The 288,358-nt window shown below is 44.6% G+C and overlaps 1 protein-coding gene across 2 annotated transcripts; it reads right to left on the bottom strand.

Moving 5' to 3' along the window:
- Window positions 1-78,109: 78,109 nt before the first annotated feature.
- Window positions 78,110-286,475, bottom strand: TMPRSS13 (transmembrane serine protease 13). Of its 2 annotated transcripts, none has more exons than XM_085647430.1 (13): window positions 286,414-286,475; window positions 176,300-176,501; window positions 149,378-149,482; window positions 143,625-143,747; window positions 142,615-142,771; window positions 140,308-140,409; window positions 131,938-131,981; window positions 130,673-130,844; window positions 129,736-129,908; window positions 129,531-129,629; window positions 114,947-115,089; window positions 99,995-100,147; window positions 78,110-80,195 (listed from the first exon to the last, which is right to left on the bottom strand). In XM_085647430.1, exons 3-13 carry the CDS (start codon window positions 149,436-149,438, stop codon window positions 80,184-80,186), a joined length of 1,239 nt encoding a protein of 412 aa, XP_085503556.1. In that variant the 5' UTR covers window positions 149,439-149,482; window positions 176,300-176,501; window positions 286,414-286,475; the 3' UTR covers window positions 78,110-80,183. The 2 variants fall into 2 exon arrangements, with proteins under 2 accessions (XP_085503556.1, XP_085503555.1); XM_085647429.1 differs by lacking the exon at window positions 286,414-286,475 and adding an exon at window positions 257,086-257,259.
- Between the last annotated feature and the right edge of the window lie 1,883 nt (window positions 286,476-288,358).

Here is a 288,358-nt window from a genome sequence, read left to right as displayed (position 1 = left end):
AACAGTGAATATGACTGAAATGGAGACCAACCGACATTTCTGTATCGATACAAGGTAACGTTAAGAAACAATCCAGGCGGGACACGCCCAGGTCGCTTACCGGCTGCAGGGTACTTTGGAAAGACTCGCTCCCCTCCGGAACCGCCGTCTCCCGTTTCGTGCCTGCGCCGGCAGGTTTCCTCTCGTGTTTCCTCGCCACGCTTGACTGTCCGTTGTTTGGTGTCGGTGTTCACCCGAGCCTACTTTTGAATTCATTCAGTCTGGCCCAAGTTCGAAGGCTTCCGGGTTCTCTAAGGCGGTGCACGCGAGGCGCAGCAGGACCCGCTGCGAAATAAGGGATTCGGTTTTTCCCGTAGGGAAGTTTTGTTCCTCGTGCACTCCCGTGTACTGAGTTAAAAAAAACCAACACCGGGTTTTCATTCAAATTTCCATGCGTTTATTGCAGCAACCAGCAAAGCCTTACGCGTTTCGGTCTCTACGGAGACCTTGCTCACAGGTAACGTGTTAGATTGAAATTATGCTTTTAAATCAAAAAACAAGCGGAAAAACCAAATAGGGTTACATCACTTCCTGTAAGTTATACAGGCATTGTGGGACATGTAGTTTGTTCAACCAATTGCAAAAACTGTACGCAAACATTGATTATGTCTTATCAACACACAAAAAAAAAAAAGGGGAGATCACGAGTTGCTCTCAAATTGCGAGGTGAATACATTTAACTTAGACATTGGTTATCGACCTCGTTGACATTGAAAAATTAATATTCCCAATACCATCACATAATATCGAAGCCATCCAGTGGGCGTATCCAGTTTGCCTTACTAATTTTTATCGTTTATGAATTCAAAAGTAGGCTCGGGTGAACACCGACACCGACACCAAACAACGGACAGTCAAGCGTGGCGAGGAAACACGAGAGGAAACCTGCCGGCGCAGGCACGAAACGGGAGACGGCGGTTCCGGAGGGGAGCGAGTCTTTCCAAAGTACCCTGCAGCCGGTAAGCGACCTGGGCGTGTCCCGCCTGGATTGTTTCTCAACGTTACCTTGTATCGATACAGAAATGTCGGTTGGTCTCCATTTCAGTCATATTCACTGTTTTTAATTGACACGAGTGAGATATTTGGGGAACTTGATCCTGAAAATTATTACAGTGTTATTGAAACTTGCCTTAGTTTCATTGCGACTGAAGGAGCCGTGTATAAACTTACGAACTTTCAAATTATTATTGAAATCAGCTTGAACTCGATCACACCAGCAAATCATGGAAAAAAGAGAGGCATCACGAACCAATCTGATACAAACTTGCTTTGAGGATGACCTAGCTACAACTAGCAATGAAGCCGGCGCACGCAAATCAGATGCCAGAAATCTATTACGTGCATGGGAAAAATTATCCAAGAAAGAAATCAATAAGTGGTGGGAGGTTGCAGCCCTAAAAAAATATTTGGAAGTGAAACGGATTCCGCGTGGATTGCGCATCAATCTTATGCCTAGCCACCAGGACACAAGTAATGAACTATTAACAGAATGGGGTGAATTCATTTTAAAATCCTCACTGGGATTAATGGAGATTCTTGTGAAACATGTAGAAATAGCTTTGAACAAAATCACTCAACAGCTAAAAGAAATAGAAAAAGAACTGGCTACAATTTATTTAAATCCTGAAATGAAAAAATTCAAAGAGGACCTGGAAAAATTCATTGATAAACATGAGGAAAGTGTCAGAATCCGGAAACAAACCAAGTTCCAGAGAGATAAGGAAGATTATGAGGATGGTCGTATCTTCACATATGCCAGAAAATATGAAAGATTCAGAAATAATGAATTTGGAAGTATGTCCTCAGTATCCTCCATGGCTTCAACTGAACCAAGCCTCAGTGGGGGGGAAGAAGAGCAAAGAGAAGCCAGAGCAAGGAATTCTTTTTTAGGCGATCTGAAACTGGCTTTCAACCAAAAGACTTGGGAAAAAACAATGGGTCCCCCCAGATACACGAATCCAAGAGGAAGAGGGAGGGGAAGAGGACGGGGAAATATACCCCAAAACAAACAAGGAGAGGCAAGCGAAAATACGGCACAAGCTTCTGGCGCAGACCGCGTAGGAACCATGACACGCAACATGAGAAAAAAATGGAACGCTTAAACTCGGATCTAGCAAAAAACATGACAAACATTGAAATAAACCAATTGGACACATCCACTGATCAAGAATTACAAGTCATCAATTTATCTATGAAACAACTCAGTGAATTGGAATTACAGGTACTTAAACGAGGCATGAATTTCTGCCCCACCAGTGGCATTAATTTAGCGGAAACCAGAATTGACCTTTACAAGTTTATAAGGAAGATCAAACTTGCAAAACTTTTCATTGATAAACCGGATATGGCTGCATATAGAAGAAGTATCGTTCTACCAACCCTCCAAACTCCCATAGAGGACGCAGAACACTTTGTAAACCTTATGGAATTAAGTCAAACGCCACAAGAAGGAGGTGGACAAGTACAAACATATTGTGTACAGCTAGGGGCTGGAATTTCTAATATCAAACCAAAATCTAGATTTTATCCACAACTCCCCCCTGGGAACAAAATTGATTTCTTCCAGGAATGCGTTGTAAAAGATCTTTACCAATTAAACATACCATTCACCAAGGACAATCTATCTAGACAAGAACGCCAGGCTCTTAACTCATTGCAAAAAGATGACACCATTGAAATCAAAATTGCAGATAAGGGTGGCAATGTCGTTGTTCTAGATAAGGAGGCATACATGCGGGAAGCTCATTCTCAACTAGACAACAAGGAATATTATGAAAAATTGAAAACCAACCCTCTACCAAAATTAAAACAAGATTTGGATACAAAGTTGGATTTTTGGTTTTCACAAAAACTTCTAGACATTGATGAACTTAAATATCTTCGAACTAAATTCCCCAAAATGGCTACAATCTACTTCTTGCCCAAGATCCACAAACATGCCACTAGACCGCCAGGAAGACCAATAATTTCTGCCAAAGGGGCATTGCTAGAACCTATTGCCAATTATATTGATGTATTTCTGCTACCATATGTAAAGGGCTTAACATCTTACATAAAAGACACAGGTGATATGTTAAGAAGATTACATGATACTCCATGGCAACCAACGTATAAACTGATTACAATGGATGTAATATCCCTATACTCCAACATTGAAAACAAAATTGGCATCGAAGCAGTTAAATCTTTTCTTAAAGACAGAAGCATACAGCTAACTGACCATAACACCATGCTGTTGGAGATGATCTCGATGTGCCTGGAGCAAAATATCTTCCTATTTGGCAATGAAATCTACCGGCAAGCAAAAGGTACCGCAATGGGCTTTTCCTTTAGCCCGTCGTACGCCTGCCTAACAATGGGACAATGGGAAAAAACATGGGCATGGAGATCTGAAAATGATCAAGCAGTCCAAAAAACCATAGCATGGCTAAGGTATATAGACGACTTATAGCTAATTTGGGAAGGAACAAATGAAGAATTTGAAAGGTACTTTGAAATTTTGAACAATTCAAATTTTGGTTTACACTTCACGTACACAATCAGTGATTCAAGGGTTGTATTTTTGGACACTGAGATCTTTGTTAAAGATAATGTATTGCACACCACTCTACACCGCAAAAGTACCGCGACAAATGCGGTTTTACATGCTCAGAGCTTCCATCAACTCAGCCTCCTACAAAACATCCCGTATGGAGAATTTCTCCGGATTAAAAGAATCTGTTCAAATGAGAACGATTGGCAAGAACAAAAGAAACTGTCCATAAACAGATTCTTAAAAAGAAAATACAACCCAGCATGGATACAAATTGCCTCCAATCGCTCCACAATGATCAACAGAACGGATTTACTGATGGATAAACAACAATCATTAAAAGAGGAATCAGACAAAATACGTTTCATCACCACCCACTCAACGGCCAACCATGCAATCACAAGGATTCTCAAAAAGAATTGGCATATTCTCCATATGGACCCCACAATATCTCAAATTGTGGGAGACCACCCCAATGTGACGTATCGAAGGGCAAAAAACCTGAAGGACAAATTGATCCACAGTCATTTTCAGGAACCAAAAAAACCGGAGGCATGGTGTAGACCGAAAGGATTCTACAAATGTTCAGGATGCAAAGTTTGTTGCATCGCGAAAACAACGAAGGAGCTACGAATGGCAAATAATAAAACATGGAAAATTGAACAACTGATTAACTGCAAAACTCAGTTCGTTGTGTATGCCCTTGAATGCCCTTGCCTTAAGAAATATATTGGAAGCACAAAAAAAGAACTTAAATTACGAATTTTGGAGCATGTTCGTGCTACAATTAATTCTGATCGCAGCAACGCGATGGCAAGACACATGGAGAAGGAACACAAAGGGGATTGGAAATCCCTAAAGTTTTATGGTATTGAAAGTGTTGGACCAAACAAAAGAGGTGGAGATCGCGAACTGGTAATGAGACAAAAAGAGTCCAAACATATCATGAACTTTCGGACCTTGAGCCCATATTGCCATAATCAAGATGAAGAATTACACTGCCACTTGTAAAGATATCTATCAGATAGTGAATGGTGCCGACTCTCTCTTTTTTATTTTTTTATTTTTATAAACTCTATTTAAAAAAAAAACCCTTTCAATTGGGACATGTTTGAATTCATTGTTTATTTGGGACATCGAACATGTTACAATATGGATCATGATGTGGAACGGTTTTGCCCACTAGAGGGCTTGATCCTGATTTTCAATTGATTATCTCAATGACACACAATTCTTTCTTTTTGTATGATAATATTTTGATAAATATGGGTAAACGTTTACCTCAACATTCTAATTAACGATAAAAATTAGTAAGGCAAACTGGATACGCCCACTGGATGGCTTCGATATTATGTGATGGTATTGGGAATAATAATTTTTCAATGTCAACGAGGTCGATAACCAATGTCTAAGTTAAATGTATTCACCTCGCAATTTGAGAGCAACTCGTGATCTCCCCTTTTTTTTTTTTGTGTGTTGATAAGACATAATCAATGTTTGCGTACAGTTTTTGCAATTGGTTGAACAAACTACATGTCCCACAATGCCTGTATAACTTACAGGAAGTGATGTAACCCTATTTGGTTTTTCCGCTTGTTTTTTGATTTAAAAGCATAATTTCAATCTAACACGTTACCTGTGAGCAAGGTCTCCGTAGAGACCGAAACGCGTAAGGCTTTGCTGGTTGCTGCAATAAACGCATGGAAATTTGAATGAAAACCCGGTGTTGGTTTTTTTGAACTCAGTACACGGGAGTGCACGAGGAACAAAACTTCCCTACGGGAAAAACCGAATCCCATATATATATATATATATATATATATATATATATATATATATATATATATATATATATATTGCAAGTATTCCTCCGCTGACTTTCACCAAACGGCTCTCCCGAAGGATGGACACAGACCCAGAAATTTGTGCAAAGATATTCTTTTATTCCTTTGTCGCCATTACGCGTTTCGGCTCGCCTGAGCCTTGATCACATGACAGTGGCATAATGGAGGTAACTCCCTTTTAATGTGAAAGTGCAAATGTGTTAATGACCACGTGACTGACATGACGTGTTGATTTCCAATGAACATAGAGAAAAGCTTGACCTTATTTACATTGTGCAAACTCCATGTAGTGTCTAAATAATATTTAAACATTTAAACAATTGATACAATTTTGCTTGTCAAAGGTGCATGTTGATACCTTTTTACTCGCTTTTGTTTTCAATTGGTCATCTCTATACAGTTCTGAACATCTCGGTAAAATACCGTCATAAAGTGATTAATACTTCTAGTTGCCAATATTTGTCCAAGTATGAAAACCAAAGATTTTACTAAAGTGCTAAGTTGCATCCATCGTGGTACATTGGTTAAAAGCAAAAACGATAAAAACATATAATTATTGTTTCTGTAAAAGTGCAAAGTGTAATGTGCAATGTGTGTGCAAATATAGCCTAATAAATAAATCGGGTTTCAGTTGTTCAAAGGGCCATTTGAATAGATTACATGAGTTCTTATAGATAATATGTAGTATCTTCTGACTTATTCATATTGTTTCAAGAGCTAATGTATCCGCTGTAACTATGGCGGGAATCAGGCAATGCCTAAAGTGATCTCTTTATCGTTCAAATGCTCATAAGCGTATGATTGTAAAATACCTGGACCTCTATTAATGTTGTAATAACATTAACCAATTTACAATAGTATAATTTCAAGTCGCGATCCTATCTTTTATGCAGATCCTCTGTCTTGTATTGCTGATGGGTAGATTTCTAGATCTAATGCCAAGTTCATCTATACCCATTCAAAATAGACCGACCGCACCTGTAAAGTGCATATGTGTCAGTGCATTTTAGTATGTGCAAACAAATGCCAATAAATAAATTAAAAGGTGATTTGACCTTAAAATTATATCTATCAACCTATCTATATAGTATCTCATCAAGATAGGTACTACTAAAACCATATGTGTACTAACCATATTAAATACAATAAGATTATAAATTATGAGATGATGATAAAAACACCTGATAAAATAACTGAATAATAAAATATCATATTTTAAAAGACATAAGAGGATCTGTTGATAAAAGGTAATATGATCACGTGATTAAAAAATTAAAAAGAATTGTAATAGGTATTAGAGGACTGAGATTGCGTATGATTGGCACCCACTATCTTTTGGCACATGCAAGCTTGTTGTGTCAGATTAAACATGTGTACAAGTCCTCCGTGGCATTAAGACCTGCAGGGTGCTTAGTGTCTAGTTGTAGGATGTACCGTGTTTCAAGTTTCCTTAATTTGTTTTCACGGTCACCTCCTCTTCTGCTTGGTGGGATTGCATCTATGACATAATATTTAAGGAAATGGTTGTCAGATTTGTGTTGTTCCCTAAAGTGCCGCGCAACGGGGTACGTGTTGTCCTGATTCGTGATAGCTCTTAAATGCTGAAGGATACGTTTGAAGACAGGTAATTTAGTGCTGCCTATGTACCGTAAATTACAAGGGCATGAAAGCACATAAACAGCGTATTCTGTCTTGCATGTTAAGAATTTAGAGATAGTATGGTTGTGATCACTGAAAGGAGTTTTGTATGTGTTGGTATTAACTCCCTGAGTGCATGCCTTGCACGTTTTACATCTAAAAAGTCCTGTAACCGATTGTATCCAGCTGCTATTGTTGATCACCTCGGGACTTGTGTGAACTAGGGTATCTCTCATCGAGGGCGCCTTACTGTAAGTGATGGACACCCTCTGCGGTAGCAGGGGTCCTATCACCGGGTCACGGAGTGCCAATGGCCAATTTCGCTGAATGATTCTATTTAGACTTTTGTGTTGTTGGCTATATTGAATGATCAGTCGGAATTCATCTCTCAGATTAGTACTGACAGTATTGTCCCGAGTCATATTATCAGGGTTGGCTTTCCTAACTTTTTCATGAGATTTCTTGTCCACTTTCTTATCCTTGATAGCTTCCTCCCTGCTCCAGGACATGGACTTGCTGATAGCTTTATTAATGACACTATTCTTGTACCCACGTTGCACAAAGCGACACTTGCTTTCTTCCTGTGCCACCTTCAGGTCCTGCTCATTACTACATATATATATATATGTACATTTTTCTCCACATCTATAGAAGGCCCACACTCTTTGGGATATTTCCATTAATTTGCAGACAACACGTGTAAACTGGAACACGTTTTGGCTGATCACACAGCCTTTGTCAACGATGAAGTGCACCGATTATTTCCCCACATTTAAATGCTGTTCACAGGTGTTGCCACTTTTATGGACATGAAAGAGTTACTCACTTTCTCATAATTCTTCCGAGTGTAAATGTCACAATGTTATGTCTCAATTACTTACCGGTAATTGCATTACTCTGAGTCCTACTCCCTCGCTTCCATTACTTACGCATTGAGGCATCCCTGCCCCACCAGACACCCATACCACGTGATTTATCACGCGGGGACTATAAGTAGCCCCCTCCCCCCTCAAACCTCCTGTAATACCACAGAGACCGAAACCATACCAAAAGGTTGGCTTGGACTACCAGGGAGGGAGGGAGGGAGGGATGTAAGTAGTGGAAGCGAGGGAGTAGGACTCAGAGTAATGCAATTACCGGTAAGTAATTGAGACATTACCTCCTCGTCCCTCCCTCGCTTCCATTCCTTACGCATTGAGATGTACAAAGCCAAACAGGACAACCAAAGAAGGTATGCAAAAACAGGCTAATCAAAAAACGCAGATAATAAGGAAAACCACTACACAGGTACCATTGCGGAAAGAACCTTGTACCCAAAACCATCAGCACGGTCAAGCTCTTGGCCAAACCAGTAACGAGAAGCAATGGTCAACGGCGAAGCCCAGGCGGCAGCCCGGCAAAACACAGAAATTAAAGCCCCTTTGACCTCTGCACATGACTCCGCCACGGACCGAGTGGAACAACCGGAACCCCCAAAGGAGAAAGGTGCCCTGCCACCATGCATGCCAAAGAAATTAGAGACTGACCCAACGACTCAAAGAAGGAGCAGCAGGACGCAAACCCCGACACACAGGCCCAAAATCAACAAAAAGCGAATCAGAGAGACTGAAAGGAGTCACCCGCTCCAAACAGACCAGGAGAGCCCTCCGAACATCCAAAGAGTGCAGCCGCACCCCAGACTCCGACGACGGGGAATCAAAACAAAAATGGAGGAAGGACCAACTCCCGACCCATGCAGAACCGAGAAACCACCTCAGGACGAAAGGAAAGCACCGGACTCAAAACTATCCCGTCCACAAAAACCCGATAAAAAGGGGGTTAGGAAGAGAAAGCACCCAGCACACCCAGGTGGCGAGCATAGGAAATGGCCACCAAAAAGAAGGCCATGAAGGACAAAAGGCGCAGGGCCACAGAAAGCAAGGGCTCAAAGGGAGGGGACATCAAAAGCGGCGAAGGCTAGAGACAGAACCCAGGAGGGAAAAAGCCACCGAGGGGCAGGAAGAACACAACCCAAACCCTCACAAAGGTGACCAACCAACCCATTAGGATCCGAGAGAGTGCCCCAAGAGCTCCAAAACACCTGAACTACAGCCCACTTCGAACGAAGGGAAGAAACCAGAAAGCCCAAGGCACCACCCTCCTGAAAAAACAGCATCACCTCAAATAAAGAATAGAAAGCGGGGCCAAACCCATGTCATGACACCACCGACCGAAAGAACGCCAGAGCCACAGGTAAGACTGGTCGGGTGACGGGCGCCCAGCCGCCAGTAGAGTAGAGGCCAAGTCAGCCGGAACCAGTGTATGTAGCAGACCCAAGCAACCAACCACCAGGCCGCCAAGCGCATCCTGGACAGAACATCCCGCAGCAACACCGGGAACACCAAAGGGAACGGAGACAGAGGCAGCAACCACTCCACCCCCGACCCCATCCCCACCAGGAGAGGAAACCAGGAGGCACGAGGCCAAGCCGGAGCTACCAGAACCACTGGAGCCTCCAAGGATCGGACCCCCATAAGGAAGCAGAGAAGAAGGGGAAGGGAGGAAAGGCATACAGAAGCTCGCAAGGCCAAGGGCAGGAAAAGCATCCACCGTCCAGGCGGAACCCTCCTGACCGCGGGAGAAAAACCGGGTCACCACGGCATCGCCCACACATTCAAAGAGATCCACCACTGGAAAACGCCATCGCACCGTCAGTTCCACAAACAACTCCTGATGGAGGCAGAAATCCACAGAGGACGGGATGAGCCTGCTGAGAGCATCCGCCAGGGAACAGAACAGCAGAGAGCGCCACCAGAAGAGACTCCGCCCAACTGAACAACAACAACGCCGCCAGAGAAGAGGACCTGGTCCCCCTCCTGCCAGTGCATGTAAGCCACGGCAGCAACGCCGTCCATCCCAACTAGAACGGAGCCCAGTAGAAACCGAGAGACGGTTAACAGAGTCAACGGACCGCCTCCAACTCCATCCGAATCGATGACTACCTGTCCTGTGAGGGGGACCAGAAGCCCCTGGTCTGAAGAACCCCCAGCCAGACCCCCACCACCCCGAGAGGCTGGCAACTGCGGCGACCACCACAGGAGCCAGAGGAGAGAGGGAAACCCCTCACAGCAGATGATCCCGAACCATCCACCAACACAGAGCCTTCCAGAACTGAGGGGACACCGGAAACAGAGAAGAGAGGGGGAGGCAACGGGGAGACCAATGCCCCAGAACATGAGCCATCAGCGTGAGCAAACGAAACCGGGTCCATGGAACCAGAAAGACTGTGGCCGACAAGCCCCCCCTGCACCCGGAGCCAACGAGCCACCACCAGAACCAGACCAGACAGAAGAGACAAGATGCGAGAATGAAACATGTCCACCCGAGCCTCGGGCAGAGTGACCAACCCCAAACCTGTCCAAAACCGAGCCCCAATGAAGAGACAATATAGGGACGGAACAAGGAATGACATCCCCACATAGAAAAGAAAGCCGTGCCCCCTCAAAATGGCCAGAACCACCCCGTGTGACCGAGAGCCAAATGGAAAGAGGGAGCACGAACCAACCAACTGTCCAGGCAAGGATGGAGGAAGAACCCCCGGGCGTGGACCTAGGCCACCAACGGAGCCAGAAGCATGGAGAAGATCCACGGAGCAGTCTCCAGTCCGAATGGCAAAACCGGAAGAGGGAGTCGCCAAACGCAACAACTCCTGATGCACCTGAGTCACTGGAACAGGAAGATAGGCATTCTGCAGATCGACAGACGCCACGAAGTCCAGGACCCCCACCAATGTAAGGACGGACTGCAAAGTCACCATCTCGAAGTGAACGGTCCGAACCCTCTCGAGGACCAGAACCGGCCGGAACCCCCCCGACAACGGCTGGACCAGAAACAAAATGGAATAAGAACCCAGACGCCGCTCCACAAGGGGCAACGGTTTTAGCACCCCCTGCACCAGAAGATCCCGAACCCCCTCCAGAAGAGCCTATCACGGTGCTGAGGACCTAGGGACAGGCGCATGGATGGAGTCCCAACCGGGTGGAACAGAGACAGAGTCGAATGGACAACCTCGCCTGATAATATCCAACACCCAGCGATCCCACACATCCAGCCACCAAGCGTCTAGGAAAGACAACAGGCTCACGCCCACAGGCAAAGAGGCCGCCTTGCAGTAGTCATCAGGACATCCGTGAGAAGGCAACCGACAGACCCTTGGGACCCGCCATGGCAGACGCCGTAATGGTCAGGAACGTACGCCAACGGCCTGAAAAGGATCAGAGTACCACCGGGAAGACTAGAAGAAGAAGCTGAGAAAAGAGTCAGAATCCAGAACCGCACATCAAAAAGCATCAAGCCAACAAAGGGGACCTCAAGGAGAGAGGACTCCTCCGAAAAATCCACCCTCCAGTCATGCATCCACAGGGACCCAGGCACAACCGAAGAGACGTCAGCCAGGAAAATGGCCTGCTGTACCATGTGGACAAGCAAGCCTGAGCAGTCCGTCACCCCATGAATAGCCATGGTAAGCCACCCAAAGACAGACACCAACGACTGCACCGCAGAAGATGAATAAAGCCAGCCATGACAGAGTGAGGAAGAGAGACCGCCCCCTCCACTAGGGAGTACAGTCACTGCCGGAACCCCCCTGACCATGCATCCATGAAAGGGTGCAGTGAGCACGGGGGGCCAACACACAGCAGAAAGAGGACTTCGACCTCACAGGAGCAGAGAAAACGAAAACCCCAAGCATTCCCTAAAGGGTTGGAGGATTGCAGGAACCTCTTCCCAAAGACCAAATGCCCGGAAGAGGTAGAAGGCCTGGCACCTCCCGAGGAAGAAGAAAAGCCCTCGGAGGACGAGTCCACCGGACGCACCGCAGAATGAAAAGACCAGTGCCCAGCAGGGACACTGGCTCCCAGAGCGCGAGCCACAGCAGCCTCAAACATGTCCACTTAGCACCTCAGAAGACTGCGTCCGGAAGTACGCTCCGCCAGAACAAAACAAACACCAGAAGCACAGCAGAGAGAACTCCAATAATACAGCTGTCAGACAGCGGCAGCGCTTCCTGACCACATGACATCCACCGCCCATGGAAATGTGAGCAGGTACCGGGTGATGTCACTTCGGAAGGAGCCCTCCCTCCTCGTGTCTTGATTCCTTGAGTTGGGAGGCAAGGGGGGGGGGGTCGAACCCATGGGCAACTGAGGGGACAGACTGAGCAGAGTTCAGTTGCCAATCCCAGGTGCTGAGCGTACCAATTGAAACAGGGAGCATAACAACCTGGAGGTACAGAAACGAGGCAAAGCTGAGTCAAAAACATAACCCAAGCAGCAAACCCACAATAAAGGACAAAAAACGGCCTCACAAGAGGCCCTCACTGTAATCAGGGCTAGAAGCAGCCAGCCGAGGATCCCTGCCGTCCCCACCGCTGCCACTTCCCCTTCCGGCCTCCAACCCGGAAAGACAACCCCAGCCACACAGGACCGGTGACTCCGTCAGCCGGATCCCGCCGGCTCCGCCGCCAAGAGCGCACCGCAACTCCAGACACGGCGAGGGAAGGCATCGTGCTGCCCAGGCCAGCACCGCCAGGCCCCGCAGGCAGAGAACAATGAGGGAGAGGACCTCCCACGAAGAATCCAAACAAAGAATCTACAGAAGAAGACCGCAGCACCGCAAACGGCCAGCGCTTGGTACGCGCGTCTCAACAGGTGAGACAAGAGAAAAACAGAAGGTTTGAGGGGGGTGGGGGCTACTTATAGTCCCCGTGTGATAAATCACGTGGTATGGGTGTCTGGTGAGGCAGGGATGCCTCAATGCGTAAGGAATGGAAGCGAGGGAGGGACGAGGAGGTAATGGTTTGGCAATCACTTGTAGGAAAGTAAAATTAAAACGATCTGCTTTTATTCAATAGTTCTAGCAGTATTCGAACTTCTGAAACATAAAAGTCATTAACACCAATTCCATTATTGGCCTTGTGTGCACTGCGCTTTACTCATGAAATCATTAATAGCATCAGAGTTCTTTTTTTCATGGCTGCCTCTGAGTGCTGGCAGACTTTCATGATGTGAAATGTGCAGGTAAGTACTCATTCACTGTCCTTCCATCTGACTGCTGCCAGCCTCACATATCATTTTAATGAAGCACTGATAAAAGCATTCTTTGACTCCATAATTTGCAATGTCACACTGCAGCGCTCAACTTGTTTTCCTCTGTTCGAAGCTGCTAGAATTTTAATTTCCATAAAACAGGCGCTGGCTTTGTATCGTAAGTACATTGAGAATCAAAATATGTGAATTATCGCGGTTGTAACACCGCACACAGCAGAGCTGATTGCGAATATTACTGTAATGTATTTGACTGCAATTGTACTGATGTAATGAGAAATGCCAATAAAAACTTTTAAAAAAATAAAACAAAAAACAGGCGCTGGCAGTCAATACCATGGTCCCTTGGATTCACTGCTGGCTTATGCCTTAAGCAGCGCCTGACTCCGATCACCTCAATAAATAAAATGAAAGGACTTCCTGCAGAGCTCAGGTCCCTGCCAAGGGTCGCCCTCTTGCTCCCAGCACTGAACTCACACTATTACTTTCATCCCGTCCAATCACAGTCATGTTGGTGTACCTCTGGGGGGCTATCTAGCAGTAACAACTTCGCCCTGGTTTTTTTTGTGGATTTGCTGGGTTGCATGCGGATCACAAGTGGTGCAGCAAAGAGGCGCTACCACAAACGCCTCATTAACTGCAAACATTTTTCTCCACATCTATAGAAGACCTACACTCAAATCGTTGGGACATTTCCATTTATTTACAGACAGCACTTGTAAACTGGAACACGTTTCGGCTGATCCCACAGCTTTTGTTAACCATAAAGTGCACCGATCATTTCCCCACATTTAAATGCTCTCCACAGGTGTTGCCACTTGCCTGCACATAAAAGAGTTACTCTCGTTCTCATAATGCTTCCGAGTGTAAATGTCACAATGTTATCGTTTGGCAATCACTTGTAGGAAAGTAAAAATCAAATCATCTGCTTTTGCTCAATAGTTCTAGCAGTATACAAACTTCAGTAACATAAAAGCTATTATTGGCTTCATGTGCGCTGGATTTTCCTCATGAAATCATTAATAGCATCATAAGAACTGAGCCTGAAAGTGTATTGTTTTGAAACGTGTTTTCTCCATGTTAATTTCCATAGGAAACTTTAGACAAGGCTACAGGTCGAACGGGTGAACGGAATTACCCCAAATTTGGCAGGGAGGAGGGTCTTGGTCTAGAAAGCACGCTTTTGTTTATTTGGTGTAAATCCGTTGAGTCGTTTTTGAGAAATATCGAAATTTACAGATGTCGATATTTGGGAATTCTGTCATCTGATTGGCTGAGGCGTTACGAGCACGAGCTTGCTGCTTATTGGCTATGAGCGATGAAAGCAGTTGCAACTAGGAAGTGTTGGCCGCCATTTTGTGATTCCGTTGAAGCGAGTAAGGGGAAAAAAGGGCGAAAAGAGTAGGAAAGAGGAGGGTAGGAGCGCTGTGAGGTCTGTGGGGTGGTTAGGGTGTGATATACAGCGAGTGTGAAGCGATGTATTCACCCCTACCGGTGTGAAAGTGCTGTTTTGCCCAGAGTGAGATTGTGCTGAGGTGAGGTGCCGATACACTCGGGGATGAAACCGTGAGGTGATTGCTGTAAACTGATGGGCTCTGTGCGCTGTAGGATACTGGGCGCTGTAGCATAGCTGTGCAAGTGGTGTTAGAATGGGTTTAGAGTATAGTGGTGTGAGCTCTGTGGGGTGGTTAGGGTGTGCTATACAGGGAGTGTGAAGTGAACTATTTACCCCTAGTGGTGTGAAAGTGCTGTTTTGACCAGAGTGAGATGGTGCTGAGGTGAGGTGCCAGTACTCTCGGGGATGAAACCGTGAGCTGATTGCTGTAAACTGATGTGCTCCTGGTGCTGTAGGATACTGGCCACTGTAGCATAGCTGTGCAAGTGGTATTAGTATGGGTTTAGACTATAGCGGGAGTGGGAAGCAAACTACTCAACCCTACCGGTCTGAAGACTCGAATGGAGTGTTTTAGCAAGTAGGAATAAAGAAATAACCGTGAAGGATATAATGCAGAAGGTTGCAATGCCACAGAAGACAAATGGTGAAATCCGGTGTGTTTAAGAAAGTGGCTGTGTGGGATAAAGCGATGGAGTCTGCAAGTTATATAAAAAGTGTCTTTATTTAAGTGCCATAAATGGAACCACTGGTGCAAGAGCTAAGGCATCCAGCTGAGGCAAACTCCAACCGCTTCTGCTGTATTCAAACCTAAGCACCTGCATCAGTCAATTCCACATTACATGTTACAGTTCCATGTGACAAAAGCAATGCCTATTAGACATGAATGACTGTAAATTGTAGAATAAAAATAAAGGTAGGATAGGATTACCACACTGTGCCAACCAGTTCCTAAACAATGCCGTGTTTTTTGATCTTGATCGCCAGTTCGTGAGCAGAGGCTGAGGATGAGCTCATTTGTATGAAAGGGCTTCATGGATAAGAGGCAGGCAGAGAGAGGTGTGTATAAAGAATAGATATGGTTTCAAAATGGATGTCGGGTTTAGGCTAATTTAGCAAGTAAATAGCGTATTTGCATAGGCCATACATCATCCATCCCTGGTTAGTGTGGAGAGGTAAGGACCAATAATGAAAACATGCCTAAGCATAATTAGAAAGTTATTATATGAAAATAGTTCAATTGAAGTGTATTAAAAAATGTATTAGGAAAAAGTACAAAAGTTGGAAAAATTCAATCCAAGAATAAAGTGAATTTCTTACAAGTCTTGGAGATTGCAGTCCGGAAGTTCATCAGCGGCTTGAGATGCGTAATGTTCCAAGAGGCGATTGTTGCCATTGTGTGAGAAAAGCGAAGCAATCCAATTCATATCCTCGAAAGGACAGTAATGTTCCTCAAATGTTGGAGCGGCAATTTGAATTGGCAGGCAATCTGCGATGTTGTCAAAGGTTGCACGTTGCAGGAGATCTTTCGCGGCTGCGCAGGAATCTCATTCCGCCAGGAAACCTTTTTGCGTTGCATCCGCCATTGCTCCACTGCCCAAACAATCAAGTTCATGGTTTTCAAGATAATCCATTACCTGCTGGATATCGGGAACGTTTGCTGGGATGTTGGCAAGGCCTACATCCATTCGCCAGTCGATTGGGCAAGTTTTGCAATAAAAAGATGGTTGCACGCAGATTGTATATGTGTAAGTAAATTTCAGGTTGTAGCTGGCTCCGATAATAGATAGAGGCAGGCAGCCGAAAAGTTGTTCCATTTTTTCACGGTATTGCTGTAGCTTCGCGAAGAGGCGTATTCTGTCGGACATGCTTGTTACCACAGGGAGCATAGCCATTTTTAACAAGCTAAAATAGTAGTAGGATGGCCACAAACAGAGCGAGAATTATGGGCACTGTTGCTGTTATTCCAGAGATGATCGAATGAATGAAGTCTGGTATTAGACTAAAAACTGTTTGAAAGCCTGTGAGAAGGCCGGAGGAGACAATGTTAAAAAAGTGTGCCAGACCTTAAATGTCAGATGTGTTGAAAATTGTGTAACAATTCACAAAGTGTAATGGGAGGTTCGTATTTAAAAGGGAGTGTATTTTACTTGAAGTTCGTGCTATCTGCAGTCGACAAATTACTTTTGGAGAAGTGAGGGACACTTCTGTTTGAAACAATAGCGCTTTCAGTTTGCCCCGTTTAATAAAATCTGTTTTCAAAGTAGGTATTGAAGCCCAAGTTGAAGTTTGGAAGTTACTTTGTGTGGGTGGGAATAGAGATTGCCAGAGGAAGTTATCCGCTTTGAAACAGTAAAGACATACGGTATGCCAGCTCACATTGCGTAGTAGTCCATGTTATTAAGAAGCAGATAACTGCCGTTAGAAAGCTGTGTGAATGTTGGTCTGATTGTGGGAGTTGGCGTGCTTTTCAGAAAGCACGCAAGATTGGGGGCTGTAAGCTTAGAAGCATCGTGCAGTTGGATATACTTACATAGTAACGAATGACTGCCATTGTGGTTGCACTTTTCACCTGTGAGAAAAACTTCTATATCCTCTTTAAGACAGCGATATGTAAATGGGAGAAACTACTGCTCGTAAATAAACACGCTACCTTATATAATCACATACAACATGACAAATAACATGTACACCAAGCAGACACAACAACACTACGTACTGTGGGAACCGTGGCTAGCCATGTACACAAACCAAACATGGCATGGCACCTCTGCCACATAATGCAGAATGCGCGGAGAGATGGGATCAAAGTATGTGCGAAGGTGGAAAGTGATTCTTGATTATAAAAGTATACAATGCAAAGTGTTGAGGGGATGTGCCGGAGAGTCTTGAGTATGCAGAGCACAGACATTTACATGTCAACATACACTGATGGCCTATTGAGTGAAGTCGACAGTAGACAACCATGATAGTACAGTCAGTAGGGAAGATTACGAAAACATAGCGCGACGTGCCCACTCCCCCCCCCCCAAAATCTTTAGTGTAGTGGGCTGGCTCGGCGTACGCAAGGCTAGCGTAGGGCTATGAATAAAAGGCATGTTTCTCTGGGTGTGGTTCTCTTCCAGAATGGCGAACATGACTGTCAGGTCTGCACAGCTTAAACCGCCACAAGACTAACGTCGTGAGCGAGGGTGGCTGCGGGAATAATGCTCTCAGCCTGCTGCTACCCAGAAACCGTCTTGGCCGCTGCGATGCACATATGCCCCACAGTTCATCTTTCAACACCGTCGTATGTGAAAGATGGCCCACCATGTGCCGGCGTAAGCTTTTGGGCCGTGGTCTGCGAGCTGGGATGATAGAGTTAGTTGGACATTTGACTATAAAACCAGAGAAATTCGCCATTTATAGTTAGTTGAGCTAACTATAACTTGCGCGCCCGCAATGCACTGGTGATGACGCCACATATTACATCACTCATGACATGGTCAGTGACATCACTGATGACATCTCAAATGACATCACTGATGACATCATCCACCTGATAATCTGATGCACATACTGATGGCCTAATATAAACTTTGACACACGCACTCTAAAATACTGACTACTATTTTTGAAACCATACACACAACAATGCCAGATACTACATACCACTCACTATTTCCTAGGTCTACACTCACATCCACTCACTTATACATACAGTTACTCATCAATACAGCACTATAATATGCACTCATACACCTATACATACAGTCAGAGTCCGCCACTCATCCAGAGTTACTCACACACCTAGTCAGTCATGCAAAGAATCAATCACATACCCATTTACTCATGTATAAAGTTATACACACCAACTGCATTATTTACACACACATCACATCACTTATTTATGCAGATACTAACACATACTTACTGTCTTATACAATCACTGATACAAGCAGACACTTTTATACACCCACGCCTTCAAATAACTTACTCTCACGTATAGTCATTTATATACTCCAACACTCACATATACTACCTTAAAACATATGTCGTTACTCTCACATATACCAGTGAGACATTCATTCACTCACCAACACACCCATACACACACTAACTCACCCATAGAGCCCTTCCCAGATGTACTTTTGAATCCATACAACCAGTGAATCACCCACTCAAACATGTATGCACAGAGTCACACACACCCCCACCCACCCACACCGATACCCAGGCACTCATACAGATACTGAGACAACAAATCAATAACCCATATAGACACTCATGTAGCTACTCACCAACCCATGCAGCCGCTTATACACCAACTGAGACACTAATACAGACTTTCATACAGTTTAGTCACTAACCCATACATTCAGTAACACATGTTCAATCACTCAGTTATACAGTCAGTCAGGCACCTACTATGTAATCCATTCAGGGACTTGCAAATTCACTCTTTCTTCAATACACCTTGGCATAGATATATATGAAAAATATTTAAACTTTACAAAAACACACATTCACTGGATGATGTCATCAGTGATGTCATTTGAGATGTCATCAGTGATGTCACTGACCATGTCATGAGTGATATAATATGTGACGTCATCACCAGTGCATTGGGGGTGCGCGAATTATAGTTAGCTCAACTAACTATAACGGGTGAATTTCTCTGGTTTTATATGATTCAAATGTCCAACTAACTATAACGTCCCTGAAACCTATGTTTTTTTTCAGTAAATTTCTGTTTTTTAAAAATGCTAATTCCTAACGATAACGTCTGTAAAACCTATTGTTTTTTCAGTAAATAGATATATATACATATATTACCTACTGGAGGTCACCAGTAGATAATTAAAGTTAGGACCTAGAGTTGGGACCTAGTTTCCATAGGTAAAGCATGTTTTGACTAGCCTATAAATTTGGCGTCATTTGACCAATCTTCTTGAAATATTAAAAAAGTGTCAAAGTAGGTTCTGTGTGTCATGGAAATTTAAGGGGTGATCCATGCAGTGGGGACCGAGAAATAGGGGTGCAAAAGAAGGGTGTGTTTGTAATGGTAATTCCAGTAGGAGAATGTTTTCAAACCTACAGCCCGAACTGCTGGACGGAATTACACCAAATTTAGCAGAAAGGTAGATGTTCTTACGCCGATCTTGCTTTTTTGTTATTTGGTGTAAATTCGCTCAGTAGTTTTTCAGAAATGTAAGAAAAAAAAGATAGATATAGCTCTGGTCGAAAACCCTTCGACAAAAAAGTCAAGCTCATGCAGGGGAATGTACTGCTCTGATTGGTTCCCAAGACTTCAACCAGGAAATGTTGGCAGCCATCTTCGGACTTGGCTTCACTGATGAAAAAAATAATAATGAAAAGGGGGCAGGGTAGGAATACCCTGGCCCCCAAGCCATGGTCTTGGGGTCCCTCTAGGACCACCCGCATAAGAATTTTTTTTTAAAGCAAGTGCAGGCATCCATGCTTGCTTTTAAATAATGCCCCTGGTGGGTCTGGTCCGGGGAGCATATAATAAATATAGGAGGGGGACACACGGGGTCCCTCTTCATGGGCTATTCAAAGCCCCGGGGACCTCCACCTCCCCTCGCTATGAATGCTGGCGGATTCGGGGACTGCCACCTCCCCCAGGCTATTTCCAATGATGTGGGGGGTGCTCGCAGACCTCTCCCTGCCCCGAGGACCACCACCTCCCTGGGGCTAATTTAAAAAATATCGGAGGCCTCATGGACTCCTCACCCTGGGGACCGCCACCTCCCTGGGGCTAATTTACATAATGGGGGGGCTCATGGAGCCCCACCTTCCTGGGCCTAATTTACATATTATAGGGGCCTCGTGGACCCCCCTGTCCCAGGGACCGCCACCTCCCCGGGGCTAAATAAATAACAAAGCTAGGGGAGGCTCTGGCCTTACGCAGCATATTTTTGTCCTCTATATATTTTATGATTGTCTGTCCCACGGTGCATGTTTTTCTGATATTTTGTCCAAATACCCTTTATAACACTATCCTCCACTGTACCGCCTTAATATGCAGTCGCCTACTCCTCCCCAGCCAACACCATCCAAAGGCAAGTGTTTGCTGAGGAGGAGTAGGCTACCGTGTATTAAGGTGGAGGATATCCCACTGGGGATCGAGGGCACTTATCCCTCTGATCACATTTTCTTTGATTGTTGATGCATTGAGGGAACTCGATGCTGTTTTGAAGGTAGACTGCTGGCGGAGAATTACAATTTGGCCAAGCTTGCTAATTAACTGATGCTAAAGACTATTGTGTCTGTTTGTGTGATCTAAAGAGCCCTGAAGAAGTTTGTTTGGCTTGTCGCCGAACTGAACGAAACGTGTTAGCTGACCCTTTTTTGTGAAACTTTATTTGGATTTGAAAATAAAGTATCGAAAGAAATAGAAAAAGACTGAATAAGGTATTTTGTTCAAGTGCACGGTTTCTTTATGAAGTATAGTTTGGAATCTGTGATCAGTGCCCTCTGTAAACTGTCTGCATGCCCCTGCCCTTCCTGCCTGCCCTCTGTGGTCAGCTAGCTGCCCATGCTCATGCTGGTCTGCCCTCTCTGGTCAGTTAGCTGCCCCTGCCGGCCTGCCCCCTGTTGTCAATTGGGTGTCATTGCCCATTCTGGTGTGGATGTGGATTCACAACTGAATATTCTGCACACTACTTAATGCTAAAGAGTTTCAACTACACTGCTTACAATGTGTTGAATATAATGAAGTTCTGTTAGTTTGGCCTGAGTGAGGCTTTAGGCCTGCTGGTGTTCACAGGTGGCCCATATTAATGTGTGCAGCTCCAGTGCTTGGCAAACTCACCCTTCCCCCTCCCAGGCTCTGTACCGCAGAGCTCAGATATGACCTTCAGATTTCATAATAACTGTATGAATTCAGCCAGCTCGAGGGACTGCTTGCATTGCAACACTGATAAAATGTAATATTTTTTTTCTTGATGTACTTGGACAGGATGGATTTTACAACTCTATACAGTTTAAGGTCACTTCCTTGCCGAACGGAGGAGCTGTTTGCATTCTAACGTGGCATTGTTTTCTGTGTGAGGTGTAGTACAGTGTATTGATTAGATGTAGGGCAAATGTCAATATTAAATATGTTGTGTTTGATGTTTACTCATTTGTTGTAATATGTAACTTTCCCTGCCAGACTACAGTGACTGCACAGTTTCCTTATTTGAGAGTGTATACTTAATAGCCTTATTCACTTTATTATTTAGAATGTTTTGCCTGTAGTCGCTCTCTTGTCTCCTGAGCAGTCTTCATGACAAATGGGCCTTGATTCTCATGTGCCTTTTGCTAGACCGTTTTCAGTTCTTGTTATTAATTAGATTAGGGCTTAGTTTTCCGCTGCCAATGATTTTATATTTATTTGCAATCAGAACATTTTGAGATGACGGATTAATCAATGCTTTTTCCTTCTGTGTTTGATTCTTAATTTCAATACTCTTTCATGCTTAGGACTTTGTTGCATTTTCCACTTCTCAGCTTCATTTCTTCTTTCCATTCCTCCTCTTCTTTGCTTCAGTCCTTGTTTACATTCCTTATCTACTTCTCTGCTTTCATCCTTCTTTCTTTCACTAATTTTTTCCATTCCTTATTTCCTTCGCTTCTTTGTTCCTTCTTTCCTTTACTTCTCTTCCACAATCCTTTTTTATGTTCCTTTTCTCCTTGCTTCCTGTGTTCCTTCCATCTTTCAGCCGCCTTTCCTTTCTTTCTCTGCTTCTTTCTTTCCTTTTTCTCCTTCCTTTTTTGTGTTTCATTCTTCTCATTCTGCCCTTTCTTTCTCCCCTTCAGTCCTGTTATTCTGCTGTTCCTATATCCCCCTCTCTTTCTTCCTTTTTTCATTCCTTCCTTCTTTCTTTCTTTCCTTGAATCGTTTCTCTCCATTCACAGTCTTTTAATTTTTTCCAACTTTTGTATCCCCTGCCTTTCTTTAAAAGTACTCAACTTCCTGTACCAGACTCTGTTCATTAATTTGAGTTTCATCATTGCCTCACAGGTATACCCATTGGGAAGAGGATGGTTGCAGATATATGTTGCCTTGTTGAGGGGTACCTAGTCCGCACGTACCTTTTGCTAATGGTCTTAGTTAAGTTTGGAAGGTATCTGCTAAAAAGCAAATTTCTGATGTATTTGCATGTGAAAATGTGCACATTGATCAGTACTTGGGTATTTTCACCTAGGGCACTGAACATTCCCAGGACCGGCCTTGCTAATATTCCTTGTACTGTGCCTACCACCAAGCCAGACCAGTTTCTTAATGTCAGCCAATTTGACTTTGGGGTAATTTCCAGATCATGGAACTTTTCTCTAATGGAATAAAGAGAGCAATGCCATCCTATGTATTCAATGAACAGTAAACCATAAACCCCAGGAAGACACTCACCTGTCAGAGGTAATTCGCAAATACGGGTAAAGAGAAAAAAAATGGTCTTTGGGGACCCCCGCAGATAAACCTGTCATGATTCTGCTCATGTGGCATAAATGGAATGGCATTAACTGCGGCAGACAAGGTGCTCAGTGTTTGCCGCTTCACCTTTATGTACCTTTATTTAATCCATACAATGAGCAGTAGCTCGGGGTGGTTGGAGTGTGTATTTCTTTTCCAGGTGTTGGAGGCGATAGTCCTGGACCCCAATTTGATTATGTGGATAGCCGTTAGCTATAAACAACCCACAGAGAAAGTGCTGGTCAATGGATGCCCCATTTCACCCTTTTCATGGTAGTCAAGCCATTTGCAGGCATGATTGGAGAACGCCCAGATTCAGAGGGCATGCTTTTTAAGGGTGAGCAGTATAAGATACACCTGTTTGCAGACAATGTCCTACTCACGCTGGCGGAACCGGAACCCTCAGTACTCAGGGTCATTGAGATTCTGGAAACTTACTAAAAGCTGTCTGGCTTTTAAGTGAATCTTAAAAAGTCAGAGAAGCTGGGTGTGAACATATCCCAGCAGTTTCAAGATAGACTCTCAGCAGTGACTAACTTGTGTAAGGTCAATGCTAAAGTTTAATTTCTGGGGATATACATAATGCCTAGACATTGATTACTATATACATCAAACCACCCTGAGCTGCTCAATGCCATAACTAAAGGCCTACATAATGGTCCAATGTATTCATCTCTTGGCTGGGCAGAGTAGCAGTGGTTAAGCAGAACACACTGCCTAGGTCGCTTTACCTTTTTTGGGAGCTTCTGGTGAAAAGAGATGTAGTAGCCCTGCAGAAAGCTTTTGACACTTGCATATGGGCAGTTAGGAAAGCGGAGGTGTCAAGGAAAATCCTGAAAGCGAACATATGCTCAGTGGACTGGAACTGCCGGACATGAAGGACTATTATCAAGAATCACACCTATGAATTCTATTTGAGTGGTCACTATATAAAAACTAAGCACCACTTGACTCAGAAATCTTGACCCCATTCTAAAAGTGTGGCATTTGATTATGAGAAATCCCAAGCTGACGACGTTCCCTTCCCCGTACACACCACTTACAGACAATTTGGATGTTATCCAGGGAATAACGAAGGAGGATTTTGCGCGGTGGACAGAAGGGGGTGCAGGATGTTGAGGGACTTGTTTTAAGTCCCTCAACATCCTGCATTAAGTCTTTTATCTGTGTAAACAGAAGTATAAGCCGCAAGAAACTAACCCATGAAATATTTCCAGCACTATGCCCCCTACCCTGAGAATACAGAGGTGGCAACAAGACCTTTAACGCCCTCGGAAAAACTCTTCATAACTTATGAAGGTCCCAAAGGCCTTATATCTAATATTTACAATATTTAACAGTGTTTTTTTTTATATGAGGAAGTGGCAGGTTGCTTTGGGTACAAACATTTCTGTTAACCAGTGGCAAAGGCTTTTACGTTAAATACACTTTGTCCGTAAAAGCGTGAAGAATGGAGAACAGTTGTATAAAATAATGATGGGTTGGTATGTCCCAACCAAGAAGTTGAAACATATGTATGGTAAGACAGATGGGCTCTGCTGGCAGGGGTGTGGGCATATGGGAAAAATGGTGCATTTATTGTGGGCTTCCCTGGACCAACAATAACAATTTTCTGGAAAGAAATCTTCCGCCGTATGAAGGGGGGTGAGATATCCACTAGGACCAGTGACCATTACACTCAACATCAGATCACTTGAGATCAGATTCTTGCAAAATTTGAATTGGAGATTGATAACTAATATTATTTTGGCAGCAAAACAACTTATAGCACTCAAATGATAATTGACAATTATTCCAACTATGCAAGAATGAGTGGGCAAGCCCTGGATGTTACAAGGCATGGAAAAGCTAACCTCTAGGCTTAATGAAATAACACATAGTTATGAAGAAATGAGGCATCCTCAGGTTAGCTACTTGAAAGAAAATGACTTTGTGTACAGCTGTCCCAAATCTCTAAAGTCCCTCCGATCCACTACCTAGAAAAGAGGACTAGACTGTGAAAACCAGTCAGTTTAATAAGGGAAAGATCATGTGTTCTGTTTCACAGTGTAAAGTATATGTGGTAAATGGGCTCTGTTTGGGAATCTACCTGGATAGGGAGGGAGGGATAGTGGCCAAGGAAAAATGCGGCTCACAGATGTTGTTGTAAGCTGATTTCTTAACTACTGGCTGGCTGGCCTCTGTTGGGTTAAGGTTATCTCAAAATCAATATCATTTTGGAGAGAAATGAATTGGGAGACAATGTCAAGTGTACTATTAGTGAAGATAGTGTGCTATCGTACAATGAAGGCGAGTTGAGATGCTTTAGTAAAAAAGCAGCAAGTAGTGCGTGTGATGAATATGTGGGGACGGGGTACCCCCAAAATCTTACACCCCAAAGGACACTTCAGCAACATGTCCACAGATGGGTGGATTGGGGATGGGGTTCAATCTCAGTTTCATGGGAAAATGTGTCTCAAAATAAGGTGCAAAACAGCATATCAAAAATACTGTCAATTAAGGAAGGACAGACTCAGTAATTTAGTTCTCCAACAGAATTAGAAAATTCAGAAATATTTATTATACAAATTCTAAAGGTGTAATACAGAAATCAGAAAAGGCAGAATAATAAAGTCATTGCCTGCCTTGAAGGCACTTAGCAATAGGGCAATACAAAATAATAGGCAAAATAAAAAATACTCTGGGGCAGATTTACAAGCCCCTTGCGTGACTTCTGCGCTGCAGTTGCGTCCCTTTTTTGACGCAACAGCGGCGCAAACAATGCGGCCTATTTACAACGTGACGCATATAGGGAGATGCGTCACGTTGTAAAGCCCTACGTCACATTATGCCTGCGTCAGGTATAATGTATGCAGGGTGGGCGTTCCCACGCAGGAAGGCCTCACAAAAGTGACTCCGTGAAATCTACAAGATTTCACTGCGCTACTTTTAGGAGGCCACTGCGTCAAAATCTTACGTCTGCTTCAAGCAGGCGTAAGTAGTGACGCAGTGTAGTGGGAATAGGCCTCAACACGCATGGCTGGAGTTGCGTCGTGCTTGTGACACGACTCCAGCAATGCGTTACTTTTCCGCCAACAGATGCGTCAGAATTTCTGACGCATCTATCAATCCTTGCGCCATAGTGCGCCGTATTGTCAATACGGCGCATCTATTGTGGTGAAAGGGTTTCTAAGGGTGGCGCAGGGAAAGTGACGCATCTGTACAGATGCGTCACTTTCTTGTAAATCTGCCCCTCTAAGTTCCAAATGAGCAGCAAAATCAGAAAGAAATCGGACAGCACACCCAGGTGAATCGGAAAGGTCTCTGGCTCATCCCCAAATTCAAGAATCTAAATAGGAAATCCTCTCATTGAATATAATCGAAACTGCAGATTCATCGTTGTTAGAACTGGGATTTCTGGTTGGCTAAGGCTTGCGCCAAAGCCAGGCAGAAACCACCACTCTAGTCAGGGCAAGGAAGTTACACGCCAAAGACAACCCCTGCTCACCCCCTTGGTAGCTTGGCACGAGCAGTCAGGCTTATCTCTGAGGCAATGTGTAAAGCGTTTGCGCGCGCACCCAGCAACAACACCCAAGGCCCACCACAAAAGAAACTCCACACAAGGTATTCTATAAAAATAGCCTTTGTATTATAGTAAAACACATTAGATAAAAACACACACTTTAGCATGTGCCAACAGGCACGGGCAGAATTTACACGGCATTATATGTACAGGGGACAGGGCCACATGGACCACTGTCAGGAATTAGCATTTTTAGATATTTAGCACTTAGCACCAAATATAAAATTACTGTAGTACAAAAATAACATATATAACACACAACCAGTAACTACTGGTAGCCAGAAAGTACCACTTACGCAACCCTAACCACCTTAGGAGAATGTCACGCAGGGAACTAGAACCTCACTAGCACCACCTGTACTAGGGGAACACAAACAACAACCACCTAAGTATCACAATACCTGTAGGGGTAAACGCACATTACACATGATGCCTAAAACATTCCGAGGTGTAGGGAAGGAAAACACATGATGCATAAAATACATTCAGCGGTGTAAAGCAATGGCACATGACGCATACAAAACACATTCAGAGGTGCAGGTTAGGAAAACACATGATGCATAAAGACATTCAGAGGTGTAAGGAAGGAAAACACATGATGCATAGAAATACATTCAGCGGTGTAAAGCAAGGCACATGACGCATAAAATACATTCAGAGGTGCAGGTTAGGAACCTTAGCGCAAAACTCACATGAGCCACCACCTGTGGCAGTCCCTAGGCCAACTGGTCCTGTCAGGGCTAAGACGCCCTGTGTCCAGTCAAGCTGCGCCAGCTGCGCAGACCAAAAACGAAAAATGTCCCCCACCTAAACGTGGCAGCTGCCCACTAAGTGCTGGGCAGCTGTGGAACGAGCTCAGGCACCGGCGTGCCTCTGGGGCCCCCTCTAGGGCTCTGTCCATACAAAATGCCCCCTAGAGCCTTCGTGGCTCTGCACAAACAATGCCCCGCAACGTTGGAGCCTCACTGGGCTCGAGAACACGTTGGGGCGACCCACTGCCTTCCGGGGCCGCCCTAGTATGCAACCACGGGTGCCCCCCTTCGTTGGAGCCTCAGCCGGCTCGGAAACTTAGGTGCCTCGTTGGGGCCTCACAGGGCTCGTGGACACCGCTCCCCGCACCCCCAGCACATGCGCGGAGTCCCCCAGCCCTTTGTACTCACTCGGGCTGCTCTCCGGGGACTCCCGCGTCGTCTCCTCGTCCGCCGAGGCTTCTTTGCAACGCGGAGGGGCAGGCACCGACAATGTGCCTCGCGCCCCCTCCGCACCAGCTCCGGCCGCACTTCTCCTCTCTCTGCTCCGGGAAGCGCGGGGTAGGCTCCCGTCCGCTTCCCTCTACCAACGTACGGCCTCTTTGTCCCGCCCTCCACCAGGCGTGACTTCCTTCCGCTTCCGGGTCGCTGCAGGCAGCGCGGCGGCCCGGCTTCTCGACGGCAGTACGGGGTAGGCTCCCGCAACGTAATCAGGCAATAAGCGGGGTGGGCACCCGCCAGCACACAGATCAGCGGGGTAGGCACCCGTTCGGGTGATAACAATGCCGGGTGGGCACCGGCCTCCAGAAGCAAAGCGCACACAGTGCTAGGAAGCCAAACAGCGCGCCCAGTGCTACAAAGTCCAAGGAGCGCTCCCAGGCGCTGTAAATCAAAAAGGTCCAGTAATAAAGTCCTTCCAAGAGCAGGGGGGCAAAGACTGGGCCCAGAGCCAGCTCACAGGGCCCTCCAGCAGGGAGGCAGTCCCCTGTGGCGGTCTCTCCTGGCGCCCAGCAGCAGCAGGCCCCCCCTCAAGTTGATCCTGCAAGAGAACAAATTGTAAGGGGACACAGCCCCTTTTTATACAGTAAAAAGTCTTTGTCTGGAGGTGCAGGGAAGGGGCGAACCAGTTACAACAGGTTCCTGAGCACTTTGTTTTGCTCAGCCCCTCTCCCTATTCACTGGCAGGCCAGGGTCATCAGACGCACCACAGGGGCCGGAGCCAGCAGTGTGTGGGGAAAGCCCTGTCCTATTTAGGACCCAGGTGTACTCCTCCCCAGCCATCAGTATGCTAAACTCCCATTCACCACTGGGTGACTCCTCCTGACTCTGGGGATTTCCCTAGTCCGTCACATGACCTCCACCAGCCAATCGCCAGACAAGCCACACATTTCATACTGCACACTGAAGTGCCCACTTCTAGAAGTGGCACTTCCACACTAGGTACATGCACGCCGCACACATCATCGCGCAGCATTCAATCACACGAGTCCGCACATACCAAACACGGGCCTGCACACCCCAAGCATCAGGAACTACCAGGACACATACATTCCCCCATGCATTCCTATGGGAGGCAGGCCAACCTCACAACACGCACGCACTTTACCCTGGGACACAGCTGTAAAGTGCGCAGAAACCCAAAAATCATTACAACAAGTCACCCATAAAAAGCAAAGAGTTTCGGGGGTGAACCTGCCAAAAGGGCCGGGTCTAACAATCGTGATGTGAGCAAAAGAATTACAATTTCAGCAAATCAGAGCATAGAAGTAATAGGCGTCATACTTACCACCTAAGCGCTAACCCACTACATGAATCTTGATTTAGTCCCATCTATGCTAATGTCATCAGGAAAAAAGCAGAGCAAACTAGTTACAAAACACAATTATGAATAAATGTAATACAGTAAACAGGTGCACCATCCAGGGAAAGCTCAAAGTGTCACTACAGTGCCATGGTACCCCTTCCTTGAGGGCTGAAGCAAAAACAAGCACACCAGCTGCCATCTCGATGGAACAAAGTGTCACTGCCATGAGTCAAGATAGTGCCATGTTCAAACTAAACGACATTATTACACATCAGTCTTGGAACCAGCACACTTGACCTCTTACTATTGACAGTGAATACCAGAAGTTTAAAAATGCCAAAGATGAACTATCTGTGATGCAAGAATATGTTATCCTGGGAGTTTTGAGAATTGTTATTCCAGAGAGTCTGCGACTGCAGATAATTGAAGTGGCCTATGAAGGACATCGTGGAATCATTGCCACAAAATGAGCTCTCTGAATCTGGTACCCTCATCTCAATGAGAGAGTTGAAAGAGAATTCAAGGCCTGTTATCTAAGCAACTGCCTTTCATTGAAAACCACTCAACACACTTTAAACATGTCAGAGTTACCAAAGTATGTATGGGAAAGAATTGCCATTGATGACTTCAGCCCTCTTGACAATGAACATCACCTGATGGTGATTGTTGTTGAATACTCATGTTTTACATGAATAGAACATCTCTCCTCTATCACTCAAGAAAGAGTCATCGAGAGATTAGATGGCATCTTCTTGATGTGGGGTGCTCCTGCGATCTTCAAATCTGACAATAGCCCACCTTTGAACAGTCGCGAATCCAGAGACTTTCTCAGTCGTCTTAATGTGAAGCATCAGAAGAGCACCCCTCTTTGTCAAATTTTTCATGAGTACTCTCAAGAAAGCTGTTAAGTGCGCTGTATTGGAAAAGCTTGAACTTAAAACTGTATTGAGTTTTACTTTTTGAGCTTACGATTCAGCCCCTCACTCGACCACAGGTGAAAGCCCTGCAACCTTGATGTTAGGGAGAGCCATGACGACCATGATACCTCAATGGACCAACAGGAGATCAAGTACTGAGGAAGAAACCGGGATAAAAGACTTGGATCATTAAAGAAAAATGCAGGCCTATCTCGACAAGCGCCGACATGCAAAAGATGTTACATTAGAGGAGATGGAGTGCTTGTACATCAGCTTGGAAAATGGAAATCTGATGCTGACTTCGATGCTGAGCCGTTTCATGTTGTCACCAGCAAAGGACACAAGGTGACTGACCAACGTTTTGGGAAATCCATTACGCAAGATTCCTAGCATTTCCAGCATGTGGCTCACCGCTTGTCAGGCAGAAACTGGGTCTGAAAGGACAACTGAAGACCTTGTGACTGCTGTTGTTCCTACATCATTAACACAGATCATGGGCACTTCGACTCCCTGTCCCCAGTTGCCGAAGACACATTCGGGACATGTGTTCAGAGCGCCACGAGGACTGATCGAAGAGTTATGATTGTATATACTTAGCAATGATAGTGCCCTTTTGGCTCCTGATGGTCTCCGTAGAACTGTGACACAAGTGTTAGAGCGTAGTGAAGTGAATGCAGGCTTAGAATGTTGAGTTTGCAATTGCATGCAGACGAATAAAGACATATTAAACTAAGCTCCGTGTATTGCATAGTCATTAGCGGGTACCCAGGAAGGGGAGGATGCTACAAACACGAACACGTGCTTGTAGCACAACTATTACTAGTAAAAGCTTTGGACAGAGTGTTAAGCCACCAGTGCTGTAATGCACTGCCCAGTAGTAAACATTGTAAGTGAACATCCACTGCAAAATAATCAGATGGCGAACATTACAGAGGAGAGAGTTTTAGGTGCCACCAAGGGCAACAACCTTGGTGTTGTAAACGTGATCAATTACAGAGGAACCACAGTAATTAGTGACACCGCTACCAAATGGGAGGCCTAACTCTGTCCCCCAATGGGCGTATGATATATGGGGCTCATGCATTCATTTACTTGCAGCAATGGCACCTCTGTTTCCAGCAGCCATGAGGTGGTCAGTTTCTATGCAGAGGCACGCCACAGCCCGGTCATAGCTCTAGCCAGCAACACAACATGGCGCCTTGGGTGTGGGTGGGGTCCTGGGCACGGTTTCCCGTAAACCCTGCCGCAGTCAGGCCTCCGGGGGTAGCGCACTACTCAGATCCACCTGGTCCCTACACGGTCAATAATGCATCACGATGGCTCTTCCTGGCATGTGCTTGCTGAGTTTGTGTGTGTGTTATTTTGTATGGATGATTTGATGAATGGGACAACGAGTAAACGAGTAGATAAATGAATGCATAAATACAAGAATGAGGTGGCAAAGTATGTACTTTATGTACTCCATATGATGTGCGATTCAGCTCTTAAACTCGCCAGTATCTGAGAAGGCTCTTTCACTAAGAAGACCTATTGTCTTTGACAAAGCTTGTTTCTTTTATTGTGTAGTAAATGTCTTAACAACAAATATGTTAGTGCAGGACCTATCTACTTATCATATGTTTGGAGACGTAAAAATTCAAGATATGGAGGACATTAAAAAGTCCTGTACTCTTCTGCATTACCAGCACATAAAAGGAGATTTAATGACATAGAGTGTGTGATTTGGGGCAGAGAGGCAGCAGTGCTTAGGGAAAAGGGCAGATCCGCAGAAAAGGCTAAAACGTTAGTCACAACAATAACAAACCAGGGGGCAGATTTATGAGCCCCTTGCGCCACTTTTGCGTCACTTTTAACATGGGAAAAGTGACGCAAAAGTGGCGCAAGGGGCTCAGAAATCTGCCCCCAGGTTGTTTATTTACAAGCCCCTTGCGCCACCGCTGCGTTACTTTTGACACGAAAAGGTGAGGTGCCAGGGCGCAATGGGCTTGTAAATAAGCCCACAGGTCTCGCTTTCCTCCCCTTAAAGAATATTTACTGCACCGTAAGCTAATTAATGACGAAATAGGAACGCGATAACATCCTGCCTTGTGCTTCAGGCAGCAAAGCGCCTGGGTGGCATTCTACAGCAGCGGTCAGCTGGTGCAGGTCACGTGACAAGGCATTGAACTACCCAGCTGTTTCTGGTCACTTGTGCATCTAGGCTTAGAACACTCTGGGAAGCTGCAGTAGAACACAAAGGCATCAACTGACAGGCTGCTCCTGTTGAAATATAACATTAAGATATTTGAGATCTTGAGATTTTTCCTGCAAATCGTTTGTTGGGCAACTCGTCTCCACTCACCTGCGAGGTTCTGTGGACCCTGGACTCTGCTGGCTGTTTCTGCTGCCCTGCGCCCTGAAGTGCTCCTGGTCTCCCGCCGCCGCATTCACAACGTCCGCGGCCGCAGTGGGGAGACAGGACTACATGTCCCAGGAGGTTTAGCGGGCACACACCACCTGATGTACAGCTGCGCGCCAGGAGGCGCTTAAATTACCGCCGCCGCTCCGGCAGAGCGGGTTTCTTTTCCTGCAAATCGTTTGTTGGGCAACTCGTCTCCACTCACCTGCGAGGTTCTGTGGACCCTGGACTCTGCTGGCTGTTTCTGCTGCCCTGCGCCCTGAAGTGCTCCTGGTCTCCCGCCGCCGCATTCACAACGTCCGCGGCCGCAGTGGGGAGACAGGACTACATGTCCCAGGAGGTTTAGCGGGCACACACCACCTGATGTACAGCTGCGCGCCAGGAGGCGCTTAAATTACCGCCGCCGCTCCGGCAGAGCGGGTTTCTTTTCCTGCAAATCGTTTGTTGGGCAACTCGTCTCCACTCACCTGCGAGGTTCTGTGGACCCTGGACTCTGCTGGCTGTTTCTGCTGCCCTGCGCCCTGAAGTGCTCCTGGTCTCCCGCCGCCGCATTCACAACGTCCGCGGCCGCAGTGGGGAGACAGGACTACATGTCCCAGGAGGTTTAGCGGGCACACACCACCTGATGTACAGCTGCGCGCCAGGAGGCGCTTAAATTACCGCCGCCGCCCCCGCGACGCGGGATCGCGCGCGGGTAGCGCCGGGAGAAGCCCGGGACAAGGGCGGGACCGTCTGTGGCCGTCCGGGGCCGGAAGAGGCCGGGCCGGGCAACACCTCTTGGCTCTGGACTTCGGGTTAGTTTGGACTGTAAATCTCACTATTAACGAGTAGTGTTTTAATCATTACACAGTATTCAGTCATAAGCTACATAGCGTGTTGTATGTTATTTTATTCTTGTATTTTTTAGCATTTAGCTATCATACCTAGAGGGATTTTTTTACCCGCATTATACTAGTCTGCTAGTCCCCAACTGAGTTATGGGGAAACATACTAAACCCTCTTCGAGTCGGCCCATGACCAGACAATTAGCTAATCTGAATCCTCCGCTGCCAAGTTTGACAGCGATAGATAAAATGTTGCAGAAAACAATTGGGGTGGTTGCTACAGCCATTGAAAATACGGAAAGACGGCTGTCCATTACTCCTGCATTTACCATGGAACCCCCACATGAGGGCTCGGCTGATGTGTCCACATACCAGGTGGATATGGAAGCTATGACATCTATGCTGCCATCTTTTACCCACTTACCTTGTGCACAGGTGATTGCAGTTGAGCCTGAGCGCTCGGAAATTGGTCCATTATCTTCTTCTTTTGTTTCTATAGTGGCCCCCAAGAAACGGGTAAAATCAAAGAAAAATAAACAGAAAACAAAACAGAAAACAAAACAAAGGACCTTCAACTCTGCCCCCCCTGATCCTGGCCTTGCCTCTTTAGACCAGATCCACCAACCTGCTACTATTAATCCACCGGTTTGGGCTTCTAATTTATTATTAGATCTTCAATCGCACATTGATCACTCCCTAAACCTTTTCCTAAAAACCCTGTCATCTAAAATAGACAGGCTGGTATCCCTTGTTAATACCAAAGGTATAGGGCCACAACAGTCACATCCTGATCCATTGCCCATTTCTCGCTCCATGGTAGGCAGTATTACCCAAGCTAAGACTACAAATCCTGCTTTCCAGGGCCAGCCTAGTGCCTGCTTGCCCCCTACTTCCTCGATTTTATCCCAGCCCCCTTTGGCTCTACCAACTGCCCCTTCTCCATCTGTAGGTTCTCCTACTCCCCGGAACGCTCCCCGAATCTCTATTGCTCCATCAGCATGTGACCAGCCTCTGAGCAATAAGGAACATAGCCCACGGGGTCCTGGGGGGGGTAGGACCCTTCCTAGTACGGGAGGGAATCTAGCCCCTCGGAATCTGGTTAATTTTCTGCCATTTGTACAGCTCCCCCCCGAGTCTGCCCCGTATGTGATTGTGCTCACAGGAGTTCCTCCGTTACCTAGTTCTAAGGGGGAAACCTACTACGAATTAAAAAACAAAGTCACACATTGGTTGTCCAAAAATAGACCACTGAATGGAGCCGGTAATGGGGAGATCCTGTTTGTTCGTAGGGTTAGTTGGCTAGGGACCCGCCCAAAGGACATTAGTGGGGATTGCGTTTTGATCAACTTTAGGGACCCTGGAGTAGTGGGACATATACTGGATTTGGGCGGGAAGCTTAAACTAGGTTCTATTGATACTTCCCATTTGGGGTATTTTTATCCTCATCCTAATATCCTCTCACACTCCCACCATCCTACCCATAATTTTTTATTCAATATCCCGGTTGCTAATCGTTTTGATGTGCTTAGTTCCGTGGATTGACCATCATCCGGAAGGAACACCAAGGGTAGGCACATGCGTATAGAGGGGAATTTTGGTAGAGAGGTTTATGGAGTGGTGAGGGATTCTTCCCTGACCACATTTGGTATCGGGAGTCGACCTACTTCCCTCCCCCTTCCCCATTTGAACAATAGCCTTATGGAAGGATACCCCGAGCTGGGTCTCCTTGAACATACTGCCTCGCATGGGTCCTCTGTTTCTCCCCAGTTGGTGGCCGGTCCTTGTTCCACACCCTCTCGTAGACCACTAGTAGGGTCCTGGAATGTGGCCGGACTAGAGACCAAACTCTCTGACCCTGAGTGGGGAGAGCTAATGGACCAATTCGATATCTGTTTACTTCAAGAAACTTGGCTCCGGTATAGCCCAGCGAGGGTGGGTTACGCAACTTATTCTATTCCCGTGGTCCAAGGTGCAAGGGGTAGACCATCGGGGGGGTTAGTTATTTGGGTTGCAACCCATTTAGGTTGCTCTGTAAAATCAATCGATACTAAATCCCCTGATATCTTGTGCCTGTTACTTACCTTCCCTGCCGGATATTCGCTGGTAGTCCTAAACGTTTACCTACGCCCCTATCCGGCTCAGCTGGGGTTGCCAATTTTGGGAGCTTTGGATGAGGTACTACACTCCCTTCCACCTACATCGCACAAATTACTAGGTGCGGATTTTAACTGCCACTACGAACCTCTCCTCGGGATTCCTTCCCTTACCTGTGATGAGGACGAACACTATAAAATCCCTGTCCCTACCATCTACTCGGCCAAGCGTCTCCCCCCTTTAGCCCTCGAGATTAATAAGTTAGCTATTGCACATTCCTTGAGGGCTTGTAATGGTAGATTGTGCCCTGACACACCGGGAGCCTTCACCTTCAATAGACCCGGGAGTTGTTCAACTATCGACTATATCTTGGTGAACGTGGAATTTTGGGGCTATTTAGCAGCATTTTCTGTTATTCCGCGGGTCGATAGTGATCATAACCTACTGTCACTAGAGTTGATAAGCAATATTGGTGGCAGTGCAAGCCTACACGGTCAGCCGCCACATAATAGCGAGAACTTGGTTTTAGCTGCAGGTGGTAGACGGATTAGGTGGGCAAGGGTTGTGACCGATGAAATAAAGCTTGCAGCCTTATATAGTAGTGTTACTCGTTCCTTGGAGGCGGTTTCCCTCATATTGAGCCCTAACGGGGGTATTGAACAGAACCATCTCCTCGATCTCCAAAACATCCATAATGAACTCCTCGGTGGCCTGGCCGGTTTTTTCTATAGTGCCTCTGTTTCAAGGCCACGGGCCCCTAGGCCTGAGCATTGGTTCAACAGTTCCTGCAGGCTGGCCAAGACTGCCCTGATTAAGGAGGTAAAAAACGGCACACTGTCGAGTATCCGGGTTGCAAGGGCTTTTTATTAAAATTTGATTAAGGAGGCTAAATCGGAGTGGGAGGACCTTAGGTGGCAAAACATGAAACAAGCACTAGCAGTTCATGACTCGAGGGCCTTCCGGAACATTGTTCGAACTGGTTCAGCAGCTTGTAGTCCCGCTATCATTCCTAACCTTAGTGAGGAGGTCTGGCTCGCCCATTTCAAACCCCTATATTCTTTAAGTGCCCCCTCGGGAGGATCTGTCCTGGTAACCCCGCCTAATTTTACTCCATCGAATCAGAAGGACCAAGAAGACTCTGTGAGTCGTTCTTTCTCCCTCTCAGAAATAGAGCTGGCTCTTAGCACCCTAGCTGCAGGGAAGGCTCCGGGACTTGACAGGATCCCCGGTGATCTGTTTAGAAGTGAACCAAATGTTTGGGCCCCTTACATTTTGGTATATTTCAATGCCATTTTGCAGGGCCTTGAGATCCCGGATACCTGGTTGGGAGCGGAAATAATACCCATTCATAAAAAATCCTCCCCCCTGGACCCAGTCAACTACCGCCCCATTAGTTTGATTGACGTCCTGCAGAAGCTGTTTGCCCGAGTCCTCTTAGCAAGGTTGCAGTCCTGGATGGAGGATCATCAAATTTTATCCTCGCTCCAGGCAGGGTTCCGAGCAAAGGTTTCTACCATCGACCAACTGTTCAGGCTGCAGTTGATCTACTGGAAGACAGTCAGTATGGGAGCTGGTAATCTTTATTTGATCTTTGTGGACCTTCGCTCCGCGTTTGATTTGGTCCAAAGGGAAAAACTGTGGCTTTTGTTATTAGAGATGGGTGTTCCCCCCTACCTTTGTCATTTATTCAAACGCCTACACCAAGGCACTTACGCAAGGGTGAGATATGGGAGATGTGGGGAAATTTCAGGGCCTTTTCCGGTTGAAAAGGGTGTCCGGCAGGGTTGTGTCCTGGCCCCCACCCTTTTCTCCCTTTTTATCAACGGGATGATTGAGCATCTCCTGCGCTCCGCTAATTTGGATTCTCCTATCCTCGCGGGGCGTAGGATACCGGCCCTTATGTTCGCGGATGACACGCTCTTGTTATCTAAATCTTTCATGGGCGTCCAGCGCACATTGGAGGCCTTTTGCTCTTTCTGTGAAAAAAGGGATTTGGAACTGAACCTATCCAAAACAAAATTTATGGTTTTTAGCCCCAAGTCAATCAACTGTCCCCACCCTAAGATGGGAGATGTAGAACTAGACAGGGTTGCTACTTTTGACTATCTAGGAGTGACCCTCAATGATAAAATGAAATGGGGGTCTCACATGGCAAAGGCAAACCTGAAGCTAGCTCAATCAGTGGGGGGTCTACTGAAGGTTTTTAATAACACCTCTTCCAAACCTCTGGGCCCCCCCATGGAAATCTATAAATCCCAAGCAAGAGGGGGCGCGCTATATGGCGCTGAGCTTTGGGGGTATTCTACTCCTGCTTCTTTAGCGGTAACTGAGAACTCCTTTATCAGGCGTCTTCTGAAACTACCTGTAAGTACCCCCCTAATCCCCTTGAGATGGGATTTAGGCTTAGTTCCTATAGAAGAAATTGCCCTGAATCGCCCTCTCCTGTTTTGGAGACGACTTTGGTCAACACCCGAGCTTGCAAGCTATAGGCTTGACCTGGCCGACATATTGACAAGGGGGAAACTGAATAAGATTCCCTGGTTAACATATGTTAAGACCTTGTGTTATGCCATAGGGAAGGGGGACCTTTGGACTGCCCCGTAAGTGACAAGCGGCACATTATCCAAGAAATCCTTGAATGAGGCCTTGTGTCTCTATCGGAAGGAATTGTTATTACATTCTTCTCTGGGTAGGCTCACTGACATCTTTTTGGACATTAAGTCCAGCCCCCAGTACGAAACCTTCCTGGATGTTATCCAACCCCCCCTGGCAAAGAAACTCTACATCCAGTTTCGTCATAGTTCGTTACCTTTGAGGGCCCTCACCTATAGATGGTCTAACGCATCTGATCATTCAAGCATGTGTCCTGCTTGTATTGACACTTGCGAAACTGAGATGCATGTTGTTCTTTTTTGTCCCCTTTATATCAAGGCTAGGAAGAAATGGATTATTCAGCTATGTAAGTCTAAGGGCCTTAGGGACTTCCAGTTAGTCTTTAGGATTTTAAAATATGATACCACTCCATTGATAGTCTTTGCGATGGCTAAATTTCTTTTTTCCATGTGGCTCACCAGGTCCAAAAAGATGATCACTGTCCCATAACCCTTTTGATTCCGGCATGGTTATTATTGCAATTCTAGAATCTGCCGGTGTTCTGAGATTACTTGGGGTTTTGGTCACAGTTTCAATAAGTGGCTCCTTGTGGAAATAATCTATCTTGTTTTCTGTGCAAATTTTTTAGCATAAAGTTTTAATGTTTTTATGGCTTGCACTCTATGTATATCTGATTTAATCGAGTTTTATTGTACAGAATTATTTATGTCTTTTTATGGCCTCATGCCGAAATAAAAGCTTTTTGACTGACTGACTGACTGGCATCTAGGATTGAGTGACAGGCCTGACCTTATGTAGGTGCCTTTCAGATTTCACTAGCCATGGGACTTTACCCAAGTTTGATGCACTCATCTTTTGGGGCTACAACCGATTTGGTGAAGCCCTTATATTAGTTGTCCTCAATCAATGTAATTACTTGCTTGTCAAAGATATGCTGTGAAACATTAACATAAAAAAGAAACAACAATAACATTTGTTTAGACTCTTTCAATTTAAAAACCATGGTTTGAGAACACAATGTGCTACACTATGAAGCGAGTCATATACAATAACTGCAAAAATAACCAAGGTTATCTTTGGTTGTCATTGTGGTTGGTGAAATTGGTGTAGTCGGTGTATTATTTAGTGGTTGTTTGGATTGGATGATGAGTGGAAGGGAAATCTTTTAACGATGCGACCCTGCCAGGGATCATGCATCTGTAGTGCTTAATTTGAGCCTCCGGTTTCAGGGGGGGGGGGGGCTACTGGCACTATTCTGTTGGGACCGGCACTTGTTTTTAATCATTAGACTTTTACCTGGAAGAAGAGAGCAAAAAAAGCAGCAAAGAGGAAAGGAAGCGGAGGAAAAACACTGAAAAGGAGTGAAAAGTGGAGACAGCAGAGATAAAAGATAGCCTGCAAGAGTGAGATAAAGGGACAGGGAGTGTATGCTCATGGATGAAACAGGCTTGAGACGAAACAGCCTTGGTATTCGGAAACTGCAAGAAAATCAAGCATTGGCAAAGCCAATAGGTGTTGCCTATGGGGGAGCCATTAGCATTCACAATGTATTTTAGCCATTATGTACACCAGTGTGGCTGGTGTGCAACATAGCAAAAAGTTACTGGCGTGGGGTAGATTGGGGTTGAGTGCAATGGGGACGGTTGGGGTAGAGAGGAGTGGGGTAGATTGGCATAGAGTGGATTGGGGCAGAGTAGGGTAGAATGAAGTGGGGTGAAATGGGGTAGATTTGAGTGGGGGAGCTAGGTAGAGTGGCATGGTATGTGGGAGTGGGGTAGATTGAGTTGGGGTAGATTAGGGTAAAGTGGGGTAGATTGGGGTGGAGTAGATTGGGCTAGATTAGAGTGGGGTAGATTAGAGTGGGACAACTTGGGGTGGGTAGATTGGGGTAGAGTGGAGTGGGACATATTGGGGTGGAGTGGGGCGGGGTATATTTGAGTGGAGTGGGTAGGAGTAGATTGGAGTGAAGAAGATTAGGGTGGAGTGGGGAAGATTGGAGTGAGTTAGATTGGGTGGATTATGGTAGGGAAAATTGGAGAGAAGTGGGGTAGATTGGAGTGAGATAGATAGATGTGGGGTAGTTTGGAGTGGGGTAGATTGGGGTAGATTGGAGTGGAGTGGATTGAAGTGGAGTTGGATAGAGTGGTGTGGTGTGGGGTAGATTGGAGAGGGGTAGATTGGGTTAGGGCGGGGTGGAATGAGTAGAGTACATTGGGGTAGATTGTAGTGGGGTAGATTGCAGTAGCTTGCGATGGAGTGGGTTAGGGTAAATTGGAAAGAGTTGGAGTGGGTGGATTGGGGTGGAATGGGTTAGAGTGTACTGGAGTGGGGCAGATTTGGGTAGCATGTGGCAAGTGAAGTAAAGTGAAGTGGGGTAGATTGGGTAGAGTGGGGTGGAGTGGAATGGAGTGTGGTAGATTGGGGTAGAGTGGAGTGGGATACATTGGGGGAGTTAGGTAGATTGGAGTAGAGTGGAGTGGAGTTCAATAGATTGGAGTGGTGTTAAGACTGGAGTGGAGTGAGATAGACTGGGGTAGAGTGTAGTTGGGGTTAGAGAAGGGTGGAGTGGAGTGGGGTAGATTGGTTGGATCAGAGTAGGGTAGATTAGAATTGCGTGGCATAGACTGGAGTGGGGTAGATTGAAGAGAGATGATTGGAGTGGGGTAGTTTGGAGCAGGTAGTTTGAAGTGGGTTGGTTAGATTGGAGTGGAGTGGGGTAGATTGGAGTGAAGTGGGGTAGATTGGAGTGGAGTGGATTGGATTGGAGTGGGGATGTGTGGGGTGGGGTAGAGTGGAGTAGAGTAAATTGAGGTGGGGTGGCATGGGGTAGACTGCAGTAGAGTAGCAAGGGGTAGATTGTGGTGGGGTAGATTGGGACTGAATAGATTGGAGTAGGGTAGACATGGGGCGGAGTGAGTTAGATTGGAGTGGAGTTGGTTGGAGTGGAGTGGAGTGGGGTAGATTGGGGTGAGGTAGATTGGAGTGAAGTAGAGAAGGGTAGATTTGGGTATAGTGGAATGGGGTAGATTGTGGTAGACTGGAATGGGGTGGATTGTGGTGGGGTGGCGTATATTGGAGTGGTGTGGGTAGATTAGTGTGGGGAGGAGTTGTATTAGAGTGGGGTAGATTGAATCGCACTGGAGTGGATTGGGTAGATCGGATTGGGGTAGATTGGGTTAGAGTGGGGTAGATTGAATTGTGTAGATTGAAGTGGGGTAGATTGGAGTGGGTAAATTGGGATGGGTAGATTGGAATGGGGTAGAATGGAGTGGAGTGTAGTACATTGGGGTACACTGGAGTGGAGTGGGATAGATTGGAATGGAGTGGAGTGGGGGAGATAGGAGTGGAGTAGAGTGGAGTGAGGTATAGAGTGAAGTGATGTGTTATGTTGTTGAGTGAGTGGTATAGATTGGAGGGGCATTGAGTTGAGCGTCGTGGTGTGTTGTAGAGTGTGTTTGAGTGGAGGGGCGAAGAGTGGAATGGCAAGTCATAGAGTGAAGTGGCAAAAAATGGAGTGGCGTGGCTCAGAGTGGAAGGGCATAGGGTGGAGCCTAGTGGCGTAGTATGGAGTATGCATGGTGTGGTAGCTCACTGAAATTACAAACAACACATTTTCAATTTAAATGATCATTACATTTGCCCTGAAATACGGTTTTACTGCAAACAAATGCTAATGTATGCAAATGTCATTACCTAGTGTACTGATGTGTTTTGATCATATTCAAAAACTTGTTTCCACCACACTTCAGAATTACAAACAAAGTGTGGCTCAAAAACATCTTACACCTTCTCCTCTTAACATGGACACTTAGTGTAAATCAGATATGAAAACATACTATATGTTTTTACTCCTTCCCTAGGCATCTTGAATCCTGTATGCATTCAACTGGAAACTTACTGTATGCTTTTTTTATCTGTAGAAATGAAATATATATTCATGTTATATGTTCTATTATCCTTTTCTTATGTACTTTGAACTCTATGCTCTTTTTATTTCTATCACTTTGGTCAAAGAGAACCAAGTTTTCTATTGGATTTATCATGAATTTCGGATTTTGTATTATTTCAATTGCACTGTTTTGGTATTTTACTTCTGTGTGGACTTTTTTAGCTACATTGAAACTATTTTGTTTTTTTTAAATGGACACTCAGCAGTATTGTCACATATTTTCTCTCACTTTGAAGTCATAGAAAGAAATGTAAACACCAAGCTCCCTCAGAAGAGAGAGCTTGACATAGACCTCTGTCTGAATGCACAGCAAATGTGACAAGATAAGAACAAGATTTAAAGGCCTGTTTGCAGAAAGCGAGTTCATGGGAGAATATAGTAAACAAGTTTTGGACGACGGGAGTGACAAACACAAGCTGGGCAGCCTAAAGCAAATAAAGCCAGCAAATAGAAAGCCAGACAATGAGAGTTACAAGCCACAAAGCCAATGCTATGCAACGGCCAAAATGCATTCCTAGGTCAGCTTTCGGAATGTATCAACGATGTCTTTAGAAAACCAGACAGCTGCGCTTCAATCTAAAAATGGACCCCAGCACTTATCCTTTTACAAACTGAGCACTGTGCATATGCATGTGTGCTCCAAATGTCTATACAGTTTACTTGGTTGTTCCCGGCTTCACAGTGTCTGTTGCTGGACCTCAAGAGGCTATTATGAGAGCACGATGGTGCACATGAGAGTATTATATGTTTTGGCTTCCCTGTTCTGAAAGGTTAATATGTAGGTCTATGAATCTTATGAGCATGCGCTTGATGTGTATTAGCTTAGTCTCCTATTTGGCACCATGTTGTGTGTATAATGGTGGCGTAACAAAACTTGAGGGCCCCCCTGCAAGTTACATGGAGCGGCCCCCCTCCGGACTTAATCAAGAGCTCTCAGGTCAGGGTAAATTGCTGAGGGGGCCCCTGGAGCTTGGGGCCCCCCCTGCACCGTGGGGCTGCAGGGGCCTATGTTAGGTCACTGATGGTGCCAGAGGGGTTGAGAATAATGCTCTCTCAGGTTTTGATCTGTAGCATTGTGACAAGATGTAAGTGTACTATTCTGGTGGCAATGTTCAGCCAACTGTATGGTTGGATGGTGAGACTGTTGGAAGTTCAGATATGGGTGATTATTTTGTATATTGGAACCATTGCATGTAAGTCGGTTGTCCTGTCCTATGTGTTCCTTTGGAGGGACTATGGTAATAAAGATGAGGCGTATAGCTGGAGTTGAAGTTTCAGGACAGCTAAGCTTTATTCCAAAGGTGAAGGACCTTCACGTTACCACAGCCAGGCTGGACTGAGGACGCTGCTCCTACTGTTGGAGAGAAGCCTCAAAAGCATCCCACCCTATCAGGGTACAACTCCATTTAACACAACATTCCAAGGACCATGTGTGGCATGGCCTGATAAACATGATGGTCGAATCTCCATTTTGGGTGTGGTTGGGAGCTAAGGGCATATTTCTGCAATTTTGTGGAGCATTTGAGATACCTACCAAGCATGTTCTCTTAGAAGTTAGGTTCTCTGGAAAAGTCCAAGCCTGTCTATGCTGTCTGTTGGTTTAGGATTGAAGTTGGCTTTCCCATCCGGAGCAAGTTTGAGACTCTTTGTAGTCCAATGTAGTTTTCCACCACTTTTCTGACTTCCACCTACTGTTGTAGTAAGCCGGGTTACTGGATACTTGCAAGGACTAATGTTACTCTGAGTAAAGGTGTAGTATAAAGATGTGAAGCTTTCCTCGCATACTCGCTCACACTCACATCTGGCTATCTGGAGATTAATGTTGGCTTTCTTCACCTACTATATGACAGCCCCATTGTATAGGAACACAGCTAGTTGTTGCAAAGCTGGGAAGAGTATGATACTGGATAATAGGAGAAGTAATCGGAGTGGTCAAGCAAGCAGTCCTAATTAACCATAGTTGTTAATCAGCAGAATAAATATTACTCCTCTAGGATTCTAGACCACCTCTAGTGCTCTCAAGGACAGTTTTCCACTTCCCTTGCATGGTCCTCCTGAATGGCAAACTCAACTCTATTTACTTTATCTTTATAGGAGCTGTGCGTTGGTGTTCAATACAAGTGTTGCCTGTTCCTTCTGTCTGTTGATTTCCCTGCATACTGTTACATTTGTTTGAGGTCATTGTATTATTTTGTTTGTTAACCAATTGGAAGTAATTAGCCCTAGCACGTATTTGCATTTTTAAATAACATAAGTGGAAATACACATGCTGACCTTTTCTAGGCTAGATTAATAGAAGGGATTCTTTTGTTGCTCTTTTAGCCTTACCAATGTATGTTTTTCAAGTTCAAAGTGAGTTTACAGTCAGGGCTGTGATCAAACCAAGAAGATGCCAAAGTGTCTCACTGCGAACCGTGGCCTTGTTCTACAGGCAACGACGCACTAGAAACCGAAGGGTAAAAATATGTCGTTGACAATCATCGCTTCAGAGTTGGCTCCTTCTATATGGAGTATTCCTATATGAAAGTGGCAATCTTTTAGATGTTGTCTACATATGATACCCAGAATTCCTTGGGGGGAAAAATGATATATTCCAGTCCCAGTACGCAATATGTTTGCTCCTCTATCGGACTTAGACGCCTGCGATTGACCATCACCACGCACAATGGCCGCTTGGGATCCCACTGAGGACCTTGATACAGGCCCTAGGCTACAGCTTGTCCTCTCAGATGCTCCTTTATTCGAACATGGCTCCCCATTAGCAAGAGCTCTTTTTTTTCCTTCTGCAGCGGCACCACAGGCCCCCACTGAGACTATTGTCAGTGGGAGTCTCTCCATGATGTCATGGAATGTCGCTGGTCTCTCCTCCAAACTTCCTTCGATAGAATGGTCGAATTTTGGTAGACAGTCACGACTTCATTGTGTTTCAAGAGACCTGGTCATTATCTATTATCCATCGACCGGGTTACCTGGCGTATGGGAAAGTGGCTACCACTAAAGGGAAAGGCCGACCCAGTGGCGGACTTCTAATTTGGGTCAGGCAACATTCTTCGTGTCACATTAAGGAAATGTCTTCAGAAAACGATGACATTCTGGCTCTAAAAGTTAAGTGGGACGGTGAACTAGCATTCACCTTAATTAATATCTATTCGAGAGGTCTTGCGGGGGGGAGATCTTCTCCAACTATTCAGTCTCTGTACACCCTCATTGACGGGTTTGAAAGCCCCAAATCGCTGGCAATCGCAGGTGATTTTAATTGCACCTTCGAGCCATTAGGGACGGAAGATGGCAAACTTAGCCCTGGCGAGGACAGTAATTGGGGTGTTCCATCGCTGTCCCATGCTCCTATTAAAAAGTGGATTGAGGCGGCCCTTCAATTAAAAAACCTTTCCTTGGGGTGAGGCTTGAGAGCCGCAAATGGGAGAACACCATCAGACACCAACAGTAGTAATACTTTTTCTAATGGGAAGAGTGGCAGCAGGATCGATTATATCTTTGTCAGCTTGGACTTATGGCCCATTGTGCTGGACATGGCAGTGACCCATAGACCAGAAAGTGATCACGATCCCCTATCCATGCAACTAATAACTAAGGGGCCTATGCATCAACAATGCCATTTGCGATTCCTTATTAGCGAAAAATAAGGAATCGCTAATAAGGAATAGCAAAAGGCTATGCATGTAGGAATCGCTATTCAAATAGCGATTCTTTAATATTCCTTATTACCGAATCGGTAATACCGAATCGGTAATAAGGAATACCTACCCATTCATTCCTATGGGCTTGGAGGCCCATAGGAATGAATGTAAAGCCAGTCTGTATTAGCGATTCGGTATTACCGAATCGCTAATAGAGGGAGCACTTTCAAGGGTGCCAGGGTGTCAAAAGGACACCCTGTTGCACCCCTGAAAATGATATGTGCACATATGTTGCACACACACATGCTCTAAGGGCATGTGTGTGCGCAACATGAAACTTTGAAAAATGCACAAAAGTGCATTTTTCAAAGTTTTTGCAAATTACCATGCAGTTCATCTTCATGGTAATTTGCTCCCCCTATTAGCGAAATCGCTAATTTTTTAACTTTGATGCATTGCATTTAAGGAATCTCACTTTGGGATTCCTTCAATGCAATCGCTATTTAAGGAATCGGTATTTAAGGAATCCCTATTTAAAGAATCGCTATTTAAGGATTCCTTAAATAGCGATTTCTGCTTTTGGGTTGATGCATTGGGATTGGGTATTTTTTACTTAATACCGGGAGCTATTACCGAATCGGTATTTTACCGACTGGATTTTGGGTTGATGCATGAGGCTGTAAGCTTCCAGTGTGTACTGGCCCCCCTAGGGCAATGATGGGGGGTGACATCAAGGTATCAAATGACCTCCGACGATTGACCATGCAACTAATAACTAAGCTTCCAGTGTGTACTGGCCCCCCTAGGGCAATGATGGGGGGTGACATCAAGGTATCAAATGACCTCCGACGATTGAAGTGGGACAACGTCTCAAAATCTGCTCCGAAAATCTTTAGAGGACACTCTCTGACACTTTCAGTTTTTAATCATTTAGAAGATCCACCTCTATGTCTAAAAGGTGAGCACGAGGCTCTCTTTGATAGTCTGAAATCTTTGCTCACCATTAAAGGGAAAGAAAGAAAATCTATCCGACCCAAATCAGCTAAATGGTATGACAAAGATTGCTCTGCAGCTTTTAAGTTGCTTTCCTCCGCAATTAAAACTAATGATACTCAGGCTACTAAAGCAGCCAGGGCATCATATAAAAGGGTGCTTCTGAAGGCCAAAGAGAGCTTTGATAAGGAAAGATGGGAGGATCTAACTAAAGCTTCGGAAGAGAAGAACTGGCAGAGATTTTGGTATTTAATTAAATGGGGAAGTGGGGTGTCAGAACCTATTCCCCATAACAATGTCCCTCCAGACAAATGGGTTTCCCACTTTCAAGCTCAGTTCACTTGCCCCTTATCCTCTGTGTCTGACTTTTATGACATCGATACCATGGAGGTATTAACCTTCGGTCTGGTGGAGATTGAGACAGCCCGGCCCGGACTGTATTGCCACGGACCTTTTCAAATTTGATTAAAAAAACTGGGCCACTTATATTTTTTTCTTGGTAAACGCTCCCCTGCCTGTCTCCTGGCTCGGTGCAGAAATTATACCAATTTTTAAAAAGGGAGACCGTTCTAGCCCCTCCAACTATAGACCCATCAGCTTAATTGATTCTCTCCAAAAAATCGTGGCTCGGATTATTTTACTTAGGATCAATGAATGGATTGATGAGTCCCAGGCCTTATCTATATACCAAGCTGGGTTTCGGGCCCATGTTAGCACAATTGACCAGGTTTTCAGATTTTCAATGATTTATTGGAAAACGGTCATTTTGACGGGGGCACCTTGTTTGCAGCTTTTGTTGATTTGAAATCTGCTTTTGACTTAGTCCCCCGTAGAAAGTTGTGGGACTCTCTTAAGGAGGCTGGTATGCCTCTGGCACTTTTGTCGTTTATTGTCAGACTTCACACTTCAAACTTTGCACAGGTCAGATGGGGACAACAGGGTGAGCTTACTGATAAATTTCCCATCAATAGGGGTGTTAGGCAAGGGTGTGTCCTAGCACCAACCCTGTTTTCTCTGTTTATTAACAGGGTTATCTCTTACTTTGCAAACCATCCAACCGACGCTCCCTCACTGGATGGCTCTAGGGTCCCACTACTTATGTTTGCAGACGACACGCTCATTCTGTCCAAAACACAATCTGGTCTGCAGAGGGCCCTAGACAGATTTCTGGTCTTTTGTAACGACCATGATCTGGCCATCAGCGTTGACAAGACTAAATGTATGGTGATGCACAAAAGTAAAAATATCAAGAGCAATCTGTCAATGAATAATATCCCCTTGGAACAAACAGACACGTTTACTTACCTGGGGATCACCATGAGCTGTAGGCTGACTTGGAAGTCCCAAATAGATCTTCTTGTTCTTAAACACAACCAACTAGCTGGTGCCCTACTGAAAGAACATAAAGCCTCACATACTAAACCGGTGGGGCCCGCTATTGACCTGTATAAAGGGAAAATAAGAGCGTCAGTTATCTATGGGGCTGAGATATGGGGCTATGACAATCTTTCCCATCTAGTCAAAGCCCAAAACAAGTTTCTGCGCTCATTGACTAGTCTTCCTCAGTAAACACCTATCCATCCCCTACTGTTAGATCTGGGGTGTAGGGCGTTGGATGAAGATGCTGGGTTTAGACCCCTCTCCTATTGGAGAAGATTGTGGTCAACTCCCGAACTACTTACATATGCTAATGCAATCTGGTATATCAAAGATCAAGACAAGCTTAGGAGTATAGCCTGGCTCCAATATGTTAAAAGTGGTTTGCATGATATGGGTCTGGGCCACCTTTGGTCTGATCCGAGGAGTAACCAATTCCCTAATAAAATGGACTTCAAACCCCTATACTGGGAATCCAGGTTTAGGAAAATAAGGTTAGGGGTAAACAGTAGCTCCCTGTCTGGTCTCTTTATGGATCATAAGTATATAAGCAGCTTTGAAGCATACTGGAATTTTATTTTCAGATCTGATGACCGCAAATTATATCATCAATTCAGAGTGGGGTCTTTACCTCTTAATTCCTTAACAAGCAAATGGAAGGTTGGACATGATAGGTTTTGCCCTACATGCTTAACACAGGATGAGTCAATAGCACATGTTCTGTTTGCGTGCCCTGCTTTTGCCCGCCCCAGGTATAAATGGCTTAAGCCAATCTGTTCAAATCTAGGAACTGGATCTCATAAGACAGCACTGCGTATTCTTAGAACTAATACGCGAGAGGACATAGCCATTGCGATGGCTAAATTTCTGAGCTGGTCATGGGCTATACGTAGATCTATTGTGAAGCTGGCTGTTCCTTCAGTACCCCCTATTTTAGATACCTACCTTTTTTTTTTTCATTAAGCTTTTATCTTTTTTCCTCTTATCTGTTTTATGAAGCATGAAAAGAACGCTATGTTGATTTAATCATATTTTAACAGCTGTATTAGTATTTGAATCTCTCAAAATTCTTTTTATCTTTGATATAGTGTATCTTTCATGATGTAACAATCGAATAAAGTTTTTATGATGATGATACATTCCTTTGTACAATTGAGCTAGGTAACAATAAACATATGTTATTCAGTTCCAAGCTACCCTTGGGTGAAAGTGCGCTATAGACATACACGTTATGTTATGTTATGTATATACCATTCACATATGTCTTGCACTGTGGAAGGTGCCCGTCACATTTCACAACAACCATGTGTCCTCTAGCAGCAGCCTAGACCAGAGGCAGATCTCCAGGCATATTATAGAACATTGAATTTGATGGACGTTAATGAGAACCAAGCTGCTGTCGTCTGGTTTTGTCACAGACGGTAATAGTATGTCTTCCTCACGCCAACCTCTTTCAGCCACATTTAAAACATACTCATAATTCCCTTTCTGTGCAAGAAAATAAAACACCAAGCCTCCCACGTTTCCGCTGTAGTCTTTCTTTCATGGCACTGAGAACCAGCCACACAACAATGACCTACTCTATTCTGAAGGACTAAGTCGGATTCTTTTGTTTTTATAAATCTTTTTTTATTTTTAAACCAGCTCGTCATACAGTACATAGTTTGAAAGTACATAGCGGGTATAGAGATACAGCACAGCCTGAGTAGCACTCCACGGGGTGCCTCAACCACATCCCTTAACTGTATGAGTGACAACACGTTGGCTCCTATTCCAATAACAGTTTGTACACCATCCCCACGCCTACTCCCGGGCAGTGGCCCCCTAAGTTGGATTTGTAATGCATCTATTTTGCCAAGCGAAAGCCGCATGCCTGCCCGCAGGATGGCTTTGCATGCTGCAGTATTACTGGGTATTGTTCGTTTACATCACCCCGCGCTGCCTTAAGGCCTACAAAGCTTGTGACTTTTACGCTGCTCTAAAAACCCTCACTGTTGGTGTCAGTTTTTGTGTCCTGGGATCCAGAAGCCCGTTGTCGCATCTCACGCTGATTCCAGGGACAAAACCTTAGGGGAGCCCCTGCAAGGCACCTTCGGGGGCTCCTCAAGAGCAGGCACTCACCACATGCCCTGCAGATGCACCTGTCCTCGATTGGCTGGAACGGAAATCATGAAAATTAGTCGGATTCACCTGCTCTGCAGGTGTCGTCAGAAAGGCACATTAAAGATTGAGTCCAGCAGGGAAGCACCAGGCCAGTTAGCATCGGCAAGAGCGGAGACCTCTCTCCCCCCCTCCCCCCACCCCCACACGCAACCTCTCCGGGATACCGCTCCAGTCAACCTCCATCACCACTGGCAACCCAACCGGGCTTCAAAGCACTGATTATGGGATCGGACCATATTTTTTTACAATAGTACAATAGTAAGTTCACCTGGAGTGGCATCAACTGAGTTGCCTATAATGTAAACCGCCCCCTACTTCCAGCTGTAACACAAAATGCACAGAGCTGCCTCAGTGACCACGCCGGATCCTTTTTAGTGAAAGTCGCAGAAATTCTGAACTAAATCGTACAAATAGTGCATTTTAAATCACAATTGTTAATGAAATTAACTAAGAAGTTGCAAGGGCAGGTTACTGAAGTTGACCTTCCACACAGGTAGAAGCTATCCCTGTCCATGAAAATTCTGATATAAATGAGGTTAAATCGTGCATTTTAAAGCACAATTTTCAAATCGCAGGCAAAAAGTCACACGCTTTGATTACAAATGCTTCGTAATTGTGCCCCCCCGCTCAAATGTCTGTTTCTGCATAAAGAGGTGGTTATGACGCATACATAGATTGCGTCACATGGCATTTGTGTGTGTGATAAAACCACAGTTTCCCCCCGGATGATATCACACGGTCAAACCTGCAGACATTATTCCAAAGGCAATACTGGGAAAACACCAGGACATGAGGACGGAAGGCATCAAAATATGCAATGATTACTGATTTGGTGGAACATAACTCAGAACTGAAGTAGTTTTTTGCCCCCGATAAATACCAGTCCCCAGGGTATCAACGTTTCATGTTCGCTGCTGCAGACTGGGTCCACACTGCCCATCTTGCCCCTGAATAACAAGGGTTGCTGCAAACTTACCTCTCCAGTCAGTCAGTCTCTCTCTCTCTCTCTCTCTCTCTCTTCCACTCCATCCCCTGGACCTTGGCCTTAAGATGCCCCTCTCACCCTTTTAGCAGCTGCTCCAAGAAAGGGATACATTGATGCAGATTTGGACTGTTCTTTTCCTCCCCATGGGCGAAATAAATGACATTGGACCCAGTATTCCTGATTCCACATCCTATTTTAATTCCAAGGAAAATAACTTTTAACCCCCTGTACTTGGGTGCAGGGATATCACCCAGCTTTGTGATTCTTGTCCCCGGAATCCTGCACCCCCAAATCACAGGGAACTCGTAATAGGGCCAAAACAAATACAGTATGGACGAACAGCTGCTGTACATGCTTTCATCACCAAAATATTGACTTCTAAGGGCCATAGCTGTTCAGGCCTTCATCAACTCTGGACAGTTGCAGAAATGACAGGGATCCCCACAACCCTCTGCTAGGGAGAAGCAGCGGAGCTCCGTGCCCAGTCACATCCGTGGGTGGAGAACTTCAGATGCGTCCAGTTCTAAAGGGAGAACCCAAAGTGATAATGAAAAAAGGAACTAACTTCAGATCTTATGGTCCTGCAAGCATTGGGACCCTTTACTGTGCGGAGGAGGTAAACTCCCTGTGGGTTTCCTTCCTCCATTTCTCACACTTTTCCTACTGTTATCCTAATTGTCTCCAAATTGGACTTGCCTTTGATTTCCCAAGATCTTTGCACTTCCCTTTTTGTTCTCCACACTTATTATCTCTTATGCAGTTATTTCTTTTCGTCCTGATGTTCTTTCCATTTATTTGTTTTTCTCTTCTCATGCCAGACTGGCCAATGAAAGATGGATATCATACAGTGCTGGAGAAGAGAGGGACATCCAGTTGGATCTAACGGCTACTACATAGTTGGGTAAGGGATCCGCACTGTCCCCAGTGAAATGTTCTGATGGTGTCCCAGTGCAAACTGGACACTGGGACAAGTTCATTGGTGCCCACAATATGCATGCTTGGTGTTTAGAACATTAATCTGCAGGGGCCAATGGAGACCTCTCATTTTCAATTGCAGCCAGGCCCAACACAAAAGCTTCACGTAAAGGGCCACCAGCCTTCCTTTTGTTCTAGTCTCTTAATGACCACCAAGAAAACAAACATACTGAGCTTGTTGCATCACAAGTGTTTAAGAGAAAATATGCTTTGGGGCAGGTGTTTAACTTTCTCAAGCCCTGTATTTAAGAGTTATGGACGCACTACAAGAATGTCCAAAACATCTGTCCATGAGAGAAATTATACTATTAATCATTTATATATCACTTTCTAATATGTGTGTATCACTACACAATGGAACCCTTTTTAGTAACCTATGAATAATGAGAAAAAACAGTAATGTCTCAAATGTATGAGATGTAGTTTCCTAATCCTTGTTCATAATTTACTCTGCTAGATTACAAGGATTTTTACTCTTGTGACTTGCACAAAACAGAAGGATATTTGCAGCACAAACATCTACATAAAATCTACATCTATGTAAAACAAAAACAAATCTTTTAGCTGCATGCTAACTATAGTGCCTGCAGCAGCCACATTAACCATGTAAGCTTTATTGTGAGTCAAATCTATGATTAGACTGCACATAGCTCTATCCAGCAAGAACATTAACCACCAGAATGATCCTCCTGATATTATTCTCTGGAATCTGCTGGGTTCACAAATACCTATGCAGATGGTACCCTAACCCCATAAGATATTTTGATATACAGCCTGTTTGTGACACATTAAGTAAGCTAGAACAATTTTATTATCACATTTGTCCCTGTTGTCAATTTGTTAGGGCAGAGGTGTGCAAAATAAATGAATAAGTTGACCGTCAGACACATCTCCTCGACTCCACCATAGCAACCACTTGACCCTCAGTTCATGGGAACCTAAGGTATTTTTTTGCCTTTTCCAGTAATACTATTATATTCATTTCTTCATAATAATTTATGATGGTTAAATTAATACCCACACTTACAAACTTTTGAAAACCCCCTTACTGATAGTACATATGCATTAGATAGTAAACAGAATCAATATTTTATTTTAGCTATGTGTTCAAAGCTGCAGCACACAGGCTATATTAATGCCATGTACCAGCTATGTGATAGATAGATAGATAGATAGATAGATAGATAGATAGATAGATAGATAGATAGATAGATAGATAGATAGATAGATAGATAGATAGATAGATAGATAGATAGATAGATAGATAGATAGATAGATAGATAGATAGATACGTCGACAGATAGATAGATAGAGAGACAGGCAATCTAACTATCTAAGCCTCAACAGTTCCATCTCCCTACGCCAATCATCCAGACACATCTAGTTTGCATGACTCTTACACACACCTCACTAAAAGGATATAACCACAAACAGGTATTCAAGTTACTTCAATCATGACCAGTGACACCACTCTCCAGGCAGCAACACCCGTCCTGGAACCACAAACCCCCATTCCATTAATTCCCAAGGTTCCACCTTTAACATTCCAACCCTAGCCCCAATCCACACAAGTACTGCACCCAACACATCTTCCTTCCAACAAAATAACCAAGAACGTTACTATAGAATTACAATAAAATGGAGAAAACGTTCACAATGGAAAAATTTAAATTATGATATGTAATTATGATAGAACAATAGCATGCAGGGAAAGAATTATGAAGAACAGTTAAACATGCAGAGGTTATGCAGTAAGAAATCATCCTATGAAATATTGACATGTAACAACAAAGTTGCACCTATTTAATCCAGGATGCATCCATTAACTTAAAAATACTGTCATGGTAAGACTAATTAATTGCACATTCATCACATAATCTCTAAACTTGGATGGTAAGGATTTAGCCCATACAGGCTTGGAACACCCCACTGAGCCTGGTACCCCTTTCCTCCATTGACAGAACTGGTAATCAAACTTTTCCACACATAATCAATCATGGCATCTGGAATGATAACAATTAAACTCTTGCTCCATATCTTACTGTTCTCTAACACTACAACATGATCTTTGACTTTCTTGACTCGGACCAGTGCAGAGAACTTGGGATGGCCATTAGTTACCTGATGATGTTTCTTGACTCTCGCCCAGTTCTCCTCTTTAACCAGAAATGCTCTCCATCAACCCTCATTGTCCTGTACTTCTTTTGCACTGCACTTATTAGGTCTGCCACCAGTTCAATGTTACTCAAGTCCATAACTTTTCTATCAATCCATTATTTGTTTAACCTGGAGCCTGCCGTCCTCCGTTCAGTAACGAAAAAGCTGACATTCCAGCCACACAGCACACAGCTGCATACGATGTGAGAAAGCACCAACTCTGGTGGAAAGCTGGAGCCGATGATCACAGAGTTCGTAATGCTGAACCTGTTGCCACTGTAGTTTGTCGCCAGATAAAAAGATATTATCACAAACTGGTATTCAAGTTACTTTAATCATGACCAGTGGCACCAGGCTCCAGGCAGCAACATCCGTCCTGCAACCACAAACCCACATTCCATTCATCCCCAAGGTTCCACCCTTAACATTCCAAACCTAGCCCCAGTCCACACAACTACTGTAGAGCAAACATCCACACATACGCAGAACCAGATCAGGAGGACGAGCATTCTCTACATCGCTCCGGAAGATTGGAAGTATCTCCCACTCCACATCAGAATCTCCTCCTCTCTTTTTGAATTCCACAAGAAACTGAGAAATTGGCTTTTCAATTAACCAATCTACCATGGTAGAGATAGAAACACACACCTGCTCAGCACCAGAATACCCTTGTGGGTGATAGCGACCTTTACAAATTCAAATAACATAACAGGGATGGAGCATGGATGGGTGGATATGCAGCAGTGTGGGACAGACAGAGAATGAGATGTAGAGAGAGAAATGAAGTGGGTGAGAGATACAGTGAATGAGAGAAAGAGCGAAGTAAAGCAAAAAGAATAATTAAGGGAAGTGCAGAGATATGGAAACCGGCAGTGGGGAAAAGAATGGCGCTAGATGGGAAACAGCGGCGGTTTCTTTATGAGGGTGGGGGAGCGTCGAACCCCGCCTGTTGCGTGCCCTGCAAAATTCTAAAAATAAAACGGCAATGAAATGATTTCACTGCCATTTTATTTTTAACCAAGGAGCGCCGCAGCCACCAGCCTGCCTCCGAGTCGGGAGGGCCTGTCATCTGCTGCCGATTGGCAGTAGGATGGCTGGAGTAGTAGTGGCCATGCACTTCAAAGTACGCATGTCTTGCACCGGCCACAGTGACATGCGCACATTGAAGTTCACCACACAGCTGCCTAAGACAGCTGGATGGAGACCAAGCATAGGCCTTGAGGGCCTGAAGGAGCATTTGTCCAACCCGCTCCAACCAATCCTGGTGCTGCTTTCATGAGGCATAAGAGCAGCCCCAGGATTGGTTAGGTGGATTCTTTCAACAGGCTTTGAAGGACAGCGAGGAGCACACGGAGCCCGCGGGTAAGTACACTTTAATTTTATTTAATGAATGTAATGTGTTGTGCATGTAGTTTGTATTATTTTGGAGGGAGGGTGTGTTTTTATATGGGCTTTTGAAGGATTTTAGTTTTTTAGTATGGGAAAATGTGTTTTTGGAGGTGGTGGGGCACTTCACACACCCACCTCTTTGAAAGGTCCCCAGCCGCTCCTGTTGGGAAAGCGATGCAGAAAAAAGATATAACCTGGAGAAGAGAAAGTAAGAGGCACTTCGAAGAGAGAGTGAAGAAGAAAAGGAGGAGGAAAAATAGGGTGAAAGCCAGGGAAGTTCATAGCCCAACCTGTACTCAGGAGTCGAGTGCATAAAGTAAAGTATGCGAACTGTGAGACTGAGTATAATGAGGGAGGGGTCACTGAGTAGTTTGGGGTGGGGTCAGAGATTTAGCTAATAGGAGCAAAATAATCTGTAACAATTTTGTTGGTCTTTCTTTTACATATAACTGCATCACAAATACAATGCACACGCCATAAATTAAAAAGAAAACATACATTTATCTTTGGGAAAAGCATTTTCTAGTAGGAAAGCTTGGTTGTTTAATGCAGTCACTTCAGATGTTTGTGGGTGTGACTGGACACTCACTGATTTGAATCCTGTTCTGTGTACTGGGCAACTAGTGACATGTATTTATAGTGCTAAGAGGTCCAAGCCTGAGCAAAATGCTCTGTGAATATGTAAGTCCTTTAATTAATTTTTTAACTGACAGTATAAATAGGCTGTTGCAAAAAGTGTAAAAAGATTGTTTAGATGTTTACAGTGCTTTCAAATGTTATGTTTTACTAATACGCTGAGGGTCTTAAAAGAACAAATTCCAGATTCTATCAATTAAAGCCAATGCTTGTTTCCTCTTTAGCTGCCGATCTATTTTTAGGTCGAATGTCGGCAGCGCAGGCGCTGCTCTGTGAGGCATGCTGTACTGAGGTATGGCGTAGTAGCTACACCCATTTCCCGCCCATCTTTTCAATTGGCTCCTGTTACTGTCCTTGCAAAATTGTTGCTTTTTATTCGTGAATAGGCTTAGTAGTCCTTCCTTGGTACCGCCTTGTCTGATTTGTTACCTCCCATAACGAATGAAGTTCTTACTAGTGTTGTTACGCGGTTTGCTTTGTAAGTCGGTGAACACTATTTTCTTTAATGAATATTGTGGGACAATGGCGGCTGCTTCTTGTATATGGAGTGCGCTATGCACGCTTTCACTTTAATAGTGGCTGCTCCACCCCCACACACAGCACTCGTGGGACAATGGCGGCGGCTGCTTGTATTTGCAGCGCGCCATGCGCGCTTTCACTTTAATGTATGTATGTGTTTTTTGTAAAGCGCACTGCTGCCGAGGCGTTGTGGCGCTGTAGACCGCTGGGGAACCCGTCCTGGCTATCCCTGTGAGATGGTCCCTCCTGGGTATCTCCAAGGTGAAACCAGGCATCCCCGGCGAATGTGGGGGGCCGTTGTGGAGATGAGGAAAGCTAATGCCCAGAGTTGCCGAGAGTGATCCCTAGTTAGAGTAGGCCCCGAGGCGAGAATTATCGGTCCGCTGGCCCTGGTCCACGGCCCTGCCGTGCCGGGAATTGAACCATGGTCCCGGGCCGTCCTCTGCTTCTGGGTCTGCCGCCTCTAACCAGTGAGCCACACTACTCCACTTTAACAAGCATTTGCAATGCAATAGGTCTTGCATTTGCGAGATTTTTAGCTATTGTCATTGTAAATGACAATGCCTTTTATTTATATGCTTAAAAACCTGCAATAATAAAAGGCATTGTCCTTTACACTACCAATAGGTCAAAGTTTTTAAATTGCGAGACCTATTACAATGCAAATGCTTGTTTCACTTCACAGCGTAGAATGCCCTTCTCCTCTGCTTTCAACCTGGCACAGCTCAACCTCCTAAATAAAGTATAGGTACGGTTTTGATCAGCTTAATAAATATTGGGAACACCGGAGATCACAGACAGTGCATTTTTGAGGCCAATATCTGTGAACATAAAGTCTTCATTACATGTTCTGCTCCTTCCTCACTTATACAGCAGACTTGTCTGGAGGATAATTTATTTATGAGCGGGCCCGCCCATTCTTCTGAGAGGCCCACGCCCACATGTCGATCTTTCTTTCGCTTAAGTCATGTGTGAAGGCCGGGTGCTCAGTGACCGGAGGGAAAGGAGTTGTCTTTGCTTTAAGTGTTGACCCTGGAACAGGAAGAAAGAAAGGAAGAAACAAGCAATAAGGTTGTCTTTTTATTTCCTGCCAACGAAAAACAAAGCAGCTACAGCTGTGAACTTTATTTGTTCAATGTTATCTCATTATACAGCTGTTGAGGTGGCAGTGAAGTCCTCCCTTATACAGAGACATTTTAAGGATTTGGAGGGCCCTGGGCCAAACATATTTTGGGGGCCACTGTTCAGAACAGCTTTAAATGTATGATCCAATTTCAGCTTTCTCATAACCTCTTTCATAATGGTTACTGACACTAGACAGGATGACTGGTCCGAATTCTAAATTTGTTTCCATCAAATATTCAGGGATAGTGATGTGTGTTTCCATTATTGTGATATAGCAGCAGCTCACTAAAATTATTTCACATAATCTATGACATCCACTGCCATTTCGCATATGTGAGGTCCTGTTTTGATCTAAAAGGAACTTTTTTTATAGATGTTGCATGGTGTTGAAAAACATAAACGCAACATTTCTCTACAATATGTCTGTAATAGACTCCCACGCCTTACCTGTATTAAACTAACTACAAGGTCATCAGGGCAGGACTATGTGGAGATCAGAGCCAGATCTATCAGGGGGCCCCTGAAAGGCAGGGGCCCTGGACCAGAGCCCACTGTGCCCATGCATGCCTTTAAACGTCTCCTGCTCTTGGGTGGGAAAACCTGCTGCACGGTGCACCCCTCACGGTGGGGCCTGCATGGCCCTGTGTCATGCCCCTGCAGTCCTCCCACACTGAGGGGCCTGTGACTGTTTCAGTAGAACAGTGAGCATGACAACAACCTAATGAATGACACTTATTGGCTATTGAAGAAATCACTAGGGTGTAGAAACATCTTGCTAAGACCGAGTGGCGGCTCCTTCGCTAAGGTGGAGGAGCATCGCCCCACTGCTTTGCAGCAGTGAAATAAAGGAAAGATAGAATGATAATAACTCCAGGTTATTTCCATTTAATTTTTTCCTGCTGTGGCAGCTTTGCGGGCGGGGCAAGGCTGCTCTGGTGACAGAGGAGCAGAGGGAGGAGTGGAGGCACACTTGAAGTGCCCATGACTGCTTGGCCGTCCGTCTGAGGTCAGCCAAACAGTCATGCACACTTTGCATGTTTTCCAGCCAGGCTGCATTACAGTCTGGGTGCAGAGCATGCCCAGGCTCCCATTCCCTGGCTGAGCAGCAAACCACTACACTCAGACCAATTACAATGCTGCATTGCAGCATTGTGATTGGCTCAGGGGAGCCTGGGTGCTTCCTGTTTCGTTCCGGCTGGGAAAGACGACGGAGGGCCGATGGAGCAGAGACGTGGCGAGGAGGTAAGTTTTTTTTTCTTTTTTACACCCATTTACCCCCGCCGCCCGTCCACCACCTCCTATCCGTACCAGCCACACTATATTTAACCAGACACTATACTGTGGCCAAACCAGGGCTTGACTCGAAGGTAGACGCGGTCTTCCCACTATTTTCAGAGGATAGACGCCGTCTACTCTACCAAGAGGTTGGGACCAACAGAAAAATGCTGAACTCGTCTTGGTGTTATTTTCTGACACCGGGACACTTTCAGCAGCACTTGCATGGTGTTGTGTTGGAGTATCGTGGCTGGCAGCTATGGGAAGCCTCAAACCTAGATGCAATGGAGGGGAACCAAAGGCTCACATCTAAACACTTCACAGGTACTTAAGAGAGAAATGCTTTCAACTTTGTTCAGTTCCTGTATATAAGGGATATGCAAACATTGTAAGAATGTCAGATGTGTTGGTGTCCACAGTATTTACACAAATAACAATTTAAATACCACTATTTTCTTTTGTAGCGCTTTAGCACTACAGTAGTGTTAAAGTGCTATAAAAGAAATATAACAACATTGATGTAAAGCGCTCGAACACCCTGCATTGGGATGAGTGGTGGCACTACTCGTCCCAATGCTTGTGTGTACAGCAATATAAAGGATGTGGTATATAAGGCAGTGAGGGTTACAAGGTGTAGGAGCCACATGTCCTTCAGACCCCACTGTGCACTATCAGAAGGATTACAATTTATGAACTGCAGGAAACAAAAGGATCTATTTGTTAAAAGCATTAACCCACTTGCCTATTTTCCTAAAATGAAAATGTATCATCTATGAGTTAGATAATGTGCTTTGCAGGAGACATTAACCCTCTATGCTACATTGATTCAAAACTAGGACTAGGCAAAACACAGATCTCTCCAGCAAATATGCTGTCTTCCAGAGTTATTTCACCACTATTACTAGTCCCTGAGATTTAGCTGCAACACAAAGATATTTTAAAATACAGACATTGCAAACAATTAAGCAGGACAGATTTACTGCCACATTTCTCTTTATAAGCAAATCCTGTGCACAAGTGACAATATAATTAAATTAGATCACAGAAAAGATAACAGGGTTCAAAGAACAATGGAAAGATGTTGTTTTAATTCAAACGTTGTCTTTCATCAGTACAAAGAGCGCCAGCCGACACGTGTTTCGTCAACAGTAAACCAACTGTGACTCTTCAGGGCCAAATGAGCAATGTCATACGAAAAAGATCGAAAGCCGTCGGGAATATAAGTAAAGTAGTCTCCCATGGGTCGGTGCGACCAGGAAACCAAAGGGCTGTGTATGTCGGTGCGTTATAGCTGAACTTGCTTCCGAAGTGCGGAATTGTTGCCAATTTCTATGTGTCAGGGTTTTAAAAGATATGTGTGTGTATAAATTGAGGATCAGATTCTGTGTTGGGGATGCGTTACTATTTTGGCACTACCCCAGGGCAAAATCTGTTTTGTTAAATATTGTAATGCGCTCAAATGTACTCATGATAGATCTGCTAAACTTATGTGAGGTCTCAAGATCTGATGTCACTTCTGGTGAGATCATGGGCTGTGATGCCACTTCCTGCGATGTCACATGCAGGGATGTAATTTCCTGTGATGTCACATGCGGTGATGCCACACTCTTTCTGCCTAACTTGGTGAGTCCCCCAGTTCTGTTTTTTAGGATTTGAGCCCTGGGCCAAAATGAATGATTCCAGCCATTATCACCTCGTGAGTTTGCGAGGGAATAAACTGTCTGAGGCAGAAATATTGCGTTCTTTCAATGTAGGTGTCGCCCCATGCCAGAGAGTTAACCGCTGCCCTTTCTCCACCCGCTGCCCTTTCTCCACCTGCTCTGTGCATGTAGGCCACCCGAGGCCATGGTGGGCTGTGGCATCTCTGTAGGGGGCACTGTCTGCTCCTTCCTAGCGATGGAGGAGGGGGCAGGAGGCAGCTGTCTCTGAGCGCATCCAGGGTCTCTCTGCAGCCACGGACCATCAACACCCCCCCCCCCCCGTAAAACCTGGGCTGGTGTTTCCAAAGCAGGCCCAGAAGCTCCTGACCTCTCTCTTACTTGGTCACAGTGGGATACCGCTCAGGTAACTCGAGGAGTGACAGAGCAACTGCTGACTGTGGTTTGCTTCTAGTGATCACGAGACGTCGCCATGTGCCTGAGAGTTAACCGCTGCCATCTACCACCTGCTCTGTGCATGTAGGCCACCTGAGGCTATGTTGGGCTGTGGCATCTCTGAGGGGGGGGGGGATAGGGGAAATGACCACCCCTTCCTAGCGACGGAGGAGTGGGCAGAAGGCAGCAGTGTCTGAGAGAGCGCCGCCAGTGCCTCTCCCCAGCCACAGTCCCCCCTGGCCCCTGGTAAAGTTAGGTCTGGTGTTTCCAAAGCAGGTAATTTCAGGCCCAGAAGCCCCGGCCCTCTTGGCCACATGGGGATACCGCTCTGCAGCTCGAGGCGAGACTGCGAACCGGCTGACTGTGGTTTGCTTTTAGTGATCACGAGACGTCGCCTGCCCCGGTCTTGGAGACACCAGGTCACTTTGACGGCTGGCGTGCTTCCATCGGATTCTGGTTCCTGGCAGATGAGTCGCCATAGATGCTGACCGCATCCTGAAACTCACCAGCCTGAGAGACGACGGGCCGGCTCCCTCGCTCTATTTATAGAGCTTCCTGTCAGGATCACACAGGAGCTTTTTGATATCCAGAACCAGGCTCTGCCTGCCTGCAGCGGCTCTGCGTGGGCACGAGAGCATCCAACAGGTTTATTTTTGCAACTTGCCTCTTTTGTGCACCTGTTGCGGCAGCCACTCCGATGGATTCATTTTCCCACCCTCCCTTTTAAAAGAGAAAAATAAAACAACGGCCTAACTTCTGGCCTCCAGCTAAACGGATATCTGCATTAACCTAGCTCTTTTTCTTCTACTTCCATTGACATTGAAAGGCCAGGACTTGAACATAAACACAGTAGGCTTTCCAACCCAATGCTGGTGTTAGCATTCCTGCTTAATCGGATGACAGTGCTTAATTTGTGCCGGTGGGTGCATGCAGTAGGGATATTTTGAACGAGACCAAGAGTGAGAGAAAGGAGGGTAACAGGAGTAAAGGAAGGCAGGAAAATAATGGCACAAAAAGAGTAAAGAAGGAGGAAGGGAAGATAGGAAAGAAAAGCGTGAGGAAGGAATAGATAGGAAATCATTCAAAAGCGTGATGACAAATAACCCAAGACAAAGAGACAGCAAGGCTAGTGTGACGAAAGAAAGAGACTTGCGGTGAAATGAAAACTAAGGAGCCTGTGTATTTGCCAACCCAGGTGGTATGGAGTGCAGTGGCAGGATCCTTACAAAAAAAAGTTGAGTGCCTGCGTTTTATTTTTTTCCCTCCAATTAAACACGGAGTAGGCGGCAAGCTTGGTGAGCACTTTGTATACCACGGCTACCACGCAGCAGAGAAGCGTGGGTTACCAGTGCCAAGGGCAAGGCAAGTATCCTTCCACTTTTCATAAAAGATTTTACATCCCTATTCAAATTTTGCGCCCCTAAAAATGCCCCTAAGTATTTTGTACCTGGTTGTACCCCCACCCATGCTAACGCCACCGCTACCACAGTCATCAGGGTCATATTGTTCTCCAACTGGATCGCCATGTTACTCCCTTTGACACTTGACTCACCAAGGGTAGCAAATCGAGCAGTCACGGCTTACTCTAGGAGGTGGTAGGACTTCAGGAGTACATGAGTAGTGCGCATCTAGCTGGGGGGTAATGGAGCGCTGAACACGAGAGAGAGCTGCCAAGGAGAGGTTTGCTTTACTTTATAAACACAATGTCGAGTGTGAACTATAACTTTAAAGCGCAGTAGGTATGTTGTTTACAGGGCTGTTAAAGTGTGCAACAACACAGAAGTGTAAAATGTTCTACCGCCTTCTGTGACTGCTTTACATACCCAGGCACAAGTACAACACTGTACCGTAAGGTGTCTTTATACAACAACATGGGGTGGCAGCCAATCTTTTCCTATGGAGACAAGTGTTCGTTCGCCGCGACCTTTGTGAATTCTTTGGCTTACTTTGGGATAATCCCTGTACCCAGTCTGTATCCAGGAGATGGTGGGAGAATTGATTTGATACTGTACCACAAGTCACATGTCCTCCATACCTCACTGTGCTGTATTAGAAGGATTACAATTTATGAACTGCAAGTAACAAAATGATCTATTTGTTAAAAGCAGTAACCCACTTGCCCATTTACATAACATGCAAATACATCATCTGTGTGTTACTAGATGTCAAAGGATGTCCTGGTGCTAAGATTGGCAGAGTTGACGGACAAGCGAACGTTAGACTGAGGAGGTCTGGCCTTCTTGGTCTAACCGCCACTTGTCAATCAACTCTGTCAGTCTTAGCATCAGGACAACCCTTGTGACTATCTTTCGGTATAGAAATTATGATCAGATTGATGATGAAGAGAAGAAGGTTCCATTATTTAGGAGCCATTCCTAGTATTTCCCAATCCTAAGAAGGTGTTGGAACATCATGGCAATAGAGGATCGGAAGGAGCGGAGAAGGGCTTGACTGGAACGTAGATGAGGCCCTTAAACACCATTCTGTGGCAAAACAGTGGGTCTTAAGGACAGATTTATATATAGGGAGTTGGACTGACTTTGCTTTTTAGTTCTGATGAGATCCATGGATGTTTGCAGAAAGAGACGAAACATCGACTGAAACTTCACAAAGTGATTGTTAGAGCCTTTTGTACATTTGACCGAGTGTAATATCAGCACTTGTCACACAAACACTCCGTCAGTACAATGTGTGTTGTAAAAAGCCAATAAGCACTTTTCACCCATGTCACACAATCACTGCCCACTCCATCAGTCCAAATTTTTATTTCTGCTCACCTTGTAACTAAAACAGCCTATAAGATAGACAATGTATCCACTACATATTTTACGTTATAAATGAATTGCTATTGTGAAATTTTGAATGGGATCCTCCTCTTTTAGTAGTCGCATGGATCTTAGAACCATGTGCATCTCCTATTTACACTTAGGGCCTTATTAGGACTTTGGCGCTCTTTGTCTGGGACTGCCACCGCTACGGTCCCAAGAAGACCTCCAAGACCGTGGTGAGCCTGCCCACCATTGCTGCGGCGGTCTCACTGCAGTGGTATGTTAGGCTCATAGGAGAGTTTATACAGACTAACGCCGCCGTGACAACACTGAATGCTCGTCCGTGCATGGTGTGGCATGCACCATGTCGTGCATGCCACACAGTGCATGCACAACCATGCACTTGGGGGGCCACATCATGTGCCCCCTGCACCTACCCCCATGGGCAGATTTGCCCGGGGGCCCTGTTGAGGGCCCCTCTTTTTCCTTCCACCAGCTTTTTCATGGTAGGAGCACCGCCATGAAAAGGCTTGCAGAAGGGAAAGTCGTTATATGGGTGGCGGTGCGGGAATCGGCACCATTTCCATTATTCCTCATTTTCAACACCGCCAGACCGCTGGATCCTGGCAGTGCCGGTGGTGCTGTAGCAGGCTGCCTGCAGTCTGACCGCTGCACTCTTAATACGGCGGGCAGGCCACAGTGGTCAGACCACCACCACAAATGGCGGTCCAAGGATCACCGAACTAGTAATAAGGCCTTTAATATCTAAAGTGAATCAACAAGTTGTTGCTGTTTTGATGATTGTTCAAAGCCAGGTTCTTGCTTTCTATATCAGTTAACCCAGTTTTTGCTTTTTCATAAGCACCTTAACAACCTACCATTTTATATGCAATAGAATCACCACACATTAAAAAAATATAGATGACCATATTGAAACACAAAATCTTGTATCTCATGTGAATCAGAGTCCCATGAGATCAGCCAGGAGGCCCCCACCAATCATCCCAAAAAGGCTTAAGTCAGGTAGGGCTGCTTAAAAAGAGGGAGAGCCCCACGCTTTAGACCATAACATGACTTCCTCTGGCACGCTGACTTTTCTTTGCCCCTATAAATTTTACCAGTGTTGAATTTAGCACGATAAACCATTATGTGGACATAACATAGCCCTGTTTAGAACAAAAATAGAAGCTTGAGCAGCACAGTCATTTTGATAAAATATTTCGCCCAGCGAACCAAAAAGATTTTTATTCCAGACTTTGACTTTATCTAATAGCGGAGTTTAGTTCAAATCATTCAGCTTTGGGAACTCGTATGAGACTAGGCCTGGGCATAATTTCGATTACGTTGGAGTTCTCGGAGTAATTTCACGTTACTCTTAGATGCGGAAATACTAATAAGTAAGTGATTACTCCTGCTCGCGTAATTAATAGCGATGTGGGGAACAATTCCTACTGTGAGAGCGTACTCAGTATTCATGTTCTGCTGCCTTTAGCACTGTTTCTACATTTTGCGTTAAGAAGATAGCACTAAATGCCAGTAGTAAGTTGAGGGAAAATCCTACCCCCAAGACCACATTTAGCGAGCACGAGAGCTTCTTGCAGTCTCTATCCATATTCTGTTGTGTTTAGCACTATTTTGTATTGCAAAATGCATCCCTGCATACATTTTGAAAATACTAGGGGGAATTTTTGCAGGTATTTTGTTTGCAAGAGGTATTTTTACGCTAAGAAATAGTGTTAAATGCAGAATTACTCTTCTACTGTAATTCAAGTGTAATCTTGCGGAATTCTTAGAGAAATCTGTGCGATTACACTATATGGAATGACACCACTCACACCCACCCCTATATGAGGCCCTGATACCAAGATATCACCTGGGGATATCATTATCAAAAGCTGTTTTAATGACATTAGGATTTGTCTTGTACCCCAAACAACAAGGATACAGTTTGTTCATGCTCATCTTGCAGCCAGCCTGGATCAAGATACAGAGATCATTAGGGCAATTAGCACGAGGTATTAGGTACCAAGAGCTTACTTTTGACCCCACCAGTAACAGCATTGTTTAGTATTTTAATAGCAAGTGGCTCTGTAAGAGGGAGAACAGTGCACACTTTTCTAGGTTTTATTTTGACTTTAGATCATATTTATATTCGACTGCACTAGATATAAATGCATAATCCGATCATATTTTTGATTTTTAAACTGCACAATTTGAACTTTAACAGTCTTTAAATTACCTTCTGCTAGGTCAATCTTGTGATTGCAAAGAGAAAATGCAACTACCGACTGGTTCTTCATCCCCCTGATGTCCAGCTTTCAAATGCGTTGGAACATACCAGTCCTGAATGCGCTGTACGAAGGGGCTCATTTGTGTCAGGAAGCACAAGGCACCATCTACACTCCTCACTGTTTAATCTTCTCCTTTGCCAAAGGGATGTTACTGCTAGCAATACTGAGAGCCCACTTCCTTCGACTAGGTTGTATGTCGGAACAACGCATGCCTATATCACACATGTCGTTACTCCTCAGTCTTTACAACAAGTGTGCGTTTACCATGCATATCGTTACAACGACATGCATTAGGGAAAACGCTGGACTTTGGAGTAGTATAATTTACTATTTGCGAAACAGTAGGGAAAGCTTTGGACTTTAAAGTCCAATGCCACTTTCCCTATAGCATATCGTTGGAACAACATGCATGGTAAATGAATGCATGGTAACAACGCATTCATTGTGATGGCCACGTGGCAACTGCATAGCGTGAATCAGCCGTCGTGGTAAAGGCTGTTACCCATCCTTCCATTCCTCTCTCAGGTCCCACAATGCCTTTCGCCCTGCTCACACCAGAAGTCACATGATAACAGTATTCATGAAAATAGTAATGGCAAGTGGGGACTTGTATGCACGTGTGTGGCTCGACTGTCTTTGTTCTCCTAATGTATAAATGACATATCTTGCAGATCTATGGCTCAGAGCAAAGCCAATCACACACGTGACCTGGTCTGATATTATATACTGAGTGCTAATTAACTGCCCTCTCTATCTGCCTCAAGTCTTTGCAGTTTTGGTTTCTTAGATTCTAGCTTTCGCCAATCCATTTAGTCAGAAGGGGGAATTAGTACAGCGGTTCCAATAATAGGACCCCTTCTCCTGAGACAGAAAAGTAAGACCATCTTCATTGAGAAGGGAGTGTAACTGCCATTTATCGGAGTTGGGATCACGTAGTAGAAGGTGAAGGTTCCCAGTGTCCAGTGTTACAGTGAGAAAGAAGATTGCAATACATTTCCAGCATTTGGGTAAGTGGACACCACTGTATCATATCACAGGAAACAAGGATTTTGTCTCCAGTTTCACCGTTTACTATTAAAAGACAGTGGACCGCTAATAAATATTAGCCATTTATGTGATGAACTGGAAAGCAGCACAAAACCGGTCAAGAGTTGCCACCAGAGTTACCAGATGAAAGGCTTTTTTGTGTGTCTTAAAATAGATTCACCTCAGCTTGTGCTCCCAGTAAGCACACAATGGTCTCAACAAGAAGTTAAACTTGGTCAAAATGTGATCAACCCAGTTTGGTCACCTCCAATAATGTTCACAGCGATAGACGCTAAACTGCTAGCCAAGATTTTCATGAAGATTTTCCAATCAGAACTTAGGAGTATGATGGGGTGAAAAGATTGTCACTTTCTTGGAACTTTTGCTGGCTTTAAAAAAATACCCCAAAATACACCAGGGCATTTTGCGCACTCACTCCTAAACTGTTTCTACGCACATTAAGAAGGATGTCGGGTCTGGTGGCTGAGTGGACTAATGCCTCCACTGCAAGGGCCTGTGTTCAACCTCATGGTCATGGGTTCAAATCCCAGCTGGTCCACTCAGCCTTTCATCCATCTGAGGTCCATAAAATAAGTACCATTGAGTTGGGAAACAGAAAACATCTGTTATTCAGCGCCATGATACCACTGGGTGAACGTGTGCTTCACAAATACACATTATGTTATGTCTGTCCTCTAGTCTCTTGGACCATTGCTCTGAATTCTCAAAGTTGTGGGCTTCTGGAAATTCATTTTCCTGACTGACCCTGATCATATTCCTGATTTGTAGATGGACAAGGAAGATCACTGAGTCTGGAGGAAGATTTCGGAACTTGTATCTCATTGCTTGGGGTTCTCCATGCAATTCCTGAAATGAGTCTGCGTTCTTCCCAGGACACCGAAAATATGGTGGTCCCCAGTGGAGACCCCATCTGCACCCTAATGATATGTGAGAGAAGAAATTCTCACCGAGCCATGTGCGGCTGGGGCACGGAGACTTATGTTATTATCTGTGGATGACCTTCACCACATTTTGAACCAACCTTTTCACTTGCTGCCCAACAAGAATGCAACATCCGAGTGCATTTCTTAGGGTTTGTGTTCCTCATCCATGCAGTCCCCCTGCATTTGATAGCCTTGATCATCTGCCACCTTGGAGGATCAAATGGAATTCCGTGTATATTAAACAGTAATTATAGCCACTATGGGGCAGATTTACAAGCCCCTTGCGCCACTTTTGCGTCACTTTTAAAATGGGAAACGTGACGCAAAAGTGGCGCAAGGGGCTTGTAAATAAGCCCCTTAGTATTCATGGTTAGGAATTTCTACCATAGGAAATACGTTTTTGGTTTGCTTATAACTTTGGTGCCATGTGATGGACCTTCCTGAAACTTTCCAGTTATATTGTGTAAACACACAAGTTGTGCCATGCCAAGTTTTGGGTACAACCATCTAGAGAGTGGGGAAAAATAAAGGGAAGCTCAATGTCAATCAGCATAGGAAACTTTACTCAATGCTGCAGTTAAAGGCACTGAGCGGAATTAAAATTAAACCAAACGTGGCCTGAAACTTTACTCAGATGTGAGGCTTTGATTTGTTTGGTGTAAATCCATTCAATCATTTTGGGGATATTTATTTTACAAAATGGTGTAGGGCTTCCAAGAGTTTATAGGAGAGAATATTTTTGAATTTATTTGCTGTTAAATTGTAGGACCACATCATCAAATTCTTAGTAAATATTAAATATGAAAAATAATACATCTGAAAAGCAAACTCCATTGAAATCTCATTTGAGCAGGGAGTAGTTTTCCCATTCGTCTATGCGTGATTTGCAGATCCTCTGATGATTTAGGTAGTCAGATTGCCTGGCCGCAACTACAACTTTTAGTAACAGTAGACATTACAGAAAGCGTTCATTTCTACAAAAAAAAACAAGTGGCATATTATCAAGACAGGCGATAAAATTATCGCCGCTTTAGCAGCAGAAAACTGCCGCTAAAACAGCGATAATGGGCTTGATAATATGCTCTACGGAATTCCAATTGAAGCCCATGTTAGATGTCCTTCACATCTAACATGGGCTTCAATTGGAATTCCATAGAGCATATTATCAAGCCCATTATCGCCGTTTTAGCGGCAGTTTTCTGCCGCTAAAGCGGCGTTAATTTTATTGCCTGTCTTGATAATATGCCCCCAAAGGGTTTTAAAGGGACTGTGGAGCACCTGCTTACCTTCGGGAGTGCATGTAGGAGCAAAAAGAATCTCATAAGGGTAGATACTGCCACACAAAATATGACTATAATTGTTTTTCAAGATTCAGGGATGCAAAATTGGGCTCTAGGACAGATCTTTGAATTTTCTGAAAAATCACAGATCTTTGTTATTTTGAAAACCTTTAAAAATGTTAAACAATTGAAAAAAAACACTGCACATATCTATGGCAAAAACAAAGTACAATACCACGGGTTGTGTTGTTCACCCAAGAAGGGGTGAGGAGAGGGTTTGTGCCATAGGCCAGGCCTTGCAGCCCACTACTTGGGGGTTTTGCACCCACTGAGCGTTATGCTCAGAGCCAGTGGTAGGCCAACGTGCATTGTGGGAAAAGGGTACCTATGGAGATTGGGTGGAAGACTATACCTTAAACCAGGCCCTGTTGTCACCCCCACTGCATAGAGCCAAAGGCTGTATGGAGCACACACTGGTTACTCACAATGGGATGGGCAACTTGCAAGCCCTATTAAACACAGCCATTATAGATGGTGCATGTAGTCGATCATAAAAAAAGCTAAATTAATTAATTGAAAAAATCGTTAAGGGCAAGTTATGGTTTCTTCTGCTCAAAAAAACTTACATGTGTTTGAAAATTCTCAGAAATTGCCTTACAAAAGGAACACTCAATAAAAGTGAAGTTCTCGTTACAAAATAAAAAGAAACCCCCCACCCAAGATTGACCCATAACGGTTTATTGCTCAAACCATTGCTCTCAACCACGCTATAAAAAACATAGGGGCCTATGCATCAACAATGCCATTTGCGATTCCTTATTAGCGAAAAATAAGGAATCGCTAATAAGGAATAGCAAAAGGCTATGCATGTAGGAATCGCTATTCAAATAGCGATTCCTTAATATTCCTTATTACCGAATCGGTAATACCGAATCGGTAATAAGGAATACCTACCCATTCATTCCTATGGGCTTGGAGGCCCATAGGAATGAATGTAAAGCCATTCTGTATTAGCGATTCGGTATTACCGAATCGCTAATAGCGGGAGCACTTTCAAGGGTGCCAGGGTGTCAAAAGGACACCCTGTTGCACCCCTGAAAATGATATGTGCACATATGTTGCACACACACATGCTCTAAGGGCATGTGTGTGCGCAACTTGAAACTTTGAATAATGCACAAAAGTGCATTTTTCAAAGTTTTTGCAAATTACCATGCAGTTCATCCTCATGGTAATTTGCTCCCCCTATTAGCGAAATCGCTAATTTTTTAACTTTGATGCATTGCATTTAAGGAATCTCACTTTAGGATTCCTTAAATGCAATCGCTATTTAAGGAATCGGTATTTAAGGAATCCCTATTTAAAGAATCACTATTTAAGGATTCCTTAAATAGCGATTTCTGCTTTTGGGTTGATGCATTGGGATTGGGTATTTTTTACTTAATACCGGGAGCTATTACCGAATCGGTATTTTACCGACTGGATTTTGGGTTGATGCATGAGGCTGCTAGTTCACCCATCAAATACACTGCGTATGACCTCACAACACTTATACCGGAAAACCTAACGTAAGTAAATAACAAAACAAATGAAAGTAGAGAGAGGAAATTTTATCCATACCCAGGTCAATGGTAATTGCCCTTTAGTGGTGGATGCATGGTGATCTGATGCTGGTTTTGTGGGATATGTGAATGAGTCATCATGGGTCCATCATTAATTGTTGACGAGTGAACTGCATATATTGTTGGTTGCTTGGTAATATATGATAGCAGTTATGTGGCCATATGATGGTGGCTGCACGGATAAACAATGGTAGGGGTGATGCCATATGATGGTGCTTGGTGAGTTTTTATAATGGTTGTGTGGATGAATTATGGAATATATTTAGCCCAATGATGATGGATGTATGATGATAGGTGTTTGATGGTGGGTTTCAGGGCCTATGTTATTGGATGAGTGGTGACATACAACTCTGGGTTTCTAATGGAGGATGTGACGTTGTACAGTGGTGGGTGTCTGGGTAATTGGCAGGTGAGGTCACATGCGTTTTTGGTTGTGCACTTATATATCATTGTGGATGTATGGCTCTTTCATGTTGGGTGTGTTTGATTATGTCATTTGTTGGGATGTATGTTGGTGATTGTGTAATCATTTGATGGCAGCTGTCTGGGAGTGCAAGGGAGAGTAAAAGGCTAGGAAATGCTGGGTGCATGGTTGGATGATGGTGTGTGGTTTTGCACATGCATCCAAAGTACTTACTTGCACTTAGGCCTCCATAACTTTGTTCCACATAAGGTATCAATGTCAAATTTACACCCTTTTTTCCCCAACATAATCGGGATTCTAAAGGTACCCAGGGTTTGTGGATTCCCACTGGAAGGTCATAGAAAATGGTCAAAATGTAGCTAAAGATTGAGCTTTGGGGGAAAAATAGGAAAAAGTGCTTGCAAAAATGTGTCTGTTATTTTTTTTAAATGGCACCAATGAAAGGTTTTCTGTGCTAAAGTCACCATCTCTCCAGCTTTGAGGAATAATCAGAGGTGCATGAGAAAATAAGTTTTTTAACTACAGTTATAGAATGTTTCTAAAAGGCAGCAAATGTTTCCACATTTTTGTACTTTCAACCTACTTCCAGTTTGTGTGGGCACCAGTGTGAAACCCATGGGTGATCCTGGATAGCTATAGATTTCTAAAAAGTAGACAGAATTCTGAATTCAGTAAGGGGTCCTTTGTCTAGATCCTTTAAGGCTTTGCCAAAGAAGCCAACTGTTAAAATACAAAAGAAACATTGAAAATGTGAAGGGAAAAATGACCATTTGCGATGTTTTCTTTTGTAACTTCTTGTAAGGATGGTAGACTTACAAAAGCAGTATACTATTAAGTCTGCTTGACTCCTCTGGTTTCGGGAATATATAGAGTTTGTAGGTTGTCCAAGAAACCGGTGTACCCAGAGCCAACAACTGAGCTACACATGACAATGGATTTTTTACTGTGCACCGAACATTGAGCAATTCATGTGGTATAATACATAGAGTGAAAATTGAGTATGAAGGAAACTGATTTATTTCTTAAATGTACACCAGATACTGAGTTTAGGATCAGTGGTTATTTGTTCACCCATGAATTTGTTGGTATCGATACTAGCATGTGATTCTGAGGCAGGGACTGCTCCTCCACTAAGGCGGAGGAGCGTCGACTCACTGCTTTTCAGCAGTGCAAAAAAGGAAAAATAAAATGATGATACGATGTTATTATCATTTTATTTTTTCCTGGTGAAGCCAGTTTTGGGGTGGTGATTGGCAGTCATCAAAGCCAGCAGGGGGTAGAGTGATGAGTGCACTTAAGTGCGCATGGCGGTTCGGCCGGCCGTCTTGGGCCCGCCAAACAGGCATGCACACTTAGCATGTTCTCCACCCGGCTGTATTGCACAGTCTGGGTGGAGAACACGCACAGGCTCCTACTTCCTGTTTGAGTGCTAAACCATGGCTGTCAGACCAATCATGATGCTGCAGTCATGCTGGTGACAGCACATTGTGATTGGCTAGGGGAGTCTGAGTGCCTGAATGCTTCCGGTTCACAGAAGGAGAGGACGTAGGCGTGGTGGTGGACGGCCAGCCAGCAGGTAAGTGATTTAAAAAAAATGTATTCACCCCGCTCACCACTACTGCCTGGGAGCAGCCGCCACTGTTCTGAGGGCATTTTTCCAAATGTCTTCTTTCTTATACAATGGCATACATTTAGAAGTTACAAATGCAGTAAAATCTAAAACTTTTGGAATCTGTGGGAAGCTATACATTTCCTACCACTCAGCCTTCCCCCAAGTCTCCCAATAAAAATGGTACTTCACTTGTGTGGGTAGGTCTACTGCTGGCAACTGAAAAGGTCCAAAAGCAATGTGGACATATCACATTTTTTCCACTGAAAACTGACCCTTTTTTCAAAAGGGGCAGTTGTGGATTTTGGGCCGTAGCTCACCTGGCACATAGGAAACCCTAGCACACCAGCACATTTTTGAAAACTAGACATCAGGGGAATCCTGGGTGGGATGACTTGTGAAGCTCTCACCAAGTTTTCTTACTCAGAAGCCCATGCAAATCTCAAACCAAAGTTAATAGAAGTCCCCCAAAAGGATTATCATTGACCCTAGTTTGAGCCCTTCCTGTCGCAGCAACGAGGCCCAGCCACACAAGTAGGTAGCGTTTTTATCGGGACAAGTGGATAAATGCTGGGTGGTAGTAATTTTCTGGATTCCGGCAGATTCTAGAAGCTTAAGTCACAGACATGCAAGTGAAATCCATGATGTTGGGCAAAGTTAGAGGTTTGCAAGGCGCTGTAGGTAAGAAAACATTTGGGGAGCCATGCAAAGTACACCACACGGGACTCTCCCGGGTGTCTAGTTTTCAGAAATTTGAGGGTTAGGTTGGTCTCCCCTGGTGGTGGCCTACCCAAGCCCAAAAAGTGCAACCATTCATCATGGCAAGTGGAATGGGATTTAGCACCACTCTTCTGGCCCGTATTTAAAAACAACAACTAAAAGAGTCAAATGTCCATTGTGATGGGAAGTTTTAGTCCACAGGGGAGCAGAAAGACTGTTGAGGCTTTAGGTCTGACGGTGAGGTCTGATGTCAGGATGGGCCACACCCAACCTATTGTATTATTAAAATATATATATATATATATATATATATATATATATATATATATATATATATATATATATATATATATATATATATATATATATATATATATATATATATATCCTTTCAAAAACACCCCAAGCTTTAGTGACGCACTCCACAAGGAACAGCTCATCCAAACTTTTATTTCACAGGAAACAGCATTTACAGCCTGATACATTTGTGTCCCTGACACGTTTCGATGCCTCCGGCATAAAAATCATAGGGTGGGTGATTTGGATTTCCAGAAACGGACTGCCACTTATTTTCACCCAGCATGCCTTCTCCAGTCAATGGCATGCTGGTAGTGGTAGTACAACCATCATTGGCAGGACGGAACCCACCAAAGGGGAGTAATTGGGACTACCGCTACCAGCATGCCATTCACTGGAGAAGGCACGCTGGGTGAAAATAAGTCGCACCCTATGATTAACATGCAGATATATATATGGGAAAGGAGTTTTCTGCATCTTCTCTCAATTCCGTCTCATCAAGATTTCCGAGGGACACAGAAAGGCAGCACTCATAACAGCAAATCCACAGCAAGTAGTAGTTACAAAATGATCTTTTCTTATTTCTTTTTTATTCTCAATAGTTTTTTCTTTTCTAAAGTGCAAAAGTGCAGAGACATATATATATGTATATATATATATAGGGGATACCCTAGCAAGATGCTACAGAGAGGTGCCAAGAAAGCCAGCTCAATCAGCCATAATGATGCCCTCTTCTCGCCTCCCAAGACATCCAACAGAAGAGATAACACTGACACACCAGTCAGATTTATTGCCACCTTTAGCACACAGGCAGGTGAGCTCAGAAATATCTTGAAAAAAGATGGCACATCCTTACACAAGACCTGCTTCTTGAAGTGAAGCAAGGGCAGTCACCAGCAGTAACTTACAGAAAGACCTCATCACTCAAAGACAGATTAGTGAACCCACCTCCTAGACCTCTCCGCAGCATTTGACACTGTCTGCCACCGCACACTAGTCCAACGCCTCAACGACACCGGCATCCAAGGGAAGGCTCTGGAATGGATCATCTCATACCTCTCCGGCAGAACACAGAGAGTACGCCTCCCTCCGTTCCGCTCCGAGGCCACCGAAGTCATCTGCGGCGTCCCGCAAGGATCGTCGCTCAGCCCTACTCTCTTCAACATCTACATGAAACCCCTCGCTGCCATCGCACGCCAACACAACCTCAACATCATTTCCTACGCCGATGACACCCAGCTGATTCTCTCCCTCTCCAGAGACCCCGACACCGCCAAAGCCAGCCTGCACGAAGGGATGACAGACGTCGCTGAATGGATGAACATCAGCCGCCTGAAACTGAACACGGACAAGACAGAAGTCCTCATTCTGGGACCATCACCCTCCGCATGGGACGACTCCTGGTGGCCCCCGGCACTAGGCACCGCACCTGAACCGACGGACCACGCACGCAACTTGGGCGTCATACTGGATTCCTCCCTATCGATGACCAGACAAGTCAACGCCGTCTCCTCAGCTTGCTTCCACAACCTCCGCTTGCTCCGAAAGATCTTCCGATGGATCCCGACCGAGACCAGGAAGACGGTCACCCACGCTCTCGTCACCAGCAGACTAGACTACGGAAACACCCTCTACGCCGGTACTACAGCCAAGCTTCAGAAAAGACTTCAGCGTATCCAGAACGCCTCCGCCCGACTCATCCTGGACGTCCCCCGACGCAGCCACATCTCGTGGCTCCCTGTCAACAAGAGGATCACGTTCAGACTCCTCACCCACGCACACAAGTCCCTCCACGACCTAGGCCCAGGGTACCTCAACAGCCGCCTCACCTTCTACACGCCCACCCGCCGGCTACGTTCCGCTAACCTCGCCCTCGCCGTCGTCCCTCGCATCCAGAGAGCCACCGCTGGAGGAAGGTCATTCTCCTACCTGGCAGCTAAGACTTGGAACTCCCTACCCGTCCACCTGCGGATGACCCAGGACCACCTGGCCTTCAGGAAACAGCTCAAGACCTGGCTGTTCGAGCAGTAGCAGACCCCCTTCCCCAAGCGCCTTGAGACCCTTACGGGTGAGTAGTGCGCGATATAAGTTCCATGATTGATTGATTGATTGATTGAACAGTCACCTACAGACCAACAAAAAGAACAGAGGGGAGGCTACCATAAATGCAGTGAATGCAAAGCCTGCAGCCATAGTGTAAACGTAAGGGAAGTTAACATGGGGAAAACACATTTTGGTACCCCCCTTTTTTCTCAGCCCCCACTTGACAAATCACCCCGAAACTTTCAAGACAAGAGCTAACCGGAGTGTCCCACTAGTTTTGAAAATTTTGCGATGATTCTTCATACGGCGCCAAAGATATTGACAATAGAAAAAACGCTGTTGGAATAGAAACGAGGTCCTAACTATAAGGCGCCAAAGATATTGGCGAAAGAAAAAACGCTATCATATATATATATATATATATATATATATATATATATCACCTACTGGTGGTCGCTAGTGGGTAATTATAGTTAGGACCTCGTTTCTATTCAAATAGCGTTTTTTCTTTTGCCAATATCTTTGGCGCAGTTTGATGAATCTTCGCAAAATTTTCAAAACTAGATATATATATCCTACTGGCGGTCACCAGTAGGTAGTTATAGTTAGGATTATGTTTCCATAGGAAAAGCGTTTTTTGACTTGTCCATTGCTTTGGAACTGGTTGACAAATTTTCACTAAATTTTCCCAAAAATGTGTACCAGTCATTCTAGCTGTGTATGTAATGTTTCAGGCTGATCCATGAAGTGGGGCAGGGCTGAGACAGAGGAGGGATAAAAAAAAAAGTGAGTTTCCCATGTTAATTACCTTAGGGTTTTTGAACAAGTCTAAAGCCCGAACTGCTGGATGGAATTAAATCAAATTTGGCAGAAAGGTAGCTCTTGGTCCGGAAACCTCACTTTTTGTTATTTGGTGTAAATCTGTTCACTAGTTTGAGAAATTAAAGGAAAACCAAATTTGTATATCTAGGGAACCAGATCCTCCGGGGAGCCGACAGTCCCAGTGCTTGTATCGGATTTTCTGCCAACATTTCAACCAGGAAGTAGTGGCAGGAATCTTGGGTCTCAGCTTCAGCCGAGTCCAAAATAAAAACTTTTTTAAAAAGGAAAGGGGGCAAGGTAGGAATACCCTGACCCCTAGCCCTGATCCTGCGGGCCACTCAGGCACCCACTCACACATGGACGCAGTCACCAAGCCACTCACATAAGATATGATAGAAGTAACATCACTTGTTAGTAGTACACCTAGTCTACTAATTTAACTTTTGTTGTAGCTTATTATACATGTTTAACAATCATAAAGTCTTATCAAATACACTCACTGGATGATGTCATCAGTGATGTCCTTTGAGATGTCATCAGTGATGTCACTGACCATGTCATGAGTGGTGTAAAATGTGAGTTAATAAGCAGTGCATTGCGAGGGCATAAGTCATCGTTAGCCCAGGTAACTATAACTGCTGAATTTCAATGGTTTTGTACGAGTGAAATCTAAGCCTAACTATAACGTCCCTGTTTTTTTTTTTAACAATTTTTATTAAGATTCTCTGGCATGAGAAAAAACCAGTATGCATCGCTACAATTTTTGAATAGTTCGTCATTCAGACGCATTACATAACTATGCTTGTGTCTTCGTTCTTATATATTTCTAATTGAAGTTGCATGTTACATTAACCAGTAGTTAGAATAACGTCCCTGTAACCATTGTTTTTTTCAGTGAATTTCTAAGGTTTTTTTTCAAAATTGTGCTTCCTAACTATAATGTTCCTGTAACCTTTGATTTTTTTCAGTGAATATATACATATATGAACAGGATCATGCGGAAAAAAGTAAACAATAAATCAGAATGCACTCAAATAGCAATGTTTTCTAGATTGATATTTTAATGGCTTTAAAATAATCTATGATATGTACAATTTCAAGTTCTCCTATGTTTCGTTGATCCAGTTCTTGCAGGTCCATGCTTAAAGTGGTACAGGCTTACAAGTCATACAATAGCATCTAATCCTGAAGAAGAGACTGGGAAAGCACCGTATTGTTTCCTGGTTCAACATTTGGCACCACAATATCAGTGAATGTAAGAGCCCTGATTTCCTGTTATCCACTTTGGAAAAGCAGAAAAAGGTAAAAACCTCTTCTAAAGGCAAGCCGCACAATTGGAAATCCTAAAACAAACCATTTGATCCCAAGGGCTACATTAGAGAATGCTTTTGTTTCCTCTTTTGTGTTCCGCAAATGTATACCTTTTAAGTAATGGAGAAAAAAATGCAATAGTACCACATTTTGTAGACTCATTAACACATTGGCTTAAAATATAAATTCCTTACATAGTGTTCTTTTTAAGAAACATTTGACATATATATTTGGCTGGGGAAAATAGTGTTTGACATAATTTGAACACAGCTGTTCTATGCAAAATCATCCTATGTGTAGGGGGATTTGCCCAATGAGATGGCCTGGATTCTTTCGGAGACACAGTGGTATGAATTTTACCTATTCTTGGTGCTAAGCTATTCAAATGTGTACAACTTCCAAGTTGTACAACAGTACTGGCCGCGCCATTTCGGAAAATTTGAGGCCCATCCAAACGCACTTGTTTTTAATATGTTGTTTTTACTTTGGGTAGACTTACTGCTTAAGTGATTCATTGGGCTTGACTTATCTCCAAACTAGCACCAACATACAGCGGGCTGCTGTGAACGCCCTACGTATGCTGAATGGGTAAGCATTACCCAATCCGGCCACCATGACAGGGCTTGAATGTGCTGAATCTCTTTGTGGCTTCCGGGTTAGTTTCCAGTCCTAAACGTTGACAGACATCCCACAGAAAGCACAGTCGGTCCTGTGCCTGGCAACAGATATGCTTGCAGAGATGAATATAAGGCGGCACTTGGCTGTCCTGTCCATACTTGGCATCTGTGTGTCACATTTACAGGACACTGATGCCCTTTGGAGGTAGGTAAGGGTTACAGCTAAACACCTAGCTTTCCCTTCCTTTCGTTTTCACCAGGAAAACTTTTTGGGCACTTACATGCCCCTCTCTTCGGGACAAACTTATTTCCAGTGTAGATGAACAGACCTAGTCATGATCCGGAGGAAACACAGGCTAAATGAGATCTGCAGGCAGAATCCAGAAGTAGTCTAGCAGCTCCTAGGACAATCGCAGGGCCCTATTGGTGGGTAAGTCCCAAAAGAGGCTGCAATGCCTCCACTGCCCAGCAGAGGTCGCTTATGCAGCTGTATACAGCGCCACTCTCGTTCGGATCATTACCTGCTGTTTTAAGCAGCCACAATATAGGTTGATAATACTGGATGCAAAATTGTATTTTAGTACTAATCCTGGCTCTAGGGATTTATTACGCATCAGCTGTGATATCCAGAGAGCTTACGGGTATATGCCTAGGCCCTAGCCTAGTGCATTCTAATCCTCTCGTTAGACAATACAGCGGGAGTGTTGGGGTGGACTGCACCATTAAATCCGCAGCATCCTGTTAAGATGCGGAAGCACCTTCAGAGTAGTGGTCATGGCTCATTTGCATGCCCCGTGGATACCAGGGTGTATTCACTTTCTGAATCAAGTGTTTCCGACATTAAGGGGGGCTGTGTTTTGACGATGCGTTCCACTTTTCCGTATTTTATGTGCCATGGTTTGTTATGTTACTAACTGATCCCACAGACGTCATTCTCAGTGCTGGTCCCTCGTTCACAATAAATCCGCTCTACAGTATACAGTTGTGATGGCTTACGCTGTGAAAAGTGCATTTCTTCGCGCCAGAGGCAGTGTCCACAGAACAACAGCAAAAAACACAGCAAATAAATAAAAAGTCCTAAAACAGTTCAGTGCCTGCTTTTAGTTCCTCTGGTGTCCTTCCAACATGGGTTTGTTTCGTCCTCTTTAGAAATCATCGCAGGGAAGAATCCGGAGCCATTTTGGGTCTCACTGATTGCGCTGGAGAGGTAAAAAATAATAATGTATATATTAAGGGTATAGTTTGAAGAATTGTCAAAATGTATACAATCACAAGTAAGCATTTCTGGGTCATTTTAACTACATTAGCACAATATACAGATAATTAATTTCTCCTTTGCACACTACAGAACGTAATCATTAAAATACGCATTTTGTCCGCATAAATACAGTGCACTTTTTTAAGCCGAGATCCCATACAACAATATAGGCACTGCAAAGAATAAGGGCATGCTTTCTGCAAACACGACAGCTGTGACGCAAAATACTGTTTTGATCTGTCATGAGCACCGAAAGGAATTGATTTTAGTTCGATCGCGTTTGAGGGGAGAGAAAGAGCGAGTGCGTGTGTGTGTGTGTGTGTGTGTGTGTGTGTGTGTGTGTGTGTGTGTGGCCAGCATCTCACAACACACCGACGTCATATTTCCTATGCACCTGCTGCTATGCATGTGAAACTGCTGATGAAAGATACATTGACAGGAGTAGATCGCCCCCTGGTGGAACAAGCCAAGCATTAGGACCCAGGCAGGACGCATTGGTTGGTTCCGACATGGCACATTGAACAGTCTGTATAAAGAGACAAGGACTGCGGCGTTGAAGCTTTGTTCGAGGTAAATGTGTCTCCAAAAGCTCTAACTGGAATTTCTCGGGGTTTTTTTTCTTCTTTTTTTAGTCACTTGTTTTTTTCGGTGCTGATTTAAAGCAATACAAGTAAAACCATTGCAATGTAAAAACGCGCTAACGTCCTTTCTCGTAAAAAAGTACATCTATTAAAGCAGTTTGTTTTGTACAGTAAAACCTTCTCTTCTAGCCTCCAAGTCGTGAACCCTGATTCAGCTAATGTATGAGCCACCTTCCAAGCAGAAAGCCGAACCACGCCCACAAGAGAAGGTCACTGAAGGTACTAAGGGCGTAACACTGGGCATGATCCTCCGACTACATCTGAAAATGAGCCAAACTATTTACTTTTCAGTAATGAAGACATTACTGTCCCACCAATCAAAAGCTGCGTCCGACAGGCCAGAGAAAAAATAACAAGTAGTGTAAAGTGAAGTGAAAGCGGACTGTATGTAGCCCCACACTCTACCAGGCTCCCTCTACACTCTAACTTCTATTGCTATCAACATTGCAATTTTTCCATCGACAAGATCTGTAAAAAACACAAAGAACTACACATCATTAACTGAAATCCCATTGACTGGCCTGTTCCCTCTTAAACACCCACATGTCCAGGAATTCTCTCCAGGAACTAAACCAGAGTAGACCTCAACGCCCTCTGTGACTCACTGCCAAGCACCCTACCTAACCCAAACGAGAGCTTAGACAGAAACGAGGAAATTATCTCCAATTGGCCAACAGTGGCCAGTAATACGCATGCTCCCGTTCGCAAAGCCAAACAGGCTAGATCCCATGATGCGTCTAAATGGTTCTCAGAAGACCTTAAATTGGCCAAATTTTAACTTCGCCGCATGGAACATAACTTGTGGAACAACTAGTCGCTTGACAAAAAGGAAGTCTATACACAGCACTTTGAAGTAAATAAGAAATCAATAATGCAAGCTATATCTGCTTTTTCTAGATTAAAATTTAAACCCAGTGAATAAATCAAAGGAGATCTTCGGTATTGTCTCTGAACTCTCATAGAGTGACGCTACAAATCCTACACACTGGAAACCTGTGAGACATCCTTAACTCCTTCTTCATTGACAAAATCTAGATGATAAAAGACATCATTCCTCCTAGCTCACTCCTCAACGCAACTTCCTTTGAAGATAGAAACTCTATTACACTATTTGATTTTCCCGTTATCAGCAAGGACTGTCTTGTGGACCTGCTGACGAAAGTTATGTTGGGATCTGCAAATGACACTTGTCCCCCACAGGTCCTAAAACAGTATTCTCTCTCTTCCCCGACCCAGCCATCTCCCTCCTTCTCTTGTCCCTCAATCAAGGCAGAGTCCCTAGCTCCTTTGAGGAGGCTATAGTGGTACCACTCCAAAAGAAATCCGACGAAGACCCATTGGTTCTGAAAAATTACCATCCCATCACCTTACTCCCCTACTTAGGAAAGGTTCTACAGGCATATGTCACTCAACACCTCTGTTGCATCCTAGAGGAGTTCCATTTCCTTGACCAAATGGGTTTCCGGTCAGCCCATTCTACTGAAGCTCTCCTCATTTCTGTAGTGGATGATATGCAAGAAGAAGCACACAGGGGCATCACTCAGGCGCTGGTCCTCCTGCACCTATCAGCAGCTTTCTACAAGGTCAACCATAATCTCATAGTGGAACATGTCAGATCCACGAGTTTATGGGGCACAGTGCTTGACCGGGTCATTTCCTTTCTAAAGGGCAGCTCACAATCGGTTCGACTGTCTCCCTTCAGTTCACCCAAAGTTCAGTTGTACTGTGGAGTACGCCTACGATCCTTCCTGTCTCCTCATTTTTTAAATCTGTATATGCACTCCCTTAAAAAACGGAATGTCCGAATTGATAATTATGCTGATGAAATGCAGTTATTTTATACTATTGACAACTTCCGGGAATCAAATGAAGCTTTCCAAAACATGATGCAGTACATCTTTGACTGGATGAACAACAATCAATTAAAATTACATTCTAATAAAACAGAAATTGTCATCACAAAAACAAGTACGATTTGTGGAATTCCTTCATTCTAGCCTCTGCAATGGGCGCTCCCAATATGCCTAAGCAATCAGTAAAAAGTCTTGGGCCTTCATTGACGAAGATCTCTTGATGAAACCCCAACTAGGAGCAGTAACCTCCTCCTGCTTCTTGCAACTCCACAAAATTAGGAAAATCTGCAAGTTCCTTACCTTTGAAGCCCTTCAAAAGTTATCATTGCCTTAGTCATCTCTCGGATAGACTACGCAAACTCTCTCTATTTGGGGCTCCCAAAGACCTCAATCGCAGGCTCCAACTGGGACAGAAGCGGGCAGCCGGGCTAATGTTTCAACAGCCCAGGCACTGCTGCATCACCCCGCTGATGAGAAAATTATACTGGCTTCCGGTAAAACAAAGGACTGTCTGCAAGTCTGATTGTATCATTTTTAAGTCCATCTATGGACGAAGCCCAGCCTTCATACACACCAGAATTAAAAATACACCCCCAATCGAAAACTCAGATCCATCCCTATGAATTTCCTGATGAGCCCAAAATTCAAAAAGAAGAAAACAAGTCGTTCCAGATTCTCAGTACTTGGCCCCCGCATATGGAACTCCCTTTCTCTTGATATCAGAACTACCCCCTGCTAGGTGAGATTCAGGCAACTCCTAAAAACATGGCTCTTTAAACAGGCATATGACTAAAACAGCGTGCAGCATGATGCACTCCTATTACCCTAGCGCCAAGAAACCATTCCGGTGTACGTGCCTTCAACAGATACAAGTAACATAACATAACATAAAATGGAGGTGTAAAAATCCAGCTGGAAATTTCGAAGAAAACATTGAAGAATGGTTAACATTAAATAAAATAATATTAATAACACCCTTGACAAACTCAAGGTTATTGTCTCAACCAATCCTTCATAGTATATAGATGACCAGAGCACTTTAAATCAACTAAACATAATGTACAATTGTCTCACCTCTGCATCACCCACAAAAGGGTGCCCTCTGCGAAACTGCTATGCTTCACTATCGACCAAAATTTCACAATTGTTTCTCACATTGTTAAATTTACAAAAATTGCTTCATTTCAACTATTCCCGCTAAAGAAACTAAAACAGTAAATTCCACATACCAATTTCATAACAGCAGTCCTGGCCCTAGTCCTCTTGCACCTCGATGAGGGTAACACCCAATTTCGGTGCCACTCAAAGTCGTCCTCCTAAAAAAATAGACCTGATCCTGATAATCGCATTTCTAAAAGAGCTACATTGCCTGCTGTCTCCCCTCCCCCCCCCCCCCGGAAGCCACTGGACTAAGATGGCCAGCATTACACAGGTTCAGGGGAGACATGGCATGGCAGTTCGGGCTGGACTGTTCCCATGAGGCGCAGGGTCAGACTGATTTGCATATGGTCCTGCCTGAACTGGGGTGGCAGAGTGAACTAAAGAATGATGATGGAGTAAACCCAGATCAGTTGACTGGGTGTGAGTGCTTGATTGTTCAACACTCCGTCCATCATCCCCTTTGGTTCTGCATTACACAAAGCACTATACTTTGGCTTCTCCAGCCACTTGAAAAATCAGGGAACTAACCTCAAAGGCAAGAGGAGCACCAGAGGTAAATCCAGTCTCCTCCTGGTGACTGGATTTACACTGATCCAGCCAAGCTCCCAAGAATTGTAGAAACAATTCCCAAAGAACCCAAGACTGATCCCTAAACTGCTACAATTTTGTATACTGTCACACCTGCAATTAATGAAGGTAAAGCAAACAAGGCGCAAACAAGGCTTCTGATGGGATTGAGCTGGAATATGTTTAACAGCAATCTGGCAGCACACAAGCTGTAGTCTATTAATGAGAACAACAAGTTGTCCCACATACAAAGAGTTGCTGTAGTCTAATCTTGATAAGACTAATGCCCGAATTACTGCTTTGCGGTGATCCATCACTAAAGCAAGCAAGCCCCCGATGCAGTAGGCGGAGGTGAAAATAGAAACTTGGGCAGACTTTATTGATCTCATTTTGAAAGGTTAACATATTATCTACAAGAACCCCCCTGCTCTTACCTGAATCTACAGCAGTCATGACCAAAACTGGGACCAAGTAGAAGGAGCCCCCTCCCCAAAGACCACCAAATCTATATTGTCACCATTCAGTGTTAATGAGCTAATTAGCATACAAGGAGCAGCATATAACTGTCTGTGCTTACATTTAGTCAATACAGAGTAAGAATCCTCATTAAGGAGATGACTGTCTGCCTCTCTTCGGAGTACACTATTTACTGAAAGTGGAATGATCCGATCAATGCAGCTAAGGGCGAAATATAGATTGAATAGTGCAGGCCTGAGTGACAAGCCCTGTGGACCCCTTTGAATAATAGAGTAAGATGCTGAACAGAATATGAAAAGCTTGACTATAAGACTTCATAAAAAAATTAAAAAGAGGTAAACCACTCTACTTCCTCTTCTTGAATGGTATGAGAGACTATCAAAAGCAGTTCTCCGCTCTAAGATCAGTGCTCCTGTGCTGCTTCTATTTAGAATTTATTGTAGCCATTCCATAGCTAATAGCATATCTGATTCCATGCTGTGCTGAATTTGAAATCCTGGCTGAGATGAATCGAGAAGATGTTTAGCTTCAACAAATTGCCTATTGACCTATCAATTACTTTTGTGAATAGAGGGAGTTAAGATAGAGGCCTAAAGGTGCTCAATACTGTTCGCTCTGCTGCAGTACCACAGAGCTTGAGTGGGAGGAATACTGTAGGCTGGATAGCGGGAATGTTGGAAAAGTGTTCTTTCTGCACAGTCACCCAGGATTGTTTTGCCTTTTTGCTGAACCCCAATTTTGCTGGCTATAGAACTCCATGCACTTTACACCTGCTATCCAGAGGCAAAATCCATGTGCTCACTTTTCAATATGATGAAATTAGTATACCCTTAACTGACATATTTAACTTACCTCCAAGTCTCTAGTACATGGTACCCAAAGTGTACCCAGGGCCTGCAAGTTAAATGTCATCAGCGGACTGAGGCACTCATTCTGCCAACCTCTGCAGTGACAATGCAAACATGTCTGCAGGCCTGCCACCACCAGCCTGTTGGCACAGGTTTAAGCTGAAAATTCAACCCATCAATATAATCTCTTTTGACAGGCCTAAAACTCTTCTTTTACATTTTTAGATTTCACCCCCAAGTAAGCCTTACCGACCATTGAGGCAGGGTGCATTGTATTTAAAAGTAGGACATGTAAAGGTTAATGTTGAATATGCCCTTACAGCGGCTAGCACTTTAAGGCTGTTTTCACTGTAGCTAAGTTAGCTGTTTAATAGGAAAGCATTGGGATACAATATAGAATATAGTATTTGCTATCTCCTCTTAGGAAACCGCTACAAAGTTCATCTTTGGACTTTGTAAAATATTTATTACAAGCCCTATTTATTGCTAAAGTTGGAACTGTAATAAATATTTTACAACAAGTACTTTTGAAGTTAACTGTTATCTGCCTAAAGTCTCTAGAAGCCCATTTGCATGAGCTTTTAACTGTCACCCAGGACCTAAATAGCCCCATGATACTGTGTGAACTTGCCCCCAGAGCAGAGACAAAGGCCTTAGGTATGGGAAAGAGTCAAGTTTCTCTGGTGGACAGACCATCTAGGGTATGTCCAGGAACTTAATTAACTTCAAAGAAGCCCACTCACCACAGACAGACATAGCTAAACTTGAGCCTGCCCCTTCTTTTGCTCGCTAAGCCAGTTATGGACCAGGTCCAGTGGGCGTGGAGCTACCACAGTGGAGGGTTTGCTCATTTCCCTGGCCACACCACTAGTGGGGGCACAGGAGCACTGCACAAGGTAAGAAAGGTTTTGCCATGCTTGTTTTGGGCAGAGCAGGATGCAGTGGGGATTGTTACAGTAAAACATAAAGGGAGGTGATGGAAAAGAGATTCGGGTCACACCTGGGAACTATTACCACACATTGGTTAGGGAGTGGCTTTGAATTTCTCCCACCCACAGGCTGGCACTGGGCATAATGTAAAAATAAAGGGGGGGGAGACAATCCACTCCTTTACACTCAAAGGGTAATCCGCTGTTCATCAAACTCACTGCCTGGGGAAGGGTATCACCTCCTGATCATGGGTGCATGAGAACATAACTCAAGCTGCACTGTCCTACTCAGGAACAGTATCCCCTTTTCACACTACTGAATATCCTCACCTAGAGGAATAGATCCAATCTTCACAAATGTTTTTAATATACTTCTTAAAAATGCTCAATTACATTTGGTCTCCAAATACAAATCATACGTTGCTGATCATTGCTTAATGTAATTGATTTATTCAAAATATGTAATTCATTTCGCCATTGCCATTACTCATTCATTTTTTAAGTAGATCCCACTTTGAACAAATCCAAATGCATTTTGGGCTGTGTGCCCTTCCTCAGGGGGTAACAATTCTGAAAGGAGAACATAGGTGTACAGTATAAGCCACCAACCAAATAGAGGATCAAACATCACAGATTAATATTTGCGACAAAGAAAAACACATCGTCATATTTACATTTGAAGTTCTGTGATCTATCTAATACCATTAAATGCATACGTACAATTGCCTCCACCCCGAGTACTCATAGTGCAAATTGTGAAGTTGCAATATATAGTGGACTTATGGACCATTTGTTTGGATCACATACTATAATAATGAACTGGAATACGCCTAATGTTGCTATTTCAGAAAAAATAAATACATTTGTAAACTTGTGCGTTTCCTGAGCGTACACTTCCAAAGTGTCAAAGGTCATGGGTGACTCACTAAAGAACAAGTTACTTACCTTCGGTAACGATGTATCTGTAAGAAACATTAGTTAGTTAGATTCCTCACCTTAGAATATCCCCAGGCGTCAGGCTGGATCCGGAATTTTTTTTTAGCAATACCCCTTGCGCGTCGGTAGGCGTCGTCTGCGGCTCCGCGTCCGTCGTCGCCGTCGTGCGCCGGAATGACGTCGTCGGAACACTTAGACGCCGCCCTCGCGCGCTGACATCAGTTCTTATACATAGCTTTCCGCGCCAGGGACGTTGAGCCATGCAAGAGACCGACACTGGTGCCAAAAAATCTAGGGCCCTGAAAGGGGGAACCTTAACCCTAGATGTCGGTTCGCAGAACGGGGAGGCTGGGTGGGTCGGTGAGGAATCTAACTAACTAGTGTTTCTTACAGATACATTGTTACCGAAGGTAAGTAGCTTGTTCATCTGAAAGAAACACGTTAGTTAGATTCCTCACCTTAGAATAGATACCCCAGCAATACCAACCCCGGTGGTGGGTCTGTGAACCAAGATCACACCAGAAAGTCCTGGAGAACAGAACGGACAAAGTGGCCATCTCTCCGGACTTGGCTGTCCAGGCAATAGTGCTTGGCAAACGTGTGCAGTGAAGCCCATGTCGCCGCCTGACAGATGTCCTGCAAGGGGACTCCCCGTCCCAGGGCAGTTGTCGCCGCTGTGGCCCGGGTGGAATGGGCTCTCAGCCCAACAGGAGGGACCTTGTTCGCCAAGGAATAGCAGATCTTAATACACAACACGACCCATCGCAAGATGGTCCGCTTGTGCAAAGCTTTACCCTTCTTAGCACCTACATACCCAACAAAACGTTGGTCGTCCATCCGGAACTGTTTTGTGCGGTCCAAATAAAAGGACAGCGCACGTTTTGGGTCCAGACGGTGGAGCCACTCTTCATCTTTTGAAGGATGCGGAGGCGGAAAGAAGGTGGGCAGCGTGACAGATTGCCCGATGTGAAAGGGAGTCACGACTTTAGGAAGAAAAGAAGGGCGTGTCCGAAGGACAACCTTATCCGGATGAACCGAAAGGAAGGGAGGCTTAGCTGACAGAGCTTGGAGCTCACTCACCCGCCTAGCGGAGGTGATAGCCACCAGGAAGGCAGTTTTCAGAGTCAGTAGACGAAGTGGACAGTTGTGAAGGGGCTCAAAGGGAGCACACATCAAAAAAGTGAGAACAAGGTTCAAGTCCCACTGAGGCATTACGAAGGGGACAGGAGGGAACATATTAGTAATGCCCTTCAGAAAACGGGAAACAACAGGAGACTTGAAAAGAGAAGGCTGATCAGGAAGTCTTAAGAAAGCAGAGATTGCAGCAAGATAACCCTTCAAGGTGCCCAGAGCAGAGCCCTGCTGGGCCAAAGAAAGAAGAAAGAGGAGAACCTCAGAAAGAGGGGCGGAAAGGGGATCCACAGCCTTTGCTGTGCACCATGCCACAAATTTGTTCCACCGGCAGGCGTATACCTTCTTTGTGGAGGGACGCCTGGCTGCCAGAATGACATCACAGACTTCAGGAGGCAAGTCAAATGGCATCAACTGTCGCCGCTCAATCTCCATGCATGGAGGTGGAGGCTGGACAGGTTCGGGTGTAGGGTCGTCCCCTGCTGCTGCGACAGAAGGTCCTCCTGAAGAGGCAGACGTATCGGGAGATCGATGGACATACTGAGTAGCTCGCGATACCAGTACCTTCGTGCCCAATCCGGAGCCACTAAGATGACTTGGGCCCGGTCTCGCCTGATCTTCTTCAGCACTCTGGGCAGAAGTGGTATAGGCGGAAAGGCGTACAACAGACCGCAACTCCACTCGCGCCGAAAAGCATCTCTGAGCGAGTGCCGCCTTGGAAATTCCAACGCGCAGAACTGCTGACATTGCGCGTTCTCTTCGGTGGCGAATAGATCTAACCAAGGCTCTCCCCACTGCAGAAAGAGACCCTGCGCCACGTCCGAGTTCAGACACCATTCGTGATCCATTATGCACCGGCGGCTGAGTTCGTCTGCTCTGGCGTTCAAAGAGCCCGCCAGATGTTGAACCACCAGGGTGATGCCCTGATGTTCCAGCCATGTCCAGAGGCGCAGAGCCTCCTGACAAAGGGTCCAGGACCCCACCCCGCCCTGTTTGTTGCAATACCACATGGCGGTGGTGTTGTCCGTGAACACCTGCACAACACTTACCCGGACAGAGGGAAGGAAGGCTTTTAGTGCAAGTCGGATCGCCCTCAGCTCAAAGAGGTTGATATGGAGCCGAGTCTCCGCCAGAGACCAGAGTCCGCTGATCTCCGCCTCTCCCATATTGCCCCCCCATCCCAAGAGGAATGCATCCGTCACTATGACATGCTCCGGTTGGGGAAGGGAGAGGGATCTGCCGCTGAGCCAATCGCGATTCGTGAGCCACCACTGCAGCTGGTTTGCAGTGCCCTCCGAGATCAAGACGTGGTTGGACAGGTTGCCTCGATGCTGGGCCCACTGTAACTTCAGGTCCCACTGCAGAGCCCGCATCCACCACCTGGCGTGAGGTACCAACAGGATGCAGGAGGCCATCAGCCCCAGAAGCCGCAGCACCAACCTGACCGAAACCCAGGACAGAGGCCGGAAGATGGAAATCAGGGCCCGAATGTCCCGGACCCGCTGTTCCGTGGATAGACCCTGAACTGCGCCGAATCGAGAACCGCCCCAATGAAAAGGAGCTTTTGGGAAGGACTCAGGTGCGACTTCGGCACATTGATGGAGAACCCCAGCGAGTGCAAGAGGTCGGCCGTAGTCTGGAGGTGGGAGACAACTTGCTGGGGCGAGCCCGTCTTCAACAGCCAGTCATCGAGATAGGGGAAGACTGGGACCCCTGAACTGCGCAGATGAGCTGCGACCACCGCCATCACTTTCGTGAACACCCGAGGGGCACTGGTGAGGCCGAAGGGGAGCACGGTGAACTGAAAGTGCTCCTGACCCACCGTGAACCGCAGGTAACGCCGGTGGGCCGGCAGGACGGGGATGTGGAAATAAGCGTCCTGCAAGTCCAACGCTACCATCCAGTCTCCAGGGTCTAGGGCAGCCAGCACCTGAGCTAAGGTGAGCATCTTGAAACGGTCCTTCCGAAGGAAGGCGTTGACGCTCCTGAGATCCAAGATCGGGCGTAGGCCCCCTTTGCCCTTCTTGGGAACCAGAAAGTAGTGTGAATGGCAACCACAACCTACTTCCGACCCTTGGAACGGGCTCGATGGCCTCTTTGGCCAAGAGGGCCGAAACTTCTCTCGTAGAAGATGCAAATGATCCCCCGACATACGGTGGTTCAGCGGTGGCATGGCTGGAAGGGTCATCTCGAAGAGGAGGGAGTAGCTCCTTCGGAGGATTTGCAGCACCCACCTGTCCGACGTGATGGAGCGCCAGTGGAGCAGGTGATGGCGAACTCTGCCGCCCACTGGCGTTGAATGGGCCTGAAAGCTCGGACTAGGAGGGCTTTGAGGCAGATGCTGCCGGGGTGGATGTGGACTGACCGGCACGTTGACCTCCAGTACCGCCTAGGCGGAATCCACGTCCGCGTGCAGGTTGGTTCTGCGGCCGGTGGCTGGGCGGACGTGAGGAGGCGCCCCTTCCTTGGCCACGAAAGGGACGAAAGGCAGAAGTTTGCGGCCGCGGGGCCGAAAGACCCAAGGACTTGGCCGTGGCCCGGGAGTCCTTGAACCGAGCCAGCGCACTGTCCGCCTTCTCACCAAAAAGGCGAGTGCCATCAACGGGCATGTCCATGAGGCAACTCTGGACATCGCCCAAAAATGATGTGGACCTCAGCCAGGCGTGACGCCGAAGCGCCACCGTGGTGGAAATCGCCCTACCCAGCGAGTCCGTGGTGTCAAGTCCACACCGTATGGCATGTCGTGCTGCATCTCGCCCATTAGCAAGTGCCTGGGAGAGATGTGTCCGGTCCTCCTCCGGACACAGGGGCAGCACGTCCTCCACCGCATCCCACGGAGAGTGGGAGTAACGGTCCAAGATGCAAGCGGTGTTCAAAGACCGTAGCCCCAGGCTCAGGGACGAGAACAGTTTCTTCCTGAACTGTTCCAACCTCTTGGATTCCCTGTCCGGAGGAGCGGACGGGAAGGAGGATTGGGACGTAGAGGCCTGGATAACCAGACTCTCAGGGGTGGGGTGTTGGGACAGGAAACTGGGGTCGCCCGGAGCAGGGTGGTGGCGCCGGGCTACGTTCCGATCCACAGGAGGTACTGTGGAGGGCTTGGACCAAGTGCCCTGGAGAACGTCGACGAGGGCCTCATTAAACTGCAGCAGAGGCTCTGTGGAGCTTGCTGTCGGTTGAAGCACCTCAGTGAGGACGTTAGTCCTCACGGCCACAGCAGGCAAGTCTAGCCCAAGGGCTTCGGCCGCCTTGCGCAGCACCACTGAAAAAGCTGCACCTTCCTCCGATGCCACAGTCGGAGGAGAGATGAAACCAGCGTCCGGGGAGGTGTCCAGACCACTGGCATCACCCAGTTCGTCTGCCCAGTCCTGAGAAAGATAGGCCTTTCTGGCCAGAGGATCTTCAGATCCCTCCCAGTCACCCCCGTCATCCGAGTCCTGATACACAGGAGGAAGGGAAGAAGCCGGACGGTAGATGACTTGCTCATCCAGCGGTGCCGGCGTCGGGTCCAGAATGGGGGTAAACAGGGGAACGGTGTCGTCCGGGGACGACGCCGGTGGTGGAACCGGGGTCGGCGCCGGCGCAGGAGGCGTGACGAGGTCGACCGGCACCGACAGAGATCCAGGCCTGGATCCCTCAGGGACCCGCGACGTCGGGGCCGGAGCCGTCGACGGCGCCGGGGCTGGAGCCGCCGGCACGCGAGATCGCTCAGTCGAGTCCGCGGGGCCCGAAGACGCGCCGGCGGGCGTCGACAGCAGAGCCAGGCCTCTCATGGCCGAGAGAAAGGCACTGATCTCCGCCGGCGTCGTGTCAGTCCCAGGGACCGGAGGGTATGGGGATGGACGCGGCGCCTGCGGCTCCGGTGGAGCCGCGGGGGTGGAACCACCTTGACCCTCGGCCGAGTCGCGCGACCGGCAAGTGGAGTCCGAAGAGCGATGTCGCTTCTTGGACTTCTTGGAGGCTTTGACTTACCCGAAGAGCCCGACGAGCGATGTCGATGACTGCGGCTCCGCGACCGGTCCTTGGACCTCCTCCTGGACCGGGACCTCGAGCAGCGCAGAGCCGAGCGGCGAAGCTCGAGAAGCTTGTGGCACCGCTCCCGCCTAGCCTTCGATGTCAAGGCCTGACAGTCGGGGCACGAGTCCGCGTCGTGGCGGCCCCCAGGCAGAAGAGGCACCGGCGATTGTGATCCGTGACCGACATCAGTCGATGACAGACGTCACAGGCTTTAAAACCAGGCATCCTACCGGCACCAACAGTCGACCAAAAAAGTCAAAAAAGTTAGTCAAAAATTGACTAGGGGTAAGCTCTTCCCGGATCGGCGCTTACTGGCGCGGAAAAAAGAAGAACAGACGTCAGCGCGCGAGGGCGGTGTCTAAGTACTCCGACGACGTTATTCCGGCGCACGACGCCGACGACGGACGCGGAGCCGCAGACGACGCCTACCGACGCGCAAGGGGTATTGCTACAAAAATCTTTCCAGATCCAGCCTGACGCCTGGGGATATTCTAAGGTGAGGAATCTAACTAACGTGTTTCTTTCAGATATGTAAATTAGAACCATAACTCGTTGACGTTGTTCATGCCATTACATCCCACAGGGCAATCATGTATGCCTCACAAAAACATAAATCTAATGTGAATGATCCTGTGCGATACGATTAAAGTGTGATAAAAGAGCTAAAGTAATACAAGCACTATTCTGAGGTAATCATTTGAAGCAGCCTGCAAGCAGACATATGAGAACAAACGTATTCCCCTAAGTGGATTCCAAAGGCCTCCGAATTTCAAAGCACGCATTGTAGTCGAATCCCCAAGCACGGCTTGTATCTGCCTACCGCGCGCCCCCTTACCATCTGACTGTTCAAGGTATCAGCCCAAGAACATAAATCTTTGGTTTAAATTATCAAGTGAAAAACTCCAAACAATGGCTGTCTGGGATCACGTGTCAGCTTTCTGGGAGCATATGTGCTTATCGCTTTCCTTTCTATTATCATAACTTGGGCACAACAGAGCACTCACATTCAGTCCTGCTGTACCTCACCCAAAGATAATGGTGAAACCTTTAAAAAGTGAACTCAAACGAAAATATAGACAACAGTGCACTTAATTCCCTAGCTGGTTGTCTTTAAACTATCCCATAAGTCATAGGGAAATGTATAACATGCTAATAAACATGAGGGTAACTCAACCCATGTGAAATGTCTCGGCGCTAATCCTGCCATAATAAACAAAACAACCATCCCACCTGAAGTGAATGTGGGTTGCCTTCAAATTGGTGGCCAAAAGCTTCCCGTTCACTGCGGAACGGGATGTAGGAAGGTATTAGTCGGCATCTAAGACGGGCTCCATTTTAACTTGTTTATATACACCGCCATTGGTAACAATAGAAAGGAAACTCCTAAAAAAAAAATCAGAACTTACTAGTGCAGAGACGTATAAATCAATGCCTATACTAAAAGCTTCAATGTTGTCAATCTACCCAGTGGCCTTTGTGTTCTTCCTAGGACATTCAAAGAAAACAAATGGAATCGCTAACACGGAAAAAGTAAATAACTATGTGAACACATCATAGAGAACTAGTTATATTGGATTATTCAAAATTACCCAATTGAATGTCCGGTGATATATAGTGGGACGATGATCTAAAACTTTGAAACCTGCACAAACTATGTCAAACAGCCCTGTAAAAATGGACCCAGTCCTCTCTCATATGGGAAAGTAGTGTGCCTAAACCAAATGTGTCCGACTTAAAAAGATAAAGAATATCTCTCTATACGTGAAGATCAAGTAAGTACCATTGGAAACATACAGAACCATCTAATGTCTAATCAAATCTGGTATGTAAATATGTCATGAACACGAGTAACAGGATAAAATGTCAATGTGCCCTAATGGTCAATCAATCCAATGAAAATATGCTCTTAAATCAAAAAGTGTATTGTATATTATATTTTAGGAAGATGTTATGATGTGATCTATGTATCAATGAGCATGAATGGTATAATACAATCAAGCTGTACTCTCTCAGAAGCCTCACAATTACAGAAAACAATTGAATTCCATGTGCTCATTAAAGTCCTTTAAGGTAAAGTGTCTAGTCGTTTTAGCCAATAGATTTCTCTCTCCAACAGGTTCTTGTTGTTGTCAATACTATCTTTTATTGAAACGACCTCCAATACAATGAAACAAAGTTGACTTACGTTGTGGCCTTGTGTATGAAAAGGAATTGTCACAGTGTATTTCTCATTCTTAGTACGTATATTGCTTTTGTGCTCAGTAATTCTAGTTGAGATCTTCCGGTCAGTTTTGCCCATGTAGGCTAGACTGCAGGGACTCTTCAACAAGTTCTTTACACTTTTGGATCCCCAAATGGCTGTAGTTTGCAAACAATTTCTTTGTCCCTTTCGATGGATGAGTTATTTCAGTGCCCTTAAGATATTGTTGCAACTCCCGCAGCTCAAACAAGCCAAAGTGTTTTTATGTTTCAAACTTATATTGGATTTCTTTTCTGGGTTCTTCCTTTCCAGAAGTTTTTAAATTTCCGGCTCTCTCCTAGGAAACTAGTGGTATCTGATTGAAAATGCCACGAAAATCCTCTTCGGTTTGAAGCATAGACCAGTGTTTCAAAATAGTTTCTCTCAATTTGGCACTTCTGGATGAATACTTGGTGACAAATACCATTCTTGTGGAGTTGCCTTTATCCTTTATGTGAGGCAAGAACATGATGATCAACAAGTTTAGACATAGGGGTTACCCAAAAATGATCACCCAAAAGACAGTTGGCAGAGTTGAAACCAAAGTTATTGAACAACATAAAGGATAAAGGCAACTTCACAAGAATGGTATTTATCTAGAAGTGCCAAATTGCAGCAAACTATTTTGAAACACTGGTCTAGGCTTCAAACTGAAGGGGAATTTCACAGCATTTCCAATCGAATACCACTATTTGCCTACGAGAGATCCAGAAATGTATAGGGGCTACTGGAAAGGAAGAACCCAGAAGAAAAATCCAATCTAAGTTTGAAACAAAGGTAATTTGGCTTGTTTGAGTTGCGGGAGTTGCAACAATATCATAAGGGGCACTGAAATCACTCATCCATTGAAAGGGACCAAAATTAGGTTGGGCACCACAGCCACTTGTGATTTAAAAAATATAGTATACTTTTTAAAGAGTAGAGTTTGTATTGGAAGGTTCAAAAAGGTCCCAGCCTGAGTACTAATGCCTTTATTCGGGTGATGAGGAGACTTCTCTCGAGGTATTGAACCTTTCTTGCCTCTTTATTTATATATTGCTTAGGTGTGAGACATGCTCCTCCTCCAAGTTTTGTAGTGTTCTTTCTTAATAATTGCAGAATGCTTAGAAGTATTTTTCAACATGAGCCTTTATTTTTGCATAGGCAGAAAAAGGAATGATCCACATTGACAATTTATTATTTTCCCGAAACCGAACAGCCGACACGTGTTTCGCCCTTCAGTGTCTATGTGACTTGGGCTTTTTCAAGGCTTTAATATTCTTGGTATCATTTATATCGAATCACTGAGGTCCATGTTCAGTGGAATTCGGCAATAAAATCTCCAAGCGTCGCCCTTCCTTCACCCGGCTTCCTTTGAACAGCAAAACACACAAGATGATGGACGAAATGTTGCACAATGGCAAAACATTCACCCTCAGTCACAGATCTGGGTTTAATCCATCGTTATTTTGCTCACCACGCCACCCCAGTTCAGACATGGCAATATGTGCAACATTCCGTCCATTATCTTGTGTGTTTTGCTGTTCACCCTATGTGGGAAGGGTATGCCCAGACGTGGGTCCCGTGCTCACTACGCCACTGGAGTCAAGCTATCCTGGCTGAAGAGGGGTGAAACCCCGAAACCGGTCCTAGGATGCTTGATTCCGGTCCAGGGAAGACATGGCTTGGCAGTTTGGGCTGGACTGTTCCCATGAGGCACAGGGTCAAGACTGATTTGCATAAGGCTATGTCTGAACTGGGGTGGCGTGGTGAGCAAAATAATGATGGATTAAACCCAGATCTGTGACTGGGGGTGAATGTTTTGCCATTGTGCAACATTCCGTCCATCATCTTGTGTGTTTTGCTGTTCACCCTATATGGGAAGGGTATGCCCAGACGTGAGACCCGTGCTCACTACGCCACTGGAGTCAAGCTATCCTGGCTGATGACGGCTGATAGCCTGAAACCGGTCCTAGGATGCTTGATTCCGGTCCAAGGAAGACATGGCTTGGCAGTTCCGGCTGGACTGTTCCTATGAGGCACAGGGTGAAGACTGATTTGCATATGGCCATGTCTGAACTTGGGTGGCGTGGTGAGCAAAATAACGATGGATTAAACCCAGATCTGTGACTGGGGGTGAATGATTTGCCATTGTGCAACATTCCGTCCATCATCTTGTGTGTTTTGCTGTTCACCCTTTGTGGGAAGGGTATGCCCAGACGTGGGTCCCGTGCTCACTACGCCACTGGAGTCAAGCTATCCTGGCTGATGACGGCTGATAGCCAGAAACCGGTCCTAGGATGCTTGATTCCGGTCCAAGGAAGACATGGCTTGGCATTTCGGGCTGGACTGTTCCCATGAGGCACAGGGTAAAGACTGATTTGCATATGGCCATGTATGAGCTGGGGTGGTGTGGTGAGCAAAATAACGATGGATTAAACCCAGATCTGTGACTGGGGGTGAATGTTTTGCCATTGTGCTACATTCCGTCCATCATCTTCTGTGTTTAGATGCCGATGAATACCTACTGTGAGGCCCAGTCCGCAGTGAACTGTACATTTTTGGCCACCGATTTTAAGGCAACCCACATTCACTTCAGGTGGTATGGTTGTTTTGTGTATTATGACAGGATTACCACCAGGACAATTCACACTGGTTGAGTTCCCCTTGCGTTTCTGAGCATCTTACATGTTCCCATATGAATTTTGGGATAGTTAAAGGACAACCAACTATAGAATTGAGTGCACTGTGGTGCCCATATTTTTGTTTGAGTTCACCTCACTTTTTAAAATGTTTGACCATTACCTTTGGATGAGGTGTGGCATGGCTAAAAGTGAGTGCACTGCTGTGCCTGCATTATTGTAATAGACCGGAACGCAATAAGCTCATATGTTCCCAGAAAGCTGACACGTGGTCCTGGACAACATTTGCTTGGAGTTTTTTCACTTGATAAATTGATAACTTCAGGATGTGGCCTAACAGCTAGAGTGACCGACTTTGATGTTGGGGAACCAGGTCTGAGTCTGGCAGGAGGCTCAAACATCCTGTGATTCTGGGCAAATCACTTAATCTCCCCATTCCTAAAAAAATTAATGTGTCCATCTGTAATGCAACTGGTGCTCATATAAAGTGCTCTGATACCTTCGGGTTGAGTTCATGCTATATAAAACTGCTAAAAAACAAACAAAAGCCACAGCTGTGTATTCTTGGGCTCATGCATTGAATGGTAAGATGCTAAGGAGGTGTGCGATAGACAGATATAAGAGGCGCTTGGGGATTCAACTCGAATGCACGCTTTGAGATTCGGAGACCTTTAGAATTTACTTCGGGGATTAGGTTTGTTCTCATACATATGCTTGCAGGCTGCTTCAAATGATTACTCAGAATAGTGTTTGTATTACTTTAGCGCGTTTAGCACATTTTAATCTTATTGCATGGGATAATTCGCATTCGATTTAAATTTTTGTGAGGCATACCCAATTGCTCTGTGGGCTGTCATGGCGTGAACAATGTCAACAAATTTAGGTTTTAATTTACATTTCAGTGAGTCACCCTTGACCTTAGACACTTAAGAGGCGTACGCTCATGAAATGTACAAGTCCACAAATGTATTTATTTTTCTGAAATAGCAACATTAGGAACACTCAAGTTTGTTACTATAGTATGTGATCCAAACAAATGGTTGCATAAGTCCACTGTATATTGCTGCTTCACAATTTTCACTATCCGTGTTCGGTGAAGGCGATAGCATGTTTGGATTTAATGATTTTAGATAATTCACAGATCTTCAATTGTAAATAAGACAATATAATTTTTGTTATTATAAATATGAGTCTGTGATTGATCCTGCATTTGGTTGATGGCTTAAACAGTATACTTATGTTCTCCTTTCAGAATTGTTATTCCCTGATGAAGGGCACACAGCCCGAAATGCATTAGGATTTGCTCATAGTGGGATCTATTAAAAAAATTAACAAGTAATTGCAATGGTGAAATGAATTACAAATTTTGAATGATTAAACTACATTTATGCAACAATCAGCAATGTTTGATTTTTATTTGGAGCCTGAATGCAATTGAGCATTTTTGAGAAGTATATCAAAAACATGTGTGAAGATTGGATCCATTCCTCTGGGTGAGAATATTTAGAAGTGCGAAGAGGACGCTGTTCCCAGGTGGAACAGCGCAATTTGAGTTACTGGGCATAATGCGGAAACCCCAGCATTATCCTTCAATTACTCCTGGAAGAACAGAAGAAGACTGGACCGACTGCCTGTGACCTGAGAAGAGCATTAAAGACTGGACCTGCTCTCCCTCTTGTACCAGGAAAAAGAAATGGCCTCCAAAGATCATAAGGCATTCCTCCTGTTCTTCCTTCTGTTCCACACTTCTGCTCACCCCCCCCCCGCTCGCATTGCCAAACTTCCCTCTGCTCATGTCTCTGCTCAGCCAGGTCTGTCACCTGTTCCTGCTGCCCACACACCCCAGTTCTTAAAGTTTGCCTTTCTGCTGCTCACAAGCAGTCCTTATGCTTCACCCTATTTTGTATCAGCATGTTCATCTATCTCATTCAACCTACTCAAGCTCACTGTGCTTTGCAGCCAATTTCTCTCTGTAACAAAACACTTAATTTCACTGATCTCCCTATTACGCAGCACTATTCCCTCTTGAAGTCACTTGTTTCTGATCCTTCATCCTGTCAGCCAATGCAGTACCTATTCCTGACATTTACCACTCCCCCTCCTCCCTCACCCAGCCATCTTTGCTCCATGCCACGCAGCATGAATCTCTCCATCCCATCACCCATCATAAACCTTCCAGAAGGCATTCAGCAATATACCTCCCTGCTGTAACCCAAGAATGCTCATCTCTATGGCACCCATCACCATCTCATACATGTGCCGCCTACTACCTTTTTACCTTGCCCATATCATATGGCAGGCTCAGAATGAATTCCCCTACCTCCATTTCGCTGTATATCCAGGTAAGAAATTCAGTGACCTGGGAGTAGACACCAGGCTTCAGTGCTTCACCACACCCTGTTCCCCAGCTTGTTATACCAGCTAGATACCATCGGTTATTGACTTCACAGACCAGTGGACCTCCACTGTCCCCCTAAAAAGACAAAAAGGGAATTAAGAAAACTGTTAGATTGGTGCAAAGCATCTTCAAACCCAAAGACAACTTGGTAATCCAATTGATAATTTTGGCTTGATGAATTCAGTGATTATTACACAAATTGAGATAATTATTCACAGGTTGACCAAAAGCCCCCAAAATCATTCCCACTTGGACTTGGCTGCTGTCTGAGGACCCCTTTCAAATGTGTTGGGTTAGTTCATATCCCTATAGACAGATGTGTTTGCAGCCCATGACAAGCACATAAACCTCTGTACTATTTTACTGCCCCTGTTTTCTTCTCAGCTACCAAGATCGGCCAGTGAGCTAGGTGCTTCCGGCTGGGTTTGCTGTATGTAATCTATGCCTCCTATGTGTAAATACTGACTGGGTTGACATCGGCCATACATTCATCCAAGCTTCATAAAAGGAAAAAAAAGAGTTCAGTCAAGTTTATTAAAGTTAACACTTGTTAATTAGAACATTGGGTAGGAGCTAGCTCTGTGTCAAATAAAGTTATAGCTAGAAATGTTGAAAGATAGCTCTATATCCACGACCATAACATGTAGCTAACAGGTCTACAGAACCCAGTTCTCCAAATTGAATGGACGTATTGTGAAAATGACGCGAGACGTCGCCGTAAGTGAAAGCAGAATCTGATTGATAGGAGCCTACCACAAGTGTGAAAGAAAACTCAACAATAGCTATTGACCTTTTCACTAGGTGATGATAAGTCAGTCATCACTAATCACTTCGCTTGGCCATTTATAAACCACAGTTTTTATTTTTTTTAACAGCGGTTCCATTTCTATACAAATACAGGAAACTGACATATTTTAGGTTGAGCGAGAGGTGATGTTGGTCCTCCTTTACTATCACGGGGCGGTCGTGCAAAAATGTTTACTCTCCCATCTTGATAAAGGAAATGTTGAAACTCTTGTGTTGGATTAGGACATCTTAAAGCAAAACCGGACGCTGATCTATTTAGGACACATCAGCTGACTGAATGGCCAGAGGAACAACCATATTTTAAAATGTATAAAGAAGGTGAAATAACAAGTCACATCCTCAGGGACAAGGGCAGATGCTCCAAGCCAAAACTGCTCTGATGACAAGGAATCGGTCCAGAGTCTGGGTTTTACAGACTAGAGGATGTTACAGGTTACCAGAACACAACACAAACAGGCACATAAGGAAGTCAGTTAATTTGTCAAAATTTGCGGGAATAGTGTGCTGTGATCCAAATGCAGGAACCAAAATAGAATTATTTCTTGGTGTCCAGATAGACTATGAAGGTATGTCAGTACTGGAAACATACAAAAGTCTTTGATGAGTCTTCTGGAAGACATGCTGTTTAATCCTCTATATATGTGTGTTGCAGCTGCCCATTTAATAATAATCGCAAAATAGATAGATGGAATGCTGGACAATGCAAACATTCACCCCCAGTCACAAGGATCTGGGTTAAATCCATCATTCTTTTGCTCACCACATCACCCCAGTTTGGACCCAGCAATATGCAAATCAGTCTTGACCCTGTTCCTTCTGGGAACAGTCCAGCCCAAACTGCCAAGCCAGGTCCTCCCTTGACCTCGCCTGGCAGTTCGGGCTGGGCTGTTCCCATTGAGCGCAGGGTCAAGACTGATTTGCATATGGCTGGGTCCAAAGAGGAATGGCAAGGTGGGCAAAGAAACAAAAAAACAATGGTTTTAGGGCTCGATCTCTGTTCTGGGATGAATGTATGACATTGTTCTACATTCTGTCCATCAATTGTTCTTTTTGCATTTGTCACCCGAGTGGGACGGGTATGCACAGACGTGGATCCCGTGCTCTCCATGCCACATGAGTCAAGCTATTCTGGCTGATGAATGCTGAAAGCCCCAAACCGGTCCTAGGATGCTTGTTTCCAGTCCAGGGAGGACCTGGTCTGGCAGTTCGGGCTGGACTGTTCCCATTGGGTGCAGCATCAAGACTGATTTGGATATTGCTGGGTCCAAACTGGAATGGCATGGTGAGCAAACAAACGATGGATTTAGGGTTAGATCTCTGTTCTGGGGTGAATGTATGACATTGTTCTACATTCTGTCCATCAATTGTTCTTTTTGCATTTGTCACCCTGAGTGGGACGGGTATGCCCAGACGTGGGTCCCGTGCTCTCCATGCCACATGAGTCAAGCTATTCTGGCTGATGAAGGCTGAAAGCCCGAAACCGGTCCTAGGATGCTTGTTTCCACTCCAGGGAGGACCTGGTCTGGCAGTTCGGGCTGGACTGTTCCCCTTGGGCGCAGCATCAAGACTGCTTTGGATATTGCTGGGTCCAAACTGGAATGGCATGGTGAGCAAACAAACTATGGATTTAGGCCTAGATCTCTGTACTTGGGTGAATGTATGACATTGTTCTGAATTCTGTCCATCATTTGTTCTTTTTGCATTTGTCACCCCGAGTGGGACGGGTATGCCCAGACGTGAGTCCCGTGCTCTCCATGCCACTGGAATCAAGCTATGCTGGCTGATGAGGGCTGAATGCCAGAAACCGGTCCTAGGATGCTTGTTTCCAGTCCAGGGAGGACCTGGCCTGTCAGTTCGGGCTGGACTGTTCCCATTGGGTGCAGGGTCAAGACTGATTTGCATATGGCTTGGTCCAAACTGGAATGGCATGGTGAGCAAAAAAACAATGGATTTCGGCCCAGATCTCTGTACTGGGGTGAATGTATGACATTGTTCTGCATTCTGTCAATCAATTGTTCTTTTTGCAGGTAATAACCTTCGGCATGGTCAAGTTGAGATCCCCCATTAGCCAATAGTGCAGATTCTCTTCAGTGGAAAGATGGAGTAGGAAGAACTTGGAAAAAAAGGGCAAGAGCTTAATGTAGAAAAAACATATCTGGGCAATGCCACAATTTAGGGGTACAAGATAAATATTTACAAAGGTGAATGTCCCGGTTCCTACACCAACAAAATCAGTAAGCTTGGAGCATATCACGCCAATAAAGGAATTTCATCAGGAACACAACAAGGAGAGTTTTTCCACTACTTAGAGGGTGCATGCAATCCACGACAAAGTACAAATTCTTTGTGATGTTTTTCAGAGCATTAGATTCCTACAGCTGTTGACCATTTGGCAATCTAGTCTCCTGTGGAATCCCTTGAAATCTGGGCTGAAGAGCCTGACTGACATGCTGAAGTTTGAGTCTTGTGGATGTATAGTTTGTCCATCACACAGTTTTAGTCTAGGTGGTTGCATGGCAAGTCGGAAGCTGTCCTCCGGTGTCTGGACAGCTTTAGTAGAAGACGTTCAGGAGGTAGCCTTGGGTCCTTGCATATAACCTTCTGTCTCAAGTCTAGTCTAACGGTATGGAATCTGTTCTTTGAAAAGATTCCAATGGAAGACAATCGTGGTTATTAGTGTGGGTATAGAGGATGCTATGAGGGCTGAACCATTATTATTTTTTTACTTGCTATTGTGCTTTTATCTTCCGTTTTAACGTTGCCAAAATTTGTAATTGATGTGTTTTATTTAAAAAAAACGATCCTTTTATCTGCTCCTTGCACAGCTTTGGTGAACTACAGAATTGGGGGCAATTTCAACTCGTCTCCACTTCCGTTTGTAGGCTGCTAAAATTAGTAATTCTTGTGTTTTAAAAAACGATCTTTATTTGCTCATTTTGCACAACTTCCGTTTGTAGGCTGCTAAAATTAGTAATTCTTGTGTTTTAAAAACGATCTTTATTTGCTCATTTGCACAACTTTGGGGAAGTTTGAACCACTTACGAGGTGAACTTTTTCCTCACTTCCGGCGCCTAGAGCTTGACGCCATTTTTGTTGGGTTGGCGCTCTAGTCTCCTGGACCACCGACACTACTTAAATGCACGCTGCGCGTTCGCAGGTGCTTGAGGGCTGAACCATTATTATTTTTTTACTTGCTATTGTGCTTTTATCTTCCGTTTTAACGTTGCCAAAATTTGTAATTGATGTGTTTTATTTAAAAAAACGATCCTTTTATCTGCTCCTTGCACAGCTTTGGTGAACTACAGAATTGGGGGCAATTTCAACTCGTCTCCACTTCCGTTTGTAGGCTGCTAAAATTAGTAATTCTTGTGTTTTAAAAAACGATCTTTATTTGCTCATTTTGCACAACTTCCGTTTGTAGGCTGCTAAAATTAGTAATTCTTGTGTTTTAAAAACGATCTTTATTTGCTCATTTGCACAACTTTGGGGAAGTTTGAACCACTTACGAGGTGAACTTTTTCCTCACTTCCGGCGCCTAGAGCTTGACGCCATTTTTGTTGGGTTGGCGCTCTAGTCTCCTGGACCACCGACACTACTTAAATGCACGCTGCGCATTCGCAGGTGCTTGAGGGCTGAACCATTATTATTTTTTTACTTGCTATTGTGCTTTTATCTTCCGTTTTAACGTTGCCAAAATTTGTAATTGATGTGTTTTATTTAAAAAAACGATCCTTTTATCTGCTCCTTGCACAGCTTTGGTGAACTACAGAATTGGGGTCAATTTCAACTCGTCTCCACTTCCGTTTGTAGGCTGCTAAAATGAGTAATTCTTGTGTTTTAAAAAACGATCTTTATTTGCTCATTTTGCACAACTTCCGTTTGTAGGCTGCTAAAATTAGTAATTCTTGTGTTTTAAAAACGATCTTTATTTGCTCATTTGCACAACTTTGGGGCAGTTTGAACCACTTACGAGGTGAACTTTTTCCTCACTTCCGGCGCCTAGAGCTTGACGCCATTTTTGTTGGGTTGGCGCTCTAGTCTCCTGGACCACCGACACTACTTAAATGCACGCTGCGCGTTCGCGCCGCTGGCGCGCCGAAGGCGCGCCTAAGGCAAGCCCGTCTGCGCCCGTCAGCAGCTCGTCGGGAGCCGGGGCCAGTCATGCTGCCCTTTTTGGGGTCGCTGATTCCTGCCGCCGGTCCTATTCCAGTGAGTATCTTAAACAGCTGCGCGGGTCGTGTTGTAATTCCCTCTCCTCCCCTAACTTGGACGGGGCTTTGAACTTCGTGTGTGGGAATTGTGGTTTTCGACTAGTACTGGGTCCTACACCTAGCGCTAAACCGCGTACCGCCTCCACTATTTCAGCAGCGCTGCTTAATGTCCGCTCTCTGAAAAAGCATCATGCAGAGGTCTTCGAGCTTCTGGAGGACAACTCTTTGGACTTTTTCTTTGTCACGGAAACTTGGCTCGACAATACCTCCGATCCAATTATACCTCTGGCTATCCCATTGGGGTATAAAATCTATAGGCTAGACCGGACTACAGGGAGAGGTGGAGGGCTGGCAGTTATCTTCAAAGAGACGTGGGAGGTGGTTGAGTGCTCTTTCAGTACGTGGGACGGATGTGAAGTTTTGGATTTCAGTATCCGCTGCTCTGCCCATTTTTCTTTGGGGGGCTCTCTGATCTATCGCCCGCCAGGCACGGCTCATACTTTTCTTCAGGCCTGTGTGGAGGCGGTGTCTTTGAGAGCCCTGCGTTTCTCTCACTATATGATCCTAGGTGACCTTAATATCCATTTAGACCTCTTAAACTCAAGGGACACAAGTGAGTTTCTTGATATCTGCCAATCCACACAGCTCTCACAATGGATCAATCAGGCTACCCATCTTGGGGGCCATATTCTTGATCCTATCCTTTCTAACTTTCCTATCTCAATTAAAGCGCCGCTTCCGGTCTCGTGGTCCGACCATTATTTTATTGGTTTTTCATGGTCAGTGTCCTCGCCTAGCAATAGACCCAGCTTCAGCTCTAAACCAGCGTTTAAGAAAGTTGACCCTATCCTTCTTGCCAGGGCGCTGGAGGACAACAGGCCAGTCCTGCCTCAAGACCTCGATCAGTGTCTGGTTGCTTTCTCCAACTGGATTCTGTGTTCTGTGGTGGCAATTGCCATACCAACCTCTGCTAGACAGTCACGGGAATCACCTTCTAAACCATGGTTCTCGGAGGATCTGCGACATCTTAAACAGGGTTGCAAGAAACTAGAGCGCTCTTGGCGCCTCAGCAACTATTGCCCGGCTGCTAAGGCGCAGCTCAGGCAGGCTCAGAAGAGGTATTATAAAGCTATCTCCTCTGCTAAAAGAGCGTTCTTTACCACCCGGATTGATCTGTCTCAGAACAATGCCAAGGAGATCTTCGCTATTGTTCAAAGTTTTATGTCCCCGGTTGCGCAGAGTAGCATCCTGCCGGCCTCTGTGGATTGGTGCGAGACGCTCTCTGCATTTTTTCGGGACAAGATTCTTAAGATACAAAGCTGCTTCCCCTGCCCGGTCGGTGCTGACGGGCCCTCTGTTTCTTTGGACTCATCGGCTATTGGTCCGGTAGCTTTGTCCCCTATTCACTCCCTGTCCAAGTTCTCACCGGTGGATTTGTCCTGCTCCTTGAGAATCCTTCAAGGTCTTAAATCCGGCTCTCCGGACGATCCGTGCCCAGCAAGACTTTTGGCCGCGGTGGCTGAGACGGTGAATGTGGAGGTTAATTACATTATTAACCTGTCTTTGCAGGAAGCCAGGGTTCCCAGCCGTTGGAAGCAGGCTAAAATTCTTCCTTTATTGAAGAAACCTTCCCTCGACCCCTCCACCCCAGGCAACTACAGACCTATTTCTCTCCTTCCTGGCTTGTCTAAGGTTTGTGAGAAAATAGTGAATAAACAGCTGTCGGAGTTTGTCGAGAGTAGAGGACTTCTTCATCCCGCCCAATCTGGCTTCCGTCCCTCCTTTAGCACGGAAGGTGCTCTTGTGGAGGTCTCTGAATCTATCCGAGAGTGTCTGGACGCCGGCGGGAAGGCAGCCTTAGTGCTGCTTGACCTGTCGGCAGCCTTTGACACTGTCCCCCATTCTCTGTTGCTTGATAGATTGACGGAGATTGGGGTATCTGGCCTCGCCTGGGGCTGGATTAAATCCTTTTTGGATGGCCGTCTTCAGCAAGTTTGGATACCACCGGTGGCCTCCTCACCTAGACAGGTTGGCACGGGGGTCCCCCAGGGTTCCTCCCTTAGCCCCCTCCTGTTTAATATCTACCTCACGCCTCTGGTTTACCTAGCGGAGGGGTTGGGGGCTAAGGTTATTGCTTATGCCGATGACACTCAACTTCTGTTCACTTGGGATAAGCAGGGATCCTCGGTGGCCCTTGTGCAGAGTTGTCTCTCCTCGGTTTTTGCTTGGATGGCTTCTGCTCATTTAAAATGCAACGAGGATAAATCGGAGGTTTTGATGTTTGGTAATTTCCCCTCAGGGTTTAGAGAGTTAATTTGGCCTCCCGAGTTCCCACCTCCGGCTTCTAGCAGCCAGACCGTGAAGAATCTGGGAGTTTATTTCGACTGTAATCTCTCCTTCTCTAGTCAGGTCAAACGCTTGTCAGGTTGCTGTTTTGGCCTACTCAGAGTGTTGAGAAGATTTTTGCCGCTGCTTCCGCAAGCGGCCAGGGAATCGGTGGTTCGGGCACTTATTCTGTCCCGTTTAGACTACGCTAATGCCCTCTATGCTGGGATTCCAGCCTATGCCCTTAACAAGCTGCAAGTGACCCAGAATGCGGCTGTTCGCTTGCTGGGTGGGCTGGGTCCTAGGCAGAACGTTCATGGCTATCGTCGTTCCCTCCATTGGCTTCCAGTGAAAGCTCGTGTTGCCTTTAAAACCCTCACCATAGCCCATCGTGCGCTGCATGGACAAGGTCCTGGTTACCTACAGAAACGCTTCTCGTTCTACGTGCCGGGTCGCTCTTTGAGGTCCTCGGCACTTAGGCTAATGAAGATTCCTGTCTTTCAGCGGCACCGGTTAGGCGGCGCCTCTCTGGTCGTGGCTGCTGGCCGCGCTTGGAACACGCTCCCCCTATCACTACGTTCTATTGAAGATCTGGTGGTCTTTAAAAAACGGTTAAAAACGTATCTCTTCTCTTAATTCCCTCTTTTCTTTTGGTTCTTCCTTGACCGCGCCGGGACACTCTTTGAGTATCTGTGCGCGTAATAAATGTACATAACATAACATAACATAGATCAGACCCTTTGGGAGTTTGACTTTGGCATATTCGGTGAATCTTTTAAAAAGGCCAGATGTTGTGATTGTAAAGACCAGTCCAAGGACCCAAGGAGGAAGGTGGCCGAAACACCTTTGTTTCTGTAAATGGTGGAAGACTATTCTGGAGAGGGCATTAACAGAAGGGATGAGGTTTAGGACGTAAGGTTTTCTTGCTTTTGGGACTCATTAGGGATGGTGTCCCACAGATGGCAACTAGCAGAACGGAAGTGTAATGAAGTCCTTAGGGCTCAGGAGAAGAATCTCCATTTGAGATATGCCAGGAGGCATTGTGTACTGACACATTAATCTCTGATTGTGCAGCAGGCAGATTCTGTTTTGTTTCTCAACCAGACTGTTCTGGTGTAACAGAGGTACGACCAAATCTTCTGGTGCCCTACTGGTGATAATAGGTCCTCTGGACCTAAAAGTGCAGATCTGAAGCTTGTGATAAGATTTGTCAAATTATGAGGTGACCCATTTGAGCACTTGACCTCGGGTCCCAAATGTTTGACTAGGTGGTTTAAAAGTAATTTGTGGTATCAAAGATAAAGCAACAGATGAATAATATTATGACAGCAGATTAGACTTCATTCTTTGATAGGAGGAGTGCTTCATATACTCAGAAACGTGGTCTCTGTCTTACAGGTGGAAGCCAAGATGGAAGCCACTGAGCAGCCTGTGTGATTCCAGGAAAAAGTAGTCTCTGTTTGAGAAAAAGGCAATATAGGAAGGTAGCAAATTGGTATGAACGTGGCATGCATGTCCAGCTGCACGGGAGCATTGACGAATTGTTGCAGTTTCTGATGGGTGCCTTCATTATGAAAATTACATCAATGATTGTGAGGATTACAGGCACTAGAATTGGTATGCCTATGTTGGCAACCTTGGTGCTTCAAATGCTGGTTGTGGGGTCAAAGTTTATTTGAGAACTGACAATAGTTTGCTCGTTTGCTGTGAACATTAATCTGTAACCTTTTGGGGCACAATAGGAGTGTACAAATACTTCCTTTATATATGAATGTATTGTAACATAAGATGTATCTTGCTAGGAGATACATATGTATGAAAGAATGTTGAATAAATCTTATACTGGGCACTGGAAAACACAAGGAGTGTTCTTTCAGACGATTTATGAGTAGATGATATTTACCAAATGGTACCATTACCTACAACACAGTTGCACAAGAGAAATATATCACGAAAAAACTTAAAACTTTCCACGTGATGGTGATGTGAATAGATAAAGATGAATGATGAAAGCCATGATTTATTCAAAATATTTGTCTTTATAGGTTCTTAAGATATACAAGTGGTATATTTTTCTACTCCCATAACAGGGAACTAAGGACATTGTTTGCGACTATCAGGCATATGTACATTTATTCTATCACCCATTGAGGTGTAACAGGGATCGGTTTTTTGGTCCTGAGGAAGAAAGCCAAGGGAATGGCTTCTGAAACATGTCGACCTTGTAGGAGGTGACTCATTATAGTACACCATCTACACCTCCCCACTTTTACTATTCTCAGCTAGGGAAGACAATAAAGTATTTTCGTTCCACTAGCCAGAGAATTTTTAACCATCTCACATTTTCTTTTCACGATCCCACGCACTACACATACTCACCAATCACTGAATGAAGTGCTCCTGCGTCTACGTAAGTCGTAGCACGCCCCATCCCATACAGGGGCGGGAAGACCCCAATGATTAAGCATGACACTGAATCAGGATTCAGTGTGTGAGGTTTTTTTTTCAATTTTTTGAAACATTGCCCTTCCCACAAATTGAGAGAAGGGGCAGGAGGAGGACAATTCTACCTTTTTCCTCTTCACTCTCTCCTTTGATTTTTTGATTATTTTTTTTTTGTGCCAGGTGATTGCAGTGGGTTAGAACTACAGGGTCCCCTTCCTCAACAGGAATGTTTTAATAGTGGAGCCCTGTGATGAAAAAAGTGTGAACATTTTAGAGATTAAACTGAACTCCTATATCCAGTTGGTGGTCTACATGTTTCAACCAAAAGTGTATATTTATGTTGGTTTTCGACAGGACCAAACAAGGGTGAAAAGACTAGGCAACTAGCTCAGTCTAAAGTGAGTGAGTGCGCACACTCTAAAGTGTGCACAGTCGAGAGAAAAAATATATATTTTCTCCTACTTAAAAAAGCTAGCAGAAAATCATAAATTAGCTTTTTATCTGAAAAGAAAAAACAGACAAAATAATCATAGACATTTATACAAAACAGTTTTGATGTGATACTGACAAACCGTGCACCAATATATGCACCCTCTGTTGTTGCAAGCACTATTCAAGTCTTCTTGTGCATGCGATGTTATGCCTCATGGTTGGGTTAGTGCCTTTGATTGTCAGGCACCTCATTTTAAGGTTTTCTAAGTCTGTGGCAAAAATCACGCTAATTAAGCAAAACACCAATTATATTTATGAAGATAAATTCATGATCGTGTATTTATCGGAAAATGGTTGGTGAGGATTTAGGAAAAATTATAATACAATAAAGCAGTATCTTACTTATGTCACTTTTAGATTTGGGCGACATGGATCCTGAAGGGGGTAGTGCCTATAGTGACACTCTGTAAAGGTAAAATAAGCCCATTGGAGTTAATTTGGCTGTTTCTGACCTGCACTTAGAAAAACAGCCAAACGCAATTACTTCATCAAGGTCCACTGCCCGCTTGTGTTACCTATTTGGTATGTCACACGGGACCCGAAGATGCTGGTATTCTGGCATCGTCTGTTAATGTAGTGGATCTCTCTCTGATCCATCAGACAGCGCATATGAGCGATGTCACATGCTCACGCTAGCGTGTGCGTCGCGGTGTGTGTGTTGTACGTCCCAGACAGGTTTTTGCCCTGATGCAAAGAATTGAACATAGAAAGAGGACGTGTCCAGTGCGTGTGTTACGTCATGGTCAGGCTTTGCCCTGATGTTATAATTGAGAAATAGAGATTGGGCGTATCTGCCCAGAGCGAGTGACAGAATTTGGACTATTTTGCCTTTATTATGGGAGTAGTATTTTTCAGTTCCTTCAATTCCTTGTAAAATTTGAGGGCTTAATATTTTATGGATGCCCTGTTAAAAATGGTATGACCATGAGATGTTTCTGTTAGTAAAAGGTAACCCACTACTCCTGGAATATATATGATGTAGTTGCTTGGAGCAGATGCCTTAGTTCTGAGCCTTTATTGTTGGTCCCTTTTTAGGTATTGACCAACAATAGAGGCTCATAACTAAGGCATCTGCTCCTAAAAACTATATCATATATATTCAAGGAGTAGTGGGTTACCTTTTACTAATAGAAAAATTGCATTGTCATAACATGTTTAACAGGGCATCCATCAAATATTAAGGCTTCAAATTTTCCAAGGACTTGAAGGAACTGAAAACAACACTACTCCAATAATAAAGGCAAAATCGTCCAAAGCAAACAGTTTAAAAAATAATAATTGTTCTTTATTTCTTTTTGAAAATTCGGTCACTTGCTCCGGGCAGATACTCCCTCTTTCTATTTCTGAATATTAACATCAGGGCAAAGCCGGACCGTGACGTCACGTAACACATGCACCGGGCATTTCCTCTTTCTATTTTTAATTCTTAGCAGCAGGCCAAAAACCTGTCTGAGACGTAAAACACATGTACCGCGATCCGCACGCTAACATGAGCGTGTGACGTCATCCGTGTGCGCAGTCTGATGGATTGAAGAGAGATCCACTACATTAACAGGTGATGCCGGAATACCAGCATCTTCGGGGTCCCATGTGATGTACAAAATAGGTAACACAAGCGGGCAGTGGACTTTCATGAAGTAAGTGCGTTTGGCCGTTTTTCTCAACGCAGGTCAGTAACAGCGAAATCAACTCCAATGGGTTTATTTTCCCTTTACAGAGAGTGACTACAGGCACTGCCCCTCCCGGGATCCTTGTCGCCAAAATCTAAAAGCGATATAAGTAAGATGCTGCTTTATCGTATTATAATTTTTCCTTAATCCTCTCTAACTATTCTCCTCTAAATACACAATCATGAATTTATCTTCATAAATATAATTGGTTTGACACAGACTTGGGAAACTTAAAAATGAGGTGCCTAATATTCTAAGTCACTAACCCAACTATGGGACATAAAATTGCATGCACAAGAAGACTTGAATAGTGCATGCAACAACAGATGGTGCATATATCGGTGCGTGGTTAGTCAGTATCACATCAAAACTGTTTTGTGTTAATGTCTATGATTATCTTATCTGTTTTTTCTTTTCATCATGAATAACTTTATTTCGGTCATCAGACCATAAAAGTACAATAAAATATATACAAGTACAAGGATAAGACCATAAATAGAGAAACTGTTTTAAGACAATTATTAAACAATGAGTTATCATGGTTAAAGGAAAAGAAGAAAAAAAAAGCTAAGGCAAAGCATTTCATCAATTAAAACCTTTTTCTTTTCAGATAAACAAGCTAGCAGAAAAATTAGCTTTTTAAGTAGGAGAAAATATTTTTTCTCTCGCACTGTGCACACCTTGGAGTGTGTGCACTCACTCACTTAAGACTGAGTTAGTTGCCTAGTCTTTTCACCCTTGTTTGGTCCTGACAAAAGCCAACATAAATATACACTTTAGGCTGAAACATGTAGACCACCTACAGGATATAAGAGTTCAGTTTAATCTCTAAAATATCTGCACTTTTTTCTTTTAATCCTATCACAGGGCCCCAATATTAAAACATTCCTGTTGAGGAAGGGGACCATGTACATAGTTTTAACTCGGGTAATTACTGTAAGGCACTGTTCCAGGGTCGGTCTGATTGAAAATCAACCAAGACCGTACCTCAACAGAGAGAAAGTAAAGAGAAGGATCTATATGATAGAGGTCTAGGGTGGGGTACTTAGGAAGGGGGGAGACAGCATGAGTGTCTCATGTTGCCCTCACACATCCCGAGGGATGTCATGCTTCATCATCGGGCGGTGCTCCTCGTCGGGCCGGCGGTGCAATGCCCTACGGGTCCCCCGAAGGGTCTCTTTAGCGGAGATCTTTTAAGAGCGCTGCCGTTTGGTGCATGCGGGTATGTGGAGGGGAAGTACCAAGGTCAGTGGTGCTAGTGGTGTGTGCAGGAATAAAAATACCTAAGGGTTACCAGGGAAGCTAGTTTAATAAGAAGGTACCCTTGGTACATTAAAATACGTGGCAAAAGTGTTACTAATTAAAACGTGATGTGTTTAGTAGTAACTAAAGGTACAGGTCAAATGGTCGACATGTTTCGCGCCTAGTGGTGGTCAAAATGATCCGGGGCGCTTCATCAGGACCAGTAGAGGTGAATAGTGTGGGGAGAGGTGCCCAGACTATGTGTAGTGGCGGGGGGTAAAATATCGCCCTCCCACTCGGCAATAAAGGGGGGGGGTTTAGTGTCTCCTAAACAGGTTGTGTCTGCAGGGAGAGGTATGTTATGCCCCCTTTGAATTAGACCTAAAGTAGGAGCTGGAGTTGCTCCTTGAGTTTAAAAAGCGGCGTAGGAGGCCCACACCATCTAGGGGGGTTGCTCAGGTGACGGCACTGGAAACCTGCCCGGTCCTGACGCCTGCTCCGGGCAGGTTTCCAGTGCCGTCACCTGAGCAACCCCCCTAGATGGTGTGGGCCTCCTACGCCGCTTTTTAAACTCAAGGAGCAACTCCAGCTCCTACTTTAGGTCTAATTCAAAGGGGGCATAACATACCTCTCCCTGCAGACACAACCTGTTTAGGAGACACTAAACCCCCCCCCTTTATTGCCGAGTGGGAGGGCGATATTTTACCCCCCGCCACTACACATAGTCTGGGCACCTCTCCCCACACTATTCACCTCTACTGGTCCTGATGAAGCGCCCCGGATCATTTTGACCACCACTAGGCGCGAAACATGTCGACCATTTGACCTGTACCTTTAGTTACTACTAAACACATCACGTTTTAATTAGTAACACTTTTGCCACGTATTTTAATGTACCAAGGGTACCTTCTTATTAAACTAGCTTCCCTGGTAACCCTTAGGTATTTTTATTCCTGCACACACCACTAGCACCACTGACCTTGGTACTTCCCCTCCACATACCCGCATGCACCAAACGGCAGCGCTCTTAAAAGATCTCCGCTAAAGAGACCCTTCGGGGGACCCGTAGGGCATTGCACCGCCGGCCCGACGAGGAGCACCGCCCGATGATGAAGCATGACATCCCTCGGGATGTGTGAGGGCAACATGAGACACTCATGCTGTCTCCCCCCTTCCTAAGTACCCCACCCTAGACCTCTATCATATAGATCCTTCTCTTTACTTTCTCTCTGTTGAGGTACGGTCTTGGTTGATTTTCAATCAGACCGACCCTGGAACAGTGCCTTACAGTAATTACCCAATTGACTTTTCGGAGCACAGGCACTGGACCACTAACCTGCTCCTGGTCCCCCCCCTCCCTCCTTTTTTGGATACACCATAGTTTTAACTCACCACTGTCACCTGGCACAAAAACAAAAATACCAGCTCTGCTGTAATCCAGCATTGTAGAAAACCAGGGATGCACTCAGCATCCTGGGTGGGAACCCGATGATGAACCATGCCACCAACTATGTTGGTGGGTGAGGGTTCCTCTAAAAAACCTATTAGTTTCTTGCACAAACTCTGATGCATAATTAATACCTTCATGAGCCTGTTATCTTTGATTGTAAAAGTTCCCAATCTCAACACAGCACTTCTCTGCTCAACAATACCTGCTGCGAAGGGTCCAACCTCAGTCTTACCTGGCAGCTGTCCCTTCCCCCACGCAAGAGTCCTGCGCACATCATCCTGCTGGTTATGGCTCCATTGTAAATCTGTTGCATGTTGCACTGTCGTGTGTCAATCAGTTGTACAGATGCTTCCATCAAGTATGGGGATGTCTCCTCTACCAAGGAAAAAAGTAAATGAATATACTTTTGTCTCTTAACCTCTCTCTATCCTTCAGATGTTATGTTATATTGATTTGTATAGTGCACTAATCACCCGAGAGGGCATTCAGGCAATTGGGAAGGTGTGTAGTTGTGAGGTGCCAAAGGTGCTTATACGCAGAGTCCAGTCTTCAGATTCTTGCAGAACTCAAGAAGAGAGGAGAAGGCTCTGATGTGTTGAGGGTCGTCATTCCATGTCTTGTGTGTGATGTAGGAGAATAACCAACCTCCAGTTTTGCTTGAATGGATGCGGGCGGGTGTGCGAGTGAGGCAGAGTGTAGGTGTCTGGTGGGTTGGTGAAAGTGCATGCGACTGTTCAGGTATTCTGGTCCTGTGTTGTGTAGGACTTTGTATGTAGCAACATATAACTCCAAATCAAAAACAGAAACATTTATGGGAATTAGAAGAGTGCTGACCAATTCTCTCATAGGGCGGGATTCAGAAAAGATTAGATGTATATGCCTGATGCATAAATACCTAACAGTGCTTACATTTACAACATATTCCATATTTATAAAGCTTCTAGGGCACAGCAAGGATCGTATGAGTTTCCTAAATTTCCAAACATATATCTGTTTTTCCTAAGCTTACACTAGGCTTAGTGCTGTAGAAAATATAAATGTGTGAATTTTTTTAGTTTTTTTGTTGTTTACAAGTCAAACCGTAAATGTGTCATTAAAAATGCTACTTTGTGTGTTCACCGTATTCACATTGCTTACTCCCATGATACCCTCTGTTATAAGTTCGATTTAAAATACACTTGCATGCTCATGGAGTTGTGTGAATCATGACCAAAAATACGGTCTGGGAGAGGAATCAATTACACCACGCCTGATGTATGTAAAAAAAGGCACTTAATTTGGGGGCAAATTAGGATAACATTATATAGATCCTTTGACTGCACAATCTATTGTGCCCTGAACAACATACTAACAAGAATAACTTTGCCTCCCTCTAGCCTCTCTTCACTTTCTAACCCCATAATCTCCCACACCCAAAGGATTATTTGTAAAACAATAAGTGCTTTTACCTAAAGCGCTGCTCAAACACATGCGGACGGTGTTAGAAAATGTCAGTATGCCTAATACCAAGTGGGTGTAGTCCTAAATACACCTCAGGTCTTTTTAATACACTGCCAGACACTCCCTGCCCCATTATCTCTATTGTAGGTTTCTGCTTTCTCCCTTGGTGACAGGTTTTCTGTCTTTCTCTTTCTTTCCCCTGTGTGCATTTTTTCCTTCTCTTGCTCCCTGGAAATGTCGGATGAGGAAATAGAAGTGCCAGTCTTCAAACATAAATGCCTGTGGACCCCCCATCAACCACAGGCTCAAATTACGTACTGCATTCACCCTTTCCATAACTGCACTATAACTTTTTAACCACTGTTTTGTCTTGCTAACCCCCTTGTATAGAGGTGGGTGAGTCATTGAAAGCTCGAGCTTGAAGTCTGGCATCATGGAACCTGAGAATAAAGCTGGAGGCGAATGGCGGGTTGCCCTCCTTTCGAAACACTTCACAATGCTATGCCCACTTATTGAGAAGCATGCAAGATAGAGGTGTGTACTTTTTATGTGAGCCACTATAACTAGTATTCATAAAACCCCAACAAATGCTGTGAGTAAGTCTTTACATAAAACCTTGAATATAAAGAAGAACTGATTGGTTGACCAGTAGACAGTGCTGTGAACTCCAAGTGTAGACTATGGCACGGTGGCAGATAACACGACCACCTTGACAACGGTTCTACAAAGTACAAGATGATTGATTTGTATAACAGGTGCCATACTGATTCCTGCTTGCAAGAGACATGGGAAGTGCTGTGACTACCCTCTGCAGTTACAGTCCATTAGTTTTAGTTGCTGGTGTTAGATGTGGAGTGGGCCCAACCTATTACAGGAACTGGGGGGCGGGGGCGAGGAAGAAACTGCAAAATGGATGGCCCTGTGACCGAGGACTATAGCAGTCTATTCCTTTTCTATGCATTTGAGATGTATTAACTGATGTCACTTGCAAGAACACCTGGGCACCAAACAAAAGCTGAAGGTATCACCTGGTGAGTGAGATGGGAGTAGTAGAGTGCACCAGGTTTCCTGAAACCTGTTTTTTCCGGGCTGGGTGTGAAAAAGACCAGGTGGTGAAAGAGAAAACAATAATAACAAAATGGGCAAGTAAAGGGCCACCAAAGAATAGCCCTGGAAATAGTAAGACCAACTGAAAACCCCAGGCTTTTAGGAAGGGGAAGCTCAAGGAGTCTACAGCAACGAAGAGGACAGACACAACCTGAGACAAACAACCTGGAAAAATTATTGATTCTATATCAGTCGCAAGAGAGGCTCTGGGAAATAAAATGGACTCCATGGCAATAGATAAAGTGCTGCTGTGTGTAGATATGAAGGAGCTAGTTGAACATTCCAAGGAGAATGAAATAGTTCTAGAGGAGCTAAACCCAAACTGAGCGGCTGAAGAAACAGGTCCACAACCTTACTAAGAGTGCGATTCGTGAAGTACATAGTGGAAGACTCAGAAGTACCTGGTGAAGGAATGATCCTTAAGTGGTTACACTGCCAGAGGCCTCAGAAGGAGCCAATAGGATGGACTACTTGAAACCTTGGCTCTTATGAGAGGCAGCACTACTGGGTCTATCTAACGTTTATGTAAACGAAAGAGTGCACACAGAATGCTGGCCCACTGCCTTCTGCTGGGATCGCCTACATGACCTGTGATAGTGAGATTGTGGTACTATCGAGACAGTGATACAGTACTACAGGGGTCTTGGGTCATTGACAAGTAAAGAATAGTAAAATAATATTTTTTCTGGATTATACTGCACAGCAGCGAACAGCCTTTTAGGCAGTGAAAGGAAAACTGAGGGAGAGATGGTGTAAGGTACATGCTCCTGTTCCCAGCAAATCTGAAAGGTCCAAGACAAGATTCTTGACTGAGTCAAAAGAGACCTGGACATTGGCATAGAAATATGCAACATGAACAGAGATAGATCTGCTGTCTGCCAACAACCACTGAGTAGAAGAAGGAAACCCAACCCCAAATGGTGATGAGACCATTTCAGAGACAGGTTTGTGCTGAGAGAGAAGGAAGTCATAGTAGTGATGGAAGCCAATGAAGACAGAGTCTGCGGATGGCTCAGCTTGGATGGCAATTGACGTCAACAATGCTGGTTCCGATTCTGACCTGCTGTAATAGGAGGATGCTTCTGTGCCTAAAATGACCTCAAGATCAACAGATGATTTGCTATGAATTTTTACAGTCCGAACTACAACTAAGCGATAATCTGCACTATATGAGGTATATATTCTTTACTTAAGTTATCAAGGAACTATAAATAGTAGTGACCAGGGGCTGTTACAAGGGTAGTTTCAGCAGAGGGGACCAAGTAAAACTGTCACACATTTTGCTCCAGACCTCGTTCTTTGAAGGGACTGAGTTTACAGTAATTATAAAAATGGTGGACTAGGAGCCATTAATCACTAGCCCTGGAGAGATTGTGCTGGTAGCATTTAACTCAAAGACACCAATGGTCTGAATAATATGGAACACGTTTTCGAAGAAATCACCCTTGAGAATCATAAAAAAGAACTGGCGCCCTTAAAAGCTAAAGTATTCTCATGTCTTAAGTAGAGAAGTTACTTATGTGGAATAATATTGGCATGAGCAGTCCCACGAAAAGGTTCAAGATATATTTTAATTCAAAATACATTAGCCCGTATTCTTTTTTAAAAACAAACTCACCTGCTTCAAGAGGAAGAGAATAACCTGAAAAAAGATGGATGGGTCAGCTGTCCTAGACTGTTTTGTAGGTATTGCCTTCTAGACAGCACATGCATTGTTTTTTGCAAGACATGCTATGGGCTTACCTAGAACATACAGGGGCTTGGAGCCCACCCAGTGCTTATCATTAGTTGGCTTGCTTGTCACTTATTTGCCTGCTGTAATTCATGTCCCAGCTTCTCAACCTTGTGTTTGTCCCTCCAATGGAACATAGCCTCTTTATCATCTCTTGATCGGCTTGCTTCTATGCTTTCACAGCTTGCTTCTCAAGAACTACGTTTTTCCTTTGGGTCAAGCACTCTATTGGAAAGCATGAGTTTTCCAGCTGTTGCTCTTGGTTGCCCATGTGCTTCTTCCATCCCATGTCTATGTTGCTCTCACCCTCATATACTCCCCCTGTTGCATTCTCACCGGTGTGCTTCTTCTGCCTACTCAATAAAATCAGTGTTGCTTCCCCCACAATCATATCTCCTCCATTGCTTCTCCTTCCTGCCCAGCCCTCCTTTCTCTAACCTGTTGCTTCTTCTCCCCTCTGCTGCCTTTCGTGTCGCTTTCATGACCCTCCACCCACAAGTTGATTACCCTCACCACTGCTTTCTGTGTTGCATTCCCCCTTTCATAGGTAGACAAGCGGGCCGGATGTTTACTGAAACAAGTAAATAGTAAGATGCTTATTGAGAATATGGGTTTTGTGCACGAGAAGAGGAATTCATTTAGAAGGGGAAAAGATGGTGTTCGGATCAGTCTCACCTGTATAAGTGACGGGGGCCTTAAGCTTGAACAAAGCGCTATCATAGTCATCTGTGATGTCGCTATAGGCTGTGTTCACAATAATAGTGAATATTTCTGAGTATATTTTACATTAAAAAAAATACTTGCGTCATTTTGTAGGGGTGTGCATAGGTGGTATACACATATCTTCAAAATATTCTTAATGTGAGATGTCCTGGGATGGGTGAGGCTGAGAGAGCCCTTCACGGCCAATGAAGTGGAAAAAGAAAAGGTGGAGGTGATTCATCTTGGTTAGTGGAAGGCTAGATGGCATGAAAATATGACTATTATCTATACGCACACTGTAGATCAGGCCAGATTTCTTTATACATTGTCAGAAAACATGGGCCACTTGTCCAAACTGCCTATGCTTGTATGGACAGTGTTTACCAGTATGTGTGAGGCAGATCTGGTCAGGTCCTACCCACCCTTACCTCCATCACCAGTGATACATGCTAAGAAAGCACTTCAAGAATGGTAAAAAATCTAGGAACCGACTCTTGCACTGCATAACCCTATCCTTAAAGAATATTAATATTACTACCATGTACATGATCTTCACATTACATTATATAGGATCTTTTGCACAGTATCTCAACTCACATCAGCCTTACTTAAAGAATACCTTGGCAACCCATCTTAATGGAACTTCAACCGGGAAAACACAGAGCTGCTATCCCGAATTGGAAACTGCAGGTGGCTTTATTGGAAGATTCACCCTTTAGAAGCAGAAAAGGTGGTGAAATCCAACATTAGCTTGGAGAAAACCCAGTCGCAGCAGCAGATGCTTTTTCAATGTGAACTTGTTAGTTTATCAATTCAAAGAATCAAAGGCCAAAGAGACCACGGCTGGGGATAGTCACTATATACTAGTAGAATCAATGCTTTAAGGAGTTGAGTTTGTAAAGAAGATATAGTCCATGTGTCCTGATTCAGGGCTTGCTCACCAGTGCTAAATTAGTATAAGAATAAGTGCCGGGACCCAAAGTTTTGTTCAAATGGCCGCGGTTGTCGCTGTAAAAGACTACGACCACCTCATGCCTCCTTAAGTTACCACAAGGTGCTCCCCTACTTTTTTGCTTACTCCTCCAGGCTCTGTTAATCCTTGTTTTCTCTTCCTCGGTCTGCTCGCACATCGAGAATTGAAGTTACTGTTCATAGAAGGAGGGAAGTCTTGAACCCCTTGAGGCCGGCTTTAAGAGCCCATGGTGTTGGTCACTTTCCCCAGCCTCCCCTGACGTCAAGTGCGGCAGGCACGGGGAGACTTCAAGAATAAGAAAACAAGAGGGAGGGAAGTGATGGTACAGAGTATCAGAGAGAGAGAAGAGAGAACATAAAGGAGAGAGAGAGAATGGGTGTATGGAGAGAGAGAGGACGGACTGACAGAAAGAGACATTGTCTTCTCGCACTAAGAGTGGGGTTTTTTGAGAACTTATACCAGGGCTGTTTTTGGTTCTCCAGTTTGGCCTAGTGACATGTAACCCAGTTCTACAGAGCACCACTAGAAACATCTAAATGCTCTTTAGAAGAACTCGGGGAGAAATGGTCTAGAGACTTGGACGGACAGCAGGAGGCACAGGCTCGAAACTAATGCTTAGTTATGACCCCAAAGTATGCTCGTCCTTCTTAACTTGCAACTACCTACACCAAAGCACACCCTGGGCATGGAGCAATATCTGAATAACATTAGCCCCAATGCACGTCTCAGTTTATACCTAAAATCCCTCATAGGTATTTTGTGCATTAAAATGTATATTGCCAAATTCTCCGACAGCTGCATCAACTCCGAGCTCTGTGATTGCACAGTGGGTGGCAAGGAGTCAACAATGCACTTGACGCTATTTTGCACCATGACTGAACCCTTGCGCACTCAATGGCTTATCCCACTGTTCAATCAACTTCCGATCTCATCTTGCACGAAAGCACTAGCACTTTGCATCAGATGAGAATTATCAGCCATTTATAAGCCTGTGTCCAGTTAACTCATAAGAACATGGCTCATCACAAGAACAGCATAGAGAGCCCTTTCTATGGCTCCTGATTAACTGTAAACTTGCTCAATCTGGACTGTTTTGTTGGGTTTTAATTGATATATTTTATATAACGGGAAAGCTTATTGTCTTTTAAATGCTAGTATATTATGGCATAAATATGCTAATAAAGAGTGATGATACTGACCCCAAAGTACCCAGGAATGCCCGGTTCAATCTGCTGCAGTTCAGTCTTTTGTATAGAGCCTATTCTATGCTATAAAGGGTGAGTAGAATATACTCACTTCCCACAGTAGCCTGCCTGATGTGTAGCAACTGGGATGCAGGATTTTAACATATGCTGTGGAGTTGTCCTGTTGTATCAGAGATTCAGAATACTGGGGTGCAGTAGCATATATCCTGCTGAAGGTAAAGGAAGCAATGTACTGGGAAAGGCCGAAACATGCGTTTGAGTCCATTCCCTCGACCAAAAAGAAAAGAGGTTAGCTCCAAATTCAGAGATCTTGCTTTGCTGCTTACAAAAGGGGCCCTTGCAATAAGCATCAAGTCTGTTACAGCCCTGGGCATTATAGAAATAAAGCAGTGAGAATGAGAAATAAAGTTGTGAAATGGGCTGGCTGGGAACGTTCAGCACTTCATGTGGGAAAGAAAAGGGGTGCAGTGGAAGCATTAGCAGTTTAGTCCAGGGATGCAATGCCATTATAATTTGAAACAAATTGAAATGACGATAAGCCTTCGTGTCCCATCAAAATGAGGGGATGACCCTGAATGATGTTTCTTTCACAATAGAAGCTTGATAGATACCTTGCTGCTGGCATATGTTAGACATAGATCATTCTACACATAATCACTAGGGAGAAGTCCTTGTATAAAAAAACAAGAGGCTTTCTCTCCCCAGGTTGACGTGAAGGTAATTTGCTCTGTAGAGTAAACTGATGCTATTGGTGTAAGAATATAGCCATAGTTCCACACAGAAATTGTATTAAATATAGTAAAAGGGCAGTTCGTAGAGTGTTTTTTGTCTGATACTAGAAACTATTTCATATTTAATACCTAAATGGTCAGACGTAATGGTTTTCTATTGATTATCCTTTATTTTTATTTTTGTTAACACATTTTATTGGTGACTGCTGTAAATCATGTACTTTTCAAAATATAGACATACAAATACAGTCTTTTGGTTTTCTCCCCTCAGATATCATTTACATCCCCAGACATTTGTACCAGTCTGATTTCCCCCATTTTGCATTAGGGAGGAGTCCTGTATAGTGCAGTATGAACTTAAAATAGTGCATTGATTAAATTCAACCCCCAACTATTCCCCCTCCCTCTCTCCTATCACACCCTAACCCTCTCCTGGTCAGTCGAACTGCCGCTACGTCCACGGTAGCAGGGGGTCATATTGGAGCATCTGCTCTGGGGGTACCACGTACTGGTCAGATTCATAGCCTCTCCATTCCTCGAACCGTACCGGCCCGAATGGACTCACACTCTGTGTTTTAGACTGTCGTGGTGTCTGGTGTGGGGGCCAGGTCCAGTGCTTCCAGTGCAATCAGTGGGGCCTCCCAATCTAGGGAGATGTGTCGCTTCCTCAGCCCTCTCTCCTCCTCCCTCCTAAGGGCCGCCCCCTCCGCCCTACCCCACTGGAGCACTTCAGCCTGCCACACCGTGACCGCAGGGCCTCTGGGAGATTTCCACCTCATAGTGATCACCCAAATTGCTAAGATGAGGGCAAGATCCACAAACCTGAGCCGCACCCTCTGCACTTTGGAGCGTTTGCGTAGGCCCACCAGGCAATTCAGGGCGTCGTCTGGGACCGGTAGGTGTGTCGCTGTAGCTAGGGAATGCCGTACTCCCTCCCAGTATTCCCTCAGCCGGGGACAGGACCATAGCATGTGGATAAATCCCGCTTCATCCTCTCTATATCTGGGGCAGCTATGGGGGGAGTCTGGGAACATACGATGGACCCGCTTCGGCGTAAGGTACGATCTGTGCAGCACCATCGTCTGTATGAATTTAAGCCGTGCATTGCGTGGAAATTTTTTAGGATGCTCCAGAATGCATTTCCATGCGTGGTCTGTGATTTCCACCCCAGAGTCCGTCGTCCATTGCTCCCTAAGGGAGATAAGAGCTATTGCTGCGTGAGCTCGTACTCCAGTATATAACCACACCAAGGTTGATAAAAACATGAACGGCACAAACTGATGAGAGAAAGGCAATGAGAAAAACACCCTATGACCCAAAACCGGTACGAGTCAAAGACCCGGAATGAAAATGAGGCTAGCAGAAATGCAAGCTTACCAAAAGCAATGTAAATGCAAGTGCACAGTGTATTTTCTGGCGTGTTAATCAGATGGCAACTGAGAACAAAGTCTAAAAAAGAAATAGTATGCCAAGAAAGTTATGTCACAAATGCACATACCTGCAGTCAGTTATGAAAATCAATAAGCCAAACAAAGACATGGGAGGTTGACATACCTAATGCTTAAAGATGACGCTCAAGGTAGAGCAAAAGTTGATAGATATGTACGCTGGCAATTCTATCTGTAAAAAGATAGAGTGTATAGATAAATAAGCCCCAAGTTTAACGAAAGAGCATTAATAAATTAAATTATGCCCACCAAGTTAGTATACGATCAATAGCCCGAAAATGGCCATAGGCGCACATGAACAGGCAGAGCCCATACAGTACATGCTCTTTCGTTAAACTTGGGGCTTATTTATCTATACATTCTGTCTTTTTACAGATAGAATTGCCAGCGTACATATCTATCAACTTTTGCTCTACCTTGAGCGTCATCTTTAAGCATTAGGTATGTCGACCTCCCTTGTCTTTCTTTGGCTTATTGATTTTCATAACTGCCTGCAGGTATGTGCATTTGTGACATAACTTTCTTGGCGTACTATTTCTTTTTTAGACTTTGTTCTCAGTTGCCATCTGATTAACACGTCAGAAAATACGCTGTGCACTTGCATTTACATTGCTTTTGGTAAGCTTGCATTTCTGCTAGCCTCATTTTCATTCCGGGTCTTTGACTCGTACCGGTTTTGGGTCATAGGGTGTTTTTCTCATTGCCTTTCTCTCATCAGTTTGTGCCGTTCACGTTTTTATCAATCTTGGTGTGGTTATTTATGCACTATTTTTCTCTCACGGGTGTTAATGATTAGTTCATTAGATTTTTGGTTCTGTAGGACTTATTGTTTTCCTCAAAATAGGTATCTTTTTATCAATTTTTTGCTTAACAAAAATTTTTTTTTTCATTGTTTGTATTATCTCTCTATTGTACTTTCCTTTGTCATGATTTAAGTAAAAATGTCTCTTTGTTGAAATGTACTGTGTTTGTTTTTTGCATATTCTAAAACATACTCATATTGTATGACATTACAGCCCTGAAGAAGCCCATGTTTGGGCGAAACGCGTTGGCTGTCTTCAAACGAAATGTAACAGAAAATTAAAAGAACAGGAGAAAAAATACACTAATTTGTGGAATATTTTTTGTGGATATATTATTATACAATCTGATTATACTCGCTTTTGTATTGCCTCTCATCCAAACCATTTATTCTCGACGTCTCCAGGGTTTCCGCATGGTCTATGTGAGTGGATTGCAGCCGCTCACGCTTTGTAGGGTCTGCTATCACCTCCCTCTCCAGGGCGTGTAGTCTACTCTCAATATCTCTCAGCCTCTGGTGTGCCTCTTGGCGGGCCCCCACCAACTATCCTATCATCGCCCCTCTGATCACTACCTTCAGGGCGTCCCATTCAATCAGGCGCGATGTCGCAGTATTCCAATTATCCTCTATGTAATTAGTAATAGTGTCAGAGAGTGTCACGCGGAATGGGGTGTCTTCTAGCAGGTATGGATGTAGCTTCCAGGTAGGCTCCGGGGTAGGCACCACGCCCCACTGAAGTGTGAGCTCCAAGGGTCTATGGTCGGAGAAGGTCTTGGCTAAATATGTGGAACTACGTATTTTTACGATAAGTGAACTGGAGCAGAGGAACCTTTCTGGTGTGCAGGCCATGCACCGGGGAATAAAAGGAGTATTCCTTATGTGTAGGGTAGAGACAACGTCACGCATCCAAGAGTGCCCACCCACTTGCCCATGTGGTGAACTGGTCCGCGATCTCACCAGCGGTCGGACCATGTAGGGGGGGGTGTGATCTATCCAGTCCAATATCTAGCACCGCATTCCAATCCCCTCCCAGCACCCATGGCATTCCGACCCAGTCAGCCAATGCTCCACTCAGCCTGCCCAGAAAGCAGGCTTGATCAAAATTAGGGGCATAGACACTCCCAAGAACCACCAGGGACCGAACAAGTGTTCCCTTCACCAGTATGTACCGTCCCGGATGGTCTATCTGGCGTTCCAGCGGGACAAAGGAGACCCCATGATGTAGCCAGATAGTCGCCCCTCTAGCAAAAGCAGAACAATCAGTGGAATATAGGGTACCTCTCCATTTTTTCCTCATTTTCTGCGTTTCGGAGTCAGTGAGGTGAGACTCTTGAAGGAATGCCATTTGTGTCTTACGTCTGAGGAGGAATGCGTGTATGCAATGTCTTTTCTGTATTGCCATCAGGCCCCTCATGTTCCATGTAAGCAGATTGTACGACCCTATTACGGCAGCAGTCCCCGCCATGGTCTCATGTTGTAGCGGAGCGCACCTCCGCGCGGCCCCAGCAAGGCAGTACCGACCAGGAGACCCTTTTCCCCAACAACTTGAACAGAACTTGGCACAACGCCTAAACCGCGTTGGGCTCAACGATATTGCACAAATGGTACATAACAATTAACAGTGCATACGCCGTGGGGGAGGTAGCCAACTCTATATCCAAGCATAGTTCCTCAGATGGCCGAAGACCCAGCGGCTCAACGGTACCCTATCTCCCGGGGGGGGGGGGGGGGGGGTGGAAAGTGTATTGCAGGGTAGGCGGGGCGCTAACATCAGCATAGTTAGAATCTCAATGTATATCGCATTGTCCCCCAGTAAGCCTCCTACGTGCAAGATAGCACACTTGTAAATGAATATGGTGGCAGAGTCCACGGCCAGCCCCGCACCCTACCCTCACCAGCTCCACCATCGCACCAAACCACCCAGTGAACTATCACTTTGTGAAAGGATGCATCAGTTTTTCAATTGCCGGGTGTGCGCTCGCCGTATATGAAAGGCACTAGTAGGAGTCTCAAATGTCAGTGTCTCAGCTTCACGCCTTATTCATCAATCAGGTCGTCTGCCGCTCTCAGCGTGATGGTAGGGAAGAGGACGATACTATGGTCCGAGTCGGAGTGAACCGTGCCATCCTCCGAGTCCGTGGCAGCCTTGTTCGAATCGGCGCGGAAGGAGCCGGCCACCGTCAGCGCCCCCCTCTGGTCTCTTCGTTGCTGTTCTCGCGAGGGTCCCGCTCCGCCTTTACCTCTGTTAGAGCCCTGCGATCTTCTAGAGGACCGCTGTCGGAGCTTTTACGAGTCCTGCGAAGAGCTCTCCGGTCCAGCAGCCTGGCTAGGACCTATGCCCATGACCTCTATCCACTCCTCCACATCCGCTGGGCTCTCGAAGAAATGGGTCTTCTTGTCGTGCATCACCTTCAGGCATGCAGGATATAGGAGTGCATATTTAAGTTGGCCAGTCTGTAACTTTTTCTTTACTGCCTGATAGGACGACCTCTGTCTCTGTACCATTGCAGTATAGTTCGGGTATAGTGAGACACGGTGGTTTTCGTACTGTATTGGTGTTTGTTCCCTAGCCTTCTGCAGGAGCATGTCGTGGTCTCTATAATTAAGTATTTTGACAATGAGAGGTCGGGGCGGCGCTCCATGTCTTGGTTGTCCCGTTGGTATTATGTGCGCCCTTTTGACACAGAAGTAGGGAGAAAGACCCTCCTGGGCCACATGTTCCCGGAACCATGTTTCCATGAAATCAGTCACCCTATCCCTTCACAACGTTCCGGCAGTCCTATGACACGGATGTTGTTGCGCCGGTTTCTGCATTCCGCATCCTCCACTCAATCCAGGAGCGAGGCAACCTGCCCCTGAAGCCGCTGCAAGGAGGAGGAGTGGTCAGCCACCGCAGGAGCTAGGTCCGCAAGAGACCGGCCGTGGTCTTTGACTGTATCAGCCAGTTTGGCATGATCCGCCTTCAGCAACGTCAGCCCCGTGGTCAGCGTACCCATCTGCAGCTCCATCGCGGCCCTTGAGACCCGTATCTCCTACAGGATGAGGTCCAGTTTATCCGGTGGGACCTGCGTAACAGCCGCCATGGATGTCCCCTGGAAGGGGGGGCCGCCAGCACGGTCCAATACCATGGGGGGGTCAGTAGTCTGCTGTCCCTCCTTAGTCTTGGTCCTCCCCATGGCCCCACGTCACCAGCGGCCCAGCGGAGCGTCCTTGTAATTGGTCCTGTGGGGGTACACTCCCACCCCTAGGGCTAGTGCTGCCCGATCTTGCTCCTCAAGTGTGTATCAGTAGGGGGGAGGGAGGAAGGGGGTCGGCTCCACCACCAGAGCGTTTCGGGCCCCCGCCAGTCAGCGGATGCGTTGACTCCCTCAGCAGGGAGGAACTGCACAGCGGCTTCCATGGACAGCCGAGTCCCCCTCCACTCGTCTCTCCCCCCCAACAGGTTCTCCCACGGCCGCCTCGCACCTCCAGCTGTGGTCTCCAGGCGGGTCCCCGGGCCTCAGTAATTGTCCTTCAGTCTGCTGCACTCCATGAAAGAGGGCTCCATCAGTTATGGTCCCGAGAGGGGGTGGGGGGGGGGGCTCGGCAGCAAGACAACACCTCAGGGCCATCCAGTCGCAGACTCCTACCGACCCCGCGCCCGTAGATCCGGAGGTAAGGGGGTTTGCATATAAGAAGGCTCATGGCCGAGCGATCGCCCACCTCATCTCAATCGGCTCCCAGTCGCTCCCAGTGTCTCGCCGCCTCTTGTGTCTTGCCCCCCAGCCTCCCACCAGCAGCTCCTTGTTCCTGCTTGGGGGGCAGAGTCGAGTATCCGGCCCCCAGCTCACCGTCGGGCTCAGGTCCTTTCCGCAGTGCTATCTAGTGAGGTGGTCTCGTCTGTCTCGCCTCGACTTTCGCCTCCGACTCAGCTCTGTCATTGGGGCCGGTGGCAGGAAAAGAACTCAACTGTCCCAGTCCCTGCTCCGGTCGCCGCTGCGCTCACCAGCCCGGAGGGGGGGGGGGGAGCCTTGTATGTAATGGGGCAGGGCCGAGCGGCTCCTCAGCCCGCCGCCTCCGGCCTCCGTGCGTACCCCCATGGCTCGCCTCCCCTCTAGGTTCACCCCCTAACCGCTCACCGGCAGCTCCTCGCTCCTACCCGGAGCCCTTCGTCGTCCACCAGGGTGCCCAGATCCTCAGGCGCTGCTCCGAGTCTCTACAGCCTGGTCAGCGCTTTGCTCTGGGGTTCAGGGAGAGGGGCCGCCGTCCCAAGCCCCACCTCGGTCCGATTCATCAGTCTCGTCCGGCGGCTCGCGTCGTACTCCAGTCCCCGGCTCCCGTCGTGTCACAGGGCAGGTAGGCCCGAGCTTGCAGCAGTCGCTCCGCCACTCTCCAGCAACCTGCGCGTCGGTAAGTCCGCCACCGGGGTCAAGGGACTTCCGCTTCCATCAGCCCCCATCAGGTAGAGTCGTGAAAACGGCTTAGAAGTGTCGATTCCCCCCGGGAGGGTCCAGAGCTCTACTGAGTCGCGACCGCCATTGCCGGCGGTTAGCCACGCCCCCCATTGATGATCCTTTATAAAAAATATCACAATAAACTTTTAATGGACATGTTAAAAAAAAAAATCTATTACTACTGCCCGACATGTGACAATGTGAATCAACTTACTTTAGGAACATTTTGAGGAACATTTTTACCTGAAGCAGCGTTTGTTTTGCCAAAACCAGTGATCCAGCACGTAGTTGATGGCTGAAAGATCTGCCCAGTCATAGGTAGACAAGCGGGCTGGATGTTTACTGAAACAGAAGTAAATAGTAAGATGCTTGTTGAGAATATGGGTTTTGTGCATGAGAAGAGGAATTCATTTAGAAGGGGAAAAGATGGTGTTCGGAGTAGTCTCACCTGTATAAGTGACAGGGGCCTTAAGCTTGAACAAAGCGCTGTCATAGTCATCTGTGTTGTCGCTATAGGCTGTGTTCACAATAATAGTGGAGACCCGAGATGGAGTTGGAAGGTCGTTTTGGTTGACTGTCCCAAAGAATACAAGCCACTGGTCTGGCAAATATCTGCTGTCCCTAAAGAAAGATAGATGGAAAAACAGATTTATATTTGTTTGATGAGTAAAATGACCAATCCACATATCTGCACACTGCCTTAACAGTTTTCAGCTAGGACTACAAAGACCACACTCAGGCGACACTCAAGACCCTGTGAACTTCTAACCTGGACATACATTGCACCCCTTTTAAAAGGATGTACAGAGCTAATAATACAGGTTCGATCCACCTTAGCAAGGATCAGAGCAGCCTGTATGCCACATTAGTTGCTCTGCTCCCTGCAAAGGTTGATTAAACTTGTATCGAGGTTGTGTTGCAGTTCGATAGTATGGCATTACTGGCCCTAAATTTCTATGCAGTTGGACCTTGTACAAAACCTGTAAGTCGGAAGTTACAATGTCTTCCTTGGGGATTTTTCTGCAGTACTGATCAAGAAGTAGACCGTGCAGGCCACACGAGAGCCATACTTTGACTAGCTATTTGGTGTGATGGCTGAATCAGGTTCTACGTGGTCCCTCATTGATTTGTAGTGCCTCTGAAGCCCTCACACACAACCAGATTGCCATGTGCCGCAAAAAAACTTCATTGACACTTGGACCTCCCTGTCATCAATTCACAAGCCTCCTGGTGAGCCCCATAATCAAGAAGATTGGCTCAATTGTTGTTTAAGCTTTCACACATTCCCAGGACATAATTCCATTTAAAGGGGGTTGTGTTAGCTTTCGTTTTCTTTTTCACTCTAATTTATTCTTTCTGGAAGCACTATTTCCACACTTACTTACTCAAAGAGGCAGTGTGCTGCTGTGAGCACCCACTGGTTGGCGATGAGGGTCCCTCCACAGACATGGCTTGACTGCCTGCCCATGGTGAAGTGAAGGCTGGCCTGCCACGGCCACTCACCCAGGCTCGCTGCTACCCCTCCGATGATTCTGCTTGAACTGGTCTCGCCGCAGTCTGAGATGAAAGAAGTGTTCAGAAGGAGAAATAAAATACACATATCTGCAGGTGCCACCTCACCTAATAAAAACACCCAGCTACTACAGTGCAAAGCAGACAAGGAACATCTAACCATTCTGTAGGGTGATCTACTTGGTTATCATGGTTAGTGTCATACCTCAATCAAGCCGCAACTACTGTTGCACATTAGTCACTATCATCACCCACAGGTATATATACTGTGCCACAAATAACCAACAGGATATCGTTCCACCAGTGTAGAATCATCCAGGCAAACTCATCCACACACACTGTGCAATTCCAGATAAATATCATGCAGTTGGTGTTAAAACACCCAATCCACTAACCCAGGAACTGTGCAAGCAACCTACTGGCTTACTACTGCCTCATTCACCTCAGCCAGGAATACTGTTAGCATAATCGAAGAGTCCACATACAGGAAATGCTTGTAGGCCCAGAGTGGGTTTTGAAGCTGTGCACAATCCCAAAGCACAATGTTGGTCATCTTGCGGGAAGCAGAAATGAGTGTAGAATGAGCACACATAGAAAAAAATGGATATCCAGGGTTTCAGATGTGCAAAGTATGTGAAGAGTGATGTCTGAGGCTGGAACAGCACTGGGTTATAGACATTGGCACTAAAACTCTAGTTCTCACACGTAAAGGAGCAGCAAAGGGATGGTACACACAAAAAGGCATTAGGGAAAGACCCATTGGCCACGGCGAAAGAAAGATGTGTAAGCAGGGATGTTGGTTACTTTGAAGATTCTGAAGATGGGTAGCAGTTGGCACAGGGTAGTTTGCAGCGACTGATTTGTCCTCATTGGTGCCACAGAGTCTTCAAGGTAGTGTAGTGAAGAAATTCAGTAGAAATAAAAATCATGGATCCTTACCCTTTATAAAGGGATTACACCAAAGATCCAAAAGGCGAAAGATATTGAGCTGTGGCAAAAGGCGAGCTGTATAGACAGGTACAAATATGCGGCAGAGAGAGGTCAATGGTGTCAAACATTTCCTAAGGTAGGGCGCACCTGTGGTACACATGCAACCGATAAAAGACCAAACGGGTGCAGCCACCAACTTCCTTCTTACCTGAACACCTCAAAGAGAGGTACTGTCCATTGGGACACTGGGTTCTAGGAAAGGAGACAGAAGAAGAGAGGTGTGATAAATGGTAGACTTTGCCCACTCTGCATGGACTTCATTTTAAAGGAGGTCCTCTTCCCCGCTGTGCCTAGGGGGGCCAGCATGAATGTGAGTGTATCCACCAATTGCAACTTTTTTGGTTTGAGATAATAGAGGACTGTTAAAACCATAGAATGAAAACATTGTACTATTTTTGCTAGTCAAATTGGTGAGGCAGTGTGACTTGTTAACAACAAAGATGGGTGCATCAGTGAATAGAATATGCCTCAAGATACATCATCATGTTCAAAACCTTCTTCAGTTTTAGGTTGCTCGTAATAATAGGACTTTGCTGTCACAGTTTAGACGCAGAGAAGGCCTTGCTGGATGGCGATGGTTTAGCACACAAAGGTAAACTCAAACTTAACACAGCCTTTTAATTTGCCCAACTGTGGGGTCTGATCCACTAGCACAAGCTTAGGAAGACCCACACTATCCAAAACACCCATTTAAAAGGCTGAGGCATCCACATTTTCTTTGTAGCCCTAACCCTTATCACCTAGAGACAACGTTATAGGGTTCTGCAGAGCTCTCCTTATTGGAAGTTACATTATCGCACTGGACAGAACAAAGGTGCTCACTAGAATACCTTATAATTAGCTATTGCCTGATTTTTTCTGGTTATTCAACTTTTGTTTGTTCCATGTAAGTCAGCCATTTTATAGATATGGTGACGTCACCTTGCTTCACTCACTAGTCTGCAATGCTAGTAAGGCAAATGACAGATGAAAAGCAATACTGTTTGAGATGTATTACAGTTCGTTATCATGCCAACAAGGCAGTACAAACAATTCATATACTCACAATACCAAAGAAACTCCAGTCACCTATCGTAAGACATAAATTTACAAACAGATAACAAATTATTGACGAACCATTACCCACCCCCATAAAAATTATTTTAAATCAGCAAGTACTAATTTTACCCACTATCCAACAAACAGAACGGGTGGTGCTAGGTGGAAGCACCATTCCCGTCTCACTGCTGCCACTTTTGTTACAGGAGGCGATATTGCAGCTATGCTGCAAAATCCGCCCGGGAACAAAAATGGCCGCTACGGCCAGTCCGGCCCTGAGACTCACCTTCTTATTCAGGTGCCTTTTATATCCCTCAGTTTAGGCTGTATATGCCTCCCATACCTTGACCCGTTTAAATGACAAACTATCTCTTACATACTTCATCTAAGTCACCCCTCCTGGAGCCCTCTTTTACTAAAATCTTTAATGTTTGTTTCTGCTGAGCAGCAGACAACCCTTGAAGTTCAGCCCCTACTGCAACGTCTAGGGATACCTTAATATCAAGTAGGTTAGCCACCCACCTATCGGCACAGTTCTCCTGCATATGAAAATAAATGGATGAGACAACGCAGTAGCAGCCATACATAATCAGGATATTGACACTCATGCAATAAATCAATTAGATGTGTGTCTGGGAGTACTTAGATCTCTATAAATAGATTATTACAAATGGCTGACATGTAAAACCATGAACGTTGTTTGATGGATCATATTGCCCTGTAAGCTTTATCAGAAGTCAGAGTTTTCAAGGGTGTACAAATTCTGATTGAATGCTCCTTAGTACAAGTAAAATCCATCTCTCCACTTTTTAGGGGGGTGTGGAGCAGCCCTAAAAAATCTTTATGTTGTAGAAATGAAAGTGAACCACAACCTCCTTGTTAATAGTATTCTTAAAAATCGGAAGACATTCCTGCCTTGAGTACCCAGACAATGAGTGCATGTGTTCACAGAATTGCCATAGAACAACATCCTCTAATAAGCATTCCATGAAAAATCCTATGAGATTTGTAAGCGACGTCAGCATGATGGAAACCCCCATTTTCCTGAAAATTCTGGTAGAAGCAATGACCCCGAGGTCATACTATAAGTACAATACAAATATGGAAGTGTATTAATAAAATTGTAAGCATCGCCTGGAGTATCAAATTAGGAAAGCCCCTTATCCTCACCTTGTCTCAATTTAGTTATATCGCTGATTCGCTCGTTTTTAGCAGAGCTGGACATTTTTGTGGTGCCTTCATTCCAAGAGTGAAAGGCTGCTTGGCTAGGAGATATGGCTTTGTGGCACCAAACTCTTCCTTGAAGGATGCACTGTTTCAGCACCTTCTGTGTACATACGTTACCCTGATCGGTCTCATCTCCACCGATCAGGGTAAGGTATGTGCATAGAGGCAAGGTGTAAGGCAAAGTTGATTGGCTGACCCTCAGCCTTGTTCCTTTCACTTCAAATTCACTAAGATCTACTTGTAGCCCTGGCTAAAGCAGTAGAAACGTTGTTTCGTCTGTAATTGGGCGTTCAGACCAATAGTACTATTGGCTTACAGCTTATGGAAGGATCAACAGCCTGTTTTGTTAAGATGAATTGCTTTTTTTGCCTCTCCTTGTGGGATGTGTTGTAGGATTTTCTTTACACCACTTTAACAATCACAACTTCGCACCGCATTTGAGCCTACAGAGCAGCTCATTTTGGCTGGTATCTCCTTCTTGAACATTATTTATCTTTTCACTACTCCATCAAAAAGAAACTGAGCTGATATTGAAATTTGCATCACATTCATTTGGTCATTCTTCCATAGCGCGGTTGCCAGGAACTGTCTTGACATAATCAGTGGCATGGATAAAAGGACATAGTGGGCACTAGTTGATCCACATCCAAGTTTTGGGATAATTGACAAGTCACCCTTTCGCAGATCACAGAACTACACTGGGAGCACTCTCTCTACCGTGATGCAAGTACTGAAATTACCCTGTATGGAATTTCTATGCCTTATGTACTGTTAGTGGTAATGTTCGCTGCGGCTTGCCCTTTTATTTAGGAGATTCCGCTAGCTCCTATACGCTTAATGATGCTGTTCTGCTCCCCAAAAACAATAAGGACTATTTCATAGACATGAGACACTACAAGACTATGACAAATCATCGACGTGAAAATTAAGTGAACAAAAATTAAAAACATGATCTTCCAGAAAAAACGCAAAAAGTAAAAACAACCAAAACGTTTTAACTTAAATGGGAAAGTAGGACACAAACAAAGCTAATCTAGAATATTCACCAAGGTCATAAAATGCATCCAGAAAAATAGCCCCTGCGTGCTTTCTGTGCCATAAACACTAAAATAGACCTCTTAAAGCCACCCATCACCTCCCAGCAAAACACACAAGGTAACAACGACTGGAACAGTGCCCACAACTGAAGTTGGAGGGAGTGTGACCCTATCCCAAAAAATAGTAGGCATCTGTTTTAACATGCGCCAAAGACCCACAGGAATGCCCCCAGCTCTGCATGAGGAGCATACGCTCACTTCTACTTGAATTAGGAATCCGAGCTGGAAAATTTGCAGTGACCGCTCTTGATAAGTTCCTAGCCAGTTACAAACCTTGAAACATGAGGCAACAAACCCACTGATAGCTGGAAAACACTAGTTCACAACAGAGGCTTGAGTGCTGCTTCCCAGAGAAACTAAAGTGAAACACAGTTGCAGACATAAACCAAAATGTAGTGCAACATATTACTACGTAGGAGATACTCTGTGGCTAAATATTTTAACAAAGGGGAAAAACACAAACACAGACAACTAGCTAGCTACCAACTGTAGTGCCTCGAAAGGCGGTGGTGGAACGCAAATTATGGGGGCCCCTTGCAGAACGTGATGAGGGGCCCCAGAGTCGCCCATGTCTCATGGATATTCATTGCCTGAATGTGGCCCCTTTAAGGGTTGGTCGCCTCATGGAGGGTGGGGGGGTCTCCCTGTGCCTCAGGGGCATGAGCTACACCCCTGTAAGGAAGACACACCTATAAGGCGGTGTCAGACCTACTCTGTCCACAATAGGATCGGGATCTTCTGAAAAATGAGATGCGCTTCCTTAATACTGCGCTTTATTTGAAGAAACCTCAAACACTTGCTGAGAATTTAACCACACAATCTCTGACTTCATAAGTCAAATTGCGCATTTCACGGGGAAATGTAATCTGCTGAATCAGTCACAATTATGTATTTATGGCATAGCACCTCTCTCTAAACTGATTCGACTAATAGGATTAGAATGATACCAATTAGTTCTCATAAAGCTCCACCTCATCTTGGGAAATCGCAAGTTTCTCCTTCTCAATAATTGCAAATGCAGTGCAACCAGTGACGTTTTTCTGGCACTACTACCTTCATCCACAGAGGTGTATGGCAGGATTACATCTCATTGAGCCAGGGACACAGGCCTACTCCTCAATGAGTGTAGTCGGAAGGTCAGAGTGTCAGGAAGGTCCATCCGCTTGTTGGCTTTCAGCGCTCCTGGATGAACTGACAAAAGGTCCCTCTTCCTTTAACCAGGAGACCAGATGTGGAGTGTGACTCAATGCTGCGAGCCTCCGGAGTCCATCACTGCTGCTGAGACTGCTGGGTGATCATCAGCATAACATGAGCCTGCTGGGATGAACAGTAGCGGCTGCTATTGGATGGAAGTGGGGGGGTGGGCGGGGGGGGACAAAGAAAATGGAGAAAAAAAACCTTAACTGGGTCAGCCTCTCCGTAGGCAATCACAATGCTGCAATGCAGCAATGTGATTGGTCTGAGCGCTGTGGATTGGCGCTCAGACGGAGAAGGGGGGGCTTTGCATGTTATTCACCAGGCTGTGTAAAGCAAGCCTGATGGGGAAGATGCAAAGTGCGCAGGACTGTTTGACCGGCCAGAGAGGGCTGGACAAGCAGTCATACGCACTTAAGGAGTGTAACCTAACTCCTCTCCCTGATCTGGCCAGCCCCGCCCTGCCCCAGAGCCACTGACTCAATAGGAAAAATAAAATGATAATAATGACACGTTATTATCATTTTATTTTTCCTTTTGGTCAGTGGGGTGAGGCTCCTCCGCCTTAGCGGAGGAGCCGCCACTGACTTTTTGAACAATTTCGTGCCCACTCTGTACTTTGCCAGCGGCAGCACGTCAAAGGCGAACACTGCAAGCCCCCAACTCAAGCGATGCAGTGACAGGACCCGACAGTCACTGGCAATCTGTCTGAAAAAATATATTAGGGTGGTGTTCTACCACCCCCATACTCTCCACTGAAGACACGCCCCTACATAGAAGGACCCATGTTCTTTCACTTAATGAGCTCCCAAAGCAGGTGTTTCCAGAAGATCCTCGGCGGGCACTGCCGGTCTTCGAAGCAGATTGCCACCCGTCATTAATGTTTGAGAGGACAATACCATCTCCCTGCTGATGCTGTATTTCAAAACTCCATGCACCAGTTTTGTGAGGAAAGAAAAGGCGACAGGAGCAGCAAGCAGCCCTCTCTTCCTAAATAAACAATGACATGCTACTGCCTGGGAAGACGGCTGGCCATAAATTAAATGTCTGATAACAGCACTTGTTTTCCTATCTTTCCCCTCGTTCTTTCTATCCCTTCACCTCTTTCTCTCTTCTTCTCCTTCCTCTCTTCTTTCTTCCTTCCTTTCTCCCCTCCTTTCTTTTCTCTTGCTTCGCTCCTTACTTTCTCTCTTCATTCATCCTGTTTGTTCCTTTCATTCCTTCGTTTTTCCTTTCTCTCCTTTCTCTCCTTTTTCCATTTCTTTATTTTTCCTTCATCTCTAGTTTACTTTATTTATCTTCTTTTTTCCACTTGTTCTCCTTTTGATCTTGCCTAATTAGTCTTTCTTTCTCTCTGCTAATATAATTTTTAGTCTCTCCTCTTTTCTCGATCACTTCTCTTTATTACCTCTCATGTTAATGTTAGTTTCCTTCTTTCTCACCTTCATAAGGTCCGTTGCTTCATTTCTTTTGCCATCTTTTTTAAATTCTTTCTTTCCTTTCTTGCTCTTCTTCTCCCCTTTCCTTTCATTGTCTCTATATCAATTGTGTTTCTTCTCTTTTTTGGCCCTTCTGGCCTTTCCTCACTCTCTTCTTTGGCCATTCTTTCCTTTCCTCTATCTCTTCTTTGTTACTCCTTTCCATTTTTCCTCATTTATTCCTAATGGCCTTTTCTCCTTGCCTTCTGTTCCTCTCTCCTTCCCTACTCCTTTGATTTCTGTTCCTTCCTCCCTCTCACTTTTTCTTTCTTCCTTTCCGTTTTTTTTCCCAACAGAGCTAAAGTTAGTATAATGCAGTAACTCAGGATGTATTTCATTCATCAGAAGTTTCTATCACTGTTGAAAAGGTTGGAGACTCCTGTCCCAAACAATACCTCCAGCCCCCCCTGAGCCCCTATAGTTTCACGTGTCCTGCTGAGAATACCAGCGAGTGCTTAGTCGGCCCCACAGAATTAAGACTTTCATCATTCCCTTGCACATCTGAGGAGCCCTTAGACTTCCGAGGGCCTTCTAGCCACTTGCTTACTCATCTCAGGTGTTGTATAATGTTGATTTCATCTGGCAATGGATTCCTCTTTTTATTTTTGCATGCTTTAATCTTGTGCCAATGGGTCGCACCTCCATTGCATGCTCTGTCTGGGTCAAAATCAGAACCACATTTAATTACCTTAGATAGCCCTACAATTTGTTTTTGTTTCTCTAAAAGATCTTGTATTTAATTTTTCCTCCGGCTATTTGAACATTAGGCAGATGGGCGAATATGCTGGTGTGGCGTTTCCATCTTACGAATGTGTTTAGTGGCAAGTCTGAATTCTCCAGGTCTCCTCAGTGCACGTGGTGGATCTTGATAGAGATGGGCAGTGTGTCCATGAAATGGCACTAACCCTTAGGCATGAACTCATGTTATCAGTTCCTCCTTCTCTTCGTAGATGTGTAGCCTCTTAAAAATGTCTGCATGAGTTTCCCCATTGGGCCCGGCTGAGCTGGTCTGACGTGTATGCAGTCCAAACTAAAAGGGTTTTTTCTGAAGATCAACTTGGACATATTCCTTAATATCCTATCCTTCGACAAACTTTGGTAAGCCTCTTATGCAGATGGTTTTTCTTCTTGCTCCATTTTCAAGATATTCCATTTTAAGCAGTGACTCTATATTTAGCTCTTGTATCACCAGCCACATGTGATGTCGTTCCTGACAGCCATCCACCTCATGATTATCTACCCAGGAGTCCATGAGGAAGTATCCCATTAAACTTGTTTAACAGACTTTAAGCCATTTCTTATGGTTCCAATTCCAGTTCAGATTTCCTTAAGAAAGTCTTAGAGGACACCAGGTGTAGTATCAGTCTTCTCGGCCTCTGTTATCCTTTCTCTGGTGACAGAAAGGGTGGCATGGGCTTGTTTAGATCCTTGCCCTTCATGTTCTATTGTTCACCATGCGGCGGATGTAACAAGCTGAACCCTGCTATGCGGAAAACAGACAGTTGCCCCCTGCAAAGCTTCTGTAGTGAGTTCAGTGAAAACACTGCCTTCATTTCCATTGGGTGATCACCCCTAAGGACTAGGGCAAGCTCAGCCTCGAGGCATGACATTTCCAAGGGCAGCCCTGCAGATCCAGAGGTGTGTGATACACCCAAGGTATATCAGAACTGAATACTGCACTGAGTTGCAGTCCTCTTATGCCTCCCTTGTCATATACGCTCACCTGATGCAGCTGTGGCCATTATGATGCAGCTGCTTCATCTTCTTCCTGGGCCTCATGGACAGACTAGTGTTGCCGTGCCACATGTGGTTGGGCTACAGCAATAACCATGCTGTGATTAGCCTCTGGTCGGGTTTCCACCTAAGGCACTTGTAGGTGTCTCTAAAACTTATTGGACTGCACTACTTAGTAGGATCTAGTACATTCCAGCCTCTTGTTTAAAGTGTACACTTTCTCGACATAAGCACTCCAGTAAGAAAAATACCCCCGCCACCCATCACCATCATGTGTAGTGGTCCTCTGGCTTCACCTCTCGGCAAGGATGTTTCAGGCAGAAGTGTCCCACCTGTGTCCCTTTACATACTAGCATGGTTCAGGTTGAGACCCTGGCCTCCCGGCCTGAACCATTTCACTTGCGTCATCTCAGCTCTTCTCTTCACATTAGCATGGGGGGTCCCTGATCACTACTTAAGCAGTACTCTTTTATTCTCTATGGTAATACGTCGATGCAGAGTTTTGTCTTTCTGAAATGAATCAGTGGAATGCAGGATTAACACTGTTACTCTGTTCCACTTGCTGGCCACACCCTTTTATTGCGTTTTACAGTATGACCAGGGAGAACCATTTTATTTGTTATGGCTAAGAAAACATACCTGTTTTAAACCTTATGACATATGCTATTGAGAAACTAAAGGATATCACCTTTTCCTCCTCGGGCTCCGGTTAATTTCGATTTGAAACATTTTACACTTGTAGTTTCTCACCTTCGGAGACTTCCTTGAATGGTGGTATCAGATGTCTTATCCACAACAAGGCCTTGGCCACTTGGGTTGTCTGGCATGGTGACTGCAGTAGCAACAGGCTGTCTGTGTATAAGAGAAACAAGAAAATCAGGCACATCTTTGATATCCCAATTAGAAGATTGCTGTTATTCAAAATCTAGACTGGTTACCACAATTTTCCTGTCTTACTAATCCTAGTACTATCCAGAATATTTTCTAAATATGTATAACTATAATATACACCCAGATTCTACTAACTGTTTTCAGTTACTTGCTGCTCATGGCCCGACCCGAAGATGACATCTTTCTGTGGTTCTAAAGTGCTAAGGAGATCTTTGTGGGGAGAGATGCTGATGTGGCTGCCTCAGATAACAAGTGTGAAAAATTGGGTTGTTGGTTGACTGGGGTGTGAGCCCTGGTCAAAGAACAGCCAAAATCCCTTGCAGGGTGAACCCCACTCAGGCTGGGTCCAGCTGCAGGTTCAAGATGGTGGGAGGAGCTTTTTGTGTCCCTGATGCCCTAAACAGGAGGCCAGCAAACTAGACCTTGAAGTCACTCTGGTAGTACTGGGTTCAGATGAAGAAGCAGGGGTCAGCAGCATAGCTGGCCTCTAAGGCTTCAAAGGCAGCAAAGCACTCCTTCCAGGTACAGCAAAACAGTCTTGCAGAGTGCATAGCAGGTCACAGCAGCAGGAAGTCCTCAGAGTCCTGCCGTAGGTCCAGGAGTAAACTGAAGAGGTAGTGTCTGAGGTCCTATTTATATGCCCTCCTTCTGTAAGGAAGGTTCTAGACAGTGGCTTTGAAATGCATGAAATGTTCCGACTCCCCTGCCTTGCTCCAAGCTGGCTGCAGTGATAATGTGGAGGTGATAGGTCCATTGTGTGAAGGCAGAGCACTCCCTATTCAGTTGCAAGTGGGGCGGTGCTTAGGTCCACCCTCCCCATTCATGCCAGCAGATGGACCAACATGGCATACCTAATTCCTCTATTGTATGACTGTTTAGCGGGAATTCGCGAAGTCTAACTGTCAATAACACCCAGTCATGTGACTTGAGACAGGCTGCATGCACAAAAATGCTAAGGGCAGTAAAATTCCAACTCTCGTGTGGCATTTTCAAAATTGTAACAAAAAACAAGACTATCATTAAATCGGTTTTTTTTAAACTTCCAAAGACACCAAACATGATATAGCTACCTGCTCCCAATTGGAAATCACAGCCTATTAAATGTAATAAGGAATCTCTAATGTTATCCTATGGAAGGGGTAGGCCTCACAGTAGTGAAAAATGAATTTATGAGTTTTTCACTACCAAGACATGTAAAACTTAAAAGCACATGTCAAACCTTTTAATTACAATGCACCCTTCCCCCTGGGCTACCCAGTGTCCACCTTAGTGGTGACATATGTAATGGAAGGGAAGTTTAAGGCTTGGTAAGGGGGGGTTCTTGCCAAGGCAGAATGGCAGTTTAAAACTGCATTCAGGATGCAGTAGCAGTTTGGGACGTGCTTTAAGGTGGCACTTAATTGGGGGTGGGGGGTACAATAAGTGCTGCAGGCCCACTGGTAGCATTTCATTTACAGGCCCTGAGTACTTCGTATACCACTTTACAAGGGACTTAAGTAAAATAAAGATGCCAACTATGTATAAACCTATTTAACCATGTTTTAGGGGAGTGAGCACAAGCACTTTAGCATTGGCTAGAAGTGGTAAAGTGCACAGAGTCTAAGGGCCAACCAAAATAAGTCCAGCAAAATGGAGGAAGAGTAGCAAAAAAGTTGGAGGAAATATATCACCCTAAGGCTCACAGGTCTGACAGTAAGTAATAGAAAACAGCACCATCTCTGGCATCCTGTGTCCTATACTCTGTATTGAGGAGACAATAACATTCAGGAAGTTTATCTCTCCCTCATCATACTTGCCATACACACAAATGCCTGCAATGAGGAAATAATGGGCAAGAAGGTTAATTTTGAACAATTGTTCAAATGCAGTAGTTCTATTTGCATTTCAAATACAAAAGCCTCTAAGAAAGTCAACAAAACATCATAAAGGTTATTCCCCTCCGTAATCAACAAGGCACTCCTAAATTTAAAGATGTGCATGAAAAGTGTAAACGATGAATTTATATCAAATGTGAGATAATAATGGAACGAGTGGTCTCTACAGGAAACCATAACTTTGCGACATTATTGTTGGCACACAGTTGGATTTCCGGATGTCTATCAGCTGCAAAGGATTTATTTTACTACTTTAGATGAATCTAGCTAGGTTTTAAAAATAGAAACTTACCCCTGAAACCCCAGCTTTCGGCACACTGTAGAGGGAAAGGACGTATCTATGGCACTTGAACACACTGGCAGCCATCTGTCTGCTTGTGCCCTTGACATCAGGTTCTGTGGAGTGTTGGACATCACCTGAAGCAGGGAATCAGACCATCTGAAGCGTGCTGTGGTTGGAGAAAAGGGTAAACCCATAACATGGAATCTTCACAGCTTAAACCTAGCCAGTTTAGGATTGTTGCAATACATTACAGCTAAAACAGCATTCAGAATGGAGTAGAAGCTTTATGGCCAAACAGTGGAGCCTCTAGTTCAGGTGGAATGAATACATGAGTTACATAAATGTTCAGTGGCGCTGACCTGTTTCTGCACACTTCCACTTTTGGCAGGTAGGGGAAATTTGTTGATTTTTTGAGTCCCATACTTTGGCCAACTTGGTTTACACAGAGAATAATGGAGGTCTCCAGGTCCTGGAGTAGATGTTTTAGCCATTACATTATAGCATATTCTCAATCAACACCTCAACTCGAACATTGATGTTCATTGTATAGAAAGAGATTTAGGGGTCCAGTGGGATATTTGCCCAGGAACACTAGAAAGATAATGCTTTACTTCTAATCATCCACCGTTAGGTCGGTGACAAATTTCTTTGACTGGGCAAGCTCACTTCTGTTTTCTGCTGAGAAGAAAAACATCTTTTTGAGGTATTTGTTGTGAAGAGGAGGAAGTATGTGCTCAATTTCTCTTCGAGAGGGTTGATCCTGTGTTTCTCCAATGCACAACTTTCGTCATTTGAAGTGAGATGTAAAACAGTTAAATATGTATTTTATGTAATAAAACAGATGTGATGTAAACAATGTGTGCCAAAAAAATGCAACAAAAAAATAAAATATCAATAAACCGTCTGAATTTAGATAGCCTAGCATTTCTCTGCACACGTGCGAGCCCTAAATTCTAGATTACATTTGTTTGGTGCATGTGTGTTGCACATAATGAAAGGCTAGAACGCAGATGCATTACCGCAGCCCATTTCGTCGCCTCTCTGGGAGCACTCTGCGATTCCATTACAACGTGTCATGTTTGCGAGGCAGGATTCCTTAGGTATCTGCTTGTAATTGCTGCTGTTTAAGTATCCGAATTTATCTGAAAGAGGAAAGAAGAGCCGGGGGTTAGACACTGCATTGTGTAGGAAGAACTGATCTTGCGTCACTGAACCTGAGCGACTTCGCACCATAACATTCAAGGCATTGCCAGAATCAATCATTAGCCCACTGTAACTGAAAGGTAAAGTGGGCAATTACTGCCTGGGACCCAGGGGACCTCAGATCATGATAACATAAAATGTAGTATCAGAGAATTAATTACATAAAAGTGGTCACTTACTGCATGGGGCCTAGATCATGCCAACTTATAAAGCAGACAGTGCAGGTGAGACCAGTGTCTGATGACATCCAATGCAATTAGAGAATCAGTAGCATACATCATCGCACCAATACTGGAATTACTGACTAATTACTAACTAAACAGCATCAGAATTAGTTCCTTTCCCAACACATCTGAAAGGTACAATGGATAATTTCAGCATGGAACCGAGGGGAGAGTGAATCATTGGATCTTAGGTCAAAGTAACATGCTATTTATTGTCTTGTCAGAAGGTCACACTCAGTCACATACCCAAATAAAAGCTGACAAGCGACGATACAGTGGGTTTCCATAGGGTATGCAACACCCAACCAGTGCACCATTCTTTACACCATACCTGGGATCATATGTGGGTGCAAACCAGGAACGCAACGGTCTCTCTTGTTGAAGTGGAGATGTTACACTCTCCAGTCTAGTTTCCATAAACTCCACCCCATGTAAACAGCACACATGAAAAAAATGTCATTACTTCAGAACTACACTCCTACTGGTTGACCCATCTGCTACATTTGATAGCATTAACAACCCGCCCTTACTTTTCTTTCTCACTACCGCCGGTATCAAAGGTCTTCCACAGGAATGATTCTCTTAATACCTCTCATTGATCTTTTATAGTCACTAATTGTCCATAACTATTTGCGTCCACTTCACTTTTAATTGGGCCCTTTTACTCCCACTATTCCAGCCTGGCTGCTGATATAAATTCCTCATTTGTATTCTGCGATCATTTAAATCTATATCTACATTTTTCTCTACTTTTTCACCCATTCTCCAGTCCAGCATTTCTGAGTGTCTCGCTCGGTGACCATGTGATACCACACGTTGAACTCAAAGATTGAGATCTTGTACTTTCCATCCTCTCGTCACCTTTACCTTCTTCCTTAACTGCATCCACATCCACCCAACGCCTACCCCCTGACTTATACACTTACTGCAATAAAACTCTTCAGTACCTGGAATGCTTCAGTACCACCACTGCTACTGTTGCATGATACCAGCTACTAAGCATTTGAAGATCCGCTCGCCGACTCAGTAACTGGATTGAATAAACAACTGGTCTTCCCCAATTACTCACCCTTCTTCAAGGTCCTAAACTTTTGCCCCTAGAACTATTATTATCCTTCCTAAACACTCTCCTCCTCAAGCATCACACATGGACTGGCTACCCACAAAGCATAGCACCAGACACAAACCTCTCACATGTGTATATAAGATACTAACTGGAATATCCTTAAATACCATTCTGCTCAATAATCTCTTATCAGAAGAACGAGCTGCGAATCATCGCGGGATGGGGGCGGGTGCTCTTCAATTATTTTTGCCTCCCTCCCTTGCATGGAACAGGTGGAGATAAATTAGTCTCTGCTGTTCTCCTTTGCCGGTCAGAAATCAATTACTACAATCAACAGGGGTTGTTGCATTAGCCGACTTTGTAACTGGGAAACCGGGTTTGAGTCCTAGTGTAAGCTCAACATACTGTGATTCTGGGCAAATCACAATCTACAAGAGGCAAAATAATTAATCTGACTGTCTGTAATGTTATCTGGTGCTCATGTAAAGCACTCCAAAGCCTCTAGGCAAATTTTGTGCTTTGTATTTGAGGAAAGTGACACTATTTTTGTATTTTTTGCCTTTACACACTAGCATCATTCCCATTATTGGAACATACACGTGCAGTTAGGAGTGAAGAAAAAAAAATGACATCTTTCACCAGTCTCTGAGCAGTGGAGTGCCTCTCTTATGTACTGTAAAAAATAAATATCTGAAAGCCCAGGGTGAGAGTAAGAGGCAGTCTAGGTCTGTGCCATTACAGCAAATGTTTGCCAACACTTAGCTGCATGATCAGCTTTTTGAAAAAGGATGCGATCTGCGAATGTGGCTAACTTTTTTTGGGCTGCCTGGGGCTAATTGTGGACCCAATCCAACCCTGCAGGCCGGGTCTTAGAGAACCAAAAACTCTCTATTTATGTGAGGAGACCTTGTTAGGTAACAATATATTGCATAACTGTTCTGAAGTCCACTGACTATACTTTTATGGACCTGGGCTCAGTGCCTAATTTGTAAAAGAATGAGTGCCAGTGCCCAAAAAATCCTGCAGCAGCTGCAACTGAATGTCAGCGCACCCAATACCAAGGCATAGTAGACATGAATGTACCTCATGCTTCTGTAATCAACTTTCAGACACTCCCTGCATCTTTATCTCACTCGTGCAGCTTTCTGCTTTCTCACTTTAGGATGGTTTTCTGTTCTTTTCTCCCTCTGTCTTTCCACCTGGCTTATTTTCCCTCTCTTCCTCTCAGCAAATGTCTGATGCAAAAAAATAATTGCCAGTCCCCAAAAATGAGTGCTGGTGGCCCCCACCCGCAACCACAGGCTCAAGTTAAGTACTGCCTGGGCTTAAGGAACAAAAGAATCATGAAACAAAAACTGGTCTCTACATATGGGCGGGCCTGAGCTTTACGAAAAGAAAAAATTCTACTCTTCTGTAGACCTGGAACATAAGATTGACTGGTTTTCTACTCCTGGGTTTAAAAAATAAATAACTTATTTTGAAAAGTTATTAATAACAGTACTTGAATTATGTAAATTAGAAGCTGCTATTAAAGTACCTGCTAGATTCTAGAAGCAGAAACTTAGCACCTTGAACGTTGCAGGGAAACTACCCAAAAAGTGTTTTTTATTTTTGTTTGGGGGTGAAGAGGGTCCCATGGAACCTTCAAAAGTACCTCTTGAGGGGTACTTTCATCCACTGAACACCTCTAATGGAGCAGCGTCCCTTTAGAAAAACAGGCCAGAAGAGCCAGCAATAGCTGAATTTCTGCCAGGTTGCTCTACACCTAACCTTTCCTGGTCCGACTGCAAAAACCACAGGCTTTCACCTTGTCTTGGACTTGCATCTACCTGGTACGGGCACTAAGGGGCACATGCATCAAACTCCTCATTTGAGATTACCAATTGCGATTTTTAAGGAATCGCTATTTGGTAATCGCAAATGCCTATGCATGTAGGAATCACAATAAAATGTGCAATTCCTTAACATTAGCCGATGGCGATTCAGACATTGCGAATCGCTATTAGCTAATGTGACTCCATACATTCCTGTGGGCCTACAGGCCCATTGGAATGAATGGTAATGCATTCGCAAATTGGTAATTGCGAATGCAAATCCAAGGAGCCCCCCAATAAAAAGGTAAGTGTGAGCATGTGAAGCACACACATGCCCTAAAGGCATGTGTGCTCTACATGGCAATTTGAAAAATGCATCTTTGTGCATTTTTCAAAGCAAGCACAAATTACCATCAACTTGAAGTTGATGGTAATTAGCGTTTCCTAATTGCACAGTTCGCATTTAGGAAAGGCAACAAGCATCGGCAAATAGGGCTTCACAAATCGCAATTCCCCAAATGCATTCGCAATTTAGGTAACCACAAAAAATTGCGATTACCTAAATTGCGAATGAAAAAAGGTACGTGCATCTGAAGAGGCCTTTTTCCATTCACAAACGGGCAGAATCTGTGAATCGCTCCGTTTGCGAACGGAAAAAAGGCTTGATGCACGTGCCCCTTAATCTCCCCTCAAAGTCAATAAGTAACTCCAGCAAAACTTGAGTTGTCAGGGAGTCAACCGCTCTCTCAGCTTCAGGTCACCTCAAGATGTTTAGTCATCATAGGTGACATACATATTTTATGCTCACTTTTTGGCACCGATGCACAATTGGTTCATGAGAGATGCCACCTGCGAGTGGCCTCATAGTAAACCACAAAAGTGTCACCTTCTTAGAAAGAGCTCTCTGTAACTGTAAATTGTGTTGCAGGGGAGTGCAAGCACGCACTGTACATTGGCCAGAAATTCCACAATACACTGAGCCATAGACAGGGACTGGCGTTTGAATATTTTCCTTGACCTTAGCACAAACTCCCAAAGATACAGTGGATGTAATATGTCTCCAAACACCAATTTGCTGTGGTGGCTCCTCCGCTATGGCGGAGGAGTGTCACCCGCTGCTTTCAAGCAGTGCGAGAAGAGGAAACATAACATGATAATAACTTTCAGTTAATATCATGTTATGTTTCCTTTGCGGGCAGGAGGGTAGGCGGGGCTGCTCTGCTCATGGTGCAGGGCAGGGGCGGAGTGGGTTGCCCACTCAAATGCGCAATGACTGTTTGGTCGGGCCGCCCAAAGCAGTCATGCGCACTTCCCAGTTCTCCATGCAGGCTGCATTGCAGCCTGCATGGAGAACATGCCCACGCCCACAGCCCCTGGCTGAGTGCCGTGTCACAGCACTCAGGCCAATCATAATGCTGCACTGCAGCATTGTGATTGGCTTAGGGGAGGAAGCCTGACTGCCTGCTTCCTGTTCCTGGGAGCAGACTCAGTGGAGCAGGAGCACAGAAGACGTGGCCTCGAGGTAAGATTTTTTAAAAAATTCTAAAACCCCCCCTCCCTACGCGACACCCCCGTGACCCCCGTACCTGCCCTGCCCACCCGTGAGCCATGCCGGACACCCCAGACAATTTGCCAACATCACAGAAACAAAAAAAAGAGCTATCATGAGAACAATATGGTATGGGGGTGTGAGTTATAGTGTGGTATGCACATTGCGATCCGTAAGGGCGAATTTCTGTGGTTTTTAGCATTTTAAACAGAATCGTAAATCAGTTTGTAACTGTGTTTTTTTTTTCAACAAATCCAGAATTTTGCAATAGGTGTGTGTCTTTTAAGGCCGAATGCAGTGAGGCAGAGTCCTTCAGTGCTCCGAACTAAACTTTTCATTATAGAGTCAATGAACCATCAATGCACGTTGCAAGATTGATCCATGGGTGATGTCATGTGATGTCACCTTTATTGCACATCTGCTAATCACATCACGTGGCTTAATATCCACAGGTATACAATTGTTGATTCATGATTTAGCTTTAATACTGCTGTACATGTCTTTTGTCTGTTTTACAATATTATGATGTACTCAGGCCACCATTACGCAACTGTGTGTAAGAAATACCAGAAATGTTAGAATGTTAATAAACAGATTTAAACAAAAAAATAGAGTCAAATAACTGAACACCTAGGCTCTATCAAGGTGTAATTTCCTGCCACCCATTGAAGGTCATGGAAAGTAGGGGTGAGAAAGCACTGACAGCAAGACTTCATATACATCTCAGTGCTACGTCCACCGTCAATCACATATGGGGATCATTGCTTCATGTGGCACGCCCTCTTCAGCTCTATAAAGTAGTGAGGCCATGTCAGATCCCTCATATATTCATATTGTTTACATCAGACCTCGCCTTGTGTTTTGAAATTAATCAGATTAGAAGAGGAGAAACTTAGGCAGAAGACAAGCAACTTACAGGCCAGGACAATGCCAATGATGGCTGCAATTCCCACCAGAATGACGATGATGAAAGCCATCCGCACTTTCCTGCTACATGATGGGAAAATACCTTTTGATCCCGCTAAGAAAAAAAAAAGGAAAGAAAAATCAGAAACATTGCAATATTTAAAAGCAAGGCCACTTGCAAAACATCAGAATGAAAACCTTGTTATTTTCCAACTAAAATGCTCTCAGGCGCCCTACTTAGGGTTATGAGGCAGCGTATATAAACGCTACAATACAATTTAATACACTCTTGAAAATACAAACAAAAAATCCCCACCACTTTTCTTGCAAAAGGCCACACGTGGGACATCGATTCCTGCATAAATAAATATTTCTATTCTTCTGTTCAAACACTACATATATTCTCTTTTTTCATACGGTGATCACACACTCTTAAGTATAATGTGCTATTATTTTGACAGTAAAAAAAAAATTACTTTGACAGTAAAAAAAAAATGACTTCACTTTAGATGTGGCAAAATCTTCCTCCGAATTGCAAGAGTTTTTAATTTTGTTGCTCTCTACTTATTGGAAGCAAACAAGGTTTTTATTTATAAAACCTCTTTGCCAGTGGTGACATTTTCCGCCTCAAAATTGCAAGCCTTTTTACAATGTAAGTGACATCCTAATTCTTTTTAGCACAGACATAATTTTAAGTACCCATTCTAACTTTTGTACATCCAAATAACATTCAGATGTTTTTACAGAGTTATTAGTGATTGTTATCAAATTCATAATGTATGTCAGAACTCGTAACTGGGGCAGCTTATTTATACATTCTAAAAAATATTTAGGCATTGTTTTAGGTTGTGAATGCTAGAACATTGTATATAAACATTGTTCACTTTTAAAGATTATGATATTGTTTATCAAATGTTTTTCAATCACCTTTACAACTCACAAAATATTAGTCTTGTTATTTTACTATGAGAGTTACTTCAAAGATTGTAATCAACCAATTTAGAATTATGAAACATGTCATCTATGATAATAAATGTAGCATTATTTAAGCATACAAAAATTACATTTATAAGTTAACAATGATAATGCCTTAAAAATTGATCAAATATTGTTTTACCAAACAGTGGTATTTTAAAACTTCTAAATATTTTATATAATAATGTATGGCTCTGGTGTAGTGTTTTTGTAGAAACTGAATATTTCTTCCACTGATGACTGAGTTACCTCAGTTGTTCACATTCTGATACTCAGTCTTGAAAGTTGAATTATGTTTTTTAATAGAACTTCTTTGAGACAAGAATTACTAATATTACACTCCTTCATGTTTGATATGTGACAATTTACCCGAGAGTGATTGGCTTTATCAGCCCTATCAGAATTACAAGTTCAGTTATTGGGTCTATCTGGATTACTGGGGGGCACTCGTAATGAAAGCTGTAGTGTTGGGCACTTGTTCCCTGTTACAGCGGGGATAGCATTTGCACAGAGCAGATTGTTGGTAGAAACTCAAGTACAAGCTGCACTTGAACGAATGGACCCTTTGTTCTGGACTACAGCTTATCATCAACCAGTCAACAGTACATCAATGATGGTGAAGCATATTAGGCCCCACAATGAGGACAGAGTACTAGATTTGTAAACCAGAAGGTCTATTAACAGATTAGTAAAGTTACAAACTAAAATTAGCCATAAACAAATTATCGTCATATACATGCATTGGTCAGTATAATTCAAAGTTATTCAAAATAGTAAATACAAAGACAAACTGTTTAAAGGTATCATAGGCAAATCAAGCAAATTTAGTTCCCCCTGAAGGGAAGATTACCTAATGTGTTAAACTAGAGGAACTCGGGAAAATTGTATGAGAAGTAGGGGTGGGCAAAATTTGCGGAGTTTTCCTTGGCGGAATTCCGCAGAGTTACTTTAAAAACTCTGCGAGAATCTGCAGGGTCCGCATGTGACGGATTTCGGGTACGTCATGCTGCCTGTGCTGATGTTTAGAGCCGAAGCTTGTCCCATGCTGTTTCCACTCTAGCAGCAGCTTTTGCAACGCGACCGGCAGCTTTTACAATGCAAGTGGCAACTTTCTCAACGCAAGAGGAAGTGACCTGTCACGACTGCCCGCATTGAGAAATTAGTGCTCTTTTTTCCTCGCTCGTGCTCACCAACTTAACTTTGGCGAGCCACGCGTGAGAAAAACTTCATTTGGTGGTTGACAGAGTTTTTGTTGACCTCTGGGCTCCAAGCAGAGTAGACAAAACTCCACCGGAGGAGTGGAGTTTACCACCCACCCCTAATGAGAAGTTAAGTAAGAGGTTTCAGCAATTAAAGCCTCTAAAAAGCAGACTCAAATACAGATTCAATCAAGCAAATGAGAAGGGATTTGCTCAGGAGTCCAACTCTTTGAGCAGGAGCAAAGGTGAATGTCCAGTCTTAAGAGTGGAAGAGTCGTCTGCCTCCAACTAGTTCAGCAATGCACAAATAAAATACTAAATTCTCGACAAGATGCAATACTCCCCATGATTTCCAGGGAGAGACCAATCAAGATCGAAATTTGCACGATGTCGGGGGGGGGGAGCATTCATCCCCTTCCTAGTCATAACACAAAGAATGTTTTCAGCTGCAAAACCTTTAAGAGATATCTCACAGCAGGATGTTGCATTACAGTTAGCTTTTCCCAGGCACAGGTGAGCAAATTCACTATTCATTCTCTATATAAGCGCATACAGATAAACAGTTCTCACAGAAATGAAAACATTTTGTAACATTCTAATTAGTCTGATTCAGGTTGGCTCCTGAAAAGAAAGAATACAGCAGCCAAAAGTACATTTACATGTTATCATTAACCATTTAAACTGAGACTTGCACTAACTATAGCTAACTTAACATGAATATTGCACGTTATGTACTTGTATATGTGGTGCAGATTAATATTTGTTATACAAAATGAACAAATTGTATCTGAGTCAACAGACAGGGGACTGGGGATGCTCTGAGTCATCACACAATACATTCTTAAGTTCCTTTCTGAGAGATTAAGAAAAATATTCCCTTTGGATACACTCAATATTCAACAATACACATTCATACCATCATAATATACTACACATGTTTCACTCACTAATGGGTTAAGCACTTATAAATCACCACTTAATGTTATCACAATTATTTTATTATTGACAATTAAAAAAAAATGGTTTTTTTTTTATCAAGTGACTTTATGCATTCAGGCATTTGATCATGTTAAAAACACAGTTCTAAAAAACAGAGAAACATAAGCAAGACAGTTCACTATGTCTTTCTGAGAGATCCCTCTGCTCATCATACAGGTGACTCTGCAACTCCTAAAGCTCCATTGCTTCAACATTTCGTTTTCTGCCATTTCACTTAGTCACTGATTCTCTCTCGCCCCTTACACTTTGATCCATTCCTTCCAGTCGATATAATCTCCCTTATACAAATACGTGTATCTACCTAAAATAGCAATGATCAATATGGGGATCAAAGTGGTTCCTAATAGTCCATTGCCAATGCTACTAAGTCATCTACCAAATGCTGAAAATCCTTTCCCAGATGTCTCCCAGGCACTTGTCTCCAACTCCTTCAAATATTTAGAAAAATCAGATATGTTGGAGATAAACTTGTTCATTTCTCTACTCTTGCTATGCAAGTACGTGTAGCCTTGCTGAACACGTAACATGCAACATACTCGGCCCTCTTTTGCAGTTAAGGTGTCTAAAGCAAGTCTATTCAGTAGAACAATTGCTCTAATTGCTACAAGCTTGTTGTTGATAGCGTTTAATGACTGGCTTTGTTGGATGCAAGCTAGTCCACAAATGTAGAGAGCTTTCTAATCTTGAGGTCATTTAAAACTACTCCTACAGAAGAATCACAACGCTTAAGATGTCTCCAACTCTGTCTGAAGAACAATGCCTAGCTGTCACATGAAACACTATTCCCTTATCTATCTCATCCACATGATACACCTTCAGGAACATTAAAGTTAAATAGCAACTGCCAACCAAATTTGCAGGAAGCTGAAAATAAGCATATTTCCCGCACATATAATAAACCCCAGGGTTACCACGATCCTTTCCACCAAACACTTGACCTCCCAAAACTTTAAATGCCTGCACTCATTCACTTCAATTCATCATCTGAGGGTTTCTAATCTTTTATTTTTCCCTCACAAAAAAAGTTTTCATTACTGTTGCCAATCTAAACAACTTTGGGTATATCCCAGCAATCTTTAGTTTTTCTTCCTTCTCCCACTCACCCTCAATTCCTCTCTTTCTTTGCCTTTAACTCAAATTCTTCCCTTCTGTCATCTCATTTTTCAATAAAATCCATCTCAGATCTAGTCAATTTATGGCTTATTCTTTCCTTCTAGGAACGGGGAACATCAATCTTTATTTGAGACATTAAGAAATGCCATACCAGATCCATATATCTAGCATTATAATGAGAAGTCTAATGTATGTACAGATGCACCTCATCAAAAACTAAATAAAATTTGAAAAATAGTATTCAAATCGACTCGGATAATAAAAAAAACTCAGAGTTACACTACCGAAAAGGAATAAGTGAGTGACAAAATATAGTATGTCACTCCCTATGAATTGGATGTGGGTAAATATGTGCAGATACAGTAGTAGTGCATGACTCGAAAATATTCATGCAATAGGTTAAAGTAGACTTTATTAGACTTATTCCCTTCGAACAATCTTTATGTAAGATCTTCATACTAAATCTATGCTGGGTATCTAGGTGAGTTGGATTAGACTTAGCTACAGTGGAAGCATGTTTAACAGGAGAATTTAAGCCCACTGACAGACTTAAAGTAGCATTATAGTTAGGTGTAATAAAAATATCTGTTTTCATTAAAAAAAGAAAAAGTAGAACTTTACTGAGAAAACCAAAGGGTAAAGCAATGTTATATTTAGAAGAATTTGATGTTGTTAAAGTTTTGAACTAAAAGAACAACAACACAAATTCACCAGCTAGCAGCACTTACTATAACTTGTGTCCCCGCCATGCACTGCTTATGACCTCACATATTACTTCACTCCTCAAGACATGTTCTAGGACAACATTGATGACATTACTGGTGGCATCTCAAATGGCATTATTTGTGACATCACTGAAGATATCATCCAAGCTTCTTTTGTGCACATTGCTCTCTAAACAAGTCATCATCATCATAAATCTTTATTTCGGCAATATTTCAGCCATAAAAGAACACATAAAATAGTTTGTACAATATAAAAACAGTAATGAAGCAATAGCTACAATTTCATGATCTAATGTAAACCAGAGCTACTAGCCACTGTTTGAAATTATGAAACTCCTTTTGATCCAAATAGCATGCAGATACTTCGATAGTGCAAACACAATATGACCTGCAGTGTCGGTTTTAAGAATCCTTAAAGCATCTGAGCATTTCCTGAATCCTCAATTTCTACAGATTGGTACAATCCAATTCTTCCTTGCTCTACTATAGAGAGGGCAGAAAAACAAAATGTGGCATTCATCCTCATTATTCATACCACAGCCTGGACATTTGGAGGCCCTGGACGGAGACCATTTGCTGTTAAGGCACGCTAAAGGAAGGGAACCAAACCTCCACTGTATGTAGAGCTTCCTGGCCATAACGGGAAATATTACATCCAGATAATCTTCAAAAGAGTAGACAGATTTTATCTCTAAGAAAAATTTTGTCATGGACCCATTCTGCGAATCATGCAGCCATACACTTGAGCAGCGTGATCTATAGTACTCCGTAAATAGATTCCCTGAGATCTCACTGCAAGCTGTTACCGGATTAAGCCACATATCCACAAGGCCCATTTCCAAAAGTTCATCTTTGATATAAGAGAGCCAGGGAATATCCACTGCCTTGCTTAGACTCAATATTTCTTGTAGTTCAGTTCTGTACTGCAGGAGTTCGGGGGTCAGCCATAGCCTCCTCCAAAACCTAAGAGGTTTAATGGCTAGTTCCTCCTGGATAGGAAATATACCCAAATCAAGCCTTAGTGGTAAAAGAGGTGTACTTTGAGGAAGCGAGAGCAACTGCCGCAGGAAATTATTCTCTACTTTGGTCATGCCAGGTCTGGCGGCGTGCCCCCATAATTCCCCACCGTACAATGCTGCCGCTCTAGCCCTTGATTTATAAATTTCAAGCCCAGGGCTTATAGGCCTGTATGTGGAGGCATTTGACATTTTTAGTATTCCCCCAGCTATTTGGGTCAGTTTAAGTTGTGATTTGGCAAGATGGGGACCCCAGGAGAGATTTTCACTTAGTGTGACACCTAGGTATTGGAATGTATGAACTCTCTCCAATACAACCGAGTCCAGAGTGGGTGGAGGTTTAGTGTGTGAAGAGGGGTTAAAAATCATGTACTTGGTCTTGTCTACATTTATCTGTAGACCATGGTCACAGCAAAAGTTATTAAAACCATCCAATATGCGTTGTATCCCCATGGGTGACTTAGATAATAGCAAGGTGTCGTCAGCAAACATTATAGCCGCAACTTTCTTGCCTGCCAACCTGGGGGCATCGTTGTTTGGCACTGCATCCAGGTGCGATATCAACCCATTTACATATAAACAAAACAAGGTCAGAGCCAGGACGCACCCTTGCCTGACTCCCTTGTTCACCGTGAACCTAGCGGACAGTGCACCTCCTCTCGCGCACCTGACCTGTGCGAAATTCTGGGTATGCAGCCTCACCAGTATCCACAGTAATAAATTGGGAACTCCCAGATCTCGTAGCACAGCCCAGAGTTTACCCCTAGGGACAGTGTCAAACGCTGAACGTAAATCTACAAACACCATATAGAGGCTGCCACCCTCTATTACCACAGTCTTCCAGTACAGCATTATTAAACGGAAAATCTGGTCCATGGTGGATGTTTTACTTCTAAAGCCGGCCTGATATGGTAAAAGAATTTCATTCTCATTGGTCCACTCCTGCAAACGATCTAAAATGAGTCGTGCAAATATTTTTTGGGGGACATCAATGAGGCTGATGGGCCTATAATTGACGGGGAGCAGGGGAGAACCCTTTTTAAATATTGGTATAATTTCTGCTCCCAACCACGAGCCCGGAACCTCTGCACCGTACAGGATGGAGTTATAAAGTGCACATAAGTACGGCGCCCATATCTTTGGCTGTTCTTTGAACATGTCCCCAGGTAGTTTGTCAATGCCTGGTGCTTTGCCCGTCGCCAGTTTACCGAGGGCATTGGAAACCTCCTCTAGGGAGAATTCCAAGGCCTCAGCATCCCCAGAAGGAGGTGCATAGAAGGGCAAAAGATCTAAGTCGGAAGTTGCTGCTAAACAAGTATATAATTAGAACTATGTAAGGAAGTGCAAAGTAGCTCAGAATAATATGTAACATCATTACTGCTATCATACATACAACCCCCATAGGTAATCAAACTTGTTTTATGTGCAAAATGTACCCTATCAAATACAGTTCAAGGGTAGCTAAGTTCATGTTAACAATGAACCACAGATGAAAGGGTAGCCTATCCTGCACACAGTGTTCAATCTGTATACAACTGTTCAGTAAAAACAAGTCCCTTCAGATACTGAAGTCCTGTTACATAACTAATGCCCCACTACAGGCAATCTTTGCCTGCATAAAACCCCTAACAGTCACCAAACCTACACTGAGAAAATAAGTGGATATAAGAAAAAATTGTGTACTGTTGACACTGTTTACTCTACAGAGAGAGTTTACTCTGTACCAGTTTGTTTGTAGACAATGGAACTCTCATGAGAAACACACTACAAAGTATTAAAGAGTATCTATTAAGAACAGTGTACACTCTATGCAAAACCTGTCCAAAGAGCGACTGTTCATTTAAAAGAACCAAGGTCTGAAGGTGCTAAGGGTCATAATACCTGCACCTTCATATTGTAGAGAAAACTTTATAGCTAGCCCATCTTCTGAAGCAAAACAAGCACATGTACATAGGTTAGTACCTGGTGCACATAGTCTTCTATGTTAAGTAGAAACTGTCAGGCTGAGACGATTCTGTCTAATTACTCAAGGCTGCTTACAATACTTAGTGTGTAGCAAACATGCGTGGAACATAATGAACACAGGTCAGCAGTCACCTGCACACAGAGTTACTCTTCAATACAAAGATTTATAACATGTTCAATACCTCTACACACATATGTTCATTAGGAGCACATGCATTTTGTAAATAAGTCTACTGAATAGCTGGAGACAGGCTGTAAAAAATTAGGTAGAAGAGTAATATGATAATTACCCGCCACTATGTAAACGATAAAACAAGCTAACACACTCCCTGATAATGTCATCAGTGATGTCTGGGAGTAAGCTTTATTTGATCTCCAGGATCTTAAAAGTAGCATACAATACATAACAAAACAACAATAAATAGTTATACTTAAAATTATACATGCCTGCATGGTTAAAACTTTATATAAAATTTGAATTACTAGTCATGCTCTGAGAGCAGATAGTAATCAACCTAAAAGGACAATCTTTGTACAAATACTCTTACTCGATACAGGGTCTCTCTCTTATATGGGTTTTCTAGAGTAACCTTACAAATATAAAATAAGACAAATGATGTCATTTGAGATGTTGTTACCATTGATGTCTCTCTGATAACTTTATTGTTTCAGCTCTTCGTCATACATTTTAAAAAACACCAACAATACATTTGTAATAGATAGTAAAATTGCATGGTGGTACTAATCCATACCGTGAAGAGGTTTGTGTAAACCACAGATAAAGTGCTCCGTTTGGTGCAAAGGTGGGGGCTCTGGAGAGTCTCACGTGACCGTGGCAGGCTCCTTAATGACACAAAGACTCAACTTGAGAAAAAAAGCCATTCCCATCTTATTGCACTAACAAAATAACTGCATAAATTAGACAATTAACATTCAGGTCCATCATGCCTGCTAGCCCAGTCATGATTGGCAGGCTCTGTGTTTTTTTGCTATTGGTGTGTTTACGCCACAAAAACTTTAAATGTGGCGTTAAAACAGTAGAAGGCATTTCAGTTGTATAAAATGCATCAGATAAAGGCCTTTTAGCGCCCCAGTGGAGTGGGGCTGAGGCTAATTAGTTACTGTGGTGAAAGGTCTCTATGCCCTTCTTGTGATAACCCACCCTCCCTTAACATAGCTGCTGGACATAGGCTTGTAGATGGTTAACAAGAATGATCTGACACAAAGTGCTAGTATGGTAAATAAGGCTGCAGTTTCTTGATTGGCACGATGAGGAAATCTCTATGCCGTTCTTACAATAAGCTATGTTCCCATAATGTAGCTCGACACAGGCTTGTAGATAGTTGGCAGATCTAATCTGGCACAAAATGCTAGTGCATCTGCGCCAGATGTAATTAAAAACAGTTTGAATAGTGGGATGAGCCACTTTGTGCCCAAGTGCTTGGTTTTGGTGCAAGATAGCATAAAGTGTATTATGGACTCATTACAGCCCTCTGTGCAATCGCAGAGTTTGGAGATGGTGCAGCCTTTAGATAATTAAGCAACATACAGAATTTTAAATATAGGGTGCTGCGTGCGTCAGGGCTAATATCAATCAGATACTGCTGCATACCCAGGGTGTGCAAATAGTTGCAGGATAGAACAGAAGAGCATGCTTTCCCAATGCGTGTCTTAAGTTTGGTGTGCAGAAATGCTTCCTTTACCATGCAGATGGTGGTGCTGCTGATGTTAGCTGACTCGTTCCATAGATGCTCGAGACCAAGGTTTTGGAGACAGCTTTTTACATAACTTGCCGGCAGGTTATGATGGATTTTCCCTGCGGGGGACACTTCAAGCACTGATCTCAGAAAAGACTCTCCGTGCCGGTTGCAGTTAAGGCGCAGCCAATACAGTACCGCAGAGAGGGCTATTATCTTGGAAATGGAAACCAGGCCCGTTTCCAGGTACAGGGAAAGGAGTGGTGAGCCAGGGCTTAGGTGCAGTAGTAATCTCAAAATACATAAATGATGTCATAGAACATGTCATGAGTGATGTCATATATGAGGACATAAGCAGTGCATGGCACGGTTGTAAGTTATAGTTAGTGCTGCTAATTATAACTGGTGAATTTTTGTTTCTTTTAGTTCAAAACATTTATGATGTCACTGTTATTTTCACCTCACTATAACATTACTTTAACCTTTGCTTTTTTTCAGTGAATTTCTAAGTTTTTTTTTTTTTGTAAACGAAAACAGATCTTTTTATCACACCTGACTGTAACGTTACTTTAGCCTTTGGTTTTTAAGTGAATGTCTAAGGTTTTTTTTTATTTGTTAAAGTAAATTAATTATTTTTTTATTGTATGCATGGTAGAATAACTGGAGAATATATCCTATGTGCAACATTATTTTGTGGGCAGGGACTGGCCTCTTCTTTCAGACCTCTCTCTCAGATGAAGTCGGTACGCAGTAGAGAGATCTGAAAGAAGAGGCCAGTCCCACCCACACCCTCCTACGCACACCCATCATCTCAGAGAGAGGTCTAAAAGGAGAGGCCGGTTCCTCCTCATACCCTTTCAGATGAGAGGTGTGCGTAGTAGGGTGTAGGGAGGGGCTGGCCTCTTATTTAAGACCCCTCTCTCAGATGACATATGTGCATAGGAGGGGGTTTGGAGGGACTGGCCTCACTGCTGACACCTCTCTCTGTAATAATGGGTGTGTGTAATGGGGTGTAGGGAGGGACCGGCCTCTCTTTTCAAACCCCTCTCTCAGATGATGGGTGTCAATCAATCAATCAGGGGTTTATTAAGCACGCTACTCACCTGTGAGGGCCTCAAGGCGTTGAGGGGGGGGGGAGGGGGTTCGCAGATCCGTTAGCTGAAGAGGCAGGTCTTGAGGGCCTTCCTGAAGGCGTCCAGGGAGGGAGCGAGTCTGATGTCTGCCGGGAGCTCGTTCCAGGTTTTGGCCGCAGTGTGAGAGAAGGGTCTTCCACCTGCTCTGGTTCTGTGGGTGCGTGGGGTTTCGGCCAGTGTGAGGTTGGAAGATCGGAGGTTTCTTTTGGGTACGTGGAAGTTGATTCTGTCGTTGAGGTATTTGGGTCCGGTGTTGTGTAGGCATTTGTAGGCAGGAGTGAGGATTTTGAAGGTGACTCTTTTCTCCACGGGGAGACAGTGGAGTGTTCGAAGGTGTTGGCTGATGTGTGTATAGTAGAGTGTTGGAAAGGATTGGCCTATCCACTGAGACCCCTCCCCTAGATGATAGGGGAGCATAGTAAAGTGTGAGAAGAGCCTTAACAATACTCACAACTCTTCCCAATCCGCTAGTCATAAATAGTAGACTCTGATAAACACCATCTCCACTGAGACTCCTCCCTACAGTAACTTGCCTGCATAATAGAGTGTACTCAAAGATCACCAGCTCTTTTCTATTTTTCACAATCCCGCAAGAGTCTCGTGAATTTGTAACTTAAAAAGTATATATATATATATATACACTTCTACTCATCACAGTACTTATCTCTTACACACTTCCTCTCAATACATGGGGCACAATATGCCTTCCTTCTAATAGACTATTTTGAGAACTCACATACTCCTTGTAACTAGTATTGATCCCATGAGATCGTATTTAAAAAAAAAAACAATATACATTTTTCGCAGTAGTTATCCTTTAGAGAGCACATCTCTAAATCTAGGTGGGTAGCATGCCAAGATATACAATTATTTTTTACCATTAATTTCTCAAAAACTACTGAATGGATTTACACCAAATCACAAAAATCACAATCAGTGGGCCAACACCTAGATTCCTTCCCGATTTGTTGTAATTCCGTTCATCAGTTTTTGTAGTAGCCTCTCTTACAGAAGTCGAATGCAAATGCATGGGGATTTGACGTTTTGGGACCACTTTCTTTTCTGTCTCCACTTGATAGATCACCCCAAAATGTTCCACACACAAACAAGTTACAAAGTAGCACAGGTTTGGAAAGTTTAATGGAGATTCATCAAATGGGCCCAAAGGTATTACAAAAAATGCTTTTCCTATGGAAAAGCAATCCTAACTATAACTGGTGACCACAACAAAGTGATATATATATATATATATATATATATATATATATATATATATATATATATATTTTATCTACTGGCGGTCGCCAGTAGAAAGTTATAGTTAGGACCTATTTTCCATAGGAAATCCGCAACATTCTATTCCCAATAAGTCTGGCGCCGATTGATGAATCTTCGCAAAATTTTCCAAACTTTTGGCCAGCTCCGCTCCGCTCCTATCCTGAATGTTTCGCGGTGATTCGTCAAGCGGGGGCCGAGAAAAAAGGGGGGTCCCAAAATGCGTTTTCCCCATGCAATTTCTCATAGGACCTGTTGTCGCAGCTACAGCCCGAACTGCTGAACGGAATTACACCAAATTTGGCAAAGAGGTAGTCCTCAGTTCAGACTCGTGCCTTTTGCTTAAATGGTGTAAATCCGTTCAGTAGTTCCTGAGAAAATTAGGGTAAAATAGTTAGTGATATCTATGGCCGAGGAGGATCCGCGCACCCTCCCCTCACCCAGCACGCACCCTGCCGTGCATGAGTTGAATGCTAATTGGCTGTCAACACTCCAGATCAGGAAGTGTTGGCAGCCATCAGAAGCCCCAAAAAAACATCGCAAAACGCCAAAAGGGGGCAGGGAAGAAACACCCTGACCCCCTAGGCCTGCTCAGGGGGTCCCACAAGGACCCCCAAGGCCCCACATTTTTTTACATTTTTTTTTTTAAATCGCGGGATGCGCGTAGGGTCCGCGCATCCCGCTGAGGGAAAAAAACCGAAGCGCGGCCTCCCGCGCTTCGTTTACAATTAGCCCCCGGGGGGGCCAAGTCTCGGGGGCAATTTTTCATAGTCATGGGGGGCCCAGAGGGGCCCCCCAGCCCCAGGGACCGCCACCCCCGGGGCTTATCTTAATGTATGCGGGGGGATCATGGCCCCCCCGCAGCCCCGGGGACCGCCACACTCCTTGCTTGTTTTAAAAAAAAAAAACCTATGTGGGCACGCCCTGGGGCCCGCCACCTCCCCGGGGCACTACATATTTAAAGTAGGGGGTCCGTTACGGACCCTCAAGTCCCGGGGACCACCACCCCCCCCGGGGCTTTAACTTAAGTGGGAGGGGGGTCGCGCGGCCCCCCTCCTGGAGCCTTGTCGTGGTACTGGGGACCGCCACCCCCCAGGGCCGGCTCCTGCAGTGTCCCGGGGTGCCCACCCCCGGGACACTGCTGTTTGCAATGGCAGGGCGGGAGCATCGCGGCTCCCACCCTGCCATTGCAAACTGCTTTGCTATTTGGAAGAGAGAGCAGGGAAACCTGCTTTCTCTTCCAAATAGCAAAGCAGATTGCTTTTCCACATGGGAAGCAGCATGTTAGCTGTTCCCCATGTGGAAAAGCAATGCCGGCTCCCGCAGGAGGCGGGGAGCCGGCGGGGCCATGGGGGATGGGGTCCCCTGGGCCAGTAGTGGCCCGGGAGGGGGGCACGCGGCCCCCCTCCCCAAAACTAAAAAAAAAAAAAATAGAAAAAAAGGCCCTGGGGATGGGGTCTCCGGGGACAAAAGAGGCCACAGGAGGGGGGCAAGGCAGCCCCCCCTTCAAAAAAAAAAGCAAAACAAAAAAGGGCCATGCCCCAGGGGATGGGGTCCCCGGGGCAAATTAAGGCCTCGGGAGGGGGGCCACGCGGCCCCCTTCCACAGTTTAAAAAAACTAAAAAAAACTAGGGGGCAGGCCCTGGGGAAGGGGTCACCAGGGCCAAAAAATAAGAAAAAGAAGGGGAGCAACACAGCCCCCCTTCTTAAAAAGAAAAAAAAAAAAGGAACGGGATCGGGAGGAGGCCACGCCCCCTCCTTTCATCACTCTGCAAACGCGCCCCCTGACGTGTTTGCAGAGGGGGAACAAATTCCCCTACAATACTGGGGGTCCCTGGGGGCCAACTAGCCAACCAGGAACCTCCAGAATGCGCCAGGGGGCTGCGTTGCAGAGAGGTGTAATGAGGCCACGCCCCTTTTTACACCTCTCTGCAACGCAGCCCCGTGGCACTTACTGGAGGTACCTGGTGGGCTAGTTGGCCGCCAGGGGACCTCAGGATTCAAGGGGACTTAATCTCCCAACTTAAAACGCACCACGGGGCACGTTTGCACAGTGGGGAAGGTAGGGGGCGGGGACTGAGGTGATACTGTGCAAACACGCCCTGTGGCGCGTTTTAAGTTGGGAAATTCATTCCTTTTCAATCCAGAGGTCCCCTAGGAGACAACTAGCCCACCAGGTACCTCTACTAAGCGCCACGGAGCTGCGTTGCAGAGTGTTGTAAAAAGGGGTGTGGCCTCTCAACACCTCTCTGCAACGCAGCTCCTTGGCGCATACTGGAGGTACCTGGTGGGCTAGTTGGACGCCAGGGGACCTCAGGATTCAAGGAGACTTAATCCCCCAACTTTAAATACCCCACGGGGCGCGTTTGCACCGTGGTGAAGGTAGGGGGCGGGGCCTGAGGTGATATGTGTGCAAACACGCCCTGTGGCACGTTTTAAGTTGGGGAATTAATTCCTCTTCAATCCTGAGGGTCCCTGGGGACCAATTAGCCCACCAGATACCTCCAGTAAGCGCCACGGAGCTGTGTTGCAGAGTGTTGTAAAAAGGGGCGTGGCCTCTGAACACCTCTCTGCAATGCAGCCCCCTGGCGCATACTGGAGGTACCTGGTGGGCTAGTTGGCCCCCAGAGGACCTCAGGATTGAAGAGGTATTAATTCCCCAACTTAAAACGCGCCACAGGGCGTGTTTGCACATGTCACTTCAGGCCCTGCCCCCTTCCTTCACCATTGTACAAATATTCCTCTAAAATCAGCCGAACTACGAATTCTGATTTACTCACCTGTTATCAGGAGAGAACCCAGTGCTGCATCTTTTAGCCCACCACTGACCCTGAAAAGTAAATCTAAGCGCATTTACCAGTAACTTGTATTTCCGTCCATAGGAATCCATTGTGTGGTTTTCAGCAGAAAAGTTTCTAAGTGTCTATTTTCACAAACTAAAAATATTCCTCTAAAATCAGCTGAACTACGAATTCCGGTTTACTCACCTGTCATCAGGAGAGAACCCAGGGCTGCATCTTTTAGCCTAGCACTGACTCTGAAAAGTAATTCTAAGCGTACTTACCAGTAACTTGTATTTCCTTCCATAGGAATGCATTGTGTGGTTTTCAGCAGAAAAGTTTCTAAGTGTCCATTTATGAAACGTACAAATATTCGTCTAAAATCAGCCGAACTACGAATTCCGATTTACTCACCTGTAATCAGGAGAGAACCCAGTGCTGCATCTTTTAGCCCAGCACTGACCCTGAAAAGTAATTTTAAGCGTACTTACCAGTAACTTGTATTTCCTTCCATAGGAATCCATTGTGTGGTTTTCACCAGAAAATGTTCTAAGTGTCCATTTTTGAAACGTACAAATATTCCTCTAAAATCAGCCGAACTACGAATTCCGATTTACTCACCTGTAATCAGGAGAGAACCCAGCGCTGCATCTTTTTGCCAAGCACTGACCCTAAAAGGTCATTCTAAGCGTATTTACCAGTAACTTGTATTTACTTCCATAGGAATCCATTGTGTGGTTTTCAGCAGAAAAGTTTCTAAGTGTCTATTTTCCCAAACTAAAAATATTCCTCTAAAATCAGCCGAACTACAAATTCCGGTTTACTCACCTGTTATCAGGAGAGAACCCAGGGCTGCATCTTTTAGTCCAGCACTGACTCTGAAAAGTAATTCTAAGCGTACTTACCAGTAACTTGTATTTCCTTCCATAGGAATCCATTGTGTGGTTTTCACCAGAAAATTTTATGTGTCCATTTTTTAAACGTATAAATATTCCTCTAAAATCAGCCGAACTACGAATTCCGATTTACTCACCTGTAATCAGGAGATAACCCTGGGCTGCATCTTTTAGGCCAGCACTGACTCTGAAAAGTTATTCTAAGCGTACTTACCAGTAACTTGTATTTCCTTCCATAGGAATCCATTGTGTGGTTTTCACCAGAAAAGTTTCTAAGTGTCTATTTTCACAAACTAAAAATATTTCTAAAAAATCGTCTGTATGACTTAAACACATTCTTTCAACTGTTTACAGGAGGTTGGCCAGTGCTGGATCCAGGATCCACCACTGAGTAAGAAAAAGTAACGATAACACTACTTACCTGCTAAGTGAATTTTCTGCCGTAGGATAACATTGGTGATTCTATGTGAAAAAATTTCTAAGTGTCAACTTTTAAAATACAATAATATTCCTTAAAAATAACTACTGTAACCAAAACGCTTTTACTCAACTGTTTACAGGAGATGTCCAAGGACTGAATCTAGGATCCAGTCCTGTGGTTAGAAAAGTAATCCATAAAATAACTAATTGCATTTAACTTGAAATTCACATTGAGCTCAATGTTGCTTTGTGTTTGAATTTGTGTTGGCCATTGCAACAACTGTAACTACTGTACTTAAAAGTCTGTTGCCTATTTGCCAAGTATTTAAACTAAAGTAATTCATTCTGAGAAAGTATATTTTGTATTGTAATGTAATTATAATGTAATTAAAAAAAATATCTAAAAATAAATAGTTTAAAAAATGTAGTAAATCAGTATCAAAAAAATCAGTATAACAATTAATACATTAAAAATTATCATTTACAAAACCTTTGAAATTCACTGAAAAAACCATAGGTTTCAGGCCTAATATGGTTAGGAATTAGCATTTAAAAAACCTTTGAAATTTACTGAAAAAACCATAGGTTTCAGGCCTGATATAGTTAGAAATTAGCATTTAAACAACCTTTGAAATTCACTAAAACAACCAAAGGTTTCAGGGGTGTTATAGTTAGGAAAAACCTTAGAAATTCACTGAAAAAAACATAGGTTTCAGGGGCGTTATAGTTAGCTGGACATTTCCCTCGTACAAAACCCTAGAAATTCCCCCGTTATAGTTAGTTCAGCTTACTATAACTCGCGCCCCCGCAATGCACTGCTGATGACGTCACATATTACATCACTCATGACATGGTCAGTGACATCACTGATGACATCACTGATGACATCTGAAAAGACATCACTGATGACATCACTGATGACGTCATCCAGTGAGTGTGTGTTTCTGTAAATTTTAAATATGATTAATATATATATATAGGGAAAAACCTATGGAAGAATGAGTGAGTGTATAAGTGTGTGAAAGGATGATTTAGTAGGTGGGTGACTGACTCTATAAGTGAGTCATTAAATGTATCTTACTGCATACTAGTGACTAAACTGTGTGAATGTCTGTATCTGTCTGTCTGTTGGTGTATAAGTGGCTGCATGATCTTGTGAATAGCTATATGAGTGTCTCTATGGGTTATTGATTGGTTTTCTGAGTATCTGTATGGGTGCCTGAGTGTTTGTGTGGGTGGGGTGGGTGTGACTCTGTGCATACATGTGTAAGTGGGTGATTCTATGGGTGCATGGTTTTAAGAGTGCATCTGTGATGGATTGTATGGTTGGGTGAGTGTATGTATGGGTGTGTTAGTGATTGAATGTATATCTCAGTGGTACATGTATGAGTAACCACATATGTGAAAGGCAGTATATATGTGTGTAAGAGTATATAAGTGGGTATATGTGAGAGTGTGTGATTGTGAGAGTGGCTGTATGGATGAGTGTGTGCTTGTATCAGTGATTGTATAAGAGCGTAAGAATGTGGTACTATTTTTTATGAGTAAGTGAACTTGTGTGTGTATAACTGCATAGGTGAGTAAATGGGAGTGTGATTAATTATTTGCATGACTGACTATGTGTGAGAGTACCTCTATGGATGATTGGTGGTGTGTGAGTGTCTATGTAGGTGTATAAATGCATATGATAGTCCTGTACTGAGTGACTGTAAGTATGAGTGACTGTACAGGTGAGTGAGTGGATGTGTGTGTAGATCTAAGAGTCAATGAGTGGGTATGTAGATATTGGTATTGGAGTATCTATGGTTTTGAGAATGGACGTCTGAAATTTTGATTGAGTATATCAAAGGGTGTGAGAAGATGCACTAATTTATCACATGGATGACGTCATCAGTGATGTCATTTCAGATGTCATCAGTGATGTCACTGACCATGTCATGAGTGAACTAATATGTGACGTCATCAGCAGTGCATTGCGGGGGCGCGAGTTATAGTTAGCTGAACTAACTATAACGGGGGAATTTCTAGGGTTTTGTACGAGGGAAATGTCCAGCTAACTATAACGCCCCTGAAACCTATGGCTTTTTCAGTGAATTTCTAAGGTTTTTGAAATGCAAATTCCTACCTATAACGCCCCTGAAACCTTTGGTTTTTTCAGTGAATATATATATATACACACACACACATATACACGCACACACACATGAATCCTGCTCACGAGGCCACCACAATTCACAGCAGTATTTGTCAGAAGGATGAATTGAAAGAAACGCCAGCGGGGCTCCAGACAACTTTCCCTGACATGTTTCGTCACAAAGAACAACTCTCCTAGACTTAAGTCACTGAACTGCTTTTGACTTGGAAGGGGAGTCACTGCCTTGACCTGATGAGATTCAGAACGCACCATATCAGCCAGAAAATTTGCAGTAGTCGAGAACTAGATCATCTACAATATTCACAAACATAGCAGAGGTCTCATGGCTCTCCCCAGGAGAACTTAGTGGGGGGCACTCCTATCTTCTGATTCGGAGTGCTTCGGAGACTCATCTGCACCAAGGGAAGGGTATAAGTCTACTTGAGTGATATGGATACACACACTTTGGCAAGATGGAACCTCAGCATCCTATTGATCTGTTTGACGATACCAGATTCCTCATGCCTGTGACTACCACTGAATCTATGGTTCACCTGCAGGGCTACACGCAGCATCTTCACGAAACTCGTTTCAAGAATGAAGTAATGATCAGACTCCAGAGAAACCGGAAAGCTGAAACGAGGAATCAATTCCCTCTTGGCCACAGTTAAACGGTCCTTCCCGCTAGTCAGGTACACTTTTACCCAACGGAAAAGGATACACATCACCACTAAGATGTAAAAGAGCTCATTGTGTACAGGTATCTCAACAAAACCAAATTGTAAGCGTTTAAAAGGACTGCTTGATTGTCCTATATGATTAATTGTTACCACCGTTCTCCTGCCCACATTTAACTGTTGGCAGTTGATGCAATGGGTACACAGATTCTCAGTAATGACATAAACATTAGGATTGAACCAGTGTATCCTAAACAAGCTCACCATCGTGTCTCTCACTACATGGGTTGGACTATGAAAATACCTATCCATTGTAGACAACATAGTGTTCGGCAAAACATCCCTCCCTCCTCCTTACTTTCAGGGATTTTTTTCCTGCATATTTATTAGTCTTTCCCCACATACCATCAACAAAAAGCTTGTAGCAACATCATTTTCAGAATCATTTGAATGGTCCATATTCAATGGGCAAGACCTAAGAGCGCAGTATCTGGCCATCCAATTTGCACAGAGGTTGCCAGCAGACACAAAATCACATCCACACCTGTGTGCTTCACATTCCACAAGCGCTAATTCAGCAGGCAGCTGTACAGGAGCACGAAAACCCATTACATAATTTCCATTGCAAATAGTATAGCCATTTATGGTCATGAACCCCCACTGAGATCACTACTGCCCAAAATCATGAACTACACCAAACCCATATTGTCTATCGGTGTAGAAGGTGACTCTTAAATTTTTGGAGACACAATAGGCTAAAGGAAGAGGGATAATTTCAGCCACCTGTGTGGAGGTTACATTGCACAAATAGGAGACTTCTACTACACCTTCTAAGGTGCAAACAGAACCATCCACAGTTATAACAGTTGCACTACACCAAGTGATGGTGCTACCTTGGATTCAGGAGCACGACCCCCAACAGGATCAACTCCCATTATGAGTTTACCTGTTGTAGAAATTGAGGAAACCTCAAAGCCTCAAACCACAGAGGGGGAATGCCCCTTTGAGGATATTGGATGCTTTGATAGCAGAGGCCGAGTTTGAAGAAATTATTTAAGAAAATCTTGAGTTGGGATTCATAGATGGTTAGAATTAAGAGAAACTCTTATTCCTGAGCAACAAAGCTGCTAGGTATGCTTGTAAGACTATGGCTGTCATAATTACAATGGTACTTGGGGCTCCAAATGGTGGACCTGGTGTTACAAAGGGTAAACCACCCTCTGGGAGACTCTGACTGACAGGCGCACTTGTACCTGGATGTACAGGTGTTGGGTTCCCTCCAGGCTGTTGATTCCCTCTAGCCCTTCATTCTTGTTGTTCTGCATCTAATCTAGCTTCCAACCAACCGCAGGCCCTTATTCTTTGCTCGGGTCTTGTATTTCTCCTTTGACCCATGTGTGGTATGCTTTTATGCATTCAAAGCCTCATATTGGGCTGGTCTGGGTGGGGCAGTTCATCTCATGCAACACTCGCCTCAAATTCACAATTATACACAGATTAAAGCTACCATGCAGGGAAACGGCTGGGATCCTCTGCCAGCTTGATGTTATTCCATTGTTTGAAACAAATACATGTGTGTAAACCAACCTTGGTTGTCAGGTAATGTGTGGGTGTGCACTCTAGAGGGGCCCCTTGCACTCATGGACAGGTAAACTGACATCTCCAACAAGCATTTGCAATGCAATAGGTCTCGCATTTATAGGAGTTTGAGCTATTGGCATTGTAAATGACAGTGCTTTTTATTTAAGTTTGGTTTTGTTAAAACATAAATAAAAGACACGGTCATTTATAATGCCAATAGCTCAAACTCGTATAACTGCGAGACCTATTGCATTGCAAATGCTTGTTGCTTGTATGCCTTCTTGCAATGGTTTCAGGCAATCAAAGTGCTGCCAGCTTAGCTTAAGACGCCTTAGAGGACAAACAGTGAAGCCCCGTGGCTACTCTCAAAAACATTGCTAAATCCTCCGTCTTACGCTACAGCATAGTCGAACTATAGCCAAGGTTTATAAGGGAGGGGGAGGCAATGGATCAGGTCATGAATGTGTTAAAACAAAAGTACGACTCCCGTGCAAGAGGGTTTGGAAAGGATCGATCATTTCCCGTTACAGTAAAAACACTGGAGCTACTAATGCTTTGTGAGTCTAAAAAGGGGGGTGCAGTGGCTATGCAACAGGCTGATGAGGAAGCTAAAAACTATTAATAATAGTGCCAGCCAAGGCTTAAAAAGGTAAAGCACTAAAGGCTTATATATACAGGAACCACAGAAAGTGCAACCGTGCAAGAGCAGAGTTCGCTAAGAGGAGTATATATGCCTGTGCAGCATGCTAAATAAAGTGCAGAATGTGATTGCCAACATGGGTAACTAAAGGCAATTAGCCTCATAAGCTCGTGTGTGCAAGGACCGCAAAAGTACAACCCTGCCAGAGCAGGTTTAATTGGAAAGAATCTTATATGACTGTACAACAGGTAAAATAAAGTGCTATGTACAGATGCCAGCAAGGGTGGTTGGCAGCTTAATGCTAAGTTTAATGGTCATCCAAAAGAACCAATTCCGAGCGGTAGAAGAGGGCCGGTTGTACTAAAGTGCGAAGTCTGAAAAATACACATTTATATTGCTGACAGTCTAGCATGAGTAGGTGGACAGAATCACAATACTTGTACCTGAAGACTTTAACAATAATTGGTTCGGAAGCAGAATGAAACCAGATTGAGAGATCCATGCATGTGCTCAACAGTATAATATTGATTTTGAGGAACGGAATAAGCAGCCGCGTTAAGTACATCGGGATTCCTTGTAGCAATTCAACTGATTATAGATCGTCTGTCATCGGGAGTAATGGGAGAATAATAATGATTTAAAACAAAAGGCAGGGGTGAGCACGGAACATGAAAAAAAATGTGCAGCAACAAGTAGGACAGAATCACAATACTTGTACCTGAAGACTTTAACAATAATTGGTTCGGAAGCAGAATGAAACCAGAGTGAGAGATCCATGCATGTGCTCAACAGTACAATATTGATTTTGAGGAACGGAATAAGCAGCCGCGTTAAGTACATCGGGATTCCTTGTAGCAATTCAACTGATTATAGATCGTCTGTCCTCGGGAGTAATGGGAGAATAATAATGATTTAAAACAAAAGGCAGGGGTGAGCACGGAACATAAAAAAAATGTGCAGCAACAAGTAGGACAGAATCACAATACTTGTACCTGAAGACTTTAACAATAATTGGTTCGGAAGCAGAATGAAATCAGAGTGAGAGATCCATGCATGTGCTCAACAGTACAATATTGATTTTGAGGTACGGAATAAGCAGCCGCGTTAAGTACATCGGGATTCCTTGTAGCAATTCAACTGATTATAGATCGTCTGTCCTCGGGAGTAACGGGAGAATAATAATGATTTAAAACAAAAGGCAGGGGTGAGCACGGAACATAAAAAAAATGTGCAGCAATAATGTCGTCAGGCACTCTAGCGCCTCTCAGTGCATTAAAGGGATAGATTTCACAAAAATAAAAAGCAACAGTGAGTAAAGTACCAAGTAGATGTCAAACGTAAGAGCTTCTACAGAATTTGTACAATGATGTCGTTGCAGATCACAAAGCAGCGTGACACAAAACGATAAATACATTTTATGAAGTAGAAATAAAAATATTTTTTTTAAAAATACAGCACCAAGAGACTTCTCTGCAACTATGAATGGTACGAAGGTATCTATCTACGTTTAACCAAATATAAAGCTGGAAAAAGCCCTTTTCGTTTACAGTTTCACAGTGAAACATGCGAGTGCTTCTATTTGCATACAATAACAAGAAGGGGGTGGGAAGGGGGTGGCAAATGGTGTGCACTTTGATGGCCTCAGTGGCCGCGCGGCTCACTGAGGACATCAAAGCGGCCAGTGCTTTTCAGGCTGCCAAATGGTGCGCGCGCCCGGCGCACATGCACTGTATTTGGAGGCCTGAAAAGCCACTGTTTGCACTTCCAAAACTCGCTTACTATAAGTCTCGCCAGAGCAGCGCTAAAGCGCTGTCTCAGTCGAGACCTAAAAACAGCTCTTAGTGTCTTGAAAAATTGTCATCTTAACTCTGTATGCAGCACAACACAAAAATCAATAGACCTCAAATGAATAACCACAATTCTCAGCAAATCACAATTAAATATGCAACAATACTAACATCTAACCTCAGCACAACATCACTGAGCAGACCATGCACATCGCTTAGTGACCAATCCCAGCGTGGCACACACACTAACTGACCAATTGCAGCACTGAACTTTATGATGCAACTCGCAGCACCCCACAGAGGCTCCCACTCAGCAGTGATCAGCTATTCACCAGCAAATTATTGAAAAATAAAACAACAACTCTTGTCTGTTCCACTGAAGAAAGTTTAAAGTCCTTGACCATTCTAAGGGAAAAATTTGGAATGCTGACCTCCTGATGTTATCACACACATACCAAGTGAATTCTCGACCAGTGGGAAATAACCTCAACTAGTGCAGTCTGCTCTTATGCACAAAGGTTTCAACCGAACACCAATCACAGTTAATAGACCCTCACAATAGAAGTTTAATAAGTCTCTATGTGTAGAGCAGATGAAAGCACTACTCCCACACCACAAACCTGAACAGAAAGGTTTCAACTTATATAACTCAATATCTATCTTGGTATCTTAGACTACAATGAGTCCGATAGCCAAACTTCAACTCTTTGTAGCAAGTGTGTTTCTCTTTAAGTTTTAACTTCAACACAGAGCCCTTGTGGACCCAAATGGACACCACACTGTGAAACACTACCGCAAAGCCCCAAACACCACAATGTTTGATAACACATAATCAAAGATGCATAATTGTGCTAATAATCAAACTCCTACAACACCGTATTTGCTTAAGGAACACCAGAACAATCCAACTCTCTGACCTTGACCAAGGAATTTCGGGGATGCGGACTGGGCTGGGGCAGATTCTGACTAATTTTGAGGCAAATTTTAACTCTCTAAACCTCAGCTGGAACCATCCTCTGCTACCGGATTGTCGCAGCAAGGACGGGATTTGCATCTTGCAGATAGTTAGCACAAACTCAAATACAAGCTGCACTCAAACATATAGACTTTTAGTCCGGGATTTAGGCTTATCACCAACCAGTCAAAGATACATCAATGATGGTGAAGCGTATAGCCCCACAATGACAGTGGTAGATTTGCAAACCATGAAGGCTTATTAGCAGATTATTCAAGTTTCAAACTCAAAGTATCCAAATTAGTCATAACTCAATATTCTTCACATATTTACATGCATTGATCAGTAAAATTCAAAGTGATTAAAAATAGCAAATACAAAAGAAAAACTGGTTAAAGTGGTCATAAGCAAATTCAGTTTCCAGTGAAATGAAGAGTAAGCTAGAGGAAATCAGGAAGTCAAGCTGAAGGTGTCAGCAAGTAAAGCCTCTAAAAGGCTTCAAATCAAATATAGATTCAATCAAATAAATGAGAATGGATTTTCTCAGGAGCCTAACTCGTTGAGCGGGAGCAAAGGTGATTGTCTAGTCTTGAGAGTGGAAGAGGCGTCTACCTTCAACTAGTTCAGAAATGTACAAATGAATCATAAAATTCTCGACAAGATGCAACAGTCCCCACGATTACCAAATAGAGGAGACCAATAAGGATGGAAGATTACTCGATATTGAGGGGTCAACCTTCTTTCTTACCATCACACAATTAAAGTTTTCTGCTGCACAGCCTTCAAGAGATATCTCGTAGAAGGATGATACATCACGGTCAGTTTGTCCCAAGGACAGGTGCAGAAATTCACTATTTTATGGAAGGCATCGAGATAAACAATACTCACAAAAACCAAACATTTTGGAACTTTCTAACAAGTGTGAACTACTCCAGCTTGTCTCCTGAAATGAGAGAAAGAGCAAAAAAACATACGTCTCCATGTTTGCTTCAATCATTTAAGTGGAGGCATATGTAAACTATGGCTAACTTAACGTGAACATTACACCTTATACACTTGTATATGTGGTGCAAATTAATACACATGTTATGCAAAATTAAAAATAGTGACAAAGCGAACCATCCCTTGAGCCACCTTTCTGACCCAAGAGTTCCATCCTCTTTCCCTCCTGTGCTGTGCTCTGTGGTGTTTAGTTTTTTTCTCCCTACCTACTTCCTATTTGATGTGCTTGTCAGCTGCTTCTCTTCTGCCATGATCTCTTCTGGAAACTGCACAATACCACCCTATTTGCTGCTTTCCGGTGCATACATTTTTGACCTGTGCTAACCTACTGGCCCCCTCATTCCGGCTTCCAAAGGCAGTACTTAGGAGACAACCACTCAAAAAGTTCAATACGATACATTTATTTTACTTAAATACCCGACAGAAGTGAAGAGTTTGATAATTTGTGAGGGAGAGCACTGATGTGGAAGTGCAAAAATAAAGCAGATCATAAAAACAATACACAACAACAAAAAACAGTGAAAGCTTTCAGGCACAGTACGCAATGGTTTATATCGCCACACAATAGTACAAGCAGCCATCAACGCCAAGCCATCCTTCCCTTTTATATTGCTTGTTCAATATCCGATAAAATGAAACAAAATATTCATTGACATATCTCAGAGTAACTTGGGTGAGATCTCAGACAAAGAAGCTAGGTTGCTGAATGATTGTAGCGACTTGCTGGCCTATACATTTTTCTCAGATGAACATTAAGGCAGAAATGAGGGGCTTGATTTAATAAACGTTATTTTACTTAAAACTCAGTTTTAACATTTATTTACTGCACTATTAACATCGCTCTGATTAATTCTAGAATCTCTTGGTTTTGTAGAAATATGCTTCACAATTTCTACAAAGCCTTGGGTTGACACAAAGCCACAGTGTTGCAGAAGTCCAGTTAATTTGTCAACAAGTGTCAAACGTGCCTGTCCCCAGGAGATTAAGTGGTATTTTTTCCACAAGTTACCGACCGGATGGGGGAGGGGGAGAGGTCGGTGGGGGCGTCCTAGTCTGCCTGAAGATGGAGATGAGCCTTTGGAAGGAGTTTCCTACAGGGGCACAGGGTTGGGGGAGGGGGAGATGTTAGGTGCACTGGAGACTGAGTTCTTTCTGCTTTTGCCTGGACTTACCTACCTGGGGCTGTATTGCATGTGTGCCCGCTTTGTGCACCCCAGGGTACTTTTGTAGTACAGAAGGGGCGGCAGATGCTTGTGAGACCCCTTCTGTAATACTGATGCCCCTGGTGCACATGTAGCGCCAATGTATCTCAAGAGGGCATTCACTCATTTGCATGAGGGAATCTCTTTGCTTTTGTGACTGCTCTGTATTACAGATGCGGGCGCAAAGGCTAAGTAGCCATCACAAGGCGCAATATCCTTGCGCCACAGAAAGGTTGCGCACTGTTAGTGCACACCCTAATGGCAGACCTCTGGAGGGGTGTAAAGAGTCCCATGAACTCACCAGATATCACATTGCAGGCAGGTGCCGTCACTCACTTCACCCGCCTGCAAAGCGATCTATAATCATTCCTTAAAGTGCAGGCAGGTTGCCTCCTGCACAGTGAAACACTGAGCTGCTTTGAAGCAGCTGCTATGATCTCCCTTGAATGTGCTGCCCCCAGGGGAGCAGAAGTTTGCGGCTGTACCGAGGGCAGCACATTCTCTGTAATAGGGCGCATGTTCCCTGTTTGTGCACAGCACACCTATTTGAAGGTATCCCATGGAGAAAACAGAAAAAGTGTGCCTAATGTCTAATAATGGCCCTGGTGGGATAGGGGTCTGGAGAGTTGGGGAAGGTAGCTGGTGGGTCGGAGAAGGCAGCTGGAGGGTTGGAGAAAGCAGTTGGAGGGTCAGGGGAAGAAGCAATATTTCCAAGAGGCTCATGTTGCGAGTGCTGCAGGTAATTTGCTTGAAAACCATACCTCTATTCGGATGCTGGCTGTCACAATTTGCTGCAGGTTGCGCGGGTTGTATGACGTTCGGATGATAAACTGTCCCTTGGCTTGCCGCTGGTCTTTGCGAAGCAGGGTATACAGTGGAACCATTGGGAGTAGCATAGTAGAGGTCAAAAGGGACGTTCCCGTATGGTGGCGGATGAGTACCGTATGGCGGATGTTGGTTGCCCTGCAATCAAAGAACATTCATTAGAACACTAAAAACACACCATCGTTTATCAAAAGAGCACCACGCTGGCTGAGGATGGTCAACACTCTGCTAGTGAACTTGAATCATTTACATTATCCGAATTTGATAGTGATAGCCGAAGATAGTGCTCCAACTCTATAGGCAGGTCTTCACAACCACTTGTTCCCTAGAAAGCATGGGAGCAGTTCTAAACCAGCAACATCAGTATCAGCTCAGCATTTAGACCCGCTTCACCACCAGACACGTAGATCCATTGCCTTTTGTGTGGGCATGCGAGAAATGTGTGATTGGAGGGAAAACTCTACTGTCTTAGCACGGACCATTTTATAATGCATGCATCAACATGCTTCCTCAGCATGTGGAGAAAGGGCACAAAGCAACCACCTTTACATCTCAGTTTGGTGGTGCAATTAAGGAAAGGTCTCAAAACCCTTATTGTACCCCTATCACACCCTACCTCACCCAACCCAAATGGGGTTTCTCTTTAACATGTAGACATTTACAGATCCACATTCTGATTGTGACCGTGCCAGTTTGCATTTATCCTCATGATCGCTTCATACCATCTGGTCTCTAATCTCACATGTTGGCTATGTAATCGGTTGCGCTATACAACACGCTCCAGCCATTTGGGCCTAGGCATGTGGTTTATAAATAACCCAATGAACCTTAAATATTTATATTGCTTAGTTACTTGAAAGTTTTTCTTTCAAACCAGTAGAAAACTTACCACATGAGGTATGTCAGAGCTATCCCTCAAGTAACAAAAATATAACAACTCAGACTAATACATTAGGGCCACCTAGAGCTCCAGTCACTGCCTTTGGATCTCTCTTGCTAGTTGCGATCGATGTGTTCCATCAGTGTTAACTAAAGGTTAGCTGAAGGATACCTGAAGGTTAGTTGAAGGTTACCTGAAGGTTAGTTGAAGGTTACCTAATGGTTAGCACTGTTATTTAAATTCCGGTCCAGCTAGCCCAACTGCAGGGAGACTGGAAGGATGACCTTGTACAGGAGGCATAAAAAAGTATGTTTTACAAAGCTCTTCACTTCCATTCTTCGTCATCTGTCCTTCATTCAAGGTGAAGATGGTGAATGGGATGGAGACATTAAAAGATTTGAGAAGACCTTTCAGGATGGCCCATGTTAGGTGTGATTAACTCTTCTAGGAATGGCGCAGAAGTATAAGATGTTTTTGTGGTGAACAAAGTCACAGGTTTTGAGAGCACAAACACCAAAGGTACAATGTTCCAAAGGTACAAAATGAATCAGTAATGGATTTGCGACTTGCAATGCGCACATTGCCCCACATTCAGAATCCTAGCAATGCTAGCAATCCTAGCCTGTGGTTCGTAATGATGTGATCAGTGGTTTGTAATCACAAATATGGTCGTAAACATGCTAAAATACCAACACTTTAAAAAGGTGGTACTGTATTTGCAAAGTTGGAGATATCCAAGGACAGCTTCCACCTTGTGTATCACAGCTGCAGATATTGGGGAGCAGGTGGCTATCAAGTCAGTTGGCCTCATGTGTTGTTTTTTAAAAAAAAACTATTGCAACCCGTCTCTTTAAGAGACCAGTGCTGTAATGTCAGCACTTTGTGCAAATGCAGACCAGTGGTACCTCGCAGACCTCCATATCTACATTCAGAGCCATTTGATATGATTTAAAAACTAAATGTTGCCTCTTTACAAGGAAGAATTTTTGCAAATCCCACCAAATGGGCATTTTGCAACAGTATATACATCACAGAACAATTAAAGGCTGTGTATAAACAGCAACTTCTTTGTGATCTTACGTTTTGTATGCCAGTCCACCTGAATCTTTAATTTACATACTAATAACTGTAGTACTTCAATTACAGTGGGGTAAACAGCAAGTAAAAGAAGGCGAAGTTAAAACCAAAACAACATAAGCAACTAATCCTTGGCAGGTGGCATCCTTAGTGCTATGGTTTCAGGTTTTCCAAGTAACTTGGGAGGAAGATGTATTGCATCAGATTACTCTGCAGGCATATCCCTGTAGGTGTGGTTTCCTGTTGCTTTGAGTCATCCGCATTAATTTCTCAATAAACAAATTTGATAGATTAAAAATAGTAGAGCCGGACTCTATGCACTCTGTACAATGGGTGTTAATATTGCTTATATCTCCGTGAAGGAATATTGCACTTTTTGAGGTCAGAATCTGAAGTATGTTTTGTTATGTTATGTGTATTTGTGCAAGGCTGCTTGAAAACGCATCCGGGCTCCTTCCGGAGTCCGCGATCCTCTAACTTGAAGGCTGCATGAAACCTGGGCACCTTCTTCAAAACTCTGACCAACAGGATGCTGCATGCTTGGTGTTTGCCCCACGCACCAGAGATAGCTGCAGAAACACTTTACTCATGATCTGCAGCCCCAATCTCGTCGCTCTCTCAATATCCAACTTTAATCCGTTTGGACACCTTATTTTACCAGCAGATATCATGCACTGCTGGGACAAGGATTGTTCAACCGCCCCCTTTAGGAATTGCAGTACCCCAATTTGTGCTTATGTATAGGCATTTATTTTCGTATCAGGCATATTCATTTAAGTCCTGATGATGGTCCCTATATTGTAAAGGGAGATCGAAACATCGTCAACAAATCGTACCATGACTACTGCAAATGTTTTTTTTCTTATTATGGTAGCATTGGTACTCCAAACTGACATGTGACATAACCGGTTTAATATTTCTACAGTCACTAGGAAATGTCTGAGCTTTAGAAGTTTTATTTCTTGTTGCTCCCCACTTTTATTACTTTTTTTGGTGTGTGTTGTATGATTGATGAAATACATTTATATATCCATTTGGATTTTCTGATATAGAATTAATTTTTCTTCTATTACTTATGTTTAGTGATATTATGCAGTATAGGACCCCTTGTACCTTTATAAATACTTGTACCCATAGTCCCTTGTATACATTTGGGTTCCCTTGTCTATTAAAACAAGTGTATTTGTAAGCCACACTATCACCCGTGGGGGTATCCTGCTGAGCAGGTGTGTGTGCCTTGCCGGGCCTAGAGGTGGCTGGTTAATTGAAAAGCCAGTTCCTTATCTTCCTGCAGAATCCAAGAAGAGGATTTTCTGAGAAGAACAATCCTTAGAATCTGTAGTATTAACCACCAAAAGAATAGCTTTGTTCTTTATGGCCCGTGAACGTTACACTAGTATTCTCCTAGTCATTGCCCTGCTGTCAAATGTTGCACCTCTAAGAGCTGTCAGATCAGGCTCTAAAGTTTTCACAGCTGAGATTGGTGAAGGTCATCTTCAGCCGGCAACCCACATTGCAAAACACCACACTCTTTTCTGCTTTACAAACTAGTCAAGGCACAAACAAGAAAATCTAGGATAAGAAACCCAAACACTCCAGGCAAAACTTCTCATTGACCCACCCAACACATTTCAACAAGAGCAAGAGGTGAAGAGGAAGCATACTCTGGAACTGTATGATGCAGTGCCCAAACCAGCTTTGAGCCTCCAATGAGGTCACACCAGAACCACCATCCCTATTCGCTCGAGAACTCAAAGTCATTTTGAAATTCCGCCCTCTTTCAGGTACGCCTCCTCATTTCACAAGGACATGTTCCTAATTACTTATTTCGGGAGGGAAGCAAACTCCTTCGCTGAATGCAATCCTTGAACACACTTACCCATTACAAAACACAGTCCCCTCAAGGCTGTAGTACGACACGTATGGAATAGACCTCAGTGACCCATTGAGCAATCTATCAATAGGCTTCCTATTTCCTCAGAACTGTATCCTCCAAGCCTTCTGGCAACCACCCGTACTTCTCGGAATGAAGATTGACCAATGCACAGGTCTTAATGAACCAACAGGGGCATGGAGAGAAACTTTGGCCCTCAGAACTTCCCATTGTATCTTCGATATGACAGATTGAGTAGTGGTGGCGTGAGAGGTCTACAATAAGGTCTTTAGACAGCTCCAACAGGAGTGCAGCTGTCAAAAGCTCATGGTAAGCACTCCTACAATATTTGCCCTCTCTACTAAATAATTGGCCTGGGGTTATACAAAGTAGTACTGTACAGAGTCTTTCGTAGGTTTTCTTAATGCAATTCCTGCACTAGATTAGACTAGATTGTTGCTTATATATGTTGATTCTAAACCTTTTCTCACAAATACATCAAATAGAAGTTTAACGACTCGCTGTGTGGTGGGGATTGCATGAGCCACAGCTTTAGTCATCGTCATCATAAAGACTTTATTCGATTTCAAGAAATCATAAAAGCATACTGTACATACATGGCTAAAATACAGCAAGCAACAACACAGACCTATTTAACAATTTTCACTTTTACTTCAAGTAAATATTTGTTTCTTAGTTTACTGGCAACCTGCCAACATAATTTTTGTGGGGTTTTATTACCTTGAACATCTTGTACCCATTGGTTACACAACCAGTTATATAGGAGGAAACATTCAATTAGGAAAGACCTTTTGTTATCTTTGAATTGGTTATGAAAACAGTGATGGGAGTGGTTGAGTAAACATTGCCATGTCTGTTACAAAGGACTTCCAGGCTCAAAGTGGGAGACCTTCTTCTCAAGCGAAAACACACAAAGAGCATTGAAAATCAACCTAAATGAAAGAGTGTGCATGCTTAAGGCTTATAGTATTGGTTACATATTATTTAGAGGCTTTCAGCACACTAAGCCTCTGCAACTTGACAAAGTCTTTTGAGGAAACTACACTCAGTACTGATAATCGAGCCACAGCATTGACCTACTCAAATGACCAAGCACAGGAAATATATGCTTTAATGCAGTGGCGTAACACAGGCCCCCGCAGCCCCCACGGTGCAGGGGGGCCCGAGCTGCAGGGGGGCCCCCACAGCACACTACTCTGGCCCAAGAGCTCGGATTAGATCCGGAGCGGGGGCCCCTCCGTGTACGTGGCAGGGGGCCCCCCTCAACTTTCGTTACGCCACTGCTTTAATGGAGAAAGTAAAACTAACATCACACCACATAACAACTCTGAGAAAAACTTCAGATAATCAAATATCTGCTACAGAGGGAGATAACCCAAAGCCTACATATTACAACCTTGATCTAGTACTACAAACGCAAACGACATGGCCTGATGATTTCAACAGAACTTGCATGGTGAAGCAGAATAAGGCTTTGAGGGCTAAAGTGTATGCTACACTAACTAAATGCACTGTTAAAAGGGGGGGACTGTAGGGCTTTTTTATTTGAGGTCTAGCATTAGTGCCCTGTCAGATCCAGAATGCTAGTGGAATGCTGTTCCTCAGGAAGTGGTGCATAGTTAATTAAAATCAGAGGACCAGCTACCATCACAAGGATGGTGGTAGTAGAGGAACCAGAGGAGGGAGAGGACGGAGAGGGATTCGGAGGGGATCCCGCTCATGCAGAACTAGGGTCCTCACACACCCAGCAAGCTAGATGTCATGCTTCATCATCTGGACCTGCTCCTCATTGGGTCGGCGCTGCAATACCCAACGGGCACCCGCTAGGGTGTGAGGACCCTAATTCTGCATTAGCGGGATCCCCTCCGAATCACACTCACTAAGTGCTCATTTGGATTGCCATTGTAAATCTATGAGGAATTGACCGAAGTCACAAAAACCCTGAAAGAGGTTTCTGTAGTAAAGAATCAACAATCTAAACCATTTGAAAAAAAGAAGATTTGGCAGAAAACTCTAGGAGAGGTTAGTCCTAAATGTGTGGTATGCTCTAAAGAAATGAAAGAAAGAAAAGTGAGAAAATTAATCAGGAATACCATAGATCAGCGTTTCACAAACAGTTGGTGCTGATTTCTAGTGGGTCGCGAAAGAGTAATAAACAAAGATGACTTTCCATTTTGTATTTACCTTTTCACATTTGTAGTGCTTCAAAGACAGGAATGTGGGGAGAGAAGCCTCCTGTGGAGAATTGTATGATTAATTTGCGGTTTGCTGGGCTAGTTGTAGGCAGATGACTCTACCACTCAGACTAGACATTCGCCTCTGCTCCTGTTTAAAGAGTTAGACTCCTTCAAAACAATACTTAGCCTGGTTTTATTGTGGCTAGACTTATGATACTTCCAAACCCTAGGTAAGAATGATCACTAGAAAAATGCAGGAGTGAATACAATAAAGAAAGTAAAGCACAAAGGCCCACGAAAATGCAACATTATAGACCTTCAAACAAACTGGCAGTGGACGTGCTAACTTATGCCACAAATGTGTTTATCATTGTAGTCCCAAACCTCAGATTGGGACCAAACCTTCATAGGCTTATCCAGTTCGACTGGCAAAATGATGCAAATATTAAACACACAAATGGAATTCTAAACCGATTGTGCGGTATTATTTGCTCAGTTATTTAGAATTGTGAAGCTCACAGAGACATGCCTGCGTAAAAACGAGGCAGTAATTTTACAAAAATGTTTTTAAAAGCTAAACTAGGCTGTCACAGTGTCCGGTGTCCATAAAGCAAGGTATAATTTCCCGACGAGTATGGCCCTATATTCCACTGACAATAGCATAAAAAACGCTCCTTCCATATTCTTTTCTGTACCAGTTGGATCGATGGGTGCTTAGGGAAGAATGGAAGGGGCCGCATAAAAACCCAAGTAGTGGAATTTCCTGTTGTAAACCTAGAATGTGCCATGTTCAGCTCTGGGTCACCTGTCTGCTGTTGTTCACAAGTTGCCCCAAAGTACTTCCGAACACCAGCATGACAGAGTCGGGCCTGTGAGGTATTTTCCAGCTCTCGTCGCCAGTTTGGGAATTCCCCCCTTGCACGTGTATTGTGCCTAACAAATACTCAGTGGCACGTGGTCCATTTGTACCATCTTGGCTCACCACCTGTGCATCTCAACCTTCACAGCCTGGAAAATCCTTACACAGTCATCTGAACCCACCATCACTTGTGAGGAAACATCTCTGGGCTTGTGACACAACCACTAAGAATCTGTGCTACTGCCCATCTGACTCATCAGAATTCCAAAGAAGAAATTGCGCTGATCTTTATGTCGTGACCCTGAACTGAGGTCCAATGCTGAATGGAATGCAGTGATTACAATACTGCATCAAAACTATGTCATTTGAAGGCCCTTGGTCATTGGTGCCCAAGTGATAGTGTTTGGGGGGCGGGGGTCGTGCATCCACCCGCCTATGCTTTGCATTAACCCTACCTTTAGCTTCTTCTGCTTTCCTTTTGCCTAATCATCAGACCAGATGGCCCGAGAATATTATTCCATTTTCAAGGGCCCTTCCTCATATCTCACTTTTGCTACCTCTTTTTTCCTTATTTTCCATCCTTTCCATTTCTCCTGCCATCGCATAGTGTCTGAAGCAACCCAAGGGCAGAACAAAGCGCTAAAAGCATCCAAAATAGCATGGAGCAGGATAGTCTTATGGTTTTGAGGTATGGTGAGATATAGTTTGCAGGTTTCCACAATCTACTGTGATTAGGTTGTCATCGCTGGAAGGCATAGTGGTTTGAGGTTTTGGTAGAAAGTCTTGGAAAGGATAATTTTCAGCTTTGAACGCTTACTCTACCAAGGTGTCCTGGACTTACAAGCGGCCCAAACTCTTTCTGACTATGATTTCTAAGTGCAGTTTCATGCTCCAGTAGCAAGGATGGTGCTCAGCGGTGAAAGAGTGCAATTCTGTGGACTGGACATTTAAAAAACAGAAAGGTTCCTCTATCATAACAATCACATGCATGGAGCTCTGCAGCAGCGGCCGGTGCAGGTAAGCGCAGTGAGGCGGGGTGGGAAGGGTCGGGATGTCAACAGGTGACGAAATAGGGAAAATTAAATAAATAATTCCTATTCCATCGTCTGGCGACATGCCCACGCCCCACAGCCCCTACCTGCACCATCTGCTACTGGTGCTTTGGTGTTCCTCTCGATTGTATATGTAACCAAAGTTGCCAGTTCTGCTTTTAGAAAGATTGTTTTGTAGGGTCTTCCGCTTTTCCAGTTGTTTCCTGGTGGGTTTCGAAGTGTCTCGGAACCGGGACTCTTCAGTAGAGGTTTGCCATCTGTAGTTTGAAATAAAACCGAGGCAGCAGAAAAGCGGACAGAGCCAGCTAGTATGACGGAATTTCAGTGACACTTTCAGTGTGAGCAAGTAATCCGAGACAACAGCAACGTGTCCATATTAGGGCAGGAGAACCCTCACAGTTAGAACGCTTTATAAAACAAGCATTGGCATAGCCAATAGGTCTCGCTTTCGGGACCTTATAAGTATTTAGTTATGCAGCACAATATCCTTAGTGCAACAACAATAACTGTTGCATGGTTAAACACTTATAAGGTCCCAAAGGCGAGACCTGCTTGTTTTAGATCTTGCCTAGGGACAGCTTTATTGTTTTCACCGACTAATGTTTTGTAAAGTAAGGCACTGCAAAAACATTCTTATATTTAGCTGAATGCTTTTGATGGCTTATATCGGCCATAGTACTTACGACTTAGGCTGTCCCAATGTAGATAATATAAACATGCAAGCGCCAGTATTTCCAAGGTCGCAGAGGTTGAAAGACTGTATCGTCGAATCAAATCGGTATCCTGTAGCTTCTGCAGATGCATGCATCAAGCGCCGACTCCACATTATCTGAATTCGCGTGCCAACAGTTTCCATAAGTCGTCTTTAGAATTGATAAGAGAAACGAGCTCACAATTGGTAAGAGGGAGATAGCCTTTATGATTTGCATCTTTGAGTAACATGTCAATTATGTTTCATTTATGGCTTCATGCTACCAGGGGTAACAGTAGTACCTTGTCTGCCCATCTTTCCTAAAAGCAAACTTTTGTGGGGAATCCAGTCACCTCACATATGCACCTCTCTAGTTCCACCCAGTGGCCGCCTGAGGAACACTTGTACATGTACGCGCAAGATTCAGCATTCGGTGTTCCTTAAAATGTGGCACAGCGAATGCAGCAGCCGTTTTGGGAAACAACATCATGCTGCAAGAAAGAGCATGATTCTCAACTTCAGACAATATGAAATTTTAAGTTTATTAGTATAGTTTTAATCCCGAATTTCAAAAGAAAGAGTTGCGACATGAAATCAAGACTGCTGGTTTCGAAGGGAGCATCCTTGTCACTAGACTTTACCTTCAGGCAGTATGTGTAGAAATGTATAACATAATAAAGACAAGCGCGCACGCCTCAAGTTAAAAAAAAAGCATGTGAGTGGTGCGCCCGAAAGCACTTAATGAGTTACGGCTCGTAGCTGTACAAAAAAAAAAAAGGAGGCACGTCTGCTGGCGAGTGGTGTGCGATGTGCTTGCACCATGACGAGAATGGAAAGCCAGATGGCGCCTCTGCTCATCATTGTGCGCGTTACCGCACGGTCTATGCCACCAGAAAAGCTGTGGTTGCATTTCTAAAGCCCCCACTCACTAAATGTCTCGCCAGACCAGCGCATGCGCTGGCTCAGGCGAGACCTAAAAAATCCCAAGAGAGATACTGAGGACTGGATTAAGGAGTCTGAACACCTGCTCTTTCTGCTCTGGTGCACCTATGTGGATAGTTAAAAAAATAATAATAATAAGCGGTGCACATTTTCAGTGCTCACCCTGCAGCATCAAAATGCATTCATGGACATCTCAAGAAGCCTAAAACCATTTACAGAAAGCTGCATGGCAGTTAGTCATCGCAATTCACCCTCTGTTCACCATGTAAAATCCAGAGTGGATTTCTGTCGCACTGCAGAGAGGTACCAAAGGGTCAGTCCGGTCTTTCACATTATCAAACTATACATGACGATGCAGGGAGATCTAGTTAGGAAGTTCGGCATCCCAGACCCTAAGTTTGTTGAGGACTTCCAGCTACCTTCATTTTCTGATCGGATACTAAATGCAACACTGCGTTTTCTTAAGGATTAGCAGGACAATTACATTGTGAAGACTCTGCAGAGACTGACTAGCTCTAGGACAGCACAATCCCATCTTCAAAACAGTACATGGATACTTCGGGGATCCTAAAACTGGAAATATTCTACACACTTCAGTCACACAACAAATGTCATTACTGCGGGGTGATCCAGAGACGGGATGATACACAGAGCATTGTTAAGTAAGAGAGTTGACATTACCAAGTGGGATTTCTGGGTTATTAGTGTCCACGATTTGTAGGCCGACTTGGTACATGTGATGTTATTTACTCTGAGATGGTTCTGGCAATTTCTCCAGTAGGAAAAGTGATATAGAACATCCACTACCTGTTGTGATGGATTTTTGGGTTTTTCTGTATGTATTAAAATGCATAAAGAAAGGTATTTTAAAATAAAATATATCACTACTGAGATACTGTACCTAAGCGAGACTTGTAGGCACCACTTCTCACCTCATCAGTGTAAACATATAAATACTGATAAACACCCGCACATCCACAAAATATATATTTTTTTTATTTCTTCCTGAAGGGACCAACACAATGAAACTTTATTATACCAGTTCGCAGCAGGAAACATTGGTACAAAAGATTCCTATCAAATGAAAAAGTTCTTGGGGTTCTAACTAAAACAAGTGAGAGGATTTCTAAGACTAATGGTGCGTGATCAGAGGTAACTCTAGGAAATATATGCATCCATGCACCAGTGAGTAATGCGGAAGATATAAAAAAGTAATCGAGATGTACTAACTTCTGATGGGGATGAGAGTAGAACGTGAACCCAGCCGCAGGTGCGCGGAGAGAGTCCCAGTCATCTGCTAAGCCATGATCCCTTAATAGATAGTACAGTGCCTTAAACACCCTGGGTTTCTTCCCTTTGTACCCTTGTACACCAAACTGTAATTCTTTATTAATCAAACTTATATTAAAATCCCCACATAATACCAGAGGAGTCGGCCAGAGTGCAAGTTCTAGATTCAATTGTTCCAAAACTATAGCTTTATCAAGGTTGGAACCATAGACACTACAAAATGTAAATTTTGCACTCCCTAAACTACATTCTACAATTGCCCACCATCCCAATTTATCCGCTAACATTCGAACCGAGGTCTGGATAGCCAGTTTAGCAAGTATCGCCACCCCCCTCTTCTATGAGGCTTGTTGTGAAGCGGCCCAAAGCACGAACCCCAGATCTAACAGCATTTTGTGTTTCCCCCAAGGTACATGTGTTTCTTGAATACATAATAGATCAGGCTGAATCACAAGGAGTTTCAGCAGTGACTCTTTGTCTCTTGTTATAGTTGTGAAGACCACATACATTTAAAGAGCAGATTCTAATTCTCATTTTAGCCATTAAAGAAGAAAAAGAGGGAGCGAGCCCTTGGTCGTACTTCTACAAGAAACATCAAATCCTCAGAAATCAAAAATGTGCAATACTGTGGATTATTTTTCCAATTTTACCCCAACTAGCCCCCCCCTGATCCTCCCCCAGCACCCCTGGCTACCCCAAACCCCACCCAACCCACCCAGCGACACCTACTGCCCCCTTCAAAGAAGCTTTAGGACCCACAGTCCTTGTGATGACAAGCTCCCAATCACCAGGTGTTCACGCCCGCCAACACCCTCCAAACCCATGTGGAAAAGAGTAAACAAAAAAACAGCAATAAATCAGTGATATAAGTTGCATACCATGCATCTGTACTGAAATTCATTTTTATTCCAATAAACCAAAAGTTCCACATTGGGTGAAAAAAACAGCGAAACCTAGAGAAAGGGATAGTCCATTTCCAGTCCGTGAACAAAATAGGTTTTCATTATCCCTACCCAAAGATGTGCAACAGACAAAACCAGGAGTGAAAACCCCTCTAAATCAAAACTACCAATTACAGAGAATTTAAGAACTCTTTCGCTGAGACCTCTGTATTGAAGAATCAAGTGTGATCCTTATAAATGACTTTGAGCTTTGCTGGATTCAATAAGAATACTTGCGCCCCTTTAGCCTGAAATAGCGGAATCAGCTGTGGTAGTTGCCAGCGATTCTCGACAGTCAGATGACAAAAGTCTGGCCTCACCAAAAACTCAAAATCTTTCCCTGCCCTCTTTTTATCTGGACGAGCCAACTGGTAAACATCTTCTCTGGCCAAAAAGCTATCAAACGAGATCAAAAATGCTCTAGGTCTATCAGAATTTTGACCAGCTTTGGGACGGAGAACAAACGGAAAACAATGTGCTCTTTCTATTTCTCTATTCCAGTTCCACTTAGTCAGCTCAGGGAAGGCATCTTTAAACAAGTCAACAATAAACTTGCGAGGGTCTTGTCCTTCCCGGCCTTCTGGAATTTGTAAGACTCTGAGATATTTCCTGCGAGAGCGGTTTTCCTAATCGGCCAGTTTCCACTGTGTGTCATCTTTCATAGATTGCAGAGATTCAGTCAGAGCCTTCTGTGCAACAAGTTTGTCTTCAAGACTTGAAATACGAGCCTCCGCTTTGTTAAATCTTGATGTAAAGTCAGAACAGGTTTTGGCTATACGTGGTACTGAATTTTGTAGCTTCCGACATAAATTCTGGACTTTCTGGCTTTAAATCTATAATGTCTCTCTATGAGACATTATAGATTGATAAATTAAGGCTAACGAAATATCTTCAGAAGAGTTAGTTAAATTTTCTTTCTGTAATCCGTCACTATAATCCTTCTCGACTGCCATATTGCTAGTTTTACTGTCCAGCTTTTTGCGAACTGTTCGAGGACTACCTTCCTAAAACTCGCCTGTGTCTTCTAAATAAGCGCTGCTATGGTCACTACCAGCACCATCAGCTTGAGCCTTCAATATTGGCTCTTAGTCCTCACCAGATGAAGTTGACTGATCAGAAAAAGAAAAAAAAAAAACCCAGATTATATCTCCTTTGATGATTGAAATTTAGAGCTTTTGTCTGCTTTTGCCCCTAGATCAGATCGCCCTGCGATATTAGCCGTTGACAATTTTGAGATAGAGATTGAGTCTGGGGTAATAAGGGCGACAGTGGCATTCTCCGAGATAGAGACGGAAATACAACTTAAAGTATCCGGCATAGCCTGCTTATCCTATACACCTCCCGTATCGAGAATGCCCTCAGTAGTTTGAGCAGTTAAAGAGAGGGAGAGGGAACCGTCATTCAAGTCCCCATTTACATTGATACCCAAGTCTTTGTCCATCCCACATTGTTCTCCTGCCTCATCCACCTGAGGAGTATGCATGCGCTTCCCTTTCCCTTTATCCTTGACGGCAGTAAAAAGCTCGGGCATAGTCCTCTTACCGGCATTTTCGGCCACCGCCACCTTTGGCCCCTTAGCAGCTGATTCGCCTTTTGCATTTTTAGAGCAGGTGGACAGGGTGCTTGTTCAGCGTCTTGAGCCCCCCAACTCCGATTCCATCTCCCGCAGAGTCTTCCTGATGGTGAGCTCTCCCTCTCGCAGCCTTAGGAGGCATCGTCGCTCCCATTGAATCCTCCTCTCTCGGGCTTCCGTAGCGTCTTAGAGTCAAGGAGCAAGCCCAGCGCCGATGTAGCGGGACCGCCCAGTAGCCCGAGCGCAAGCACAGGAGTCTCGCCAACATCACCGCCGCCAAGATGCCCAGCATGCCGCGGAAGCCAACACTCGTCAGAAGCAGCCCAAATAACCACGGTGAGTAGCTTTGTTTGTCCGTTCGTTTTTCTTTAAGTTTCGCCACAACTGCATCTCCAACACTTGCAGATGTGAGCTCCCGGGAGCCGCCAGCTCACATGTCCGAGCTTGCGGATGCCATCTTGACTTGGAAACATTGGTACAAGATTATTCAGCTTGAGTTTTATTGTTTAGGGATGTCACTTCAATACTGTTAGTTCTACCTTTTGTTTTCTCTTGCTTAGTGTGCTTGAATTAAACGTGTCGGGTTTAAAACCATGCTTTATGTCTGATCGAATTATTGTATACACTGTAGAGAACCGGAGAATATTAAAATCATATTTTATCTTCTGGCTGTGTTTGATTCATTGAATGATTGGTGAAATGCCTGGTTCATAAAAATCTTGGGCAATATGTTCTATCACATATACCCACAGACACAGCATGGGTAAAACCCTTTGATACATCAGCCCCCTTTACCAGAAAGTCAGTATGGATAGCAGGTGAACCGCTAAACGACACAGGTTTTAACCATCTAATGCAAGGTGTAGTGACAGGTACCTGTGAAACGATTGTTGTAACCATGCACTTGGGATAGTGGTGAAAACGTGAAATATGACTTTTCCACATAGCACCAACATCCATAGCTGTAAGGCGCCTCATTGCCATGTACCATACATTCAGCTAATCCTGGCTTTTTCTACCCCCAACTGCTTATTCAGAGGGTTTTTGAGCCCACAGTTACAAAGTTAACAGCAACATTTCAAATTCCAGAATACAATGTAATGTCAGTTAAAAGGTCAGGACTGACTTAATCCAAGACATTTGCCTTGGGCACACTTGGCTATTAGGAATGTCCACACAACAGCAGCACCACCTTAATGTAGCCAGGCAACGAGTGCATGAAAGGAGTGGTCAGCATTCTTACACCATGAAGTTTCAGGTGCATTAGAACGCAGGGCTACAAATTGATCTGGTGCAATTCAGATTTTCTTTTAAATGGAAAGTTTTCAGATGTTATCATGCTGCTGGGCAGGGTTGGCATCTCTACAATGTCATAATATTCAGTAAGGAGTACGTAAATGACCCCCAGCTGTGTCCAGAAATTTGTTTATTGAAATATTTGAATGTAGAACTCTTTCTTTTTCAAACCATTAACAGTCCTGTAAACCAGAAAGAGTCCTGACTGAGTGTGTGTGAGAGGTACTAAGATGTGTATGAGAGCAATACACAGACTTTCTATGCTTAAACCATTGTAACATACATCCATTGGACACACTGCCAATGGGAAGACACTTCATACCATGTAGTACTTCTCCGTTAAATTAAATATGTGCCTTACAACAATCACTGCCAATAAACAACAAGTTTTGTAAACACTGTAAAACACAGCTTTTGCTATTTGTTTAAGTTAGGCAACTGAATAAACCCTGATAAGTAGCGTTTTAAAAAAAGATTTTAGGAATAGTGAAAAAATGCCACTGAAATCCACAAAAAATAAACACTGAAAACAGAACAGCCTAAACATGTCGAACACCACGCAGGGAACTAACCTACCTGGCATGATCATTAAAACCTCCCCTAATAACATCCTATGTTCCCACAAAGAACATCACTCATGCTGAAGAGATAGGCACTGTTCTACAAAAAGCAAAAATAGACATTACACCAATTGTCACAAATCTTAAACAACCAGATGTAAACATTACATTCTAGACTCATTCCTGACTCTCAAGCATACATGCACATATGACTAAGCAAATGTCAATGCAAAATAGAATTATTCCACAAAGATAACCATGTTGTCACTAATACAGCACCTAGAAAGGGTGTGAAAAAATTCATCAACCCCTACTGTACAGCATCGTCTATATCACACATTCAGCTATTTTGCAACTTTCTGCCCACTTCCTTCATAAACAAAGTCCCCCCACCCCGAAAAAAACAAATCAGTCATCAAGATCAACAACTTCCCCCAATTCTTAGACTTCCACCTCTTCTCCACAGACCTATAAGCATTTAGCTTCACTTAAACATTAAGGGGCATATGTATCAACATCTCCATTTGCGATTCTCAAATAGCGATTTTTAAAGAATCGCTATTTGAGAATTGCAAAACGGGATGTATTTAAAACATCGCAAAACTTTAGCGATTTCTTAAAATTCCTTAATTGCGATTAGCAAATTGCGAAATCGCAATTAAGGAATACCTTCATATTCATTTCTATGGGCCAGAAGACCCATAGGAATGAATGGGAAGTAATTCTCAAATTGCGATTTTCGCAATTTGCTAATCGCAATTTGAGAATAATTTCAAAGGTGCAAGGGTGTCATGATGACACCCTGATGCAACCCTGAAATGAGCATGTGTGTGCATATGGCGCACATACATGCCCTAAGGGCATGTATGTGCGCCACGTGGCACTTTTTAAAATTCCAAAAAGTGCATTTTTAACAGAAATCGCAAATTACCACCATCTAGAAGTTGGTGGTAATTTGCGATTTCTTAAGGATAATTCGCAATGCTTTGGTGCGTGTTACATATCATTTAAGAAATCGCAATTTGCGATTTCTTAAATGCTTACGCAAAATTAAGAAATCGCTAAATTAGCGATTCGTTAAATTTGCGATGAGAATTTGCCTCATACATCCCGTTTTGCGAATTTTTAATCGCAAACGCTGTTTTTTGCGAATCGCAGCGTTTGCGATTAAAAATTCGGTTGATACATATGCCCCTAGGAGACAATGTGCTTGCCTTCTTTGAAAGCCCTTGTCCTAGATAACTTGAAGGGGACGCCTACCCGGTGCACATGCAACGAGTCCACCCAGACACACTAGCCACCGTGTGACCAAAGTCATCAACTAAAGGCAAAGTGGTTGACACCCATAAGCAATCCTGTATCTCATTGATGCTCCAAAAACCTGAAGTAGACCTACACCAAAGCACACAGACCCTTACAAATATCATCTTTCTCAGGCTTTCAGCAGAACTAAATAATACTGAAAGAATAAACACCGTTCAACACCACAAGCACATCAAGTTAACGAGCACTCTCAAGAGGCATCAATACAGGTTTCATCCAGCGGCGGCTGGTGGATTTTGGCGGCTGGTGGATTTTGAAAGTGGTGAGGCGTAAATTTTATACCAGAGTATAATGAGAGAGCGAGCGAGCCCGAAGTGCAAAATGAAGATATCTCCCCCTGCAAGAACATTTTGAAGAAAATTGATTCAAATCGTGGGTTTCGCAGCACACATGCAGTACAAATTGTTGAATAAAGTAAAAAAAACATGTGTGAAGAAAATATTAGAAACAAGTAAAAAAATGTCCAGAATCCTAAAACTGGTCTGCTTGCAAAATGACCCCCGAGTCAAGCACATCACACCAACGATCAAGTCATCAAGGCCCAGACAGGTCACCTTTCCCTTTAATGTTCACCAAACCACAATAGTGTTATTACATAAAGCACCATGTGTAGCATTCAGGCTCAGCCTGAGGTTGTGCATGGAGGAAAGAGTTGCGCTTGAGAAAGTCTTGCCTCTCTGGACTCTGAGAAGGCCGATAACTTCCATATGTGAAGGGGGGCCAGCAGTTAAGTTGTCAGCATGTCAGCAAGGGAAACAAACCCAAAAATAAACAGAGGAGTTCAGTTACAAGCTACATGTCATGTCACATCTTCAGTCTAACAAAAGAAATATTTAAAACCCCATCACGAAAACCTAATGGAAACACAGATGGAACTTAAAAAGCAACGGACTTGATGGACAGCCCATCCGACCAATGCCAAAACACACAAAACATAGGAAAGCCAGTGGATGAGGGAGGAGATGCAAAGCCCCCTCTCGTTCTCTGTACTCCTTGTTCATGTGAATTTCGTTAAGAATTAATGACATCAGGTATAAATATAACTGAAGCTGCCTTCAGCCAGACCTAAAACCACAAGTAGCATATCCATCAGCAGGGCCGGCTTTAGGGCAGTGCGGCTGGTGCAGCCGCACAGGGCGCTAACCTGTGGAGGGGGCGCTGACCACAAAGGTGTACTGTGTTTAGCAATAAGTTATGATTGGAGAGATGAGGGGCTCTTTTGCCTGGTGGTAGTGATAGAATTCGAGAAGGCGGTCATAGGGTGTGGGGGCGCTATAAATGATTGTAGCACCGGGCACCACCAGTGCTAAAGCCGGCCCTGTCCATCAATGTGCCCCCATTCACTTCAGACCTTGCAGATGAACAGACCTGTCTGAAATCACCCCAGATTTATTTGCAGTCGGTGCCAGCACTTTCCTGAACCAAGACACCAGCTTAGGGCGTCTGTTAGAAGGTGGTTCTGACACTATTGGCCGCCCGGATTTTTAACTTTTTGAGCATCTAATTGTTGAGCTTTTACTGTGGGGGAGCCTCGTAAGTTGGGACTCACCCACAGTGAACTCAGGATGTAAGCGACAGCATGGGGATTTTACTTGTGTCCCCCTGGCTTGACCAGGCCACTGCACAGCAGCTGGAATAAGGGACACTGGGCTGGTTACATGCAGACACATATGTACATGTGTGTGCACACGTGTACGGGCTGGGCAGGGGACATTCCTAGCGTGCGCAGTCCAGGAGCAGCTACAAAGTGAATGGTGTGGCAGGACTTATGTAGAATTGGGTGGTGACATGGAATAGGCTTTATACACTGGAAAGAAACATGCCAGAGAAAGTCAGTGTGTTTCACTGTGTTTTCACTTCATTATTCCCCTATGGGTATGTGGGGCCCATGGCTAGAGGGACTTCCACAAGGCCTACAGATTCCAGACATGCACGAAAGTCCATTGTAGCGGATGTGAAAATAAGTATTCTACAGAGTCCTAAGTCATATTGGAACTGCTTTTGTGTCATCCAGAAATGTCATATTTCTCGGAGTACCTGGCTGGGGTCTGACCCTGGCAGTTTTGATTAATGATCTTTCTTCCCAGAGCGAAGATCTTCCCTCCAAGGTAAAGGAGATAGGTGGATCTACAGGCCAATCCATCAACCGCTGTCGCTGGGTGCCAGGCACCAAGCTGAACCAAGGTGAAGGCAGCACTGGGGGAAGGGGAGCATGTGGCCAGAGACCCTGGACGATGCCATTTTGAACAAGCCCAGAGGCTGGACAAGAAGGAGGGAGCAGGGGCAGGGAAGTGATGTGTCGCTGTTTGATAGGACCAACAGAGACTTCCTGCCAGCTGCCTACTCAACTTTTAAAAAGTGCTTGCACAGGAAGAGAAGCTCTCTCTGGGTTGTGGTCTGCTGAAGGTGCTGCAGCCTGGCGCAATAGGCAGTTGGAAGGAGAGACCCCCTGACTGCCCTCAGGACCCTATCAGCACCAGAAGAAGAGCCCAGGACCGGTGCGCAGAAGCAGTGGCCTTTGCGCAGGGAGAAGAGAGGCCAAGGAGGAGAGCCAGGCGAAAGGGAGCCAGTGAAGACAGCTCCCTGCTGAATCCACCCTCTTGCAGACCCGGAGGGCGAAGGAGAGTGCTCCCAGTGGCTGAGGGGCGCCACCAGGAGCAAGAAAACGTAAAAATTGAGAAGATTGGACCCCTGGGAGATATGCCCCCCAGAAGGTACGCAACCTTTGACCTCCAAGAAGACCGACGACGAAGTGCGTGGGTCTCCGCTGCCGGTCTCAGAGATGCCCCTAGGGTGGGTCAGGTCCCGGGGGCTGCCCCCAGAAGAAGGGAAGACGGCGCTCCCCGTGGAAGTGCCCAAGAGGGAGCCAGGAGCCCACCCTGGCCCCCACCGAAGATGGAGGTGGGGAAGTGCCGTCACGCCCCCCCCGCGAATATGTAAGCCAGGGAGCTCTATCGCACTCCCCGTGAAGGTGCCCTTGCGGGTTGCCAGGAGCACACCCTGGCCCCTGCCAAAAAATGAAAACGGGGAGCGCAGTCGCGCTCCCCGTGAAGGCTGGCAGGGGGCCGAGACCCGGGATCCCATCCCCAGGCCCCATAGCCAGGGAGTGCCGTCGCACGCCCCGTGAAGATGAGGAGGGGCCCGGGACCCCATCCCCGGGTCCCAAAGTGAAGGCGGGCATGGGGGTGTGCCGTTGTACTCCCCCGAAGAACGGACCATCCCGCTGGAAGCTCCGTGTCTGCCCGCCAGAGCGGGCAGACCAAAACTGCTGTGCCGGCTCCCGCGGCAGAACACGAGGGTCCTGGCCGCACGGGGAGCCGGCGGGGGCAGCCTGGGGTGGGCTCCTCAGGCTGCCCTCCACCAAAGAAGGCAGGGAAGCAGTGTTGGGGCATCGCGGGGCCTGGGTGGGACCGGGCCCCTGAAAATCTGCCGATCGGCCGGGGGTAGGCTCCCCGAGCCGTTAAGCTCACCTGGGGGTCCGGGCCCCCCAAACAAGACCCAGGAAGGCAGCGAAGCACCAGCGCGGCTCTCCCCAGCACGGCGGGAGAGACGCTCATATATTATTCAAGAAAGGAGCCTGAAGCGCCCCAGAATGCATTGCAAGGCATTAGGAAATTGGCTGTTTTCGGTGCTGGTGGCCCCCAGAGGAGGGGGGTCACCCTCATTTGTTGAAGGAGGGGCGGGGGGAGCTGCAGGAGCAACGCAGCCTCCCCCAGCCCAAAGAAGAAAAGTCCCACCCTAGGTGTCCTGGGGACTAGAAAGAATAAAAGAATAACCCCTCAAGGGCTCAGCTCGCATTTGAACATCTACTGGGCTATAACTTTTGTTCTACAGCTGGAGGTGTGTGGAAAAGTGTGCTGAGGGATGAAGGGCTGAGTTGGGGATGTCTAAAGAAGGGCATCCCCTGGAGGCGAAGAGGTGCAATTGCACAGAAAGGCATTTACTAATGGATATTTCTTTTAGAGGGACTGAAGTTAACATGTTCAATGAGAAGAACTGGGGTAAGGTGATGTCATAAGCAAAGTGGGGTTATGTGGCCAGACTTTCCTGCTAGCGTGTCTGGCTGTATATGTAATCATTCTAAAGATCCACAGATGTGCTGATTACTGTCATTCTAAAGTGTGCGTAAATGTGTATTCTTGCTGCTACGCTTAGGTGAAGACCCCAGACTGCTAGCCCTTAAGATATAGAGGCGCATACTTTATGGTCAGTAGGAGATGCTCAATCAGGGTCAGGTGTCACCAAGGCAGGTGTACCCCTTTTTAAGGTTTGTTGAGGTAGTGGGGTGGGTCGCCACTGGGTAGGTGCCAGTGCGTAGGGCCCTCGCCCCAGGTTCTATTCAACTAACTGCATTGGGGGCAAGATGATGTGCATACATGGGAGTGGTGATACTAGACCCAACCCCCCCCTGCGGGAGGGGTGGAGATGTTATGCAATGCCACAAAGTAGTAATTCCAACAACTTATGTATATTTGTAAATCGGTGCATAGTATTGCATAGTGTGTGTGTGTTTAATAAATGTACTCTTCCTTTTATAGAGCAAAGTACAGACTGGACAATCAATTATTGAGTGTTATTTCTGCCCACCTGCAAATGAGGGTTACTAGCCCACACCACCTCCCTTGAGTAAGCCTCAGACTGCTCTGCAACGCTACCCTCTGAGAGTCGGGCGCTGCAATTGGGTGTTTGGTTCCCAGTGAAGGACAAATGAAGTCATGTTATTTGTGCAGGCCTCACAGACGCTGCCTCGTTTTCCAACAGTGTCCCAACGTCAGATTACAAGAAGGGGCTGAACTTCAGTGAGAGTGGAGTGATACTGGAGGAGAAAACCCTTGTTCTGTTTAATTAAAAATAGGGGAGAAAAATCACCTTGTTATGAATTTAGAGGTCGAAATTGTAGACTTTACGACCTTTCAGGCCCGGAAAAATGAAAACAGTTTAAATTATTATATATCGTTGTAAAACGTTTTATTTGCAGTTTTGGGTGCTTTGCTCATGCCTTATAAAACATTGGAAGAGAACGCTGTCCTCTTTCGCTACGTGGCACCCATGCGGGCGAAGACACCCCGGTTGGCAACTTGGAAAAGCCTGGCTAGTCTGCTTTGATGGCAACAAACCTTAAATATATCCAATTTTTGCCTGGCGCCCCAGTTCCTGTTGTTATTGTGACAAAGTGCTGCAATAAATCTCAGCGCTTCCCTTCATTGCCCTGAGAGGCAAAGCGGTGTAAGCCATGAATAATGCGGAGGCACCGTGTACTCCTGGGCATGTTTTATGGGTAATGGGCCATTGTAAGGGACTTTACTACCCAAAGGAAGATTGGGTCGTAAATCAATTTACATATTCTTCTCTGAGTGGAGAGAATGCGGTTATTATTTCACTGCCACTCTTCACTGTTGTCCAACACACACTGCAAAGATGGGGCGGACGTGATTGAGCGGTGGAGCGCATACATTGTGACCTGTGCAACCTCAACACAAGGGTGCTTACCCTAGCTTGAAGAGGCGGTCCAGTCCAGTGTGCTGTGCAAACGCTCACAGCCTCAGTAAACAGTGCTCTCCGGTGACAGCGACTCACTCGCCTACCTCCCAGCCTACCTCCCAGCTTCGGGCTGGGGCTACCCAGGCACTGTATGCGAGCCCTCACCTGATTCCTTTCCCTCCTCCTTGCCCTCAGCCCTCCACATCCCTCTTTCACTTTGACAAGCTTCTCCAGGCCCCTCCAACCAGTGACTGGTGACGGCCGGAGCCCATTGGCTACCGTGGCTGTGACTGTGGGGGGCACGGACTCCAGGGGGAGAGGTCACGGAGGGGGGCCAGAGGTGCATAAGCACCTCTGGGGGCAGGGGCCGAGGGTGAGAGCTGGAGAGAGGCGGGTAGGGTCGGGACAGGCAAGGTGCCTGTCCCGACAGTAAGGTACACCATGCAGGGGAAGGCTGTGGCGGTGCGGTTCGTCCCCACCTGTCCTCTCACTACAGGTGAGCATAGTCAGTACTCTCGGGAGGGCAACCGCAGGTGAGCATCTTCTGTACTACGAACCGGGGGTCTGGGTCCCAACATCCAGACTCTTAGCGGCGTAGGTCGAGAAGCCCACTCTCTTTATTAGAACTTTAGTAGTACGGTGGCCCGATTGGTTAATGCACCTGCTGCTGATTTAAAGTTACTGGTTCCAATCGTTTCTTGATCTACTTTTGAAGGAGCGCGATTGCAGGTATGAGAAATGCTTCCACATGCGATAGGTCAGAGGGTTCATGTGCCTCTTGCAGAGCTCTGACTGCGGGTAAGCTACAGCTTCACCCTTCTCTAGTTCATTCACCAAGGACCGCCAAGCCGGGCATTAATATGAATGTGCTATGTGCTGTCTCATCTGTACTAGTCACTCTTCTAGTGCCTGGACACCCTGCTAGGCTAGCTGTCGCGCTTTATACATTTTTTAATACATTAATTAGAATGGAGGAATATTAACTTGTGTAGGGCACTCAATCCCTTTGAGCTCGTATCATGATACCGTAGCCCCTGCCCCAGCTCCTGCTCAGTGTTTGAATTCATAGCTTTTGGACTAGACACCTCTGGTGCTGATCTTGGTTCATCAAGTAAACAGTAAACCGGCCGCAGCACAAACTCCCATAGACAACTGGGGGGAATCGGTTTATCCCTGCACTTAATGGCAGACATCTCAGGATTCCTGCCACATGGTGCAGGGATTACCAGGGAGGCACATTAGGTGCCCTCTCGGCCCCCAACGGAGGCCGCAGGGTGAATGGGGCCCTGCTAGGGTGCCTCAATGCAATATCGTCTTCCAACAAGGCTTTCCATGTCAGAAAATCCTACATGGAAAGCCTGTCAGAAACCGACATCGTAATCCCTACAGCGGAAATGCCATACATAGGGATTACGTGTCAGTCTACGCCCGTTGGAATCCGACCGGAATGACCGTCCAGTTTCACTTTAGACCACCTGCATCGTAATGCAGCTGCCGAAGATAAAACCTCAATGAGACTCGGAAAGCCTCCGACCTGTGGCCAGAAGTTTTCCGACTCTCATCATAATGAGAGCCAATGTGTCATTTCTGAAATATCCCCTCTTTCAAAGCTGGGGCTTTCTACACTTTACTGCACATTGGGGGGTGGGCGGGGGTGTAATCAGCATGTTACAGCCCTACGGTCTTCAGATGAAACAACTTCATGGCACAGACTGGCGCTTGGTGCGGGCTTTGTTAAGTTAGAGAGGATTGGTCGGGTCTTTCCTAACTTCATGCACTTGGGCACAGCCCAGGAAAGACCCCTCTGGCACAGAGAACACACAGAAGTCGTGACCTGCCTTGAATTCCAGAAAGTGTCAAGGAGCAGCCGGGATTCAAACGATGAACCCCCGGCTTGTGACCTAGCACTCTCATAGCCACCCTATGGCTCCACCGCAGACACCTAGTATACTAAAGCCCAATGTCTGATCCTGGGCTAAAGGATGCCCCTTTTTAAAAAATGCTTGTGAAGTTTTGCTAAGCTCCTAATTTTAGCTCCTTGCTAAGGTTTCCGTGCAAAGTTTCTGTGCACCTAGTGACAGTATTTTCACCAGATCTCAACGATTGTCAGAGAAATCACAATTTTCACGCTGATATGGTCAAGGAAACTTCACAATGTTTTTCCATATAAATATCACAAGGTCGGGAAAAACAAACTTTGGTTACTCTTACAAATCATTCAATATGAGGGTGCCTCAGTCTACAAATGTCCAAAGGTTTGAAGTACTGATATTAGGCAGCGCATGACCGCGACCAGCACGACCAGGTGTTGGGTGCCTGCAATTTTTTGTAATAATTTTATAACACTTATAAAACGGCATTACCTCCTCACTCCAGACCTCCTTGAGACTGCAAAGCAGGCCCTAGAAAACTCCCTTGACCAATCAAGGCGCTGCTCACAGCATGAGAGCAGCACCCTGATTAGAGGGAGGGCCTATCTGGGCACACCACAGACACAAGCTAGAAATACCACTATTTCATATGTGGACTTTTATGCTTGACATCATGGGATAGGGGTCAATAAGCAAGTTCTTTCTACTAGACCTCTCTGCTGCATTTGGCCCTGTAGTCCACAACTTCCTACTCCACATCCTCCAAACAATACCCAATATCTCAAACCTATCTGATGGTTTGAGTCCTTCCTTAAGGATCCTCTCCAAAGCCCGGGAATGGGAGAATGCCTCACCCAGACAATAAAGTCCCATACAGTGTCCTACTTGGATACCCTTTATGCTTTTCCACCTAAACCTCTACGTTAATTCTCTAATGGAACTGTTCTCTGCGCTTAAGTCACCTCTAAATTCACTCCTAAAAGGATGAATTGCAAATATACCTTAGAGGTACAGAGCCTCAGAACCAATTTCAATCATTAGCAACAACCTCAAAAGGATGGAGGCATAGTCGGGGGAATATCAGCCTTTAAAATACTCAAAAGCGGAAATCCTGGTCAAGAGCCACACACACCTTCTCAAAAACCTCAAAGCCACTTGCCCTCCGCCTTCCTTTCCTGTCAAACCAGAACCTTTCAAAATAAAAATATGAACCTTATGAGTGCTGTGGTATGAGGATCACAGATTGTAATCCCAGGTGAGAAGAGTAGTTAAAACCTCTTATCAATCCAAACTGCTAAGAAAAAACACCCCAGTTCTGCACCCACCAGCTACAACCCCATCATAGTCGTGGTATTGGTCAACTCTGGACTGGATTATAGGAACGCTTTGACCAAGGGGTGTAAGTTTACCAAATTAAAAGACAAGTATATGCAAACCCCATCAGGGAGAGTGATTGCTGGCCGTAAAACATGATCCAGCAGCAGTTTATTTCCAAAACTACCCAGACTCCCAGTAAAAAACAGAATCGTTTTCAAGATGTTCTGCCTGAACTGAAAAAAGCTTATGAATTACCCCGATGCCGAAAGGAGTATGTTTTTGGAGCTCTCCTGAAGGCGTAAGGATATTCTAACATGTCCATACCCATAGGTTATGAATGCCAAAGCGACAGGTCCAACATTGAAGTAACGCCTGATGGATCTAGTGCTTTTAAATACAGGAACACTCCCAGGTAACCAAAGACGAAATACAGACCTATAGAAGGAATGTTCTTATTAATCATACCCTGGAGCATTGGCGTAGCATAGGCAGGGCCACAAGGGCGGTTGCCCAGGGCGCAAAATTCTTAGGTGCACTCTTGGGGTCTCAGGGACATTCTTAGGGGCTCAACATTTTCAAAGAAAAGTGAAAGGATACCTGCCGTGCCCTGGGTGCTTGCAAACCACGCTACGCCACTGCCCTGGAGTATTTACAGACCAGGATCGCAAACTGCTTTATGTCTCACTTAGAAATAAATGTTCCAGGAAAAAAATTGTGACTCACACCTCAAAGTAACTTACGCTTACCAGAAGATGCAGAGTGGAATGCCAATACTTAGTATCGGCCTCCTGACTCTAGAACAACCTGTCCAGGAACTTCCATGACTCACAACCACTGACGCAGTTCAGACCTACTTCCTCCAGCCCCTGCATTCAAGGACATCCTTCCTTCCCCATTTCTCTATCATGTGTATGGTCAGTGCTTGAAATGGAAAAATAGAAGTGCACATACTCTGTACAAGAGTACCTGCTTGTTTCTGATAAGTGCCGGTACTCTCCAATAAAAAGTATTACATTTCTCTTCCTCTCAAAATAAAAAAGTGCCAGTACTCCGTACCAGACAGTACCGGCCCATTTAAAGCACTATCTATGGTAAAATATGCATTGCCCATATTTGCATGTGACTTACGGGCTGGAGTGGCCGACTGTGAAGCTGGAGAACCAGGTACGAGTCTGACTGGAGGCTCAAACATCCTGTCATTCTGGGCAAATCACTTAATCTCCCTGTGCCTGAAAATGAACAAGTCCGTCTGTAATGTTACTGGTGCTTATTTAAAGCGCCCCGATACCTTCAGGTTGAGTTCGCGCTATATAAAACTGCAAAAAAATCATATTTGTACTGTTTAATGTGTATGAGGCCTTGCACATGCCTACTGAGCTAGGTCAATATTACCAACACCGCCCAACCACAAGCCCTCAACTATGTAACCACTCTGTGGCCTGAACTTTGAAACATTGCTCTGAAATAATGTAACTACTGTAAGCCCTTCAACTCTCTGGCTGAAGCGGGACTGATCCCATTGCCACATATTCGAACCCTGTGCCTCTGTGCATAGAAGCAATGACATTCTACAGTGTGCACAATATCAGCATAGTAAATGCTAGAAAACTAGGTCGAGCTCAGTTTTAGACCTGGGTAGGGGTCCTGGACACCCTCCTTTAATGGAAGCAAAAGGATGAGATCAGATCATGGCCAGGGGCGTAGCCCTCAATCTTTGGTCGAAGGTTTTTGAACATATTAGTACAATAGTGTAAATTAGGACTCACAAGTTAGCCTAACGTCAGCATGTGAGGGGAGAAGGGCTTTTGAGGTCTGGTGTTAGGAAATACCTTTTGATTTTTCTAAATTTGCATGTATAATATACTTAACAAAAGGGGCTTTCACCCTGCCCTCTTGATCCATTGGTCTGCTGTTTTGTCATTCACATTTTTATCACCAATTACAACATACAACATGGGGCATTGGTTCAGCCCATGTAAGTCACTGGTTAACTTCACTGTGAGTGATGCCATTCTGCCCTTTCACAAGAATCCCACCCACACACAACGTTATTTCCCTCAAATACTACTATAGCAATATGTGCCTTTATTTTGAGACCATGAAATATTTTTAGCTTCAGCTACTTTTTTTTTGTTTACAGTTACAAGGGCCTGGCAACTTCCCCAACAATAACATTTCACATAAACATGACACAACAAGCATTGACAAGGCTAAATTGCTGGTGGCAAAAGGGCAACCTTATTGATTTTGCTAAAGCGTGTTGAAGATGGGTTTAATAGTAATGCAATGGTGCACAATGACTCACTATGAAACTCGAAAGAGGCTACCTGTCCCGGCACCTATGTTCTACTAAACAGGTCGGTCTTCCCAGGATAAACCAGTTTGTACAGTAGCGGGGACAAAGCTTTTTGTAGCCGGTTTCCAAAATCTGCACTGGACGTAATTCTATTTCCTGGAATTGAAAAATCAGAAATCAGAAAGCCTTCAATGGGGTAGCTACCAAAAACGATTGGGTCTCTACAGCTGTGCTAAGTGTATTGATGAAAGGTGTATCTTTATAATGCAGAATCTCTTCTATCTGCCCAAACACACCGATTAAAACAAAATCGCCTTTAAAGGGCACCATGCAACGTTTTTGTAACATGGCCCCATTAGAACAACCGAGGAAAATGTTTCAAGCCAGATGAAGGTTTGACAATAAAATTAATGGGGTCAGATTAGGAGCGGCGAAAGTACAATGAACGTGGCTAAATGATATTTTTTTTTTATCGCAGGTGTGGACCAGGGCGCGGTGGAAAAACTAAGCCCATTATTTGGGTATCAGTTTAAAGAACTATTGTCTGTGAAAGCACAGAAATAAATCCTCTTCGCCAAAAGTTAACAAAAAGCACCTAGGAAAAGCGCCAAGCATTTTTTGTTGTTGTTATTTTCCAATCGGGGATGTTCTCCTTTAAAGCCAGCAAGTAGAACGGAGAGGCACTGGGAGGGATGGTGTGTGGACAACACAGAGAACGTGTTTATGACACGTCCTGATAATGAGGTCAAGCATGGGGCGTGGGTGACGTGGTACACAATGGTGCGGAGCTTGACAAAGGAGCAGTCACTTTTGAATTCCACAGAATAGCTATTTAATGCGAGTGACTTGCTTTGTTTATTGGTATAGCTCTTAAAATGCAGAGTCAACTGCTTTAAGGGCGTTGTCCGGTTTAAAAATCGCACAGTCAATGTTAGCTTGGGTACGGCCATTGCCAAATGGGAGCCTGGGGGGCAGCCGAGCACAGCGAGGTCTGCCCCCCGGGCAGATTGGGAGGGGGGAGGGGGGGAGTGGCCGGAGCGGCCATTTTGTAAATATTGGGCTACATTTGGGGATAGCCCAAATGTAGCCCAAAATTCTGAAAAGTAGCCCAAGGGGTATTTAGGGCGTTTCCGCGCTTTCCCAGCCACCATTTTAGGCTTGGTGACCTGGTGGCTGGGAGCGCTAGTCTAAAAGTTTTTTCCCTCCCACCCATCCTAATATTTAGGGGATGAGGGGGCGTTAGTTGAGGGGCGTTGGATGGCGAATAGGAATTATGGCGGGCAGCATTTGTTGGAACAGGTACATAGGGGCAGTTTGATGTATTGTCGCTTGGAACAGGTGCAAGCGGGGTGGTTGACAGTTGGCCGGGATTGGCTAGAGTTTGTTGTTATAGGTTTGGTAATTTGGGTCCAGGGACAGGTAAAGGGTATCCAGGTTGGATAAGTTTAGATTAGAGGTTGGATAGTTACAGTTGCACAGAAGGCAGGTAGGGGTTACGGTCAGGGAAGTTTGGGAGTTGGAAAGGCTACATGGTGTAGGATTGGGTTATGTGTTGGTTATGGAATGTTATGTTGTATTTTGGGGGATGGGGGAACTGATGTGGGGATCGTAGGGGTGGGGGAAGAAACAAGGGGTCAGGAAGTTATTGTATAGCGAGGTGTTAGTTTTGTAAGGCAGTGGCCAAGGAGTCTAAATTGTGACATGCACCTGTTTCAATAAAGCGGCCTTTTTCACACACAATAAAAGTGGTCTGGTGTCGGCTTGCCCCCCCTCCCCCCTTAATCTCCCAATCAGGCAGTTAGGGCAGAGGACACGGGACGGTGGCCACACAGGTTACAAATACAATAAATCGAAGCAGGGTCTATTTAGAACCCAGGTTTGCACATAATTACGCTGGATATATTTGGGTGGTTGTATGTCCCAGATGTTGTGGAAAAAGTTGAAGGGTGAGCTGAGGGATGGGCGTATGTATGGTGGTTATTTAGAAGGGGGTAGATGCGTAGTTACCATTTGACGCTTGTGGAGTCAGTCAAAACTATCAAGACAGCGGAAGGGGCTGTGACAAACACCAAGAGAATGATCCAGATTTCAGAAACATGGAAAATTAACAAACAAGTATCAACAAACAGTGACATGCAGGAATGGCCCCCAAAAACGAGGCAAGTATTTTAACGCGAAATGAACAATGGAACATAGAAGAGCTTCTGGATTGCGCCATGAATATCTTCATGCAGAATTAGAAAAACAGGTGTGTACTCTGTAGCAACTGGCGAATTATTTATAGCAGTCTACTTCCAACATAAGGTTGCAAACAGGTGAGTAGAGCCCTGTGTTAAATCATATACTGGATTAAAAAAACAAAAACATTTATATTTTCTTCTACTGAACGAGCCGGGAGGGAGTAGATAAAAAGATGACAAAGTTAGAAAAACCCAGCCAGTTGCTGCTGCTCATTTTAACATCCACATAGAATGCTTTTCAAAGCACATTTGGCGGAAGAAGCAGGGCAATTACCTTCACAGGTCTTAGGGGCAGGAGACAGTAAAACATCAGCATGATTTTGGTTTACTGATGGGCAAGGATCTGAGAAAGTGCTTTTAGGGGTGCAAGAACATAAGAGGAACAACACAACCAATGGTCACTCAGAATAGAGACCTCAGTCACTTGTCAATGGATGCAAGAAGCTGGGACGAGCAAGGTCAGTGGCATACCTTGCGTAGACAGTCATCCTTTGGCACTGCTAAACTTCAAACACATGAGGCATTATATGCGGTCTCTTCTTTGTACCAAAATATAAGGGGAACAGAGGGGAGAAAATGGACCGACTTAGGGACAAGTTGGGTGATGGAAATAGAAAGATGGTGAAGATGTAAAAGGGGTTTAACAATTGCGTTTCCTGCTGAAGTTTCAAGAAACAACAGATTCTAATTAACACAATAAATACTAGTCAACGTGGAACCCATCTGACAACACAACGTCTACACAAATAAAGCCTGCAATGCCAAACGCTTGCCTATGATACAGTAGAAATGAAGTAGGCTTCCTCCAGGAGTTGGACATGCCCATCCATTGTAAAATAGTGGAAGATGACCTCTGACTTAGTTACAACACGTACCAGAAGACAAAACCGTGGGTGGTTGTTGCGGTGTGATGGCAGGAGGTGTGAGGAAGATGGGAAGAGGGCAGGGACTTGATGGGGTACTAACAATTACTCCGAGGAACATTAAGGGCTGATTACAAAGTCTTTAACGGGACCCGACTGAGACCAAGTGGGATGGACAAGCTGCAGTTTGCATAACATTAAGTCAGGCAACTTCCTGCTGCGCCCCTCAGAAAATTGACGCCCTGAGCCTGGGCTCAGCTCGCCCATGCCCTGAGGACATTAGTAAGCTGCTGCAGCATAGGGTCCCAGCAGACAGCCATGGTACAGTGCACTGGGAGGCAGCTAGAATTCAAGGAAAAGTCACAGAGGAGTACAGTGATCCAGGAGGCAGCCACATACCAGAAGTGCAAGGAACCACAATACAAAAGTTAAAACAAACTATTCGGTTGAAAGAGCAGCCATAAAAGTGCATGAGTGCAATAAAAATGAACATTACATATCCAGTTTCTACAGGTCATTAAGCAGACATAAATACAGATATAAAAACACACTTATTGCATGTACATATTTTAAATAGGACCAATAAGACACATTTAATCAAAGTGAATTGTGTTCTGGGAACATACCGCAGAGCGCAGAAAAGAGCTTACAGAAAAAACAAGCCTCATCCTCAGATAGCTGTTGTAAGAAATAGTGAGCCTTGGTGCATTGCCTAAAGTTTTTGGACCTCACAAAAAATGATAAAAACATATTGGTAAATCTATAATAAAATCCACAAAACATGATAAAATGTAATATTGTTTTGTCCAGAGATGTCATCATTAAATGGGTACAGTCTGGATTCAGGATTGCTCTGGGAGCCCAACGGGAAGCAGAGTAAATATGTTATTGTCTCTGCCCCGAAACCCCACAGTGAGGGGCGTTCCCTTCACCCTCTGCTATTCAGCAAATTATTAGTCGTGGATTTTTCAGGTCCAAGATGCAGGTAAGCTGCAAATTAGGTTTTCAATATGTCCACACTTAGCCTCTTTGCTCGTGCCCTTTCGCATGCTTCGCTTCTCAAGGAACCACAATACAAAGCTGCGGCGGGCTGCCAGAGTACAGGGCATTTGGGGCCAGGGCCGCTTTAGCGCTGGTGGCGCCCAGTGCAAGTATGTTTGTTGGCACCCCCAACGACCTCCTTCTCCGTGAATTCCGTAAATTTCCACCTTTAAAAGTGACCCTCAAGTCTCCTTAACCACTCTCTCACATGCTTTTCTTTTGTTTTACATTGCTACTCATACCAATGTAGGGTGTAGTACAGGCTTCTCCAATGAGTAGCTCGTGAGCTACTGGTAGCTCTCCAGCCACTTGAAAGTAGCTCTCCTGGGTGCTGCCCAGCCCACTAAATTAGAAGCTTATGCTTGGCTGAATTAATATATATATACTTGAAAAGTGTGTATTCAAGATGAAAAATGTGTGTATTTTCAGAACTCATAAGCTGATGTTCGGAGAAAAATGGTTGAATTTCCAAAATATATTTAAAGCTCATATTTGGCAGATAAATCCACATGTATAATGAAACTTGAAGGGGCCCCCCTGCATACTACATGGAACCCCCCCCCCCCCCCCTTTGGACTCAGTCAGGAGCTCTCTGGCCATGGTACTGTCCTGAGGGGGGCCCCTGCACTGTGGGGGCTTATGTTACACCACTGGATACATCATGCCCATTGGGGCACTTATTACTCATATTGTTACCTTGGTACTGGTGATATTGCAGCTATGCCTATTATGTATTACCCATGTAGAGGCATTGAACACGGATCTAGTCTTTTTTACATTACTGCTGGCCACCCTGCCTAATAAACTGAGGTCATCGCTTGTAGGGGTGCCCACTATTGTAATATTGATTGTTGTGGCCACTAGGACACCACTAACAATATCAGTAGCCCGGGATGATTTTCAGTGAACAAAAGTAGGTTGGAGACCCCTGGTGTAGAAGCACTTTACATCACACAGATACAATGAATCACGTGTGTAAATCAGTGTATAGGAAATGTTGCATAAGAAAGAGGACTACAAGGTATAGGAGTCACATGTCAGTCATACTGGGTATAGTTTAAGAGTGCTTGGGGGGGCGTGGCTTGGCGCCTGCGGAGGATGGCGGCGCTCCGGTGAGGCTCCGGGGCGGTGTTGGGAGATATGCCGGTTCCTGCTCCGGTTCCCTGACGAGGACCGACTGCTGAAGTGTCGGAACATGCCCTGACCTTGCCCGTTATCGCCGAAAGTATTTTGCAGACTCCGCGTCGCTGTAAACGGCAATTGTGAGTCCTGTCAGGATTTACTTGGTGGCGGCCGCCATCTTGGGCTCGCTACCGACGCGCATTGTGAGGCGGTTGTCCCATTGTCCGCTCTAGCGCTCTGAATGCCTGCGACAGCACGTTCCTAATGGATCTTAAAGTGCCTGCTTTCCTGTATCCTCATCCTCACATGCAACGTCAGCATTATTGGATTGCCAATTCTTTCTAAAACGCAGGGATGACGTTCCCTCATGGAGTGCTTTTATTTCATATGCCTGTTTTTGTGCCTTTTCTTCAGCCATGACCTCATTATTGCCCCTTCCGCTGATTTTATCTGTAAGCAGCAATCTGCTTCATTAAAGCACGCCAAGTGGCCCTCTTCTGTTGGCGCTCTTACTCACTGCGAACTCTTGTGAGGTATGTGATGGAACATTTCTTTTCATCCTTTTGTTCCTCTGACTGAGCTCATTTGGTATTGCGAAGTGAGTTGGTGCCATCCTTCTGCATTATAGTGCCGCATGGATAATGTTTTGATCCTTTTACGGATGGCTCTCTCCACTTTTTTGTGTGCGTTTTGACGACTGTTTTCATTATGGTGTTGTGAAGTTGGCAGCACTCCTTTCCTGCGGTATTTGGACGTCGTCGCACTCCTGCTGGGCTCTTTCCTGTGTTGTCTTCATTCTCGCTTCCTGTGACCTCTACTGTGTCAGCCATTTCACGGATTTGCTACATGGGTAGACTTAAGTCAGTGTCGCCCTTGCCTCGCTCTACTAAGCCTCAGTTTGTGAAGAATTCCAAGGTTTTCTCTGCTTTTTCGCAACTACAAGATTCTCTTATCCCATCTGACTCAGATACGCCAATGGATCCTTCCAGGAACCCGCAGGACACTTCTAAATCTAACACGAAAAGACTCAAATCAAATTCTCTTTCACCCCCAAAGCATTCAGGGCCAGTATCCCTGGAACTGTTGTTGGAAGAGATAAGGTCTTTGCGTCCTTTTATGGAAGAGACTAATATTAAGCTCCAGGTCCTTACGGATAACTGGTCGCAAATGGAAACGAGGGTCACTTCAATTGAAAAATCTGTTCAGTCGTTCCAAGAGACATCTTCTGTGGTATCCAACTTGAAATCTCAAGTCTCAGATCTTCAACAGCAAGTGGAGCAGTTGGAAAACAGAAACAGGCGCAATAACCTTCGTATTTATGGCCTGGTTGAAGGACTTGAGGGATCCGACCCAATCACCTTCTTTAAGTCGTTCCTCCCCAAGCTCTTACATCTGGCACAGGACAAGGCTCTCAACATTCAACGAGCTCACAGGCTGGGTCGACCACCTTCCTCTACTTCTTCATCTCAGCGGCCCAGAGGGGTCATCATCTACTTTTTGGAATATACTGACCTTTTGATGGTTTTGGCGGCCGCCAAATCCTCTCCGAATTTAACCTGGTCTGGCTCATCCCTGTTCTTCGCGCAGGATTATGCTAAGGCAACGGCCACTCGGCGAAAGGCTTTTCTGAATTTAAGAGCGGATTTGCGGGCGATGGGGGCGCGATATGGCCTGTACCACCCATGTTTATTCAAAGTTACCTATAACAACAAGACAACAACTTTTGAAGATCCAGTGCGCTTACAAAGTTTCATCAATGCACACAAATCATCTGCCATGGATGCCTCCGGACCGTCATCCTTTGCTTGTGGCTGACTGGTGTTTTTATATTTCTCTTATGGCTAATGCATTTTCTGCTGTGTTTCTCTAGAAACTTTTTCTTGGTTGTAGTTCACCTGAATTCTTCTGATTCTTCAGGTGCCCACGTTGCTGGCTCTTCTATTGTTTAGGCATGATGACTGTTCCTTGTTTTCCTTGTTTAGTCATGGTTCCAGCATGATTTCCTGGTATGTTTTAATCCCTTTGTTCTCCTTTTTTCGTCCTGCAGGAGTTTGTCCTCGTGTTTGACGATGTCTCCCGACCCCTGCCTCGCTGCTCCTCGGTGTGCTGCCTCACCCTTGTGGCTCCTTCCTCCCTCCACTCTTTCTCGTATCTTCCCCTCGTAGGTATGTTGTTTCCCTATTTCCTTTTTTACCTTCCTGGTACATCTGTTGGTTTTTCCCTTTTCCCCTCCCTTATTCCTTTTTTCTTGTTTGTGTTATTGTTTACGTATTTTTATGGTGATTTATTATCTCTGATTGGAATTCTTTGCCTCTGCAAGGATTGTATTCTCCTTTCTTCTTGGTACACTCATTTCTCAACCTTTCTCCCCCTTCTGGCTTCCTATTCCAGTGTCTTTATTATTCTCTCACACTCTCTGCTTTGTTTTAAGGCTCTGGCTCCTGTCTTTTATGAGAATTGCATTCCCTGTCCTTCTGGCTCCATTTTTTTCTCTACTTCTTCTTTATTTCTGGCTTTCTGGGTCATTCCCGACACTGTTGCATTTTATTCTCCCTCTCTTATTATGGCTCACACTTGTGATCACTTGTTTTCTTTCTTTTACTTCAACGTGTTTCCACGAGTTTCTCTTTTTTCCTTCGGTCTTCTCTTCTTTTCATGGGTTTTTCTTTTACTGGCTTTGTTATTCATATTTGTTGTAGATAAATTTTTGTCATGTCGTTGAATATATTGTCATGGAATGTGAAGGGTATTAATTCTCCGATTAAGCGTCAACGGATTTTGTCGCATCTTGCCAAATTGAATGTTGATATTGCATTCCTCCAAGAAACGCATTTAACTGAGGTTGAATCTGTTAAGCTTAAACGTGGTTGGGTGGGTGAACTGTTTTACTCGCAAGGTGATGGCAAACGCAATGGTGTGGCAGTCCTTTGTCGCAAGTCTCTTCCCTTCCAGGTCCTTGCCCATGAGTCGGATGCTTCTGGTCGATGGGTTTATGCCAAGTTATCGCTCAGAGGTGTTCCAGTCTCTCTTCTCAATGTTTATGGTCCTACCATGGGTGAACCTTCTTTTTGGGCGGATTTCTCTCCACTTTTAACTAAATTTATGGACCACAACTTTATTCTGGCGGGGGATTGTAATCAACCTCTCGATCCTTTTATCGATAGGGTGTCCACAGCCCCCTATATTCCCAACAAACCCCACAAGCTGTTTAGCCATGCTATCTCACAACATAAACTAGTAGATTCCTGGCGCCTTTGTAATCCAAAGTTGCGGGAATACACTTTTTATTCTCCCTGCCACCACTCCCAGTCACGACTTGACTACATCTTTGTTTCCCACAACCTCGCTCAATCACTCTTGCACTCTGAGATAGGCCCGATATTGCTTTCTGACCATGCTCCTGTTCTTACAAGTGTTGATGTATTCCCTAAAAATGTTGGCCCCAGGAGATGGCGTTTTAATAATTCCCTCCTTGCAGACCCCAAATTTACTGCCACCTTTACTTCCTTTTTTGATGAATTTTTCCTCCTTAACGATGGCGACTCTCTCCCTGACCATACTATTTGGGATGCTTTTAAAGCAGCAGCACGTGACTTTATTATTAGTTACGTTGCGAACAAACATAAGGACGCCCGAAGGTTCACTAAAAATCTCCTTTCTGACATTAAAACACTGGAGCATGCATATTTCACTTCTCATTCCGCTGATAGCCTGACAGCTCTTATCGCAGCAAAAATGAAATTTAATGAGAAGTCTACGGAGGATGCCTCCTGTACCTGTTGAAGTCTACTGCTAAATTCTATGGGGGTAGGAACAAGGCAGGAAAGCTCCTAGCTAATTATTTGAAGATCAAACATAATAAGTTAAATATTGAATCTGTTTACGACTCTGATGATAATTTAAAACACATGGATGTTGATATTCTTGCTGAATTTTCACGTTTTTATGAAACTCTGTATACCTCCGAGACTCACTCTACTTCCAGTTCCCTTGCTCATTTTTTCTCTACCATTCATGCACCAGCTGACTTCCCTCTAGATCTCTCCTCTTTAGAATCTGACGTCACACAACAGGAATTACTTACTGCATTGCAACATCTCAAACCCAACAAAGCCCCTGGTCCTGACGGCTTTACCGTCGAATTCTACCTTCACTTTTCTAAATTGTTGATTCCACGACTTCATTCTCTTCTCCATACTTTTATTTCCAGCGGTGTCTCCTCAGGGACGTTTTCGGAGGCACATATTTGCCTCATACCTAAGCCTGGGAAGGATGCTCATTACTGCAAAAATTACAGGCCCATATCCCTAGTCAATATTGACTACAAACTCTTCGCTAAAGCGTTAGCGATTCGATTGGACCACCTTCTTCCCGATCTTCTAGGCGAGGAGCAATCTGGGTTCGTTAAGGGCCGATATATTACGGACAACACTAGGCTCTTATTCAACATCCTGTCAAAATCCTCCCGTTGCCAGCACTCACTTGCAGCGATTGCCCTTGACGCCGAAAAGGCTTTCGACCGGGTTGAGTGGCGCTATCTCTTTCATACTCTCACTTGGTTTGGTTTTGGCCCTAGATTTATCTCTTTAGTTTCCCTGTTATATTCCCGTCCCAGAGCGGCTGTATTTGTGAATGGTCAAATCTCTTCCTATTTTGATCTAGGCAGAGGCGTTCGCCAGGGTTGCCCTTTATCCCCTTTTCTTTTTAACCTTGCTTTGGAGCCTTTTCTATCCAGGCTGCGTCAAAATCCTGCCATCCATGGGTTTCAGATTGCAGACTCGCACATTAAGCTAGCTGCTTATGCAGATGATATTTTACTCTTTCTTTCCAACCCTACAGAATCCATCCCTGCTTTCATGACTGAAGTCCAAACTTTTTCCTCTATCTCTGGGTATAAACTTAATCATGATAAATGTGAGATCCTCCCCCTAACCAAATTTACTTTCAAGCAAGATTTTATTGACTCTCGGTTTACTTGGTGTCCTTCCCACATTAAATATCTGGGTCTATACATTACCCCCTCAATCTCAGACACTATTTCTTTATGTATGTCCAAATGCGCACAAAAGATTGCGGATCTCACAGCACGGTGGCATCCTTTATACCTTTCCTGGTGGGGCCGTCTCGACACTATTAAAATGATGATTTCTCCTATTGTTCTCTATACAATTTCCAATATACCAGCCCCCATCCGAACGAAATTCTTTTCAAAGATTAATTCAACGTTATCCTCGTTCTTATGGAACTCCAAAAAACCTAGAATGTCTCTTGCCAGACTCATCCGTCCTGCCTCTGAAGGTGGTGTCAACTTTCCTGACTTTCCTGCATATCAGAAGGCCTTTTTATTACGTCAAGCTTCCCTCTGGTTACAAGATCCCACTTCCCCCTGCCCTCTATGGCTTAAGGTTGAACGTACTCTCCTCTCCCCGTTCTCTTTTTTTGCAGAGTATCTTGCTTTTTCCCGTAAACCCTCTTTGATTCCTACTTCTATTCACAAGTATACTCTTAAGCTTTTACTGTCGGCTGCTCCTGGCCCTCCTACGACCATTGCTGATCTCCTTTCCTCCACTATCTGGCATAATAAATATCTCCTAATTGGTCGTAAGCCCTTTTATTGGAAATCTTGGAGAACCCGAGGTTTGATCTGGATCTCGCAGCTTTTCTCTGGTTCCACCTTTGTTTCTTTCCCTCATCTCAGTTCTTCCTTTGGCTTACCCCAATCCTTTTTCTCCAAATATCTTCTACTTAAAGCTGCTGTCCTGGAGATTCATGAGCGACTTTCAGCCCTCCCTCCTTCCCCTATTTCTCACACCCCTATTTTTCGACTTCATTCCCTCTTGCGTAGTGTCCCTAACGCATCTCTTATCTATAAATACCTTCACGCACCTGAATCACTTAGATCTAAATCCAAGGTTGAACTTCAATGGGAAAATGATCTCGGGATAGATTGGCTGATATTTTTATGGGACAAAATCTGGACAAAATTGCGCAAAACTTCTAGAGCGGCTTCGTTGACACAATCCCTATTTTTTATTTACAACAGATTGCTTCATACTCCTTCTACACTACATAAGCGATTTCCTACTACCCCAGACAATTGTTGGTCGTGTGATGCTCCCAATGCTACCTTACCTCACATGTTATTTCTTTGCAGACATGTACATGATTTTTGGTTACAGGTGTGGGCTCAAGTCAATGTTATTTTTCATACGTGTATTCCTTTTTCTCTTACTCACCTTTTCCTGGGCAGTTTATCCACTTGCTGGAATAACGTAGATATGTCTGCTTGCATTGTTGATTTGTTATTAGCTGTTGCTTTTCAACAGATTACTGTTAATTGGAAAAATGCATCTAATATCTCTTTCAAAGCATGGTGGTATAATGTCTGTCATAACCATAGACTTGATAATGCCTTTGTCTTTCCTGTTCAACTAGCAGCTAAACGTGGAGACTTGTGGCTCCCTATTACGCTATATTTAGATAATTGTGCTGCTCGCCCCTCCCTTCCATCACCTGCTCAACAAGAAGTTCCCAAACCCCCATGATGCCCCTTTCACCTTCAGAATGTTTCATCCTACTGTTTTACTTTCATGCTCTTTGTAATTAATCGTTCAGCTATGATTGATATAATCTTTTTTTTTTTTTTTTTTTCAATGCCCATGTTCATTGCTTTGTTGCGTACTTTCTCTTATATATTGTATTTTGCAATCCCCTTCCCTCCCCCTTTTCCACCCCTTCTTTCTCTCCCCCCTCCTTCCTAATTGATATTCTATATTGTATTTTCCTTCTTCATTGTCTAATAAAATTCTTTCAAACTTAAAAAGTTTAAGAGTGCTTGATCTGGAGACACACAAACTCGGAATTTAAAATGTGCCACCATGGATGGGGGGTGTTTTTACCAAAAAGAATTCATTTCTAACCAAATGAACCCCACTTGCAACATTAGGATAAAGTAAGACTAGGGAGAAATCAGCGCCTTAACGGATACCTTATAGTTTCCACGCAGCTCTTTGATGACAGTTAATAGCTAACTGTTCTATGTTAGGATTTTAATTTATAAATTGCAAGTAATAAAAGGATCCCTCCAGCAAAAGTATTTACCCACTGAACTATTTACATTATATGCAGTTTTGTGATCTACATGGTGCACGTGCAACGCAGCAGGCATATTAACCCTCAGCGCAACTTTATGAGTCAAAACTTCCACTAGACAAAACTCGATCGATCCCAGCAGGTCCAATAATCAGGGTTTTTCTGACATTTTTACTGTTACTTGAAACTTGATGGAGGCAAGGAACGAGGTAGCAGGTGCCTTTAAATCCACTATATATGTGACAACACAGCGACCCCTGAAGTCAGCGTCCGAAGCACCGATCGCACCGCCCTAGAGCAGGCCCTGTTCGGGGAAGTCCTAATGAAGTGCACTAGAAGCTTGCCATAGTACAGTACACGTCAGTATTGTAACGAAACTTGAGGGGGCCCCCCTGCAGGGTATGTGGAGGGACCCCCTCCGGACTCAATTTGGAGCTCTCCTGCCAAAGTGCGGTGCTAAGGGGGCCACCTGGAGGTTGCGGGGGCCTGTGTTACACCCCTGGTACACGTGTAATAGCAGGTCCAGAGCTCAGGAGGCAGCCATATTGTACGGAAAGGTACGCCAGAGGTTCTGCATACGTTGAAGATGCAGACTGTAGACAACAGCCAAGAGGAGAAGCAAAGCTCTTCTGCCCATCCACACGAAGAAGCACTCCCCAGTCATAAACCAAACAAGCACTAAGGTACTTCTAGCACATGGGTTTCTCATTCTTGAGCACGCAGGCGCTTCCATACACATGCGCTGCCAGCATACGGATACATTTACACACCTGATTTCCTGCAGTGTCAAGGCCTTGTCTTGTTTGCTTGGTGTAGTTTCGTTTGCTTTTTTTTTTAGTTTCCTCATTCATTCTTTTAGTAGTTTGATGATCATTCTGGCTCCACAGGTAGGCCACCCTAGTGTATGGCAACCAACAAACCATATATTACCACATATTTGAATGCAGTGAAACCTTTTGCACTCGCAATGCAGTCTAGCACAATTACAGTTCCGCTTCTTCTACTCTCAGTTTATGAATTCACGTGTGCTGCTTGAATGGTATTATTTATGAATCCAATTCTATTAGAAATTTTCATTTTTTCCACTTGTCTTGCTCACTTGTTTCACATTTTTGAAAAAGTGTTTTGTCTATGTAAATATTAAAAGCAGCTGTTACTTATAAACGTGTGGACAATCAATAATGAATACATCGTTTGATAATAAGGAGGGAGAGGTTTGGAGCGGCGGCAATGGCGGCCACCTCTGGAGCGCAGGGCTCACGGTTCGATCCCCAGCACCGGTGGCAGCTTAGCACCATGTGACTCCGGGCAATGGAGCGCACGGCTCACAGTTCGATCCCCGGCACTGGTGGCATCTCAGCACCATGTGACTCCGGGCAATGGAGCGCAGTGCTCACGGTTCGATCCCCGGCACTGGTGGCAGCTCAGCACCATGTGACTCTGGGCAATGGAGCGCAGTGCTCACGGTTCGATCCCCGGCACCGGTGGCAGCTCAGCACCATGTGACTCTGGGCAATGGAGCGCAGTGCTCACGGTTCGATCCCCGGCACTGGTGGCATCTCAGCACCATGTGACTCCGGGCAATAGCCCTACGGCCCCCAGCACTTTGAGACCCTTAGGGGTGAGTAGTTCGCACTTTACAAATAACAAATTTAGATTTGGATTTAGATGTATAATATGGTGTCCATTATATCGGGTCTTATGTAGCCTGTAATTCTGCCTGCTGGAGTGCCATCAGTTACCCAGAAACTTCTTTCCAACTTGTGACATGAACAGACGCTTTGGATGCCACTTCACAGCCAACTAGAGTAGGGTTGTAAATATTAAACTACACAATTAGCCTCTGTAAAATACAACTAGATTAAGACTGACTCCTTTAATCCTTTCTGTATTGTTTTATTTATATGGCTTCCTTGCCAGTCCAAAGCTGCCAGCTTGACGATTTGGCTTTCCGTGGTCAAACCTCCGTGTACAAACACCAGAAGGTTAAGCTCCTGCTTGTATTTATGGTCCACATAGCAAGCATGCAGGGTTATTCCTATGTTCCTTATGTTATATATTCATTAGGGGCTTATCATTACCAGTAAACCTACAGTAGGCATTCCAGTTCACCCACCTGTACGCCAGCAAAGACGACCTGAATCCATGTGCATATTTCAAAGGTGTGATCTACTCTAAGTCGAGATTGTTGTAGATCACACTTCTAACTTTCTGGATCAGCACCAGCGCTAATTAAGGTAGTGACACTTGCGGCCAGAACAGCCTTGTATAGGACCTTTCAATTAAATAAGACATGAAATTCTGAATCGATTGCTTCTTCCCGAGCAGCGTGCTACTCGCTGAAAAGCGCTTTGAAGCCTCATCAGGGGTCTTACTGCTATGATCTCCCAAATAACACCTTCTAGACTCTTCATTCTTCTATTACTCCATTATCCTATTTAAAACAACTAACAGACTCACATGTCCACAGCTCAAATGATCACATATTTCCCCAAACTAATTCCCCACTAAACCTTTTTTTGTTTCCGGAGTAGGGCGATACTCGCCGATGAGCGCTTCGATGGCTCGTCAGGTGTAGTATACCCTATATAAATACAACTACAATATCAATAACCATACAACTACTGCAGACGGGTCTAGAGTAAAACACCAATAGCAAGCTAGTGCAGAGTGAATGGAGGGTGAGCAGGCACTATGGGGCACACATGGAGGGAGTCGGGCAGGTTGAATCATTAGGCAGCCAGTATACACGGGTACAATCATTGGCTCACGCTGAAGCCACAGCCATTACAGAGCACCTGAGACAACCATTGTGCAGACACAACACAGGCACTGGCAGACGCAGGCAGTGCTGGGACCCGCAAGACAGTCACGCTGCAGCGTACTGTGAAGTATAAACCCCAAGTTGTGGCTCCTGGTGGCAGCCACAATGCAGAAAACCAAGAGGCTGACAGTGGCAGGTCCCCCGCTTAGGCGGAGGAGCGTCGCCCCACTGCTACTGGAGCAGTGGAAAAAGAAAATGATAATAAGATTTTATTATCATTTAATTTTTCTGAGCTGGACTGCAGCCAGGTCAGGGCAGGCCTGAGCACAGTGAGGAGTGATATGCACTCCCTAAATGCGCATGAATTTTTTGGCCGGCCTTTTGGGCCGGCCAAACATTCATGCGCACTTACCATGTTCTCCACCTAGCTGTGTTGCACAGCCTGATGGAGAACATGCCGAGGCTCCCAAGCACTGCCTGAGCGGCCAAACAGGCCGCTCAGACCAATCACAACGCTGCTCATGCAGTGTCGTGATTGGCTGGGAGAATCTGCTTCAGGTGCTGCCAGTGCAGACGAAGAGGATGGAGGAGAGGGGTGCGGCGGTGGCTGCGGCAAAGAAAAATCAAGTTTTTTTTGTTTTTTTTTTAAACCACTACCCCTGCTCCACCACCCCCGTTCCAAAGAAGCCTCCACTGGTTGTGGCAAAACACAAATTAGACACAGTTCTACCAACAAAACACTGAGACAGTCTAAAGAAATAAAAAGTAGGTTAAAAAGTTGAATACTGATTTTACGGACTGCTTTTTGGTTCCTGAAGAAATAACTATTATCACAACTTTTGTATTTGAATTTTTGCACAACCTCTTTGCTCCATTCATTGTATAGCCAACTACTTAAATATCCGGCAGCGTGATGTACATAATTTATGTCGAAGGCATGTAAATGTAATATTCATGCCATGCTACTCCTGGAATGACCGCAGCTCATCCTAAAATAAAGAGGAAATGCTGTAATCGGAGTGACAGAATAATTACAAACAACCTGTTTTTCACCAAGGAGTTCCATGACTGTTCACTGTTAAGGAATCTTTTGACAGACCCAGAATCTGGGGGGTCCAGGCGCCAAAGAGCTCCCGCTGCTGCAGCGAGAACCGCGCCCAATCCAGTCCAGCCCTCCGCTCAAGCTCCCAACCAATGGGCCTCTGCCTGCCATCTGCTTCAGCCAATTAGCACTGTTTACCTCTCTTTTACTTTGAATAGACGCACCCTTTGAGCATGAGTTTGGGAAGCAACGCAAGCCGGCATGCTGGTGGGACAAGGCAGCTTGGAAATAGGCATTTAATTGAGCGCACCGACCGGGATCCCATGAACCAGCATGACCGCTGGACTATCCATGAACTCATATGAGATGACCATGGTTTCTTGTAGCCAATTTGGGCTCTAACAAAAATTACAGATTCTCATTAATAATATCCTTGAAAATTTTTCTTGACATACCAGCAGATTGTGCTTTCGCCTCCTCTTACATTGAATTCATGAATGCATCTGTGCTTGATGCACATTCCATGTGGATACATTCTTTGTGATGATTTAGACATTTTTTTTAAAAAACTCAGTGGACGCTCCTACATCTGACGTTCTGTCCTGATGATGACCCTTATTTATCAACGGGTTGAAACGCCGTCGATGCCAAAGATGTGGCTTTAACTAATGAGGACACAATTGTTTTGTTGTGTGTTTCTGTTTCGTTTTGAAACCTGCTTTTGTATTTTCCCTCAGCCACAACTAGTTTGTTTACACTTGTCATTGTTTATATTTGTAAGACTGTTCGTGTAACTATGTGAGTGTCATTATTGTTGTGTATATGTGTTTTTGATACGCTTTTTCTGATAATATTAAAAAATCTTTTTGAAATATTAAAGAAATAATTTGAACATGGGATCGGGTGTTTTAATCGTTGGGTAGCACTTTTCTTTCTTTTCTTTCTTTTCTCCTTTTTTAATTGGGGAGGTCTTTCCCCTAGTTTAAAATTGTTTTGCTTAAAAACTTTTTGTTTCTATTCCAAGTGGTGCACTTGAACCATTGTTTGAATTACAGAGAGAGAAGTGGTAGGCAGACAAGGCACACAGCAATGAAACTTTTTAATAAGGGGAGTCACACACGATTCATCCAATGAAATGCTGCACTCAAATGTAGTAATATGTGGATTGAGTTAAATCCCCTCTCTCAGGAGTACTTCTTAATGTTTTTTTTCTGTTCACCATATAAGGTTTGGTGACTGCTGAGCAGTCAAGGCAAAGCCAAAAAGCACAGGCAAAGTCTATAGATCTCGTCCTACGAGAGCTATTAACTTTGCCAATTTTTTTTAGCCATGTTGTACTTGTGCAGCATGTGTAAAAGTTAGAAAAAAAGGGATGGCCATGTCATAGCGTTTCTGTTTTCCTCTCCACTATTCTATGCACTCCGTATTCACGGAATCGTGATGAAGTACAAAACTGACACCCAGAAAAGGATTATTAATGAAGAAGGAAAAACAAATTCCCTGAAATAAAATCTAACACAGATCTAAATACTTTGCTTAAACCTGGTTTAAGCTCAAACTCACCACTAATATTACTGATTTCTTAGTTTAAAACAGACATGCAGACCACACTTTTGGCATGCAGTAAAGGACTGAACAAGAGGTCTGTCCACTTATTAATTGGACGCTTTTCCATAAAACCCGCTACTGCAGATTTTGCAGCACTGTAGGTTACATGCATTACTATTACCCATCTGAGGAGCACTCATATTTGAATTCTTGGTCTGATAATATTTAAACCAGGAACCTCCAAGGAACACGGACTAATGCACCGACTGCCGAGATCAATTTGGCTTTTGTTTTCATGGGATGGATACCCCTGTTTACCTTCACTTGCTCCTAGAATTCCTGGCTCTCCTTAGCCGTCTGTAATCTGACTTGAGCCGGACTCAACCTTGCCTCCTTCCAGTTACCATCTCTGGGATGTCAGCTTTCATTTGTAATTCTGTTATGTCAATAGCGATCTGGTACAGGTGAAGCACTGTGAGCTGTTTCCATAGACATATCATATCAATTTTCCAAACTAATGTTTAACCCAAGATAGTTCTTTGGACTTAGTGTCGGCTGCAGCTGGTCGGGAGTTCTAGATGATTTCCCTGGCATTTATGTGGGCACGTACATGCTTTGTTTGATTACAGTTAGTGCTGCGGCTCTGTGGCTGGCGCTGTAGCATGTGACTTAGGCCGGCAGGCTGAGGATACTGTGACATCACACTGTCCAGGCGAGTGGCAGGATTAGGCTGGGATAGAAAATAGGCCCAGACACCAGATTAAAGGTGCCCCCATTAGTTAGTTATTCAGAGAGCTAGAAAAGTAACCCACGTTGCCAAGCCGGGTCAGTTTTGAACTTGTAAGGGCACACTGTATAGGTGTTTGCAAGGTATGGGATGCTGCTAGGGTAGAGATAGGATTTTTCTGAAGGGAAGCACTTTTGATGGATGCAATTGTCTTTTTACTTGTATTCACACATAGGATGGGTGCAGATGGGGTAAGTCAAATATGGGAAGCTGGCCGCTAAATCTCATTAAACACTAGACCCTGTGGTCAACCTTTGCTGTGCAGGGCTGAAGGCTGGGTAAGCAGGGTGTTAGGTGGTAAAAGAGGGTTGGGTGCATGGTCAGTCCACAGATCCCGTGGCAAACTTCTGGGGTCAGCCACATGCGAAGGGTTGGGCATAGGGTCTAGCCATCAGGCAAGCCCACCACCCAACTCCTACTGTACGTTGGATGCACATTCTGGTGTGACCCCTGGCCTTGCAGGCCATCTCCACTTGTCCAAAGTCAGTGCACAGTGGATGTTGGCTGCTTTTGAATGGGTGGGTATAGACCCTGGTCATAGGCTAAGCCCTGGGTCACGCAGATCCTACTTATGGTTGGAGATTGTGTGCAGTGGAGGTTTAATGCTTGTTAGTGGGATTAGTGTCGGATATTGGCACTGAGGTCATGGCTTGATACAACTTAAATGCAGGGTCTGGCTGGAGGCTATGACTGAGATATCAGAATATCACCTAACAGATCATCGGTGATATAATATATGAGGTCACAAGCAGTGCATGAAGGAGGCACAAATTAATTTCGTTTCCTAATCTAGAACTGGTGTATTTCAGAGGTTTGTTTTAACTTCAGCTCATGACTCATTCCAACACCGAACTAGAACATCACTTTAATAGCCGTTTATTTTTGTGAGTTTGTTTGGCGGGGTTGTTTAACAAAAGTTAAGGTCTTAATACCTAGTCTAAATAGAACGCCTATTGAACCTTTTTTCACTGAATATATATATATATATATATATATTTTTAAAACTGGGGCTCTGTTAAGCGACTGAAAATGAGTAGGCCGAGTAAACAGATGTGGAAAGGGGATGCTGTACTTGTGCAGACATCCCTATTTTCAGTACCTTTAAAAATACACTATGCCTCAAATTAGTGAAAACCTATGCCTCCCTTCACATATTTCACCTGCTGGTTTCATACCTGCATTAACATCTCAATGCTCATTTACTTCAATGTACTCCTCACAGAAGTCTTTAAATTCAACAACTCTCATTCCAACAAAATTACATTTAGTGGATTACTAGGGGGATATCAAACAGACAGCCTCTAGTGTGGTAAGTATGTTTTACTCTGCATGTCCGAATATTTTACTAAAATGGATGAGGAAGATATGTGAGAACTCATAGAAAATAGGTCTCCATTTTAGCTTTCTAGTTCACTAAACATAATTGCTATGGCAAGAAAACACTCAGTTTGTTCATTTACTGCAGTCTCCAGTCCTTTGTAGGAAATGCCACCATTTGTTCCACCAAGATGATGTTGTAAACTAAAGGTTAGCCCTCTAGTTGTTCATTAGAACACTGCGGCAATGCTGCAGTAGAACACTGGGGATTCAATTTACAGGCTACTGCTGCTGTTGGAAGTATGTTTTATTTGGAATATCAGACTCTATTCTCAAATGGTTGAGGAAAATAGAGTGAAATTATAGAAAATGTTCTCACATTTTAGCTTCTGGAGCATCTTCCATAACCTCTATGAGAAAATCATCAGAGAAAATACTTGGCTTTCAAACATGGTTTAGCAAATCGCAGAGGAGGCTGAGCTTTTTTTTTTACAAGGTAAAATCACCAGAGAACTCACTATTCCTAAAATGAGACTAAAATCAACAACAGATGATGTAAAGTCTGACTACAATACATTCTCACCCTTTATATGTGCTGTTCATTTGTGACCATCAAAACCTGGAATTCACTACAATGCGGTTCTAAGGGGACCCCCACGGCCACTGAACCCCTGCCGGATGCCTGTACCACCGAAGCCCTGATGTGCATCCTCCTCAACGTGTGCTCCCTACACAGACACACCGTATAAATCTGGGACCTGCTCAACACCCTCTTGCCAGACATCGCATTCTTCAAGGAAACATGAATCAACGGCACCTCTGCCCCCGACATCGCTGCCGCCATCCCCAACGGATACAAGATCCAGAGAAAGGACCACCTCCACCGCCCAGAAGGAGTACTCACCATTGCGCACAAGAGCTCCCTCCGACTCTCCACCTTCAGCACGAGCGACCCCTCTCCAACACAGAGCACCTCTACTTCCAGATCCAGACCAGCCCCAGGACCACGCTGTGCGGGACCCTCGCCTACAGACCCACTGGGCCTCGCACCTCTTCCAACACCACCATTGCCGACCTCGTCGCCCCCCATACCATCGCTTCCATGGACTACATTCTCATCGGAGACCTCAACTTCCACCTCGACAACAGTAGCGAACCCGACTCCACCACCCTCCTGGACAACGTCGCCAACCTCGGACTAAAGCAGCTCATCACCACCCCCACCCACAGAGCCAGACACATCCTTGATCCCATCTTTGTAGGAGGGACAAACATCCACTTCAGCCACACCACACAGCCCCCTGGACAGATTACCACTGTGTACACTTCACCTTCAACACCACCACCGCACCCAAGCCCACCCCAAGCCCACCATGAAGTAACTGGAGCAAGGTCACAGAGGATCACCTCAACACCACCCTCTTCCATGACCCAGCCTCCCCCACGACTGACGCGAACTCTGCAGCCAAAGAACTACATCGCTGGATCACCAGCTGCACAGACAAGCTTGCAGCCCTCCGCCACCCCGTCAGACAAGGCCCCTTAAATACCGCCTCGTTCACCACTGACCTCCAAGAAGCCAGGAGCTCCTGCAGATGCCTCGAGAAACTCTGGAGGAACAGGAAAACCACCGAAGACCAGAATACCTACAGGAACGCCATGACTGAATACCACCAACGCATAAGATACACCAAGAGGACCTTTATCAAGAACAAAATACACATCAACGCCAGTAACGCAAAAGAACTCTTCAACTTCATACAGCAGTTCACCAAACACCCCAGTGAAGCCACGGACGTCACACCATCCCAGGACCTCTGCAACAAGCTTGGCGCCAACTTCCACCAGGAAATCAAGGCCCTCTATAACAACTTCAGCGAACAGACTCCAGACAACACCCTCTCAACCACCGACTACCAGCCCACCATCAGGACTTGGAAACCGGCTACCACCAAAGACACGGCCATACCCATGAAGAACACCCACTCAGGAGCCCCCACGGACCCCTGCCCTCCGCACATCTACCACAGAGCTGCCGCCACCATAGCACCCAAACTATGCCAGACCATTGATGCCTCCTTCGAATCCAGCATCTTTCCCGACTGAAAGTGGGCAGAGGTCAGGCCCCTCCTCAAGAAACCTTTGGCAGACCCGACAGACCTGAAAAACTACCCGCCCATCTCTCTCTTTCCCTTCGCAGCCAAAGTCACAGAGAGATTCGTCAATGCCCAGCTGACCACCTTCATCGAAGAGAACGCCATCCTCGACTCCTCCCAGTCCACATTCCGCAGCAATCACAGCACAGAGACCACCCTCCTTGCCGCCACTGATGAAATCCGCATGCTACTTGACCAGGGCCACACTGCGGCCCTCATCCTACTAGACCTCTCCACAGCCTTCGACACTGTCTCCAACCGCACTCTCGCTGCCAGACTCCACAATGCCGGCATACGGGGTATCACCCTCAACTGGATCCACTCCTTCCTCACCGGCAGAACCAAAAGAATCAGACTCCCACCATTCCTCTCCGAACTCACAGAGATCAACTGCGGAGTACCCCAAGAATCCTCGCTGAGCCCCACGCTCTTCAACATTCACATGGCCCCCCCTTGCCGCCATTGTTAGACAGCATGGGCTCAGCATAGTATCCTACGCTGATGACACCCAGCTCATCCTCTCTCTCACGAAGAACCCCGGAGACACCAGACTCAGCTTCCAGGAAGGAAAGAAAGACATCACAGCCTGGATGAACTACAACTGCCTTAAGCTCAACTCAGAGAAGACAGAGGTCCTTGTCCTTGAACCCTCCTCCACCGCCTGGGACATCACCTGGTGGCCTTCCACCCTTGGAAACCCACCCACTCCATCAGACCACACCCACAACCTTGGCATCATTCTAGACTCCTTCCTCACCATGACCTGCCAGATCAACGCCGTCACCTCCACCTGCTTCAAATCCCTCTGCATCCACCCCAAGACCTTCAAGTGGATCCCCCTGAAAGACAGTCACCCACCCATTCATAACCAGCAGACTGGACTACGGTAACGCCTTCTATGCCGGAATCAACAAAACTCTGCTACACAAGCTCCAAACCATCCAGAACACCGCAGCCAGACTCGTCCTCGTAACCCCACGACACAAGCACATGACCCAGCACCAATGAGACCTCCACTGGCTCTCCATCGAGAAGAGGGTAACCTTCAAGCTACTCTCCCATGCCTACAAATCCCTCCACAACATCAGATTCAAATACCTCAACGAAAGAGTCTCCTTCCACGTACCCAAAAGGAACCTCCGCTCTGCCGACCTCGCCTTGGCAGAGACCCCGCACATTCGCAGAACCAGAGCTGGCGGAAGAGCCTTCTCCTACGTTGCAGCAAAAACCTGGAACAAGCTTCCAGTCAACATCAGACGCTCCCCCACTCTGCACACCTTCAGGAAAAGCCTCAAGACCTGGCTATTCAACTGATTAAGAGCTGCACCCCCCGCCCCCAAGCACCTTGAGACCCTCATGGGTGAGTAGCTCGCTAAATGAACCCCTGATTGATTGATTGATTGACTGACCATGCTCTCCAGTCCTGTACTAGCTGCTACAAAATCTTGTCTTTGTTGTGGACAGCCAATAGGGGAGCCTCTTTGACACTACTCCCACACATGGGGATAGAAAGAGAAATAGAAATAGAGATAGAGCTTTATTTAAATTATTTTCAGGCTACAGGGACCATGACCCAGAGTCCCGTTGTGGCTACCACAACATATTGTTCATATGGTGGCCAGCAAATTAGGCTTGACTAATCCCCTTTAAATTGGCCAATCAGTGCATGTCTACACACCAACAATCCAGACATCTCTAACTGTTCTAGGAGAGTACCCCTTCATGACCAACCCAGGCACCTTTTTAAACACATTTCTTGAAAACTACTGAACAGATAAAATCCAAATAATGAAAAGAGCACACTTTCTGAGTATTGTTCTCTCTTTGTGGCAAATTTGGTGCAATTCCGTTCCGCCGTATTTTTCTGTATTGAAGATTCAAACTTTCCAACGGGAATTAAAATGTGAAGTTGATGTTTTGGGACCCCTCTTTTTCTTGGCCCCTGCTCAACACAAAACATTCTATAAAAGAGCTAAATGTAATGGACTTTTTTTGGGAAACTGTGTGTAGATTTGTCATATTCATCCCACTTTAACAAAACAGTAACCCAGGGGCGGGCATTATTGCAGGTCTCTACATGTCGTACATGTCTTGTAAGGGGTCACTGGAATTGTTGAGACCACTCAATGCAGTTTCTCTTGAGCAGACTATGGTTCTTGTCTCCTGAAGCACAACCAGGCTGCAGACAAAGTAGATAGCGGCAGGCCCAGGGACAAATGTGCATGTTTAATCCAAAACTACAGGGGACAGGTAACACCCACCTCTGATGTAGGAGGTCCAGTTCAGGGTAGAACTGCAAAATGCTGGGGTGACATTTTTATTCTTAGCTAAATAAAGTTGGGCCATAACCCTCTGCACAACAGGTGAGTCAGAAAGTACAAATAGGCACACGTTTGCATGGCTAAAATAGACTGATTTAAGTAAATTACAAATCCAAGTCAAACATGAAAACAATGCTTCCTACAAAGTATTCTTACTGCTGTTACTAGGAGATTCTGCATGGTCCCTACCACTTGAGTTGGCTGTGTGGTGAGTGGAAGGAGGAGAGTGTATTAATCCCAACCACACCATCTTATCTGGAAAGGATTAAAAAGGGGTGGCATGAGAAAAAAGCAGGAGTTCACAAAGATATCTCCCTGAGTGAAGGTGGAGTGATAGAAGTCTGGGTTTCAAGAGAAGTCGGGATCAGTGAGGTACCCTACAGAGCCGATGGAGGGGGACTTACTTCAAATTGCAAAAATGTTATGTGTCTTCTGACTATATAAGGTGTGGGGAGGAGGTCAGTTGACTTTACTCTTGGGTACATGCACACTTACCCCCCCCCCCCCAAAAAAAAATACAATTGATGAGTTAATTGCCGTAGACAGCATCAGTGCTGAAAAAAAGGGGGGGTGGAGAGAAGCATACACCTAACACCTGGGTAGACCCCATATTTCAGTAGGGCAACTGGAAACGAGGCATTCTCTACCCTCAGTGGTTACCCACAGAGTAATGCAGGCAGGAGGGGGGGTTGCCCCATTAAGGACAAACACTAGGAAGACCCTTTTGGGACAGTCTTGCCTGCTTTGTCTGAAGAGGACCATACAAGTCTGCTGGGAAGCATTAAAGCAATGTGTGAACGGTCTCTTAGTTAAAGTGCCACGTGAACAAGACAAAAGTGTTGTGGAATTTTATGCAAGGAAATAAGATTCTAAAATAAAGCAGGTTTAGACAGCTGATACAAACCACTGAGGATGTCCGTCCCGACAAGCAGAGAAAGAACTCAAATGCGAATGACGTGTGTGCAAACACTGGGCACTGAGGCATAAATACAGCATTAGTGTTGAGCGCTTAAGTATTTTGTTGACCTAGGTTTTGCTGTTTTTGAGCCAACGTAAACAGTTCATCAAACAATTCCTCCTACTTAATCCTCAAAGCACTGCTGGTTTGGGCTTCAATTTCAGAAGAAACGTCTGTAAGCCGGAATGAAATACAAGTAGTAATCAGGGGAGTTCTGTGAAACGCATCACTAATTATAACAGTGGACTTGGAAAAATACTCAGCGGACAATTTACGCATCGGCCAAACAGACCGACAAGTCAATAGCCTTCGCTCCCGACATCTACCATAGTTTTGGTGCTCTACGGACAGTTATGGAAGTCATCCTTCTGTCTCGCTTGTCCTTAATAACATGAGCCACCTCAGCAATATTTGTAGCCTTTGTAAGGGTCTTCAACCAATAAATTAGATTACAATAGAATAGATTGTGATACATCTGTGGATCCATACTACTTTCTAATTTGAATTTTGATTAAGGGAGGACTAGTGCCATGATTTCAGTACATGGTTTGCATAGCTCCCTTCATACCCAGTGCCTTGGCCTGTGAACTAATGCATCCCTACCCACATTGTTGGGACAGAGAGGGTTGAGCATTAAATCGTCCAGTAAATAAGTACTGTATTGTACATTTGTATTAGTTTGATATCATGCCAATCAGGCAATACACACCTCACATCTCATAACATATCAATAAGAAGACAATATTCGTCAAAATTAATAAAATCACCAATCAAAACAACCAATATTTACTTACAGGCAAATACCTCCAATTGAGGAACTGCAGGACAGTACACAAGATGAAAAAAAGTAAACACATAAAGCTTAAAAAGATAGTAACAGTGCATACACCAAACTCAATATAGGATCGGATGCTGCTTGGACAAACACAAGCCAGGTCCTAAAAATACCCCCGGGTATGCACTATAGAGGCAAAGTGTGCAATGCTGCATAAACGTTCCCATTCATCAATTTTAAGTGGTGGAGGGCACATAAAATGCATACAGACCTAACGGCCAACATTCTTGTGCAATGAACAAATATATATTTTTTTTAATTAACATTCAGTGTTATAAAAAATGTGTACATACAATAGTTCCAGACTCCTGAGCTACGACTTAGAGGATCAATTACAGAGCTAACACAAATCCCAAACTAAAAGTAGTCCTGGTAGCTAACTCTTTGGCTTCAACAGACAAGAATTTTGCTAAGGCCCAACATACCAAGATGGTATTACACTGCAGACTTATCCTCATCAAGTCGTTGATACAACAAACCTGCAACTTTCTAAAAACGGTCAGTAACAGGCTACATCATATTTTAGCAAACTGGGCACAGAAGACTATGTGAGGAAGTGACTGTGCATCAAGCTTGCACACAGGGCAGATAGCCTTGTAAAAACCCCACCTGACTACCCCTTTTCCACCTAATAAAGGAAGGGACCTGGCTCAGCCTGACCTTCAGGGCCCACGCCTTACAGATCTACTTTTCACATCCGGGAGGTAGGACTGGATTAAACCTCTATAATCTGCCTCCATAACTGCTGCAGGTTAATTCTCTTCCAAACATTAGCAAGGTAGCTCTTCGCGAGCACTCTTTTACCCAACATTTTATTGCTTGTTTCTGTTGGAACAATGACATGTTTAAAGGGACAAAGCAGGCGGTGAGATTCAGGGAAGACTGGATTACCTGTAGGTTGTCTACCCATTGACATATATACTTCCCTTGTAAGTGGAGCTTTATAAAACGCCTCAAGGAGCCCTCTTCAGATTTTAAAAGACCAGCCCAATAAATGTGCAACCTTGGTTTATGCTCAGATGGGATGTTAGTAAGGCCCAACTCAAACTCAGTGAATAAGTGCAGAAACACAGGCCAAACTGCTCTATGGTTTTTGATTAGGTTCTTTCCCACATGAGATGGCTCACCGAGCCTTAGGAATGTAGCATGCTAAACTACATTGTACTCTACATCACGGCTTCTTGAATCTAAATACAGTAATCAAGCTAGTGGACAAAGACTGGTTTGATAAATTATATTAGAACATTGGAATGTTGAGAGCTCTATTTAAGACAAAGGAGCGGCAGTGGCCTATAAAAACCTGCAGCAGGACACACAGGAGGCTTTCACCCTTCCTTCTTCCGTAGCTCAGTGTCACTGGACGCTCAGAAGGAGAGGGGGTGGGGGGATGCTGCTCAGCTCCCAGTCTCCCTGGCTCGGCTGAATGATGAAACACAGCTTAGCTGAGTCTAGGGAGAACAAGGACCTGACTTTTCAGCCTCCTTTCACAGCTATTGCTGGGAATGTTCAACAGTTAACAGCCATGGCCAAGCCATTACCTTTTGAACAATCACAGCAACACCTGTGAAACACAGGCTTCGGAGCCACATGGATACCTTTGTTCTGTTAATGACCACCTTCTGTCCTCCTGGGGTGGAATGTTCTAATAGCCTTATGGCCTGCCGTAGTGGGCTATACCAGCCATTAAAGGCCCACCCTAGCGTCGAAGGGCTTTTATATTAATATTAGAACACTAGAATGTTGACAGCTCCACTGAAGACAATAGCGTGGCTCAGGACCAATAATGGCGAGTACAGACCTGCTCCAATAATCCATGGTTTGCCTGTTTCTCCCTCTTTAATTTCCAACATTCTTTCTGCAGTAGGTGGGATGTTCTGATAGCCTTACAGCCCTTCTGCCTCAAATTATAATTGTTACTAAAGGTCCTCAGCCTCAATGTAGGCCCTTGCCTGAGATTCTTACTTGTAACTGTGGTTCAGGCTTTACAACCATTATTGCCCTCGACAGTGGGCTATAATGCTTAATTTATGCAAAAAGAACAAACTGAACAATAATTCTCTACTGCAGACTAAGACCTTCCTATTTTTTATAAATGTACTATCAGCCTTGTATACAGTGATGGTCTGAAGTCTGTTCATAACTAAAGATAAAATGTGTGCAAGAATATTGGTAGACCAGAAACTCTAAATATTTTATCAAAATCAAGGTGTGCTGAAAGGATGGCTCACAGTTTCTAACAAGCATTGGTAAAACCATATATCTCGTCTTTAGGATCTACTGACATTACCAGTGGTTTCAGCAAATGCTGTACAGCATCCCGGATGCTGTGCAGCATGTCTAATGGAAATAAACTCTAAAATAAAAGAAAAAAGCTCTATAAAGGCAACACCCATGTAATTTCATAGGAGTGCTATGGAGTGGAAAACAACACGGATGGGCAGGTGGTGGGGAAAGCATCATGGTGAAGGGGTTGGAGAAAAGAAGCAATGGGCGAGAGCACTGGATTATGGAAACTGTAGAACACAGGCAGGCTCAAAGCACCTATATGTTATTGTTAAGGTCTAATATGCCTTGCAACAGATATTGCATGGGTTAGTAGGTTTGACCTAACAACGGGGTAGAATCCAGGTACTTCAAAGCTGGACATTCCTACAGGTTTAAACACTTTCCTTAGCTACCCCAGCATTGGTAAGTATGCTGTTGGCTGAAAGTGCACTACTCCTTTAGTATCATGACTTGAGTGGTGCCTTGACTTGCAGAAAGAGATGATGTAAAGTATCCCAACACAGAACCACATGGTTATTTAGGCTGGGTATAGTCACCGAGACAACCGGCATCATTAGTGGGCAATGGATGTAGCAGGCTTACTTCAACTAGGTCTTATCCATACATAAATCATCACTGTGGGCACAATGCTATTAGGAGAGGAAGAATGAACGGCTTTACTTTGCAACCCAAGGAGCCACGGCCTGTATAGGGCGTGCCACTGGGCGGTGACGTGGGGCGGGGGAGGGAAAGGGTGGGGGGTTGTAAAATGCGGCATACGGACAATTTCAGGTAACGAAAAAAGAAAAAAAACCGAATTTCATTGCGTGTGATGCATCGCCAAATGCGATGCAGTGCGCGCAACAAAATTCATTTTATTCGTTTTATTTTCGTTACTTACCTGAAATGGTCAGCATGCCGCATTTTACAACCCCCGCCCCATGTCACTGCCCGGTGGCACGCCCCATACGGGCCGTGGCTGAACCCAAGCGATAGTTTGACTGCTTAAACTCATCTCGGCCATAGCTTTCATATACACCTGCAGAGTGAAGGTTTGAATAAACTGCAAGACTGCATGCCTTTTAGATTCACACTTTCTACGATAATGGGTAGAATATTTCTAAGCGTGCTTTTCCTCTTTCACAATGTCATTCGTGCAATCTCCAGACATAGTTCCTATCTCTTATACAGAGAGCTGGTGAACGGGTAGGCTCAGATAACACAAACCAAATCATTAGAAGCTAAAACAGAAGAGACACACTTAACCCTCGCAGGCCTTATAAACTAATTCCAATATATTGGCAACCCCTAAAGTACAACAAATAGGTAGGTATTGCAGCGCTTCATGGCGAGTTGCACGATACTCCAGAACCCAAAGTTAGAGGTTAATCTAGTGGTTATTGGTAGTTATTGCGTCCATCATTTGTTTGCGTAGCACTTTTCACCCTAAGTGGAATGGGTATGCCCAGACATGGGTCCCTTGCTCACTGTGCCACTGGATTCAAGATAGCCTGGCTGAAGAAGGGTAATACCCAGAAACCGGTCCCAGGATTATTGTTTCCGGTCAAGGGAGGACCGGGCTTGGCAGTTCAGTCTGGAATGTTCCCATGAGGCACAGGGTCAAGACTGATTTGCATATGGCTGGGTCTAAACTGGGGTGAGCAAAAGAACAATGGATTTAACCCAGATCTCTTGCCTGGGGGAGAATGTATGATTTATTCAGCATTCCATCCATCATTTGTTTGCGTAGTACTAGTTATTGCGATTAGTCATGTTACTTAGTGATATAGTAATACCTGATAGGTGTGATTATTAGTAAGGGCTAAGTGGCTTCAGGGGAACGGTAGGTGAGATAGATTGGCTGGCAGAGACTAGGTAATATTAGCTTACAGGGATAGAGTTTTAAAGAGGAGCGGTTATGATCTATTGAACAAGGTATGAGCCAATTGTAGAATTACAGTAAGACATAGTTGTGTGTGTTTGTATATGTGGTTATTGTAATATAAGCATTGTACGCATATGCGAAGCCGAGGGACGAAAGCCTGTGGGTTCCATTTTAGCGTTCCAGGCCTGTTGCTGTGGAGAAGTTAGGGATAATGTTGTTTTCCCTGACAGTGGAATTGTGTCAGGATGCAGGAGGGATGAGACCTAGACAGTGAAGTGAGGACAAAGGAGATAAGGCTGCTATAGAAAATCGATTAGGTCCTTCCTGTGGCATTGCCACTTGGTAGATGGTGGGGGTGAAGAGGGCTGCAGTCTGTTGTTGAGAGTGAAATGGGTCTTTTGGGTAAAACTACCCTTTTATCTCTTTCCTGATCACTGTCTTTGTGGATAGAGTGGTATAAAGTAGAGGAGTAGAGTGGCATTGAGTAGAGTGGTGTGGGGTAAGGTGGCATAGAGTGGAGTGGCATAGACTGGAGTGGTGTAGAGTGGAGTGGAGCATTAAAGCTAGACATCGGATTCAATAGGGCCATCGTCAGTAACCAAAGGTCCATCACAAAGAGTGCCACCTGTGGGAAGAAGTGGGAATGTCTTTAGTGGGAAACAGTTCTCAGGATTAAAGTCATTGGTTATATCCTCCTGCCTTGCTGTGCTATAACTTTGGGGTGGTTATGGGATCTTGAAACAAGTGGACTGATGAGAAATTGAGTGATTCTGAATAGACCGATAGACTTGTCAGGAAGTGGAGATCTTAAATATTATTCAAGTAGGAACCAAAGAAACAAAGGAGGGTAAACGCAAGTGTGTAGCACTGTCAGCTGTGAACTAGAGTCTTTAAAACCTCATATGATTAAACTGATAGGTAGTGTAATATCTGTGACACAATACAACAGAGGGTTGATCTGTGAGCATAACAGATGTTGTTCTATCAGGCATGTACTGTCTTCAGCAAGATGGCTTCCTGAGAGATACCAATTGTATATATAACTTATTAGGCAACTAATAAAGATATGGGCAAACAAATATACAAACAAAAATCCAGATCAAATTCTATGGTTTAAACAATTTATTAGTATAAGAAAAGCTAGAAATACAAAAACATGATCAATATATAATAAATAACTACATATTCCAAAATGATATTTTCATTATTTTAAATATTTTGAAAGGACAATGTGTTCTTCCATCTGAAGAATGATGGGACAAGCCTATGTATTCAGTCACACTTCAACACTGATACTCCTAATATGAATGCATATAGATTCAATGGTTTATGTAGGAAAACAAACCTATGGAGTATGCATATTCATATACGTTCTTCTATATTTGTATAGACAGTGATAGATACTGATTTCAATTCTGATGGATTGTGTTTTTATGGCACTCTTGGAATCACATTTATTTAATCAATATCACAATGTGTTTGGGGGTTAAACATTATAATTCATTGTGGCTTGCAACAATCACCTTGGCTTATGCACAGTTTACTGAGGCGAGATGGGCAAGAAATGCCGTGGCAATCTCCCTTTAAGGGCGTTATATGAAATTGGTAGGCAGGGAGTACTTTGCACAGAGTTTGTTTATTCAATTAAAAACTATCTGTTGATAATGCTCTTTGTAGAGCGGGGTTCTTTTGGCGGGCAGATGGAACTCCAAATGATTGTATGGCGGTCCCTTGGTGAAGGCACTGTTGCGGTATAGTCCCTGTGGTGTCCGGTGTAACCACAGAATTTCCTGCAATGATTTCCCTAGTGCTGGGACAAGTATTCTGGGCGAAGAATTCACGGACGTTCCAGTAGCCGACAATGTGATGGAAATCCCACATATGCAGAGTAGGCGCTCCACAAACGAAAGTTTCACCCACGGGCCAAACAGTCAATGAGAGATACCACCATCATTTTCCACATGGCATACAATGACAAGGCCTTATGGTAGATGGAGTCAGAACTCTTGCCACATGGATATCGAAGTAGGCTACTGAAACTATCCTATGTTCAGCAAGCAGCACTGGAACTTGCCTTTGTGAACCAACACACCTAGTCACCATATCCAAGATTCTAGAGAATTTGTTTTTAATTACACGCTCACTTCATTAACATTCTTCTCTACCCACTCCAGTTCACTTTATGACCTTACAGCAGAACAAAGAATCTCTTTTCAAAATCATAGTGCAGTTAAAATTGCAAGGCCTGCTGTTAGACTTGGCCCTCTCTGCAGGATCATCCCCAAACCTTTTGCCTTCACCCCTCAGTTTTCTGAACCCGTTTTTGTGGGCTTTTAGGACTCTGCTCACTTTACCACTGCTGACCAGTGTTAAAGTGCTTGCTTCTCTAAAAATGGTAAAATTGACTTACACTCGAATGGCACATTCAATTTACTAGTCCCTAGTAAAGTCGTTCCCAGGACCTGTGAATTAGGTGCTAATAGTGGACCAGCAGCACTCATTGTGCCACCTACTTAAATAGCCTTATAAATGTGTCTCAGGCCTGCCGGTGCAGCCTGTGTGAGCAGTTTTAAACTGCCATTTTGACCTGGGAAGATAAAACTTTTGCCAGGCCTAAACCTTTCTTTTTAATACATATAAACCACTCACAGCATAGACCTTAGACAGCCCATAGGGCAGGATACAGTGAATTTAAAATGTTGGAAATGTACTTTTAACTTTTACATGTGTTGGCAGTAAAAAACTTTGTTTTTCACTACTACAAGGTCTGCCTTTCCCATAGCATAACATTAAATTACCTTCGTACATTTAATAAGTGATAACTTTCAATTGGAAACAGGTATGAGTATTGTGTTTGGTGTCTGAAGATTTGTAATTTAGAAACCCTCCTTAATGGTAATGCCGGATTTTAAGTTACAATTCTGAAAATACCACATTTAGAAAGTTAGCACTTTCTTCTCCCAACCATTTGGTGCCTGCAGATTATATCCTGGGTCACATGACTAGGTGTAGCTGGCTGATGGTCTTTGTATATTGCTCCCAGACACTGAAACAATGGGGGAATAGGTGTTGGTGGGATGGGCCAGCTCTGACTCGATCAGGAGCAGAAGTTGTTACCTACCACAGTTGCACATCACAAAGATTCTGCCTCAGCACACTCACAAATGGTTTCAAGCTAGACTTTTGTGCAACCAGACCAGCTGGGGTCGGGGCAGGGAGGAAAGAAATTCTAGATATCTCGGTAAGGAGGCGGGCTAGAAGCTTCTCCTATTTAAAAGTAGGCACTGGCTATAAATAATGGACCTTCAGACCCAAAACATCCAATCAGTTCTGGACCTGTGGACAGGAAGAAGGACTGCCCAGCTGTGTAGTCTGCCCTGATTGCTGTCCAAGGATTGCTTTGCTGCCCAAGGCCTACTTTTGCTGCACCAAGACGCTTTTGCTCCTGTGAAGTGCTCTGCTGAATCCAGCCTGCCTGTGAGGTCGCAGAACTCCAGTAAATCTCCAAGGGTCAATTTGCTGGCCCCTCGTTCTAAGTCACGGGGGAATAACTGGCTTCCTTGACGTCAACACATCGACGCAGCATGGCGCTGCTCACCATCCACTCCAATCCAGTGTGACGCAGCTCGCTCTTCGAAGCATCTCAGCACAAGTCCTTGCACACCTTGGGGGCACCCTCGACGATAGAGCACCTCACATCACATCTCTTCGTAAATAGCTCCTCGACATATCGCCGCACTATGCATCTCCTCTCATAGTGGCTCACCAACTGCCACTATGTGATGCACCTTGATGCCGGACCTCGCATCCGTGCAATGCAGGGACTTAATATCTCGAAAACCCAGGCCTACAAGGTACTTTCTCAGCTGACCGAACGCAGACCTGTATTAGGTCACGCTCCATCACAGTCAGCCTGAAATTGTGACATGGACCCAGTCTACTGCGACCAGATAACTGCGTTTGGCGCTTTTTGCATCGCAGTGCTTGATTTTAACAAAACCTGTAAAGTTGCATATCCCAGTTCTACTAATTGGATGTTTGTCAGTTAGGTCTCAAATAATGTATTACATTTTACTCTATTTTGCCAAAATTGTGTAGGATTTTCCTTGTGTAGTGCTTCTAAACTTTAGTGCATCCCTGAACACTGTAGAATACATGACCCAGTTATGCCACCCTCTAGAAAGTGGAATATTAGAAGAGGTGGGTTCTCTTTCAACCATTGTTGTGTAATTTGCCCTGAGGCATGTAAAATCCCTCAACGTCTCCTGTGTTACCCTGCCTCTGCAAACCTCGGAGGACAGTTGGTAAACACTCCTTTCTCGATATCTGCTATGACAATATGCATTAGTAACAACATATTCAATAAATTGCCCTAGAAAACGAGCCTCTTTGAATCCGATAATAGAAGGCTATTCTCTGCATGAAACTAAATAAAGCTACTATTACTCATTTGTTAACACCCAGAATGTGAAACAAGCCAACTACTCCTTCTGTCCTTGAGCAATAACCCCATTGCACCTGTCACCAAGACAAAGTCTAGATCGGCAGTGCGGTCTGAATCCGATGGCTGGTCAGTTTATCCTCCACTAACGACATCCACTGTGCTTAAGTTTATTTATTGTTTCATTTGTGACAATCTAGGCAATACTCTAATATGCAATAATCCTTCTATTTTTTTATTTTAAAATAATACAAACTGTATCAAAAATGTTTTTTTTAAATCGAAACTCTTCACCCTAGTCTTATAAACTGCAAAAAAAAAAAAAAAACTCCCGAGCTTAAAATTTAATTGAATATCCTTACATTCTATTATACCAATCTTGTGCTCTGCATATTTGCTTTTTTTTTGTTAAATATCTCGGTATTAGCAAATTCTTCTCTCACTCATCAGCGTGTCACAAAAATATAATGCATGAATCAAGGCTTGCGGAAAGGTTTGGCATAACTGGTATAGTTAAGCTGGTTTAAACGTTTTTATCTCCTTACTGCTTGTGAATGTATGCCCACCACATCAGGCTATTCGGGTGGGGGGAGGGGGCTCAGTTGTCACTTTTAACTATATGCTCATATTTTATTTTACCAGAGTAGGCACATTGGGGACCTTTACATCTTTCTAGTTTAGCTACGCCCTTACTTATTTTTTTTTACATGCATTATTGCTTTCTTCACTAAGATCTTTATATAAATTAACATTTCGGTGTTGCATTGAACTTCAAGTTCTCATAGTAGAGTATGTCAGTATTACCTTTGTGTTTCTTTATAGTGTGCCAAATAGAGCTCCCTCCTGCTGCAATATGCTTGGGTTCAATGCACTATTCAAAAATAATACAGATCATTCCTAAATGTAATCTGAGTGCGAACCTCGATGTACCTTGTGTGAGTCTTAGCAACCATTTCCATATAGGCATTTCTATGGAATTAAATCCCCCTAAGACTTTCCCATACGCGACCTTGAGCCTATGTAATAAGAGATTAACTATGTTTAGTTCATAAGCCTCTCTTAAAACTTGGATAGAGTTTTGACCCATCTTGGCATCCAATCTCCCCCAAGGCTCTGGCGATTTACCTAACCCATCCAGTGATCTTGTCTGTTTGTCTTGTGAATGATAGGTTATAAGAATTATTCACCCAACTTTGTTTTCCGAATGCTGCATACCAATCAGCGTCAACTCAAAGAGGAGTGTATCATCTGCATAAAAACACAATGTATGGTTTCGTGGTGTAGCTTAGGTGGGAAGCAGCAAACATCTTCTACAACATCAGAAAGGTGGAATGAAAATAATAAGGGCGCTAAGATTCATCCCTGCCTTACCCCGAAGGAGGTCAGAGTTTTTTTACGACAAGGCACCATTTTCTCATCTGTATCTGAGACCGAAACTCCTAGTGTAGCTCAATTATTAGATCTGGCCAGGTAGCTGGCCTCCTACTCTCATCATTTTGTTCCATAAGATGCTTCTATTAAGTGAATTGAAGGCTGTTTTAAGTTCTATTTAAGCCACATCTAGGAAGATTTTCTTTTGAAATGAGTATGTGTCAACAAATAATTGGGTAGTAAGCACCCATCCTATTCGGAGGTTTATTAGTATACTTTCTGTCTCAATCCATTCCTTCAGACTTTTTGAAGATGTCTAGCAAAGATTTTTTCACATATGTCCATCCACTCTGACTTATTCAGTCTATCTAATCGATGCTACAGTGCCCATGGTCTTTTGACACAACAGTTACTGAGAATTAAAAAAGCTTCAAGTTTTTTTATTTTAGTTATTTGTTTTTAAAACAGCAAGGAAGGATGCTAGTGCTTCAACGACGGAGGCTCAAGAGAATTGTATACAACACAGAAAAGTTGTTGCCACCTCCAGAGGCGTTTCCCTAATAAAGGTTTCTATTTACGTTAATGGAAATATAGAAGTGCATAAAGTGCAGGTTCTAAGTCCCGGACAGTACATGTCCATTCAAAGCAATACTCCTAATTATATAAAGGTAAGCAGAGTGAGTACATTTGTGAGGCAGAATGTGTCTATGACGGAGGAGCCGATAACCAGCTGGGCTACAACCTGTTCCTTCAAGAGTGCGAACTCCTGGGCAAGAAACTGGCCACGGGTTTCTATTGAAAATACTTTGAGAAACATCAATCCGCAATTTAACACAGAAACACGGCTGTGTCCCTCTCTGTAACGTATACACACACACACATAATATACAGACACACACATATATACAATATACACACATATACATATAAATATAATCAAGACCCCTTCGACCTGAGCGACCAAGAGAGAATCCTCCGTGGCATGAAGCAAGAGATCATCTAAATAGGGATGAACGAACACCCTCTCCGCAGAGGGATATCCATCAGTGGCGCCAGGACCTTTGTAAAGACCCTTGGAGAAGACTTGAGGCCAAAGGAGAGAACACAAAACTGAAAATGGGCTTCCCCCTCTGCGAACCTCAGGAATGCTGAGAGAAGGCTGCGACAGGGACTTGGAGACAAGTCTCCTGGCTGTACGAGGGGGTTATCCACCTGAACAGCCTGAATCCAGGAATTGACCCACTTTAGACCTAGAACGGGCCAAAACTTCTCACCCCTCCCCCCGAGACCTTCTGAATCAGGAATAAAATGGAATAGGGCCCTGTGCCTACTTCTGACTCCGAAACCCTGCAAATGGCCTTTTTTGCCAGTAACTCCTGGGCACCCTTCAATAGTGTCAACCTTCTCAAGTCTGGCGGCTTGCCCATGAGTCATAGGAACACCTGTATTGGGGGGAGCCTGCCAAACGTCAATCCTGTAACCATTTTCCACTACGTCCAGAACCCAAAAATCTGAGACATCCAGACGCTCAACCGGAAGGAAATGCCTGATACTGCCCCCCACCAGCATCAACCCCAGAATATGATTGTCAGTATCCCTTCTTGGCAGTCCCTTTAGGAGGAGCATCACGTTGAGGAGAAAAACGAGGCTGGGATCATCTTCTCCGGAAAGACTGGCATGATTCGGGGAAGACCTAGAGGACCTACTCCAACCCTTACCAGAAGAGGAAGCACCACCCTTATAAGGCAAGGCATGCTTCTGCTTCTAAAAATCTTCTGGAATCATAGCAAGCACTTAATCACCAAAGAGAGCCTTACCCTCAAAAAGCAGTTTAAACAAGGCAGCTTTCTTGCCAGGATCCGCCTTCCACTGCCAGAGCCACAAAGACCATCGGGCATCCACCATAGCCCCAGTGGACATAGCTGAAGGCCAAATAACATCCGAGAAAATGTCTGCCAGCAGCTTAGCCTGTTGCTCCATGACAGCCAGCAGCCCTGAACATTCCAAACCACCCTGCACTGCCTTGGCCAACTTGTCAAAATCCTGACCCAGAGACTGTGCAGAATAAGCGGAAAACAGGCTCGCCCTCAAGGCCAAATTTTAAACAGCAAAGGCTTTCTTAAGGCCCGGATGCACCTTCTTGTCAGTAGCATCGGCTGGGCTACAGTCCTCTGGCTGAATGGTGATTTTCCCAATCAGAGTAGCCAGAATCGAATTCAACTGAACAGAGTGGAGCAAAGGGTCAACCCCTTCCACCAAGTACAGTTTCTGGAGAAAGCTCGGGACCTGGACCTTGTCCACCTCTTTCCACTCCCACAGCACCATCTCCTGTACCGGGCCCTGTAAAGGCATGCCCAACCTAGAGGGTCTCACATACTGGGGAAAAAAGTCCCCCATCCTCTGCATGCTGGACGGGAGGACACACCAAGTTGTCCCGGACATGCTTCAAAATGTCCCACATCTCCTCCCTCGCAACATACTTCCCGCCAGAGAAGGTGGAAGGGTCCTTCCCATCCGAAGGAGACGACTCAGCCGCAGGATCCACAGTCTGAAGACGGGTAGGTCCCCCCAAGCCCCACCACAAAGGGGAAAACAGCCTTGGTAAGTCTCACTCAGGAAAAAAAAAAAAGAAAAAGAGACAACAGGAGGTGGTGAGGGCAGGGGTGTTTTATAGGCTGGGGTGGGTCTTGGGGAGGCAAAGAGCCTCATTGGTTAAGAAGGAAGGCAAGGGAGGGATGGAAGGTAATGAGCATGTTTCAATAAATAATTGGGAAGCAAGCATCCATCCGTTGTAGAGTGGTTCCTTCGGAACCCCATTTGGGAGTTTAATAGTATACTTGCTGTCTCAATCCATTCCTTCAGACTTTTTAAAGATGTCTAGCAAAGATTTTTTCACATGTGTCCATCCACTCTGACTTATTCAGTCTATCTAATCGATGCTATAGTGCCCATGGTCTTTTGACACAACAGTTACTGAGAATAATAGAAGCTTCAAGTTTTTTTATTACAGTTATTTGTTTTTAAAAATCAGCAAGGAAGAATGCTAGTGCTTCAACGACGGAGGCTCAAGAGAATTGTTTGTATACAACACAGAAAAGCCGTTGCCACCTCCAGAGGCGTATTTCCCTAATAAAGGTTTCTATTTACTGTGCTATAAATAGAAATATAGAAGTGCAGGTTCTAAGTACCGGTCAGTAGATGCCCGTTTAAAGCACTACTCCTAATTATATAAAGGTAATCAGAGTGAGTACATTTTTGAGGCGGATGGTGTCTATGACGGAGGAGCCGATAACCAGCTGGGCTACAACCTGTTCCTCCAAGGGTGTGAACTCCTTGGCAAGAGACTGGCCACAGATTTCTACTTAAAATACTCCTAGTAACTTTAATCTGCACTTTAAAACAGCAACACTGCCTTGCCCCTCTCTGCAACGCATAATATATATATATATATATATATATATATATATATATATATATATATATATATATATATATATATATATATATATATATATATATATATATATATATATATACATACATATATATATATATATATATATATATATATTATATATATATATATATTCACTGAAAAAACCATAGGTTTCACACACGTTATAGTTAGGAATTAGCATTTAAAAAACCTTGCAAATTCACTGAAAAAACCATAGGTTTCACACATGTTATAGTTAGTGGAAATTTTACTGATAAAAAACCAATGAAATTGCCCCGTTATAGTTAGCGCAGGCAACTATAACTCACGCGACCGCAATCCTCTGCTGATGCTAATACTGTATTTAGACACTTATTTGCCCATGTCTTCTTCCATACATTTTTAGCTATACATATATTACAAATATTTTTTTTTCATAAAGACACATATGTCATCAGCAGAGGATTGCGGTCGCGTGAGTTATAGTTGCCTGCGCTAACTATAACGGGGCAATTTCATTGGTTTTTTATCAGTAAAATTTCCACTAACTATAACATGTGTGAAACCTATGGTTTTTTCAGTGAATTTGCAAGGTTTTTTAAATGCTAATTCCTAACTATAACGTGTGTGAAACCTATGGTTTTTTCAGTGAATTAGTACGGTTTTTTAAATGCTAAGTTTTTTTCCCTTATAATAAGCCCTGTACATTTGGTGGCCTACGGCCACCAAAAGCACAGGGGGTGGGGTAAGTGTGGATAGTGTTTTTTTCCATTGTAATAAGCCCAGCACATTTGGTGGCCTTCGGCCACCAAAAGCACAGGGGGTGGGGTAAGTGTGGATAGTGTTTTTTTTATTTTTATTTTTTTACCGTACGCTTACCGTAAGCGTACGGTAAGCGTACCCCGCGAAATTGCCGAAAAAAAAATAAAACCGTTTTTGCACTTGGGGGATGTTTGGGGACTCCCTCAACATGACTATGTGGGAGGGAGTTGTCAAAACAGCCCCTTTACATGTTTTTGGGCTTCCGATTTTAAAAATCTCTCTCAGTGCGAGAGACAAAATGGCGGCCGCCGCTTCCTGGTTTCGGCCGATTCGAATGTTTACTAAGATCTAAGAGCCAATCAGAATCGCGCTCGCGCACGCCACCGTACGCTTACCGTAAGCGTACGGTAAGCGTACCGTAAGCTGGCTCAGATATATATATTGATTTAAAGGCTATTTTCTCAGAATCTACTGAACAGATTTACACCAAACCTACAAAAGGCACTTCCTTGACCTAGGGACTACCTCTCTGCCAAATTTTGAGTAATTCTGTTCAGCCATTCGGGCTGTAGCTCGTTCTAAAGGTCCTATGGAAAAATGCATGGGAAAAACGCGTTTTGGGACCCCCCTTTTATCTCAGCCCCCGCTTGACGAATCCCCCCGAGACTTTCAGGGTAGGAGCGGAGCGTAGCGCCCCACCTATTTTGAGAAATTCGCGAGGATTCGTCGACCGGCGCCAAAGTTATTCAAAATAGAATGTTGAGGTTTTCCTATGGAAACGTGGTCCTAACTATAACTACCTACTGGCTATCGCCAGTAGGTAATATATATATATATATATATATATATATATATATATATATATATATATATATATATATATATATATATATATATATATATATATATATATATATATGTTTCCAAAAGCCTGCCCAGATTTAAAGACGCACTCCACAGCAGTCAGGTTACAAACCTTTAATTTGCAATTGAAAGCAGATTTTCAGCTCGATCATTAAGTCCTGTTACCAACGCGTTTCGAAGCCTCGCGCTTCTTTTTCAAAGGTAGTTCATGGAGCTGCAGCATGACATAGCGAACGCAGTCCCCTGTGTGCTCATATTTTATAGGCTTCCGGTGTGCCTTCCATCATGGTTCACTCTTTGCACACTGGGACATGTAGTTCAATTCACAATTCTTACCCTCCAGTGGGTTCTGCATTTTCCACGACAATAAAGGACACAGTGTAAACCCTCCATTGGGCCTCGGAGTGAAACACTGCTTTCAAACTTTCAAAGCGCTGCTGTGCCCTGTCGAAAACGGAGCATTCCATTCCCCAGGGGCTCACATATTTCTTGAGTGGTGCGATCTTCCACGGCCGGAACCGCCGTGATTAATTGTTTCCAAAAGCCTGCCCAGATTTAAAGACGCACTCCACAGCAGTCAGGTTACAAACCTTTAATTTGCAATTGAAAGCAGATTTTCAGCTCGATCATTAAGTCCTGTTACCAACGCGTTTCGAAGCCTCGCGCTTCTTTTTCAAAGGTAGTTCATGGAGCTGCAGCATGGCATAGCGAACGCAGTCCCCTGTGTGCTCATATTTTATAGGCTTCCGGTGTGCCTTCCATCATGGTTCACTCTTTGCACACTGGGACATGTAGTTCAATTCACAATTCTTACCCTCCAGTGGGTTCTGCATTTTCCACGACAATAAAGGACACAGTGTAAACCCTCCATTGGGCCTCGGAGTGAAACACTGCTTTCAAACATAGCGAACGCAGTCCCCTGTGTGCTCATATTTTATAGGCTTCCGGTGTGCCTTCCATCATGGTTCACTCTTTGCACACTGGGACATGTAGTTCAATTCACAATTCTTACCCTCCAGTGGGTTCTGCATTTTCCACGACAATAAAGGACACAGTGTAAACCCTCCATTGGGCCTCGGAGTGAAACACTGCTTTCAAACTTTCAAAGCGCTGCTGTGCCCTGTCGAAAACGGAGCATTCCATTCCCCAGGGGCTCACATATTTCTTGAGTGGTGCGATCTTCCTACATGTCCCAGTGTGCAAAGAGTGAACCATGATGGAAGGCACACCGGAAGCCTATAAAATATGAGCACACAGGGGACTGCGTTCGCTATGTCATGCTGCAGCTCCATGAACTACCTTTGAAAAAGAAGCGTGAGGCTTCGAAACGCGTTGGTAACAGGACTTAATGATCGAGCTGAAAATCTGCTTTCAATTGCAAATTAAAGGTTTGTAACCTGACTGCTGTGGAGTGCGTCTTTAAATCTGGGCAGGCTTTTGGAAACAATTAATCACGGCGGTTCCGGCCGTGGAAGATCGCACCACTCAAGAAATATGTGAGCCCCTGGGGAATGGAATGCTCCGTTTTCGACAGGGCACAGCAGCGCTTTGAAAGTTTGAAAGCAGTGTTTCACTCCGAGGCCCAATGGAGGGTTTACACTGTGTCCTTTATTGTCGTGGAAAATGCAGAACCCACTGGAGGGTAAGAATTGTGAATTGAACTACATGTCCCAGTGTGCAAAGAGTGAACCATGATGGAAGGCACACTGGAAGCCTATAAAATATGAGCACACAGGGGACTGCGTTCGCTATGTCATGCTGCAGCTCCATGAACTACCTTTGAAAAAGAAGCGCGAGGCTTCGAAACGCGTTGGTAACAGGACTTAATGATCGAGCTGAAAATCTGCTTTCAATTGCAAATTAAAGGTTTGTAACCTGACTGCTGTGGAGTGCGTCTTTAAATCTGGGCAGGCTTTTGGAAACAATTAATCACGGCGGTTCCGGCCGTGGAAGATCGCACCACTCAAGAAATATGTGAGCCCCTGGGGAATGGAATGCTCCGTTTTCGACAGGGCACAGCAGCGCTTTGAAAGTTTGAAAGCAGTGTTTCACTCCGAGGCCCAATGGAGGGTTTACACTGTGTCCTTTATTGTCGTGGAAAATGCAGAACCCACTGGAGGGTAAGAATTGTGAATTGAACTACATGTCCCAGTGTGCAAAGAGTGAACCATGATGGAAGGCACACCGGAAGCCTATAAAATATGAGCACACAGGGGACTGCGTTCGCTATGTCATGCTGCAGCCCCATGAACTACCTTTGAAAAAGAAGCGCGAGGCTTCGAAACGCGTTGGTAACAGGACTTAATGATCGAGCTGAAAATCTGCTTTCAATTGCAAATTAAAGGTTTGTAACCTGACTGCTGTGGAGTGCGTCTTTAAATCTGGGCAGGCTTTTGGAAACAATTAATCACGGCGGTTCCGGCCGTGGAAGATCGCACCACTCAAGAAATATGTGAGCCCCTGGGGAATGGAATGCTCCGTTTTCGACAGGGCACAGCAGCGCTTTGAAAGTTTGAAAGCAGTGTTTCACTCCGAGGCCCAATGGAGGGTTTACACTGTGTCCTTTATTGTCGTGGAAAATGCAGAACCCACTGGAGGGTAAGAATTGTGAATTGAACTACATGTCCCAGTGTGCAAAGAGTGAACCATGATGGAAGGCACACCGGAAGCCTATAAAATATGAGCACACAGGGGACTGCGTTCGCTATGTCATGCTGCAGCTCCATGAACTACCTTTGAAAAAGAAGCGCGAGGCTTCGAAACGCGTTGGTAACAGGACTTAATGATCGAGCTGAAAATCTGCTTTCAATTGCAAATTAAAGGTTTGTAACCTGACTGCTGTGGAGTGCGTCTTTAAATCTGGGCAGGCTTTTGGAAAAATATATATATATATATATATATATATATATATATATATATATATATATATATATGAAGGCTCCCAAGGTTGCACCGGCAGCCGGGTCACTCGCAGGCGGGTGCTATGGTGTGGCGGTGCCCCACAATAATTACAGCTCCCAAAAACTCTCGTTGTTCGCACAGAGTTGAGCACTCACAGGAGGGGTTCTGTATCAATAATTAGTTTATTTCGGCAGAAATCCAAATAGCAGCGAGACAGACGCGTTTCAAATCAATCTTCATCAGTGTCTCAGCGGTTAGACCGCGCGCTTACATTTAAATATACATTACGTCATGTATTGCGCGACAGCGTGAGACATAATCAATTGACAGCCACTGAAACAGAAGATGGCTCAAATCCCGTTATTTACAGCATTCTTGGGGCGGCCATCTTGGAGTGATACATTCACTTATCATGTCCAAACAACTTAAGTCTTATGCTCAAAGGAGCCATGATACAGTTAGCAGTCATGTGAAATATAATTCATTAAATCATACTGCATAATTAAATAAATCAACGAAACGCCATAGAAAGGTATATACCATGTCATACAAAAACCGTATAACGCCATGTATTGGCCATAGCTCCCTATACGTCAAAGGAGACAGGTGATGGACAAAAATAAAGAGAGAAAGGAACGGGAGAGAGAGGGTAGGAAACATGGGAGACACTGTACAGGAAAGACAAGGAAAATTGAGGAATGCGACAGTATAATAATATCAAGCATTGCATGTTGGGATTTCAAACTCGTTTCATGATTCATGCAACCATAGGATTCAAATAATCTCAAGTATAAAGACTGGTCAGCAAGAGACAGTGTGTAGTTCCCTGCCCTTATCTCCCCAGGTGTGCACTCAGTTCTTCCCCACTATTGAGACCGTGTTGGACCTTTGTATATAGGTTTATGATGTAACGGGATTCCAGTCTACGCAATCTTTGGACTCGGTCACCTCCCCTAATGTTTGCGGGTACTTGATCTAGACCGAAGTACTGTAGGAGATCCCGATTGCTCTGGTGCATAATGGCGAAATGCCTAGCTATAGGGTAATTTACATCATTCTTATTGATGGCACGTTGATGTTCCAAAATGCGCATTTTAACGCTATTGATAGTGCTGCCAATGTATTTGAGCCCACACGGGCAGGTGAGACAGTACACTACATGGGTGGTTGAACAAGTGATGAATTTGTCTATACGCCTTGGTTGCCTAACCCCTGGAATGTTAAATGTGAGAACTCTTTTACAATTTTTACATGCTCTGCATTTCCCACAAGGGAAAAATCCATGCAGAGCTGTGAGAGTACCAGTAGGTTGTGGCAAGGGTGATAGATGGCTTTGTACCAGTTTATCACGGAGTGATCTTGATTTTCTAAAAGTGATCAATGGTTCTTTAGGGATGTCCTTACCGATAACTGTATCGGTTTTAAGGATGTGCCAGCTTTTTCTAACTATCCTCCTCAGTAGATTTGCGTCGTCTGAGAAAGTGGTTATGAGGCGAAATTTGCCCTCATGTTCAGCTGTGTCCCTATTGGCTGCATGTTTGTATGTCAAAAGTTGTTGTCTGGGTATTTTTCTCACTTTATTAAGTATAGAGATCAGGTCTGTGTAATTATACCCTCTAACTTGGAACCTTTTGATGCTTTGAATTGCTGCATATTCAAAGTCAGCTTCCCTGGAGCAATTCTGTTTTAGGCGAAGCAGCTCGCCATACGGGATACTACGGATCAATGTTGGTGGATGGTTACTGTGGGCATGCAAGATAGAGTTGCCCGCAGTCGGCTTCCTGTATAGCTCGGTCTCGAGAGCACCCTCTCTAGCGAACACCCTCAAATCTAAATAGTTCACCGCTAGGGAACTAATTTCAGATGTGAACCTGAGATTGAGTTGATTGTCATTAAGCTCAGATATAAAAGTCTCGGCCTCATCTGATGTCCCCCCCCATATCAAGAAGAGGTCATCTATGTACCTATACCAGGCTATCACATGGTTGGTCCATTGGCTCATATGGTCGCTAAGGGCGACCTGCTCCTCCCACCAGCCCACGAAGAGATTCGCATAGCTGGGGGCGAAGCAGGTCCCCATGGCAGTCCCGGACAGTTGTCTGTACAGCTGTTCTTGAAATAGGAAGATATTATTAGACAAACAGAATTCAATAAATTCAAGGAGCATGGTATTGTGCTCTGAAAATTTCAAAGGTCTTTTCGCCAGGAAGTATGCTGCTGCCTCGAGACCTTGGCTATGTTCGATGCTTGTGTACAGGCTGGTGATATCCAAAGCAATTAGTTGATATGTAGGTTCCCAATTAATCTCCTTAATCTTCATAATGAAGTCGGTAGTGTCCTTAATATATGATTTCAACTGCAAAACCGATGGAAAAAGGAAGGAATCAATATATACAGACATGTTCTCAGTAAGGCTTCCTATCGAGGAAACAATGGGTCTTCCAGGCGGGTCATTAGTGTCTTTATGAATTTTTGGCAGCTGATAGAAGGTTGGTGTGATGGGGTCCAGGTTGCGTAGAAAAAGAAATTTGTTGGTTCCCAGCATGCCTCTTTTGCGCCATTTCTCTAGTAGATTATGATATTGTAGAATGCTTGTATTATACTGTGCAATGTTGGTTACTTCATAAACCTTCACATCATTCAATTGGCGGTAAGCCTCGCGACAGTACTGTTCTCTTGTCAATAATACGATGTTTCCTCCTTTGTCGGAGGGTTTGCACACTATTTGTGAATCCTGTGATAAAACTTTCAATATGGAACGTTGTTCTTCCGTGAGATTGTCAGCTCGATCTATTGTTCTGGAAGCTTTCATTCTAAATTTCACGAGGTCCTGCATTACCGCATCAGAGAATGCATCAATTGCATCAAATTGCATTTGCGGAATGAAGACTGAGGGGGGCTTGAAACTCGTAGCCGGTGTTGTTTGTTGTATACCCACCCTTGTGGCTCTGGTTGCCACATCATCCGTCAGGGTACCAGCGGTTTCTTCCTCACTCCGTAGGGCCTCCAACATTTCTAGCATTTCTAGATCGCCAGTGGTCAATAGATCGGTTCCATGTGATTGTCCTTGTTGTTGTAATTGTCTGGCTTCTCTCACCGTAGGTTTTAATTTAAAGAATTTGTGAAGCTTCATTTTACGTGTGAATTTGAATAAATCAATACGTGTTTGCGTATATTCCATATGATTGTTAGGGCAAAAAGAAAGTCCCAGTTTGAGGGCAGACTCTTCGGCATCCGTGAGTACTCTCGGTGTTAGGTTCACGATGGTTAAGTCATCGACATCGGTTACCATCTCCTGCCTCTGTTGCTCCGTGGCCCTCGTGTCATTGTTTTGCCTCTTCCTCTTCCTCTTGCCCTTCCAGCCGCTCCTTCTGGTCGGTCTTCGTTTTCGGGCGGTTTGCTCTTGCCCCCTCTTAGCCAAGATTGGCGTATGAGGTTGAACTCCTGATGAAAAGGAGTCTTCGCGGAGACGCTAGAAGTAGTAGGTACTTCATCTCCAGAGAGTTCACTCTCCGTAATTTCAGATTCTGATGTTTCAATTCTAGTTGTCGGTTCAGATGGTTGTTTCTTGTTTAATGCTCTCCGGGGTTCATCGAATTTCTTCGCGAAGGTTAAAATCCTCCCCTGTGAGTAATCACGTTCATCACGGGCAAACTTTTCTTGTTTCCGTTGTCTAATTGTAAGTTCGTACTTTTTAAGTCGTTTTTTCATTTCCTCCCTGAGGGTGTCCTGGGTGCTGACATCTGTATTGCTGGTGAGGTCCTTTTCGAGGGTAGCTATCTCCGCTAGAGCTTTGTTCCTATCGCTCCAAGCGAATTTCACCAGGATTGCCAGCATTAGCACCCAGGACACCCTCAGGGAGGAAACCCATGTCGATGACTTAACCATCGTGAACCTAACACCGAGAGTACTCACGGATGCCGAAGAGTCTGCCCTCAAACTGGGACTTTCTTTTTGCCCTAACAATCATATGGAATATACGCAAACACGTATTGATTTATTCAAATTCACACGTAAAATGAAGCTTCACAAATTCTTTAAATTAAAACCTACGGTGAGAGAAGCCAGACAATTACAACAACAAGGACAATCACATGGAACCGATCTATTGACCACTGGCGATCTAGAAATGCTAGAAATGTTGGAGGCCCTACGGAGTGAGGAAGAAACCGCTGGTACCCTGACGGATGATGTGGCAACCAGAGCCACAAGGGTGGGTATACAACAAACAACACCGGCTACGAGTTTCAAGCCCCCCTCAGTCTTCATTCCGCAAATGCAATTTGATGCAATTGATGCATTCTCTGATGCGGTAATGCAGGACCTCGTGAAATTTAGAATGAAAGCTTCCAGAACAATAGATCGAGCTGACAATCTCACGGAAGAACAACGTTCCATATTGAAAGTTTTATCACAGGATTCACAAATAGTGTGCAAACCCTCCGACAAAGGAGGAAACATCGTATTATTGACAAGGGAACAGTACTGTCGCGAGGCTTACCGCCAATTGAATGATGTGAAGGTTTATGAAGTAACCAACATTGCACAGTATAATACAAGCATTCTACAATATCATAATCTACTAGAGAAATGGCGCAAAAGAGGCATGCTGGGAACCAACGAATTTCTTTTTCTACGCAACCTGGACCCCATCACACCAACCTTCTATCAGCTGCCAAAAATTCATAAAGACACTAATGACCCGCCTGGAAGACCCATTGTTTCCTCGATAGGAAGCCTTACTGAGAACATGTCTGTATATATTGATTCCTTCCTTTTTCCATCGGTTTTGCAGTTGAAATCATATATTAAGGACACTACCGACTTCATTATGAAGATTAAGGAGATTAATTGGGAACCTACATATCAACTAATTGCTTTGGATATCACCAGCCTGTACACAAGCATCGAACATAGCCAAGGTCTCGAGGCAGCAGCATACTTCCTGGCGAAAAGACCTTTGAAATTTTCAGAGCACAATACCATGCTCCTTGAATTTATTGAATTCTGTTTGTCTAATAATATCTTCCTATTTCAAGAACAGCTGTACAGACAACTGTCCGGGACTGCCATGGGGACCTGCTTCGCCCCCAGCTATGCGAATCTCTTCGTGGGCTGGTGGGAGGAGCAGGTCGCCCTTAGCGACCATATGAGCCAATGGACCAACCATGTGATAGCCTGGTATAGGTACATAGATGACCTCTTCTTGATATGGGGGGGGACATCAGATGAGGCCGAGACTTTTATATCTGAGCTTAATGACAATCAACTCAATCTCAGGTTCACATCTGAAATTAGTTCCCTAGCGGTGAACTATTTAGATTTGAGGGTGTTCGCTAGAGAGGGTGCTCTCGAGACCGAGCTATACAGGAAGCCGACTGCGGGCAACTCTATCTTGCATGCCCACAGTAACCATCCACCAACATTGATCCGTAGTATCCCGTATGGCGAGCTGCTTCGCCTAAAACGGAATTGCTCCAGGGAAGCTGACTTTGAATATGCAGCAATTCAAAGCATCAAAAGGTTCCAAGTTAGAGGGTATAATTACACAGACCTGATCTCTATACTTAATAAAGTGAGAAAAATACCCAGACAACAACTTTTGACATACAAACATGCAGCCAATAGGGACACAGCTGAACATGAGGGCAAATTTCGCCTCATAACCACTTTCTCAGACGACGCAAATCTACTGAGGAGGATAGTTAGAAAAAGCTGGCACATCCTTAAAACCGATACAGTTATCGGTAAGGACATCCCTAAAGAACCATTGATCACTTTTAGAAAATCAAGATCACTCCGTGATAAACTGGTACAAAGCCATCTATCACCCTTGCCACAACCTACTGGTACTCTCACAGCTCTGCATGGATTTTTCCCTTGTGGGAAATGCAGAGCATGTAAAAATTGTAAAAGAGTTCTCACATTTAACATTCCAGGGGTTAGGCAACCAAGGCGTATAGACAAATTCATCACTTGTTCAACCACCCATGTAGTGTACTGTCTCACCTGCCCGTGTGGGCTCAAATACATTGGCAGCACTATCAATAGCGTTAAAATGCGCATTTTGGAACATCAACGTGCCATCAATAAGAATGATGTAAATTACCCTGTAGCTAGGCATTTCGCCATTATGCACCAGAGCAATCGGGATCTCCTACAGTACTTCGGTCTAGATCAAGTACCCGCAAACATTAGGGGAGGTGACCGAGTCCAAAGATTGCGTAGACTGGAATCCCGTTACATCATAGACCTATATACAAAGGCCCCACACGGTCTCAATAGTGGGGAAGAACTGAGTGCACACCTGGGGAGATAAGGGCAGGGAACTACACACTGTCTCTTGCTGACCAGTCTTTATACTTGAGATTATTTGAATCCTATGGTTGCATGAATCATGAAACGAGTTTGAAATCCCAACATGCAATGCTTGATATTATTATACTGTTGCATTCCTCAATTTTCCTTGTCTTTCCTGTACAGTGTCTCCCATGTTTCCTACCCTCTCTCTCCCGTTCCTTTCTCTCTTTATTTTTGTCCATCACCTGTCTCCTTTGACGTATAGGGAGCTATGGCCAATACATGGCGTTATACGGTTTTTGTATGACATGGTATATACCTTTCTATGGCGTTTCGTTGATTTATTTAATTATGCAGTATGATTTAATGAATTATATTTCACATGACTGCTAACTGTATCATGGCTCCTTTGAGCATAAGACTTAAGTTGTTTGGACATGATAAGTGAATGTATCACTCCAAGATGGCCGCCCCAAGAATGCTGTAAATAACGGGATTTGAGCCATCTTCTGTTTCAGTGGCTGTCAATTGATTATGTCTCACGCTGTCGCGCAATACATGACGTAATGTATATTTAAATGTAAGCGCGCGGTCTAACCGCTGAGACACTGATGAAGATTGATTTGAAACGCGTCTGTCTCGCTGCTATTTGGATTTCTGCCGAAATAAACTAATTATTGATACAGAACCCCTCCTGTGAGTGCTCAACTCTGTGCGAACAACGAGAGTTTTTGGGAGCTGTAAATATATATATATATATATATATATATTTATATTATCTACTGGCGGTCGCCAGTAGATAGTTATAGTTAGGACCGTGTTTCCATAGGAAATCCGCAACATTCTATTTGGAATAACTTTGGCGCCGTTTGACGAATCCTCGCGAAATTTTCAAAATAGGTGGGGCGCTCCGCTCCGCTCCTACCCTGAAAGTCTCGGGGGGGATTCGTCAAGCGGGGGCTAAGAAAAAAGGGGGGTCCCAAAACGCGTTTTCCCCATGCAATTTTTATATATATATACATACATACATACATACAGACACACACAGACATATGTATACTCAAGACACTTGAGAGCGTGTCTGATTTTGCACATTTGTAGTACAAACCAGTGGTGTAGAGGGGGATCCTGGGCCCTAATGCAAGCTCACATCCAGCTCGATATCAAAAGACAGCCATAGATGTAGGTTACTAGATCATTCGAACCCTTGTTCACAAGTGAACCTACTGCACTAATGAAAGCTATCCCACTACTTATGGGTCTTTGAGTTTCTTATTCTATCTGTCTTTCCCCTCTCCTAGCTCCATCTTTCTCTCCCCTTTTCTCCTCCTTTTTGGCTTCCTCTTCTGTCCCCTTCTACTCTTTCTCTCTACCTCCTTCTCTCACTCGACGTCGTCGCCTTCTTCCCTTCCACACCTTTGCTTCCCCCTCCCCTTTCCTTTCTCGGTAATTCTCCGCATTATCCCCTATCTCGTCTGCATCATCCTGAACACACAATCTTGACGAGTTAAAGAGCGGACGGGAGCAATGTCCGATGATTTGCGATGATGCAGCCACCATAGCCGCTGAGCCCAATTCCGGAACATTGTGGCGTTTCCTCAGTTTGTTTCGTTCACTCGCGAGTTTGAAAGCGCCTCTACCAGCCCCGGGGACACAGCAGGGCACAGCTGCCTCCTTCGGGGCGCTCGTGGTAGAGTGGATCACCACATCAATTGCTTCCTCTATTGCGTTCTGGCTCTTGTAGTCCTCTTTATCCGATTAGATATCCGGGACTACAACCACCCGAATGCAAATAAAGAAAATTGGTCTACATAAGCAAGTCATGCATGAAATCGGGAATTTCGGGAGCTCTACAAATTGTTTAAAATGTATATTTTCCGTTTAATGAGATCACGCCCACTCACGACTCAAAACACTAGCGCCCTGGATTCCAAAATACTGCAGCACAGAGAGGGCCCATACAGACTGGGGTGTCAAAGAAGATGCCTCAGAGATAAACCCCACACCTCCAGTCAATTTGTAAATTTAAAAAAGTGCCGGGGTCCTTATGGGGGGGGGGGGGGCACTGCTGCTTGCACCGCACATTGCCCCTGCCAGTGCTGCCAATGGCAGCACCAATACAATTACTTATCATCACACTGTTACAATTGTCACAAGTCAGCCTGTTCTAGCCCCCCAAAGCTATAAGAATGGCTTAGGAGGAGGCAGTCAATAGTTATTTATATACAACTGTTGCTGTGCTCATCTCAATTACACAGACAGCGCCACCTTGTGGCAGACAGTTACAAGCTCCGATATTGACAATTAAGTGACAGTGCCGGTACCTAGCACCAGAAAATACCTGATCAAATTAAGCACTGCTCAGATGTAAACAGTCCCTCAAATGAACTGGGCTTTTTTGAACAGTTATCATCCCTTCAGCACCAGTTTATCAGCGCAGTCCTCCTCTTTTCCCATTCTAGAGTGTTGGCTGAAAGAACACGATGCAAGAATGAAACACAAAAATAAAAAAAACACACAACGAAGAAGCAGAGATCTTTCGGTTAGTGTTCTAAAAACCAATAGCAAAGTTCTCTTCCTAAGTGCTCATAATACTTTTTCAAAGCGTGGCCTGAACTTACACAGACAGGCAGGATTGCTGTTTACCGGGATGGTAATACATGTTTTCTGTTTTTGAATCAGCGCAATCATTTTATACATGCCGCCTGTACCTGTCCCTAAATTACCAGGCAACGCCCGTGTGCCAACATCTCGCAGCGAAACTGGAAAAAACAAGGTGCGCGCACACACCACGGGCACGCACCGGGCTGCCGCTCCAGCGCAGACATGCCCGAGCTGGGATGAATCCACGGTATTGTTCACAGGGTGAACCCCCAAGTCACCCCACCTACCTGCGAGCTGGCCATGGCGTCCTTTCAGGCAGTCAGAGGGGTCAGAGGCTCCGCGGGTGGACCATGCTGTGCGGCCAACCTCGGCTTCTGAAAGTTTGGGAGCGAGTGAGGCTCTTGTGGCTGGCGGAAGGGCAGGGAGGGGAGGCCGGGAACCTCCTTGCACCTGGCTTAGGTAATCACGCTGGCACCCAGAACTCACCAGACCTGCCGCGCCACTTCCTTGGATTAATATGCGCCTATAAATCACACAGCCATCCCGCGGGTCCAGCAGAGCTCTCGAGGGCTGCAAGTCAGGCGTGACACCCTCCACCGGTCCTGGCTTTTAGTCCACACCGCTTGAGATTCTGCTACTTTTCTCCACTTCTAAAAAAAATGCCTTAAAACACCTGCTTCGAAGCGCTGGTGACCGGAAAGCCGGCTCTCGATGAAGGTGTCACGCATGGCAATGGCGCATGTGCCAGCTATGCCATAACAACAAATGTAAGTGCTAGATGTGAGGTAGGAGTACCTTATCCTAGTACTCGTGCAAAAACAACAGTTGATGGACAGAATGCAGTACAATGTAATACATTCACCCAGTACAGAGATCTGGGCCTAAATCCTTCGGTTTTTTTACTCACCATGCCATTCCAGTTTGAACCCAGCCAAATGCAAATCAGTCTTGACCCTGTGCCTCATGAAAATCCTAGTACTCCAGGGCATTATCTCGTGAAGGGACAACACAACTGCATGTAGCATCATGTAAATACAAAACAAGACCTAACAAACTACTTACACTTGACTTAGTATCTTGCAGTATGTTAATTTCAGGCAATTTGCCCATGCCCATGAGTGACTAGCTAGATTAGCCTAGAATTCTGGGACTTGTAGTCTTATATTGTAGTCACCAAGTATAAAGCCAGGACTACAAGTTTCAGATTTCTAAGAAGAAACTGGCAGTGGACTAACAAGTCTCGCTTGGCCCTGGGTAACTTGGTAGCTATATATGTTGGTCTAGAAAACCAGTGGAAAGCTGAGAAGACCAGAGGTTTAAGCGCTTAGAAATTACAGAAATGCAGTATGAAGAGCTACATAGAACACATTGTTATTGAAAAACGTGCCTAAAAGACAGGCAGCATCAGTGTCGGCGGTCATAATGATTGATCTCTGTACCAGTCATAAGCCTTTTAAGCTACCCTGGTATTGTTTTACTGGCATTCTGGCACATGTAGTCCTGTCACTGCAATGGGACACACACTGTTCCAAAAAAGGTACGGAAAACAAGCATTGGCACAGCAAATAGGTCCTGCCTTTGCAGGAGCTATTGGCTTTGCCAATGTGTTTTAGCCATGTTGTACGCCAGTTTGGCTGCTGTTCGGCATGGCTAAAAGTTAGTGGTGTAGAGGAGACTGAAGTGAAGTGTAGTACAGTGGAGTGGCGAAGAGTATTGAATGGTGGGGTGGAGTGTTGTGGCGATGAGATGAGTGTTGTGGAATGCAGTGAAGTGGAGTAGAGTTGTGTGGAGTAGAGTGGCGTAGAGTGGATGGGCGAAGAGTGGAGGGGCCAGAGTGGAGTAAAGTGTCATAAAATGGTGTGGCGAAGAGTGGAGTAGAGTAGGACAGTGGAGTAGAGTGGCGTAGAGGGGAGTAGAGTAGAGGAATGGAGTGGTGCAGAGTGGAGTGTTGCAGAGTGGGGAGGCATAGAGTGGAGTAGAGTGTTGTGGACTGGAATATCATAGAGCAGACTGTCGTGGAGTGTCATAGAGTGGAGTACAGTGGAGTGGTATAAAGTAAAGTGGAGTTGCATAGAGGGAACTGAGTAGAGTGGAGTAGAGTGTCATATTGTAGAGCAGCGCAGAGTGGAGAAAAGTGTCGCAGAGTGGGGGGTCATAGAATGGCATGGAGGGCTGTGGAGTGTCACAGAGGGGAGTGTCGCAGAGTGGAGGGGCATAGAAATCAATCACTAAAGTGGCATGGAGTGGGGTAGAGGGGATTGAGGAGTGTGGAGTAGAGTGTCACAGAGTGGAGTGGAATAAAGAGGAGGAGAGTGGAGGGTTGTAGAGTGGAGGTGTCACAGAGTGGAAGGTTGAAAGTGGCATAGAGTGGAGGGGAGTGCCATACAGTGAAGGGTCATAGGGTGGAAGAGCAGAGTGAAATAAAGTATTGTCAAGTGGAGTGCATGGTGTAGAGTGGAGTAGCGTAGACTAAAGTAAAGTGGCATAGAGTGGAGTGGAGTGTAATAGAGTGGAGTGGCGTCGAGTGCTGTAGAATGGAGTGGCATAGAGTGGAGTGGCATAGAGTGAAGTCGGATAGAGTGTAATGGAGTAGAGTGGTATAGAGTGGAGAATAGTGTCGTAGAGTGGAGTAGAGTAGATTAGAGTGTCATAGAGTAGAGTGTCATACAGTGGAGGGGCATAGAATGGGGAGTAAAGAGTGGAGTGACAGTGTATAGTGGAGTAAAGTGTTGCACAGTGGAATGGTGTAGGGAGGTGTGCTATAGACTGAAGTGGAGTAGAGTGGAGTAAAGTGGTATTGAGTGGAGTGACGTAGCTTGGAGTGGTGTAGAGTGGAGTAAAGTCATTAAAAAGAATGGAGTGGTGTAGAGTGGCATAGAGTGTCACAGAGCGGAATGTCATTGAGTGGAGTGTCATAGTGTGGAGTGGAGTGCAGTGGAGTTTCATCAAGTGGAGTGTCATAGAGTGGAGGGGCATAGAGAGCAGTCAAGTGTTTTGACTGAGGTGGGGCAGATGGAGCAGAGTGTCATAGAGTGAAGTGGTATAGAGTGCCGTGGAGTGGTATAGAATGTCGTAGAGTGGAGTGGCGTACAGTTGAGTGGTGTAGACTGAAGGAGTGGAGTAGATTAGAGTGGAGTAGTTTGATGTGGAGTGGAGTAGAGTGGAATAAGGTGGAGTAGAGTGACTTATGTAAAGTCAAGTAGAGTGGAGTGGCATGGAGTAGAGTGTTGTAGAATGGCATAAAGTGGAGTAGAGTGTCGTAGAGTGGGGTGGCACAGAGTGGAGTAGAGTGCCATAGAGCGGTGTCTCATAGAGTGGAGTGACATAGAGCGAAGTAGCGTAGATTGGAGTGGCATAGCATAGAGTGGAATAAAGTGGCATAGAGTGGAATGGCACAAGTGGTGTGGCATAGAGTGGAGTGGCATAGAGTGACTTAGAGTGGACTTAAGTGTCTTACTGTAGAGTGGAGGGGCATAGAGCATCATAAAGTCTACTGGCATAGAGTGGCATCAGTGGAGTGGTGTGGAGGAGTGGAGTAGAGCAGAGCAGAGTGGCATGAATTGGAGTGTTGGAGAGTGGAGTGTTGTAGAGAGGGGAGTGGTCTTGAGTGGCATAAAGTGACATGGAGTAATAATAAGGGATTTGTATAGAGTGCAGTAGAGTGTCGTAGAGTGGAGCAGTGTAGATTGGCATAAAGAGGAGTGGCATACACTGGTGTTGAATGCTGTAGAGTAGAGAGCTGTAGAGTGGAGTGTTGGAGAGTGGAGGGGCGTTGAGTAAGCCTGGGCAAAGCACTATGCTATGCTTGCGTAGTTTGCGAAGTTTGCGCTACTTCGCACTACGCGAATTGCACGTACCACAGTGCAAACATGCGTAGCGTAGCGTTACGTAGTGCAGCGGTCATTTTTTGCTTGCTCGTGGTCCTCAACATCAAGTTGGCGACCGCGAGCAAGCAGAATGACATCCCGGCGAGACTTTTTCCTTGTTCGCGATCAGCAACATCCCAGCGAGATTCTCAACACGAGGTTTCTCATTGCGAGTGGTCGCGTATGCTCGCGATGAGAAACTACCAGTCCGCGTTGAGAAAGCTGCTGCTCGAGTACAAATCTACTCAAGCGGCAGAAAACTACAGCTCGCACTGTGCAAGATGCCGTTTTCAATGATTGCACAGTACCGGATGCTTATCCGCACTGTGCAATCATTGAAAACGGCATCTTGCACAGTGCGAACAGGGTACTACGCAGTTCGCGAAGTGCTACGAGTAGCTTGTGTAGTGCGAAGTGCACTTTGCATAGCTTCGCGTAGTGCTTCTTCTCGAACTACGCCCAGGGTTAGCGTTAAGTGGAGGGGCATAGAGTGGAGGGGAGCAGAGTGGGGGCATAGAGTGCAGTAGAGTGTCATAGAGCGGATTGGAGTGGAATAGAGTGTCGTAGTGTGGAGTGGCACAGAGTGGCATACAGTGGAGTGGCATAGAGTGGCATACAGTGGAGTGGGGTTGAGTGGAGCAGTGGAGTAGATTGGAGTGACTAAGTGCAGTAGAGTGGAGTGTTATAGGATGTGGTGTAGTAGAATCGAGTTGAGGGTCATTGAGTGGAGGGTCGTAGAAAGGAGGGGTGCAGAGTGGAGGGACGGAGAGTGGAGTGGAGGAATGGAGAGTGGAATAAAGTGTCAGAGTGAAGGGACGCAGAGTGGAGTGGCATAGAGTTGAGTAAAGTGTTGTGGAGTAGCGTGGAGTGGAGTAAAGTGGCATATGGTGGAGTGGAGTGTCGTGAGGTGGTATAGGTTGGAGTGTCATTGATGAAAGTTGCATAGAGTGGAGTAAAGTGTTGTGAAGGGGCATAAATGGAATTGCGTAGAGTGTAGTGGAGTGGAGTAGAGTGAAGTAGAGTATTGTGGAGTTGCATAGAGTGAAGTAGAGTGTTAGAGTAGAGTGTCGTAGAGTGGAGGGTCATATAATGGAGGGGTGCAGAGTGTTATGGAGTTTTATATAGTGGAGTGGAGGGTTGTAGAATGGATGGTCACAGAGTGGAGGGGTTTAGAGTGGAGGGGTTTAGAGTGGAGGGGTGTAGAGTGGAGGGATGTGGCATAGAGTGAAGTGGAGTAGCATAGAGTTCTGTAAAGTGTCATAGAGTGGAGTGGCATGGAGTGGCGTGGAGTGGAGTGAAGAGGTAAAGAGTGGAGTGACGTAGAATATAGCGGCGTGAAGTAGAGTGGAGTGGAGCGTTGTAGAGCTGATGGTCATAGAGTAGAGCGGTATGGCGTGGAGTAGCATAGAGTTCAGTAAAGTGTCATTGAGTGGAGTGGCATGTAGTGGTGTAGAGTGGAGTGTCGGAGAGTGGAGTGGAGTAGAGTGGAGTAGAGTCATAGGGTAGAGTCATATGGTGGACTAGCATACCGTGGAGTGAAGCAGAACAAAGTGGTGTAGAGTGGAGTAGAGTGGCCTAGAATGGAGAAAAGTGTCAAAGTAGAGTAGAGTTTCATAGAGTGGAGGGGTGTAGAGTGGAATAAAGTGTTGTAGATTGGAGTAGAGTGTGTTGCCATAGACTGTAGTGGAGGGGCATAGTGTAGAGAAGAGTAAAGTGTCATAAAGCAGAGCGGCATAGCATAGAGCGGAGTGGCATAGAGTGGATTAAAGTTGAGTGGAGTGTTGTAGATTGGACTGTCATCGTAGACTGAAGTGGTGTAGAGTGGAAAGGTGAAGAGTGGAGTGGTGCAGAGTGGAAAAGAGTGGCCTAGAGTGAAGTGGCATACAGAGGAGTAGAGTGGTGGGATGTAGAGTGGCATAGAGTGGAGTGCTATGGAGTGTAGTGTCGTAGAGTGGAGTGCCGTAGAGTGAAGTAAGATAAAGTGTAGTGGCATGGAATGCCATAGAGCGGAGTGTCATAGAGAAGTGTGTTGTAGAGTGCCATAGAGGGGTTCAGAGTGCACTGTCACAGAGTGGAGTAGAGAGTCGCAGAGTGGAGTGGCATAAAGTGGAGTATATATGGTATGGTAGCACACTGCCATTACAGACAACACATTTTCAACTGAAATGATCATTACATTTGCACATATAACTATAAAGTACACAAAAGATAATGTGTGGAAAGGGGATCACCTAATGTGTTGATTTGTTTTCACTCTTATTAAAATATTTATTTCCACCTCACTTCAGAATTACAAAAAATAATGTGCTTCATTTGCACTTTGCTAATTCTGATTTATTCTGAAATATTTGCACAGATCATTTACAGGCATTTAAATTCTATTGAGTGCTAGAAAAAACCCTTTTTTCCACCCCCTGTATCCAGCATTATTATTTTTTAAACCCTCTTACCTGTAAGTCAGCAAAGGAAAGTAAACACCAAGCTTCCTTGGAAGAGAGCCTCACTCAATCAAACAATCAATCAATCAGGGATTCTTTAAGCGCGCTACTCACCTGTAAAGGTCTCAAGGCACTTGGGGGGGGGGAGGGGGGGAGCAGCTTCGGTCAGTCGAAGAGCCAGGTCTGGAGGGTCTTCCTGAAGATGTGTAGGGTGGGGGCGTGTCTGATGTCGATAGGGAGCTCGTTCCAGGCCTTGGCCGCGATGTAGGAGAAGGTTCTGCCACCTGTTCTTGGTTTGTGGATGCACGGCGGATCAGCGAGGGTGAGGTCGGCCGATCGGAGGTTCCTCTTGGGTACGTGGAAAGAGATTTTGTTGTTGAGATATTGGGGTACAGTGTTGTGGAAGCATTTGTAGGCGTGGGTGAGGATCTTGAAAGTTACTCTCTTCTCAACGGGGAGCCAGTGGAGGTTGCGCAGGTGTTGGGTGATGAGTTTATGTCAAGTGATGCTGAGGATGAGTCTGGCTGCGGTGTTCTGTATGGTCTGGATCTTGCGGAGCAGAGACTTGTTGATATCGGCATAAAGGGCATTTCCGTAGTCCAGTCAGCTGGTTATGAGTGCATGGGTGACGGTCTTACTTGTTTCTGGGGGCGATCCATTTGAAGGTCTTTTAGAGGATGCGGAGGGTGTTGAAGCAGGTGTAGGTGACAACGTTGACCTTTTGGGTCATTGAGGGAGGAGGGGTCGAGTACGATCCTAAGGTTCCGGGATGTAGTTCTCCTCAATTAATTTTGTTAGTGCGACGTTGATTGTCTTCTCGATGATCTTGGCTGTGAAGGGGAGGAGGGAGATGGGTCGGTAGTTCTTGAGGCCCGTGGAGTCTGCTAAGGGCTTCTTTCGTAGGGGTCTGACTTCTGCGCGTTTCCAGTCATCCGGAAAGATGCCAGATTTGAAGGTGGCGTTGATGGTGCATCGTAGTTCCGGAGCGTTGGTGGCGGTGGCTCTGTGGAAGATGTGTGGGGGGCAGGGTTCAGTGGGGGCTCTGCGTGGATGCTTTTCATGGTCGATGCGGTGTCTTCGGTGGTGACTGGGGTCCAGAAGGAGATGGTGGGATGGCTGGCGTTGCTGGAGGAGGGAGTGGTTTCGGAGTCAGGCATCTGGTCGTTGAATTTGCCGTAGAGGCCCTTGATTTTCAGATGGAAGTAGGAGCCGAGCTTGTTGCAGAACCTGACATTTGACTTCTGTCTTTGAATGCACAGCAAATGTGAGAAAATAAGAACAACATTTAAATGCCTGTTTACAGAATGTGAGCACTCATGGTAGAATACAAAGAGCGATGGTAAATAGGTTATGCTTTACGGAGGCAAAAAGGCATGCCGGACAGCCTAAAACAAATACAGTCACCAAACAGAAAGAAAGCAAATGTGAGTTACAAACACCAAGCCGATGGTAAGGAATGGGCAGAATGCATTCCCAAGGAGTTTTTTCATAGCCAGACAGCTGTGTTGTCTGGTAGGCTTCGACCTAAAAACAAGCACGGGTGACCTACTCACACCTGGCATGTGGGAACTTGAGATATGTGTTTTCAGATTGTAAAAGATCAATATGAACCAAACACGTCTGTGCTGTGCAACACCACTGCTTTTCTGAGCTTGTAAGCTGCATTAGATACTACGTAAGTACCTCCCATCATTAGTCTGTTGGAGGCGGTGGTGACACAGAATGCCCAAAAAACTCAGAACGCCAGGCTGTTGTTGCTACCTGATGTTAAGGAACCAGTAGCTGCCAACTGACCCCATGTAATGAGTTGAATGTTCTGCCAGTCTTTGCTTTTTAGCCAACAACATTTTGCATTCTGGGATATTCGACTCCTATACAAACAATCTAAAAATTCCAAGAATGCAATGTGCTGGAGATTATAAAACTGAGACTAGGAACTAGTGAGTGTGTCATACGGGACTTGAAGCCATTTCGCAGGCAAATACAATGAAAGGTGACAGAATGAAATAAAAACAAGCATATCAAACCCAATAGGTCTGACTTTTTATTATGAGAAGTATATGGCCATAGTTGGGTGACTCTTTTGTGTTGTCCCTTGCTGTCCCAGAAAGAATATTGAGACTGTAACTAATAGCTCCTGAGGCGGAAGCCGGGAGATAGCTTAGCGCTTTTTAAAAATTATCACTGTTGTTATTTTCTTTATTTCTTGGCTCCACTTACCGCCGCTACTTCCTTGGGCACTCTCCCCCCTTGGAACACTTGCTCGAGACCCCGCTGCACAGCTGACCAACGCTGTCGCGGGACACACCTCGCCTTCGCCGCCATAGCCGGAAGCGAGGCCACGCCCAACATTGCAAGGCCACACCCCCCCTCCCACTGCCATAAAGGATGTGCCTCGGCCGGACGCGCAGCGGACGAGCGCAGCGGGCGCGCCGTCTGCGCACCGAAGGCGCGCCTAAGGCAAGCCCGTCTGCACCCGTCCGCGACTGACCGGGACCTGGGGCCTGTCCCCCTGTTGGTCTGAGGAAATACTCCTCCATAGACATGATCCGACTGCATTCACACAGGGCTCCCCCCCCCTACCCTTTCCAAATGCGAGTCACTGGGACTTCTTTGCACCAGAGATATTTTCCCCGAGATAAGAAGTCCACCTTTAGCCCCTCTTCCCAACACTCCTAACGCTTCTTCCCTACCTAATGATCAAACTGCATCTAATCAACTGACCGTGATCTATCTCAACACACGATCACTAGTAAAGCATCAGCTGGAAATCTTTGCTTTATTAGACTCCGAGCAGCCGGATATTCTCTTGCTCACAGAGACCTGGCTGAATGATGATTCCGCTCCTGACTTACTCGCAGCGATTCCTACAGGTTACTACATCCTCCACGTAAACAGAGCTTCTGGTAGGCCGGGAGGTGGGGTAGCAGCAATTATTAAAAACTCCATTCGGTTTTCTGCCTTGACCCTAATCGCCATCCCTTCAGTCGAATTTCTTACGGCCAGACTGGAATCCTCCACTACCCCACTTGTCTGCGTGTTAGTCTACCGCCCTCCTCAACCTATGCAGAATTTCCCTTTGATGTTTGGTGATATGTTGTCTCAACTTATTATCAACAACTCAAGAATTCTGGTCTTGGGCGACTTTAACTACTGGCCCTCTCATGCCAAGGAGAGCACCTGCTCTATATCATTTACTGAGCTTCTATCCAGCATGAACTGTATTCCACACATAAAAACAGCTACTCACATCAAGGGCCATATTCTGGATCAGGTTTGGACATCCAACCTGGATATTTCCGCCCCTCTCATTTCTCCCTGTCTCTGGTCAGACCATTTTATAATTTCCTTTTCTATCATAGGCATCCCCACTCCGAGAAGACCTAAGGAAGGAAATCTCTTAGCCCGGAACTGGAATAGGGCTAATCTTAACGACTTTGCCACTCTACTTAAAACCTCCACCCCCTCCAGTCTGGGATCTATCGACACCCAAGCCTCCGCTCTTATACACTGGCTGGAGTCAGCCAGCGACATTGTGGCCCTTCGTAGACAATTAAAATTTAAACGCCCTCATGATGCCCAAAAATGGTTCACGGACGATCTCAAAGCCTTGAAGCTGGGCCTCAGGCAGGCTGAGCGTCTGTGGCGACGAGACTATGCCCCCGACAAGAAACTGCACTTTGCCACCCTGCTCAAAAATTATAAACTAGCAGTCTTGCAAACCAAATCCATGTATTTTTCAAATAAGATTGTCAGCCCTGCCACTAAAACCAAGGACATCTTCCTTATTGTCGAGGAGCTGTCAAACCCAGATAGGATCACCCCTAAACCCCTCCCATCTCAGGCACTCTGTGACTCTCTTAACCTTTTCTTTATTGAAAAGATAGCCAACATCAAGAAGAGTATCCTATCCTCAGCCCTCTCTCACCATCATGGGCCAGAGCCCCCTCTGCCTCTTCTCAACTCCAAGCAGCTGACCCAGATCCCTCAAATCTCTGAGACAGAATTCTTAGCCCTTCTTAAAAAGGTTGCGTCAGGATCCCCCACTGACTGCTGCCCTCCCTCAGCCCTCCGTGAGGCCTTTACAACTTGCCCCTCTCCCCCTATGGCATTGCTGAATAAATCTCTCTCCTCTGGCATCGTCCCTGAGTCATTCAAACGAGCTGAGGTCACACCTATCCTTAAAAAACCCACGGCAGACCCCACAGCCATGAGCAACTTTCGACCCATTTCCCTCCTTCCTTACCTTAGCAAGGTCCTTGAGGCTCATGTGACCAACACTCTGAGTACTTTTATCGAGGACTCTCAGTTCCTCGACCATCAACAGGCTGGATTTAGACCCAACCACTCCACAGAATCTGTCATACTTTCAGTGATGGAGGAATTACGGAGAGGGGCAGACTCCAACATCAGTCAGGCCCTAGTGCTCCTGGATTTGTCGGCCGCCTTCGACACGGTCGACCACGATATTTTGATCGGCCGTGTTGGGGAGGCCGGCATCCAGGGCCTCGCGTTGGCCTGGATCCGCTCCTTTCTGAGCGGCCGCCATCAGGCGGTCCGGCTCTCTCAGTTCTCTGCGGACGAGGTTAAACTTACCTGTGGTGTCCCGCAGGGATCCTCCTTATCTCCTCTCCTCTTTAATTTATATCACACCCCCCTCATCCGCTCGTTACAAGGCAGTGGTGGCACCGCGTTTAACTACGCGGACGACATCCAGCTGGTTTTCAATATTAATTCCACGGCCCAGTCCGTTGACAATTTTCAATCCACCCTTTGTCATATCAGTGACTGGATGGGGGCGAACCATCTGAAGCTTAACCCCGACAAGACTGAACTTCTGCTTGTCGGGGGCATAGCCAACCCTTGGAATTCCACCTTTTGGCCCCCTAGGCTGGGTACCCCCCCTATTCCCGTCAGCTCAGTGAAGAGCCTAGGGATCATTATCAGTAACGATCTCTCAATGAAACCACAGATTAGTGCAGTGGTGTCCTCTAGCTTTTTTCAACTGAGAAAAATTCGTAAGATCGCTCGCTTCCTGACCACCGAGGCCCTCACCCTGGTATTACTGGCACTTGTCATCTCCAGGTTGGATTATGCCAACTCTCTCTATGTTGGTTTACCCTTCTACCAACTAAAGAGGCTCCAACTGGTCCAGAACCAGGCAGCACGGCTCATTTACCACCAACCCAAATACCAGCACGTACGTCCCCTTCTGAAATCCCTCCACTGGCTCCCAATCATGGAGCGGTGTAAATTTAAACTGGGCTGTATTATTTTTAAATCCCTTGCTGGCACAGGTCCTCTGTTTATTTCCTCACTTCTGCACCCATATGTCCCTTCCCGTACCCTTCGTTCTTCCTCCCTGGCTTTTCTCCAAATCCCTAAGTACAATCGTAAAAAACATGGAGGACTAAGGTTCTCATTTCTTGCCCCCTCCTTTTGGAACGCCCTTCCGTTAAGCTTGAGACTGGCCTCCTCTTTAGCCCATTTTAGGTCTCTTCTGAAAACCTATCTATTCCGTATAGCCTACAATTAGAATCTTCTTAGCCTCTTGGACTGTTTTGTTTTCTGTCTCTCTGTCCTTAGCGCCAAGAAACCGTCTGGTGTTAGCCGCGCTTTATAAGTTCTTTTTACATTACATTACATTACATTACATTACAAGAAGCAATATCTTGGTTTTCAATAATATCCGAAGTTGTGGATAGGACAGTATGCTAGCATACTGCACTAGCAGAGTTGAACTGTACCCTGTTAGAGGAATGTTATGAAAATTAGTCTTAAGATGACGTTTGAGTAGTAATTGGTGAACTTAAAATCCATGCACAGAAGGTACTTTTGTAAAGTGCTGATATATTAATCGCATCTTTATAAAAGCCTATTTTTGCACTCATCTTTATTTGGTGACAAAATCCCAACAGCATATAAGCATGACGGCAAAGTGAAACAAATGAACAGTGAAGGACAATTTGTGAATAGAATTGGGTCTTCAGACTATAACTCATAAATTAAAATGTGTTTGAGCTATCAAAGTAAATTTTTAAGGAACACACACTTGGTCTCAGTTATCGACAACATGTCCCATGTGCAGGTTAACAAAAGGACTACATGATGCCCCCTCAGCAAAACTTAATGGAAACACAAATCGGACAATGTAAATACTATCAAAATGGCATGGTCTTAACCTCTTCTGTGCCCATGACGAGATAGTCTCGTCATGGAGCACGGTCGCGCTGTGCCCATGACGAGACTATCTTGTCATGAAACCCGGCCACTAATGAAACGCCCGGCACAGGAGGGGGAAAGGGCGTGGCACAGAAGGGGTTAATAGAATGCCCCCCAAACAATAACAATCAGTCAAACAACATGAAAGCCAATGGCTGGTGGTAGCAAAAACAACTACGTATTGTATTGTTTTAATAATCTAATAACATGAAGTGGCTAGATGTCTAAATATATCTATAGGCAGAACTAAAAACAAAACATCATTGTAAAGCCAGCCAACTCCGATATCTTTGGGAGTGGTTGAGGGCAAACAAGAAACAGCATTGGTGCATCTTGGATCACACCTTTGCCAGACACCCCATGAGAAAACATCTGTGGACCTGGAAGAAGGAACTACTGTTTTTAACGACAAGATATTTGGATTGGAGACCACTCTGCAAGTTTGGGACACTTGACATTGCACATCTATATGATTTTGAGAGGATCAGTCCCACCTACAAAATGGCAAATACATGTGGCGTGGGAGAAGGCACTAACTGAAGACGATTGGATGGATATAGCCTGTTCAGCTACCAGGGGCCCTGTTACAGATATGGTGCATTTTTCCTGTTTGTGCCATGGCCGACCTTTAACTAGGTGCGCCAAGTGCAAACAGGGAAAGTAGGACATATTACATAGAACGCGCTGTCCTCAGGGCAGCCAAAAACTTGTGCTGCCCTGGGGGCAGCGAATTCAATTAAAATATGGAGTGGCTGCTTCAAAGCTAATCTGTATTTCACTGTGGAGGTGACAACCCGCTTGCAATTCTAAGAGTGATTAGAGATGTGAGTGACTGCACCTGCCTGCAAGGAGATGTCTGGGGGTTCCATAGTGCCCCCTTTCTTCTCCAGAGAGCTGCCATCAGGGGCACACTGACAGTGCGGCACCTTTTTGTGAACCACTCTCAGTGAGCCCCCTGACAGCTTCTTTTCCTGTGCGTCCACATCCATAATATGGCGTGGGTGCAGAGGTAAACAGATTCCTTCATTTGCATGAGGCCCCAACCCCATGCAAATGAAGGAGTGCTCTTTTGAGATAGCGCTGGCACTACATGTGCACTAGCGTTATCTGTATTACAGAAGCGTCCACACAGGCGTCTGCGGCCCCTTCTGTAATACCAAAGTGCCCCTGGGAGCACAAAGCAGACTCACATGCCTGTTGCGCCCCTGGGACACTTTCTATAATACAGCCGCAGAAGTTCCACACAGAAGACGGAGGTGGGCATATGGTTCTTTGAAGATGGCTTACATGTCATGTATACTAAAAATCTGACTTCTGCTGGAGGTTCAGCGGAGAGCTCTTCCTCCTATTCTTTGCTCTGCCATTAGATTGCACAGGTTTCGAAAGAAGATCCTCAGTGACCAGCCGGGCTGCTACAGGTAAGAGCAGTGGGGCCGGCTGGGTGGGATTTCGAGAGACGACCACGATGGAACATTCATTATTTATTTAATTTTCCCGTGTGGTCTAATTTCTAATTTAAAATACTTGTAAAGCGTAGCATACACCTTGCGGTTTCTTGGCGCTGGGGAGATCGGCTCTCGAAATCCCCCCAGCCGGCCCCACTGCTCTTACCTGCAGCGGCCATGGCTGTCAATGACATTACTTATATCACTATTAGCCAGATACCCCATTTCACCACTTGCGCCTTGGTTGAACGGATGCCTGGTGTGAAATGGTGTGAGAGGCTGTAAAGACTTACTATAACTGGTATTATTATCGAGCAAACTATTTTGAGCAAATGGTGTGCGCCTACTATCCCCAACAAAATGGTTTGGTATCAGAGACATTCACAAATAATTGTTATGGAAAAGACATCCCAGAGCTGATGGGGAACTCACCAAGGCTTCCAGAGTCTTTTAGGGCCTACTGCTAGGGTTTTTGCTAAAGTTGCTGGTGACATCACCTGCACTTGAACTCTAAGTGCATCTCACGTCTTTCCATCTGATGTTCAATTGACTGGAGATCAGGGAATAGGAGCTGTAGCGCAGATCGCCTTAATTGGAGGGTGCATCTCAGAGGGATTCCACATTGAATCCCATTTTTGCAGCTGGAAAGCAAGACTTCTGTGGAGCCATGGGAATCAAGAAGAGCATCAAGGAACGGGGTTGTTCGGGTGTTTATGTTGAAACTTGCATAGAAATCAATATAAATCTATTGAACTCTAAAAAGACAAGATTGACTGAAGGTGTCTTAAATAATATACTTCAACGTGAAATCAATGCATATCGAGTACTTATTTCCCGGACATATATATCTACCCTGATCACACTGCAGATCCTAAATTACTGCCTCACTGATGCTCAACTAAACTTCTGTGATCAATGCATTTTTTTCAACATGGCGGGCCTTTAGCATTGGCGAGCTGGGCCCCCCGCCCTTGACATTAGTAGAGGTGCAAGGAGCTGTCTGCATACAGATCATGAATCAGTCACCCTCTGAAATGGCTCTTGCAATTGATCCCACACTGTGTTTAATCATGGTTTTTCTTGTACATGCTTCATATAACCCACTGAAATCATCTCGCCTTCCCATCTCCGTAACACTCTCTACCCGCCTCATCTACAGTTCAGCACTGGCAGGAAGAAGCTGAGCTGAGTGTGATTCAGGGGAAAATGGTGGAGAAGTAGTAACGTTTTCATCATCAGCCAAGGCCTGCCCAGGATCCAATAACCCCAGCCTACCCTCCTTCACAAATTTTATGTCGTAGAAGCAGCAAGGAAGAAAATGTTGGAGGAGACCGCTCACCGCAGAGGCAGAAGTGGTTGGACAGGACAACCGGGCAGGAAGGTCTCAGTTGGGCCTGCTGAACCTCTAAAGCTAAATTCTAATTATTGTTTTTTTACCCTGAAACATATTACATATTTCTGATCACATTGTTGCAAATACAAAACTTCTGTGTTACTTGATTATAGGTATTTTATTAGGTTTATCAAGGGAGTGGATGTGGCTTTATGGCATCGGAACTGGGGAGCTAGGTTCGAGTCCCATTGTCGGCTGAACATCTTATGATTCTGGGCAAATCACCCATGCTTCAATGAATCTGACCTTGTGTAATGTAACTGGTGCTCATGTAAAGGAGCCGAGTTTGTGCTATATAAAAATGTTGAAAAAACCGTTCTACCGTTTCTCTTTGCTTTCTGTAACTTGACGTTTTGTTTCTTCTCACCATAAATATAGGACTGCAAGTGCCTGCATGCAAAGAAAATGCATATTTGCAAAATTTAATGGAGATAGTAGTTTGTTCCTTGTATATCACATTACAGCTCGCCAGATTTCCCTACCCCACCAGGACCGGACAATCCTTTTAGTCCACTGGGCTTTTCCCCAGTGAGCTGGAGCCCTTGGAGGCATGTTTTGCAAGCACACAGCCCCTCCTAATGCCCTAACATTTTCCCAGCTCCCGAAGGTTAATTGGAGCAGACACAGGGAGGCTTCAAGAGAGCGAGAAAGAGATGCAGGAACAGGGAAGGTAGAGAGAAAGCAATAAGAGAGAGAGAAAGAGAGGAGAGAAGGAGAGAGAATGGATGGATAGAAAGAGAGAGGCAAGACAAGGACACGAAGAGAGCGGGTGGGGCTGAGCTTTTTTGTCATGGCTGCTTACACTTGCACTTACAATTTCATGGAGGGAGTAGAGTGTCATAGAGTGGAAGGGCGTAACGTGTAGTAGATTTGAGTGGTGTAGAGTGTCAGAGTGGAGTAGAGTGTAGTGGAGTGGCATTGAGTGGAGTGGAGTGGTGTAGAGCACAGTGGAGTGGCATAGAGGGTGTTGCGTGGAGTAGAGTGTTGTAGAGTAGAGTGACGTAAAGTAGACTAGATTGTTATAGAGTGGGGTGGCATAAAGTGTAGTAGTGTAGGAGAGCGGGATGGCATAGAGTGGAGTCCAGTGTTGTAGAGTGGAGTAGTGTGTTGTAGAAAAGAGTGGAGTAAAGTGGCATAGAGGGAGTTGCGTAGAGCAAGTGGAGTTGTGTTGTAGAGCGGCACAGAGTGGAGTAGAGTGTTGTAGAATAGAGTAGAGTGTCATTGAGTGGAGCATCGTAGGGTGTAGTGTTGAAGAGTGGAGTTGCCTAGAGTGGACTAGAGTGAAGTGGCATATAGTACAGTAGTGCAGAGCAGATTGGCATAGAGTGCATTGGTTTTGAGTAAAGTGGTGTAGAGTGCATTGGTGTGGAGTGGCATAGAGTGCAGTGGAGTAGAGTAAGTATTGCAGATTTGAGTGCAGTGGCGTAGAGTGTAATGGTGTAGAGTAGATTGTTTCAGAGTACAGTGAAGTGACGTAGAATGGAGTAGTTCAGGGGAGAATGGAGTGGTGCAGAATAGAGTGCAGAGATGTAGAGTAGAGTGGTATAAAATGCAATGGTGTAGAGTAGAGTGGCATAAAGTGCAGTGGCGTGGAGTCCAGTGGTGGGAATAGAGTAGAGTGTCATGGAGTGATGCAGAGTGTAATGGTGTAGAGTGCAGTATAGTGACATAGAGTTGAGTGGTGCAGAGTAGAGTGCAGTTACAGAGTAGAGTGGAGCAGAGAACAGTGGTGCAGAGCGCAGTAGCATAGAGTACAGTGGTGCAGAGCAGAATAAATGTAAATGTATTTGTACTTATATAGCGCACTTCTACCCAGAGGTCTCGTAGCGCTGTATTCATACTGCTGTGGAACCCTTCCTGGTTTTCCTGTGAGATGTCCACTCCTGGGCACCCCCAAGGTGAAGCCAGGCATCCTAGCGCTGTCGGGGCCGTTGTGGAGATTATGCAAGCTATTGCCCAGAGGGACCCATGATTAGAATAAGCACCGAGGCGAGAATTATCATGTCCAGGGAAATTGAATCCAAGAGCCGCCGAGGCGGGAATTGAACCCTGGTCCCGGGCCAGACCTCTGCATCAGGGTCTGCCGCTCTAACCATTGAGCCACACTTCTCCACATAGAAGGGGCAAACTTCAACCACAATGGTGTAGAGTGCACTGGTGCAGAGCAGAGTGGGGTTTAGTTCAGTGGAGGAGAGTGTAGTTTTCCACAGTAGACTGTCACAGAGCGCAGTGGTGCAGAGTAGAGTGGTGCAGTGTAGAGCGGCGCAGTGTAGAGTGGTGCAGAGTAGAACAGAGTGGCTAGAGTGCAGTGACATACAGTACATTGGTGTAGAGTATCGTAGTTTGCAGTGACATAGCGTGCAGTAACTTAGAGTGCAGTAGTGCAGAGTAGCGTGGCGTTGAGTTCAGTGGACGAGAGAGTAATCTTCTAGAGTAAAGTGGTGTAGAGTGCAGTGGCGTGGAGTAGAGTTGCGTAGAGTAGAGTGGCTCACAGTAGAGTGGTGCAGAGTAGACTAGAGTGGCGTAGCGTGCAGTGGCATATAGTGCATCGGTTTTGAGTAAAGTGGTGATGAGTGCAGTGGTTTAGAGTAGAGTGGCGTAGAAGGCAGTGGCATGGAGGTCAGTGGTGCAAAATAGAGTGGCTTAGCGTGCAGTGCAGTGGCATAGCGTGGTGCAGAGTGGAGTAGTGTGGCGTAGAATGCAGTGGCATAGACTGCGCTGGCGTAGAGTAGATTGTTTTAGAGTAGAGTGAAGTGAAGTGGCGTAGAGTGGAGTGGTGCAAGATTGAGTTGAGTGGTGCAGGGTAGAGGGCAACAGCATACAGTAGTGGCATACACAGGTGTGGCATACAGTGGTGCAGAGTGGCATAAAGTGGAGCCGCGCAGAGTGGAGTAGAGTGGCATAGAGTGCAGAGGCATGGAGTAGATTGTTTCAGATTAGAGTGAGGTGGTATAGTGTAGAGTGGTGCAGGGTAGAGTGTAGTGGTGCAGGATAGAGTGCACTGATATAGAGTAGAGGCATAGAGTGCATTGGCATAGAGTGCAGTGGTGCAGAGTAGGGGGGCATAGAGTGGATCGGCGTAGAGTGCTGCAGAGTATATTGGAGTGGCCTAGACTGGACTGGTGAATAGTGCAGTGGCAAAGAGGGCAGAGGGGTGGAGTGCACTGGCATAAAATATAGTGGTGCAGATTAGAGTAAAGAGACATAGAGTAAAGTGGTGTAAAGTGTTGCACCAGACGGCAGCAGTGCGATAGCCGGTTGCGGTTGTAGGCCGTTGTTGTTTCAGTGGAACGTGTTCACCTATTTCATTGTTGACAAAACACGCATCTAGCAAATAGTATAAAAACTATGTTTTGACATAGGCAGGATGTTTAAGGCTGCAGTGTAAATAATCTAGTTGTTTCTGGGCTACTGTTTGTAGTTTTCTTGAAAGTAGTTTTCTATGGCAACGTGCTATGGCAAGTGTTGCACATACTAAGGCTATTGCTCAATAAGTGTAGTTCGGTAGGCTACACCTTTTGGCTTGCCAATGCGTGTTATTACTAAAAGGGTTTGGTACTCTGGCTCGCTGACTGTAAACAGAAAGATTATTAGACACTCATTGAGCAAAACCCAACAGTGCTTTAATAGAAGAACCTCCAACATAAATATTTGTTGCCACACAGTGTGCAGGCTTCTTTTAAAGGTTTATGTCACAGCCTTGTAAACTGGAGCACAGGAGGGGCATACGCGGGCTCCATGGGAGGAGCAATCTGCATTATTCTTGCATTCCTATAAAAGATCTCACTTTGAAGTCACAGAAAGAATAGTAGTCACCAAGCTCCCTTGCAAAATGGAGCCTCACATTAGACCTTTGTGTTTAAATGTGCAGGATGTGTGACAAGATAGGAACAAGAATTAAAGGCCTGTTTACTAAATGGGAGATCTCGGAAGGATACAGTAAATAAGGTTTGGGCAAGGGAAGGGAACAACTCAAGCTGGACAGCCTAAAACAAATAGAGCCAGCAAATAGAAAGCAGGGAAATATAAGTTACAAACCACAAAGCCAATGGTAATCAATAGGTAGAATGCATTCCCAGGTAAGCTTTCTGAATGTCCACAAGATGTCTTCGGCAAACCAAACAGCTGTGCTGTCTGGTAGGCTTTGGTCTAAAAAAAAACACTGGTGGCCCTTAGGCACCAGCCCATCACCAGCCCCCCAATGCCCAACTGCCCTCCTACCCAATCCAAGGCTGCTCTGTCACAGCTCGTATCTATACTTTCTCCCCCTACTTATACACCTCGCCTACACCACTGCTTTGACCCTCCAGAGCCCGCCTTCTGACTGCTCTTTCTACATATACAAAAAATTATATCACAATACTTGGGATTGCCTATCCCTACTACCTACAACATGAAGGTATACATACCTCTCAAGTCAAAACCCTTTCAAGCTCATCACCCTAAAGCCTCGTACAAACTAAAATCACTCCCACCCTTTTATCTTGCCTCCCAAGGGAAGCAACCCAAACTGCATGTCAATGAATTCAAGAGATGCTCAAGCACACGCATCAGAAATCACCGACAGCATTGTCACCCACGCTCTGGATTCATCATGGAAACATGGCTGTTCCTCCATCTACACCTCCACCACATTCCAGAAGGGTACTTTCTCCATCATAAAGATACATCTCACAAAATTGGAGGAGACATCATTGCCACACCCACACCCAACTTGACCTGACCAACTGTGGACTCAATAAGCAAACCCCTCCCACACGAAAAGTTTATCAGAGGAAAACACAACGCATCTACACCAGTAAACTCACATCAAGAAAAGGACAACCCTCTAGTTAGAAAATCCGAGGAGAAAGCACAACTCTTCCTAATCACAGCAAACTGTACAAGATCAAAGAAGTTGACACAAAAGTAAAGTTTTACTTATAAAGACAAATAATGTAAAAAAAAAACACAATGAGACGTCAAACCACGCAAAAACAAGATTCCAAACTTTCATACCCAATTCTTAAATCAACAATCCAAAGTTACTGTATAGTAGCAACAAACAGCGCTGATTAATGTTCTGAAAGGAATATCTATATGCAAATCAGATTAGGAACCAATTCATCCTTCATTCCACCCTTGGCCAAAAGAAGAACATGCAAAACGTTATTATTCAGAATAATAGACACTGAGCCCCTCTTTACCAACCTTGGTTTCATTTATATTCTCATCATATGCTGGTGATCCCATTACATCACACGTCATAGAATGAAATGCTCAGTTCATACCCCCTTAATTTTCAAAATCATCAGTTCATCACAAGAAAATGGCATGTCTACTTCCTCTCCAATCTGAACACATCATGCTTTTGCTAAAAAGATGAACTTTGGATTTTATGACTTCCAAAACTCATGGCCTATCTCCAGACTTCCGTTCCTTGGAAAGATTATAGAATAAAGTTTTCTCCATACATCTTCATTTTCACATTTCGATGAATAACCTATTCAACTATTTCCAATCTGTATTCCGTTGTAAATACGGCTTGGCACTGCAGTAGTGACCATTCACCTTTTCAATACTTCAGTTTATCTACTGGATGAAGGATATATCTGCTTATTGTCAGCTGCATTCAATGCAAATATATCTCAATATAAACATCTTCCTGGATAAACTCCTAAAATTTATGAGCTAATTTTTTCTAAAACGAATTCTCAGAAAACCCAATGCTGTATTCCAATGATTCACCACTGCCATTTAAAAAAAATGTCTTATAATCTCTCTGACCTTGGCATTCTACACCACACTAGTTCTCTCTGCAAATTCACACAGTCTCATCAATTGACCAAAAGTTACCAAGGATTCCACACTGAGCCAAACTCACAAAAACTGCCACTTTCCAACTAGACATTTTTATTAAACTGAGTCTGTCCGTTACTCTCACTGACTTTAGAACGTTTGTGCAGCATTGGTCCTGTTACATCTGGATTGTGGACATGCATTCTTGTCCAAGCTCCCAGCTTCAGACTTAGCTCTGCTGCTGTAGTATAATAATAATAATAATAATAATAATAATAATAATAATAAACAATTTTATAAAGCACATGGCTACACTAACTAGTGTGTCCCCACACTGAGGCACCAAGAAAAACAGGATCAGAGCAAAAGAATGAAAACAAGAGAGATTAGACGGGGGGGGGGGGCTTAAAGAGGGAAAGAGCCAGTTCTTTAGCTTTTTCCGAAAAGTTGTTTCTGAAGACAACAGCCGGAGCCCCTGTGGAAGTCCATTCCAATGTTTGGCTGCTAAAAAACTAAAGGAGCGACCACCCTTCCTTGCTCTCCTGATGGTCAGAATGCAAACCTGCCCCGTCCCGCTAGATCTATGACTGGTAAACAACGACAAGAAACCAATCCACATCACTGCATTATGAAAGGCATATGTGGGCTACCCTTAAAAGCCAGGATACACTTTAAAGTGGTTTGCATTTCTCACAAAGCCGTGCATCTCGGTCTTGTTATCTGTGAAGCACTCCTTCACAATATTTAGCTAGGCTTTAGCTATATTTAATAAACCAAAGGTTACAGGGACGTTATACTCAGGTTCTGAATTTACACACCTAAAACAATAGAAATTCAGCCAGTATAGTTAAAGTTATTTCAAGTAACTACAGCTCGTGCCCTTAGATAACTATAACTTGTGCCCCGCAATGCACAGTTTTCGCATCAATAATTTTATTGTAAATGTTGCAGTGATAATACCAATGTCGCTATAGAAGATCAAGGATGTAATATGAGGGGTAGTTAGTTGTGCATGGTGAGGGAGCAAGGTATAGCTACCTTAGGGCCCGAGCTATAGTTACTTGAAATAACTCTAACCACAACAGCTGAATTTCTATGGTTTTGTGTGTGTAAAGTCAGAACCTAACTATAACATCCATGTAACCTTTGTTTTTTAGTGAATTTCTAAGGTTTTTTAAATGCTAATTCCTAACTATAATGGCCGTGAAACCTTTGTTTTTTTCAGTGAATTTCTATGTTTTTTTAAATGCAGCGGGCGTTGCCCGCATGGACTGGCCTGCAGCCAGGCTCTGAGGCCAACCCCCCACTTGCTACCAATACCACACTGCACATGCCCTTTGGCCGTGCGCAACGGGGGGTGAGTTTTAATGTATCTCTCTGAAGGCATGAGGTTCTTGAACTGAAATCCACAAAAAGTCATTTTTTGACCTGATGACTTTTGGATGGTTATAGTCTAATGGCCATTTGTGCACTCATGTTAAGTGTTTGGCCAAAGCTAACTCAATATGTCTGTATCTACTTTCCATTTCACTGGGGGGGGGGGGTGCAGATGTGGCTTAATGGCTAGAGCTGCTGATTTTGGAACCCGTGACCCAGGTTCAAATTTCACCTTTGGGTTTGGCTCAACATTGAGGGATTCTAGAACCTCCCATGTGGCTGAAAAATAAAATGTGGAATGTATTTGTGTAATCCTTACTTGAGGTACACGATCTTGCAGATTGGCTCCCAACAACCCATGTAATGTAGAGCGCTCCATCGCTTCCTTGCTGGGTTTGTGCTAAATACCTATATAGGCACATTTGACTATTCTTCCCACATGTCGTTCCATCAAAATCATAGTTATAGCAGAAGTAGCATCACGTGGCCTTTCCTGTACAAATGACATCATAGTAGGTACTTTTACACGAAACTGCAGGGTGATTATGCAGCCGTAGGCAAATAGTAGTTGGAGTAACACCCAACAGCTCCAAGCAGATCCATCTGACAAACAAACTCTGGTCCATGTCAATATCCCTTGTCATCAGGGCTTGTCCCTGAGACAGCACAGGAAAAATACACAATTGATAAATCGGGCCATAAGTCTCTTGATTATACACTTCAAACACCGAAAGAAAAGAATGACTGCATTCTGCTGGTGGTGGTGCTACTACAAAACTGCATAGCATTCGACACTACTCCAGGGGCCAGATGTACGACCATTGGATTTAGCGCCTCGCAATTTCCGACAAATTGCGAGTCTCAAATTGCGAGCCGCTAAATCCAATGTACAACAGTGTCACAGATACTGTTAGCGATTCCCAATGAGGTCGCAAAATGCGAGGCTTATCAATATTCATGAGCCACTCGCAATTTGCGACCCCATTGGGAATGGCCAGCCTCACAGGGATGGTGGCCTGCTGGGGTCAGCAGACCACCATGTCTGTGACTGCCTTTCAATAAAGCAGTTTTATTTTAAATGCAGCTCGTTTTCCTTAAAGGATAACAGGATGCATTTAAAAAAGAAAAAATTAAACTTTTCATTTCATTTTTTAAGGGAAGGTAGTGGTCCCTGGGACCACTGCCTGCCCTTAAAAAATATTTTCCCCTGGATTCCCAAAGGGGAAGTGGTCCCCTTCCCCTTTGCGAGTGCTTTACCACCCCACCCTTCTGAGAAGGGTGATAAACTGCGACTGTTTTGCGACCGCAATTGCGGTCGCAAAAGAAACATACATACCTGGAGGACTCGCTATTAGGAAGGGACGCCCTCGGAATGCCTCTTCCTAATAGCGACTCGCTTTTCCTATTTTGCGAGTCGCAAATAATTTGCGATTCTCAAAATGGGAATAGTACATGTCCATCTCGTTTTTTGCGGTCACAAAGGGGTCTAAAGCCTCTCTGCGACCGCAAAAAAGGGTTGTACATCTGGCCCCAGGTTTCTAGCTGCTGCTATTTACGAAAGTGCTGAGGGGTGATGGAACTTCCTGAAAGGAGTTTACTAGGAAAGTGTACTCTTCATTTTTGCATGGAAACTTGAGAAGGTAATATTTCGATCATTTAAGTCAGTGATACTCAAAGTACGGCCCGGGGGGGGCGCTTGCGGCCCAGGGGCATAACACAGGCCACCGCATCCCCCGCGATGCGGGGGGGCCGAGCTGCAGGGGGCCCCCTCGGCACAGTACTTATGCCTGAGCGCTCTGGAAGAAATCCAGAGCGGGGGCCCCTCCATGTGTATTGCAGGGGGGCCCCTTGAACTTTCGTTACGCCACTGCTAGCGGCTCTCTATACCTTTACCGGTGGCCCCCCTGGTTAACAGCAGCACGAGCTACTGTTTAGTTGCTGAACTCTAATATTCATAAAGAAAATGGTAAATAAACAGGCAACCATTTTTTAACCTGCAAATAAATGCTTGCCTGTTTATTTAACATTTTTTAGACCTCCTCACACAATCCCTGACCCACCTAAACTCCCTTCTGCCGTACTCCTGGCATCAGTGTGGCCCTCTGTTACAACACAGACCGTATGATCTAGGTGAAGCTTTCCCCACGTTTAGTAAACCTGGAAGGTACATTGCTCGTTACCTTTGGTAGTTAGTTTTGAGAAAGGAGTCGCTAAAATGGAAAGTTACCCAAACCAGGGCCAGCATACTGCATTACACTGCTGTACCTTTGACGTCAGATACGAGGCACTCAGACCCAGGTAGACTTAAAATATAATTAGGCAAATTTGAGGGAATTCCATGCTGAAACCAGAAGCCAGTGGACATCCCTACAAGCCCAATAGGCATGGTGGCTTTTCTTGAGACAAGCAAACACATGATTCCAGCATTGTGGCTGAGAAGTCTTGGCGACCTGGGTCAAAGGCGTTATAATAATGAATCTGTAAATCATACCCCCCAGCCCCCATATGCAAATTGTGTTTTTCCCATGCACCAGGAAAGGCAAGCTAGGTCTAAGGTTAGGAATTTGAAAAAAGCTGTTCTAATGTCAGCCTATAAGTACTGGGGACAGTGTCAGTCAAATTTACATAGACCTCCAAGGTCATTGACATCTATTACAGTTTCCAAAGGTTGTCCAAAAAGAAACGGCGTTGGAATGTTCTTAAGGGTTGTTCAGTCGAAAGAGGATCTGTTCTATGTTAGCATCATGTAGGTTTAGGAAACTATTGGCCATCATATAATTCCACCCTCAGGAAAGACTAGCCAGTACTGAAAGGCTTCCACCTTCAAAGACCTGCCGTGCATGTCAAGCAGGTAGGACTGGCTAAAAACAAGAAAACCAGGTAATAGGTGATAAAGTGAGGTCAGAAACAACAAAGTTGGCGAAAAGGGTGATCGCTGAGGAACCCCACAAACTACCTCAGTTTTAGGCAAAACAAAATGATCAATTGAAACAGCTTGGGATCACCTACTAAGTATGGAATGAAACCAGACTAGGGTAGAGCTAGATTAATTTTATGCTGTGGCTAGCCTCTACAAATGGTTCGGGGAGATGTCTAGAAATGAATTACCATATCGGTGCAGAAAGAAAGTCCCGCCCCTAACATAAGCAAACTTACCGTAAAGATTTAAGCAAACAGTCTCCAAGCAAAATCACTGGCAGAGAACTGCATACACTCTCCTAGGACTCCAAACCGCAGTACCAGCCCAACAGTAAATTTTCCACATTCTAAGGCATGTCGCGCTTAAACCTTCTGGGCCCGATTCACAGAACTAACTTAAGACAAAATCCTAAACTTACTACCATTTTGGTATTCACAGAAGGCACTTACTCATTTTGGTATTCACAGAAGGCACTTACTCATTTCGGTATTCACAGAAGTTAGGAGTCCTAACTTTAGGACTCCTAAATGCCTTCTGTGAATACTGAAAGTCTTAAAATTAGGATTTTTCTCAGTTTAGTAGTAGTATAGTTAGGACTCCTAACTTTAGGACTCCTAAATGCCTTTTGTGAATACCAAAAGCCTTAAAATTAGGATTTTTCTTAGTTTAGTAGTAGTAAAGTTAGGAGTCCCAACTTTAGGACTCCTAAACTGAGAAAAATCCTAACTTTAAGAGTTTCGATATTCACAGAAGGCATTTAGGAGTCCTAAAGTTAGGACTCCTAACTTCTGTGAATACCGAAGTGAGTAAGTGTCTTCTGTGAATACCAAAATGAGTAAGTGCCTTCTGTGAATACGAAAATGGTAGTAAGTTTAGGATTTTGTCTTAAGTTAGTTCTGTGAATCGGGCCCTCTGACTCTAATAGGGCTCTGCCCAAGAAGTACAAGGTATTGCACATTCTAAGTGAGTCCATAAACAAACAAGCACCATATTGTCTCTGAAAACCACGCAGCATTATCAAGGAACCTACTTTTTCCAGTCACATGGGCTTTATACTTCGTACATAAAAACATACCTTCCTCTGTGCGGCTGTATCTTTACCGGATCAATACACCCTCATCTGTGTTTGGGCTTTACTTCCCAGCTACTACCCATATATTTCCCAAGGTAGAAACACCTTTACTCTGATCATTGCGGCTCCAACCAGTTCCAATCTCCAATTTAGCTTATAAGGTGATGAGCATTCTTTTTTGTGATGGACAGGTGCCAGTTACAGTCTCATCTATGGCCCGACCCTCCACTGTACACAAACGTCAAGACAGAAGATCTAGCCATCTTTTCACTCTGCCTGTCCAATTCCCTGACTATTTAAATGTGATAAATAGCTGAAACAGCTCTAACATGTGGCTTTTTTTTTATGAAATGGAGTATGGACTACAAGGGCGCCTTGATAAAACAAGCATTGGCAAAGCCAATAGGTTTTGCCTACGCGAGAGCCATTGGTTTTGCCAATGTCTTTTAGCCATGTTGTACAGCAGCCTGGAGTGGAGTGGTGTAGAGTATAGTGAAGTGGCATAGAGTGGAGTGCCATAGAGTAGAGTGGAGTGGCATACAGTGGCATATAATGAAGTGGTAGAGTAGAGTGGAGTGGGATAGGGTAGACTGGAGTGGACTGGCATAGAGTAGAGTGGCGTACAGTAGAATAGAGTGGAATAGAGAGCAGTGATGTAGAGTGGATTGGCATAGAGTAGAGATGAGTAGAGTAGATAGTATAGAGTGGATTGAGGTAGACTAGAGTTGCGCAGAGTGGTGTGGAGTGCCGTAGAGTGGAGTGGCATGGAGTAGACTGGTGTGGAGTGGAGTAGAGTGGCGTAGAGTAGAATGGTATATATTTGAGTGGTGTAGAGTAGATAGAAGTAGAGCACAGTGGTGTAGAGTGAAGTGTCATAGAGTAGAGTAATGTAGAATGGCATAGAGTACAGTGATTTAGGCTAGGGTGGTGTAAAGGGGAATTGTGTGGCGTAGTGTTAAGTGGCGAACAGTAAAGTGGCGTACAGTAGAGTAGCAAGCAGAGTCGTGTAGAGTGGCATAGTGTATAGTGGTGTAGAGAAAAGTGGCATATAGTCCACTGAGGTAGCGTGCATTGGCTTAGAGTAGAGTTGTGCAAAGTAGAGTAGCGTAGAGTGCAGTGGCATAGAGTAGAGTGCAGAGGCATAATGTAGAGTGGTACACAGGTAGAATAGCGTACAGTGCAGTGGAGTAGAGTGCAGTGCATTGGCATAGAGCAGAGTGGTGTAGAGTAGAGTGGCGTAGAGTGCAGTAGCATTGAGTGGTGTAGAGTAGAGTAGAGTGCAGTGGCATAGAGTGCCATGGTGTAGAGAAGAGTGGTGTACAGTGATGTGTCAAAGAGTACAATGGTGCAGAGTAGAGTGCAGTGGTGTAGACTGCAGTGGCAGAGAGTAGGGTGGCATAAAGTGCAGTGGCATGAAGTAGAGTGGTGCAGAGTATAGTGCTGTGGTGTAGAATACAGTGGTGTAGAGTGGCACAAAGTAGAGTACAGTTGCGTACAATGTAGTAATTTTGAGATGGGTAAGAGCAGAGTAGAGTGGCATAGAGTGCTGTAGCATAGAGTACAGTGGTGCAGAGTAGAGCAGAGTGGAGTAGAGTGCAGTGGTGTAGAGTGCAGTGGCACAGAGTATAGTGGCATAGAGTGCAGTGGCGTAGAGAAGAGTGGTGCAGAGTTGAGTAGAGTAATGTAGAGTGCAGTGGCACAGAGTTGAGTGGTGCAGAATAGAGTGTTGTAAAGTTCAGTGGTGCAGAGTGTAGTGTAATATAGTGGTTGCAGACTAAAGGAGTTCAGTCACATAAAGTGCATAGGTGTAGAGTAGTGCAGAATAGAGTGGCGTAGAGTGCAGTTGCCTAGAGCAGAGTGACGCAGAAGAGAGTGCAGTAGAGTGGAATAGAGTAGAATGGAGCAGAGTAGAGTAAAACAGAGTAAAGTGCAGTGGCATAGAGTAAAGTGGTGCAGAGTAGAATGCAGTGGCGTAGAGTAGAGTGCAATGGCATAGACTGCAGTGGCATAGAGTACAGGGTATGGGGTGGGAAGGAAAAGAATCAATATGGAAGGGGGATTTGGTGGGAAGGAAGAGAAGCTACATGGATGGAGATATAGAAGACAGACTGAAAACATAGGCACTCATATGGAATGCTTGAACACAAAGGAAAAAGCAGCTCAAAAACCAGGAGCAGTGCATGGACGCAAATACTTGGTCTATACTCCAGGGAAGGGTCAAACACAAGAAAAAGGACATGACGCCCACAAATGGAGACAAAGGAAATGAAAGCAAACCTGAAGTTAACATGGTAATGGTAAGCTGTGATCGGGCTGCAAGCCATCTGTATGTAAACAAATGTCTTGCAGAGAAACGCATGTGTTGTCCAGGTGAAACCTAGAAAAACAGCATGCCAGCAGGGACCAGAAGATGGAGTTCATAAATTAATATTAGCGTGAACCACAAAGGGGAACTTTGTAAATGGGATAAAGTACACACTGTCTTACATTATAAGGATATCGCAAGTCAAAGAGGAGTTAATGAGGAATTAGACGAACAAGACCGCAGTTTTGTTCCTTTATAAGGTCAAGGAACTCCAAGATTACTTGTAATATTCTTTTAATGTATGACAAACTGTATTTTATTTCTTATGACACATGTTGACACCGTCACCCTTCCCACAAATTGCTTAAATCCTTGGGACCTGATTCTCAAATTGCACTTTGCAGTATTTTGTGTAATGCTACAAAACATACTACAAAATGATCCACAAAATGTTAGGTCTCCCAATACTTTTATGTGCAGAGTTATGTGGGATCTCCACACACGTAAGTATAGATTTTAGATTAAATGTAGGAGGAACACATGGGAGTGTGTGGGGAAAAGGGGGAGACTTACTACTAAAGTGGATGGGATTAGGGAAGTGTAGATGGTGTTTTAAGAGTGCCAGGGAGGGATTTAGGAAGGGGCATAACCTACTCACACAAGAGTAAGCCAATTGCATTACTCTGGGGGGGAGACACATAACTTACATGATTGCAGCAAGATTACACCCTGAGTTTGTAAACAAACGAAAGTAATAAACTTAAAGGAAAGTGTTAATGTACTCAAAAGTGTACATTACCTTTGTGAATCAGAGCCTTGGTGTGAAGCTCTTTCATATGAGACAGTGTGGTTGCAGACATGAAGAATAAAAGTCGAATCTGTAGTGCACAAAAAAAACTAATTAGAACATTTTTAGAATTTTTTTTAAAATTTGTAGCAAAAAGATATTAGTACCAGGTTAAAATGTCAGATTTATAACATGCCATAGCTCAGAATGAGTAGAAACATGAAGAGAGAGGGCCTGATTACGAGTTTGGCAGATGGGATACTCTGTCACAAACGTGAAGGATACCCCGTCTGACATATTACAAATTCATTGCTTATAATTGAATTGTAATTTGGCGGATGAGATATCTGTCGCGGTTGCGACGGAGTATCTCATCCGCCGAACTCCAGAGTCTATATTTCCTGTGATACTTTAAAATTAAACATGTTGGCATGAATATCTGCTTTCTGCTGTTCACTGTTCATTTAATTAAAACAGATCAAAGAATAACAAACATTAGCATAGCCAATAGGTCTCGCCTTTGGGACCTTATAAGTGTTTAGCCTTGCAGCACATTATTCTGGGTGCTGTGTCGCCAGGAATTGAAGAGCTATACAATTACTCCACAGTGGGTCACACAGTCTGATCCGATTCAGGAATACATATGATAAAACAAAATCACTTGGAAGTTCGGAAACTTTAGTTCATCCAAGTTCTACTTTTCTGCTGACTTTAAAAAAATAGTTGTCATGTTACCCTCCTCTTCATACTAGTACCAGCATATTGAAGGGTTAACACTGATACTATATATCCTCTGAATCCCACTTTAAGATGTGTAAAGGATGCTTGTTTCGAGTACAGGATTGACAACTTTGAATATATTTTTACTGTGTGAGATGAGCTAGATCTTGAAGGAGTGAGACCTGGAATTGTTTTTTTTTTGGGGGGGTCTTTGAGTACATCACCATATGAGCAACTGAAGAGGGTGCAACTCACTAGTGCTCCAGCTGGCCCTTCCACTTAAACCAATAGCAAAGACTTCTGAGGCTCTTGGAGACATGCTAGTGAAGTTGTAAAACCTCTAATGGATCTTGTCTGCTCGGAATCTCCAAACACAAGCTTGTGAAGCCAACAGAGCGTCCCATGCTCTGGCACTCTAAAGAGCAACATGCATGTAGTACTGACATGCATACAAAATAAATTATTCTACATGAAGCGACCAGACTGCCACAAATGGATATTAAGCACTACGGAAATGTATGAAACCATTAGAACGAACACGTCTGCAATGGCACTGCATGGAGAAGTGAGACACTTTTAAAGAGACAGGGAGATAATAAAAATTCACACAAGCAACGGTGCGGGAGGGGGTCTGGATGGAGAATAATCTATTATCAAGGGAAAGGTGGCGCAGCGCAAGGCCGGAGTGGCTAGCAAACAGGAGGCATTTATTTACTACATGAAATTTTTAAGGGTCAAAAAGCAGAATAGTAGCAGTAATAACGTGTTTCCTACAATTGAAAGTACGAAGTAGACGTACTTCTAAACAACGCTATGCTTACAGCCCATTGAAGGTAAACCAAATAACTTCGTATTCATTTTTGCGCACAAAAATACGACTCATCAGCAGCTAATACAGCCGTACTACAAATGCAGCTCTTTGTGCTCGACTTCTCATTTCATGCTCCTGCGGCACCAATAAAATGCTACAGTCTTTGTTACCATTCAGTGGAAACTTAAGGCTCGGTCAGATGGAAGTAATCGAGCTCTGAGTGGATCATCTAACAACTCCTTCTCAGAACAAATGGCCATGCTGTTACCGATGGTAAGGAGTAAAATGTGTGGCAAAGAACGCTTCTAAATGTAACCTAATAGTAGTACAATGCAATTTACAAATTTGAACAATTAAATGAAAAGTGATCAATTGCACATTTTAAACTGGGGAAAAAAGCTGCACATACCAATGCATCTGGTGACC

Source organism: Triturus cristatus, chromosome 3_2 (assembly GCF_964204655.1).
Source record: "Triturus cristatus chromosome 3_2, aTriCri1.1, whole genome shotgun sequence".
In the NCBI taxonomy this organism is placed as follows: domain Eukaryota; kingdom Metazoa; phylum Chordata; class Amphibia; order Caudata; family Salamandridae; genus Triturus; species Triturus cristatus.
This window is presented reverse-complemented; position numbering and strand designations above follow the sequence as displayed.

Coding starts and splice junctions, on each gene's coding strand:
- TMPRSS13 (XM_085647429.1), bottom strand. Junction 149,483..176,299: donor CAGCCAGCATCCGAATAGAG/GTATGGTTTTCA, acceptor TTTTTTTCTTAG/CGGGATCAAAAGGTATTTTC. Junction 142,772..143,624: donor AGGCGACGAAATGGGCTGCG/GTAATGCATCTG, acceptor CTCCAACCACAG/CACGCTTCAGATGGTCTGAT.